The following is a 211,135-nucleotide window of genomic DNA, read 5'->3' as shown; positions in this document are numbered from 1 at the left end:
AAATTCACTATCTTAACCATTTTAAGCGTACATTCAGTGGCGTTAAGTACATTCACATCGTTGTGCAACTGGCACCACCACCCATCTCCAAAACATTTTTCATCTTGCAAAACTGAAACTCTGTACCCCTTGAACAACAAATCCCCATTCCCCCTCCCCACAGCCCCTGGCTGTGACCACCCTTCTACTTTCCGTCTCTATGAATTTGACTACTCTAGGTACCTCATATAAGTGGAATCAAACGGTTTTTGTCTTTTTGTGACTGGCTTGTATAACGTCCCCAGGGTTCATCCATGTTGTAGCATGTGTCAGAATTTCCTTCCTTTTAAAGTCTGAATAATATCCCATTGTATGTAGATACCACACTCTGTTTATCCATTCATTCATAGATGGACACTTGTAACCCTTCTTTAGTTCCTTTTGAACCAAATGGTCCATCAAGAATTTTCTGGAGGAGATTAAGCAACGAACTGAACCAGTGGGTGACCCCTGGAATGAGAAGAAACGTCCAATATGACAACAGCCAAGAACAAGAAATGATTTGTAGACAAGGGAGGGAAGAAATGCAGCCAGTATACAGACTCACATGTGTATACAGTCCCTAAATGTCACTCATACGGTTGAGGGGTAGCTTGCCCTTAACAGTCATTGCTTCTCTGTTCCAAACCCATACTTCTCTGCTTGGTTTTGTGATGCTAGGCTGCAACCCTGCAAACCACACGCTGGGCTCTACCAATTAGGGGTGCTACAGGAAGGCTGCGTGCCTGGAGGAAGAAAGAGGGACTTGCGACCTCCTTTCTGCTTGTGGTTCCTCTGAGCAACACCACAGCAACGCCTCTTCACACAGGAGGGGCCGTGCCTTCCTGTAGCAGCAGCTGAATCTGCTCTCCAGTTGTTCCAACACTTGCAGAGACAGTTTTATTGCTTCCCGACCATCACCAGCCGGCTGGGCCCATGGGACTACTCCTTTAAGTTGTAAGGTTTTCATAATTCCAACACTTCTTTTGGTTGGCCAAGCCTGAGAGTGGTGGCTGCCTCCTCTGTGATATCTCTTTTAACTTTAATGTAGTTAACAATTCTTCATATTTAATTTTCTCTTTTCAAATTATTGCTGTGGTTTCTGTCTCTTGCCTGGATTATAACTGATGCACCCCCCAACTGCTATCTCAAAACTTTAGTGCTCCTTTCAGGCCCTGAGTTTAACCCCAGACCCCTTACTCTAGTAAGGATGACCTGGCCTCCTGTTTCATCCAGAAAATTAAAGCCATTAGAGGGGACCTCGAACATGCCCCTCCTCCACCCAACCTACAAAAATTTCTATAGCCAATTTCCTTTTCTTCAGTCTCAGAGGATAAAGAATTTTCTTCCTATTTAATTCCTAATCTTCCACAGAGGCTTTTGAGCCCAATCCCTTCCCATGTCCCCTGGGATCCTGCTCTGTCCCTTATATCCTCTCCCAATTCTTAACATGATCTTTTCTACAGTCTCCAGGGAGCTGACTAAGGACAGGAGAAAGGATTGGTAAGTGCTTCTTTTCCTCTCTCTTTTTAACCACATCCATATTCCCTCATAACATGTCCACCCCCAAGTCTGAATTTCCGGACAAACTCTGCATTCTCAGCATCTAGCACCATGCCTGGCAGGGAGATGACACTCAGTAACTGTTTGCCGAGTGGATAAGACGGAGGAGTCACTCTTTACTAGTTTGCTGAAGGAGTCAATGAGTGAGTGGGATTCTGTAGTTAGCAGAGCTCATGGCACGTTCCAGAGCCGCATTTCTCACGGTGTGGTCCTTGGACCACCTGTACCAGAATCGCTTGAGGAGTTTGTTAAAAAGGCTGACTCAAGGGGGCCGGCCCTGTGGCTTAGTGGTTAGGTGTGCGCGCTCCGCTACTGGTGGCCCAGGTTCGGATCCTGGGCGCGCACCCACACACCGCTTCACTGGCCATGCTGAGGCCGCGTCCCACATGCAGTGGCTGGAAGGATGTGCAACTATGACATGCGGCTGTCTGCTGGGGCTTTGGGGAGAAAAAGGGAAAAAATGAGGTGGATTGGCAATAGATGTTAGCTCAGGGCTGATCTTCCTCACAAAAAAAAAAAAAAAGGCTGACTCAAAGCCCACATTGATGGGGGCATGTCAAAGGGACACAGGAGCCAACCGAAAGGGCTCCCAGGGGTCAGAGTTGGGACAAGTTAAGCAACAAAGCAAATAAAGTAGTATTGAGTTACACCCAAAATATACTTATTTATTTATTTTTTTGTGAGGAAGATCAGCCCTGAGCTAACATCCATGCTAATCCTCCTCTTTTTGCTGAGGAAGACCGGCTCTGAGCTAACATCTATTGCCAATCCTCCTCCTTTTTTTCCCCCCCAAAGCCCCAGTAGATAGTTGTATGTCATAGCTGCACATCCTTCTAGTTGCTGTATGTGGGACGCGGCCTCAGCATGGCCAGAGAAGCGGTGTGTTGGTGCGCGCCCGGATCTGAACCCGGGCCGCCAGCAGCAGAGTGCGAGCACTTAACCGCTAAGCCACAGGGCCGGCCCACGTTACACCCAAAGTATAAAATAAATACCCACGAGTCCATACCGATATAAATAAAAGGTTGAATAAATAATTGGAGGAGAAGAGACAAACTTCCTGTGCAGAAGAATTCCAAATAATTTATACATACTCTGTCCTCAAGGAGGTGGGGTGTGACTGCCCCCTCAATTGTGGGCTGCACACAGTGACTTCCTTCCAAAGAGGACAGTGTGACAGGGGAGGGGGTGATTTGCGGAAGAGAACCCTGACTGGCGCCGCCTCAACCAGGTGGTCAAGGTAGCACAAACAGTGGTGGGTCAGGTTGACAGTACGCACACTTGATGTGATGTCACAAAAATGGCATTTTGCTTCCGTGGTCTTCCTCCCAACAATCCGTAACCTCAATCTTATCGTGAGGAAAACATCAGACAAATTCCAACAGAAGGATACCTGCAAACCACCAGACCAGTCCTCCTCAAAACTGTCAAGGTTGTGGAAAACAAGGAAAATCTGAAAAACTGTCACAACCAAGAAGAGCCTGAAGAGACATGACACCTAAATGTACCATGGCGTCCTGGATGAGATCCTGGAACAGGAAAAGGACGATAGGTAAAAACTAAGGAAATCTGAATAAGGTATGGGCTTTAGTTCATAACAAGGTAGCAATATTGGTTTACTAATTGTGAAAATATACCATAGTAATGTGAGCTGTTAAAAATAGAAGAAACTGAGCCTAGGGTTTATGGGAACTCTTTGTACTATCTTCTCAATTTGCCTGTAAATCGAAAGCTTTTCTAAAATATAAAGTCTATTTAAAATGTTTGGGTTTTTTAAAAACGCAAATTCCTGGACCTCCCCTCAGCATCTCAGATAATGAGCCTCAGGACTCTGCATTCTAAACAAGCATCGCAGTGGTTTTGTGCACACTAAAGCCTGAAAAACAGTGTCTTAGAGACTCTCTGCTCAGAGATATAGAGACTCCTTGCTTATGGTGGTCTGGACCCACGCCACCGTGTTGCACAACCCCGGGGTCACCACTGACATTGTGGTCAATTTTCAACGGTAAGCCCCCCCACAAAGCTGTGCAGTGGATGTTGTGCACACTCGTCTGCTGGAGGTCTTCCTGCGGCGCTCTTTTGCTTGGTCTCCAGGTATCAATATGAGCCAACATTGAACAATTGGGAAATACTTCATTAAGTCCAGAGCTCTGGGCTGCATTTCCACATCCCCCTGTTCCCTCCTGGCATTCCTGCGTCGAGCTTAGGAGTGGCTCGACTCCTCAGATGGAATGTGTGCTGAGCAGTTCAACACAGTCTCTACCCCTCTCTATTGTTCCTAACTCCTTAGGGCTGCTATTGTCATGCCTGTAAAAAAAAAAAAACAGTTCTCTATATCTGGGTCACTATCAAAAGTGGGAAAACAAAAGATAAATCAAGTAAGCCTGTGTTTTTAAAACCTGGGAGAGAATATCTTTATTTGTGTTAGTGGGGAATATTACCATGTGATTAATGTGCAAGCTAAGCGTGTGTGTTGATGGCTTATGCCCAGCCTGCTTCCCTCAGTGATGGCCCCTGTGGACATGTGAGGCCCCGCTTGGACCTCAGGCCAGCAAGAGATGCTGCAGTGATAAACAGACCAAAGGTGGGTCCTGGAGGAAGAAGGAGGAGGGAGAATGAATCTTCCCTCCACTCTGTTTTAGCATGTCCTGGGAACACCACGGGCGAGTAGCTCAACTCCCCAGAGAACTCAGATCTGGCAGAGCTGAGCTAGAACCTGCACCTCCGGGTCCTTCGTCAAATGGCGTGATCACACTGTTCCAGTTCTTTGTTTCTAATGACTGCTTTGGGAACAAACTGTCTCATGAGTGTTCTGGCACAAATAGACAGACTGGATTTTGAGAACTGTTTTAGCCTCCTTGCTCAAGTTCAGAGTATAGTTACGAAAATGATGGTAATAATAATAGCAAGAGCTTGCTACAGGCAGGACCTGTTCTACGTGTGTTTTTAAAAAATATGTTAACTTATTTAATACTCAGAAGACCCCTAGATGCACGTATTATTATCATTACCATCATTCTTTTACAGGGGAGGAAATGAGGTACGGAGAATGAAGTAGACCTGCCTGGGGTCTGCCTACACTAGTTGAGAACAGAACTGGGATGTGAAGCCGGGCTTCGGGCTCTGGACGCTTCACCACTACAGTATACTACCCTGGCTCTCCCAAGAAGGGAAACAGACACCAAGCGTTGTTCAACTCTTACAGTATATCAAGGTGCCATAAAAAACACTGAAGACGTAATTACCTATTTATATTTTATGTATATAACACATTTATGTTCACATTTTAAGATGATAAAGAACATACAATGTATGGTAACAGCATACAAATCATTTCTTTTAGATAGAATTGCTTATAAAAGGCCCTGATCTTTTCATATTTGGCATGATAGACTGTTTGCTGGAATTTATATAAACTACTGGGGAAAAAAAAATTGTTCTGTGGTGAATTTGCTTGGAACAATTTTTTAAATGATACCTTTTATCTTAAAAGTTCAGGTGGATTGTTTTCCTTATCAATCTAACTCTATGGTTTATTAGCAGATTGTGTTCCTTTCCATTAGGAAGTCTGGAGTAAGAGATTAGACCTTGTCAGTTATCATCACAAATGTATCACGATCAATGATATTTAATGCCTCTATTTTATGTGTAGAGTCTCATACACCATTTAAACTCCATAGTGTAGGAATAATATGGAAAATTGGAAAGGATTCCAAAAAAAGAATAAAATGATCAAAGGGTTGAAAAGTTACAGAAATATTTAGTCTGGAGAAGAGAAGCCTGAAGGTATTTGAAAAACTCACATCAAAGATAAATAACAAATCTGGAGGATATTGAACAGATGTTCCAGTCTCCTGGTGGCTGGTGGAGCAGGTTTGGTTAAGGATGTTACACGGAGCAACTGCAAGGGAATAAAATCGGGGCAACAGCACCAGAGATCAGGGACATGACCAACTATGGGCATGTTTTGGTTGGAAGAATGATAGGAGCCCAAAGGCAGTGGTTTATTAAAGGATACTCAGCCAGATCGACATATGGTCGTAGGGACTACCAAGGTCAGTGTTAGGACACCACCACTCCTGTGGGTGGGCCTTCCTGCTTGGAGCCTGGCTCCCTCATGCAGGGTCCACCTGAGTCCCAGTCTGTCTGCCTGGCATGTTTGCACACGGTAAACCTCCTTGGCCTGCACATGAGGACAGACTGCTGCTATCAGCTAGTTCAGAAAACCCACGTCGTTATTCTTTCATATCTTTTTGGCCATTGGTGGGTACTCATTGCTGAATAATTCCTTTACTCCAGTCCCAACAGGCATAAGGATATCAATAATTGCCAAATCAGAATAATCATCTCACTTTAACATTTTAACCAACCCCAGTTTGTATACATATATAATATCATTGAAACAATATGAAGGGGAATGTTAAATCCCCTTGTTTATGCAGTTCTACCAGTAGACTTTCTGTGATTCTCCTAAAACATAATTTATCTTGTAATGGTTTTGGAAATCCTTTGTCCACAGCTCGGAGGGGGTGTGGAGGGGAGGGAGGGAGGTGGTGGTGTCTTGAAATGTACCTGGGATTTGTTTAATCAGGTACAGTATGGTGACAGACACGGAGACAACTGCCTTTGAATAAAAGTTTATTACCTACAGGGCCGGCCCCATGGCATAGTGGTTAAATGCGTGCACTCCGCTGCTGGTGGCCTGGGTTTGGATCCTGGGCACGCACTGACGCACCGCTTGTCAGGCCGTGCTGTGGCGGTGTCCCACATAACGTGGAGGAAGATCGGCACAGATGTTAGCTCAGGGCCAGTCTTCCTCAGCAAAAAGAGGAGGATTGGCATGGATGTTAGCTCAGGGCTGATCTTCCTCACCAAAAAAAAAAAAAAAAAAAAGCTTATTACTTACAGTTCCCAAGAGGAGCGAGCACAGCATACCATGCAGGGCCACATGGGGAAGTACCAGGGTCAGTCAGGAGGCAGAAGAAACCAGGGGAGGGCGTGGCCCAGAGCCTTTATTGTGGTTTCTGCAGGGAGGAATGGGTGAGGAGAGTAGGCAAATTTGAACAAGTTTAGGACTGGATAGTTTGAATAATTTCAGTGTGCTCTGAGCTATAAGGATGGTCTCTAGTTGTCTGGGACCTGGCCCTGGGATGATTAAGGGCAGGGGAGTATTGGCTTGGTGTGTGAGAGTTAGATAAAGGAGGCAGTTGGGAGGATGGGCTTTGGATTGGTTGGTTTGCATATGAAAGACATGCTCCCAGGCGAGTTGTTTACTATCTCTAGGAATTAGCTAGCCCTGAGAGGGGCAGTCTCTCCCAGCCCCAGGATGTTAAAGAATCATGAAGTACAGAAAATAAAAAACATGACTAATATAGGGGTCCAGTGTCCCAGAACCAGATCTGAGTGACCTCTGTGAAAGGCTGAGGGCAAGTCTAGTCAGGGAGGCTGCACACGCAATCGGGGGGTAGGGGGATACAACTGGCAACAGGGGGTCCCTGTCAGAGCACATGGTGACAGGACTGTCCACTGATCATAGAGCATGAGGGTAGCCACATGCATACTCTATTTGGAGAGCCAAGCAGACAGGGACCATCTGTCAGCAAGGGAGCTGAAGAGGCCAGCAGTCCTAGACAGGTTATTGGTCCCCAGAAGGGAGTGAGATGGTACATTAGTCAGGGTTCTTCAGAGAAAAAAAAATCAGTAGGATGCATAACTATATATCTGTTTATATCTGTATATTTCTCTATCTCTCCATCTATATCATCTATATCTACGTATCTATCTAGAGAGAAAGAGAAAGATCTATTTTAAAGAATTGGCTTATGTGACTTTGGGGGCTGGCAAATCCCAAATCTGCAGGGTAGACCAGCAGGCGGAGGACTCAGGGAAGAGTTGACATTGCAGTTCAGGTCTGAAGGGGGTCTGCTGGCAGAATTCCCTCTTCCTCAGAGGAGGTCAGTTTTTTCCTAGGGCCTTCAACCAATTGGAGGAGCCACCACCCTCCTCCATTATGGAGGGTTGTCTTAGTCTGCTTGGGCTGCTATAACAAAAATACCATAGACTGGGTGGCTTAAACAACAGAAATGTATTTCTCACAGATCTGGAGGCTGGGAAGTCCAAGATCAAGGCACCAGCCAATTTGATTCCTGGTGAGAGCCCTCTTCTTGGTTTGCAGACTGACACCTTCTTGCTGTATCCTCACATGGCGGAGAGAAAGATCATTTCTCTCATGTCTCTTCTTATAGGGACACCAGTTGCATTTGTGAAGGCTCTACTCTCATGACCTAATTACCTCCCAGAGTCTCCACCTCCAATCCCCATCACATTGGGGATTAGTGCTTCAACATATGAATTTGGCAGGGGGACACAAACATTTAGTCCATAGCAAGGGTAATCTGCTTTACTCAAAGCCTGCTGATTTAGATGTTGATCTCATCTAAAAAATACCTCACAGCAACATGCAAATGTGTTTAACCAAATATCTGGGTATTGTGGCCTAGCCAAGTTGACACATAACATTCGCCATCACAGGTGGGGTCAGTGAAGTGTAACTGTAAGAGTAAGAAGCCTGGGAGCACAGAGCATGCACAACTCATTCATCAGGGCATGAGGTAGACACTGGGTCTCTGGAAAAGCCGAAGCCCACTCAACTGTAGAACTAGGGGAAGCAGCAAGTGTGACTTGACGCTGCATTTCCCTCATTCATATCATTATATATATATAAATATATATATAGAAGCCCTACTGTGTGCCTATCACTGTGCTAAGCCTTGGGAAGACAAAGATGAAAGACAGCAGAGGTAGGCAGTTGCACGATGCCCATCATGTAGTGTGTACTCGCTTTGATAGAGGAATGCAACCCCCAAGGTGCAAAAGGAGACCAAGGGCGTGGAATTCAGCCACCATAACAGAGCAGGGGACTGGAACCTCTCAAATTCCTCTTACCTAACATCCGAATTGTCCTAGTGACTGGACCACAGGTTCATCTGCAGAGGGAGTTCAAGCTGAGCCATGACTATGGGGAGAGGTTAGTACTGGGGGCTGGAGCCAGGTGAGTGAGTGACTCACAGTTTCTCCTTGATGCTGGACACATCAGAAAATAACAGCTTTAATTTAAAGCAACTTTAGATTTGGTGGACATCTTGGGCAGAAAGATTTTAACAGTGCAATTTTTGGGTTCATGATCTCATCACCATACACACGGCATATGAGATCAAACACTCTTAGGGACAGTGGGGCTGCTATGAAGAGCATGGTGGTCTGTGGCCCTGTGGTTGCTGTGCAGAAGTAAAATCTCAGCATAGCTTTTACCTAGGTAGAAATTACAAAAGAGGAAAGGGGAAACAGATGACTAGCAGATGGAATAAGAAATTTTAAAATATAAATTAAAGAGAAAAGCTGAGTGTTGCCTAGTGCCAGCATAAAAAACAGACACCCTAGGTGGCTAAAAACAACAGAAATTTATTGTTGGACAGTTCTGGAGGCTAGCAGTCCAAAATCAAAGTGTCACCAGGGCTGTGCTCCCTCTGAAGCCTGTAGGAGAGGATCCTCCCTTGCCTCTTCCTGCTTCTGGTGTTTTGCGGGCAATCCTTGGGGTTCCTTGGCTGGCAGATGCAGCCCTTCAGTCTCTGCCTCTGTTGTCACATGGCCTTGTCCCTGTGTCTGTATGGGTCTCTTCTTCTTATAAGGACATCAGGCATGTTGGGCTTTGGTCCCATCCTACTCCATTATGACCTCACCTTAACTAATTACATCTGAGATTACTCTCTTGGCAAATAAGGTCACATTGTGAGGTACTGGGGGGTTAGGACTTCAACATACCTTTTTGGTGTACACAACTCAACTCATAACATACTGAGAGAATTGGAGATGTAGATAAAAGAGAGTCCAGGGCTTAGCTTCCCATAAGAAAATAGAAAAGCTAAAATCAATAAGCAAAATTAAGTGGCATATGATGGGCAGTCAGTTTTCAGTACTTTACTTTGTATTTCCAGCTTATTTTCTGAAATTTAGGACATTTTTTTTGCGTGTGTTCTTTTTGTTCACTAGCTGCTGTGGTAATGATACTCTTCCTGTGTATGCATATTTCAATTGCATTTCTGTGGATTTACGACAAGAAGTATTGCCAATAATGGAAATAAGAGTGATAAGGAGTTTCCTACACAATATTTTAATGATTATCTCATAAGATGTGAAAAAATCAAAGATCAAATGAATGTGTTTTGTTTTAGAACATTATGTTGAATACATGAATTCAAATCAATGTGCTACTGGTCAGCGTGACCTGGCCATGAAGATGTACAAGTAAGGTTGAGCATTTGAGCCAATAATGATCCTCCCATCTCTGAGTAGGTCTTAAAAGTAAGCCCATGAGAGATAAGCTCCCACTTCCGTTGAAACACCCTTGGGAGAAGTAGATCTGTGGGCGTTGGCCTTGCTCTGAGGGACAGGAGGTGCCTAGGCAGTTCTGTAAGAGGACATATCCTGGTCAGGGGATGAGATTATGACATTTGCCGTATCTTTCCTGTTTTGCTGATGCCCTGAAATCCAGCTTGCGCCTTCGCAAGGATCCAGAGCAGCTACATCATGGTCCAAGAGGAGTCACTTATGTAGCATCAATTGCTAGCCGTATCCATCAAGAGGAGGAAAGTGCTGGCCCCACAAATATGTCCTGCCCTGGGACCAGGAGCAAGAGGATAGAAGGAATAAGCAATTTGGTCTCACTTCCTTCTTTCCACTTTTAGCAGATGCTGCTGGTGTCCCAAGCATATCCTCTTTGTCCACCCTGGAGGTCACCTAGAGCTTCGGGGGACAATTCTCATACAACACCTGTGTCTCTCTGCCTGAGGGCTTTCTCTGGATTCAGGAGTGTGCTCAGCCCACACATGGAGCAGGCTGAAAATGCAGGGGGGGTTACAACCCCCAGGAGCAACCCTCAACCAGTGAAGCACTGGAAAAATAGCCCAGCTTGTTTGCCCGTTGGTGAGACAGTTTGAGACAGACCTGCTAGGTCTCTTAGAGGGTCTTGAGTAGGATTTAACTCCAGGTTAACTCCACAGCAGTAATCCACTTATTGTTGACTGCCCTCTTCCCTAGTTCCTCACCATGCTTCCCGGGATCACCTCCCAAAGAGAGAGGTGGGATTTGCACCCAAATCCTTTTCTCAAGGTTGGCTTTTGGGGGCACACAAACTAACAGCATTATATCCAATATCTTCTTTTATGAGGAGTATTCAATTTGTTTAAACAATATGGATGGGCTAGGAAATGAGGGGTGTGGTATTGATGAAACTGCAATGGAAGGCTAGGAATCCATTCCACTTTTATAACTGCAGAGTACTATGAACTAGATCCCATCCACTTGATCAAAATTACCCTTGGGAAAGAAAAATAGATAAAGAACAGAATAATCCTATTTGTGAACAATTATAAATATTCTAACCAATGGTTAGTGTTATGGAATATGTATGGCCATATTAAAATAATTAAAAGGTTCTGTGTCTCCTATTTATAAGTCATATACCCAAAAACAAGGTATAGGAAAATGTCTTATACATCTGATATGTAATTTTGAAGATTACCTAAGATTATATTGTCTTTATTCACGTTAGGCTATTCAGAACACAATCACAGTTTGTTGGATGTACGGTTGGCATAAATGGCATATATCTACTCTAATGGTTCTCGAACCTAGGAGACCCAACTCTCCCTTTTATAACAAATATTCTGTAATTCTGCCTTTAATATCCTAAATGAAACCCAAGGAAAATATGCTATACATAATTTTAATAGTCAATATAATGCCCTTACTTTGATACATAAAGAAACAAAGGAGATGTGCTGGCCCCGTGGCCTAGTGCTTAAGTTCGGCGTGCTCTGCTGTGGCGGCCTGGATTTGGTTCCTGGGCACGGACCTACACCACTTGTCGGTGGCCATGCTGTGGTGGTGACCCACATACAAAACAGAGGAACACTGGTACAGATGTTAGCTCAGGGACAACCTTCCTTAAGCAAAAAAAAGAGGAAGATTGGCAACAGATGTTAGCTCAGGGCCAATCTTCCTCAGCAAAAAAAAGAAATAAAAGAGAGAAATTTATAAAAAAATAATACATATTTTGATCTGCAGGTATTTGAATATGACTACACTAGGAGACATAATATTTGCAACCATCTACAAATATATTAGTTTGTATATAAGAGAACTGAGAAGATCAGAATGATGCCACACAGGATTTGTAGAAAAACGAAAGAGCAGAGGGACGATGCACAGCGGAATAAAAACTAGTGTAGGATGAGTGAGTACACGTGTGGTACCAACAGACCAGACATGTTTGTATGTGACACAAGAAAGAGAAGTAATCTTTTTTTTTGAAGATTGCCCCTGTGCTAACATCTGTTGCCAATCTTCCTCTTTTTTTCTTTTTTCTCCCCAAAGCCCCAGTACACAGTTGTGTATCATAGTTGTAGAGTTGTAGCTCTTCTATATGGGACGGCCTCAGCATGGCTTGATGAGCAGTGAGTAGGTCTGTGCCCAAGATCCAAACTGGCGAACGCTGGGCCACTGAAGTGGAACGCGTGAACCTAACTGCTACGCCACCTGGCTGGCCTCCCAGAAGTAATCTTCACTTAGCCTCTGACAAAGAGCGGATGGTCAGGGTGAAGAAGATGAGGAAGTGTGATTGTCTCACAAATGTGACAGGCTCTATTGAGTGGCTTAAAAATACTTCCCTATGTTTTGAAGGGGTAGTGATGAAGTTTTACAGAAAATTGATCTCCTGTTTTCAAATCCCACCCCATGTTAGGGCATACATTCCAGCTCTAGAACTTAGATTCTCGAGACCACATCCTTTGATATATGACGGGAAACGTGAATTGGAAAAAGAAAAAGCTCTAGAGAAATGACGTGGCGGACTTCTAAGCTGGGTACTGGAGGAAGACTGAAAAAAAAAAAAGGCAAACCAACCTCTTCACTTCCCTAAAAAAACCCCACATCATAATGTCATTTTCTTAGCATAGCTTTTTTACCAGCATGCTATGAACACCATAGCAGGAGGGCGCAGGCGAATCTGTCAGCACCCTCTCCTATCCCCTGAGCCTTAACCGTGTCAGAGCGTGCTTCCCGACAGCAGCTCTTAGCCTGAGGGCTTGCCCTGCCCCCTACAGCCTCTGCCCACTCGTGTGAGGGCCCGAAGTGCTGGGGAACTGCACCTTTAGGGGTAGCCCTCAGTGACTGATGGGAGGCAGTGGATAGACACCCTGGCTGCCTCCCTCTCCGGGGGGATGACCCCGCGGCGCTGGCTCCAGCTGTCCAGTGCTGATTTGTCTGATAATTCACCTCCATCAGCTTCCATCCTTCCCTGCCCTGTCTCGCTTCCCGTTCTCCCAGTGGTCTTTCCTAGGACCGTTCCCAGACAAACTTCAAACTTTGAACTTGAAACTTCGTCTCAGAGTCCGCTTTGGGAGAGACCCAAACTAAAACAGTTGGTGATAGTCTGAAATATTTTTAAAAATTTGATTGATGAAATTTAATGAAGTTCTAATTCTGCTAAAAGAAATCTCAAATGTTCTGTTACATTTTGTTGCTTTTACAGGAACTGCTCCAGTGCACTGAAACCTTCTTCACCTAAATATGCGGTTGAAAATCCTATAATAAATATCGTGGCTCCCATTTTAAAGAAGGGCAAATGAAAGTCTTAGCGGAATCAAAAACTTCTTATAATTAGATTCTTTTGTCCCCCAAATCATTTTTTAGCTCAATTAACACTTCCTGCAAACACTGGCTAATATGTTGCATCATTTTCAAGTGGATTAATCACCTAATCTGATATCATAAATCCATACTGATCTTTAGATCTAATCCTTATGTTTTTAAATAGAACCAAAGTTAGCAATATAATCCCAAACCAGTATCCTTAGACTGAGTTATATCTGCTACAGATAATGGAATTGCGAAAATTCTGGGCAAGAAATCTTCTCTTATGGACATTGAGGGTATAATGCAAAGTGAAATAAGTCAGAGGGAGAAGGTCAAATACCGTATGATTTCCTTCATTAAGTAGTAGATAATAACAACAATAAACAAACACATAGGGACAGAGATTGGATTGGTGGTTACCAGAGGGGAAGAGGGGAGGGAGGAGGGTGAAAGGGCTAATTCGGTACATGTGTGTGGTGATCGGTTGTAATTAGTATTTTGGTGGTGAACATGATGTAATCTATGCAGAAATAGAAGTACAATGATGTACACCTGAAATTTTTAGAATGTCATAAACCAACGTTACTGCAATAAACAAAAAATTAAAAAAACAAAAACAAAAAAAAAATCTTCTCTTAAAATGATGTAAATTTGTTGAAAAATCTCATGACAATTCCTTCCTCTTTAGTAATATCAATCTCATTTCCTTGCAGTTTGACTTCATTTAACATTTCTGATACATATGAAATATATGTCAAATCATTTCATAATATTTTGATACCATTATTTAATTTTTCATTGTTGAAAGAAAGAAAAACTGCACATTAGTGTTAAAGAATAAATAAAATATTTTAAAACAATTTTGTTTGGAATACCATCTTCTTTCCATATGTAGGATAAGACAAACTCTTTTCACAGTCGTTGCAAAGACTACAAAATAATCTCTTATTCAAGGCACTAATTTTATTACTAGCACTGATAACATGCATTGATTTGCGGGTCTTTCACTAAGATTTTTGGTGACTGAGGTCATGGATGAAAAACTCAATAACCTGCTAACATGGCTGTTGCTACTTTTAAGTTGTTTACAAATCCCTGTTACAAGCTGACCACAGTGGCTGCTCCATCTGGTGCACAATGACATTGGAAAAGGAAAAAGGTTTTCTTTTGAAATAGTTTTTAAGAACTTCAAATATTGACAACTCTTAGTATCCATTGTTTGTATATATGGAAATGAATTTTCTGCTCAATGTTTTTATTTCCCTGAAGCTTACATCTGTGGTCAGCAAAGCCTGAAACATACATATGATAATGTATGTTTATCATACAGGTTACTTGCATTCACTTGCAGCAAACATTTTCCCAACTTTAGATCATTTCATAGCCTATTTTCTACCTCTTTGTATTCCTCATAGATCCTTCTACATAAAACATTATTGCTCAACAGAATAGAAGAAATCATTTAAGTTTCTTACTCTCATAATAATAACCTCTTATACAGATGATAAAATTAACTTTTTTCCTATATTGTTTGGATTAACAAACATTGCTATCATTTGTGCTATTCTATAAGAAATGGTACCTTATGTCCTTTAGATTAGATTAAAAAAAAATTTCAGAGACAATACTATGTTTTCAAACTTTCCTTAAATCGCTGAAGTTTCTATCTTTGCCAACTCTGTCTATCTTTATAAGGTATTCACTTAATCTTGGTGGGTTCATCTAGATGAATTAGAAAAAAACTATGTCAGTATGGACTCTTTCATATATTCAACTGAATATTCTCAATACCTTTTCTTAATATTTAAAATTATATGTATTTTTTAAAATAAGGGCTAAATTTGTACATCTTTGTGAAAGATAAAAAATCACTAAGAATGCACCAGCCATAAATGTAAACTGATACTGGTGACTCAAATGCAATGAACAGGGTCGTTGTAGGTGGTGTGGTTTTTTGAATTAGTGAACAGCTCTTCATTAAGTTCCAAATAACAGCCAAAACAGTATAAGTTGCTTTCCTGGAAAATTCAGCATGAATTAAAACTCTGCAAAGAACACGTTTACATGTAAAATGAAATTGGTCCTAGACTCAAATAAATACAAACACGCTTTTACTTACCTAAGAAGCATGAAGTGGGAGAGTCAAAAGTTAGTTAGGAAAGAGAACAATTTGTTTTTTTGTGAAAGGATCGTGTCTGGCATCGCCACACCCCATGTGGCATCTCCCAATTCATTGTGACCATCGAAAATACCCTTATGAATTTTCAAAATGCTCCCTGCGCAGTAAACATCTATTATGAATCACGAGAAAGATGTAACTACTCTTTAAAAAGCTTCCAGACCTATTTTCTCATAAATATTAATTTCATAGATATTATATACTGAAAGTTCATTTGAAGCAGTATGAAGGCTACTTTATCCAAGGATTGACCATCAGTCCTAGTCAATATCTACTGATTCCTCCCAAAGGTTGCTGACTAGAATCCCTGGGAATTTAGAAAGGGACTCCCCTGCCAGAATATGGAATAGGATATGGCCCAGCAGTTCCAGGCACAGTAGCTGTCATCTGTTCAGAACTTGATACTTTAGAAGTTTGTGATTCTTATTTTTGTTGCTGTTGTTGGCCCCCTCTACTACTTAGTAATCTTTAGGAAAACTTTCAGTCTATCTCTGCTATATGAAAGGAACGCTATGCTAAAGGCAGGGTGAAATATACGGAAAGGGGCACTTATCAGGGATGTTTGGTCAGCAACTTTCCCCCAGGACTCACCTGCAGATTTTCTTTCTGATGTTAATACCTTAGAGATGCTGTGTTTTAATTTATTAAAGGAAGACAATGACTTCACACCAAGAGACTCAAACTGGGTAGGATACAACACTTTGTAAAACACATTCCTGCCCGGTAGGGCTCACCCTTTCAAGCTTATCACTATTACCCCAGTGTAGAAAGCAGATTCAACAAGACTTAGTAAGTTCAACAAGACTTAGTAAGGCAAACAGTGATTCCTAGTAATTGACACAATGAGTTTCCCATAATACAATCTAGAGAAGAGACAGGTGGAAGCATAGGCAAGGACAATAGAAATGATATACACTAAGAGTCTGGGACTGCATGATAAAGATTGGATGAATTACACTAGTGTAGGGTTTCTCAATCTCTGTACTACTGACATTTTGGGCAAGAGAATTCTTTATTGTGGGAGGCTGCCCTGTGTATGGTAGAATGTTTAGCAGCATCCCTGGCCTCTGCCTGTCAGATGCCAGTAGCGACTCCTCTCCCAATTGTAACACCAAAAATGTCTCCAGGTATTAACAAGTGTCCCCTGGAGGCCCAAATGGCCCCCTGTTGAGAACCAATAGAGCTTCTCAGACTTTAATGTGCATACAAGTCACCTGGGGTCTTATTAAATGTTGCTTTAACAGGTTTGGGGTAGGGCCTGGAACTCTAGTCCAAACAAGATCCTAGGTGAGGCTGACGCTGCCCATCCAACAGCAACACTTGCTTCTTGGAAGACAAACCCACAGACTTCTACAGTCAACATGTACAGGTCCTCAGTGCAGAGCAGATGTACATTCAAGGTATGGGTCACTGAAAATACTTTCAAGCAAGGTCGACATCCCATATTAAGTTATCAGGCATTTAGTTGTAAAGAATGTTTGTAGAATTGAACATAAATAAGTGAAGGGTTTGTTTTTGTCTTTGTTTTTTTAAGCTTCAGAGTGCTTTATCTCCTATTTCAGCAGTTCTCAAACTTTTTGGTCTTGGGATCCCTTAACACTCTTAAAAATAATTGAGAACTGCAAAAGCTTTTGTTAATGTGGGTTTATATCTATCTGTATTTACCATATTAGAAATTAAAATTGAGAAATTAAAAAAAATTATGAAATTCATTTAAAAATAACAGTAACATACCCACTACATGTTAACATAATGAACGTATTTTTATGAAAAATCACCGTGCTTTCCCAGGCAAAAAATTATGGGGAAAAATAGCATTATTTCACATTTTTGCAAACGTCTTGAACGTCTGACTGGATCCTCGGATCTGCTTCTGCTTTCGGTTTGTTGTGATACACTGTTCTGGTTGAAGTATATGAAGAAAATCCATCCTCGCACAGATATGTAGTTGGTAAAGGAAGCATTTAATAGTCTTTTCAGGTCATATGGCTGTTCTTTTTTGACACTACACCATAACTTAAGAAGTGGTAGTTCCTTAAAGATTAGTTGCAATGAGGAATCTGAAACCATATCAATGAACTTTTTGTACTGTTACACTAAAACTTGTTGGTTTATCTTACAGTTTGAATTGATCTTTTCTACTCACGCATGATTTTGTAACATCACGCTTTGGTCAACTGGAAAATATTGGTTCACTAAGTTATGCAACCCTTCCAACTGTACAGTGGAAAACTCCACTGTATACTCTGGAGTGAATAAGAGTAAAAAAGACAAATAATATCTCATTATCATTATGAAAATAAATTGGCCTTTTGGATTCCCTAAATGGGTGGGAGGTCCCACACCTACTTTGAGAACCACTGTTCACAGGTTTTGTAGCCAACCAACAGCTTCTGCAAACATAAACGACATTTAAAGTATCAAAGGACCTTTAAAGTATCGTTTCATTGCAAAATGACTCAGTTGAATGAATCTAACGTTAAATGTAAAATGTATTTCAAGATCATAAACTTTACGAGTAAAGAAAAGCCTAAAGAAAATAAAAGGCACATATACTCTTGTCTTGTAGAAATGATCAGTGTTAATAATTCTGCCCACTGGCACCCCTTCTTAAGGGCAGAGACTGTGTTCTACTGATCGACAAACTCCAGATTTAGCACAGTGCCTGGCCCTTAAAAGCACTCAAAACGTCTTTTTTTAAAAAAAGTATGCTGTGCATAATTTTGTAGCCTGTCCTTTTCATTTAGCCTTGTAGTTGTTCAACTTCCCCATAATACGTATTCTTTAACGACTGCGTAACATAAAATGTAAAGTTTTCAGGCTCAAACTCATTTAAAAAATCATGACTTTGCTTTTAGCAAACAGTAATTTCATTTCTCAAAGGGGAAAACATAAATGGCCCGGGCCCGGAAGGACGCGGGCGCAGAAGTTTGGGGAGCAGGGTCGCTCCCCACAGACTCGCCACGCCTGGGACCCCCGACACCGCAGTGGGGAGGGGTTGGGGTCCCGGAACCATGACTCTCGGCGCTTTTTGTGGGGATTCCGCGTGGACCAACATGGGAAAACGGGGCAGCTGGACCACCCCACTCTCCGCGACGGGGAGGGTCGCCCAGCTCTGGCTCCCCTTTCATCCCTAGAGCGGCTTCTCGCCCTTGACTGGACGCCGGAACTCGAGACAGTTTATCAACAATCTGCTGGGGAGCTAGCTCCCGGGAACGGCCCCGAAAGACTGAGCATGCGTGGAAGGCGCCGGGCATCCCGTCCGGGGAGAGGTTAGAAGTCGTGAGGAATGTCCCCGCGGCGGCATTCCAGAGGAATCCGCTGCCATCGCGGCTGCACAGGGCGTGTGCGGGCGTTCAGCACCAGTGTGCGCCTCACGGGAGTTACACCCCCGCTCCTCCCACGCCGTGCCATTCTTTTTCCCGAGGGCACCCGCGGCCGTCGGGAAAACCTGGAGAGGCGGACTCTTCCCGCTGTGGACGCACCTCCCTCTCCCGGCAGGAAGGGAGCCGCGGCCAGAGCCCTGTGCCCCACGGGCCGCGCGTGCGCCGTTCACAGGCGGCCTCTGGAATGGAATCGAGTCTCCGGATTCGCCGCCCCGCCGGCTGTGCGCCTGCGCAGTCACCAGGTCCCTCCACCTCCGCTTCCCCTCCCCTGTCCCCCCACGGGGCTCCGGGTCCGGCGGGACCATGTTTACCAGCACCGGCTCCAGTGGGTTTTGTGAGTACCGGCCACCGCCATCCTGGCTGTCCCCTACACGCCACCCTGCGCACCTCCTTGTGGAGGCTGGGGGCGGCGGGGACTCTCGGGGTTACAGGAGGATTTGGGGGCGATGCTCCATCCTCGCTCCCGAGCCTTGGTGGTTCCTGCCCGTGAGGGGCAGCAGGCACCGCCCCCACCTCAGCCTGGAGGGGCCAGGGGGGACTGAGTCCCGCCGCCAGCCCCGGCCCCCACCTATGAGCCCCAGGTGCGATGCTCAGGTGCTCCAGTGGACTGGGCAGTTAGGGCCGGGCTGGGTGCCCTGGTGTTCTGACCCGGCCCCTTGCCCTCGGCGGCGCGTGTGCCAGGCGGAAAAGAGAGGCTGTCCCGGTGGAGGCGATGCTGGACGCCTGCCCCCTGCTCTTGCTCCCTTACTCCATTCATTTAGGCTACAGAGGACCGAGCTGGCTCTCCCCCAGGTGCAAGTCCCGACCCCTGCTTCAGGAGCTGACCCCTCAGTTTTACTTAGATTTCTTTCTTTCTCAGGCCCGCTTAAGAGTTTTTAGACAAAGAAAGACTGATTAAGGTACTTTAAAGTGGAAGGAAGTTGTTTGGCAAGAAAGTGGGGACATTGCTGCTATGATGTTTTACTTGAGTGTCAGCGGTGGTCAGCAGATAGAGGGCAGAGAAGTATTATAGCCTTTTAAACAGCTTTATTTTTCTCATTGAAATTGTTTGGCTTTTGGTGAGGTGACTGTGTGTTAACTAACCAGCAGTGAGATGAGGCACTGACACAGCAACAGTGGACTGTTTGAACAGCTCTGATTTTGCAATTGCTTGTCACTGTTAGTACTTCATATCTCTATACATGTGAAGTTAACCTTGCCCAAGTACAGAAGCAGTTGACATTTCCAAATATTAAAGATCTGTTGTGAATGTTAGTAATCTTTTTCTGAGAATACATGTCTTCATCTCAGAGTGAGTTAGTATAGATCCATAGGCATAATTTTAAATCTTCCTCATTTCTCAACTTCCCAGGTTTTGAAGTGGGTTTACTATTCATGATTTCCCTTGTTTCATAATTAATTTGATTTATGGCATCTTTCAAGCGTTGGCCTCAGAGTAGGTTACAACTACTAGCTAATTAGTCTTCCCCAAACTACCCTTTGGATAAAGAACATTATAACTGCTGAAACTGATGTCAAGAAGGTGGTGTGGTTTTCCTGGGATCACACAGTGAAGCATTTGCTGGTGGATATGGAATTAATGGTGGAATCCTTCAGTTTAAGTTGGTCTTTCAGCATTTTGAGCTATCCTTCCTTGCTGACCAACATACATAAGTTACAAAGGCAAGAGAAATCTGTTATTGGTTACTATGCCGTTATTCGCCCTTATATTGGCAAAGGTTATTCAAATTTGAGACAGGGTGACTCTGGGGAAGGTAATACTTTATTCCCTATGGCACAGGGTGGATGAATATTGAAATCTAGGAACCAAACTGCTGCCCAGGGAGAGGGCCTGGGCCAAGAGCTCCTCCTCAGCTGTTTTGCCTGGTTTCTAAAGTGTATCTGCAGCATAAGGGTTGATGGGATGACCAGCCCTCAGAAGGCCGTGTCTTATGTGCCCATTTAACAGACATTTTGAGCATCAGTTGAGCATCTATGCTAGGTGCTGAGAGCACAATGTTGAACAAGTCTTGGTCCAGTGTTTACAGTGCTTATGGTGGAGTTTAAGCACAGTTTTCCCTGGACTGGTCTTTTGGTAAGTCTAGGTGTGAGCAGTTATCTTGTTTTAAAATTTTCTTTGCAAGGCTACGCACTGAGAGGGAAGTGATTTCCTTTAGATAAGAAGTGTGGCTCTTTAGTAAGTCAAAGTTCTGGTCCTGAGTAAGTCTTCTGAGGAAGAATAATTCTGCCTACCTCTGCCCACGTGAATGGTGAATGACATTGTCTTTTCGAGGGAAAAATCTCTGCCATTTCCTACCACCTGCGTATTTCCCACAGTTCGTGACTGGTAGATAATGGTGTTTTAGTGTTGCACTTTGCTTTCCTCTCTCTCTCATTCATTTATTCATTCAACAAGTGTCTGTTGAGTACCCATATAAGCCACACACTGTTCGTGTACAGAGGATAAAGTGGTAAACAGGAAAAAGGAGACCAACATCAAATAAGTTAACAGATAATGTGATTTCACATAGTGATAAGTGTTATGAAGAGAATAAGAGGATGGTGACATAGACTGAGGTTGTGGTGGACCACTGCCATTGCAGTCAGGGAAGATATCTGAGAAGGTGACATTTGAGCTGAGATCCAAATGGTGTGAAGGAGGCAGGGATGTCAGTGTTTGTTGAAAAATGTGCATTTTGCAGAAATGGAACAGCAAGCACAAAGACTCTGAAACAGGCACAGCAGGGCGTCTTCAAAGTTCTAAAGAAAGCTAGTGTCATAAATCAAGGGAAGAGCATTTGTGACCATGTGTTTGAAACTGTCTTGTGGTCTGCCCAGTCATGCGATTGTGACTGGATAAAAGTGCAAAGGAATCATGTTCAAGACTTATTTTAGATTACTTGCTTATAGACCAGTGCTACCAGTGCTAGCTATGTGTTGAATAATAGATGTATATTTATTACATTTGTTAGTAGGTGTTCCCAATACTTGTTCACTTCACAATATATTCACTGTGTAACGATGGACGCAACCAAGCAACCAACAATAATTGCATGTCTAATGTATTACAGGTATAGTTCCCACCCTAAGGAGTTCAGTGTCTAGAGGGGAAAATTTTTTTTTTTTGTGAGGAAGACCAGCCCTGAGCTAACATCTGCCAATCCCCCTCTTTTTGCTGAGGAAGACTGGCCCTGGGCTAACGTCCATGCCCATCTTCCTCTATTTTATATGGGACGCCACCACAGCATGGCTCGACAAGCAGTGTGTTGGTGCGCGCCTGGGATCCGAACCAGCAAACCCCGGGCCACCGCAGTGGAGTGCGTGCACTTAACTGCTTGTGCCCCTGGGCCGGCCCCTAGAGGGGAAAATTTTTAAAAAGAAATTAAACAACTTCTGTACTTGGTGCCATGGGTTTATTGAAGGGGGTGGGCTAGTGGGGGTAGAGTCACAGTTGTTAAAGACCTTTCAATGTAGGTGATGTTTGAGTGGATGTTTGAGTGATAAGAGTTTGTCAGACATGCAAGTGGAGAGAGAGCCTCTGTCAAGGACAGAGCCTAGGCGGGGCCTGGCAGAGAGGCAGGAGGTAATGACTTAGAGGATTGTTGATGATGGCTGGAGTGAGCAGTTCCTAAGAGATGTGCAATGAAGTCATTCAGAGGGCAGGTGAGAGGAGAACTGGGGACAGAACCTGAAGAGGGAGAAGAGGAGGAGCCTGAAAGGAAGACTGAGGAGTGGCCAAGGCTCCTCCTCCTCAGGAGTACAGACTGGAATGAATGATAGAGCAAATTCCTGAGATGCAGCAGGTGATGATCTAGAGCACAAATCGGGAATGCTTCACCTTTCCCTGAGAGGGAAGATGGGAGATTATTGTTGGTGATGAGAGCAGTGTTTTCCAAATGCTGCCTGCGTCCTGGCAGAAAATCAACCATGCAGCTTTCTGAATGTCCAGATTCCTGGCTGCCATCCCCAGAGAGTCAGATTCAGAAGGGCTAATGTAGGCATCAGAAGTCTGAATTTTAAGAGCATCCCTGGGAGATTCTAATGGACAGACAGATTTAGATCAAGGCAAGACGGTGGCCAGCAGAGTGGCAGAGAGAACAGAGTCTAGCGAGGAGATGCTGAAGGCCCTGATTAGGGTAGTAGCAGTGAGAATGGAAAGGATAGAGAAGAAAGATTCTAAAGATGTGTAAGCAGGTAGGTGGTGTCAATAAAGCTTATTGGATTGTGAGGGAGAAAGAGGAGTTGAAGGTGACTCTGGGTAGACAGATGGTGTTACCATTCACTAAGATAGGGAATGCAGAGAAGGAGCTCATTTTGGGGGAAGACGAGTTCAATTTTGGACATGTTTGAAGTTGAGGGGTCTGTAAAGTACAGTTGGAGAGACCAGGGGACATTTGGAGAGAGGGAGCTGGACTGGACGTGGGTAGTTAGGTGGGATAGTTATGCCGTGGATGTGAATGAGGACACAAGGAGCAGTGAGTAGATTGGAAGGCTGAGAACAGAACTTCAGGCAATTCCAATATTAATAAGGGATGGGCAGGGAAAGGGGAGACGGCAGAGTAGGCAGAGATGGGCGTTTCTTTGAGGAAACCTGTCTTCCTCCCCCAGTCCAGTGTGATTTGCCCTCTTTCATTGTAAACAAAGTCCCGCAGCTTCTTCACTCTCTCTCACCACAGCGACTCTGATCGCCAGACTCTTGATCCCCCCATTGTCTCCAGTTTATAGCTCATTTCTGGCATCTTCCATATGCAGTATGGAACCCACGTTGCGCTCACTTCAAGACTCTCAGAGACCTGGTACTGCTGTCCTACTACCCTCATCTAGTCAAACCCCAACCTCATGTTAATGTATGGTGTCTAATCCAAGCCGAGTTGTTGGCACAATTGCTCAGTTACGGTTCTTCGTTTCAGTCATCTGCCTATGCTCTTCCCTTTCATTGCTATCCTCAAGACTGTTCCCGGTCTCCACCCATTCCACTCTTAACCCATCCAAAAGATAAGGCTGTCACCTGAGCAGGCCTTGCCCTAACTTGTTTATGCCCATGCTTGAACAATTGGTAAAGACTTCTCAATGTAGGCCATATCTGAGCTGATTTTTGAGGGATGGATGAGTTTGTCAAGCATGCAAACTTTGTTCCTTTCCCCCAGTCTAAGAGAAGGAAGCACCTTCTTTTTTTTTTTTTTAAAGATTTATTTATTTATTTATTTTTTCCCCCAAGCCCCAGTAGATAGTTGTATGTCATAGCTGCACATCCTTCTAGTTGCTGTATGTGGGACGCGGCCTCAGCATGGCTGGAGAAGCGGTGCGTCGGTGCGCGCCCGGGATCCGAACCCAGGCCGCCAGCAGCGGAGGTGCGCACTTAACCGCTAAGCCACCGGGCCGGCCCCGAAGCACCTTCTCCTAACAGGCACACCCTCCACCTATTCTTAACTCATTCTTTGCTGCCTTTTTTTTTTTTTTTTTTGTGAGGAAGATCAGCGCTGAGCTAACATTTGATGCCAATCCTCCTCTTTTTGCTAAGGAAGACTGGCCCTGGGCTAACATCCGTGCCCATCTTCCCCTTTATATGGGACGCCGCCACAGCATGGCTTGACAAGCAGTGCTTGCTGCACCCTGGGCCGCCGCAGCGGAGCACGCACACTTAACCGCTTGCGCCACTGGGCCAGCCCTTTGCTGCCTTTTCTAACGACACTCCTTCGTTCTGAGAGAATGAGCCTGGCACGTGGTTAAAGCTGATACTTTCTCCTGTGGGTGCTTAGTGGGCTCTTCAGAGACTCCCAGAGTACTTCAGATCCCTTGTCTGTGGAAAGGAGATAATATTATTATCTATTTTATTGGGTTGTTATGAAGATTAAAAGAGTTAACATGTATAAAGCTTCTAGAATTTTACCGTCGTAAATAGTCATGGTTAAGTACTTTCAACTGGATCCTTCTTCTGAGTCTGTTCTTAAAAATATAAAAGCATAACCACCCACCATTGACCCTATCCTGTACCTTCCCAACTGCTGACCACTTTGTTTCTTCTTCCTGGGCAAGCTTCTTTTTTTTTTTTTTTTTTTTGCCCCTTTCAATTTTATTTTATTTTATTTTATTTTTTTTAATTGATGTTTTAATGGCTTCTAACATTGTGAAATTTTGGGTTGTACATTTTTGTTTGTCCATCACCACATATATGATTCCCTTCACCCCTTGTGCCCACCCCCACCCCCACCCCCACCCCCACTGCCCTGGTAACCACAGTCCAGTTTTCTCTGTCCATGTGTTGGTTTATATTCCACATATGAGTGAGATCATACAGTGTTTGTCTTTCTCTTTCTGGCTTATTTCACTTAACATAATACGCTCCAGGCCCATCCATGTTGTTGCAAATGGGACGATTTTGTCTTTTTTTATGCCTGAGTAGTATTCCATTGTATATATATATACCACATTTTCTTAATCCAGTCATCAGTCGAGGGACACTTAGGTTGCTTCCACTTCTTGGCTATGGTGAATAATGCTGCAGTGAACATAGGGGTGCATAAGCCTCTTTGGATTGTTGATTTCAGGTGCATTGGCTAGATTCCCAGTAGTGGGATGGCTGGATCATAGGGCATCTCTATTTTTAATTCTTTGAGGAATCTCCATACCGTTTTCCATAGAGGCTGCACCAATTTGCATTCCCACCAGCTGTGTATGAGGGTTCCTGTTTCTCCACATCCTCTCCAACATTTGTTGTTTTTTGTCTTGGTGATTATAGCCATTCTAACAGGCGTGAGGTGGTATCTTAGTGTTGTTTTGATTTGCATTTCCCTGATGATTAGTGATGTTGAGCATCTTTTCATGTGCCTATTGGCCATCTGTATATCTTCCTTGGAGAAGTGTCTGTTCATTTCCTCTGCTGAGCAAGCTTCTTGAGAGACGTCTTCACTTTTTTCCCTTCGTCACTTCCCCTCACTCCTCAGCCCTCTGCAGTTAATCAGCTCTTCTTTGCTGGTCACCCCTGAGGCGTGTCTTCTGTTCTCTGCAGCTGCTTCTGTCCCACTGCCCCACCAAAACTGCTCTGGACCAGTTAACCAGGGGCTTCCACGCCAACAGATCTAATGGGTACTTCTCAGTCCTTATCTTAGGGGAATGTCCTCTTGCCTGTTGGCCTTGAACATTTCTTTCTAAAATTCTTTACTCCTTGACTTTTATTTTTAAATTCCATACTTTCCTGGCTCTATTCATACCTCCTGACCACATCTACTTAGTTTCTTTCATATTCTCAGGGTCTACTGGATTTGGCATTAATGGGTTATTAGTTACTTTAAGGAGAGCAGTTTCAGTGGCTCATTAAGGCCCCAACCTGCTTTTGTTGAGGGAAGGAGTGAAGCAGAGGCAGAAGGTAGACCGTAGGGACAGGCAGCCGGGTGACTCTAAGGGAGACAAAGCTTAATGCAGCCCTTTGAAGACTCAAGTGCTGATCAATACCCAGAGTGTCATGCTAACTGAAATTCACAGAGCCCTGAGGTGGGAACCAGTGAGAAATACAGTTTTAAGTTAAGCTGGAACCTTTCCTTGAGTGAAACTGTTTTTGATTCAAAATGTTAGTTAGGGAGTCTGGAGTCAGATGCCGATAGGGAAGTTGGATGAATCCGAGGTCCAGTGGTGTCATGCTGTGGTAAGGACTTTCATCTCGCTCTAGAGATGGGCGAGCCGTAAAAACTGGTGGGTCATTCAAGGTCCCCACCTTCATTTCAGCTTTAGGATCTTGCCTCAGGAACCTGAATGCTGTGTCCCCAGCATAGATGCTGAAATGGACACCTCCAGAAATTAGCACTGCAGCTGTTTTTGTGCTCTCAGGAAGGGCCAAACCATGTTCTTACCGACATGTTCTTTCTTGAGATATGTGTTCAGTGTGTTGAATACATAACTTATGGGAAATGATCAAAATAAAGCTTTATTTTTCTCTCACCATCTCTTTAAAATGTACTCAGATTGGAAAGCTTTTTGCCTTTATGAAAACGTATCAGGCCTTATGACTTTTTATTCACTCTCCAAGTTATTGATTCCACAGCTATTTAATGAGCACTCCTGTGAACCAGCCACTCTTCTAGGTGCTTGGAATTCAGCAGTAAATAAAAAACAAAGGTACGCTCAAATGCCAGTAATCTTAGGTAACAGAAGTCACAAAACATAGGCTCAATTTAAAAATTAAAAGTTTCCAGTTCAGTATATTAATCAACACTCCAGTCTTCAAACAAAGATAAGACTTTTTCTCCCTCTTTCTCCTGGTTGAGACTTGTGGTTGGCAACCGCTTTCTGTGAGAGAAAGGGGCGTGGTCAGCTTATGCGCCTTTTGTGTTCCCCTTGACCCTCAAATTTCCACTTTTTAACCTCACTGGGTTCTAAATTGGGTGGAGTGGAGGAGGAAGGAATGGTAAGGAACGAGGATAGGTCTTATGTGGCTCTTGGAGCCTGGCACGTGGTTAAAGCTGAGTCTCTCCTGTGGGCTCTTGAGAGACTTCCATGCCGGCTGCTCCCCTGACCTGGGGGATGCGTCTTGATGTTGGTGGGCCTTATTTGGTGACTCTTCCTTAGCTCCCAGGAGCTTAGGTCCACCTACAATTTCCTCCTTCCTTTTGGCCTTATTGAGAGTCCTGTTGGATTGAACCAAAGTTGACCCCACGGCTGACTCTTGCGTGTGGCCCACCTCTGCTCTGCTGGAATTGCTGATTCTTTGCCTTGGTTGTGCATTTTCATCTCAGTGATCAACATGGCTTCTCCTCCTGCTCTCTAGAAATGCACTATACACCCACCTCAGGGGTCGCATGTTAGGTCAGTGAATAGGCCCACTGAGCGCCCCACTCAGCTTGAATGTGAGGGTGTGGTTGTACTCACAGCACTTCAATGGTTCACTCCACAAATCTTCCTCTTGATGCCCTCTCTTCACAACAGAGAACTCTCACCCTTCCACTCACTCTTTTTACATTCATAATCAGACTGAGAGGAGTCTAAGAGTCATGAGACTGCTTTTGATTTAATTTTTTTGTAAAGTCTGTGTTTTGATGTGGAGCCTGTCTTTGGTATGCAGCAACCCTTGTTGGAAACACCAATTTTACCATCTTGTTTTAGTTGGGTTTCTGTTTTCTGGGCCAAAAGTCATTTGGCTGGCCTCTCTAAAGTTGACTTGAGAATTTATATATTTCTGCTCTAATTTCATTCTTTGTTGCCCAAGCCCTGCATAGTTGCCTTTAATGCTTGACTCTGGGGGTAAGCTGTTCCCCACATGTCTTAAGTATTAGGGAGTATATCTTTGAAACTCTCAAGGAATATACTAATTATTTAAGAATTTTAGCTGAGAAGGAAAGACGGGTATTAACTAGAGAAGGATAAACTTGAGGAAGGATGCTTTTAAAAACCATGTTTCTTTTTAGTCTAAAAGTAATATTAACCAAGTTATAGTAAGTTTGGAAGATAGAGAAAAACCACTGTTAGCATTTTGGTTAATTTTCTTCATCTTTCTTTCCCTACACATTTATGTTCTTATTTTATTTTATTTTATTTTTATTATTATTATTTTTAAATAATTTTTATTTATTTATTTTTTTCCCCCAAAGCCCCAGTAGATAGTTGTATGTCATAGTTGCACAGCCTTCTAGTTGCTGTATGTGGGACGCGGCCTCAGCATGGCTGGAGAAGCGGTGCATCGGTGCGTGCCTGGGATCCAAACCCGGGCCACCAGTAGCAGAGCGTGTGCACTTAACTGCTAAGCCACGGGGCTGGCCCACATGTTCTTATTTTAAATGAACTGATTTTGTTATTATAAAATGAATACATGTTCATCAAAGAAAATTCTGAAATGTGGAAAAGCAGTAGGAAGAAATAAAAATAGCAATTATTGGCATCTTGGGATTTATTTTCATACTTTTTCTGGTGCAAAAATGAGTGTCCAAATAATTAAAAATAAATTTATCACACTTGAATACTATTTTGTAACTTGCTTTTATTTCACACAACAGACTCTTAAAATGTAATCGTAATGGCTGTATGTGTATTCTGCTTTTTTGCAGTCTGCCTTTTTCTCCTTTGTCGTGGGCATTTCCTTAGTATGCTGTTCTTGCAGAATTAGGTTGGTGCCTCCCTGCTTTTTTTCTATTGTAGTAATGCTGAGAGCATCTTAATTTTGATGCTCCTGAAAGTGAAAGAAGATTAAATGAAGAGTATTATCTTATAACTTTTGATACATACTGCCAAATCCCAACCCTAGAGGATGGTACTTATAACTTTACCAATAATTTAAGGGAGAAAAAATTGCTTTACTTAAGTTATTACATTTAATTTTCACATTAACTCTAGGTATTGTTAGTCTTCTTTCCCCACAAATGAGTGTGTTGGGGCTCAGAAAATAATTTGTTCCAGATTACACAGCTAGTATATAGAAGAGCAAGGATTTGAACCCAGGTTTGCCTGCCTCCAAAGCCTGTGCTCTTTCCACTATGACATGCCATATTAAAGGGACTAAATGGATGCAAGTTTAGTCCCTTTAAGGAAAATGGCTAGGAGCAGTGGCAATATAACTTCTAAGCCTTAGGAAAAACATCTGGGAAAAAGAATCAAAATCTAAATGAGAGTTCTACATATCTCTATATAATTTTTTAGAATTTTTCAATCAACAGCTAATCAGTATGGGTTATTGTTTGTTTTACTTATGTAACACTTACTATTAGGCACTGTTGTAAGCAGTTTAGGGATAGTAACTCATTTAAATTTCTCAGAACAAGCCAGTGAGGTGGGTAGGATTATTCTTCCCCATTTGCACATGAGGAAACTGAGGCACAGACCTTTAAGTGACTTTCCCGAGATCACACAGCTCCTGAGGGACAGGACTGGAATTTGACCCCAGACAGTCTGGCTCCATATTCTGTGTTCTGGACGAATGCACACTGCTGCTTTTCAGATTTAAAGAAGTTTGTTTATATTTACATCTCTCTTGACCATTGGGATATTCATAGGCTAATGATGAACGGTTAGCAGCTGAACAGCAACTGCGTTTCTGTGTCCTGGCAAGTTGCTTCTGATTCCTCCCCTTGTGACCGCTGCAGCTGTTGACTCCTGTGCTCCACTGCATTCCTTCCAGTGGCTTTCCATCAACGGGTCTCCCTCTTGCTTCCTAAATCAGAACAAGATCCAGTTTTGCTTTCAGTAGAGATGTTTTATGTCCTAATTGGATCTTTTTGTGGTAGCTAATGCACTATAGTTAATTTTATTTGCATATTTTTCTTTTTCCCTTCCCTTCCCTTGTTAGTCAAGTTATTGTCTTCTTTCTCCAACTTTCTCCATTCTCAACTTGTCTCAACATCAGTTTCGGTAATGAAGGTGGAACCTACCTTAAATCAAGCTACTTTAAAAATGCATTTCTACAGAATATTAATAAGTACAGCTTGATAAAGAATATCTTGTAAATAATTTACTTCAGCATTTTTCAGCATTTTTTTCTTTGAGGAAGATTGGCCCTGAGCTAACATCTGTTGCCGATCTTCCTCCTTTTTTCTTTTTCTTTTTCTTCCCAAAGCCCCAGTTAGTAGTTGTTTGTCATAGTTGTGCATCCTTCTAGTTGCTCTACGTGGGACGCCACCTCAGCATGGCTTGATGAGCGGGGCGTAGGTGTGTGCCCAGGATCTGAACCTGCGAACCCCTGGCCGCTGAAGCGGAGTGTGCGAACTTAACTGCTATGCCACTGGGCCGGCCCCTTGAGCATTTTTGAAGTGTGCTTTGTGGAACACTGGTACACTGAGGGGCTCCTTAAGTGTTTTTTTAATTAAAAATTGTTTTAAGTTTATTTTTAAACCCAAACTTGTTCAGTTTATTTTATTTTTTACAGCTTTATTGAGATGTAATTGACAAATAATTTTATATATTTACGTTGTATGTGATGATGTATGTGTACATTGTGAAATGATTACTACAATCAAGCTAATTAATATATCCATCACCTCACATAGTTATCCTTTTTTTTTTGTGGTGAAAACATTTAAGATACACTTGCACTCTCAGCAAATTTCAAGTATACATTACGGTATTATTGCCTGTAGTCACCATGCTGTTCATTGCTTAAGTTTTAACCCTCATTTAAGTTGTTATTATAAATGAGAATTATAATTTAACCTTCATTTAAATCATGATTGTCTTTCCCAGACATTTTTCTTAAGATTCTATAAGTTATATTGCCATTGTTTTCAGCCATTTTCCAGTGCTTATGTCACTTAAGTCCCTTGAATGTAGCATGATACAGTGGAAAGAGTGCAGTATTAATATTTGGAAAGTATTCTGTAGCCAAGTAGGTCCTTAATGTTGTTGGCATATTGTTTTTTAAAGATTGACCGTGCAAATTAGCACTTCCAAGACCCTTAGCGGCCCTGCAACAAAGAAATTTAACTTTATTAACTCTCTATTTCTGAGACTTATTGGGGATGGTTTTCATTATAGAAAATTCGGGAAATAAAATATAGGGAAGAAACATAAAATTCTGTTTCACTGTACTGCCCAGACTTGATCCTTGTTTACATATTGGTGGCAATGTGTAAATTTTTTCACCTGTATGTATGTATGGCTGTAAACATTATTAAAAGCAAAATTGGGCCTGTATGCAGTTTTGTATTCTACTTTTTTCTTTCAACCTTCTGAAATGAATTTGCCCTTTGTCATTAAGAATGTTCAAAGCTGACTTTTAACATTGTTTTTGTTTTGCCTTACTACAACATTGAAACATGCTTGCTGCCAAAATATTCGAAAATCACACAAATACATAATGTAGGAAGGATTAGTCCCGTATAATTACTCTCCCACCTAAATAACCGTTGCTGATAGTTGAGTGCTCAGTCTTATAGATGTTTTCATGCAAGCGCCTAGCTATGCATTCTTCCTCTCAGACACACACGTACGTATACGTGCATACACATATGTGTACATGGTTTTATACAGAGGTGGCATTCAAATATATGTTTTGTTGTGCTCCCCCAATATTATCTTAGACTACAGAATCAGGACTTTGAAGGATTATAACTTTTCTTTTTTTTTTTTTTTTAATTTTTTGTTTATTGCAGTAACATTGGTTTATAACATTGTAAAAATTTCAGGTGTACATCATTATACTTCTATTTCTGCATAGATTACATCATGTTCACCACCAAAATACTAATTACATATAACTTGTTTTCATATTAAAATATTTTTCTTCAGTATTTTCCCATATAAACAATGTTGTGCTGAACATCTTTATAACTAGGTTATTGATCACATCTTTGACTTCATCCTAAAGAAATGATCACAAATGTGGAATTACAGGAAAGAATAGAAACATTTTAAAGCCCTTGATCGTTGTTGCCACATCCTTCCAGAAAGGTTGTAGCACTTTACACTTCTCAGCAGTTTAGGATCCTGTCTTTATCCCCAAACTCCTGTAGCAGTTGAGCACAATAACTTAAAATAATTTTTGCCAACTGAGAGATTAAAAAATGGCATTTCTTTGTTGTCTTAATGTGCATTTCTTTGAATGCCTGGAAAGTGAACTTTTTTCCCTTTCATATTTATTGGCCATTTTAGTATATTTTTTATACTGCTTTGACTGTTTATGTCACTTGCCCATTTTTTTCTCTTAACCTATTAGGTTTTTTTTTTTTAATTTGTAAAGTCTCTTTAAGGGTATTAGCTTTTATCTTCGTGTGTGTTACAAATATTTTAACCACTTGTCAGTTGCTTTTTAATTTTATTCATGAAGTTTTCTCATATGAAATTTTTCATTCATAAATAAGTCATTAAAATAAAGGGATTTATTAGCTCATAAATTTTATTTGGCCAAATTCATTCTTTTCTTATCAAGTCCTAGACCTTCTGAGATCTGTTAAATATTCATCTAACATTTTTTGTATCTTATTTCTTCTATTCTGGAGATAATATATACTACTGGTACAAATTTAAACAACCCAGAAGAAGAGAAAGTGAAATGTGAAATTTTTCCTTCGTCTCAATCTCAGCAACAGTTTGGAGGATATTCTTGTAGATTATTTTTCCCTATGAATCCAGTGTGTGTGTGTGTGTGTGTAATTAATATAAGAGTTATGTATGCATATGGTAAAAAAAATTTAAATAAGGATATAATATGAATTCTCACTAGGAGTAACAACTTTTAAGTTCCTTTTTTTTTTGCTGCTTCTACTATTATAGCTACTGTTATAGCTTTAAATGATGTATTTATGCCTGTGTTGATTTATCAACTACTGGTTCTGTTTATAGTTCCCCGCAATGAAAGAGGAGGAATTCGCATACCTCCAACCTCTCCTTCATCTTTTAGTTTTGGTTTGGTTACCCCTTGTAATGGTTTTCTTTATAATTTTAAATAATGGAAAAATCTCTCATTTTTTTGATTTATCAATTTTGGCACAATCAGTAGACTCCATTATGAAAATGAGAAATTAGCCCAACAACATCTGTACCTCTTCTGTACTCTGATTCCTAATTTATGTATTTATGCTGTGTGTGTTTACAGTCTGTTCTGTAATGATAATTAAGCCTTCTGTGCTTTGTCTACTGGGTTTTTTTAATATAGAAAATCAAAACAATAGCTATATTTGCATTTTAATGGTTATATATTTATTGGGGAACCAAGGTGTGTGATTGGAGTCATAGAAGGAGGTAAAGCCCTAAGTCAGAAAGCCTCTGCTGCTTCAAGGAGTTTCTTAATTTCTTTTGATGTTTCTTCACTACTTTAAGTTCACACTCAGCTACTTTTTCTTGAATCCTACATCATTTTCTTCTTGGATTCTTCTTTGTTTTTCTCCTTGGAGTAAACTTTTTCATGTAGAGGACACAGGTGGTGAGCTTTCTGGATGCTCGCTTGGCCATTCTTGTATATAGTGAAAGACTGAATTCGTCAGTAACTGATGTGGGTTTCCTCTTTATTTGTGGGTAGGTCTTTGTCCCCAAGAGCCCCGTACCTTAAATGGCAGGGCTGACTGTAGGCTCTGTTCAAGTATGTGGGGTGTGTGTGAATAGGCTGGTTTCCACATAGAGTGCAGAGGTGGGGAGCAGGTGGTGGGGCAAAGGAAGGGGAGAGTCTCCTGCAGTCAGCAAAGTTAGACGGGCTTGACTCTTTTTATGAATTTTACTCCTGAGTAAAACGGCCCTTCTTCTTACCATCCACCTCCTACCATTCCCTGTTGCCCAGGCTGTCATCTCCTTTGGAAGTTTGAAGTTGCCTCCAGCTCTTTTCTACTTTTTCTCAGACCTCCAACCTTCTAGGTGTCCTCCCTAAGCAGATTGTCACCTTTCTTTGGAGAGCGTTTCTTGAATTTTATTTTGGGTGCAAAGCCTTTTTTCCAGCTGGGGTGGTCAAATGAATGGCTGTGTGTGAGAAAGAAAGAGAGAGAGTGTGTCTGGGGGCAGGGTTTTGTGGAAGGGCTGACCGGCCCACCTGTCACACAGGCACATGTGGCACTTAGACTACTGGGCATGGTTTAAACAGGATGTAGGCCCAACATTAAGTGCCATTGAAACAAAAGTGAGATAATGACTCCCTTTTCAGTTCTTTTTTGTCCTAATTGTATCAAAGAGAAAGTCTCAATTCGGTGCTAGTCTGAAATACCTTTCTAATCGCAGCTGTCTGATAGACAGTCACCTCAGTGATGATTCTCCAGGCCAGACTGAAAACTGGCAGACCAGTTTTGTTTGATCTATGTGTTGGTGGTGGTGGGGGGGGGGCAAGGAGGAGAGTTACTTTCCAACATTTTAAAATTGGAATATTTCAGACAGAAATCCAGATTTCTCTTATCTCTTGAGGCAATGATCTGGCAACACCAGGGCTGTATGACAGCAATCCACTGATCACGCACTTTTTACCATCTGCTTCGATGTTTCACTGATACCTGCTTGGCCTCCTTATGCACTTGAATTTACAACAGATTTTCTTGCCAGTAACCATATATTTTCTCTTTTTAAAATTACTTTTTCCTTTCCCTTACAGTTTATTACATGTGTCTAGAGCTATCCACAAGCTTCCTGATGCACTTTTTCAGAGTTGTTCTTACTGTTGAATAATTTATCCTATATTTGTGTGTAGCATTCATAATTTTCTTACTTTTGACTTTTAAAATTAGTATTTCATTATATTTGTATTCCTTGTCTAAGTAGCACTTTTAACAATTACTGCTTTTTACACTAAATGAAAGGCTGAATGTTTGTATAAAAATCTCCCTAAGAAGGATAAATCTGAGCAGTGTCCAGCTTAGCGGAAGGACCGAAATAAAAGCATAGGTGCCTGATGCCATTGTCGACGACTGGCAGATCTGACACAATTCCCTGCGGCATGCAGACCTTTCTTCTTAGCTCTGTTTTAGAACTTCCTTTTTAAATTTTAGTGCTCATGCTTTTTTTCCCTCCCTAATTCATACTGTCTAAATATTCTCGATATAGAATACATTTTTGTGTCTGGAGGGCAAGTCCTCCTCCTTCTTGCTAAGAAGTTCCAGAAATGAACAAAAAAAGGCCTTTGCTCCTTTTCATTTTCCTAATAAATTTTAGAAGGATTGGTCCAGTAACAAGTGTTTATTGGCTGCCCTCACAAGCCAGGTGCTCTGCCCAGTTGTTTGGTAACCTGTGTGAGGAGCAGTCAGTGTCACTGAATTCACCCCGGCGCATTAGGAATAGGAGCACATTCATGGATGGCTTACAGCGTTCTAGTTCTAAACATCGTAGAGAAGTGAGTGTAACACAAAAATAACTCGGGACCTTTTGATTCCTGGGCAGTTTTATGGGAATCTTTGTTGAGATGGTCACCAGAAGGCGCTCACTCCTCCCTAACTTGAGGAGTTTCATCAGGTTTCTTCTAGGAAGCTCACAGGCCCAAAGAATAAATCGTGGTGGAAGCAGAAAGTGTCCCTTGCAGTGCGCGGGTTACTGCACTTTTGTGGACTTCCATGCTTATTTTTGGTTTAGTCCCTTTCTGATGAAAAACTTTAAGGAAGTTACTCTTGAGACACCAAATCACCTCATTTTTGTGGGAACCCTGAGAAGTTTACCAAACAGTTAAGTAGTCAGAAATAGGAAAACCGATCTGGTAGGCTATGGTTGCCCCTCCTCTCAGGGGTGTGAACCACACTGGGGTTTTTGATGAGTGTATTTTTACATGGCTGACTTACGGGGACGGGTAGAGTTGCTGGGTTGCTGCCTTTTTCTTCCCCCTGTGCGTCTATCTTCAGCTGCAGTGCTTCTGTAACAGCCCACATGGCTCAGCTTTGCAAGACCTGTGGTTAGTGTCTTCAGTATGTAAAAGATGTATATTTTTATTCACATAAAATTCACATAACATAAAATTCACCATTTTAAGCATTTTAAATTGTACATGTACAATTACTGACTTCCAGTACATTCACATGGTTGTGCAGTCATCACCAACTACTGTCTAATTCCAGAACAGTTTTATCACCCCCAAAAGAAACCTAGTACCCATTAAGTAGTCATTCACCATTCTCTCCTCCTCTCTGCCCATGACCATCACTAATCTGTTTTCTGTCTCTATGGATTTTTTAATTCTGGACATTTCCTGCAAATGGAATCATGCCATCTGTGTTTTTTTGTGTGTCTGGCTTCTTTCACTTAGTAAATGTTTTCAAGGTTCATCCATATTGTTGCATGTATCAATACTTCATTCCTTTTATGGCTGAATAATATTCTCTTGTAAGGATATACCACATTTTGTTTATCCATTCGGACATTTGGGTTGTTTCCACTTTTTGGCTGTTATCATAATGCTGCTATGAATATTCAGGTTTTTGTTTGAACATCTGTTTTCAGTTCTCTTGAGGGTATATATCTAGAAGTGAATTTACTGGGTCATGTGGTAATTCTATGTTTAACTTTTTGAGGAACCAAAAAGATACATGTGAAGTACTAAAAATAGTAATAGTGAAAATCCCTTTGGACCATGAACTGTCATTATAAAGATATCATATTTCCTTGTTATATATTAGAAAAACTTTTTTTGTTTAGAGTCAGGCAGAACTGGGTTCAAATCTCAGCCGCTCTACTAACTAGCTGTGACCTTAGGCAAGTTATTAAACCTTTCTTAGCCTATTTTTCACCTAGAGCATGCAGATAACTAATTGCTGCCTCAGGATTACCATAAGCATTCACTGAGATGGTATTACACAGAAAGTGCTTTTTTTAGCACAGTTCCTGGCATAAAGTAATCCACATATACTGTAATAATTATTTTAGGATAATACATAGTCACCAAAGCCTGATTGCTGTTTGCCACAAAGAGATGTCTGTGTACTTCAATCACGTCGTAGAGGTGAATGACTAAAAGGAAACATCTTAAATTCTGGTGTTTTATATCATCTTTGCAATAGATGTTTTGCATTTAATACTTTTAGATTAATGCATTGTCAGTTATTCTCAAAATTTGTAACATCCCTATTTTCAAGGTGGAAGGACATGCTGCAGAGGAGTAACTTTTCTTTTACTCTTCCATTTGATCATTGCTTGGGTTCTTCACGTATGAACCACTTCCTGGCTCCACTCACAGAGAGGCCAGAAGATTGCTAATGGCTAGCCTTATCTCTGTGTACGGATTTAATGAAACTTTTTACTGAATTAGTAACTAGTTCAACAAAAATTATTTTTTCTAGTTCTTAAAATAGATTTTTATTAAAAAAATTAAAATCTCCCATGAACAGATCATTCAGAGATTACCGCTGTTAATATTTTGTTAGATGCTTTAAGAAAACCCCATATATTTATGTACTATTTTAAAAAAGTATTATATAATAATACTACTAGATATTTTGCACTTACTGTTTAGGAACATCTTTCCAAGGCAGGAAATATTTTTCTACAACCTACTTCTTAAAATCAAATACTATTCCATTTTATGGATAGAACATAATTTACTCATTTTCCTACTGGACATTCATGTTGTTTCTAGTCTTTTCACTATTATAAACAATGCTGTGTTGAGCATCTTTGTAGCAAAATCTTTGTGAACATCCATGATAGTTACTTTGGGCTAAATTCCTACATATAGACTTTTGGAGGATCAGAGAGGGTTTACATATATTTTAAAAACTTCTGATAAGTTCAGCATTTAGTAAGTAGCCACCACTCTGTGTTGCAACCTCCCTAGACTGCCATCTTTTTATATTTCCATTCACAATGGCATCTACTTTCATTACACAGGGCACCACTTTGATCTCTGTTATTGCTGTTTGTGACTATGTATGTCTTTCACTTAAAACCCACCACGCAGGAAAATCCCTTTGGACCATGGAGTTCTATGGCAGTGTGGCATAGGAAGCAGTTTTTTATTTGTACAGATCTTCCTCAACTTATGATGGGGTTATGTCCTGATAAATCCATCGTTAAGTAGAAAATATGGTAAGTTGAAAATGCATTTAATACACCTAACATCTCGAACACCATAGCTTAGCTTAGCCTATCTTAAACGTGCTCAGAACACTTAATGTTAGCCTACAGTTGGGCAGAATCATCTAACACAAAGCCTATTTTATAATAAAGTACTGAATATCTCATGTAATTTATTGAATACTGTACTGAAATGAAAAACAGTGGTTGTGTGGGTACAGCATGGTTGTCAGTGTAGCAGTTGTTTACCCTTGTGATCGACTGGGAGCTACAGCTCGCTGCTGCTGCCCAGCATCCTGAGAGAGGATCATACCCCATATTGCTAGCCTGAGAAAAGATCCAAATCCAAAATTTGAAGTACGATTTCTACTGAATACGTGTTGCTTTTGCACTGTCGTGAAGTTGATAAATCAGGTGTTGAACCATTGTAAGTCAGGGACCGTCTGTATTCAGATTGTTGGGGTTTGAACTTGGTTCTGCCACTCCCTAGCCGTTTTATCAGACACCTCTTCTTGCACAGCATTTCATTGTGCTTAGCCTCACCACATGCCATCTATTTCTACAGTCTCGTTTGGTGTAAGCTGGTCTGGTTTGGTAAAGCTTATTTCTATGTTCCTCCCAATGGGCTTCTTTTCTATGGCTATTCTGGACTATTGAGGGATGATGGATAAAAATGCTTTCCTGTTTCTTTCCTGGGTGATAGCTCTGAGATACATTCACAGGTCTTCTTAGAAAATCCTTCAAGATCAAGTACTTGTCAGAACCATCTGTCACTCATAGTGGTGGCCAACTTGCTAATGAGTCTTTGCATTGACTCTCTCTCCCTGTTTCCCTCCCTGTGTCCTTCATTCCTGCTCCCTGGGATCACATTCCAAAATAAACTACCTGACTGCAAGCCTTTGTCTCACCCTTTACTTTCAGTGGAACTCAGGCTAAGACATTTTGTGATCATGGGCAAGTAACTTACTCTTTGAGTCACAGTTTTCTCATATGTATAAATTTGGAGTGGGTAGTATCTCAATAACTCATTCATTTACCAGATACTTAACTGAACACTACTGTGTGCCAGGTGCTGTTCTGGGTGTGGGAATAAAACAGTGAGCAAGACAAACAAGGACGCTGCTTTCACAGAGTTTACATTCTGATGAGGGAAACAGACAAAGAAGTAAATGAAGAATTTCAAATAGTGAAAAATGCAATGAAATAAGTAAAACATAATGATGTACCCTAGAGCAATAAAGTCTTGAGGGAAAGCCACTCTGAGGAGATGCTATTTGAAATGAGGACTGAATGATGAGAATAAGCTGGATGTGGGAAGAGCATTTTGGGTGGAGGAAGTAGCATATGTAAAGGCCCTGAGGTGTGAGTGAGTGTCAGGAGCAAGGTAGTAGACATAAAGTGCTGTGTATAGGACTTCACACTTGGTAAGCACTCAATAAATGTTGGATAGTATTAGTGGAAAGATTAGATTGAAGGGATAGCCTATCATTAACTACACAGCAGTTAAGTGGCCATTTTGCCTCATGAATTGACCAAAATTGGCTTCATAGAATAAGCAGATAATTGGGCAGGATGTGAATAGAACTATGCAGTACATTTTTCTTTACTCTACTGATATGGTGAATTACATTGATTTGCTTTGCATTCCCAGTATAATCTTCACTTGGTTATGATCTACTACCCTTTTTATGTATTGCTGGATTCAATTTGCTAATATTTTATTGAGAATTTTGCATCTATGTTTATAAGGGATATTCGTCTCTTGTTTTCTTTTAATGTTGTTGTCTGATTTTGGTATCAGTGTAGTGTTGGCTTCATAAAATGTGTTGGGAAGTGTTCTCTTCCCTTGTATATGATGGAAGAGTTTGTGTAGAATTGGTATGTTTTTTCCCTTAAGTGCTTGGTACAATTCTCCAATGAAACTATCAGGCCTGGAGTTTTCTTTGTTGGAAAACTTTTAACTATGAATTCAGTTTCTTAATTTCTATAGGACTATTCAAGTTATCAATTTCTTTTTGAGTGAGTTTTAGTAGGTTGTGTCTTTCAAGGAATTTGTCTATTTCATCTAAGTTGTCAAATTTATGGGCAAAAAGTTGTTTCTAATATTCCCTTATTATCCTTTTAAAATTATTTATTTAATTGTGATAAAGTACATACATAAAATTTACCATTCTAACTGTTTTTAAATGTACAGACCAGTGGTGCTTTTAAGTACATTTCACAATGTTGTACGATCCCTTATTATCCTTTTAATGCCTATGGGATCTGTAGTGATGTCCCCTCCTTCATTCCTAATACTAATAATTGTGTCTTCTCTTTTTACCTGGTCAGTCCTATTAGAGGTATATTAGTTTTACTGATCTTCTCAAAGAACCAGCTTTTAGTTTTATTGATTTTTCTCTGTTACGTTTTGGTTTTCTATTTCATTGATTTCTGCTCTTAATTATTTCTTTCCATCTGCTTGCTTAGGATTTAGTTTGCTCTTCTTTTTCTGTTTTTTAAAGCTCGTAGCTTACATCATCATTTGAGACCTTTTCCTATATAAACTAATGCCTTGAAGGGAAGGAGGACTATCCTCTACCCACTCTGGGTCCTTTCTGGCTGGGCTACGAATTAAATTGACATGAGACTGAATAGCAGGAGAAAATCAAACAAAGCTTTATAACATGTATACATGGGAGACACCAGGGAAACTGAGTAACTCTACAAAATGGCAGAGGTTCTCATCTTTAATACTATCTTCAGCCTAAAGACAAAAGAGGATGTTGGGGGTGGGGGGAGTCAGTTATGGGAGATTACCACAAAAGCACAGTAAACAAGACTAAGGTGCAGATTTAAGGCCTTGCCTTCCTCACTGATAAGTTTCTAGAGATGAGGTCATCCCCCCTTCTTCCTGGTACAGAGAGGGAGATACCTTTACAAATGGAGATTTTCCTTACAAATGTAAATGTTTGGTAAACAGAACTTTGATAAGAATGGGCTTACCAAGGACCCTCCCAGTCTGTCTATACCCAGAGTTATCTATGGTGATGGCCTGTCCTGGGGACAGGCCTCTTATCTTAAATTCTGCAGTTAATTGGGGGGAGGTCAAAGTTTCTTTCAGAGTATTTTGTTCTTGAAAATAATCACGGTAAAGAGACATATTTTGAGGTGGCCAATTCTGATCCCCCACAGCTACAAATTGCCCTCTAAGCACTGCTTTATTTGCAGCTCACAAGTTTTGCTTGGTTGTACTTTCACTTTTCATTCTGTTTAACATATATTCTAATTTTCCTTGTGACTTCCTCTTTGACCCAGATATTATTTAGAAGTATGTTGTTTAATTTTCAAGTATTTGTAGGATTTTCCATCTATCTTTCTGTTGATTTCTAATTTAATTCTGTTGTAGTCAGAGAACATACTCTTTATGATTTTAATTCCTTTAAATTTATTGAGTTGTGTTTTATGGCCCAGAATATGGTCTGTCTTTGGGAATGTTCTATATGTACTTGAAAAAAATGTGTAATTTGCTGTTGTTGGGTGGAGTATTCTATAAATGTCAGTCAGGTCAAATTGATTGATATTGTTTTTCAGGTCTTCTAAATTCTTACTGATTGCCCTAACAACATATTACAGACTGGGTGGCTTTAACAGCAGAAATTTATTTTCTTGTAGGTCTAGAGGCTGGAAGTCCAAGATCAAGATGTTGGCAAGTTTAGTTTCTCCTGAGGCCTCTCTCCTTGGCTTGTAAATGGCTATCTTCTTGTGTGTTCACATGGTCTTTCCTCTGTATGTGTGCATCCCTAGTGTCTCTTCCTTTTCTTATAGGGACATATTGGATTAGGGCCCACACATATAACCTCATTTGACTGAGGGAACTGAGGATGGGGAGATGGACAATACACAAAGAAACATATTTATTTCCAAAGTTCATTTTTTTCACATTTTAATGTTTCTAAAATTGGGATGTACATTACATATTCTAAGATGACATCTTAGAATTATACTTGTAAGTATTTCTTTTTTAGTGACACCGAAAATAATGGTGTGTCTTACAATCAGTTTGAATCATATTTAAATGAATCACTATTTAATGTCAGTTGTTGATAAGTGCTGTGAAAAAAATAGAACAAATGGGATAGAGAGTGACAGGGGATATTCATAAATAAGGTGACATTTGAGCACAGCACATGTTCAGTTCAGATAATTTTTTTCATAGCGGGACTTCCTGACTGATGCAGTGTGTTGGTTCACATCTGGCACAAACTCCTTACTTCAATGTGGACTGGTAACAGCTTGTGGACTGGTTACTTTGAGTAGTACTGGTGTAGAGGGTAGAGCTCTGGCAGGTGGGGGTAGAGATGGGGGTTGGAAAGCATTCTGCAGGATGGGCCCAGATCTTGTAGGCATGGTAAGGGCAAGGGTGATGGTATTTTCCATCTTACCAGCTGGCAACAGTTCTTCGAGTTGCTCAGAATAAAAGCTTTGGAGTCATTCTTGACTTCTCCATTTGCCCATACTTGACACCCAGTCAGCCAGCAAATTCTGCCTGCTGTACCTTCAAAACATATCCCAATTCTGACCACTCTTACCACCTTCCCTTAAAACACTCTGGTCCAGGCCATCATCATCTCTTGCCTGGATTATCATGATAGCCTCCTAACTGGTTTCCCTTTTTCTACACTTGCCTTCCCATACTCTCTTCTCAATTTAGCAGCCGAAGAGATCCTTTGAAAACATATCTGATCATGTTATTCCTCTATTTAAACCCCCAAAAGCATCCCGTCACTCTCAGAGGAAAGGTTAAAGTCCTTATGATGGTCTACAGGGTCTAGACTATTTGCTCTCCCACTTCTTTGACATTATATCCTACGTGTCTGCCTTGTGCTTATTCTGCTTTTAGCTGCCTTCATGGCCTTACTATTTCTTAATCGTACGGAGCATGTTCCTGTTTCGAAGCATTTGTACTTGCTTTTTCCTCTACCAGGAATACTCTTCCCCCAGATATCTACAGGGCCCACTTCCTAAGGTCTCTGCTCAAATCTCAACTTATCCGGAGGTCCTTCTACCCACCCTATGTAAAATGGCACTCCTCTTTCTCCACTAGCACTATGTTTTCCCCTATAACCAGGATAGGCTAAGTTATGCTGCAGTAGCAGACAACTCCAAAATATTAGAGGCCTAAAACCACAAGACTTGTTTCTCTCTAATGGTATCCCTCAGTTGGGAGTCCCCTAGGAGTCTACTCCACATTGTCTTCGATTCTGGGATATGGCTGACAGCATAAGCACCACCTTGAGCATTGACAGAGGGAAAGACCATTCACTGGCTCTTTAGGTTTCTGCCTGGAAGTGATGTCTATGATGTTGACTTGGCCAAAGCAAGTCACATTCCCATACCTAACTTCAGTTAGGGGTGGGGATGGGTGGGTAGCAGTCCTACCATCTGCCTGGAAAGAGACCAGGAAATCCATGGTGGTAACACATCTTTACCCCGCTGAATTTTTCTGTAGCATTTTTTTCCATCTGACATAATACATATTTACATTGCTTTATGTATTGTCTTTTCTCTCCTGTCTAGACTGTAAGTACCACAAGAGGAGGGACTTTGTCCATCATTTACTGCTGTACCCCAGGGCCTAGGGTAACGTGTGGTCTGTAGTAGGTGCTTATTAATTTTAGAGAATGATTGAGAATACCAAAGCAAATTGTTCATTTATTCATTTGGTGATATGTAAGCCAACTTGGGAGTATGGAGCAGGGAGGTTTGAAGAGAGGAGGAAATGGTATGAAATAAGAAGTTGGAGAGCAGACTTACTAGAGAAAAGGAGTAGAATTGCTTGTCAGTGGGGAGTGTCAGTTTGAGACTTGAGACCATGAACCTACAGTGAAATCTTATGGCTCAGCTGTGTGATTTTCTCCAGGGATGTTGAGTTGTTCAGGAGCTGGCAAGGAAGAAGCAGGAATGAATGATGGGGTCCATTTCACAAGGTTAGGTGGAAGCCCAAGTTGAAGAAGGAAATGTGATCCTAGCTGCCCCTTCAAGGTGCACCTGCATCGCCCCTGCTCCATCTTTGGTCTTGTCAGAATAATGAAGGAGCTTGCCTTTAACCAAGGAAGCCCGCTTTCCTGAGGTGGTGTGCTTGTGGTGGTAGGAGCAGTTTTCCCTGTATTCATTCTTTATTTCATTTACTTCTCATAACACTTTTGAGGTAGGTTCTCTTGTCTCCATTTTACAGGTGAGGAAAACTGAGGCTTAAATTGCTCAAGATAGAATTTAGATTGGTCAAGCTCACAGCCACAGTGCTCTCCTGTACTTTTGAGGTACTAGGCAATGGGACCTCCCTTGTCTGGGTGATGGGGAGCTCTGTTAGCTTTTAGATTTCCTGGAGCCTTGATTGTGTCTTGGTCATGAAGACTGTATGCAGCCACTTTCCTGATGGTTCCAATTTGGACATTTGTAAGACCTTAGCAGAGAGGAAACAGTTGGGCTATTTTTATATACTTAAGTAAGTGCAATAACCACATTACCAACTGTAACTAGTAAATTCACTCCCAGGAAATTTCTTATGAATAAGATTAAAGTGTGCTTCACACAATCTGAGAATGTCCCCACCTGTGATACTTTCCTGTGGTCTTGCCTGTTGGTGATCTGAACATTTCATATGTGCAAAGGGCTGTGCAGGCTTTATGGCCAATATAGAGAAGAAAAGGCAGGTGGCGTCCCTTCAGGAATCTTTAATGTAGTTGGGAAGGCAAAACAGGTTCAAAGCTCTGACTACTCAAAATCCTGCCTGGTAACAAGGGTGCAGAGTGGAGGAAAAGCCCCTCTAAAGTGGTTCATTGAGATTGATGGAGGGAAGGGGAAATTGAGCTGTAATTTCAAGGCTGCGTAAGATTTAGACAAGGCTCTCAAATGGAAAACTGACTCTGGCTCCAGTAGGACTCATGGTGGAAAATCTCAGTGGCTGCTGCAGTCAGCAATGTTAGCACTTTTAACTGCTTTTTAATTTTTTTTTTAAATAAATGTGTTTATGTATGTGAATCCTGGGCATGCTCAGGTGCTAACTGGTCGATTTACTAGAAAACATACTCTTCTGTGTATTTCTTTATACTTTGGTGACCATTTTCTAAAAGGTATTCTGTGGAAGTTACTGGATGTAAACTTGGTTTGGTCTCATGTAAGGGCCAACTTACAGTGAAGATCCTGCCAGCAAATTCCACTTGTTTTCCAGTGCCCTTTGATCACTTACCTCTGCAGGTAGATGTTTTGAACTATATGTTAATAAGAATTAAATTCCAGAGTTTGTGAACTTTGTTGTCATTCTAATTCAAAAAGGTGAATTCTCTTGCTTTTCACCCATGTGGTTTTTTAAATCTTAGGAACAATCCTTCTGAAAGTGGTTTTCTTTTTCCCTCCAGACAAGGCACCTCTGTCCAAGAGTCTCTTACTGGTCCCCAGCACCCTGTCCCTTTTGCTGGCCCTCCTCCTGCCGCACTGTCAGAGGTTCTTCGTGTATGACCTCCAGGCAGTCAAGGATGACTTCCAGGTGAGCTCTGCTTCTCTGGTCTCTGGGAGGAGAGAAGGCAGATTTTTTTTCTTGATTTACCTTTTCTTTCTGCTATTCCTAGTCCCTCAAAGCCTCTAAATTTCTAAGAAATATTATTTATTATTAATATTCCATTAACAAGTAAATTTTCTAATTGCATTTATTGATATTTTCAGCAAAGTAGATTATAATGAAGCAATTCCAGTGTTTCCTTTTGCTAGGCACATCTCTTCAGTTCCACTTTTTACTCATGGAAATGTAATTTATAATTTCAAGAGAATTAAAAAACGATGTTAAATCTTTTTTTATGATTAGTATGCATACTTAACATTTTCAAAAACTTGCCTCAGTTTGAATATTGATTAGATGATCTAAGCTCTCTTAGCTCTAACAGATTGTGAATTACTTTTATAGTGGTGGTTAAACCAAGTAGGAAATTTCTCTTGGGTTTTTGCTACTGGGAAGAGCAGAACTCTATGGCTTTGAGATTTATGGGCTGATCTCACTGAAAATGGTGGTGGTGGGTCTTGTCTATGAGTTGGAGTGTTATTGCTAATTATGGTGTATATCCTGCCACCTTTTCTTTGCTAAATACTTGCTTAGCCATTTAAGCATAATAATCCACGTCTTGAATACTGACACCTTTTCTTCATAATGATGTAATTAATACCATTGCTCAGGTTGGTGTCACCAAGTTTCTATGAAGGTCTTTCAGTTGTTTGTCCATGTTACTGCTTTCTGTCAGAATATTGTATAGCTTCTGTATTATTTCACTTGCTGTGATGCAGTGATTCTCAATCCTGGCTGTACATTAGAATCACCTGGATAAACTTAAAAATATATATATATGTGTATATATGCCAAAACTTCACCCTAGGCCAATTGAGTCGAAGAGTCTAGTGTTAGGGCCTGGGCATTGGTGTACTTTTTAAAAAGATCACCAGGGGATTCCAGTGTGTGACCAGCCCTGAGAACCACTGCTGTAAAGGAGTGTAAGGGCCCTCTGGCCTTGAGTTGGTACCTTCCTGGTTTTGGGGGTTAATTTAGTTCATCTGGATAAGTAGGCAAGCATCCCCTTCTACTGCACCACTCTGTGGGCATCTATGCTCTAAAGGCAGTGACCTGCCTAGATGGAGGACGACCAGTCTTCTGTCCAGGAATGTGAATAGCCACACTCTCCTGCTAGACCCTCCTAAGAGGTTCTTGGTGTGCATTTATAAGAGCTGCTACAGAGATAGGAAGTTTCAGTTCTGCCTTGGGAAATCTAAAGACACACACTTATAAGAACATGATACTCTAGGACACAAGTGTACATTAAATCCTTGGGGGGGTGATAAATGAAGTAGGGACCAATATAGGGTGGGATGGCCCTAGAGAGCCTTAGCAATATGAGTTTTCCATTTGATCTGAAGGAAGGGATGACTATTAATTAATTAGCAGTAGAGAGAGAAGGGCGTTTTACTTCCTGAAGCAATATGGCCTTCAGACCCTTACGAGTACTGTGTACGAAGCATGGTTGAAGACTAAGGCAAGGCTGGACCGGATGAGGGCAGGAGGGGCAGTTGATGAAGGGCTTTATTGTGTGAGTTCGGAATCTCCCAGATTTGGCAGTTAAGGCAGAGACCCTGCCTTTAGTGTTCTTCAGGGTGAAATGCAGAAGCAGTGCTTCACTGAGTGCAAGTCAGTGATTAGTCTTTATAGTAATACTAAATGGTTTGTTCTTATACCAGGTCTCAAGTTTCTGTGTCCTTGAGCATATTACAAAACACAAACTATTTAAAGCTATAACTTCTAGTTCTATTTGTCATTAACTTGGGGGAAAAAAAAAACAAAATAAATGGGGCTCTATAGACCCAATTTGTTATGTTTTAGTAATCATACCATCTGAATTTCCTTAATCCCTCAGGTTTTCCTAGTGGCTCTCAGGACTTGGCCCTGAGTAGAATACTTTTGTTAGAATATTAAATGTGGGCATAGAAGACTTGTGTCTTTCGTGGTTTCTGCATCTGCTGTTCTGCAAAGATGACAGTCATCATCATGTCGCATTTGTAAAGTCCTGAACAGTTTACAAAGCGCTCTCATGTATGCTGTCTCATTTGATCATATTGATGGTAGTATATGCTGGCCTAAAGTTTTAATGTGATTCTGGTGCAGAGTCATTGAATTTCTGAGGGAGAAAAGAGATTTAGTTTGGAGATGTCACCTGTGTTCCACACGTGTGCTCATGATGGTCATTGCTAACTGACCATGGTACTGTTTCTCCTTGAACCCAGCTATGACCTTAACACAGATATGTAGGCAGCCACCCCCATTTCACTAGATTGGCAGGTGAAGTAAACTCTAGTGACCATCCCTGGACCAGTCCAGTGCTCTCATATTTTGGAGTACACTGATGACAGATACTGCCGGGTGTTTTGCCTGGAGTAGAGACAGATGTGTGATGTTTTGATAGTTGGTAGAGTCTGTTTTCTCATTTGTGTTCTTGTTATTATTTCTGTTGGCCAGAGCACAAGTTGTATGACCTTATCCAAGTAAAATACTTCCTCTGTCCTCTTTTTCCTTAAGATAGAGTTAATATTACCAATGTTCATAGCAGCATTATTCACATTAGCCAAAAGGTGGAAACAGTCCAAATGTTCATTAACAGACAAATGGATTTTAAAAATGTGCTATACACATACAGTAGAATATTATTTAGCCATTAAAAGGAATGACGTTCTAATACATGCTTCAACATGAACCTTGAAGACATTATGCTAAGTGAAATAAATAAGCCAGACACAAAAGAACAAATATGGTATGATTCTACTTATATCAGGTACCTAGAATAGTCAAATTTATAGAGACATAAAATAGGATAATGGTTACCAGGGGCTGAGGGGAGGGGAGAATGAGTTGTTATTGTTTAATGGGTGCAGAGTTTCTGTTTGGAATGACAAAAAGGTTCTGGCAATAGTGGTGATAGGTGTACAACATTGTGAATCTTCTTAATGCCATTGAATTGTACACTTAAAAATAGTTAAAATGATAAATTTTATTGTATGTATATTTTACCAAAATAAAAACTACAAAAAAAGGGTTAATATTTATTTTACCTATCTTGTTAGGTAATTGTGAAGGGGAAATAACATCAGAATGTTTTGCAAATGTCATTGGGGTTATCTCTGGGAAATATTTAAGAAGACTCAAAATAGGCCTTTGAGTAGCTCTTTCTTCTTTCTGTATTTCCTTATGTTTTTCACCCAACCAGAAGTTGATTTAAATAAACTAAAAGTTAAATTTTAAAATTTCAAACCTGGGGGGCTGGCCCGGTGGCTCAAGCGGTTAAGCGTGTGTGCTCTGCTTCTGCGGCCCGGGGTTCGCAGGTTCGGATCCTGGGCACACACTGAGGCAGTGCTTGTCAAGCCATGCTGTGGTGGCATCCCATATAAAGTAGAGGAAGATGGGCACGGATGTTAGCTAGGGCCAATCTTCCTCAGCAAAAAAGAGGAGGATTGGCATCAGATGTTAGCTCAGGGCTGATCTTCCTCACAAAAAAAAAAAAAATATTCAAACCTGGTAATAGTTAGTAACAGTTGCCATAAATTGCCTTGTAAATAGTTGCTGTGAAGTAGATTAATCGTTAAAATTAAGCTCAGAAATATGTATTTTGGGGTTTATTGCTTTTTAGTTACAACGTTGTTTTTAGTAGCATAAAAATGAACGTTAGCCTTTCATTCCAACTCATATATATAATTGATTTTTGTCTTACTAAACACAGTCTTAAAATTTTTTACAGGAAGTTTTCTGTTGTCTTAATGAGAATACATTTTATTATAATAAACACAAAAATTTTAAGTACCATTATATAGAAGGAATTTTTAGTATGAGACAGTTTAGCTCATTTCTTAGCAAAAATACATTTAGTTTTCCTTTGGTATGTGCATCATTATTTTGCTTAGAGTATAAAAAATAAGCAGTGTAAAGTAAATGTAATAAATTTTCTAAGAAAGAGACCTGAGCAAATCTTACTCTTATTTATTGTTCTTTTTTAAATCCCCATCTAGATTTGGAGATTGATATGTGGAAGAATAATTTGCCTTGATTTGAAAGATACTTTCTGCAGTAGTCTGCTTATTTATAATTTTAGAATATTTGAAAGAAGATATGGAAGCAGAAAATTTGCAGTAAGTTTTTTATGTATTTTCCCTTAGCTACTTAGCTTATAGAAAAATGTTTTTGCTTTCTTATTTTTAAATAGTTTTATTTTGTTAGACTTGGTGTTATTATTAACAATTATCTTTTAATTACATGATCCTCCATCTAATTTGGAGCATGGACATTAACCAAAGAAAAATTTAAAATTTAAGCCACTAGCATAATAAAATAATAATAATGGTAATGATAATAAATAATATCAGGTGTAAGTGGGTAATAAAAATTTTAATTCGGATTTTGACTTTAATAAAATTCTAATCACTTATTTTGCTTAGTGGTTTGTGTGTTACTTGTTAAAAATAAATCATGCTATAAATATCTTTTCTTCAACATACTTAGAAATTATCGAAGTTAATGCATTTGACCAATATGGTTTTACTCCCTCATTTTGAAAAGTCTGTTCTAATAGAAACAAACTTTAAAAAAAAAACATGTATATATATACCTAAGCTGGTTCTAATTAAATAAATGTTAGTTTATTTTTAAAAGACTCCTTTATAGTGTCCTTCCTGTTTTATTTTTAGTCCTTTTTGCTGGGTTCCTGGGTTTTGTCAGCCTTGGTTGATTTCATCCTCGTTGAGGCTGTGCGATATTCCTTCAGTATCACTGCAGCCAAGAATTTGCCTTCTGGATTGTAAGTAGCTCTCAAAGATTAGCTTAATTTATAACCACTTAAATCCGATTTAAAGCATTGTTGTACAAGAAAGTCAGTAAAAGAATATTTTAAACTTTTAGATATAGTAAAATTGATTTTATGTTTAAAAAAATATAATGTAGGGGCCGGCCCGGTGGCGTAGCAGATACGTGCACGTGCTCTGCTTTGGTGGCCTGGGGTTCGCAGGTTCGGATCCCGGGGGCGCACTGACGCACCACTTGTCAAGCCATACTGTGGCGGCATCCCATGTAAAGTAGAGGAAGATGGGCACGGATATTAGCCCAGGGCCAGTCTTCCTTGGCAAAAAGAGGAGGATTGGCATCAGGTGTTAGCTCAGGGCTGATCTTCCTCACGAAAAAAAAAAATGTATGTAATATACGCTTAGATTTTCATTATGTTCTTGAAACAGAATCTATTTTACACTCAGTCTTTTTTTCAGCTTTGAAATCCCACATTTTGGAGAATTTTTAATGAATTACCTGTTCGGGTTCTGAAGATAGAATTAATTTTGTACGTTTCTATAGTGACATTTTGTCTGTGTAATTTTTTGAACTAGTTAAACACAAAAATACGAAGTTTATTCAGATTAGTTTAGGAGACAAACCTAATTTGTCTGAAGTTAGGCTTCTGAAGAGTCATGTTTTTTAAAACTGATGTTGTTTATATACTTTCACCAAAGATAAAACGGTCAGTATATAGGTTACAGCCTTGTACAACCTGGAATGGCCAACCTAGCTCAGGAGTGTGTATGCTTTCATATTGTGTTGGTCTTTAAAAACAAAACGAAAAAACCCGTATATTGGTTTATGAGTAACTAGTATCTAGGAGCAGAGTTGTTAGTGCGTATAAATGACCTTAAAGCATTTCTGAATTAAGTATCTGAGACTCTATTTCAGAAATGAGATACCATGAAATAAAGATACCAGATATTTAAAATTCTGTGTACCAACTTCAGCCTTATTTTAATTTTAAATATGTGTTTTTGAGAACTATTAGGCTATTGTATATATCTTGATTCAAATTCACTTTGGATCTCTATTTTAAAAATATAATTAGTGATCTAATAGCTGTCACATTTACATTGTTAATATTTACAGTGTAGCTGCCCTATATGGGATTGACTGAATTATAGTTGGCATGAGTGTCAACCTTTAGCTGTTTTAATGACGTATGAGTCTGAATAATATTTATTTACTTATTTTTGTGAGGAAGATTGGCCCTGGGCTAACATCCATGCCCATCTTCCTCTACTTTATATGGGACGCCGCCGCAGCATGGCTTAAGCCCTGCGTGGGTCAGCACCCCAGCTCCGAACCTGCAAACCCTGGGCCGCCAAAGTGGGGTGTGAATTTAACCACTGTGCCACTGGGTCGGCCCCCTGAATAATATTTGAATGGAGACAGATAACGTTCTGTGTCATAATTATCATGCACTTTTTGTTGAGTTCCATGGGTTGTAATTGTAATTAGACTGAGAAGTTTAAGTTTGACTGTTCTGCTATTGTGGAAAATAGTGTAGTCATCAGGAATGATTCCATGTTGATTCAGAAAAGAAGCAGTGTTACTAAATCATTAATTTTTCCCAAACGTTTCTCCTCCAGACCAATTCTTTTGGTTCTCTTTAAGGCCTACTGAGTTATGGAAGGGTATTTGTGTGTCGTGTATGTTTGTGTTAGAATAAATTTGGGGGATGGCTAGTAACACAGCTTTTAATTCTTATTTACATTGTCTCCTTGTCTGATGACTTTTTTTTCCTATTGCACATAGAGTTGAATGACAGTTATTTCTTTATATGAATGACATTTATTTCTTTATGGAATCCTATTAACTGGTACATATGAGGAGGATTGATTCAGTTTTGAAGTTGGTGAGAATATTTTTACTTATTCTTCAAGCAGGAAGACATTTACTTATTTAAATCTTAATTTGTAGCAAGAGTTGCAAACTTGAGTAAATCTAAAAGTTATATGCTCCTCTTTGAAAGACAATATGAATGTTACTTTAGCCATTACCTGAAAGAGAATAGAATTCTCTTTCCTTTTCAAATCATGAAGCATTACAGTATGTTTTTTAGAATCTTTATCAAACATAGACTTCTTGGAACATAAATATTTACCTCAGTAAATAAACTTTGCATTTTGTAAATATTTCTTTTATTTGATGTTGCAAAGCTTCAAAAACTCAGAAGAGGAAACTACTCTCTTTTTTTAGTCAATGTGCTTTAAAATTTGCAGTTTTTCACATAACATCTCGTTGCCTTTTTCTTTCCCATCAATGCCAAATTTATCTGCACTCTTTACAATTCTTCACTTCCTATTTAATTCTCTCTTTTTTTACCTCACCACTATTAAAACTTCTCTTATAAGAGTCACCAATAACCAACTAATTTCTAAAGTCAGTGGCTGGGCCGGCCCCGTGGCTTAGTGGTTGAGTGCGTGTGCTCCGCTGCTGGCGGCCCTGGTTCGGATCCCGGGCGCGCACCGACGCACCGCTTCTCTGGCCATGCTGAGGCCGCGTCCCACATACAGCAACTAGAAGGATGTGCATCTATGACATACAACTATCTACTAGGGCTTTGGGGGGAAGAAAAAAAAAAAAAAGATTATCATACAAATTTATAAAAAAATAAAAAATAAAGTCAGTGGCTTATTTTCAGTCATCTTATTTGGCTTACGGTAGCACATTACATGCTTTTGACCTCCCATTATTTCATGAAATAACCTGCTCCTTTGAGTCCCAGCATGCTGCTCTCTCGTGGTCCTTTTTGACCTTTTTACTGTCTGCAGCTCCTTTCTCAAGCTTACCAAGTGCTTTCTCTGAGCTATCTTGTCCACTCCCATGACTTCAACTACAGTTGACATCTATTGTTTCCAAACTCTTTATTTCCAGTCCATATTACTTTCCTGATCTTTCTAGAGTCATATTTCCTAATGACTTCTGAGACTCAAAGGAAATTTATCATGTTCGGAAGCTCTCATCTCTTCTGTACTCTCATCTTCTCCTCCTTCTGAACTCCTTATTTTAGTTAATGGCACTTCCATCTACTCAGTCATCCAAGCTGGAAATTTTTCCCTTTTCTCATCATTGGAGTAGGGTACCAAGTCTTATTTATTTGAAGTCCTGTATAAATCATTTGTTCATCCCGTCTTTTCTACTCCTACTGTCATTATCTCAGTCTAAACTCTAATCTTTTGTTGCTAGATTTTTGCAGTAATTCTCTAACTAGTCTATCAGTTTTAAAGCATTCCATGCAATGTTATCAGAAGTTATCTTTCTAAAATACAAGTTTGACCATGCCAGTCTTCCTTTCAAAAACCTTTAAATCCTCATTTCCTTCAGAATAAAAATTAAACTCCTCCAAGATGATATCAAGGCAATCTGGAATAGTGGGAATGGCATAGGCTTTGCCATCAGATAGACTGGATTTGAGATTCCAACTCTGCCAGATATACTTGTGTGTAATCTTGAGCAAATTACTTCTCTCAAGTTTGATTTCCTGAGCTCAGTTTATTGATGACCTCATATGTAAATTGAGGGTCATACTCTATCCTTCACAGGGCAGTGGAGAGAATTAAGTAAGCTCACTTATGTAAACATCCTAGCAGTAGTATCTCTGCCTCCCTTCCCCAGCTCCCGCATATATTGGTTTTCTTCTTTCCCTTCAAAGTCCTCATAATCTGACCCCAAATCCAGTGTTTGAAGCCACTCCCCATCAGTCATTCAACTTTCTTAACATGCCATATATTTGTATTCTCATGCCTACTTGGTTTACTTTCTGCATCCTGTCACCCTTTGGCAAGATTAATTGTCCTTTTATGTGTATTCTAACAAATCTATTAGGATCCCTGTTAGCATTTATTACATTGCATCATCATTATCATTATCATTATCTGGGTCTTCTCTGCCACCCTACTAGCTCTTTGAGGGAGAACTAGTTTTACTTTATGTACTCACTGCTTTACATTCAGTAATATTGAAGGGATAGCCTTGATTACAGTGTAGCCCCGTAAGACGCTAAGGTAAGATCTTTGACCTTAGACCTGTTCATCTCTTTTTCTAGTGCTTTGCATAGAAATTATACCTGGCATCTGATAGATTCTTATGTTATTTGAAATTCAGAAAATGTAACCATTAGGTTTTGAAAGTAGAGATAGCTCCATTATTAAAAGCTGTATATATACTAGGTGCTTCTAGTGAACCATGGCTATCATACATCTGTCCTTATATAGCTATTATTAATTGTTAGTATTTAAATGTGGATGTTATATTGTTTCCCAGAATCAGACCCCTCCAGAATCAGTGGAATTTTGTTTTTACATATGACATTAAAATAAGTCTGATTACAGTGCTGAATAAAATATTTTTTAATTGTGTTTTATATTATCTGTAGTTTTATTGTGAGAACCATGACATACATTTTCACTTTGTTGACTTTGTGTCAGCAAAGTCTTTTGTTGTGTTTTGTGTTCTCAGATTAGATTCTTCTCATCAAGAAAAGCCATTGCAGAAAACCTGCCATTTAATCCATTTTGTAAGAGCAGATTGATCTGTATAGTCGAGAGTGGGCCTTGACTGTATATATATACCGTAAACCTCCATATCAAGTATAGGAGTTAATTCCCCTGTAGAAGTAATTATTCGTTTAAAGGTATTAATTAAAGTATCTTTCTCACTTGACTATTCAAACTGAAATCTTGAAGTAGTTTTCTATTTTTGAGAAACTATATCTCAGTGTACCTCGACTCCTTTATCTTATGTAGCTATGAGAATGCTTGCATTCTCTAAGTTCGTCTGCTTTTTGTTATTGGAAAATTGGTGATTGATGTGAAAGAAGAACTGAACTTGGTTTCTATTCCTGGTTCTTTAACTGAGCAAGTCACATAACCTCTTTGGACCTCAGTTTTTTTATATTTAAAACAGAAGGATTAGACTAGAAAGTCGTCTAAGGAATCTTCTCATACTAAAATGCTATTTGATGATTAGTCTCCTTTGTGTTTATCTTTTTTGTTTGTAAGAATATGAATTTACCCATGTTAATTATAGAAACCCATTTATAACCAATGCGTTTATTTGATTCTTAGTCCCATTAGGAGGTGATTGTGTTAATAGTAATAAAGGTGATTTAGCAGAGACAAAGTTATGGTTGACTCATTTGTTTATTTCCATAATCTTTAGAATAATGCAGGCTTTATAGATTATAGTTCACTTCCTTTTCTTTTTAAGTGGAGAAGTTACTTGGTTTGTTACTTTATTAGGGGAAATTAAATGGCAAAGCTAGGATAAGAATCCAAGGTCCTTAACTTGTGCTATTTATACTGTGACATACGGCCTGGAAAAAAATCTGTCTCTTTTGTGATGTGATATTTAATCACATAAGAAGAGCAAACTATTTATACTGGAGAAGGATATTTCACTATATAGTAGAAACCTCATGTTATAGGAATGAACTTACATTATTGGGTAGAAATAGGATCTTGGGTCAGGTATCCCCCATGGGTTTTAAGTAGAGTCTGGTACATAGTCGGCTCTTAGTAAGTGTTTGTTGAATGATTATTGTCTGTTTCCAAAAGAAAATGAATTCGGAGTAGGGGAGGGCTGATGGTGATAGCCTTTACAGGCCCCCTCAGGTGTTGCTCCTGCTAATTTTGCTCTGCAGCAAGTAACAGTGATGAGTTGAGCATAGTTGTTTGTGTAGGGATCCTGGAAATTTGGTATTTAGAACGCAAAATATTGGATTAAGACCACCAATCCTGGGTGTAAATTAAACCAAAGGGAGCTGCATCTAGATGGAAAATAATTTAATCAAGTTATTTCAAACAGTAGCTGGATTTTTTGCCTACTGATTTGATTGACATGACTTGCACATAGAATTAAATCCAAAAAGTTAGGACAACTGTGTATTTAAATAAGGCTTGAATATGAAACACAAATTGGATGTTTTTCTCCCAATAACTTATGAAAATGTTTTATACAAGTTTGAAAAATAAAAATAATGAATTTATTAGAATACTTCACAATGTTTAGTTATGTTGCCACAATAGTAAGATCCCACAAAAGAGTTTTTAAAGTTTATTTTTTTTCAGGAGAGAAGGATCTTGATAATATCATACAGAGTACCCACTGACCCCAGGGTAGTTAGTAAAGTGAATTTAAAGAGATTGAAGACAAAACACTTCTTATCATTCATAACATTTCACTGTTTATGTTGCTTAGTGACCGTAAACTACCTGATCGGAAGCTTTTTCTGCGCACGCTCCGAAGGTAATTGCGGTACAGCATGACGCTAATCACTCGAGCCTGAAATTGTTTTGAAACAATGTAGTAGAGAATCACATCCAGACAGGTGCTGAGGTTCATGAGGAAGGTGGTAAAGGCTCCCCAGGGATTGTAACTGTGGTCATCCCCTGCCAGCATCAGGAAAGCAAAACAGATGTGGAAAGGCATAAAGCAGACGAGCACCTGTACCATGAGTGTGATGATGATCCTTATAGACTTCTCCTTGACCTTTGGTTTCAGCTTAGATGTCTTGCCGTGCAGGAGACTGTGAATAATGACCAAGTAGCACCCAATCATGATGAACAGAGGAATCAAGAAAAAAAAAATCAGTCGAGTAAAGTTCAACACGTTAATAGCTTTTAAGTGGACGATGTCAGAAATCTTCAAGCAGGTGGCAGGGGTGGAGGCTTTATCTGGGTCTTCATAGAGCAGTAGGAGGGGGATGGTGGTTGTTAGGGTCATTATCCAGACTCCCACACATGCTAGCACAGCTTTGCACGTATTTTTAAGTTCTTTGGCGTATTTTGGCTGTACAATGGCCATGTATCTGTCGGCGCTAATAAAAGCAAGAAGCCATAGCGCAATACTTGGATAAAACACCGTGAGAGCCCCAAGAATCTGGCAGAAGTATTCTCCAAATGGCCATTCACCTTTTGCGTAATAAAACATCCGAAAGGGTAAGCTCATTATAAATATTAAGTCCAGTAATGCCACATTCATCATATAGATGGTTACAGTGGTTCTCTTCTTGGTGGTACAACTGAAAACCCATAAGGCAGTGACATTAACAAATAATCCAATTATGAAGATGCAGCTGTAGAAGACAAGGGCTGCGATTTTGTATTCATCTGGATGGGAGTCGTTAGAAGGGCCAGGTTGAACTTGATTGTGAGGGGTGGTCATCTTATAGCTTGTTGGTGAGCATGACACTTAGAAACTGTAAGATAGTTAAGTCAAATAGGAGGAATAAAACACTTTGAAAATAAACGCTTAACATTCTTACATTTGACTTGGCATGTCAGTGGATTTTAATTTTGAGAGTATTTTATGTTGTAGAGTCAATATATGTGTCTTAGTATATGTTAAAAAAAACATTCCCTAGATATTATTACTAATATGTACTAATCTATTAAAATGATCTGGTGTGTCATAATGCACTGGCAGATTTATTCATTTTCTCTCTTCCTGCCACCTCCCTTCACCCCCAAAGAATAACTATTTCTTTATGATTTTTTCCTATAGTGTGAAATTGGGTAGCAATTGTTCCTAAAATAAGCATTCTTTGACTGGGATTAATTAGGGAAAAGCCATTCTGAATTTTGAATCTTGCAAAATATAGTTTGCCACTTTTTATCATCTTCATTCTGTTTAAATATTTTGTAACCCAGATTAGTAATGTCCAAATAATGAATTTTTACTCATTAAATACAATCTTAATATATAAAATATGTACTAGAAAACTAATAAAGGAACCATGTAACTGGGTATTTACTGGATATTCACAGTAATTCTCATTTGAGAGCAGGACATTTTCCTTTTCATGACTGTATCCCCCGTGCCTATTGAGTACATAGTAAGTAGTAGTAAGGAAGTAGTCAGTAAGTAAATATTTGCTGAATTGATGGATGAGTGAAGGAAGAAACCTTTGGTGGGGTGACTGACAGCAGCTGCTTTCTAGTTGGTCAATGAAGACTTGCTCAGTTGGCTATTAAACCTTTTTTTTTTAAGTGGCAAACACTTCTTCTTAGTATTGTATTCTCCCTAAATTATCATAGGTCTAAGTAACAGCAGTGTCTTGTGCCATGGTCTACAGATCAAAAACTTGACTCTTCAAATAAGAGATGAGCTAGTTTTTAATGCACAGTTGGCAGTGCCTAATGCTGAGTCTTCCAGAAGGTGTTTACCAGTGTCCTAGAAGTGGATTTCACTGCTGCATAGAAAGCAGCACCTTGAGAGTAAGATATTGCTGGTGTAGTAACTTTCATGCCCTCATTCTGTCTAGCTACAGAAGCTTAAGTGTTGTTTGTCGAATTGAATTTAAAAAAAGAATATCAAAGACAAGTAGTTATTATTAAGTCACTCAATAACTTTATGTGTATGCAGAAACTTATTCTCATCACGAAAAGAAAATGTCTGTTACTAATGGAAAGGAGTTTAGTTGTGATTGTTAATATCATTGACTCCTTAGTGTGAAACTTCCATCACCTATGATGCAACGCCAACAGTGATTTTAAAAATAGACTTGCCACAAGAGATGGAACCTTGTGGCATCCTCTTGAAGTACGGAGGTGTAAGAAAAGTTTCCTTCAAAAACGTCACTTTGCAGAGTGGGCTGTCTAATTCAGCCCTGCATCTCTCTTTAGTGAAAACTGTGGGGGAGGTTAGCAGTCTGGTCAGTGGCATCCTGGGCTGTTGATCATTTAAAATTAATTTGAGCAATTGCTGTGGACAAACGCAAGATAGGAATTTGTTTTTTCCCTCCTTCCCTTTCTTTCTTCTTTCTTTCCTTCCTAACTACAGCTAGTTTGCCAAATATTTAGGTTAAATATGATTTTTGGAATAGAATTCTATATATTTAAAAGCTTATATTAGTTAAAATTTCCAAATATTGGTATGACTAGAATATGCGTTTCTATCAAATGAGAAAAATATTACACAGGAAAATTGAATCTCCTGTATTACAACAAACGAGAATAATTTTGGAGGTTTGATTCTTATTTTTAATTTCAATGAATTTTTAAATAGTGGCAATTATAAATGAAATTTTGTATCCTTTTTTCCCTTTTAATATTGCATCAGGACTCCCTTCACCCAGCCTCATCCCTGAATTTTGTCACATAAATTCCATACTTACAAACTATTTTTGAGTAAATCTTTTTCCCCTCATTGGGCTCAAGCTGCTTTTATGTCACCAACAGTTGTATTCATTTGCTTGAGGTTGGAAAAAATATGCACGATGCCTGTGTTTTAAGGGCGTCAGCAGTAGAGGTTGTGCTCTACATACACAGATAAATTTTTGAATAAATATTGAAAAGTGATTGGCTTTCAAGTCAGTGTTTTAAAAGCTTTAGATTACATGATTATCTATAATCTTTCTTTTCTTAAAAGCCTTTTTAGTACATTTTGTGAAACAGTGTAATTGAAACCAAGTGGCAAAGACTCCTAAATATGCTTATGATTTATCATATCAACATTTTCCTTCAGTTGAAAAAAATTACATTTACTATTAATGTAAAACAGTATTGAAAATAAATGAAAAACCATATTAATAATGCAAGAAGATGACAGCATAACTCATTTCAAGATCCTTCACCAACAGTTTCAGTAATGTGTTATAATAAAACAATGATTTTAAAATTTAGTAATTACAGCATTATTTCTGATAACCTGTGACGAAATTAATTAATTGCTACTTACCTCCAGTCCATCAGAAGGCTGTATTAGAGAGGAACAGTTTTTGGTATAACTGTTCTGTAAGAGATATCTTTGAGTTGCTTGTGTTAAAATAGCTCTTTCTAGAAATGATATATTTAAGAAATGCTATATTTCTTTTGTTTTAGGCTCTTCTTTTGCTTTAAAAAGTTGTTTCAAATATAATACTTGGTACAGGAGTTGGTACTCGCTCGGCTGTAATTGCTGCTTTGTCGCTTTCAGGAAGTACTCTCTGAAATAAGGCTTTTTCAACTATGACTTTACCCTGGATGTGGTTTTTCTCTTTCACAAGTGATTTGTTTATGAAGTCATGCTTAGCATAAGCTCCCCTTGAAATGATGGCATATATTTAAGAGAATCATACAACAAGGGAAAATATCTTCATTTTGTTTACTTTGATGCTTAAAGTCTGCATCATCTATTGAAAGCGAATAAGATTTGATGTTGACCAGAATGGGATTCGTAGTGTAGCTTCTTTGTTTTCTAAGCTTTCTATGCTGTGTAACTTTATCTAGTTACTTAACTACTCTGAGCCTTTGTTCCTAGTTAGTTTCGATACAGTTAAAATAGAGATAATACCCGTCTGATAGGATTGTGAGACTCTAAACCAGAAAAATTCTGACTGCTTAACAGAGTACCTAGCACTCAGTAGGTACTCCTACACAAGTTAACCTTTTACTACAAAGTTCCTAAAATCATCGAATATCCACTTTTTACTGTTAAAGTATTTCTAAATGGTTAAAATTGGGATCCTCATTTATTTGTTTCTGCTTTGCGTATACATTTACCCACTTTGGTTTGCTTTGTTTTTTAAGTCCCCAATGCTTCATAGCTCTTGTCTGTCATGTGAAAGTCTAGAAATAATTCCTTTTGCATAAATATCCCTGCCAATTGCTAAGAAAGACTCTGGAAGTCTTGAGTGGAATAATTTATATATTAGGAGTATTTTAACCTAAGAAGGGAAATGAAACCAATGGAAAGGGAAGTGAGCAACCCCAATCATTGCCTGCCTAGTTATATTATATTTTTTACTTTCTCTTTTCTAAAAAAAAAAACAAAAAACTGATTATCTCATTTACTTGTCCTAAAATTTTAATTATCTTTATATTTGGCTATGCATGATTTGACAACTTTTAAACGGTACATGAACTTAACTGTTTTTTTAATTTAAGACAGTTTGAGGGCCCATGCTTTTTTTCTCAGACAAAATCATAGTAAGTTATTTAAATCCTTACCTTTAGCAATTAAGTACTTTTGATGGTGATAACCTGCCAGAATAATGGGTTTTAGAAGCATTGGCAACAACCAAGGCAAGTATTTCTTGTGTAGATGAGGCTTCGAGGCCCAGAGAGGGCCTTGCTGAAGAACTCAGAGACAACCAGGCCCAGCTTCTCTGGGTGCTGAGTTCCGTGCTGAGTTCCCATTTCTGCCCTAGCTGCTGTAATAACTTCTTGTTATGAAGCTTATTACATCGATTCATTCACTAGACATGGTTTGTTCGTTGCTGAATTACATTAGTCAGTTTTTTATATATGGAGCTATGTTTCATATACACTACAGAAGTTAGATATTTCAGCTGGAGCTAGCAACCTCTTAGCTGCAGATCCAGTCTTTTCATTGCCTTAATTTCAGATAGCCTGTGACAAGGGTTCTAAAATTAAGTCTTGATTAGTGTTCCTGTGCTGCTAAAATCAACAGATACAGCGATGGCATATATCTCATTATGACTTGAGTCCTTTCTTGTGCACAGGGAGATTCTTTTTTCTGACTTGCTAATCTCTCAGAGAGGCAACAGGGCCACGTTAGGGATCCCCATAGGTGCAGCATGAGGGTGGATCAGCTCTCACTTGTTTCCCACCTTCCTCTCTGTTTTAACAATATGGGACCTTCTGCGTTTGCTCTTCCTTGCCTTTTGTATGCTATGCCACCAACCTGTAACATTCCTCACCACTGCACTCCCATCTCTTGGCATGGCCAGCTGCTGTTTATCCTTAAATTTTAGTTTAAATGCTGCCTTTTCCAGGAAGTTTTCTCTGACTTCTGAAGCTGGGTTGGCTATTCACCCATGTAAGCTTCCTTAGCACTGGGTACTTGCCCCTGGAGTGGCACGTGTCTGTGTTGTTATTGCATAACCACTTGCCTTTTATCCTCCACTAAATCAAGGTCCTGGAGGGTTGGCATGTGTTGTTTGTGCATGTGTATAACAAGCATTTAATAAACAGTGGTGGAATGTGCATCTGAAAAAGTAAGTGAAGAAATGGAGGATTGAGGGGTCATGGACGGATCACTGAGCGTGGTGTCAGCAACAGGGACACTTTGACCAGGTTATGTGAGGGGAACCTGCCAATGACAAGGCAGCTGTGGAGACTCAGGCAAGGGGCAGGGGGCAGTGACCCTCCTGTCCTCCTCCTCTATGACCCCTGCGGCACTTAACATCATTTTCCTGGCTCTTCACAATAATTTTATGTTGGAAAAGAATTACAGTGAAAAAAAAATTCCCCCAAACCATTTGACAGCAAGTAAAGAATGGATCAAGAATTAAACTTTTATAGTGTCTAGCTTGCTTCGTTAATACTTAAACCTAATGAATTTTTTATTCAAATAGAAGAACTTATCTCATTCGGGGACCATTCATGCAGCTTTAATTTCCTCACTTGTTTTGGAATGTGAGTGAAAGAAATTTTTCACCTTGCAAAAGACGGATTTCACATATTCCCAGGGGCTACAGAGTTCCTTTCACTTTATGAAATAATTTGTTTTAGCTCCAATTTGGAATTCCGGTTTAGACGTGAAAGTCCTAAGTAAATTTTTATTTTAGCACTTGAGCCCACGTTTTGAGTGAATGTAGCTTAGTTAAGCCCATTTCATAATTATTAGAAAGGATGTAGTTAATAGATTTACACAATAAATCACCATTATAAAACATGCTCCTATATTAGAGATTTGTCTGTGCCACAGATAAAATTATATTTCCTGTTCTTAACGTATTTCTCTTTACCACAGCAAGTGTAAAGGGGGCTTATCCTAATTCCGCACACCAGTGTTGTGACGAGGGAACCACTGTAGTTATTGCTTATGTTTCCCAGCATGGGTGGCCATCAACACACAAGCCTGGAGTGTTTGGTACACAGCCAGCCCGCAGAAAGAAGAGAGGGTGTGGGAAATGAGGAGTGCCCCCAACTGGGGTGAGAATCTTATCATTTGGCTCCAACAATCTCCCACTTTGATCTTATGGACTCTGTCCCTTACCCCTCTTTTTCAAACTTGTATCTAAACTGACTACTCTTTTTTTGTGTGTGTATGAAGAAGATTAGCCCTGAGCTAACATCTGTTGCCAATCCTCCTCTTTTTGCTGAGGAAGATTGGCCCTGGGCTAACATCCATGCCCATCTTCCTCTACTTTATGTGGGACGCTGGCACAGCATGGCTTGACAAGCGGTGTGCCGGTGCGCGCCCAGGATCCGAACTTGTGAACCCTGGGCCGCCACAACGGAGCGCATGCACTTAACCACTACGCCACTGGGCCTGTCCCATAAACTGACTGCTCTCTTTTTTTAGCGGGGGAGATATGTTGAATAGTGGTTTCTGGATAAAGAAGATAGAGATACTATTTGTTTAAATCTGTTTTTTAAAAAAATCCCAGCAACTTATAGCTATAATCTTACAGCCAAGTTAGTATGAGCCTCCCTTCCACTTGATTTCCTAAATTGTATTATAAATTTAGCAATTCCCAAATTCCTTTTTCATGTCAATTTTTTTGCAGTTTTAAAATTTTACAGATACACAGACAATCAGACAATTACTTACCTCACAGCAAACAAGTTGAACACAGATAACCAAAGTGATAGATAATTCTAGTTAAAATAGATCTAAATCAGCAGTGAAAGTAGAGTTCCCTAAAGATAATAAAGGTTCTCTCACTTAGGGGATCTTAGGAGAAGGCTTCTACATGGCAATGAAGTCAGTCCTGGACCCACTGAAATCCTACAGGACCCCAGGCCCAGAGTTTGCAGTGTGACACATCACTAACTGACTAGAGATCCAGACAGAGTCCCCAGGAAGCTGATAGAGTAGAACTCTCTGGTTATTGTGATGTACACTGCCACCTTCCAAAGATTCCGGTCTCACAGTTAAAGGAGATAGCATATATATATGGAGATGAGTGTATAGGGAAAAATACCCAGTAATATGAGGAAGTAGCAGTTTAGAAGAAAAACGTGTTGTGGAGAGTCAGGACTGGTAAAGAAACAAGAGGTGTTATTGAGTTACTTAAATCCAAACCTATATACTAGTGTGTTTGATTGAAGTATACTAAAGAAATACCTACGTTCTGTAAAGTTGAATGAAGCTTGTTGGATTAAAGAGAGTTTCTTAGGACTTTTTATCATCTCTGCCATTACTCTTATCTGTATTATCAGAGATGAGTAATCCTCAGGCAGGGGTCTGAGTGCTGTACCTGCATCACTGAATTTAGTTTTTACACCAGCAGCAAAGTGTGTGGGGGCACACAGTAGTATGGATGGTGTCACCCAGGGATATTTCCTCATAATTCTCAGTTGGTGAGACTGTGTTGTGCTCTTTCTGTATTATGGGATTATACTTTCTTTTAGTCATTTTGTCGAAGTTGGTCCTACTTAATAAAGAATCATCAGAATAGTAATTTGATCTGTAGCAAAAAATCTCCTGAGAGAACAGACCACCCTTTCCTTTCCCTGTTTTCTTCTAATGAGTTGATATTCCCAAGGAAAGGTTTTGTAGCTGGATTCTGTCAGCCTGTAAATTTAATTTTTTTGTGTGTGTGTGAGGAAGATTAGCCCTAAGCTAACATCCGTGGCCAGTCCTCCTCTTTTTGCTGAGGAAGATTGGCTCTGAGCTAACATCTTCCTCTACTTTATATGGGATGCTGCCACAGTATGGCTTGACAAGTGGTGAGTAGGTCCACGCCTGGGATCCGAACCTGTGAACCCCGAGCCGCTGAAGCGGAGGATGCGAACTCAACCACTATGCCACCTGTAATTTACGCCCCTCTGAATTTAATTTTGATGCCTAGGAAGATCTCTGCCATTCGATGGGCCAAAGACTTGTAAGCACTCAAAAATGAGTGTATCCACATGGTCGGTAAACATGGACATGTGCTCAACCGCATAAGTATTCAGGGAAACAAAAATTAAAACCACAGGATACTATTACCCACACACCAAAATGCCTGCAAAGAAAAAGACTGACCACATGAAGTCTTGGCAAGGATATAGAGCAATCAGAAACTCTTGTGCATTGCTGGTGGGAGTTTAAATTTGGAAAACAGTTGGATATTAAGCACTAAAATGAAGATACATACACCCTATGACTCAGATGCCACTGCTAGGTAGAAATGCATGTTCCTGTGCACCAGAGGACATAGATAAAAAGGTTCATAGTAGCATTATTTCCAATAGCTCCACATAAGGAACAACTCAACTGTTCATCAGCTGTGGAATGGATAAATCAGTTGTGGTGTAGACAAACAGTTGGATGCTTTTCACAATCAAAATGAATCCTATAGAAGGCACATGCAACAACATGGGTGAGTCTGATATATATAGTGTTAAGTGAAAAAACTAACACCTCAGACATGAAGGAATTCATATGGTATATGATTTCATTTGTATGAATTTTAAAAAGCAAATCAAACTGAAATAAAATATTTAGGATTCAGGCTTAGGTGATAAAACCTTTTGGTGGGTTGTGGGAGCATGTAATGGCAAGGAGGGCACACCAGGAGAGCTTCTAGGATGCTGGCAAGTTCTTTTTATTGACCTAAGTGCTAATTACTCTCGTGTTTGTTCTATGATAATTCATTAAGCTGTATATTTTTGTTTTGTCCTCATCTCTGCAAGGGTCTCAATAGAAAACAGATGGCACACTTAAGTTAGAATAATTCAAGGAGGACTTAAGGATCTAATGACAAAAAGGGAACCTTTGGCAGGATGCTGGACTGTTGCCTTGCTGTGCCCACCACCCTTAGGCCTGAAGAGATCAAGGGAGGGAGAGGTTCCTGGAACCTGGAGGGAGGGACCCCATAGAGTCAGCTGCCTTGAGAACAGTAGTGACTTTCTGTTGAGGGACATTAAGCCTGAGGTGACCTTGCAGGAGGGAACCTGGGGAATAAGTACCCTGGCCTCAGGCTGCTCCTTGCCTAAACTTCCTCTGAGGCTCCCATTAGCAGAACTCAGTGGAAGTCAGGGGGCCCTTGAGCTTCTGGATAAAATCCGTCCCCTCAGCCTCTGGGACAAACCAGGATGGAGAAGGGAAAAGAAGCAAATGGATTTTCCAGCACGCTGAACTTTTCTGTATGTATGTTACATTTCATTTTCAGAAAGATTTTTTTTAGAAAAGCTTGGGCTTTGAGTTGGCAAAACCTGGGTTTGAGTGTATCTCTGCTGCTTGTTAGCTGTTTCCATGAGTAATTTTTTTTTACAACACCTTGAGCCTCATTTCTCATCTATGAATCATCTCATTCCTTATAGCTTGTGTAAAGTACACGTTTTAGACTCCAAATACTTGTTGTCTTTGTCTCTCTCCTGCCTGACATGTCCCCTTTTTTCTTCCTGGCAAAGCTAAATTTTTCCTAGGAATTTTCAGACTGGGGATGGATAGCAGTGTGGGAGCTCAGCTTATGCCACTGATTAATTAGCTGAGTTATCTTTAAAAAGAGTTAGTTCATTTTCTGATCATCACTCTCCCAACTGGAAGAAAGGGGAAGTTGGGCGAGGCTTTCTCGGAGGGCCCCCCTCCTCCGGCATTGTACAGTTCTAAGGAACTCTTCCCATCGCAGTGAGTATTTTATCTTTGTCTCCCTCTGGATTTTTGTAGGACTGGAGATAAGAGACATAGGGGAGGACTTGCAGCTCTGTGCCCTCACAGGGAAACCTTAATGTGTTTAGGATTCATTTAGTGAAACCTCATCTCAGGAGCCTGGAATGTGTGTGTTGGTGTTTGGGGCCTGCTCTAAACTCAGAGTGCCCGGAGCCCCGGGGGTCCTGTTCGTTCTGGCCTGTGCACTCCTTTCCCGTCTTTTACTGTCCTGTCCTTTAGTGCGTGTGTTTTTATCTTATTTTTAATTTATCTTTGTCAACTTATTTTTCTTAACATATTTGATTTTATTTATTCTTTAGACGTTTGTCCATTTCTAGTAGATTGTTAGATTGTTCCAGTTAATTTGCCTATCTACTTTTAACTCTCTCTTCTTTACCCATTACTTTTATATATGGCAAGCAGGAAGTGCAGCTGTGAGAAAGGACTAGGTCCAAGGCTGCCCAGTTCCTAAGCGTGGGAGGCTACCCCCTCTTAGTGACTTGATCTCCCACACCTCTCCCAGGAGAGCTGTCATTCTTGGTGGTAGAGAACCTCTTGGAGACATTATATCAGCCTGCGGAGGAAGACATAAAAATTGTACAGGCTTTTTGTTTTCTTGGTAATAAAACTGCACTGATCTGGGTTACTCAGAAGAGCTGTTTACCAGAACTCTCCCTCTTATGCTAAAAATTAATCTAGCACCGTTGACAAATCAGTTGAATTTTTGTAATGATGTTATCTTCTTACTGCTAATACTTTTTGTGTGGATGTTCGTTATGAGAAGTTTATGACTTTTGGCTCATACAGCTTCTTGTCAGCAGCAAGCCACGCAGTCTAAATAGAATCTTACAGAAAAGGGAAGGAAGTAGGTAGTGCCACCCTCAGAGACCTGCAGGGCAGCCTGCTGGCGTGCGTGTTTGGATGGAGGGACACAGACCCTTGGGCTGCGTCATCCTGCCTCTAGTATATGATTTTTCTTCTAACATTAATGTGATTATTTAGGAGCAGTATTCATAGGTTTTTAGAACTGGGAGTTAGAGGTATCTATGACATTTCTCTTTTACGGTTGTATTGTTATTCATCCCTTGATTGTACTCTTGTCTTGTTAACAAGGACCTGGCACATACATCTGCACATATCTCAGTGCACCTAGCATAGTGCTTCACACACAGTAGGCCCTCAATAAATAGGCTTATTGATTTGACTAGTGTTAGTGTGTTTCTTTTTCGATAAGAAAGAAAACTAAGGCATGTTCCAAAAAATGAATGCCTAATGTTTCTAGGTTGATATGATCGGAAAGATATATCAAGCAAAAGAATGAGACAAAAAAGAGATAGTTAGCGTTGGACAAGTAGAGGCCCTAGGGTGAAAGTGTTTGGGCAAGATAAATATTTGTTGTGTCAGAGAAGTTAATGCAATTTATTTAATGTAGGTGAACTTACACAATTAATTGAGCGTGAAATAGTTTTAGATTGCTCATGTATATTGTCTAGTTTTCTCATACCATTTGACATTTCAAGCCTGCTTTGACATAAATGCTGTCCTTTTACTGCCACCTACAGATGATTAGCCCGTCTTGGAGCTCTTCACCTTTACCTGATATGAAGTCTTATTGAGATTGAAATAAATTTTTTAAAAAACTATTAGTGGAAAATAATAAAAATATTTTAGTGTTAATTTCTAAATATTTCTATGTTATGTAGTATTATGTTATAGAAATGTCCTCATTGCTCTAAAACATTTTGGCTTATAGATCATTTCTGCCTTCATTGGAAGCATCCTGTCTTTTTTAGAAAACTGTTTTCCTCTGTAGGACTATGTATTCCTGGGCTAGGGTCTTGAGAAGATTCCATTTTAAATGTTATTTGTGCCTGGGATATTATGCTGAGAGTAAAACATAAAAGTGGCCTTGGAACAAATTTGATATGGTTTCAAATTTTTTTCAATTGTGGTAAAATATATAGAACATAAAATTTACCGTGGTAACCATTTTTAAGTGTACAGTTCAGTGCTGTTAAATACATTCACATTGTTGTGCAACCAGTCTCCAGAACTTCTTTCCTCTTCCCAAATTGAAATTCCATACTCATTACCCAACAACTCCCCATCCCTCCCTCCCTCCCTCCTGCCCCTGGCAACCACCATTCTACTTTCTGTCTCTATGAATTTGACTACTCTAGGTACCTCATAAAATGGAATCATCCAGTATTTGTCCTTCTGTGTCTGGCTTATTTCACTTAGCGTGAAGTCCTCGAGATTCGTCCATGTTGTAGCATGTGTTAGAATTTCCTTCCTTTTAAGGGCGAATAATATTTGGTTGTATGGATATACCACATTTTGTTTATCCATTCGTCTGCCGATGAATGGGTTGCTTCCACCTTTGGCTATTGTGACTAATGCTCTATGAACATGGATGTACAACTATCTCTTTGAGACCCTGTTTTCAATTCTTTTGGGTATATACCCAGAAGTGGAATTGCTGGGTCATGTGATAATTCTATTTTGAATATTTTGAAGAACCACCATACCGTTTTACATAGTGGTTGCACCATTTTATGTTCCTACCAGCAATGCACAGGGTTCCAATTTCTCCACATCCTTGCCAACACTTGTTCTTTTCTGTTTTGTTTTATTTTGATAATTGCCATCCTAATGGGTGTGAGGTGGTGTCTCCTTGTGGTTTTAATTTCCATTTCCCTGATGATTATTGATATTGAGCATCTTTTCGTGTGCTTGTTAGTATATCTTCTTTGGAGAAATGTCTGTTCAAGTCCTTTGCCCATTTTTGAATCAATTTTTTTGTTGTTGTTGAGTTGTAGGTGTTATTATATTTTCTGGGTAATAACCCCTTATCAGATGTATGATTTGCAATTATTTTCTCTTATTCCATAAATTGCCTTTTTACTCTGTGTCCTTTGATGTACAGTTTTTTGGGGCATGGTTTTATGTCCACCCACTTATCATATTCTCATAATAAGGATGAATTGAAAAGCTTAAAATTTTTTTTTTCAGTTCAACCTTTTTTGTGTGTGTGTGTGAAATTTTTGTTGTACATTATTGTTTGTCAGTCACCATATAAGTGCATCCCTCTACCCCTTGTGCCCACCTTCCACCCCCCTAGCCACTGGTAACAACCAAACAGTTGTATCTGTCCGTGTGTTGGTTTATCTTCTACATATGAGTGAAATCATGCACTGTCTGTCTTTCTCTTTCTGGCTTATTTCATTTAACATAATACCCTCCAGGTCCATCCATGTTGTTGCAAATGGGATGATTTTGTCTTTTTTTTATGGCTGAGTAGTATTCCATGGTATATGTATGCCACATCTTCTTTATCCAGTCATCAGTTGAGGGACACTTGGGTTGCTTCCATGTCTTGGCTATAGTGAATAATGCTGTGATGAAGATAGGGGTGCATAAGCCTCTTTGAATTGTTGATTTCAGGTTTGTTGGGTAGTGGGATAGCTGGATCATAAGGTATTTCTATTTTTAATTTTTTTGAGGAATCTCCATACTGTTTTCCATAGAGGCTGCACCAGTTTGCATTCCCACCAGCAGTGGATTGGGGTTCCCATTTCTCCACAGCCTCTCTAGTGTTTGTTGTTTTTTGTCTTGGGTATTATAGCCATTCTAATGAGTGTAAGATGATATCTTAGTGTGGTTTTGATTTGCATTTCCCTGATGATTAGTAATGTTGAGCATCTTTTCATGTGCCTACTGGCCATCTGTATATCTTTTTTGGAGAAGTGTCTGTTCATTTCCTCTGCCCATTTTTTGATTGGGTTTTTTGTTTTTTTGTTATTCAGTTGTGTGAGTTCTTTATATATTATGGAGATTAATCCCTTGTCAGATATACGGTTTGCAAATATTTTTTCCCAGCTGGTGGCTTCCCTATTCATTTTGATCCTGGTTTCATTTGCCTTGTAGAAGCTGTTTAATCTGATGAAGTCCCCCACTTGTTTTTTTTCTTTTGTTTCCCTTGTCTGAGTAGACATGGAATTCAAAAAGATCCCTTTATGGCTGATGATGAGTAGTGTACTACCTATATTTTCCTCCAGGAGTTTTATAGTTTCAGGTCTCACCTTCAGGTCTTTGATCCATTTTGAGTTAATTTTTGTGTATGGCAAGAAAAGCTTTAAATTTTTATTTATTTTGTTCATGTCTTTTGTTTGTTTGTTTTTTTTTTTTTGTGGGTTCCGGTAACATTGGTTTATAACATTGTATAAATTTCAGGTGTACGTCATTATACTTCTATTTCTGCATGGATTACATCATGTTTTCATGTTCACCACCCAAATACTAATTACAATCCATCACCACACACATGTGCCTAATTATCCCTTTTGCCCTCCTTCCCCCGCACCCCCTCTGGTAACCACCAATCCAGTCTCTGTCTCTATGTGTTTGTTTGTTGTTGTTATTATCTACTACTTAATAAGTGAGATCACAGGGTATTTGACCTTCTCACTCTGACTTATTTCACTTTGCATAATACCCTCAATGTCCATCCATGTTGTCACAAATGGCTGGATTTCATCGTTTCTTATGGCTGAGTAGTATTCCATTGTGTATATATACCACATCTTCTTTATCCATTCGTCCCTTGATGGGCGCTTAGGTTGCTTCCAAATCTTGGCTATTGTGAATAATGCTGCAGTGAACACAGGGGTGCGTGTATCTTTACGGTGTTTTCATGTTCTTTGGGTAAATACCCAGCAGTGGAATAGCTGGATCATATGGTAGTTCTATCCTTAATTTTTTGAGGAATCTCTATACTGTTTTCCATAGTGGCTGGACCGGTTTGCACTCCCACCAGCAGTGTATGACAGTTCCCTTCTCTCCACATCCGCTTTAAATTTTTAAATGTTAGGATAGGGTAGGATAGATTTTCCTCAGTAAAATTCATGTGTCCTTTAAGGACCGTTCCCAGTGACTTAGATAATCTGAAGAGTATTTACCTCCAGTCTTCAACACCTACCTTCATGCAGGAGGGTGTAAAATAGGGAGGGCAGAAACAGACTCTGTTCCAGAATCGGCTCACTTCAGAGCCCTCCACCTGCTAGTGCTTCTTCCTTATGCTCTGAAAATCATTTGTCTCTATTATTACAATAATATGAAAATAAAGGAATAACATTTACCTCTTTATAGTGTTCTTGTTCCCTGCTCATTCTGATTAATATTTATCAGTGATTAGTTTGAAAATATGGCATGTTTGCTTATCAAATTTGCAAATTACAAAAGTTGGGAAGAGGGGCCAGCCTGGTAGTGTAGTGGTTAAGTTGAGTGTGCTCCGCTTTGGCAGCCCGGGGTTCACGGGTTCGGATCCTGGGTGCAGACCTACACACCGCTCATCAAGCCACGCTGTGGCGGTGACCCACATACAAAATAGAGGAAGACTGGCACAGATGTTAGCTCAGGGACAATCTTTCTCAAGTGAAAAGAGGAAGATTGGCAATAGGTGTTAGCTCAGGGCCAATCTTTCTCACCAAAAAAAGAAAAAAAAAAAGGTAGAAGGACATTTTAGTCATGGTAGAGGCTAAGCTCTTGTGACAAAGAAACCCCAAACACAGTGGCTCAAAGAACACAGATGTCTGTTTCTCTTTTGTAAACCCCTGGTGAGTAGGCAGGCTTCGGTTTAGGAAGTCATCAAGGGACTGAGCTGGTGTGGCAGCTTTGTCACCCTCAGCATGTGCCCTCCAAAGTGGTTCCTGTTGTTTTCATTTCCAGCCGACATGGAGGAATTAGAAGGGAAGTCCAGGATGAGGGATTGGTTTTTCATCAACTGCTTTAGAAGTTGTAAATGTCACTCAGGCTCACACACCATTGGCAAGAACTTGGCCATGTGGCCACAACTAATCGTAGGGGAGGCTGGGAAAAATCCTTAGTAAGGCAGCCAAATCCCTGGTGATAAGGAAGAAATGGGTTTTGAGGGGAACTGCTAGCAGTCACCTTCAAAGAGCAATAGCTGTAACACATTAACTGGTTTAGCAGGCTGGAGGTATGAGCTCCACAATCAACATGTAAAACACTGGAGAGAGAACATCAGGTCTTTCTCTTCGGCCTAAAAAATCAACTGTGGGAAGCACTGAATGGCAGAATTGTTACTTTGGCAGTCATGGGTTTGGAAAAGCCAAGGGAAGCCTGTGAAATGGCATCATGGTGTGGCTGCCAGTTGACACTGAGTGCCCATAGATGCCGTAGGTAGTATTACAGGGCAACAGGCATGGCTCTCGTGGTCCTGGTCCATGTCAGGAAGGGGCGAGGATGCAGACCTGCCCTGTGAGAAACAGGTGAGAGAGCAGGCAGTGTTTATCCTGGAGAGGAGAAGATGCGAGCAGGAGCTGCGCTATGAAAGAGGAGTTAAAAATTTGGGAGGGCACAGTCAAGGGTGAATTAAGACTACAGAGAGATGCTACAGGAAGTTGTTAGGCTTGGTAAGGAGTTACTCTGGCACTCACTGTCTCAAGGCAGAGTGATTCTGTTGGGAGGTGTTGAATTGCGGACACTGAAGATACTCAAGCAGTGGCTGGGAAAGCACTGGGTGGGAATGTTATCCAGGTAATCCATACATGGCCTAGCAGGAATGAAATCCCTGTGAAAGACCTTCAAACCCTGAGCATCCCTGATTCCATGCTCTTCTTTACTATGGGGTTCACTGCTGGGCCTAGAGAACTAGAAAAATTAATAGGAGTTCAGCAGAGGGACGTTGTGTCCCAGGAAGTTCTGTGCACCCCAGTACCAGGACAGCAGAACTTACTCTCCTGTCCTCTAAAATACAAGGACATAAGTGTCCATTGATGGATGAATGGGTAAAGAAAATTGTGTGTGTCACACACACACATACACAATGGAATATTTATTCAGCCATAAAAAAGAAGTAAACCCTGTCATTTGTGACAACGTGGATGGACCTTGAGGGCATTATGCTAAGTGAAATAAGTCAGACAGAGAAAGACAAATACAATATGGTTTCACTTATATGTGAAATCTTAAAAAAATTAGCTCGTAGATACAGAGAACAGATTGGTGGTCACCAGAGGCAGGGGGTGAGGGGTGGATGAAGTGGGTGGAGGGGATCAAAAAGTACAAATTTCCAGTTATAAAATAAAAATAAATAACTCCTGAGGATGTAATGTACAGCATGGTGACTATAGTTAATAATACTGTATTGCATACTTGAAAGTTGCTAAGAGAGTAGATCTTAAAAGTTCTCATCACAAGAAAAAATTTTTGTAACTATGCATGGTGATGGATGTTAACTAGATTTATTGTGATCATTTTGCAATATATACAAAATTGAATCACTGTTGTACACCTGAAACTAATATAATGTCTTATGTCAATTATACCTCAATAAAAATAAAGTAACAAGGGCATAATTCAGTGCAATGTAGAGTTATTACACTAGTGAGGTCAACTATTTGCAAAATGAAAAGATTTTATTTTTTTCTATATAATCTAAATGATTGATTTTTCTTTCTTATGAGCAAAGAATATTTTAAAATTTTTGAAGTATGTACTTCCAGGAAATACTTTATAAATACTTAAAATTAAAGGAGAACAGGGCCGGCCCCGTGGCTTGGTGGTTAAGTGCGCGCGCTCCGATGCTGGTGACCCGGGTTCAGATCCCGGGTGCACACCAAGGCACCACTTCTCCAGCCATCCTGAGGCCGAGTCCCACATACAGCAACTAGAAGGATATGCAGCTATGACATACAACTATCTACTGGGGCTTTGCGGGGAAAAATAAATAAATAAAATCTTAAAAAAAAAAAAAATTAAAGGAGAACAGAATGAAACAAATCTTGACACCATTAAAATAAGGGTAAAATGACAAGACCTAAATAATGAGTTGGTAGGGTGACATCTTTGAAAAATTTGTAAAATAAAATATCCAAAATAATTTATGTTTTTCATATATTACTAAAAGTTCTTACAGAACTTTAATATGGACTATTTAAGCTTCCATGTTAAAGCTATTTTTCCCTTTTGAATGAGCACATCTGCAGTTTAATAGGCTTTGCCTGCAGTCACACTGTGAACCAGCAGATGGCAGCGTTAGGCAGAACTTGATAAAAGCCGTAAACCTGAAAGTTATTAAATGGGGCTCAAAGGGTGAAATAGTTTTGTAATCAAATAAATGAGAGAAGTATTATAGTTTTTACAGACAACTTGAGCAGTTTGGATACCTTGTGACTATTTTTAGAGCATGTATACTATAGTTAGATTTTAAAACTGGTATTGTGTATGTGTGTGTCTTTTTTTCTAAACTACATGACAAAGTATTTCAAATACAATTGATATAGCAATTGTGACACTACTATGATATAAACCTAAGAGTAATTTTAAGTTCTGATTATGAGTGGGCTCAATACAGCACAATTTCAAATTTATAACTATGCAACATGAGGCAACACCCTACTTGGCCCCAATAGTAACCTTAAGGAAAAAGGTACTCAGCGTTATCTGAAAATTATTCAGCTAAACAAAGAGAATTATAAGCAGAGATTTTTGTCAAAGGGATATAGTAATATTGTTTTACGTTTTGTGTCTCTGAAGTCTTGTATGCAGCACAAGCTGTGGTTTTACCAGAATGCATGTATATGTAAATGTTAATAAGACAACAATTAGAATTTAGTGGAGGTGGATATTATAAAACCATGTTACAGTTATCAGCTTTTGTATTCCCAAATGATGTACCTTAGCTAATTCTTGGGCACATGGAGTGGTAGCTTTTAATACCTACTTCTAGCATTTCTATATCAATATCTAAGGGTTTAGCTATCAACAAGTAGAATAATCTCAAAACCCATAAACTGATTAAAGTAGGACACAAGAGTTTATACTCAGATGCACAGTTATATAGAAATTGGTGGTTGATGGTATGAACATACATATGAGTTCTAAGGAAGGATAAATATAAGGAACAGGAAGCTCAACTGTGAAAGATGATTTTTACTATACTGTCTGTGTACTTTTAATAACTTAGAAAATGTACTAATGTTTTATGGTAAATTATTTTTTGAAAAGTCAGTTTTAGTTATATTTTAGGAAAAGAAGGAAGAATTTCCACAGTGAGGAAAGGAATACCTTTACACTCCTTTTTATAAAGTAACCACTTAGGAAAGGTTTGAGCATGCATATATACATGCATGAATGAATGAGAAAATTCTACCTCATATTTCACAAGAATGATCAACTCCCTCTGATTTCCTCATTTCTTCTTTCAACAAATATTTATTGAGCACTCGCTTTATGGTAGGCACTGTTCTGGCCTGTAAGAATCCTGCACTGATCAAAATAGACACAATCTTTCTCATTTATATTATAATTGGGGGTGGAAGGCAGTAAACAAAGTAATATAATATATAGTATGTCAGATGATGATATATGCTGTGTAAAAATAAATAAACCAACTAACCAACCAACCAGTCAGCCAGGATGGGAATACTAGGGTGTGAGTGGGGTTGCAGTTTTAAACAGTACGGTCAGGAAAGGCCTCAGTGAGCAGGTGATGTTTGAACAAAGACCTGGAGGAGACAACAAGTGAGCCATGTGGCAATCTGGGGGAAGTGTATTCCGGGCATAAGAAACTGCCAGTGCAAAGGCCCTCAGATGGAGGCCCGACTCAGGCAACCATGTAGCTGGAGCAGAGTGAGCCAGCGGGGAATAGTAGGAGATGAAGTCAGGGAGGTAAGAGAGGTCATGGGGTCTTACACAGGCCAATGTACAAATTTTTGCTTTTATGCAGAGGGCAATGGGGAGGCATTCATGATTCTTTGGGAGACGGAAGCACATTGGTCTGTACTATTTTTTCATTATGGTTCCTATTCCTTTTAAAAAGTATGTAATCATTTTACACATTTACACATTGTTCAATTACTTCTAGTTCTCAGATTATCAAATTCTCCCTAAGGGCACTCTCTTACTGCTTGTGGTTTATGGTTTTTGATTGTGAACTCATTTTCAGTGGATTTTGTTTGCTGTTGGCGCCCCCGTGTGCCTTAGTTCATGAAAGTATCCTTACAAAGGGACTTTGTGTTTACTACTGCTGCGTCCCCTGGATTTTTGTTGTCCTGGACTAGCTTTTATGTTATTTTCTTACCTTAGAGTTCCCATACCATTCCAGTGGGGTAAATCTAGACCACAAATTTAGGAATGATATAGGCTTTGCATTTTAATTGTTTGTTAGGACTGTTTATTCTTTTCTTTCACAAAGCCCTTGATGTAAAGCTAAATGTCCTCACTGCTTCAACAGACTGAATGGGATATTTTTAGCCTTCTCTGTAAAAGGCACAGGTCTTTGAGCATCTGGGCTCAGTCCCAGCCCTTCCTCCTTGAGTGTTTGAGGCCATGTCTTCTATCTCTGAGTAGGCCTCAAAATTCCAGCCCTTGACCCCAAGGCTTGTATCTAGGTCCAGTCTCTTGGGGGTCACTGAAGCAGCACTCTTTTGATTTCTCTTTGTTCTGATATTTGGGTTTATTACAGAAATTTTTAAGCATACACAAAAGTGGAGAGAGCACTATATTGAATCCAAGTTTCAACATCACCCAGCTTCGAGAATGATCAGCTTGTGGCCATCTTGTTTTATCTATATCCTCCCTCACACTTGTGTGATTCTAATGGACCTCTGATAGACTATCTTTGTCATTTAAACCAGGAGCAGAAATGTATGGTCATTGGGTGTGTGTGTGTGTGTGTGTGTATTTATCTGCTTCTTTGCTTTCTATTCTATGCCATTGGTCCATTTATCTGTTCATGAGCCTCATACTCTAATATCTTTAAATTATTTTGCTTTTTAGTATATATTAATATCTAGTAGAACAAGTCACTCTTTTGTTCATCTATTTCAAAATTAACCTAACTATTCATGTACTGATACCTTTATTAAGTTTTTCCATCCAAGAGCATGGAATATCTCTCCATTTATTTATAACATCTATGTTGTTTGTTAGATTTAAAAATTTTGTTGTACAGATCTTTTGTATTTCAAGATACCATATAGTTTTTGTTATGGTGACTGATAATTGTATTTATTTATTATGTTTCCTGAGTGTAGTTATTTTATTGCTGGAGTAGAGAAATGTTATTGATTTTTGTAAGTTGATCTTGCATTTGGCAACCATGTTGAACTCTCTTGTTTATTTAATCTGTTCATTTTTCTAGGTGACTTGGTAAGTATATATTTTACTTCCTAAGAAACTGCCAAACTGTTTTCCAGAGTGTCTGTAACATTTTGTCCTCTGATCACCAATGTCTGAGAGTTCCAATTACTCCACATCCTTAGGTCATTTGGTAGTGTCAATTAAAAAAAATTTTTTTTAGCCATTCTAATGAATATGCAGAGGTATCTACTGTCATTTTAGTTTGCATTTCCCTGATGACTATTGATGTCTTGAGCATTTCTTCAGGTGCTTTTTGCTGTTGGTACATCTTCTTTCAAATCTGTTACCCCCTTCCTTTTTAAATTGGGTTGTTTTCTTATTACTGAATTGTGAGAGTTCTTTAAATTTTGAATACAAGTTTTTTTAATCAGATGTATATTTTGCAAATATTTTCTCTCAGTTTGGCTTGTCTTTTCATTTCAATAGTGACCCTTGAAGAGCATAATTATAAATTTTTATGAAATCTAATCAGTTTGGGTTTTTTTTTTTTATAACTCATGTTTATTGTATTCTGTCTAGGAAATCTTTGCCTAACTCATGGTTACAAAGATTTTGTCCTTTCTTTGCTTCTAGAAATTTATAGTTTTAGATTTTCCATTTAGGTGTATGATCCATTTGGAGTTAATTTTTATATGTGGTATAAATTATGAGTTGAAGTTCATTTGTTTATATATATGGATGTCCAATTGTTCTAGCCCCTGTTATTGAAAAGAGTATTCTTTTCACGTAGAATTAGTTATTCTATTTAAGATTTTTTTTAAAGAGAAATGTATAGCATTAAATCTTATATTAGAAAAAGAAAGTCTCATATCACTTTATGTACATATGGGTCTATTTCTGGATTCTGTATTCAGTCTCACTGACATAAGTGTTTATCCTTTTCTCAATAGCACAGTGTCTTGATTTTTGTAACTTTCTAAATCTTGAGATCAGATATTGTGTCTTGAGCCTTTTTTTTTTCCTTTCAAAATCGCTTTGGCTATTTCAGTTCTTTTGCTTTTAATTATGAATTTTAGAATCAGTTTGTTAATTTCTACCCAGAAAGCCTGCTGGGAATTTCACTGGAATTGCATTGACTTTATACATCAATTTAAGGAAAATTGACATTTAAACAAAATTGAGTCTTCTATTCCATGCACATGGTATATCCCCATTTATTTAGGTCTGTTTTTAAAAAAATTTCTCTCTTCAGTGTTTATAGTTTTCAGCATACAAATTTTGCACATATTTTTTGGATTCACATCTAAGTATTTTATGGTTTTTGGTGTTATGGCAAATGGTATTTAAAATTTTTTAAACTTTCAATGGTTGCTTGCTGGTATATAGAAATACAGTTGATTTTTTTTCAGGTAGGGTTTATTCCAGGAATGCTGATATAGTTCAATATAAAGAGATCTATTAGCATATATCATATATTTCATTACATCGGTAGGTCAAAGGCAGCAAAACTGATCATTTTAAAATTCAAATATAATCAAGTCATATCCATTCTTAAAATAGAACCATGGCTTTCTATTGCTTTTTTTTATAATAGTGTTTTATTTATTTTGATTTATTTTTAGATTTATTATTTATTTTTATTTTTTTTGCTGAGGAGGATTAGCCCTAAGCTAACATCTGTTGCCAATCTTCCTCGTTTTTTTGCTTGAGGAAGATTAGCCCTTAGGTAACATCTGTGGCAGTCTTCTTCTACTTTATATGTGGGTCACTGCCACAGCATGGCTGATGAGCGGTGTAGATCCACACCCAGGGTCTGAACCCACAAACCTGGGCCGCCGAAGAAGTTCAGTTGTGTGCTGAACTTAACCACTACATCATGGGGCTGGCCCCATCTATTGCTTTTTTAAAAATTTAATTTTTAAATGTGGTAAAAGAACCCCCACATAGTATAAAGTTTGTCATCTTAACCATTTTTAAGTGAGTTAAGTAGTGTTAAATATATTCACGTTGTTGTACAACAGATCTCCAGAACTTTTTCATCTTGCAAAACTGAGACTATACCCATTAAACAACTCCCCATTTCCTACTCTCCCCAGCCCTTTGTATCTACCATTCTACTTTCTCACAGAGCTGTTCTAGTAGCTTTTTTTTTTTTTTTTATAGATCCTTTTGGATTTTCTACATAGATATTCATGTTATCTGAGAATAGAGATATTTTTGTTTCTTCCTTTTCAATCTGTATGCCTTTTATTCATTTTCTTGCTTTATTGCACTGGCAAGGATATCCAGTAAGATATTGAATAGGTGAAAAGAGTTGACATCCTTGTCTTGTTCCAGATCTTAGGAGGAAGACATTCAGTCTTTCATCTTTAATCATGTTAAACAGAGATGTTTCTAAGTTACTCTTTATCAGGTTGAGGAAGTCTCTTTTAATTTATAGTTTGCCTAGAGTTTTTATCATGAATAGACCATGAATTTTGTCAAATAATTTTTTGCATCTATTGATATGGTCTATGGTTTTCCGTATTCAGACTGTTCAAGGCCAGCCCTGTGGCTTGGCGGTTGGGTGCGCGCGCTCCACTGCTGGCGGCCCGGGTTCGGATCCCGAGTGTGCACTGATGCACCGCTTCTCCAGCCATGCTGAGGGCGCGTCCCACATACAGCAACTGGAAGGATGTGCAGCTATGACATAAAACTATGTACTGGGGCTTTGGGGGAAAAAATAATAAATAAATAAAATTATTAGACTGTTTATATGGTGAATTACATTTCTTTGAATGTTGAACCAACCTTACATTGCTGTGATAAACTCCACTTGATGTATTATCCCTTTTATATATTTCTAGATTTTATTTGCTAATATTTGTTGAGAATTTTTGTGTCTATATTCATGTGTGATATTGGTCCATAATTTTCTTTTCTTATAATATCTTTGGTTTTGGTATGAAGGTCATGCTGGTCTGATAAAATTAGCTGGGACGTGTTGCCTTCTCTTCTGTTTTCTTGAAGTGTATGTGTAGAATTAGTATCATTTCTTTCTTAAATATTTGGTAGATTTTGTCACTCAAATCATCTGAGCATGGAGTTTTCTTTTTGGGTAGGTCTTTTTTTCCTCTATGAGTTCAGTTTCTTTTACATATTAACAACTGTAAACAACTATGTGGATGTTTATACACACTCGGATGTTTATAGTGGCTTTACTTACAATTGCCAAAACTTGGAAGCAACCAAGATGTCCTTCAGTAGGTGAGTGGATGAACAAACCATGGTACATCCAGACAATGGAATATTATTCACTGCTAAAAATAAATTAGCTATCAAGCCGTGAAAAGGCATGGAGGAAACTTAAATACTCAATACTTAATACTAAATGCTAAACTTAAATACTAAGTGAAAGAAGCCAGTCTGAAAAGGCTACATACTGTATGATTCCAACTCTGTAACATTCGGAAAACGGCAAAACTATGGAAACAGTAAAAATCAGTGGTTATTAGAGGTTAAGGGGGAGGGGGAGGGATGAATAGGCAGAGCACAGAGGATTTTTAGGTCAGTGAAAATACTCTGTGTGATACCGTAATGGTGGATACATGTCTTTATACATTTGTCCAAGCCCGTAGAATGTACAACACCAAGCATGACCTGTAATGTAAACTGTGAACTGAATGATAATGATGTGTCACTGTAGGTCCATCAGTTGTAACAAATGTACCACTCTGGTGGAGGTTGTTGATAATGGGGTAGGCTGTGCATGTGTGGGGGATATCTCTGTACCTTCCTGTCAATTTACCTGTGAACTTAAAACTACTCTACAAAGAATCTTTAAAAGAAAGAAAAAATTTTCAATGGGTTTTCTCTATTTTCTGTTTGCAGTGTCATTGATTTTTGCTCCTATCATTGTTATTTCCTTCCTTCTGCTTGCTATGAAGTTAATTTGATCATCTTTATCTACTTTTTTAAAGTAGTTGACCATTGATTTGAGACCTTCTTTTTCTAAGTATTTTTATGCTATACATTTCTCTTTAAGTATTGCTTTAGCTGTATCCCACAAGTTTTATGTTTTTTATTTTTATTCAGTTAAAAATATTTTCCAACATTCCTTGTAACTTCCTCTTTGATTCTTGGATTATTCAAAAGTGTTGTTTAATTTCGAGGATTTCTCAAATATATTCCTGTTATTGATTGCTAATTTAATTCCGTGTAGTCAGAGAACCTACTGTGTATGATTCGAATTCTTTTTGTTGAAGTTTGTTTTTTGTTCTATCTTGCTGAGTATTCCATATGCACTTAAAAAAGAGTATGTATTCTGATGTTGCTGGGTGGTGTGTTCTATGAATGTCAATTAGGTCAAGTTGGTTGATGTGGTTTTTATGTCTTCTATATCCCTACTGGTTTTCTGTCCACTTGTTCTTTAGTTACGGAGTGAGGAGTGTTGAATACTTGAACTCTAGTTGTGAATTTGTCTGTTTCTCCTTTTTGATCATCATTAATTTCAACTTTCTATAGTTTCCTCCTTAATTCTTAATGGAGTACTTTTGAAAATTTGAAAATACTTGTGGATCTTTGTGTATGGCAAAGCTCTGAGTCCCTGTATACATGAAGGTATTTTTTCATTTGCTATCATTTTTAAATACTAATTTGGATGGATAAAAATTCTAGGTTGAAGTTCTTTTTCTTCAATATTGTAATAGTATTATCTAACTGTATTATTGAATTCCCTGTGTCTCTTCAGAAATCTGAGGTTGATCTTGTTACTTTGTCATTTGTTTGTTCTTTGCTTTTGGAAGTTTTTAGAATTTCCCCTGGTCTTTCTTAAATATCACTATAAGAAGTGTCTACGTGTAGGTTATCTTTATCCAAATTATATGGCTAAGAGACCTTTAACTGAAATATTTTTGTGTTCTTTAAATGACTTATTATTTCTTTAAATAGATTTCTCTATCTCCTCCCCCATTCAGCCTTTCATGCTGACTTCTAGGAGAGTTTCTTTGTTTATTTTTCTAGCTTGGTAATTTGTTCTTCAACTGTATGTATCCTGTCTGTTATGTTTTTCATACTTAATGTTTCCACAGTCTGATTTCATATTTTTAATATTTTATCTCTTATATTAGTTTAGATATTAATACGTATTATAACTTGGGGTTCATCTGTTCTAAAAATTCCACTTTCATTAGTAATATTGTTCAGTTTGTTGTTTCTCTTTCATTGTGATTGTATTCTAAGGATGTCTAGTTATTTTGGCCTCTGAACTCATGTTCCCCTGAGGCGTATTAAACTATTTTGGCAATATCAGATCAGAAAAGAGAGGGACTGAGCCCTCCAGGTTGGAGAAGCCACAGTCACCACAGAACCATCTGTTACGTACTCCTCTTTGCTGACGTTCTGTCAGGCATGTAGGCTAGTTGGGGATTCACCTTCAAACTCTTAGAAATAAGCAATATTGAGAAGCAGCAATTTCTTTATATGGCAGTTTGTCTGGGGGAGGGGGAGGAAGGATGTAGAAGAAGAAATAGGGGAGGGAATGCTATCTCTTGTCGCCATTACCAACCTTGCAGTGTTGCTGTTGACAAATTTAGTAGAGATGTGATTATTAATACTTGGTGACACTTTGTGATGAGGTGCTTGAAGTGATTATGTTTTCATTTCTTTTTGGTTGTACACTTGTCAGGAAACTCATATATTTCTCTTCTGGAATTTTTCCTGAATTATTTTGATCATATCCCTTTCACCTTTCTTGGTTCTCTCTTTCTGAAAAATCCTATTTGGATTTTCAGCCTCCTGGACAGGTCTAGTTTTAATCTTTTTTTCCTCCTCTTTTCTTTCTTTTTGTATTTTTGTTCTCCTTGCTGGGAGATTTCTTGAATTCTGTCTCCCAACTCTTCTAATTAATATTTTAAAATAAACTTTTATTGAAGTACAACATGTACATGGAAAAGTGTACGTATCCTAAGTTTAGAGCTTATTGAATTTTTACAAAGTGACACCCTTTTAAACACCATCCAGATGAAGAAATAGAACATCGCCTGCACTCTAAAAGACCCACTTTCGGTGCCTCCCAGTCACTACTTCCTCCCAAAAGTCTATCCTGACTTTTAACACTCTGGTTTAATTTTGTCTGGTTTTGAACTTTATATAAATGGAAATGTAGACTTCTGTGTCTAGCATCTTTCTCTCAGTGTCACATTCAGTTTCATTTGTGTTGCTGCACGTTGCAGTAGTTCATGCTTTATCGTTATTGTGTAGTACTTTGTTGTATGAATTACTACCATTTATGTATTCTACTGTTGATGCACATTGGGATTGTTTCTGAATTGGGACTATTACAAATACTGTTGCTGTGAACATCCTTGAACATGTCTTTTGTTCTATATATGTACACATTTCTGTTGGGTATATACCTAAGATTTGAAGGCTGAATCATAGGGTATGCATATGTTTAGCTTTAGAAGCTATTGCTGGTTTTGCTGTAGGTCGGGAATTTGGGAGCAGCTTAGCTGGGTGATTCTGGCCTAGAGTCTCTCATGTGGTTGTGGTCAGAATGCCAGCAGGGAAGCATGGTCATCTGAAGGCCTGACTTAACTGAAAGACCCTCTTCCAAAATGGCTCCCTCACGTGGCTCTTGGCAGGAAGCCTCAATTCCTCACCACGAAGCTGCTTGAGTATCTATGTGACATGGCAGCTAACTTCCCCTAGAGCGAGTGATCCAAGAGTTAGCAGTCCTTTTAATTTTAGTCATTTTAGTGAATGTGTAGTGATACATTATTATGATTTTAGTTTGCATTTCCTTGATGACTAATGAGATTAAGTACTTTTTCATCTATTGAGTGTACTTTAAATATTTTTGCTATCCTAGTTTTAATTTTTAGTAGTTCCTTTTTGTTTTCTGAATGTTCATTTTTGCTGGCATCTTGTTTTTGTTTCATGGATGAACTATTTTTTCTTGTATCTTTCATGATATTAAGGATAATCTCCTCCCCCCCCCCCCCCCCCCCGCCAGGTTTTCATTTCCCTCCACAATTTCTGTTTCTTCTGAGTTCCTTTTTTCCTTCTGGGTTTCTGATTTTGATGTTAGGGGCTTTCTTTAAATATCTCTGAGCCTTTGGCTATCTGTTTATATTTAAGAGCCAGCTTCTAAAAAAGCTGATTTAGGAAATGGATTGTGTGCCAGGGGCTGAATAACATGGACTTCATTGTAGGTTGCCCTGGTTGGGATATTTCACTGTGAATTCCCAATATCAGGATCTATAAATTTATGTCTTTTTTTCCCTTGTGAAATTGTCACATTCCCCAGAGCATACTCTCCAGTCTACTACCTATAGGGTATGTCTGGGAGTCTCAACATTTAGTATATAAACTTTGATTTAGTATATAAACTTTGATTTTTGGGATTGTATTTGCACTCTCAGCTATGAGAGTCCCCCAGTCCCAAGGCATTCCCTGTTACCATTTCTAGAGTCGTCTGCCAGGATGGGGAGGGGCAGTTAGCAGGTGGGCAGAGTGTTGGAAGGGGTCAGTGCTCTGACTGCTTCTCACCGGTTCCAGAGTGGTACTACTAGTCCTGCTGCCCGTGGGGAGTTTGTGTTAATCAGTTTGCTTCTCAGATTTCACCACTGCTGGTTTAGTATTTCATTTTCTCAGATTTGCCAAGTTAGTTACCACTCTACTCCTGTTTTCCAACTTAGAAAAATTGTTACAGTCATCAACTCTTCTTTATCTTTGTGGATTTATACCTTTAAAAAATCTTTTAATGCCATTCTTACAAGGTTTTAGAAAATAACAAAGGAGGTAAGTACATGTGCTCAATCCACCATCTCTAACTGGCAGTTTTGTTTTTTAAAAGTATGTATGTTTTAAGAACACTTAAAATTGTGAAATCAAATTATTTTCTCTCCATTAATTATATCAGGTTACCTCTACAAGCATTCATAAGTTTTATTAAGGTCATTGTACGTTATGTCATCTTCAAGCGGTATTCTTTTACTCAAAATAAAATAGACTTTGTAATCACTGTGCTATATTGTCTTACTTCCATGAGCCTATTTCCTGGATCTCTTAGTATTTCAGTCAATTTTGTCTCATCCCAATTCTCATCCAATCCCAGCAACCTTCAAGGCTCATTCTTTGTTTCTTTGCAAATTGTGTTTTAGGCATCTACATACTGTTCTCTGTAATCTGCTGGAGTGGTGGTGGTGAAGGGAGCAAGGAGGAGCATGCTTAGTCTTAGGATCTGTCTCCAGGAATTTAATGTTGTTCTAATTTATATAAATACCCAATTTCCAGCAGGATAAATTTCCTACTGATCTCATCATAGAGGGACTTTTCCTGTTTTTTTTGATGATCAGATTAATGTTTGACATAGATCTTGCTTTATCCAAATTTTCTAATTCTGCATCTTGGCATTGCAAAGGATAAAACTTTCTAGGACTGGGCACAGATGATTCAGGAGGCCAAGAAACAAATATTATGGTGCCACCATAATTATTTGGTGGACTTATTTGGTTATTTAGATCTGTTTAAAAGAATCAGTCATAGATATTTAATGTAATCCTTTCTTAATTTTGTAGCCCTGTTTTAGACTATATAGCGCTATGTTGAGTTATAGTGTTACTGTGGTAATCGAGTTGGTACCAAGATGTAGTATTAACTTTTAATCTCAAAAGTGCTAAGGGATTGCATTCTCTAGAGCTGAGGGCCAGTTGGAGAGTAGCAGCCCACCTGTAATCATCTGTGGTCATCCTGAATATCAACCGTTGGAATGTTTTAAGGGAAGTGGGTATTGTGGGCAAAGTTAACAATAAGTGACAGTTAGCTTTCTAAATTATTTGTCCCTTTGGTTTGAACTTGAGCTGAATATTCAACATATAAATAATCATCACAGCTTGAATGATGATCAGTACTTTTACTTTAGAAGTAAAGCTTTATTTCTCAAAATAAAGATAGAGCCACCAGGGCCTCCAAATTTGAAATGATCACGTTAATGTGTAGAATAATAGATTAGATGAATTGCACTAATAGATGTTTTAAATATCTTTTCTCCTTTGATTCCTATTTAAAAAAAAAACTTTATGAAATTGGTATGGTTATATCTATTTTACTGGTAAGAAAACTGATTATCAGAGACATTAAGAAATCCGCCCAGGAGTATATAACTGAGTTAACAGGGTTGGAATTTTGACCAAGATTACTCCACTCTAAAAACAGCTAATAAGAAGAAATAGTCAAGATAAAGAAATAGAAGTTGACCGGATCGTGGTTCATCATGTGTATCAGTTTGCTGAGGATTATGTTTCTCAGTATTGATCACAACAAATGTTTAGATTTTCTTTCCTTCATGAGTTACTCTTTATAAAGTCTGCTGTTGTGTAGCTCAAGTCTTCGTATTTGGAGCTCTGTTTCGCCCCCTCCACCACCACACTTCTCCTCTGGCCCCCTCCTCTTACCCTTTAACTTCTTCCCACCCCTCTCTGCTTATCCCGTTTCCTCTCCCCTAGCAGCAATACCTACTGGTTTGGTTAGACCTACCAGAGGTTTTTAGTAAGTAGGTTCTTAAATGTGATTGCACGAAGCAGAGTTGACTAATGAAAGAGAAGTTCCTCAGAATTTTTATTTAGAATGAGAGGTGTGAGATAATAAATAGCCCTGGCTCAAAGGCTTCAGGAAAACTTAAAGGTCACTTCTCACAGAAGCTTTCTTTGACCATCCCCACGCTCAGACTAGGTCACAGTCTCTTGTGATATGCTTTCTTAGAACATTTCTCATAGCACTTATCACCATTGAAATTAAATAATTGTGTAATGAATGGTTTAATATCTGTCCCCTCCGCTAGAATATAAGCTTTATGCAAGCAGGAGACCATGTCAGTCTTAGCTACTGATCATACCTTGGTTAGCCTAGTGCCTCCCACATAGCGGGCACCTACGATGGATGGATGGGTGAATGGATGGTGGATGGATGGCTAGAGTAAATAAATGAATGAAAAGTCATTGTTCTTTTGATTCCATTTCATCTCCTTTTGTTTAGACTATTGCAGTAACTTCCTAATTGTCCTCCTTGTCACCATCTCAAAGCTATCATCTGCGCTGTCCCACCCCCCAATCTTGTCTCCAAAGGAGATGTTGTCTTATTCCTTTACACCTTCAGAAACCTGTGACTTCCTACTTTATAAAATTTAACTTGTTAGTGTGACACCTCAGAGTTGAGTTCCAACCAACCTTTCTAGCCTCATTTTCTCTCATTCCCCTCTTGTATTCTATACCCCAGCTAAGTTGCATTATTCCCCACTACTTATCACTCCTGTGTCATTTCACATCTCTGAATTTATTTATGCAGACAATTTGATTACAGCATCCTTCCTCCCCGTGCTTGGCAAACTTCTGCTTATCCTTCAAGACTCACCTTGGGTATCCCTACTCTATGAAACCCTACCCCAGCCAGAATTAACCACTCCTTCCTTTGTGCTCTCGGTTGACTTTATGCTTACAAGTTACATGTAACATTTATTACCTGTTTTTATAATTATTTACCTAATTGACCTGTCAATTTGATGCTTTTTAAAGAGCAGGATCTTATTCTCTTTTATAGCTCCCTCAGCTTGGAGCATCTGGGAGACAGGATGGAGTAGTGGGAAGAGTGTTCTTTAATACCAAAGAGACCTGGCTGTGATTGAAGTTTTGAAGGGCCTTCGATTATTCTTTTGTACTAATGCCCTTTGCTTTCTTTTCCTTTCTTTTCTTTTTCTTTGTTTTTTGGTAAGTCACCTCAAATCTGTTATTCATAAGAAAAATATAAAAATTGAATTTCAAATTTGAATTCAATGACCTTTTTAAAGGATTGAAATATTGTGGATTTATAAAATCATTTCCAGGATCTTACCTAGAGAGAACCATATAATCCATTCATTCTTATATTCTCAGAATATCTCTTTTCCCAACAAGAAAGTTCTCAAACTTCCCATCAGTTCAGTATTTGGGTGTCTAATGCCATGGGTCTGACATCATCCATTAGGAATCAGTGAACACATACCATACACGTCCCAGGCACTCTGCATACACATTGATGTCCCTTTAATGCTCAGAATAACTGTACAGTGGGAACTATCATCTTCTTTGAGGAAGCAGGCTCAGAAACCGTGAACACCATTTTCTGTCAAGTGATAAAAGAAAAATCATGATGTTTGAAGATATGTAAGGAGAGGAAGTGGCTTCTGTTGCCTCACTTACCTATTTGACATTGTCTGAAGAATGATGAGGAAACGAGATAGCTACTCAAGGTAATCAAGATGTTAGTAGTGTTTGAAGCCCAGTGTCTTCGGAATCAAATATAGTGCACAGAGAGTTTCTTCCCCTTGGCGATTGTTGGTTAATTGTGAAAGGAGACTCAGGCTTTTCACAGTGCAGGGATTTCATCGATAGTTTCAGGGGCCAGTGCCTTTCCAGGGGACAGATTTAATGCATCCTGTTTGAAAGGATCTGTAAGCTTTCAGCAGAGGGTTTTGTAAAGCCACAGGATCAGTGATTTTATATTTGAATGTGAAAGGCAGTGACATAGTTGACTTAAACCAGAGTTTTCTCACCCTTGGTTGCCACTTGTGGCTGCATAGTTCTTTGCTCTGGGGGTGCTGTCCTGTGCACTGTAGGATGTTTAGCAACATCCCTCGCCTCTACCCGCTAGATGCCAATAGCAACTCCCCCACCCCCGCCCAATCATGACAACTGAAAATGTCTCCAGATGTTGCCAGATGACATTTGGGGGGCAAAATTGCCCCTGCTGGAGGGCCACTGACCTAAACTAAGCTTTTACAGGGCTATCCTGTGTTTTGAAATCCCATAACATGCATAGTGTTGGGTGATAAATAGAACCTTGAAAAGAGTTAGCCCATACCCTTGAGGAGCTGATGACCTGTGAAGCTTGTTGAGATCTTTTGACTAGGTAGAATATTTCTAGTAGTTGACTGAAATAGCTTTGGTTGAGGCTATTAGTAAAGATTTGTTTCAAAGAAGTTTAACATCTGTTTTCATTTCTGCTTTTGTAAGTTGCTTTGCTACTCAATTCCTTTATTTTAGCTATCTTCCTCTTAGGACTCAAAATATTTGAGTATATGTCAAAAGTTCTAGTTTAATAGCAGATATGTTTTATTCAAACAAATAAAAATACTAATAATTTTAAATTAGGGTAGGATGGTAGAAAGTTTAATGTTGTTAAGTCAGGCTCAGATGATGGCAGAGTAGATAGTAGTGAAGGGAACTAGAAGTCTGGTTGTATTCGAGTCACTTCCTGTTCTTGTTTATCATTGGAAAGTTGTACCTTATGAAAGATTTTAAATTCAGATCACTGTATTATTCTAAGAAAAAAACGTCTAAATGCTAACCACGTCTTGGTAACCATAGCAAAATATACAGCACACAAAAATAATCTCATACCTATTTTAGAGTTGATTTTTTTTTTATAGATATATGTTGAGTTCTGAAGTATCTAATGTGCTTTTATTATCTGAGGTCAAAGGGAAAAAGGCTGTCTCAGTTATAAGAGCACAGGCATGTAGTAGAACCAACTCTGGCTTATTTAGCAGAGAGGGAGTTTATTATTAAAGTAATTGAGAGAATATGGGTGGGAGGGCAAAGAATCAGTCTTGGATTCAACAAAGCCAGAATAACAGTCAAAGGGCAGCTTGGTCTGTATTGTTTTCAGCTCTCATCCCTTAATAAATATTTGTTACGTAAATAAATTACTGGACCAAGGATATGTTCGTTCATATCAGCAACAACATGACGAAAACATAGAGCGTTGCATTATGGAATGTTAATATTATACATTTTATTTGGAAATTTTTTTTGATAGCACAATTTACCCTTTCTATTAAGGAATCTTGATATGTACATGTTGAATAACTATTTTGTTCCATAGAGCCTTATTTTACATGTGTTCCTGATTTAAATGAACATCCACGATAGTCTTGTAAGAGTAGATACTGACATTGCTTTGTCCTTTGTGAGAAAGCAGAGGTTCTGAGAATTGATTGAGTCACTAGGATCATGTCTATTTATGTAGCAGAGTCTAGATTGAAATTCATGCCTGTCTGACTCTTAACTCAGACATATCCCTCTTTGCAACACTACGTTCTTTTTTTTTTTTTAGGTAAAAAATCTAGTTAATGGTCATCTGTTCACTATACTAGAAAGTAATTTGAGTGTACTATAAACTTATCAAACTGAGGCTTCCTATATACATTTTAAGCTGCAGTGTTGTGTTGCAAATGTTTATAAAAATAAATTTGGGGGCCGGCCCCGTGGCTTAGCGGTTAAGTGTGCGCCCTCTGCTGCTGGCGGCCCGGGTTCGGATCCTGGGCGCGCACCGATGCACTGCTTGTCAGGCCACGCTGAGGCCACGTCCCACATGCAGCAACTGGAAGGATGTGCAACCATGACATACAACTATCTACTGGGGCTTTGGGGAGAAAAAGGGAAATAAATAAATAAATAAATTTTAGTGTCTAAAGATAACTTTTATGATTATATTCGAATTTTGCTGCTAAAATAAGGAGTACAAAATAAGCACATGCTGCAAGAAAATTTTAAGATTAGGGGAATATGCCCCATGGAATGGTATCTGAAAAAGCACTGGCTACCTGACGCCCCAGTTATTTAGCTGTTAATTTTCATTTTATTTAATAGACAAAAGAAACTGTGCTGTTTCTCTTTAGAGCTCTCAAATACTGCCACTATGTTTTATACTTTTAAAAAATTTTTGAAAGACTTCAGACTTATAGAAAAGTTACAAGAATAGTACAAAAAACTCCCTTATACCTTAAACCCAGATGACCTAATTATTAATAATTTTTACATTTGCTTTATCATTTTCTCTCTCTCTATACAGTCATGCATTGCTTAACAATGGGGATTGTTAAGTTCTGACATTCTGAGAAGTGTGTTGTTAGGCAATTTCCTCGTTGTGTGAACATCATAGAGTGTACTCATGTAAACCTAGATGGTATAGCCTACTACACACCTAAGCTGTATGTTACTAAATTTACAGGACCACTGTCATATATGCGGTCCGTCATTGACCGAGAAACATCGTTATGCAGCACGTGACTATACATATGGTATTTTTCCTGAATCATTTGAGAACAAGTTGTAAACGTAATGCCCCTTTACCCCTAAAACATCGGTATGTATTACTTTATTTATATTTGGCACTTGTCCAAATAATGTCCTATTTTATAGCAAAACGGAAAAAACAATCTGGTCCATGGTGCAATCCAGAAATACATCTTGCATTTACTTGTTATGTCCCTTTACTCTTTAATCTGGAACAGTCCTTATTCTGTCTTGGTCTTTTACGATCTTGACATTTTAAAGAGTATAAGCCAGTTACTTTATAGAAGATAGACCTTATTTTGATAATGTGGTAAAATTAAAGTTTTTGAAGATGAAGCATTAGGTGAAAATAATTTGTATTTCCCATGTTTCTCTTGGTATAACCTGTTAAAGTTGTTTATTATGAAAAATTTCAGTCACAAAAGTGGAGAGAATAATAAAATAAGCCCTATTACCCAGATTCAATAATTAACATTTTTGCCCCCTTCCTTCTTCTATTCCCCTAAAAACTAAATACTTTAAAGTATTTTGAAGCAATTTCTAGACATAATATTTTATTCCATAATTAAGTAAGCTCTAAAAAATAGACATTTTATTATGTAACCATAATATTACTTCACCTAACAGGATTATTTGTAATTCCTTAATATTATATACTACTGAAACTATATTCAAATTTCTCTTATTACTTTGGAAAAGCCCTTTTACATTTGGTTTTGCATTTGATTGTGTTGTCTCTTTAGTTTCTTCTTCTTTTAATTAGAAGGTCCTTCCTCCCTTTTGATAGAGTATTTTAGTGTTTTATGTGGTATGATGGATATGCTTAGATTGGCTTGCTCATTATCTTTTTCAGGGTCCTCCTAGTATACCCCCACAAAAAGCAGAGGTCGGAAAGCTGAATGCTCTGTTTTTTAAACTCTCTTGTATCCAGAGTTCTGGATGTGATTTAGGCTCCACTGATCAGAAGAACTTGTGTGGAGCTTGAGTTCAGCATGAGCCAAGGGAGTAGCATAGGAAATACCCATTTTGCTGGTCCAGTTCTACAGACTCAACAGGGCTCTGGAGGTTGCAGTTCAGACAACTTCCTGATCCCTAGACTCTGCTGAAATGATATAATGACTTCCTGGTTTCCCAGGGCCATTCCTTATGTGTTGTTCCATTAGTCTGTTCCCAGAGGCAGCCTGGATCTGCCCTTTCAGTGATTTCATAAGCACCTAGTTCTGTGTACTAAATCTTTTTCTGCCCAAAATAGCTTGAGAGGTTTCTATTATTTGTAAGTGAATCTTAGCTGACAGAACTGGTAATCAAAAGAGTATAACTTTTATATGTGACGACAAAGCAGTATATCTGAATCTGAGATACTTAGATTTGGACTGGGACGTGGTTTAAGGAAAAGGAAGTAACTCTGTGTTAGGAGATCAGGTTACTCATGGAGCATTATATATGTGCATGTGTGTATGTTTATGAACCCCCAACAGTCTTTTCATGTGAATTTCTGGTATATCCTGTTGTTTTTTTTTTTTGCTGAGGAGGATTTGCCCTGAGCTAACATCTGTGCCAGTCTTCCTCTATTTTGTATGTGGGTTGCTGGCACAGCATGGCTGCCAACGAGTGGTATAGGTCCACGCTGGGGAACTGAACCTGGGCCGCTGAAGCGGAGTGTGCTGAACTTCACCACTAGGCCACCAGGCCAGCCCCTGGTATATCTTGTTCTTTGCTGGTGACTTTGTCACCAAAAGCCATCTCTTACTAGGACTTCTTACAGGTCTGTTGAGACTACCCTTCCATGTGATCTTAGATATGAATGTGGCCCTGTGTGTCCCATGCCTGTCTTCTTGTATAACGTGGGGTGCTGCAGCTAACTGATTAGAGACAGAGATTTGCAGCCACGTGATATTGCTGCCATATCTCTCAATCTTTTGTGAATTTGTCCCTGAATTTCTGCTTCCACCCTAGATGTAATGAGAGTATGGAAATGTGTTGGAGACTACATTTACCAGTTTGTTAAATTTATTACAGACAATTTCAAATATTCACAAATGCAGAGAGAATAGTATAATGACTACCATGTCCCCATTACTTTATCAGCATTTTGTCAAACACACAAACTTCAAATAATTTGATAACTGGATTCCTAATGGGACACTTTTTTTTCCTTTCCATTTTCCACTTTACCATTTACTTTCCAAATTCTGCATGGCCAAGACCTATAGTATCCCTCAGCCCTGCTCCTGCCTCCAATGGACCAGCCTCTCCCTGGGTCTCTCCAGAGACCTGAGTGCGTGGGTACAGGCACCGTCATGCACAGTGTCTCAGGTAGAGCCCTTTCCTGATTGTTGGGACTAAGAACAGGGACTACTTTAATTTCTTGTCATGGGAGTGTTGTGTTGATGGGTCTCTTTGATGATGCTTTCCCCTTAACAGCTGGTCTTTAAGTAAAACCAATAACACTCAAATTCATGACCTTTTCCTTGCTCTTGTTCCCTTAATGGGAAAAATAGGTGGTAATACATTAGATAGCGCTTGTAATAGTTTCATTACTCTCTTCAATTACAATATATGGTAGACCAATACATGATAATATTGTTTGCATTTATTTGTTAAACCCTAATACAGGCAGTAACTCCATATATTTTCACTATGTATATTTTTTAAAAAGCAGGTGTTTCGCTATAGGACTGAAGGGAAAAATTGTGGAACCTGCTGCCTTCACGCAAGAAGAACACATCAAAATGTTACTTTTTTTAGAGTAGGATTAAAACCTTTTGTAGCCTACGTGTAGTTTCATTCTGAGATACTTTTTTCTTCTCAAACCCTACATGGGAAAAATCATTCTTACAAGATATAGAAACCGGAGATAAATGTTCTCACACTCTGAGAAAACTGATAAAAGCCAGTCAAAAATCATTTGAGTTCTTGGTTTGGATCAGTTGTTGCAGGGACCATGTTAGACAGAAAGTCGTATGGTTCCTGTCCATTAGTGGCCTGCAGTTTATGAGTAGACAAGACATCTAAAGAGCATTATTTTTTTTTTTTTTTTAAGATTTTTATTTATTTATTTTTTCCCCCCAAAGCCCCAGTAGATAGTTGTATGTCATAGCTGCACATCCTTCTAGTTGCTGTATGTGGGATGCGGCCGAGGCCGGAGAAGCGGTGCATCTGTGCGTGCCCGGGATCCGAACCCGGGCCGCTAGCAGTGGAGTGCGCGCACTTAACCGCTAAGCCACGGCCGGCCCTAAAGAGCATTATTAACAACAAGAAGCAACATAGTAAGTGTGCAAATAGAGAGAAAGAGAAGGTCTTTAAAATTTTTGAGGAAGATAAACTATTGAAAAATAAAATAAAATCATGTATTTTCCCATGTATGTTACCCTCTTATATAGTTTTTTCTGTCTAACAACTGCAGTGTTGCAGAGATTTCTCTAAGTTTGAACAGTCTGGGTATGCATTATCAGGGATAAATTAAATAAATGTACGTAGTCATATCTTGCCGTTTTTGTTTTGTTTTTTTCCTGTGAGGAAGATCAGCCCTGAGCTAACATCCATGCCAATCCTCCTCTTTTTGCTGAGGAAGACTGGCCCTGGGCTAACATCTGTGCCTATCTTCCTCCACTTTATATGGGACGCCGCCACAGCGAGGCCTGACAAGCAGTGCCTCGGTGCGTGCCCAGGATTCAAACCTGGGCTGCCAGCAGCAGAGCGCACGCACTTAACCGCCACGCCACGGGGCTGGCCCTATGTCTTGCCTTTTTGTATGTGGAAGGAAGAGGAAAAGCTCCTCTTCTACTCTCAACTGAAAACTTTCTTTTTGGAAAAGAATCTTCACTGATTTAAATGTCATTCTAGTTTCTAATTTAATATATTTTCCATGATTAATATTTTAGTACCAAGCATGTATTGGTTATCTGTTGCTGCCTAACAAATTATGACATGCAATAATAAAACTTCTCGTCCGTCATACTTTAAGAATACAAGTCATATACTATCCTTAGCTAATACTTGATGACACAGTAGTCAGTATATATTTTTTGGGTATTATCTATGTGCAAGGTGCTGTGTTCGGAGTTACCCAGAATAGAAAGAAGTAAAAGACAAGGTTTCTGCCGCAGTGGACCTCATGTTTCAGTTGAGGGATATAAGGGTAACGCACATGAAATAATAGACCATAGGCTGTATGATGTTGGCAGAGAGTTTACATATTATATAATGCTATTATTTCATTGATAAGAAAACTGAAATCTAGACAGGCTAAAAGACTGGACAGAAGTGATGTTGCCGATTAATAATCAAACCAGAACCAGGCCACAGGTTTCTAGGCCAGTGTGTTTTTTCTCTTCCTTTGTTGTAAGATAATATACATCTAAAGTTAAAACTGTATGGTGTAGACTGTATAAAAGGCAGATAAGTTGAGGAAAGGAAGATGGGTGGCTTGAGTAGTCAAAGAAGGATTAAAAGAGGAGGTATGATTGGGATGTGAGTAAAGAATAAATGGAGGAAGCATAATCATCCAACCAGTGAGAACCAAATATTATTATATTCATGGGACAGAGGCAAAACCAACTAGACTAACTTGAAAGGTACATGTTGGGCAGTGGAGGGAAATTAGGTTGCAGGGGCTCGAAAGTGTGGGAGAGGAACTTGAACTTCATGTGGAGATCGTGGGGAATTATTCTCAATCCTTGAGCATGAAATGACACAATGAAAGTGGGATTAAGGAAGATTTTTCTTTGCCGGCAGAATTGGATAGTGTCTTCATTTTTCTTTTCTTACACTCTGTGTATTGTCTGTTTCATTCTAAGAGGTTAAACACTATTTTAATCAGAAGGCTAGCTTATATTGTAGCCATAAATTAACCCTGAAATTTCAGTGGCTGAATACATAAATGTGTTTGTTGTTTGTGCTACTTGGTCAACACAGGTGAACAGGGTATGGGGGTGGGGAGCTCTCCAATTACTCATCCAAGGACCCAGGCTGATAAAGGTCCCACCATCTAGAACATTGCTGGTCGCTGTGGTGGGAGAGAAGAGCGTGATGGTATATCCCTCGCTGTTCTCCAGCGTTTCAGCCCGGAAGTGACATATGTCACTTTTGCCCCCAACCCATCGGCCAGAAGTAGTGACATGTGCCCCCCAAGGGAACTTGAGGATATTCGCTGAGTAGTAAGTGTCTCTTCCAAGACTCTTTGAGGACCTGGAGCATATAATTCTACTTGTTTAAGAGAGATAATATAGTGATTAAGAGTGTAGACCCTGGAATCAAACTACCAGAGTCTAGAGCCTGGCTCCCCCACTTACTAGTTGTGTAACCTTGGGCAAGTTACTCAACTTCTCTGGAGCATAATTTCCTCATCTGTAGAACACAGATAGTAATGGAACAAGCCTCGCAGAATTATTGTGAGGCTTGAATGAGCTTATATATATATGCTTAGAGCATTATGCCATGTAATTGATAGCAAGTATTAATTATTGTTGGTATTATTAATCTTCCGGTTTCCAGTATAGTATATGAAAGGAAGGCTAAAGTTTCTGGCTCTAGTTGAGAGGGTCAGTGGGAAAGAGTTGTAGTAATTTAGGTGTGTGATGCCAGTGTCTGGACTTGGATGATGCTATTGGGCAAAAAAAAGATGGGCAAGAGAGAGTGCAAGTGGAGAAAACTCAAGCAGGATTCACTGGCTAAATACTGTGGATGAGAGAAGAATGATCAAGTTTGGGTGACAGAGAGTGAAGCCTGAGTGTGCAGAGAAATTAGGTGCCCCCTGCAGGGAAAGAAGATGAGCTGAAGTTCCGATGTGGTGATGGGAGATGTCCAAGGCATAGGAAGCCGCAGAAAGTGGAGGAATGCAGCTGTCTCTTAATGACGTGTTCTAGTAAGTGGTGACATCCTCATGCTCCGAGTCAGGCTACAGGTGCTGGGATCAGATGGTTTGGATTTAATTCCCGGCTCCACCTCCCCATGTGGCCTGGCAATCTAGTTTCCTCATCAGCAAAATAGAGATAATAATTGTACCTCTCTCTTAAGGTAATGAGGATTAAATGAGATATAATGCCTGTCAAGTGCTTGGAAAAGTGGCATATAGTAAATGGTCAATAATTGTTCCTTCTTAACTAATTGAGGTTTTAGTTGAATAGAAATTTGGGGGTTATCTTTTAAGTGATCAGTTTTTTGGAGTTTAATGTAAAACAGACTTCCCTTGGTAGCGGTTCTCATGAGTGCATTTAGTTCTCCCTGGACTCAAAAGAATGGACCGTGTTGTCGCGAGATCACTTCTAATCCACATACTTTTCATTTTCTCATTCTTACCTGAATAGTCAATGAGCAAATGTTTTTAGCTTTACAAAGAATAACAAATTACAGTGGGCTAAAAAGTGACCAAAATAGACCATTTGAAGGGCTAATTTAAGATCAGTGCTTCCCCTTTTTAAATTGCCTGGTGCTTTTTACTGATTATTAGGAGTCACTGCCCTTGCCTCTTGAAATGTAAAGTTATTTCCAAGCAGAACATATGACTGTATCTAGATTTAAATTGGCTTGTTGGGTAATTAGCTCTATCCTTTAGTGTGTCTAGTTTAAATTGCGGTGTCTTAAAGGGTACGCATATGCTCTAGCATATGTAATTAAGCATTTAGGGCGTTTCTTTTCATTTCATTGAGAAATTAGAACTTCACAGATATTTCATCAGGGCTTTAGAACTTTTGTTAGGAGCTGTTCAATTAGATGGATATTGGAGAACTTGCTGTGTACTAGGTGCTGTGTATATAACAAGACATCCTCAATCTCATGGAACTCACAGCCTAGCTGAGTTTATAATCTACCTACTGATGGTTATTTGTCCTATTTAAGGATTAGATAGTCTGCTGGCATGTAATGAAACAAGCCTCCTAATACTTTTTCAGGATCTATGTGATTCAGTTTTGTCTTTGTTATGGCTAGGATATGGAGTTAGGGTTGCATTCCTGATGCTGCCTCTTATTTACCAGGTGCCTTTTATGAATTTAGATTTCTTTATAAAGTATGGGCAATAGTCTCTGCTCATCTTGTTTCACAGGATTGTGAAAAGGAAGACATCACATAATGTATGGATTATTTTGTAAATTATTGAGCTTTTCACATATACCTGACATCATTTCTGACATCTGACATTTAGTATTCTATACTATCACTGAAGAGTCGATGCATTTATACTGATTCAAACTAAATAGCTTTGAGGGTTGTTTTTTAATTAACCAAATGTTCCTTTTAGAAATAAAAATAAAATTATGAAAGAAGTAAATATGATTAGCTGCCATATAACTATCAGCTTTCCCAGATGAGTTTTCCTAGCTCCCTCTTATTATTTAAAATTGTTAATAATATATCACCTGAGTCATGTAGAAAACACGGGGTTGTGATTTTTCAAACTGTGTATTATATAGGCCACCTCCTTTGTTCTGTAACAGAATACAAAAATTATACAGCACTGTCCCTGTTCTCCGAGTTTACCTACTCATGAGAGAAATGCACAGGAAATAAATGTAAAGCCAACTAATAGTATAAGACAATGGGAGGGTGCCTCAAGGCCAGGTGTGAACAATGGCTTCATGAATGAAATAGACAGTAAGGGCCTCTTGAAGGAGAGCAAATATCTGAGTTTTACTGGAGCATAGACTTTTTTTTTAAGGTTAGTTGGAGATGGGTTTTAAAGTTTACCTTTTTGGCAATATGGCTACTGATAATTGGATAAAATTATTTATGTAGATTTGTGGTATAGTGGAAGGAGGAGACAGAAAAATAAACAGATAAAAGGATATATTTCTCCTTTGTCAAGTGACATAGATATTTGCTTTTTTGTTTGAAAGACCCCATTAGAATCACAGAGAGGGCTCTCTCATCTGCTCTGAAACAGCACGTTGGTTCATACATAAGATAGTTTATGCTCAAATGTAGTCATAGAACTAGGGTACCAGAAAGATGCTCTGAAATTAAGGAAGCTTTGTTTCTAGTTTTCCATTAGTAGCTTTCAAACTGTTTTCTTTTTTGGGATACAACTCAAATGACTACGTTAGTGCCACCCGGCCTAAAATGTAGTGTCTTGCCCTTTTTTCTCCTTTACTTGGGAAGGTTGATAGATGGAGTGAAGGAAAGGCCCTAAGATTCTGACTTCCATCCACGTGGTCTCACCTGTCTCCATCAAGTGTTACAAAGACCAGTGCCTATTTTTGTCAACGGCTTTAAGCTCAGGTGTCTCTTTGTGAAATTAATGCAATACAAATCTGAAAGTACTCAGTAAATGGTGTTGAATCAACCATTTAAGATTAATTTTCTTATAGGATAAAAGTTGAAAATGAGTAAGATAAGAATTTAAAAGAAAATGTTTCCAGGATATGAAGCCTAATAAAAATTTAAAGTATGACTCGTGATATAGCATTCCATTTCTTTATGTTCCATTATCAAAATTGGTATCATTGCTAATATAGATACTGTATTGGGGTAATTTTGAGATTGAGTAAAACAAATTTGAGCTGGCAGACAGGGTGACTATACTTGCAAAGATCATGCTATTCATCCTAAGGTATTCATTTGAGAAAATGTATAATTTTGTAAAGAATCCTGGGAACTCTAAGTTTATAATTTTGCATTTTACTCCCTATCTTATTTAGGTAAGCAGCAACTACACCCCCCATTGCTCATCTTCCCTATTTTTTCTGGTAACCCAAACCATTGAAATACAGATACAAAGTACTACCAACCTTTGAATAAAAAAAGAAATGATCCCCCAGAGACCCAAGAAAAACCAAGCATATTTGCATATTTTTTGTTCTCAAGAATAATTTACCTAGTGGACCCTCCTCCCAATGAGTACCTACACATAAAGTCCTTGTCATGTTCCTGAGCAGTGGCCCTTAAATACTATGCTGGCTGTTGCGGGAAGAGCTCAATGCTTTCATCGCTTCCATCACCATCATCATTTATAATGTTGGTATCCAAATCTGTCTACTGTTAATTATATTCTCCCTGTAACTTCTGCTGATAGTTGACAGTGAGCATTGAAGGACATACTCATAATTCTGTTAGCATCTTGCTTTTTATTACAAAAGAGTTCTTTGAAACAAAATTTTATGACTCAGAACCAAACAAAATGAAAAGCTGGTGTTACTGAGGAGATAAAGTCTAAGATTGAAAGAAACATGGACTGAAGAAATATGTTACTGAAAAAAAGAAAAGAAATATGTTACAATATTAACATTTTTACACTGGCAAAATACAATCTTAACAGTCTTTTTTCTTTTGCCAAATTATCAGCAGGAAATATTACTGGGTAATTTTTTCTTTAACACAAAACTTTTCTTTTTATACTGAGAGTTATTAAAATAGCCTCCCTTTTGGTATAGTCTTTCATTTAAAAATTAGAACTTTGCTTTATGTTGTTCTCTTGAGTATAAAAAACACATATATCAGTTTACCTCCAAGTTGGAGGTGGGAAATAGTGCCCAATGAAAAGAATTTAAAAGAATCCTAATTGGAAGTTGAACAATCATTTTGCTTTATAAGAAAAGTCCTGCAAAGTTCATCATACAGTTTACTTTGCAATAAATCCAAGATTTTATTCCTTTTCACTTTCCATTTAAAGACTTAGATTGTATCATCATTTGAGTTTCTGTTATTTCACGTGAATTTTCTTCAGGGGCTGACTTCACGGCACTGGAAATTGATACACTGACCTGACGTTTCAACATCTTCATAACCTTTCTCTTGTACCCTTTACATGCAAAGAAATATATAAAAGGGTCCATGCAGCAATTGAAGTTCATCAGACATACCGTAAAGTGCAGAGAAATCTGGAATGAATGTTTTTGGCTACATTCCAGGAGATCAGAAAAACGAAGCTTCTTAATCATGTGTTGAATAATTGCGACATGATAAGGTGTGAAACAGAGAATAAACACAACAATTATAAAAATAATTGTGTTGAGAGCTTTTTTGTTTACACCAGATTTCTCAGTTAGGGGGTTTTGTTTGGCAGTTTTAAAGAGTTTGCAACAGATTTGAGAATAACAGATGAGAATGATTATGAGTGGAAGCACATATCCCAAGAAACAGGCACCAAGCAGAATCCAGGGGAGAGATTTTGTTTCTTCAAAGTTTGGATATTCCATGCATGTAGTCCTTTCATCCTCCTGCTTTGACATAGGTTTTATGAGTAGTGGGAGTGTTTGAGCAAATACTAGAATCCAAACAAATATGCAAACGCCTTTTGCATATTCGATTCTTTTCATCTTGTTGTATCGCAAAGGGTGTACCACGGCGAAGAACCGGTCAATGCTCAGGCAGGTCATGAAGTTCACACCTGCGTATGTGTTGATGTAAAACACAAGAGCAGTTATCCTACACAAGGCCTCGCCAATTCTCCAGTCGAAGCCCAGTGCGTAGTAGGCTATCCGTGTAGGCAAAGCAGTGGTAAAAAGTATATCAGAAATCACCAAATTTGTTGAATATAGGGTGGTAGAGTTGATTTTTTTCCTGTTTTGAACAATGACAATCAAGGCTAACAAGTTTCCCAGGAGCCCGATGATGAAGACAATGCTGTAATGCAGAGGCATTAGTATCCTGGCTGTGCTGTGGTGTGCGTAGAGGTCACAGCTGCTTTCTGGAGGAGCTGTAGAGGGTGTAGTAAAATTGTCGTCCATTTTTATATCCATCAGCGGTGTTCAGGGTCTCTAGAAAAAACCAAGAAGTGTATGTTGAATTAAATGCATATTTAACTAAAAGCAATATAAACTGCCTTTTATAGATCTAACTTTTAAAATTTCAAGGTTTATATAAATTTTAAAAATCTGTGATATGTAATATGGTTATATATATAGTAACAGTTAGGAAGAACAGAGAATAAAATTTTTGTTTTTACTCTCTCAGTTTGGTGATTTGGGCAAAGCCCTGGCAAAGGAAATAGAACCATCTAAATAGGGCAAATGTACTTTTGTGACAAGAGGGAACACACTAACTTTTTAGATAGAAATTTCCCCTTCCTTTTTCTGAATCATTGTCTGGTTAAGAATAAAATCACGTAAAGCACCCCACCTTTCAGATGAGCATAAAACTTTGCTTTTTAAATTGAATTTCAGTTGGACTTTTTTTTTTTGCCAAATGCATATCACTGCCAGGAAATGAAATCAGTCACACATTTATGTAGTGAAATATGAACTTACCACAGTGATCTGATTTGTGTTAACCTAAAAAGTATGAGAAACAAGCTAAGGCCTTGTTAGGAACTGAAAGTTAGGTTTTCTTTAAAAAGAAGAAGAAGACGATGACCACGACAACCACTACAAAAATGACAAAAAAGAAGAAAAAGAAAGAAAAACCTGAAGCTGCTTCAAGGGGAAATTTTAAAATTAATTTTAAACAGTATCATTCCATGCATGCAGTATGCATTCCTACATTTGCACTTAGTAGTAAGCATCACACATGTGGCATTTTGTCTTCTGCTTTATTCACTTAAAACGTTCATGGATCAGTGTAATCTATATATTTATCATATGTGTAGATCTTATGTAGACATTTGATAGATGTTTCTACAGTATTCCAGTGTGTTAATGCAAAATTTGCTAAGCTACTCCCTTGATGAATATTTGGATTATTTCCAATTCTTTTCTTGTTATAAATAATTTTAAGACGAAATTTCAAGTCTTAAGTTGAAAAGTGGAAAACTCCCAAAATGGAGGGAAAATTTCAATGTATCTAGTGATGATGGTACTATAAATTAAAGGAAAAGGACTGTGTCTCTAGCCATGTCAAAGCACTGACTCAAATCTGCTTCTTTGACTGCTGTATTAAATGAATTGGGTCTCTGCTAACCTGGTTCTAACAATCTTAAAATAGTGATGCTAACAGACAATGAGGGTTATCAGAGGCTTGCACTAATGTTACAGGGTTGCGTTACATTCAGTGTTGGTGGGTTGATCATTGCAATGTGGAAATACAACCTAAAGCAAAAGGGAACAAAAATGGAAGTAGAACTTTTTGTTAAATCAAAAGAAGACAGGAAAGAAGACTATGGGAAAAAAGCAAAGAATGAGGATGGTAAATAGAAAACACAAAATAAGAGAATAAATGTGTCACAACAAATTTAAATGGATTGAACTCACCTATTAGACAGAGACTATCAGTTTGGATTTTTAAAAAATCCAGCTGTATGCAGTTTAGAAGAGATTTAACTCAAAGTGGTTCAGAAAGGTCGAAAATAAAGGCATGGGAAAACAGATAGCAGGCAAATCCCAACCAATGGAAAGCTAGCGTAGCAATATTAACGTCAGAAAAAAATAGAATTCAAGGCAAATTCAGTATTGATAGGGATGAAGAGGGTGACTACAAAAGTTAAAAAGAGCAGTTCACCAAGAACATAAAAATAATTATGAATTGTACATATAACAGCAAAATTTGACAATTTTAAGAAGTTGGCAAATCCACAACCATAATGGTAGATTTTTAACACATTTTTATTAGAATATGCCAGATACAAAAGAGATTAAAGACTTAGAAAGTTTACTCAACATGACTTAAACGCTAACAGAATTTGTGCTGAAGGCACGTGAGCATTGTTTGCCAGTGTTCTAGGTCGTTAGTTGTCTCAGAACTTTCAGAAAGTCGTTGTCTAGCAGCTCACGTTCCCTGTGACTGCAGTGCAACTATATTAGAAATCAACAATTAAAAGATAGAGGATAAATTTGGAATCTAAAAAAATATATTTCTAAGGAACTCATTGGTTAAGAAGTCACAATGGAAATTCTGAAGTGCTTAGAATGAAATGACGAAGATACTACACGCCAAACTGTGGGATGCAGCTAATGAGTTAATCTGAGGTAGATGCAACGCCTTGAGTGCAGTTATTAAAAGAAAAGAAAAACAAAAGATTGAAAATATACAGCTCAAGAAGGTAGAAAAGAACTGAGTTTGCCCAGTGAAACTAGAAGAAAATAATAAAGATAATGACAGAAATTAATGAAATAGAAAACAAAAACAACAATAAATAGGGACTTTATAGGTTGTGCAGAAAAAAATGGAGTGATTCTGGAAAAGGAAATCATGGGAATTGTAGTTGTGGAATGAAAGTAAACTTTACCCAGTTAGTTGGGAAAGGCTTCATGTGAGAAGTAACTTTTCAAGAACTGAAACGACACAAGGGAGAGGTGAAAATTCCAGGCAAGGGTTGCAGCTTAGGAACAGGCATCAAGAACTTCTTTTATTTTTCTAATTTCTATGAAAAAATTTTTTTCTGAAAAAAAATTTGAGGAGTATTTCAAAGCAGATCCATAGGAAATAACTTTAAAATACATAGCAGGGGGAAGAAATCCTCCATGTGAATAATAATTATTGTAGAGATTAGGAAAGTTACATTAATGTAAGAATCATAGAAGAATGTGCCATTGCTTGCCAGGTTGTAAATGCGTGTCCGACTTCTTAACTGAATGAAATATGGCATCCAGTAGAGCCAGAAATGTCAGGGGTTTCAGAACGTTTTAAATTCAAGAATATTATAAAGGTGTTAATTATAAAGGTAAAAATCTGCAAACAAATCAGATGTCCCTCATTAGGGGATTGGTTAAATATTTTATAGTATAGCCGTATAGTGGCAATGTAGATGCCTGTATCTTGACAGGGAATAATGTTAAGGAAGGAAAACAGATTATACAACATACCACTTTTGAGGGAGGAAAAGCAACTATATATACACACGTATACACGCGTGTCTGCGTGGATACGTATGCCAAAACCTAGTTTTGTACAAGTGATTTTTGAGTTTTATCCACATATTTTACATTTTTAGCATTGAACATGAATTGACTGTGAAATGACTAAATAGGTAAATAATTGTTTTAAATCTGAGGAAATTTTTTTAAATTCAGCTCTTCTTGCAAAAACCTTGTCAGCTGACTTACTTTTCAAAGCTAGCCCTTCAGTGTTCTTTATTCAGATTTATGCATTAATTTTTATGAGGTGCCTACCCTTAAGTCATGTCTTGAAAGAACCCTCATGGCAACCCTGCAAGCTAAGTATTGCTATCACCTACCTACTTTCCACATGAGGAACCTGAGTGTCCGAGAGATTAAAGGTCGTGTGGATCCTTCTCGCTGATGACCTGGCTTTAAGTTTCCTACTCTATCCCATCCTTGGCAGGGGCAGCTGGCTCATACTTCCCTTGAAGAATTGAGAGTTTGTGGTTTCAAAGTGGTCTAGGCTTTATGAGCCATCCTTACCTCTAATTAGACAGCCTGGGCACAGCATGGCCCAGCTGCTCCAGAGTAGGGGAGTCATTCTTACCAAGGACAGCTGGGTTCCCTCTTCCGGGAGAGATGCTTCCCCAAATGGGAATCCAGACCTGTGGACCCTGTGTCCTAGCACCCTGAGGGGAAGACTGTTGAGGGGCCTCTTACTGCCCACCTTTGTCCTGAGCCAGTCAAAGAAAGACACTTGCACAGTGTGGACATGTACTGGATGGCTCAGAAATGGTCTCAGGTAAAGGAGAATCTAGGCTGTTCTGAATGAAATATGTTCATTTGGATATTTAGTAACCTCTTGAAGGTTGATTTCCATCAGTCAATAGCTTTAGTACACTACCTTAGTTCTTGCTTATATCTGTCCTGTGTTATTAATGCTTTGGTTTTAGTCAATTTTATTTTTTCCAAATTCAAAGAAAAATCCTTCCATGTACTTACTGTTGTTATCCCGTTGTTTTATCAATGAATCCCAATTTATTATCATCTTCCCTCAGAGACATTATTTTATACCTTCCTTTAATCATTTTAAGATTCAGGATTACTTTCCCGAACCTTGACTCACTCCATTCTTTTATTCAGCAAAAATTGTTTTTAGTACCTCCATATGCCAGGTCCTGGAAATGCAGAAATGACACCTTTCAATATCAGAGGGCCTAAAACTCAAGGCTCAATGTATGCTGTTGGGAATGTGCTATTATCGGAATGAGGTCTTTTCTCAGTATTCTTTGCTGTGTTCCTTCTCACACACACCAGGGTTCTGCTTGCTCTTTGCGTTATAGTGCTCCTTTATCTACCTTTGGATTGCAAATTTCTCTTTTACTCATTTCTTTTCGGGTGTAACTAACTAACTTCCTCCTTCCCTTCTTTTCTCTATTTATTTATTTTTGAATATAGTTTTAGTATTTTACATTTTCATAATTATTAGACAACAGCTTCTGACATGTCCCTAAGCTATCCTTAACGCCCCACATCCTGAGGGACATGAATGAGGACTGCAGCCTTTGCCCTGAGGGCTGTAGTGTGGGTCCTTATTCAGGTTTCATCTGAGGAACACCTTTTCCTCCTGCAAGTGAACTGCCTGGCGGCCCTCTATGCCAGTTCTCTTACCCTTTGTGTTAATAAGCAAAGTATCCCAGTTTTGTCGCTGTAGTGCAATATTGATCCTTTTTAACTTTACTGTTAACCTGACATGTAAAACAGCAAGTTCTTCTACAGCAAACTACCCTGCAAAGTATTTTTACTTGTGCTTTTGGGGGTGGGCCTTTGTGTGTTTTTCTCTAGAATTGATTGCATTACTAATAGAGTAGCTAACGTTTCTTAAGACACCATCATCTCATTTTTGCATAACCGGACATGTTGACATGAACTGACAAGCTCTTTCTAGCCATAGAAAGGAAAAACATAAAAGGCCCCCTAAAACTTCATTTATTAGTGTTTAGGAAAATTGTCTAAGCTCTAATGTAATTTGTACTCTGGAAATATCTCCCCTGGATACCAACTTGGAGGCATTTGTGATTTTCGTAGGGTGCATATTATATACCTTTCTGCAATCCCAGTTTACTTACTTGGATAATTATTAGTTTTTATTTGTGGCAGAAACAGAATAAAAGCTTCCCTGTATTCCTAGATTTAGTAAGTGCTAGAATGCTGGCTTTTCGTTTTTGCTTTAAGATTCCTGAAATGTCACGTTTACCCCTAATATTTATTCTCGAAATAATCATAAGCACCTTAAGGGTTCAACTTCTAGTAATTTTGTTTAAATTAAGGCCTTAGCAGTGAATTGAATGGGTCAAGTCATGCCGAAATAACTCGTAGGAGGTGATTTCTCTGTAAGGTCAAGTCTGCTCAAGACCATGTTCACACATCGAGATGATCTGACTCAGAGTGCCCACAGTGGCATGTACCAAAGAGGAAGTGCCGGGAACACACTTTCAAAAACAACCAGAAGAACCACAAAAATGTGGACGTACAGATGCGAATTGTATTTGTATATTGTTAAATGATAAGTATTGTTTGATCCGATTCTTTCTCTGATTTCTGTTGATATACTGTCCTTTGGCTATTTTCTTGAGGAGAGTTAAGACTGAGGGAAAATTTCTGGAGTGGGGAAAAATAAAATCATTGGTAAAGGAGGAGCAGACAAAGGCTTGGGGTTAATTGGAATAACAAAGATTTGGTCTACTGCGGAAATAGACACACACAGGTGTATCAGGACAGCAGGCTGAGGCTGGTTAGTGCCCTGAGGACAAACATACTCCATGGAAGAAGGAAATCATTGCTTCTTCCTCCGGTTACCTAGTTTTATAAGTATTTGTCAATTACTTGCAAAAGTCTCCTTGTTCTGAGCAAACAGGGACGCCTGAGTTTTGTGTGGTGTCACACCAGGGCCAAGCAGCTACCCAATGATTTTTTCCATTTTCTTTTTAGTTGACTAAACAACCATCGCCTGGGAGGTTGTTTGTGCCATTTGCAGGTAAAATAGGCAGGTGGGAAACATTAATTCCTGATTGTGGGAAAGAAACCCGAGCCTCTTGTCACTTCATTGGCAAAGTCAGATTGTCCATTCCGGTTCGCTGCTACTCAACTGCTTTAATAGTCAGAACACACCCTGGTTAACCTAGTGAAATAAATCTTTCTACACTGTTAGGTGATTTTTTTTTTCCAACTAGCTTTGAGTCCTAAATTGATAGCTATGCCTGTGTCCAACATTCATTTTTTGGAAGGATATATGAAACATTGTCCAGAAAAGTGGCACACTGGCAGCTGCCTACACTTTCTCAGAATGGAACCTTACACATCAGAGTGTTTATATTCAGAGCAGAGCTGCCTGTGGTCAGTCAGTCTGAGGGGACCTGACTTCCCTGCCTCCTGAGGAGCTCGCCTACTCTGCTTGTGGAAGTGTGACCCTGCTTCTGACCCCATGACTGTAGGCTGGTTCTGACCACCTCTCTGTAGGTCTGCAGAGGGTCGTTTACAGGACAGTGCACAGAGAACTTTTTCAAGGCAGGAAGAAACCAGTGTTCGCCAGTCTGCAGTTTCCTTTTTGTGCCTCTATGATATCCTGAAGCCAGTGGGCACTCAGTGAAGACCACTTCGGCTTCTGTAAACACGTGCATTGGAATTGATGGGAAAGTGAAAAGTGCCTGACGTTTGAATTCTTTGGTTAAATACCCACTTGCACATTTGAGGTTTTATATACTCCACCTATTTTTCTTTCACCTTTCACTAATTATTTATTCCTTGTGTGGCTTTTGGCAGCTTTAGTATTGATGAGGATGACATGAAAGTTATCAAAGATGAAAACAAGGGCTGGCCTAGTGGCGTAGTGGTTAAGTTTGCACAGTCCGCTTTGGTGGCCTAGGGTTTGTGGGTTTGGATCCTAGGCACGGACCTACACGCCGTTCATCAAGCCATGCTGTGGCGGTGTCCCACATACAAAATAGAGGAAGATTGGCACAGATGTTAGCTCAGTGACAATCTCCTCAAGCAAAGAGGAAGATTGGCACCAGCTGTTAGCTCAGGGCCAATCTTAACAACAACAAAAAAAGATGAAAACAAAGGAGGTGGTAACACTAAGGACTTGGTTTATATGGCATAACGTTTAAGAACTGTAAGAAAAAGGAATCCCACTATAATACTCATTTCAGTGTAACGAAGACAAATATTGTGTTTCCATGTGGCATGATTTGGCCTACATATGAGATAACTAACTGCGTAATATAAAATGACTCTTTATAATGAAGATTTGAGTGTGTATAATCTTTATCCTCTGAATCCAAATGTTTCTTGAAATAATAGGTACTTTTTCTCAAAGTTCAAGGGAGTTTCAAGTTTTGATTTTTGTCTCTGTTATCTCATGGAAATTAGTGAGAAACGTTAAATATCCTTATTTTATGGTTAAACAGAATTCCAGAGAGGTTAGATCATTTGCTCAGGATGCTTCCTCAGTACAGGTACCAAGTCAGGGATCATGATGGCATCCAGGACTCTGCGTCCTCCCTCACCCGCTGCCTCCACTCAGTCAGCGTTCCTGTGACCTCTGCCTCCTGACCCTCCTCTCACTTGGCCTTTCTTCTGCACCACGCATTTATGTCCATCTGCCTGTTTGTGTGCTACTCTCACTGCCTCTGCCTGCCTTCAGGCCACCCTCACTTCTCTTGGGAGCTATTGCAGCAGGTCTCGCGATCCCCTTCAAATGGTGCCCATTGAACCCCAGGCAGACTGAAAGCTCTCTATTGTGACACACAGTTTCTTCATGATTGGGCTCTGCTTTCCTCTTCAGCTGGCTCTCCAGCCATCTTCCCTCTTATAACACCCTGGCTCCAGCGATAGTAAATTATTTGCGGTCTTTTCATGTCCTATATCTTTCACAGCTCTGTGCCTTTCTGACACTCTTCCTTCTGTCTGACACCTCCTCTCTTCTGTCCTGTTTCCTCAGCTCCTACTTTCTTTCAAGACTTAGTTCAAAATCGCTGTTCCTGGAAGCTTCCCTGATTTTATCAACTCCTGCTCCCTCACCAGCACCCCCAGAAAGGCAACGTGGGGTGTCCTTGCAAGGGCACTGTGCTCTGTAATAGCATCTGTATTGTTGATTGCTTTTTCCATTTCCCGCTAGCCTATGAAGTCCTGTGAGTAGGGACTGTGTTGTTAATTTTGTATATCTCCAGCTGACCCGTGATTGATGCTCAATAAATACCCATTAAAGAATAATAAAATCCCAGCTTTTTTGATCCTCAAGGTTCTTTATTAGATTACAGTAAGCTCTTGATTAATAATGGGAATCAGTACTATTACCACAGACTGTGTTCCAGGCCCTGCCCTGGGCACTCTACATATATGCGCTCACTGAGTCCTCACAAAACTTTCACAAATCCATTTCCAGTGGTGAACCTGAGGCACAGAGCACACATGTGACTTGCTTAAAGACACAGCTGTTGAGTGTCAGGATTCAATCCAGGCAGTCTGGCTCCAGAAATCATAGTCAGTGCAATATGTTTTATCCCTAGCTCCATTTCTAACATGATCTGATGTTATTGGTAAAAAACAAGTAAAATAGGACAATGTCTCAAAACTTTAACACATACCTACTCATACCTGCCTGAAACAGAGAGAAGAAGGAGGAGAGAAGGAGGGAGATATGTTGATTTAAATAAGTAATTCGTTAATTTATTTGTAGCAAATTTTAAAGTAAAGATTTTATAAATGAATTTGGATTTTACTATTTTTAACAATATTTCTATAAAACAATTTTAACAGAAATTTTCTTTGAAAGAAGATGGTGAATACCTAGGATAGCTTTTATGCTATTACTTTATTTTTATGCTACTTTTTAGGTATTTGCAGATATTTAGCAAAATATTTTTATTCTTCTCTTTGGGCTTTCAAGACACCACAAGGATCTTTGTTACATCTCCAGGTTTCAGGGTTTTTCACGTTCAGTATCTCATCTTACATTGAAGCCCTGTGTTTTACAGCCTTCATGGGAAGCTGAGAAACTATATGGAATTGAGGATTCTACACATCCTCAGCACATACTGTTGTACTCCAGGGCCTTTTAACAGCTCCAGCAGGCCCTTAACCATAGCAGAGAGAAAAGTATCGTTTGTAAACTCTTTTACTGGATGGTTAGCTCTTTTTTTAAATGTAGACTTTTTAAGGATGATGGATTTATCTCATACGCCATTTTATTTCATTGAGTGTTTCAGAACTGTCCTACAATAGATGTCTAGTAAATGCCTATGGAATATATAAATCCATGAAAGTCATATAGTGACCTGAGTTAATATTTATTCCATTAAATGACGGGTCTTGTCATGACTCACAAGCTCTCAGAAGCCAGTTGAAAGTAATTTATAAAATGCATTACTACCACCACCACCACCATGTGATAGGTGAGCATGTAAGTGAGGACGCTTTGTGGAGCCGTGTTCTTTTTGCAGTATTATGTCCAAAAATAAGATTAACCCCCAGAGAGAAAACATGCACTGAAATACTAGCAAATACAGAGTCCAGACAGTAAGCACAGTTAGATATATAATCATCCATAGACTCAATCTTTATGTAAAATATTCCGTGAAGTAAAGATCTGCAAATACAGTCATACTTTGCCCAACAACAGAGATACGTTTTGAGAAATGCATCGTTAGGCAGTTTCGTCATTGTGCGAATGTCGTACGGTGTACTTACACAAACCTACGTGGTATAGCCTACTACACACGTAGGCTACCTAGGCTCTGTGGTACTAATCTTATGGGACCAGTGTCATATATGTGGTCCGTTGTTGACCAAAACGTTGTTATGTGACATATGACTAAGTTCAAAAAACTAATTCTCACAAAAATGATAGAGCAAGGAAACTATTGGATTCATCTTTTGGTAGTTTAGTGGGCAGAGGATGGGGAGAATAATGATGGCAGACGGTTTTCTAGCACTTACAATGAGAGCCAATGTTATAAGTACTTGGCAGTATTATTACTCCCCATTTTACAAATGAAGCAACTGAAGCCAGAGAAGTTAGGTAACTTGCCCAAGGCCACACACTTCATAAGTAATGGAGCCCAGGTTTAAGCCTGACTCTAGAGCCCATGCTCTTAACCACTACATTATATTGTACTTACAGTGACACACCCCAAAAAACTGAAAAAACACACCCTCCTTTAGAGGAAGTCTCCTCACAGCTTATATTTTGCCAAGTGTTTGTTACCTCCATTCCCAACCTGGACATAAATATTGCAGATCACTGCATGTAATTCATTGTTTTGTGATTTTTTTTTTTTAGGCACATAGAAGTTCTAGAAAAAATATGCTGATCATCAAAAAAAATACAAAGCAAACAACAGAGATACTCTTTTTTCACCTATAAAATTAATGGTCTCTGTTTAGAATTAAAATACTCACGTTGGCTAAGAAGCAGTGAAGCCCGCGCTGGCATTGCTGGGGGTAAATCGATCAAATGTTTTTGTAAACCAAAAAATATCAGTTTAAAGCTTAAAAAAAAAAAATTGTACCCTTTGCCCCGGGAATTGTACTACTGGGATTCTATCCTGAGAAATAGTACAGAGTATAAGAGTATAGAAGTAATAGAACTATAGAAAAGATTTTTATGTACATAGATACATGGTCAAATAGTAAAATGTAACAACTCTATTTTAAATTATGCTGAATAACCTGTTATAGATACAATACCTCTAAGTGAAGGAATACTCCATTGTAACGTAACTTTGTTCTTTCCCTTCAAATTAAAGTATCCTGAAATATTGGCATTATTTGCTGATTTACCCTTGATGCTGTTTTTTATGGTTGTGAGTTCATACAGAAGTACAAAGTAAGCCCTGTTTTTTGGCAAAGATATTTCTGGCATGATCCATTGCATTCACCTAGCTTAATATTAGCTAATTAGAACTGCCAGTCACCAGAGTCTAAACATAATTTTTGTTAGAAATGTTTATACCTTGTTATTGAGTAGATTCTTTTCCTTTACCCTATACCTTAATTAGGCTTTTAAAGTTTTTAACTCAAAAGACTTTGTTGAAAAAGCAAAATATCAAGTACTTACCTCTCAGGGACTTATTCGGGCCTCTGGAGTAGCAGTCAGTATTTGCCCGAACTGAAGTCACTTAACCTTGGCATGTTGTTTTAAGAGAGATTATGCAGACATCCTTTTATGGTGTGACTTTTTTTCTGTCACCCTGTGACTGAGCATAGTAATGATCAGTTAACCTCATGTATGCGTGTGCACTTTTTTTTAAATGGGAAGTGAAATTTTTCTTAGTGTTTTTTTTTTTTGAATAAGTTATCCAAAAACCCCTTGGAATTTATGAATGCTGATATCTATGAAACTTTATAAATTTTTTATTAAGATTTAAGTATTAAAAAAATTCTGTGAAAGAGACTAAAGCAATAAATACTAGCCAGAAAAAAAAAAAAAAAAAGAATCATAGTTACTGATGATTTTGTATCCATATTCTGTGTAAAGTATGAGTTTTAAAATGTTTTAAGGAAAAAAATGTCAACTTTGACAATTCTGTCTATTTGGAAACTTTGTACAGGGAGTAGTTTACTCATTCTGTATCTTATCAACAGCTTATGAGAAAGAAACAAAGATTTCTGTGGTGAGTCAGGGAAAGATACTCTTTTGCATGTATACAAGGATTAGTCGATGTTTTCAAGCAGGAGGCCAGCTGACTGCATGGACTCATGAATGACAAGGGAAGAGTTGAAGGGGGGCATTTTGCAGCTAAAATTCAGCCTCTCGTGCACAGGATAAAAGAGACCTATGCTGTTCACCTTATAGTTTTAGTTGACTCAGTTTAAACAAATAATGTAACATGACTATCAAATATGCAATTTATTTGTAGACCAAATTAATAGAAATATAGTGCTCAGAACAAGAGAGGTGATATTTACACTTATCCAGGAGTGGTCTCTGGGTCCTTCCTTTTATGACGGGCGTAGATGACTGAGAGCCTGCCTGGGGTGGGGATGGGTCTAGATCCCAGGTCTTAGGAGAAATGATTGAATAAACTGAGAATGTTTAGGCTTGACAGGGATGTGATCATTATCCTCATGCATTTGGAAGTTACCTCATAGAAAATAGTATAGGTTGCAAATGTCAGTCTTCCTAACTCCAGAGAATGGAAGGAAGGCCAGTAAGAGGAAATTACTGAAGACAGCTCTCAGATCAAAATATGAAAGGAGTTCCCAAAAGTTGGGATCATAAAAAAATGGAGTAGGCTGTCTTTTATCTAGTTGCTTGCAAAAACTGGATGACTTCTTTGAGGGATGATGTAGAGAGAATGGTATCATTTGGTAAGAATTTGTAACTCTCTGACCTCAGAGACCCTTGTATTCCAGGATTCTATCAAAATGGCCGAGCAGCTTTAGCCCCTCAGTGGTATTATTCCATTTAGAAGCTTATGAGGTTCTTTTAGTCTCTAAGATACTGAAGATTGTAGAGAAACCTTGTCAAACAGAAGAGCACCAATTCACTTGGATTCTTTGGGTCTCCACCTCACTGTCTGTAAGATAAAGGTATTGAACTAAATAATTGCCAAGATGATTCCTAGTGCAAAAATTCGATCAGGGAAATACAGAGATTTTATGATTTGGTGGATAAATATGATAAAATATTCCAGAACTAGTTCCTATAAAACGTGAATTGAAGAATACTTAAAGAAGATACTGTTGAGTTTTTCAGTTTGTTGAAAGGCCATGCTGGTGGGGTGTTTTGGTTTCTAATTCTTGAAATAGTTGTTATTGAGTAAAACATTGTTATATAATGAACTCAATTAGGTAAAGTAAAAGTTCTAACAAATGAGATCTACCTTTTTTTTGGTATTAATCAGGTGTGTAAAGAAGAGGTGATGGTATAATTGCCCTGTGAGATGCTGTTGAGGTTTAGTATGAAATAATTTCATGAGCTCCCTAAACTTATTTTTATTGTTGTTGAAAGTTACCTGGATTTCTTGAGTCGTACTATAAAAGTGGAGTCAACATCCTTTTCTGTAGAAGAGACAAGATGGGCATTTGTGACCTGAACTGAGTGTTTCTATTATTTTATTTGTTCTATTGAGTACAGTGTGATTATATAGTAGATACTCAATAAGTATTAGTGATATAGGTGAAGGCATGAATTAATTCTTTATAACTCGTTTTCCTCTTTTCTATACTTCAGCCTCGTATGCTTTGACAGATAGGGCTTCCAGAAGTTAGCTATTCACAATATGATAAAGGTCAGACTGAATTATTGTTGACAGTATAAAGAACAGATGTTGTCATAAAATAAGGAGAAGAGGAAAACTGGTCAGTGACTAATAACATTTTGGTATTTCATGAAGTCTGTGTGTATAGAAATAGCAACGGAAAATTTCTACAAAACAACCTATATAACCATGGTCTGAAATGTGTGCTTTTGTATTATGGGTATATGTGGTCTAGTATTTAGTCATCATTTAAAACTGTACAGTGATTAATAACTTCTAAGGAATTTAACATTTTTTCAATTGGTACAGAAGACATGAAGTGTGGTCATGAAAATTCCTATCAGTATTTTCTTGGTTTACGTTGAAAGGTAACCTCAAATAAGAACTCTGCTTCAGATTTTTTATTATAACATCACTATTTACACTTTATTACTAAATGTAAACAGAAGAATTTCTGTAAATTAAGTACCTCAAAGAACAGGTTCTGTGGTGAGAGATCTCAAGTGCAACCAAAATAGAGTTTTCTTATTATCAAGAGACCAACAGTTCATATTTTGAGTATATATATGAAACCATATGTTTTAATATCATTAAAAATAATAAAGCAGGGAAAGGGGCTTTTTTAAACAAAAGGCAAATTCTGCTGTATGGTTTTGCCATTTTAAAGAGAAATTCATTTATTCAGCAAATATTTATTGAGCAGCTACTCTGTGCCGGACACGATTCTAGATAGTGGAGATAAAGCAGGGAACAAAACTGACAGAAATTCCCATCCTCGTGGAGCTTCCATTCTAGTCAGGGAGACAGATGATAAACAAACAAATCATGTAGTGGATTAGAAGGTTGTAGGTGCTCTGGGGAAAGGAACTAGAGCGTGCAGAGTGGGCATGGGGCTGGGGGTTACTTTTTAATGAAAAGAATGAACAGCTGCTTAATCAACTGTGTTTGGGTTTAGATCATTTGAATTGGAAAAGTTCTCTTGTATTTAGAATGGCAAAGTAAATAAGTCTCTGTTCATTAAAATTGCTATGTTAATTTTTTTAATCCAACAAATATTGAGGGTTGATTGTGTGTAAGGATCTGCATTAGACACGAGGGGGATGCAATGGTAAATAAAACATGGTTCTTTCTCACAGAATTAATAATCTAATGGGAGCTTTTTAAAAACCTCGCTTAGTTAAAATGTGGATCATACTGTTCAAGAAAAAGGATTATTTCATTGCTCCTAAGTATTGAGCTCCTGTGCTGTGCTGGGCACTGTGCCAGATGCCAGGAGAACAAAGAGCATACATTTCCTTCCCTGCTGTGGAGTGTGCTCAGTCTAGGAGGAGGGCCAGATGAGTGAAGCATTCGTGACTGACCCGCTATGCTGTCTGCTACCTCCGCTGCCCTTTCCCTGTCATCCTCCTTACATCTTTGTGTCTCCAGTCCTGACCCAGTGCCTGGCACTTAGGTGTTCACTGGTTGGAGTTTTCCCTATTCTAGCATATGCTGCATTCTTGTGGATGCCTATTGATGCTGCTGCCATTTATCATAATTGCAGTGTATGTTTGCTTTTGTTTTTAATAGAATTGAGAGGACAGTAAATGATTTTTTATAACAGTCTCCATCAAAGATGGGAAAATGTACAACAGGCCAAGAGGGTCCTGTGTTTCCACAAAAATGATAGTGTGAACATTTCTTTGTGAAAGTGAACAATAGTTCTTGCATTTTTCTTATGGTAAAGAAATAGTTCTTTGTACTGATGCCACTCACTCAAAAAATGGGAAAATAAAAGATAGACTGAGTAATTAAGCCAAGTGTTTAATGAAGAATGGGTGCAAGTGTGCATCCAAAACATACTACTTGGGGGCCGGCCCTGGTGGTGTAGTGGTTAAGTTCACACACTCCGCTTTGGCGGCCCGGGGTTCGAAGGTTCAGATCCTGGGCGTGGACCTACGCACCGCTTATCAAGCCATGCTGTGGCAGGCATCCCACATATAAAGTAGAGGAGGATGGGCACGGATATTAGCCCAGGGCCAGTCTTCCTCAGCAAAAAGGAGGATTGGCGACAGATGTTAGCTCAGGTCTAATCTTCCTCACCAGAAACAAACAAGCAAACAAAACACTCTAGTCATTCATGTTGTCTGCCCAACCCTTGTGGGAATGTGAGGTTGCAATCCTGGAGCTAGTTGCTTGAGGTTAGCGACTGCTTCTTTTTAAAAAAAAAAAAACAGCACGGTTTTTCAGTTACTTAGATTCATTCCTTCTTTTCCTCCATCTAGGGTTTTGTTTTTTGTTTTTTGTTGTTTTTGCAGGGAAGGATTCACCCTGAGCTAACATCTATTGCCATTCTTCCTCTTTTTTTTTTTCCCTCCCCAAAGCCCCAGTGCATGGTTGTATATCCTAGTTGTAAGTCCTTTTAGTTTTTGTATGTGAGCTGCCACCACAGCATGGCAGCTGACAGATGGGTGGTGTGGTTCTGTGCCTGGGAACTGAACCCCGGGCTGCCAGAGCAGTGAGTGCCGAACTTTGAACACCAGACCATCAGGGCTGGCTCGACTGCTTCTTACTCATTGATGTAGATGGAGCTCCTGTACCTGGCCTACCACCTCTCACATAGTGCCCAGGTTATTCATTGAAACAGTGTAACTGAGGTAGCTTTGTGGGCAAAGAAGAGAGCTACTAACCACCAGGAGGAGTTGGAGAAATCACTGAGGAGAAGGGTTGAGCTGTGTCATACACTGTAAGTATAAGTTTCCTAAGCAGAAAAGTGGAAAGGACATTTAGGAAATTGACACATTACCTGTGTCAGTGTATAATGAAAAGAGCCTAATGTGCCCAGGCAGCATCTTTAGGGGGTGAGTGTGGGAGGCCGGAGGCCAGATGAGGGCAAGGGAGGGGACAACAGTTGTGGAAACTACAGTGATAAGAAAGAATTGGAGGACTTTGCTATTTCATGCTAGTATTTAAGTTTCCTCTTTGGATACTGGAAGCCTGTGGAAGGAAGGGTTTTAAACAGGGGTGTGGCATGATCAATGTTGTGTTTTGGGAAGAGAATACTGTTAACAGTGTTAAGAGATGGATTAGAGAGAAGCCTTTAGGTAAAAAGACACTTGTGACTTTTGAATGTGTCAAGTTGAAGATACCAAATTGAGTTTTCATAACCAAGGTGAGGGGACAGACAGATAGTTGTGAGACTCACTTCATTTTCTTACCTGAACCCATAGAAGGGCTTGCAATTGTACAAGGAGAGACTGGAGCAGGAAGAAAAGACCATAATGAAACCCTGGAGAGGATAGAAGAGTGGTAGGAGAAATCGTGGGGAAACCAGCAAGAAACAGGGTTTAAGACAAAAAGAGGAAGGAATTTGAGGAAGGGAAGGCAGGAGTGGTAAGTGGTGCTATGTTAATATATAGTTGGACAAAGTCTGAGATGAGGCTTTTGGATTTGTCCATGATGAATTATAATGTCTGTTGCTTTTGGTTTGTCTAGTCTCTTTCATTAGATTTTAAGTCATTCATGGGAAGAAAACATGGCATCAACTTTAAATTTTCTCATAGTGCCTGACAATTAGTTGATGCTGAACCACTTCTTTGCAATAGTTTTGGGGGGGTCAACAAAGATTAGATAATTAGAGTTTTCTTAAAATGTGATATGTAAGTACAAATTATTTTGGATGTGATGCACATATAGAAACCAACTTGTGTATCTAAGACCTTGCTTTCAGACTGAAATAAAATTATAAGCAGTGTTACTTCAAATGTACATTTGCCACTGGTATTTTAAATTGAGTGTTATACTAGAGTGATTTTTTTTTATTTGTTTGCATAGCCTGGCACCTGTGTTTGCTCTGTTTGTACCATTTTACTGCTCCATACCGAGAGTCCAAGTGGCACAAATTCTGGGCCCGTTGTCCATCACAAACAAGACATTGATTTATATATTGGGACTACAGGTACAGTATGCAATTTTATGTTCACATTTCTTTAACCAGATCTGGGTTTTTTTTGGTCTTTTTCTTATTTGATCTCCTTGAAAACAATGTTTTTTTCCCATAAGTTTGGCTTCATGATCTATATCAAATGTTCAAAGGAAGTGTTTCAGAACAAGAACATCAAGGTATATAAGATACTAGAATACTTTCATAGCCTTTAGAAATCTGATAAGAGCTTTCACTGTAATTTGTATCAGTGGAAAATATTTTAATTTCATTGTACAATTGCATGTAAGTACTTTGTAAAAATCATAGTATGAAGTGGAAACAAATGAGAACAGTCAAAAGGTGGAAAGTGGAAAATCACTGTCAAAATTAATTTATTGAATACAGTGTCACAAATAAAGCTCTGAAGAAGAAACCAGATATCCTTTACCAACTTTGTAACTTCTGTGTTGCATGGGCATGATAGCCGCTCACCATTTGCTAAATGGTTTGATATGAAGATCGTTAAGACTACTTATTGTTTGACTTAAATTGAGAAAGGTTATCTTCCCCAGTATTCAGTAAATATTGATCGCTTTCTGGGGTTCCAGGCCCAGTGATAGAAGATGCATATGATTTTCAGTTTTCTACCTGTAATACTTGTCACTTTTCTTTCACTCTCACAGCTTTTGATGTAAACTTTTATTCTACTGTTTCCTGTGGTACCATGTGTAGCTTGGCCTTTTGATCCACTGTTAATACTCATAACATTCCTTATCCCACACATATCAAACCGGATACTTCTGTCACTGTAAAATGCCCTCCTCCCTCCCCTTTTAACCTTTAGCATTTCCTCTAACTTCTCTAGTCTGCTGTCATGTGTTATCAATGGCTCATCTCAGGTGGGTGTTTCCTTACCGCTTTTACAACCGTTTCTCATGAGATATGTTTATTCTTCACCTCTCAACCTATGTATTGACACTCTCCCTTATCCTTCCTAATATTCATATAACGCAATAGAGCATTTCTGCATTTTATTCTTATTACTGGATTTGCTGTGGTTGTTCAATTTTTTTTAAAGATGTTACAACAGGAGGCAGAATGCAATGGTAGAAGAGTACCCTGGACCTGGGGCAGGAGATCGAAGTTCTGGTTCTAATGTGGCACTCACTAGCTTGAGACCTAGGTCAATTATGGAAGCCCTCTGAGTCTCATGTTGACTTGGTAGTTCCTCCCAACTCTAAAGTTATATAGCATCTTTGAGGGCAAGAAACCCTGTTTTATTATTTATGAAGCAGGAATTCAATGGAGCATTGTGGAAAGTCTTTGGAGCCAAGTGGACTTTGGTTTTAATTACTTGCTCTGATAATTATATGCTTTCTCTGTCACCTTTTCGGAGCCCCCATTTGCCCATCAGTAAAGTAGGGATAAAAATATCTATTTCACAGTGTCATTTTAAGGATTAAAGATAACAGTATTGGGTGTTTAGGGTAATCTATACAGATAATAAGAGCCAAGTCAATTGGTTCCTATTATTAATTAGTAATTTATTATGTCTCTATCACCATTGGTTTTTCTGAGATTGTGAATGTATTTTTTATTTTTGGTGAGATAGAAGTTGATATCAGAAAGTAGAGGTGGCGATGCCTCATTGGCTTCTTGATAAACTCTGAAGTCCTTAGCGTAAATAGCATAAGGGTTCTTCTTACCTAACCAGTATCAACTCTCACCCCTCTGCACCTTGAAGTGAGTGTGAGTCCCTTATTCTCAAAGTTTCTGTTTTCTCCCTCCCTCCCCTCTGGACCTTTGCACATCTTTCTGTGCCTCTCTGTCTCCCACATAACACCTTCTTGAAGCCAGGGACATTTGATGGATGCCTGCATGAGTGAATGAATGACTTTAATCATTATCAGAAGAGCAAAACTGTTTGAAGGGTCATTTAAGTATCAAATGGCTTGAAAGCCAGTCATGCAGTGCCCTGTGCTAGGGGCTGTGGAGGATAAAATGAAGTGTGAGATGTGGCACCTGTCCTCGAGGAGCCCAGCAGCAAGAAGAAACATACACACTGTCAAAACATGAGCAGACACGATTGGGACCAAATATGCAGTAAGATGAGGGGCTTAAGAGTCCAAAGGAAATAATTATTCACTGACAAAATTGATGATATGCTCTTCTTACTTGTGTATGAGACATAGTAGCATGGAGAGGTCATGAGCATGAGGCTGTGGAGCCAGACCGCTTGGGTATACTCCCAGCTCCACCACCCACCAGCTCTTTGACTTAGAGTGAATTATTTAACCTCTCCATCTTCTCGTGGGTAAACCAGAGTACTAATAGAACTTACCTCCTAGGGTGATTAGGAGGATTCAGCAAGTTTAATAAAAGAAAAGCATGATGATCACTGCCTGGCACATAGTGCTATGAAAGTGTTAGCTATTCTGTTACTCTTTATGTTTTTAGAAGAAAGATGTTTTTCCGCATAATTCTCATCCTTGTTATTATGCGAGTCATTTACACTGAATAAGCATCCATACTAGATTAAAGGATTCAATTTCAAGTTGCAGCCAGTGCTCATTTCTCCGTGGGTAAGCCAGCACCGGAGCAAAGCTCGGCAGCCTCCTTTTCACCAGTGCTTTGTCATCTCTTGCCTTTGCATCTGTCCTCTTTCTGTGTATCTTTTTTTCTATGTATCCTTGATAAATGTGCAGAAGTTTGAGGTTTTCATCTAGCACAATGTCAGCAATGAACCTGGGTAGCCTGCTTCTTTCTCTGCAAGCAGGAGTACTTAAACTCCCAATCTAAAGATCTAAATATGAACAGACACTAGGCTACAAATCTTTCATTTCTTGGAGGAACACTTTGAAATGTCTTAGGACTTTTTTTTTTTTTTTCACCCTGAGCACAACTCTTGGATGTAAACGATTTGGAAAATAAAGGGAGAGATTTCATGAGACCTAATTCTAATTACTTTTGCCATTAATTGACTTTGCCATGGTTAGTTTGCTCTTCCTTGGGTGAGCTGGGGTGGGAATATAAACAATTAAGTAGAGTAGTCTTGGACATGGACACCTATGCTTGCAGAAGTCTTCCCATTAAATTTAGAGTAACAATGATGAGAAATTGAAATGAGAGAATTACATAACTAATATTACATGTCGTTGCTTAACACCGAACACTGGATGGTGACTACATATATTGTATGTTGTTAATTCTAATTATTTCTTTATATGTAGTATTTTATTTTGTTTAAATCAATTAATATCCATTTATAAATAAGAATATGCTTGGATTTCACTTATTTTTCTTTGCATGGGTGTGGGCCAGGTTCAACCAATCTGTTTTAGGCTACAGAAAGGCAGAGGTCTTGGTTTAAATAAAAAAAAGAAAAATTAATATATTATTTTCTTTTACATATCAGAATTGATATTTGTTCATTTTCTATTTGTTTATATTAAGATATATATAATTAATACTTAACAAATGGTTACGACTATAGTTTTTTAAAATAAATATACTGTGACTAGCAGTCGAATTTCAATTTTAGTTGCCTTTTTTTTCTTTTATAGCTTTTCACCTCTGGTTCCTACATCTGGATTGTAGCCATAAGTGGACTTGTAAGTATGATTTCCTCTCTTCCCCCATTCCCTCTCTTTTCTGAAGAAACTTTAGGAAAAATGCCATATTTAGATTATGGGTCATATTCAGTTGTCTCCAACGTTCTTTTAACCATGTCAGGTTCTGTCTTAATGTTACTTCCTTAATGATGAAAAAGGGCCAGTTACACGGATAATTGAGATGAAGGATTGTCTCAATTTTCAAGGTAATTTTGATGAAAGTTTTAGCTGAGTTTCTTGTCAGTGGTGTTGTTTTTAAATTACATTAGTAGTCCAACTCATAGAAGGAAAAAAAAATGATAGAAAAGAAAATGGAGAAGTTGAATTTACTAAAAATAGTGAGAGATATTCTGCTTGTTTTGTAAAGAGACATTGTCATGCAAGGGAAAAAAATAAGGCTAAGTGGGAAGTCAGGTGGATTGGAACTGACGGAAGACTCATCGGGCATGCGGCCAGAGAAGAAGGGAACGAGCCGAAGGGTTTGGCTGGCGTCCTCATTCTGTGTGCTAGAATGTCTTCATCCCACCCATTCCCATGCTGCTGTATGTGATTTTATTTTAATAAGCATTTGTCTTAAACTCTATTTATGAGGTTTTTAACAAGAAATCTAGAGCACGAAATTGAGCTTTATTATCTATGCCTTAAATTTGAACTCCGAAATTTATATAAAAATAAGTTTATAACTAGTGTGTATGGAATATAGTTTTAATTTATTTCTTGAAAAAGACTAATAAAATGACAGAATGGATTCATAGTAATATATATAACATGAAAGGGAAAGGATTTGGAAATAGCTATGCATTCCACTGCAGACATTTTAAGTACGTTATCACTATTTGTTCTTGTTTCCTGGGTGAATGGTATTTTGGGCCACTGTGTCATGACTTTAAATCTGCCTACTTCCCTCCTTTCTTTATGCTGTCTATATTATTCCTTTTCTGTGTTTGTTCTTTTCATATACAACTTAATCCTTTATTCCTCACAGCTTCCACTCAAAATTCTGGGGATTAAAGTCACTTTGTTCTCCTCTCTAAATATTTTTCTCAGATACTCAGTTATCTGGTTTGCTTTGGGACCACAAAGCTGAACTCCACTGTGAGGTCTTCAAACCCTCTGAGCCACCTGGTATTCTTAAGACTTGTAGTGATTTAGGGATGGCCTGGGGTCAGACCAGTTCTATGGGGCACAGTTGCCAGGCTCTCCCGAGTCTAATCTCATCCCCACTTGAACTGCCAGCTTGATCGACAACTACTTAACCAGCCTGCGTACAATAAATAGATAGTTCATTGCCTTCATAATAAGAGCAGCATGAGAATTTACTATTTCTTTCATGACACATTTTGTTTCTCTTAGCAGTGATGGTCTTGAGTCCTTTTTTGTATGTTTTCCTAAAGCATTCAAAAATTTGAGCAGTACCTTCATTTCATTATGTTGGTTCACTGTTGATTGATTTGCTCTCATTATCTGAACCCTTCTTTAATAACTCATTGTGTGACTCATTTGTTTTAAGACGTCCCATTTTGTTTCTTTATTCTGTTTTCAGACTCTTGGTTATAAATTAAGTGCTTGCTATCACCTCAGAAAGTTTCATTTTGTGACATTCGGTGCTCTAGAATTGGAGTTTGCATTGTTCATCTCTTTGTAGTCTTTTTAAAATCTAAAATATGCATGTTGTGGTCACAGTCTTTTCGAGTACTTTTCCAGTGTTTAACAGGTAGTAAGGTGCTTCTTTTAGTTTTTTTTAAAGGAATCAGAAGTTTAACAAATTTTTACCATAAAAATCCCTTGTTTCAGAAGAGTGAATAGAGTTGCACAGTATTTGGAGTATAATTCCCGGATGAATTTAGCATTTAAATAATCCTACCGTTAATAAATACCTCTGAGCTAATTGAATGTTCACTTCTTAGAGTAATTAATTCAGCCAGCGTTACTGACCTCCTACCTTGAACACAAATCTGATAAATCTTCATATCATCCTTGTTCTTTCTCATTATTCCACCATAATTAGATGATACTATGTTTACTTAAAAGGATTAGTATCAGTGATAATCATAGCCAGTTTTCCTTCATGCTGTATCATAAATGTTGGTGCTTGTTTTGAACTTAATGAATATTTTATTTCCAACTTTTTTCAGAAAAACCACATTTTTATTATGAAATATTTAATACAATATGGTATACTTTAGATAAGGATAATTATAAAAGAGGATATTAAAATTATTTGTGAATGTTTGGTTTACATGCCACTGATTAAGGGATCAAAGTCTGAGATTTACAAAGCCACAGCTTGTGCCAGATGTCTCTTGCTCAACGTGACTTCTCCTCTCTCCCCATATATCAAGTGACTTCCTTTTTTTTTTTATTTTTATGCCAAATAAAATACTAAAAAGAAAATAAATTCTTACTACCAAAAAGAAATGCACAGATGGTATTCAGTGTTTTGGGAGAATGTTAGAAGACCTGTTGATGAAATGTCACCTTTTAGCATTGAAACCACTAGTTCTCCTAACATACTGTATGTGTTAAGGAAGTAATTTTATTTCAATCTGGCAATTATGTGTTTTTTAAGAGAAAGAGCTTTTTTAAAAAAAAGACATTTGTGTAAAACATAAGTCATGTGTTATCTGCTGTCATAGAAACCAAAAACTTTACTCATGCTTTTCTGGAAAGCTGCCAACTTTGGATTTAGTTTCTTTTATTTAATTATTGGTGGATTTATTTTGGTTAGGCTAATTTTTCTCTCTCCTTGTGTCACTCATTCTTGTATGATTATAAATGTTTCTAGATATGTAACTTTAAACTGTGCAACTGATTAAAAGAGGAGGAGGTTGATAAATTATATCAGTACAGCATTTTAGTAGGGGGGAGCCTACTTTCTGTCTTCAGTGGTGTCACAGAAAAGAATGAGGACTAAATTTTTTCTTGAGTTGACGGGAGAAAAAATGTTTAGCTTACTAGGAGCAATAATAAGTTAGTTGCCTAGGACTGCTGTCAGCCTTCAGTTCTGTTCTGTGATCCATCAGAGATTCCAGCTGCTGCCCAGAAAAGGGTAAACAACATTTGGTTGTGCTGAAAGATTACTTTGAGATCATTCACGTGTATCATTGATACATGTTTTTATGTTGTGTTTTTCCTTTGGCAATTCTGGTTTTTAATACCAACATTTAATATTTAAAATATGACTATTTTCATGTAAGGTTGCAAAATTGTAATTGGAAAGCTTGGTTGTAGTAGCCAAGTGAAATATTTCAGTTTAAGCAAGAACTTCAAAAATGTTACTATACACTGCTTCCGTCATATTCTCACCATCGTGTTTAACTGTTCTTTTTAATGTTTTCAGTAAGAGACCTTCAGAAACTGAGACCACTCATATATAGTCACAATTCCACTAGTCTTGTTACACATTAATACTTTTTTTCCTTAAAGAAAATGTTGCTTACTTATTGAACTTTATTTAAGTTCTTTTTGCAATTCTGCAGAGAGCCTTTGGACCATCCATATCCCCACACTTCTTCATTTTCTACTGTTTTATGAATCACAGTAGTGAGTCATTACCACTAGGATGTACCCTAATTCTCAAAAGCTGAAGTCTCAGGCCTGAGCTGATTCTGGCATGATTAAAATAGAAAGACCCTGCTTTTGCCAATTTTCTCTTTTCACAATTCACATATTTATCATCATTTGGTCCTCTTTCAAACTACTTGAGAGCAAATTAGCAGGCTGTATTTCTCAGGCTCCAGCCTTCTCCCTTCAACATATCCCTTTACAGTCTACCCATTTCCTGCATTTGTTACCTGTTCCGTACAGTATATCAGACTTTGATTATCTTCTGATCAAGCAACCTTAGTGTTGAAAAAAAATCAGTCCGACCCAGTAGCAAGATTAGAGAAACAGATTGACACCAGGTTATTTAGCACTTTGAATGTGGTCTGAGTTTGTATTTTTCTCTGTAGGCAGTGGGGATTTTTAAAGCTTTTCCAACAAAAAACTTCACGATGGTGCACAATTATAGAAGTCTTATTAGGGTTTGTAAATCAGAGAAAAGGGGAAGGGAAAAGTGAGCAATCTTGAAGGAGTCAGGATGGCTCATTTGTGGGCTGTGATTGGCCTTTCTCTCTTCCCTCCACAATAGTTTTAAGGACAAAAAATAAAACGTTGGCTTATGGTAACTGTAAAAGAAAAAGCATCAGACAGAACCTGATGTTGATCAGCTTTCCAAGTCATGATATGACATTAAGGGGAAAGGTCATGGAACTAGCATAATTTACTGTGGAAATTTAAACTTGTTTGGAGTAGGTTTTGGAGCTCTGATCCACTTCCTGGGTGAATGAGAATGGAGTGCTCTGTGCCTTCCTCTGCTCTGCATGTCTTTCTCTTCTCTTCATGCTTCCTTTTCTTCTATTCTTGATTCTTTCTTCCCTTAGATCTCTCTCCAGATTGACCAAAGAAGAGTACAGTGTGGCCGATCAAAGAACTCATTTGATGCCCATGGTTTTCAGCTGAGTTTTAGGGATTAAGATTATTTTCTAGCAATGCATTGAACATGAGGACAGAGCTGCAGAAGGAAGTCAAGGCTAGTTAAAGCTGTGAAAGGACCAACTGTAAAGTAGAAGACAACAGTAGATCCTTAGGAAACATGCATATTTAGAGGGCACTTTCACCTTCTTGTAGTTAACATAGTGTTTATAATCCCAACGCTGAATTGAGCGCTTATCAGTCCACTGGGCATCACACACCCACTCTCTCTCTCTTACTGGTTCCTTCATACCTTCTCTCTTCCCCGCTTTTCCCTCCATTCCTCTCCATGCCCCCTTCCCCTGTCCTGACCTTAGTTAGCCTGAGCTGATTCTGACAGGATTAAAAGAGAAAGAGCCTGCTTTTGCCAATTTCCTCTTTTCACAATTTCTGAAAGAAACCATCTGCCTCTGCCTTGTTGTGCCAATTGCAGCTCAGTCCAGGGCTGACAGGGAGGGTCTTATTAGGCAGGTATTACACAGGGAGGGAGTGACTAATAGACTTTGATTTTTAAGTGTTCAATGTAGAATAAATGAAATTGTGCCAATGTCTTGATAAAAGTGGCACAGAAGTGCCTTATAAAATATGGCTATAAAATTTTTATTACTGCAACTTCTCTTTTTTTGCCTATAGGCAAAAACCTAGCCTCCTTTCAAAGACTTTCAAAATTCGGCCTCCTCATGTACCTCTCACCCCTGTGTGCTGTGTACTGTGGTAACACTGAACAGTTTACTGTTCCCGAAGTCTCATTTATCTCAGGATTCTGTGCCATTGTGTAATCACTTATTTTCTTTAACAAACACACAGCACTTACTATGTACCAGGTGCTTGTGGTAGATTGTTATTTGTTCAAATATTTTTGTTTGTTCAAAATATTTCCTGCCCCTCTCTACTGGGGCCCTCCCTACAGCGCCTGTGTGTGCCCTGTTAACATCAGGCTTTATTCTGTGGCTTACATTAGCCACTAAAATACAAACAGAAGTGATGAATGCTTCACAAGCAGAAGTTTTAAGAGCCATTGCATGGTTCCACATTGCTCTGTTCCCTTTGCCATGAGAAAAGCATGTGCCACATAAAAGCTGCTCTTTCAGCCCAGACCTCAGAATGAAGAAGACACATGGAGCAGGGCTGTAAGATGAGTAAGAAATAAATGTTTGTTATAAGCTACTGAAATTTGAGATAATTTGTTACCACAGTATAACCTAGAGAAAAACACTAATTCAGCTCTTTTCTAAGCATTTTACAAATATTATCTTAATTAGTCCTCATAAAAACCTGATGAAGTAGGGACTATTATTCCCATTTTATAGATGAAGAAACTGAGGCACAGAGAATCGAAGTAATTTGCCAAGAGTATAAGCTGATAAGTAGTGGAGATAGAATTCAAAGGCAGGTGCTCTAGCTTTAGTGTCTGTTCCCTTAAGAGGTAGCTTTGCATAACCACATGTACTTCTTTCAAACTATATCCCTTCTTTCACCATTAGATCCCTTCTTTTTCTAGCAAAATCTTACTCATTTAAGTCCTGACTCTGAAGCTTTTTCTGAGTCAGCCCTGTCTTTCAGTTTAGGATTATACTTTATTCTCTATAATCCCTAGTGCCTAGCACAATATCTGGCATTTTATCTACCTTCTATAAATAATTGTTGAGTTTCAAAATTCGCTATTATCAAAATAATAATTTCTGTGCTATAAAACACTGTAACGCTTTGTGATAATCAGGATGTTTTCAGTGTGTACTGCCTTACTAGGTTCTTGTTACAATCTCTACAGTGGTTGAGAACCTGGACTTGCCATTTTAAAGATGGGGAGGCTTAAGTTCAGTTGGAACTATCTATCAACTGATGGATGATAGAGCCAGGACCAAAGGCCAGGTGTTCTGGTCCTGGTCCAGTGGGTCCAGTGCCTTCCACTGCATGTTTCAAGGCTCTCATCCATGTTTGTTTCAACCACAAGACACTTACATACAAAGCTATTCTTAGATCTTCTCTTGACTACACCACTAAGGTCACGCCTTGTTCATCATCAATGTAGACACAATTCTGGAGGGAGACCCTGGATATGAAGAAGTTTTAAAAGTACCCAGAGGTGCTAAAAGACACATAGCAACATCTTTCTGCAGCCCTCGTTATGAATTTTGTGGGCTGACCTATGTCCAAGAACACTTTATCCCATTGGCAGCCTTTACTTTCTTTGTGATATGAAGAATCTAGCCTATAGCTATACTTTCTCTTCTAAGATCGTCAAGGTACTTAACTACTCCTCCATGTGATGGATTAAAAATGCAGCTCAAACCTCATTTTTCAACGGCTCGTTGTCTTGTGTTTCTGGCATTGTCATGTACCAGAAAGTGAAGTAAAGATGGCTTTAAGAAAGTTTAAAGGATGATTTAAAATATACTAAGCTGGTTCAGTACTGCTGCTGGTCAAAGGAAAAAGAAATGGAGATAAGGAAGAGGTTACTAAGAAAGCACCCATATTTTAAATTTTAGATGATAACTGGTAGATTATCATGTCAGTTGCAGCACAGAGCATTTTCCCACAAGGTCTTCACATTGTTTTCCTATGAGGAAATGAAAAGACTCGAATCAATTTTGATTATCACTTTAAACTGATTTTCTTTTTTAATAGAGTGTCCAATGTTCCTTCCTCTTTGGGGCTGATTGTGTTGATATTTCTCTTCTATCTTGATGATAACCTCTGGGAAAGAACTACAGTAAAATCAATGCATGTGATTTTGAACTTATTCATTATAGACAGTATAGCTTTTTATCAGAAGTCTTCTCATATTGGTTTATGTTAGCTGGGAACATTTTCTAGATATCAGAAGTTTTTGTTGCTAAAGATTGTTTTTAGTCTGCTAAAGTCCCACCTCTTATAAAATTTAAAAGAAGATTTATGTATCTAAAAATGTCTAGACTTTTCTAGATCTTCACCTACACTTTTTTATGAAAAATTCTTTTTTTCTCTTTTTTTGGTTTATTAAAGTGTTATTTGCATACAATAAAATTCACCAATTTTAAGTCTACAGTTTGGTGAATTTTGGTAATTGTATACAGTTGTAACCACCACCACAGTCAAGATAGAAAACTGTCCCCTCACCCTGAACATTTTTTCATTCCTTTTGCTCTCTGTCCTCTCACCCAATTGTCATCCCCAAGTAACCACTGATCTTCTTTATGTCATTATAGTTTTGCCTTTTCTAGAATTTCATATAATTGAAATTGTGTAGTATGAAGTCTTTTGGGTTTTACTTCTTTCACTTAACGTGATATTTTTCAGATCAGTCTATGTTTTATTACTGTTTCATCCCTTGTTATTGTATTAACCTGTGGTCTGGTTGCACCACAATTTGTTTGTCCATTCACCAGTTGAGGAACATTTGGGTTGCTTCCAGGTTTGAGTTATTATGAATACTGCTGCTTTGAACATCTGTGTACACATTTCTGTGTGGACATATGTTTACTTCTCTTGGGTAAATACCTAGGAGTAGAATTGCTGGGTCATATGATAAATGTATGTTTAACACTGCAAAGTAATACCATATCATTTTACAAATTTTTTTCCATACGGATATGTAGCATTGTTCCATCACCATTTGTTGAAAAGACTCTTCTCCTTTGCATTACCCTGGCACCGTTGTTGAAAATCAGTTGACCAGTGTGGGTCTATTTCTTGCCTTTCTTTTCTATCCCAATGATTTATATGTCTGTCCTGATGCCAATACCATACTGTCGTGAGTGCTTTTGCTTTTTGGTAAATCTTGAAATCAGGTAATATAAGTCTTCCAACTTTGTTCTTTTTCAAAACTGGTTTAGCTATTTTAGGAACATTGACTTTCCATATGCATTTTTAAATCAGCTTGTAATTTCTTCAAAAAAGAAAAAACACAGGGTCCAGCCTCGTGGCCAGGTGGTTAAAGTTCCACGCGCTCTGCTTCAGCGGCCCAGGTTTGTGGGTTCAGATCCCAGGCACGGACCTACTTCACTCACCAGCCATGCTGTGGCAGTGTCTCACATACAAAAAAATGGAGGAAGATTGGCACGGATGTTACCTCGGGGCAAATCTTCCTCACCCTCCCTCCCAAAAAAAGAAGACAAAAAACAGTGAAGATTTTGCTTGGGATTGAATTGAAACTATAGATCAATTGAGGAGGATTGCCATTGTGATGATTTTAAAACATGCCCACGAATTATTTTATACTTCAAGAGGTGGAGCTTAGTTCCCCTCTCCTAGAGTGTGGGCTATACTTAGCGATTCACTTATAATGAATAGAATATGACAGAAATGACAGAGTGTGACTCCAAAGGGCAGGTCATAAAAGACACAGCTGCTTCCCTCTTGCTCCCTCTCAGATCATTTGCTCTGGGGGAAGCCAACTGCCATGTCATGAGGACATTGAAGCAGCCCTGTGGAGAGGTCCACATGGAAAAGAACTGTGGCCTCCTGCCAACAGTCAGCACTAACTTACCAGTTGTGTTTTTAAGCCACCTTGGAAGCTGATCCTCCAGCCCCAGTCAAGCCTTCAGATGAGTACAGGTAGGCTGACATCTTAACTGCAGCCTCATTAGAGACCTTGAGCCACAAACGCCCAATTAAGCCACCACCAGATTTCTGACTCACGTAAACTTTGTGTATAATAAATGCTTATTGTTTTAAGCCACTGAGTTTTGGGTAATTTGTTATTCAGTAATAAGTAACTAATACAACCATTCTAACAATATTGGGTCTTCCAATCCATGAACATGGTGTATCTTTACATTTATTTAGCAATTCTTTAATACCCTTTGCAGTTTTTAAATTTTCAATGTACAGGCCTTGCACATGTTTTATTAAATGTATTCCTAAGTACTTGTGGGTTTTTGATGCTATTTTAAATGGAGTTGTTTTTATAATTTTTGTTCCAATTGTTTGTTGCTAATATAGAAATGCAGTTGATTTCTGTATATTGCTATTGTATATTCTGGTGTACTGCGATTTTGGTAAATTTGTTTATTATTTCTGATAGATCTTCTGTGATTCCTTAGGTTTTTCTACATACATGATCATGTCATCAGGAAATATGTTTTGTTTATATGTTTTACTTCTTCCTTTATAATCTGTGCCTTTTCTTTTTCTTGCCTAACTGTACTAGCTAAGACTTCTAGAACAATGTTAAATAAAATTGGTTAATGGACATCCTTGCCTTGTTCCTGGTCTTAGAAAGCGTTGAGTTTTTCACCATTGAGTCTGTATCTATAAATGCAAAAATCGTTCCAGATCTTCATATTCATTTTTAGTTTATTTTTTTTAGTCCAATGTAAGGAATAAGTTTCAACATAAGCCTATTTTCCCCTTAATTTGAGTTTGTTCAGTCAGTTTATGAAAGTGAATATACTTTTAAAGGGGAATGGTCTCCTTGTTAAAAGGAATATTAAAAGATATTTACATTTAAGCACCTGATTTGTCTCCTGATATATTTTATCCTTAGTAACAGAACCTTCATCTTATTTGGGCAGCAGTGCCTCCAACTAAAAGACCACATTTCCCAGTTTTCTTTGCATCTAGGTATATCTGTCAGACTAAATCCTGGCATCCTGGCTGTTGAGCTATAAATACATATTGGTGGGACCTCTGGGAAGGCTCTTTAAAGTAGCCTTTTGCCCTTCCTTATTTTCATCTCCCTGCTGCCTGGAATGCAGTTAAGATAGTTGGAGCTTTTTTAACATGAGGGAGAAATAAACTTCTGTTGTATTTAAGCCACTGTTATTTGCAGTTTTCTGCTTTGTACAGTTAACCTAACCCTCCTGATGCATGATCTTCCAAAAGGAAAAGCTTAGAGCAGCTTTCTAAGACAGGGTGTTAGAAACAAATAATCTGTGATCAGTCTAATTAATTCTATCCCTATTGTAATTAAATTTCCCAAGAATCAGAAGGATATCCAGTGTTTTAACTATGTACTTCAAAATGATATTAAAAGAGATACGAGAGCTATAGGAAGTTCATCTGAATCACTTCTGCACTTGACAAAGAACAAGACAGCAAGACTCTTTCAATAAGTGCTAAAGCCCCACGATTCTGTCTGTCATGAAAAGAACAATCATTTCATAATTAATCACAAATGGCTTTTGGCATCCCTAATTTGCGTACATATTCTTTGGGTAATAAAATAAATAATTTCTGAAGTTCCTTCCTTCTTTCCTTAGCATTTTCAGTGGAGAAGAAGGAATAGGAAAAGGTCCATTAGAGCAGGGGTTTTCTTTGTTTTGCTCTCTGCTACATCCTAGTGTTTAGAACACAGCCTAGCGCATACTAGATCTCCAGTAAGTACGTGTCAAATGAATAATTGAGGCCTCAGTGGGTCTAGTTTCTTCAGGACTTGACTGCATATGAAGTCTGTATGATGGGGTCCAGGTGCAAGGGGACGTTTGTTCCCTTGGCTCCGCCCTGTCTTGTGAAGGCCCCCTTGTCCCTGTGGGAAAGCAGCTCCTTGTGTTTATCCTGTTGTCCCATTAGATGATAGGTTTCTGAACGTTGGGACGATGGTTCACAGAACCCTGGCAGTGCCGTTTGCTGAGTGGGTTTTTGTTCAGCCACAGTTGGCTGGAAAAAGAGATCAACAAACACCTGGGTGTCATTGCCAAGTCATGGTTTCTCACCTTTGCCTGTTGTGGTTTCATGCTAATACTCAACAGGACCAGAGGACAGTTGAGGTTTACTCTCTATGATCAAGAGTGTTTCACATGTTTTCTACCCAACAAGTTAAATTCTTTATTTGCCTCATGAACTTTATTTCACAATTCCCTTTTTAAAAGGACTAATAATCTGAAGAATCGGAATAAGTATTTAATTGATGTCCATGTTTATCAATGGCCTAAAAGAAAAACAATTTCCTGCTGTTTTACATTCTCAGTTCTATTTGTGAGGTAATAGCTTCTGATGTTGGCTTGTAGGGGGCTCCTGGCTCTTACCCAGAGCTGTGGCCTGGCTCTTTGGCCTGGGCTTTCAGCTGCATGTGGCCCAGAATGCTCTCTGGTTGCCTGACCTCTGGGTTCCTTTTCCTGGCCGGGTTCCTGAACCCTGCTGCTCAAGTGCTTTGATTCCAGCTCTAGACACTAGGCACTTGCTCCATTTCATTGTGTCTGGTCATCCTGGACCTGACTGCTGGTCTGCTCGAGACCATTGCTGCCACTTGGTCCCCTGTCACTGGGCCTCTCAGCCTCTTCTTGTGCTTCCCGGCTCTGAGGCCCTGCCAGACCCCTTCCGCTAGAGTTTCCTCTGGCCTCTTGACATGCAAATCTGAGCATGCAGTCTATTTTTAAAGCCTCTTGCCTGTTTTTTCACAAACTCTGTGAGTTTCGAGAAAACTCTCATTCAGAAGTCCCAATACAAGTTTATGAGATAATGAAAATTAAAGTTGAAAGTAATGTATAAATGGAAGGTAGTATTATAATAAGTGATACTGTCTCAAAGGTTTGGTAGTAATGAAGTATAACTTAGATAAAATTTAATGAGGTTATTCTTATCCCATCTTGTCTTAATATAGAGTGGTGTTGATTGTCAAATATTTATAGGAAACTAAACTCTTTAAGCACTTTATATTTTAATCTTTTGTGAATACCTAAAACATTTTACAATAGCGTGTTATTTATTTGACAACTTGAGATCATGCTGGTGTACCAGAGGCAGGACAGGTGAACTCTACCTGTTTGTCATAGGGGAAAGTATAAACTTAGCACCAAAAACGTATGTCTGCTGTCAACTTTCCAGTCTCCTTTAAAAGAACCTAGGATAATTTATTTATCTATTTTTGTGGAGCATTCGTTCATTTGCCATTCTCCCAGCAAATACGTAAAGAATACTTACTATGTGCCAGGCACTATTCTAGGCACAGAGGCCAGACAGGGATCAAAACCAACCAAAATTCTTCTTCCAGAACATATATTCAAATAGGAAGCAAACTATTAGGATAGAAATTTAAGAAAATGAGCACAAAAACCTTATTTTATCCCTGCCAGAAGTTGCAGTAGTGTACTTGTTTATTACTGGGTTGGGATATCCTAATTCTTCATAGGGTAGTCCTACTTACTAAAATTGAATACACAATTTTGTGAGAGTATACATGATAGCGGGGGATGGGGTAGGGGTAGACATGGGCAGGAGAGTGAAAATCTTTAACCTTCGTCAATTCCTGGAAGGAATCTATGACCTACTTCCCCCCTCAAATTAAGAACCAGTACTAAATTGTGAACTCCTTAACTACAGGCAACAACTATGCATTTTCATTATTTTTTTCCTGATTTCTTTAAAAGACGTATGATTGCATAAAGCAAAAATAACACTGCATTGATGGGTTTCTAAGATATATAGGTGTAATACATAAGAAAAAAAGTATCACAGTGTATGGGGTGATGTTAAATGGAACTATACTCTGCAAAGTTTTTGTATTTTATTTGAAGTAATTTAGTATTCTAAGCACATTGTGATGTTCAAGACTCATGTTGTAATCCTTAGAACAAACAGAAGAAAAAATGCAATGAAATATTGCAAAAAAAAAAAAAAAAAGTACGGCCAGCCCAATGGCATAGTGGGTTAAGTTCACGTGCTCTGCTTCAGTGGCCCGGGGTTCGCAGGTTTGGATCCTGGGCGCGGACCTACACACCGCTCATCAAGCCGTGCTGTGGTGGTGTCCCATATAGAATAGAGGAAGATGAGCACAGATCTTAGCCCAGGGCCAATCTTCCTCAGCAAAAAGAGGAAGATTTGCAGTGAATGTTAGCTCAGGGCCAATCTTCCGCACCGCAAAAAAAAAAAAAAATCCAAAACAAAACAAAAAAGCAATAAATTAAAATGAAATACTAAAAAATGTTTGCTTAATACACACACAAAACTGGAAAGGAGAAACAAAGAACAAAAAACAGATGCGACTAATAGAAACCAAATAGCAAAATCCAACTGTATCAAGGTAAGTACAATAAGTTTGAATAGCCAAACACTCCAATCAAAAGGCAAAGGTTGTCAGACTGAATGTAAAAGCAAGAAACTGCTATATGCAATCTACAAGACACACATTAAATACAGATACAAGGAATGTTGAAAGTAAAAGGATGAAGAAAGATATATCATGGAAACAGAAAGCTGAAATGGCCACATTAGTACCAGACAAAATTGACCTCTGTATCAGTATTACTAAAAACAGAGATGAGGGCCGCCCCGTGGTGCAGCAGTGAAGTGTGCGCTCTCTGCTTCAGCAGCCCAGGGTTCGCAGGTTTGGATCCCAGGCGCGCAGTGACAAACCACTTGGCAAGCCATGCTGTGGTGGCGTCCCATATAAAGTAGAGGAAGATGGGCACAGATGTTGGCCCAGGGCCAGTCTTCCTCAGCAAATAGAGGAGGATTAGCATCGGATGTTAGCTCAGGGCTAATCTTCCTCACGCACACACACACACACACACACACACAAAACAACAACAAAGAGGGGTACTTTGTTATGATAAAACAGAGTCAGTTATCAATGTGTGTGTGCCTAACAAGTTTCCAAATACAAGAAGTTAAAACAGGCAGAACTAAAGGGAGAAATGGACAAATTCACAATCATAGTTGGCTACTGGAGACTAAAAAATAAAATTTTTTTAAAAATTTTTGTTGATTGCAGTAACATTGGTTTATAACATTGTATAAATTTCAGGTGTACATTGTTATACTTCTATTTCTGCACAGATTACATCATGTTCACCACCAAAATACTAATTACAACCCATCATCACACACATGTGCCGAATTATCCCTTTCACCCTCCTCCCTCCCCCGTCCCCTCTGGTAACCACCAATCCAATCTCTGTCTCTATGTGTTTGTTTATTGTTGTTATTATCTACTACTTAATGAAGGAAATCATATGGTGTTTGACCTTCTCCCTCTGACTTATTTCACTTTGCATTATACCCTCAATGTCCATCCATGTTGTCACTTAATTCAAATCTCACAGTTCTGATTTGATCAATTTTTTCATATTTTTCTATGTTTATAACAACATTTTACTATCTTCAGCTAAATCAGTGTAACTTTGCCGTTATACAGCCCCATTTTCTGTTTTCCTTCCTACCCAGATCTTCAGAAAAGGATCTACTTCCTCGCCTCCAATTCAACTGTATATTTTTTTGCCATATTTACTTCCTATCTCTTTCTTTGTTAAAAAAAATATATGCTTGTTACCAATAGTGCCACCCCCCACACCTCCCCTTCCCTCTCCGTCTATCATCTGCTGTAGAAGAAACCAGTCCATGGTTCTGTGCTCACTACATAAGTGTGTGTCCACTAATAGTCTATGCTATTATTTTATGTTTTGAAATTTTGCAAAAATATGAATACAATATATGATACCTTTTAAAAAACATATTGATACATGTACACTGAGTTTATTTTAACTGCTGTTTGGTATTCCATTGGATGAATAAACCACTGTTCCTCTACTGGGGACACTTGGTTTCCATTTCCTAGCTGTCACATATAGCATTGCAATTGAGTGTTCTCTTCATCTCTGCTAGGCATTGTCAAATTGCTCTCCAGAGTGGTTGTACCCTTTACCTTCGTTCAGGATTGTGTGAGAGTTCTCAGTTCCCCTCATCCTTACCAAAACTTGATACCAGATTTTTCAATTTTTGCCAGTTATTGTTATAGTTAACATTATTCATTTTAGATTGCATTTCTCTAAAAACAAGTGAGGATAAAATCTTACGTGTTTGTTGGCCGTTGAATTTCTTCCTCTTATGAAATTGCCTTTTCATCCGCTTTTTAAATTGGGTCGATTGTCTTTTTCTTATAAATTTATAGAGTTTCTTTATATGTTCTGAACTCTACCTTGTTGACTTATAAGAATTCTAAATACCTTCTCCCAGGCTCTTACTTGTCTTTTCACTTCATTTATGGTAACTTTTGGCGTAATGTAGTTTTTAAATTGTGAAGTGTATGTTTTCTCTTATGGCTTGTGCTTTATGTTTCTTATTTACAAATCCTTCCCCATCCCAATGCCAAAAAGATGTTCCTTCTGTATTTTGTACAGAAAGATTTACAGTTTTATAAATTATATTTGTGTCCTTAATCCATCGGGAGTTTGTGTATAGTATCAGGAAGGGGGACCTGTTTTGTCTTTATCCTTATGTATAGCTTGTGTATCCTTTTCCCTCTAATTTACCCGTTTGTGCTGTATACCAGGTGCCCTTGTACTCACAAGTCTGTTTCTACGCTCTTGTTCTTTAGGTCTATTTGAGTAGCTCTACATAAAGACCACACTATTTTGATTACTCAAACTTTATAGCATATCTTGAAATCTGATAGGTTTTATTATGTTTCTTTAAAATTACCTTGGCTATTCTGGATCCTTTATTCTTGATTTTAAATCTTTTAATTGTGATATATATAACACATACCAAAATGTGCATGAACTGTAAATGTCATGAAGCCGAACCAATCACTAAAAAGTGCACACACCCAAAAACCCCCACACAGGTCAGAGCACTGCCAGCCCTGGAACCCCTCGGCGCCCCTCCCTCCCTTGCCTGCTCTCCTGGGACATATGGTTGTCACCTTCATGCTTTGCTTTATGATTTTCCCACTTGATGTATAGTTCAGATTGATCCATTTACAAAAGTGGAATCATAATGTATGCAATCTTTTGTGTCTGACCTCTTTGTCCCAACATTGTGTTTTTAAAGTTTAAACCTTAAATATTCCATATGAATTTTAGGATTGACATTTAAGTTCCAACAAAAAACCATGTTAAGATTTTATTTTGAATTTATATTAATTTGGCGAAAATTGGTATCTTTTTTGTATCTTCCCATTCATGGATGTGATATCTTTATTTATTACTAGGATTTTTTAAAATTTCCTTTATTATAGTTTTTTAGTTTTCTCTAGAAAGGCCTTACATATTTTTTTATTCGATTTATTCCTGAGTATCTCATAGTTTTTGTTGCAGTTATCTGCTGATAGTTCATTGTTTTTTCTTTCTAGGCAGTCTATGTTTTTCTCTGGTTACTCTTAAGGATTTCTTTCTTTGTTTCACTGCAATAGATCTAGATATAAATTTCATTTTATAATCCTTCTTGAGACTCTTGCGTTTTCAATCTGAGGATTTATATTCTTTATTAATTCTGGAAAACTCTCAGCTATTATCTCTTGAACTGTTGTCTCCCTCTCCCCATATTCTCTCTGTTGTCTTCTTCTGGAAGCTCTATGAGACATTCACTGAGGGCCTCTGTCTGAATGGAATCCGCTTGTGTAGAGCCGCAGGCCTCCTGTCTGGGCCTGTTCTAGCCCCCTCAGAGCCTCTTTGATCCATGCCCTGCAGAGCTTTTACCTTCTCACTGTAGAGAAGAGGAGAGTAGATATGGGCCATGCTCTGTGTGGGGAGGAATTCGGATTGCTTCTTACACAGAGTTAAGTAATCCTCCACTTCACTCCTGCCATCCACAGTAGCTGGTGCCTCTAGTCCCTGAACCTGTCTGAGCTCCAGGGGACCCTCTGCCAGCATTTGGACTTACCCTTCTTCTCATACGCTAAGTGATTTCTAATTACTCAATGTGTTTCCCATTTTGTTAGTGTGGTTCATGATTACAGATGCTTTTATAAGGGAGGAAAACTTTTTTCTTCTTCCCTTCTAGGTTCTTTGGCTGGTCTACTAATTAAATTAATGCAAGACAAATTAGCAGGAAAAAACAAATTTAATTTCATATGTACAGGACCCCCAAAGATATGAGGCTCAAAGAAGTGACCAAAGCAGGCAGCTTTTATACCTTTTAGGCAAAGAAACATTGAATTTGTGAAGAATTGAAGAGACAAGAAGTTTGGGCTTGGGGTAGTAAATTAGTGAGGAAGTAACAAGATTTGTTTATACAGCCTTCTCTGCCTTGCATTCCCTATCTCTGGCAATAAGAATGCCTTTTACCTTCCTGGTACAGGGAGGATATCTTCACATGGGTGACGTATTTCCTACTTTCAGGGGAACAAAGGAGGGTCAGAGTGTCCTTCTTGCATCGGCTGTTTCTCAAGTAACTTTAATTTAAAATAATCAATATGCCAAAGTGGCATATTTTGGGGTGGCATATTCTACTCCTCTTCACTTTCTAGTTTCACTGAATGTGGAGTCTGTTTCTGTTTTCGTTTTCTTTGTTGTTTTGTACCATTTTTGAGAGAAGTGGCATGGAAATTATTTGAAACCAAAAGTCTTCCACTGTTCACTCTTCAGCCTGCTCCAAGTCTGTCTTTTGCTCCTACCACTGCACCAAAACTGTTCTTCTAAGGTCATCAGACGCCTCCATTATACCAAACCCAATGGTCGTTTTCCTCTTTCTGTATTAGACTCTGAGCTGCATTAGACATAGTTGACCATTCCCCTCTTCAAACACTATTCTGTTAGCTTCAGTGGTACTAAACTCTCCTAGTTTTCCTTGTGTTCACTGGCAGCCCCTTCTCACATTTCGTTGCTGGCTCTTCCTCCTCTGTCCATTCACAAAATATTGGTGTACCCCTGGGTTCAATCCTAAGTCCTCTTCTCTCTTCTGTTATATGTCCCCGACCTCCATATTATCTCATCTAGTCCCATTGTTTTAAACACCATCTAATCCAGTGACTCCCAAATCTTTATCTCTGCTAGCTTTTCCCTTGAGTTCCAGATTTATATATCCAGCTACACACTTGATAGCTCCACAAAGATTTCTATTAGATACTCCCAAACTCATTCCTGCGTTGCATTTGCTGTTTTCTCTGCCTGAAATGTTCTTCCTCCAATTTTTCAAATCACTGGCACCCCATCATCCCTAATATCTTCAATCATGTCACTTCCTCCAGAGCTTCCTTGACTGCCCGACCTAAAGAAAGGCCCTGTTCCACGTCACTTTATTTTCTTCATAGAACTTGTCTAGAATTGTTTCTTCTCTGTTCTTCATATTCGCCGCTGTTACCTCTGTGAGAGTAGGACCTTGTTTATATTGTCTTTGGCTATATTCCAAGTGCCTAGAACAGGGGCCTGGTCTCTAACATGTGCTCAATAAAATCTTGCCTAATTAATTAATTTCATTGTTATTAATAGAACATTAAAATGTACTTTTCTCCTTTTAAACAGAAAATTTTCAAATCTACCCTAATTTGCTATGAATAACTTCTTATACTAAGAATCAAATTCACAAATTAAAGATTTTTTTTACAAAAGAATAACCATACTTATTTTTACCTAGAAACCCATAGAGAATCTTTAGACTTCTCTTACCATATAAATTACCTTAAAGATGAAAAAAGGCTTGTTTATAAACAGAATTGTTAATTGTTAACTATTGGCCAGGATTTAAAAACCTAGAAAAATCAATACTTGAAAACTTTATTAAAAATCTATGTAAACTCTAGATTGTCCTTATTGTCTGATAAATTTATTATATGGCTAGATTATGTCATTGAACATCAAAGTTGTTTTCTGCCAGTATCTCTCTCTGCTGGCCATCTGCCAATAAGAGTAACCACAGAGTTAGTGTGAAAGTGTTTTGATAATCAGATATTTTATGACTTTTTTTTAAGTGAAAGCATTGTTTTCTAAATATTTTACTAGTACTTTGAGTGTTAAATGATTGGGATTTTGCTATCTCTTCTAACTTAATAAAAACAAATTTGTTTACTGAGTAAATTAAATTTTTTGTTGATTTGTACTGCTTAGTATTCTGCAACTTGGTAGGAGTTTTGGTTATCACCCAACCCTGCTAGAGTGAAGAAAAATACCATCAAAAGTATTTTGTGGTTATTGATTTCTATGTTAAATATGTTCTTTAAACTTTTATTACATTTAAACAATCCAGTTGGACTTTTTTCTTTTAGATTTCCGGTATCTGCTACAACAGCAAAATGTTACAAGTTCATCAGGTGCTCTGCATCCCCAGCTGGATGGCAAAGTTCTTCTCTTGGACACTTGAGCCCATCTTCTCATCTTCAGAACCCGCCACCGAAGCCAGAATCGGGATGGGGGCCACAGTAGACATCCAGAGACAGCAAAGAATGGAGCTGCTTGATCGGCAGCTGATGCTCTCTCAGTTTGCGCAAGCGAGGCGACAGAGACAGCAGCAGGTAAATAATAATAATAATTAAAAACTCAAAAATACTCAGTGGCCTAAGTAAACTTTTCCTCTGTAGCTGTATATGTGGTAGAGACTACATTTTATTCCTGTGCACTGCAATGTGGATATTTTGACATGTTTCCAAATAGAATGTAGGTCTCGGATAGTGGCCTTTCTTCATTTTTTTAAAAAGTAAAAAAATAAATTGCAACTGAAAGACTGGTCAAACTGGACATTCTTGTTCCACTTCTATTAGATAAACATTATTTCTTAGAGAAACACCAACCTAGTTAACAAGACGTGATATTTATCTGTTTTTATAATCTTGTAAAAGCCGCAGTGTCTTCCTGTTAAAATGCTTATTATCATGTGCTCTGGAGTGAAGAGCAAATGTAAAACTTCTTGATTTTCCTTGGTTGAAATGGAAAGAATTTGAAGGTAAGAACATTTTCAGGGGAAAAACCAAAGAGTAAATCAAATAAATGTTGTGTTTTCTTAGCCTTGTCATTAATCATCAGGAAATGTTGAGCATTTATCTACAAAACTGCTGTATCCAAACAATCTGACACCACACTTGTCTTTCAGAGGTCACTGTATGTCAGGCTAAAACCTCATACGTGATCTGTCTTTGACACTTTTGTGATCCAGCACACTGGGCTCTTCATTTCTCATTTCCATCTTCTTTACCCTCTAGGGTATGAGAGAGACTACTGTTCTCTCTTGCCATCTGCCTATCTCCTGCCTTCATTGGGTGGGAGAAGTAGGTCTGCAGGCCTCACAATGATCTGGAGAAGTGAAATCAGGTATGACATCTCTGGTGTCCCATTGGAGATGTGGGTCCCAGAGTTTATATCTGGGGTGAGAAGAAAGAGGCTGAGTCTACAAGTGAAAGAGAAATGCAAAGGTCCTTCCCTACAGATGTATTTGAATTTGAGGTGACTCTGGAACATACAATAAAGATACCATACCCATGATGTAGTTAAATATGGAGGACAGACATCTCTCTTAGAGAAGTCAAAGCTGGAAGTGTAGATCATGGAGTCAACTTTGTAGGGTTGAAGATGAAAGCAAAGCGCTAGATGAGTTCTGTAAGAGAATTACATCCAAGATGAACACAGGCTATAGACTAAGCCTTGTATTTAGCAGGGGAAGGAGGTAAACCCTTCAAGGAAACAGAGGGAAGAATGAAAAGTATGAGAACTCAGAATGATCAGTGTCCGAAAAAGTGAGTAATGGTGAATGTAAATATTTTCCAAGTGGGATGGACAGAGCTATGAAGGAGAGAAAGAAGTAGTGTACGATTCTGAGGTTCCTGGCTTAGATAATGGGATAGATGGATGACAGCGCCATTTCACCAACATCAGAAGAGCAGATTTGGAGAAAATAGATTGATTAAAGTCCGTTTGGAAGACCTGTAAGGAGATTCCCCATTAGATAACTATGGATCTTGTGCTCATGAACAAGCCAGAAGAGTTGTATTTCTCAGGTTGGTGTGCCCAGGCAGATTTCTGTGCATGAAGTTTATGGGAGAATGCTGTCAGGATCAGCATCTTGGGGGAGTGGTGATGAAGGACAGAGGGAGACTTTGAACAACAGTTACACAGATGACTTGAGCTAATCTCATGGAGAGCTGTGGAGTTGGGAGAGTCCTTCCATGTTGTCCCAAATTCAGACAAGGAGCTGAACTTGAAACCTCCAGCAACCAGTCATTGGTGCAGATTACAGGTCTTGGGCCGACTGGCTCTCCACGGATGCAGGCCATCACAGAGAGGGTGTCTCTTTAGAACTGTCAGGTGCCAAAACCCCAGCGCCGGGAAGATGGAGAGCTTTGGTCCTGAGGGAGGTGGGGGATCTGAGCAGCAGACCACAGCATCCACCCCTCGTGCCACTTGGATCTTCTTGTTTTACTTAAGTTCTTGGAGCAGCTCCTCCAAGATTCCAGTGGCACTCTTTTCCTGGGAGGAACCTTCACAAGGAAGGTTAGCAGGACAAACTACACCCCCTTCTGCTGAAGCTGGTCTCAAAGCCACACTCATCATCATCTCCCTCCTCTAGTGTCCGTTCGAGAGTCCCCTCACCTTGGCCGGAAGGCTTACTTGATGAAGTGATGCGTACTCTCATCCCTGTGAAGTCTGAGTCCCTGGTCACCAGGCCCTTCTCAGGCTGTATCTGTTGCACTTATCCATTTACTGTAAAAACTGGGCAAGGGAGTACCAGGCGATGCCCAGGTGGTCACCTGGGCGCCACACATATCCTCCCCCCTTGTGCCTGTAGCCATACCTTTTCCTGATGATCAGGGTTAATTACTCTTGCTAGGATAATGACTCCTTTCCTTGCCTGCTGGTCTTTCGGCACAAGAGCCCAAAATGACTGAGCAACTGCTGTAACTTAAAAAGTAATGACATTCTTGCTTTGTCCCCTGATGGAAGAGTTCCCCTCCTGTGAGCCAAGGTCTGTAAACCCATGAAATCTAGAGTTGCAGGGACAGGAAGCCTAGATTCCCCAAATGGGGGAAATTATTTTTCTCAGTGTTCTGGAGGCTAGAAGTCCAAGATTAAGGTACTGGCAGGGTTGGCATCTGGTGAGGGCTCTCCTTGGCTTTCAGACAACCACCTTCTTGCTATGTCCTCACACAGCCTTTTCAATTGCATGCTCTTAGTATCTCTTATAAGGACACCAGTCCTAATGGATTAGGGCCCTGCCCTTATGACCTCATTTAACCTTCATTACCTCTTTAAAGGCCTTATCACCAAATACAGTCACATTAGGGGTTAGGGACTTCAGCCTATGAATTTTGGGGGGACACATTTCAGTCCATAACCTGCTCCTTCCAGAGTGAAAAGGACCCAGTATAGTCTACCTGGCACTAAGTGGCTGTCGGTTCTCCTTGAGGGATGGTAATAGGGCAGGTTCATCAGTGGTCTCTGTTGCTGTCAGTAGCAAGGTTCACCTTAGAGAGTGGGGCCTATGCATAGTCCCATCCCTGCCAGCATGGCTACACTGTTTATGTGCCAACACGGGGGTGGCTGGTGATGGAGGCTGGCAGATGTGAATCAGCTGAGTCATCTTGTCTCCCTCTTCTGTGATGGATGTCCATGGTAGACATTAACCAGCAAGACATAAACGTCACACTTCATGCCTATTCCTTTAGCTATATCCACATGCCTCTTCCTCAGGTCTCTTGGTCCCCTACCTTCCAGTCCCCTGACCAGACAACCAAGTCATTTACCATGTCCAGTGAATCCTATCCATATATGTTATTACCTCAGGTTGTTTCTCTTTCCACATAAAGTGGATAACCAAATGTACTGCCCAAGCTCTGCCCATTGGGAGGATTTCTCCTCGTCACTGTCTTTCAAGGTCACCCTTAAGTGGAGCTATAGTGCAGCCATGGTCCATTTTCAGCTCTTACTATGTACTGAGCCAACCAACATGTGAACCAAATTTGGCCATTTTCCTCCTCTGTCTCTTCGTTATAAGGACCCACCCTCTTGTGACAGGAGGTGTGAATGAGGGAAGAGGTTTTGGTACAACAGAGGTGATTGACATGGTGATCTGGCATACATGCTTCTGCAGCTCACCTGTGCCCCCTGGCCCTGCTCATGCTGACCCTAGCTTCACCACTTCCGTCTGACAGTGGGTTTCTTTGGGCCCACCTGACCTTGGAACTTGGTAGGTCTCACACTTGTGACCACATGCCCACTTTATACCCATGATGAGGCACTTCTTGTCCCCCAGGGTCTAGCAGCAGTTTTTCTAAAGTATATAGTTTTCTGTTATGTTTGCACGCTCTTGCTCCAGTACCCTAGGGGTCTATCTCGTACTTATTCCTTGTGGCTTGCTGTAAACTCCACATGGTGTCTTTCTCCACCGCGGGTACTTTGAATACAGTAGGATCTGCCAGGTTGCACAGCCCAAGGACTAGTCATTGATGACTAAAACAGACCAAAATCCCTGCCCTCCTGGAGAGTGCATTCCAGCCAGGCCACTGTGCAGTGATGTCCTTTGGTCTGGGGCTCTGCCCACTTCTTGGCATGCTCCTTTATTTTCCGAGCTTGGTCTTGCCCCCAGTAGGTCTGAGGTTCAGAATCCCAGCCTCTGGACTCTTTCCAGAGGCCTTACATTAAATGGTTTGCTAGAGTAAAGAGCACACTATTTCTTTCGTCCTAGGCTTACTCAGTTCCCTCCTCATTTATTCCCAATGTCAGCCTTGAGAGATAAAGCTATTTCCTCCATTTCCCCTGGGGTTTGGGGGTGCTGGCTTGCCCAAGGACACACAGCTGTCAATGGGAGTACAGGATTGGGACCCAGATGTGTCCAACTCCAAGGCCTCTGCCTAATCCTTCATCGTGCTGCCTCCCATTAAGGAGAGCTCCTTGTGATTTTTTTTCTTTCGTTTTTTGCTTTGGCTAGCAGGAAACTCAGTGCCAAGTTTAATGTTCAATCAAATTAACTGTTTGTCCCGAAGTTACAACTTTTGCTTTCACCTTCTGTATGTTTTTAAGATATCTTTTTGTTTGTTTCAGTGTCCTTGTATCTTTTCTTGTAGGCAAGCTCAAATTGTTATTGCACTTAAAATAAATCTATTTTTTTAAAAGTGTTTGGTTTTCAGATGTTTTTCATGGAACCTAGCGTTTATTTGGTCAGAAAGTCATTCAGTTACTAATTACTATACATTAGATTGATCTGTCCGCAGTTTTTAATTTCAAGCATTCCAAAATAGTGCTAAAGTCTTGTTTCAATGTATATCTTTATATTTCTTTTGCCTGCTTCTGTCCTATTTCATCTTGCCACCTGGCAGCCGCTTAGTGCTTGTTGTGGTCCTCACTTGGCTTTGGGGTCACAGTCAGTCAGTCGGTCATTACTTGAGACTCCCTCTGATCAAGACTGGGTACTCTCTGAGCACAAAGAAGTGAAGAACATGCCCTTTCCCTTAATGAGTTTGTGATCAACTTCAGGGAGCTTGGGCAGATATCCTTGAATTAGATAAGTATCCGTGAACAATGAAATATTGACCAGAATGAAATATTGACCAGAGTATCCCGGGAAGTAATAGATGGAGAAGAGCACCATCAGTGTGGACTGATACTGTGAAAGTAGGGTTCGAGCACTAGAAGGATGGGCAGGATTTGGGTGGGCAGAGAGGATGAGGCAGGTTATCCCAGAGGAGAGGATCAGTAAGAGTCAGGGAAGCCTGGAGATGATAAAGAGGCCCTGGAAAGGAAAGACCTCAAAGAGATCTGTTTGACTGGAGTGTGGTAGGCTCCGTCGTGAGAAATGGGAAATAATTCAGCAACTGTAATAAAGAGTGGTACTTTTAATCCTGACAGCAGATTTGGGTTTTGACATTGGAGGCTGTGAAGAGTGGTTTAGTCAGTAATAAAGGTAGGACAGTTATTTCAGAAAAATTCATCTTTTTGCAGTGTGTAAGATGAATGGGAGAAAGGAGAGACCACAGAGGAAGAGACAGATAGAATGAGATTTCTAAAATCCAGCTCTCAGCTGTGTGAATGCCTCGGCTAGGATAATGGCAGTCTCTTTATTAGCTCTTCTGCTGACTCCTTAACTCTGCTGCTTCCCCAGGTCCAGTCCACTGAGCTTCTCACCCTAGATGCTCTCAGCTGGGGGCCCACCCAGCCCATCGCTGTCATCACTCTGTTAAACCCATGGCTCCCAGATTTGGATCTGCAGGCTAGACTTTCCTCTATTCTGGGCTCCAGACCTAAATATCCTACTGCCTTCTGGACATCTCTACTTGAGTGTTCCACAGGCCCTTGAAATTTACCATTTCTTTGCTAAATTTGCTTCTCCTTCTCACCCCCTACCCTGATGAAAAGCACTGTCATCTACCCAAAGGCCCAAACCAGAATATCTTGGCTTCACTGCAGACTTTTCCCTCTTATGCATCCATATCTGTCTTGTCCCCCTCCCCTAATTCAGTCCCATAGAGTCTACCTTCCTGGTGTAAATCTGTCATTCCCTCTCGCTTCATCCCACTGCCTTAGTTCAGGCCACCATCATCGCTTACCTGGATTTCTACAGTAGCCTCTTACCTACTCACTTGTCATGACTGCCTCGCTCTCTACACCCTGCCCCACCATTCAGCCCCCAGAGTGATCTCTGTGAAAACACAAATCTGATTGTTTCACGCCTACTAAAATCCTTCAGAAGCTCTCTGGAGCTTTCAAGGTAGTTAAAACTCATTACACAAGGCCCTTTCCTGCTTTTTAGCCCCATCTCTTCCTCTGGCCCCATGTGCAGCCCTTAGGCTAACTATGCTGAACTATTTGCAATTTATCATGGCCCTGTTGTTTCTCACCTCTTGCCTTCACATCTGCCCTTTTCTCTGCCTAAAACAAACTTCCCCCATACCAACTTCCCCACCCTGCCCCACCCCATCCCCACACACAATTTTTGCTTGCCTAACTCTTGTTCACTCTTCAATATTCGTTTCGAGTATCACCTCCTCTGGGAAGCCTTCTCCAGCCTGCCAGTCCAATCTGATCCTCTCTCTGGTCCTAGAGCCCCTGGGGGTCTCTTTCCTGGCACTCACCACTCCTGCCCCTCACTATTGATTTACTTCCCTAACTCTACCAGCAGTGTGTCTTGGGGTGGGTCGAGACTTTTTTCTTTATATCTCCAGTATGTGAATAATGCCTGGCACATAGTAGGAACTCACATATTTGGGGAATTAATGACTAAATATGTATACAGTAAATGTTTCCAGAATTACCTAATGTCCTGAACACCAACTGAATAGTTAGGGCTGGAAAGTACACAGATATCCTGAGAGGACAAGTATGAAGCAAACCATTACAGACAGCCTGAGACATGTTTAGAGAGTACGGAGAGGAGGAAGAAAAGGAATTCCACGGGGGTGAAGAGAAAACCAGGAAGGTTCTGTGGCAAGGGAGCCTGGAGAGTAGAATGTTTCAGGAAGAGTGGGACAATGGGTGTTCAACAGATTCAGATGTCACCCCTCCCAAAAAAAAAGCCAAGCAGAGATAATGACTAAGAAAAGACCACTAGACTCAGCAAGAATTAGTCCATTCTTCAAAGAGTTTCAGTGGGAATGCAGCTCCTTAAGAAGTAACGCATGAATTGGAAGTGGAGGAAGGACAAGCGTCACTTCCCTTCTGATCAGCTGGCTTCAATCTTGGACATCCTTGTGGTAGTCACATCTACCTTCTTTAAAGTTAACTATGGCGTTATACTACTGAAACATTTTTAATATGCTCTGAAGTGTATATAAATTCCATGGCTCTAAAGGACAATGAACAGTGTGACGACTCTAGATGTTATTTCATCTGGGGCTTGAGACCAGAGCGCTGGCAGGGTCAGTGTACAGTGTCCTTAATTTCATCATCAAGCACAGTGATGTGTTCTTTCTGGACACTTCCACAGTAGTTGCTACCCAGAAACTCTCAGATGATTATCTTATCGACTCATAGTGATGAAAACTGAGTTTACTACGTAATAATGCTGCAGTCTCTTACTTCTATTTCTCATCTCCTTCCATGCCCATAGTTTTCCTATTCTTCCATAAATTTATGTAAGGGTAGTGTGTTCGATACACATTAACTCTTCTCTCAACAGCTCCTTGCTCTTAGATTCACTCCTCTCCAACAGAGTTGCTGGCTCCATGGTTGGTGACATCTCAGAGTCATTTTGGTACTTGCAGCTGCGGATCATTTTTCCACTACTGGGGCCATTACGTAACTTTTCATGGGTTTGTGTTTTATTCATTCATCAAGTAGTATATGAGCTCTTGAAGGACAGGAGCTAGTGTTTTAGTGATTTATGTCTCTTTGGTTCTACCGCAGTGTGCAGCCTTGAGAAAGTAAATGACACTGTCCTGGCCTTCAAGAAGTTTTCAGTCCACTAGGGGAAGATAGATGAGTCAGTACAAAGTGCTAGGTTTCTGTTGGAGTTTGTATGCAGCAAGAAGAGAGTCTAAGTTCTCTCTGAGGGATTCAGCGAAGTCCTGTGTGGTTGAAGGGAATCTTGAAGAGGCCAACATTCAGGGAGGTATTTAAGGCTTAGGTAACCTTGTGAGAAAAAGCACAGGGGCTCGAAACAGCTGTGGGAACAATAAGGAATTACATTTGCCTGAGCTCGGGGCTTCCCTAAGGAAGAGGCGGTGAAAGATGAGGCTGGGGAGAAAGCAGAGGCCAGGACATAGCCGGTCTTATGCCACCCTAAGATTTGCTTTTTCTTTTGTCCTGCAAGAAGGTAGTGAGTCAATGAAGCCTTTTAAGCAGGAGTGTAAGTTAGATTTGTTTCTAAGGAAGATTACTTTGGCCATAATATGAATGATCAGTTGAAAAGGTGATGCTGGGGGAAGAAGACCGGTTGGGATGATGAGTATTCTCTGTGTTTTCAGGGTGTTCATGGTGGTGAGGCAGAGCTTGCTCCCTGAGTGATAGTGAATGGCTGCAGTCAAGCTTTGCAGAGCCTCTGCACATTCAAACCTCCAGAGCAGTCACGGAAATTTCCAATAATAATGAACATTTGAATAGTGGGGTTGCTGCATGAGTCTCCTCGGCTTCTCAGCGCGTTATTTCCCTCTTTTTGTTAGTCGTAATGGGAGAAACCCATATGCTCATGATAGAAGAGCAGCAGAGTATAAATGAAAAGCAAGGAATTTGCAGTTAAGGGATCAACCCTGGGTTGACAGGGAGATCTATACACACTCTATTTAATAGGGTTGTCATGAGGATTAAAATAATTTATAAAAATCACTTTATGTACCAGAAAGATCTGTCAAGTATTAGTTATTATGATCGCATTGGACATCTGTTTTCTGAATCTGAGGAAGTTTGAGAGTCCTGATTTAGGAGCTAACCTGATAGTTATTACTCTTAAAAACTGGTAACCTTTAGAACAAGGGTCCATGGGCTACTGCCTGTGGGCCCAACCTGAAGCTAAGAATGGTTTTTACGTTTTCATTGCTTGTATAAGTAACTACATGATATCTTCAATTTTGCTTCTTGGTCTTTGAAACCTAAAACATTTACTATCTGACGTTTTACAGGAAAAATTTGCCAAACCCCTGCTCTAGATTATGTAGCCAGCAGCTGTCAAAGCACCTTTTTACTGGGAAGTCAGAACTCGCTCTGAGTTTGGGCATCTGTTATTTCTGTAACCACTGGTTTCTCTCTTGGCTGATGATGATAGTAGTTGTACACCACCACATGAACTTGGTGACAAAACTTTCCATAAGGTATTTCTGTAAAATCTCCATTTACTTTAGAAGTAGAATTAAGGTGAAGCCCGCTGTGAATGCATCGTGCTTGGTATAAGCCAAGTGGGAATTTGGTCAGCAAAGCACTGAAGTCAGTTGGGGCTCATTTTGTCATAGCCTCTTCACTTCCTTGGGCTGCCCAGTGTTTCCTGGATGATTGTCACCTGTTTTCAGTAACAAACAGTCTGTTTGATGTTCAAGGAAAGAAGATGTTGTTGATGCCTACAGCAGCTCACCATTATTCACACATGCATTTCAGTTATTTTCTCAGTATTTGGTTGAATTGAGTTAGCTATATTCTCTCACCCTCTCTTAGTAACATTTTGTGGCTGTGAAAATTGTTTTTCTCTTTATCCACCCCAGCAACAGTTGTTAGGTAACATCTAACATATGCATTATTATGAGTCATATCTGCCTTACAAATCATGAGAGTTCCTATCATTAATCAAGTATTTTTAGTACAATATTTTTAGTGTATTAAAAGTGCTCTCAGGTTCTCAATGTATTTTTTAAGTTTTTTAATAGCTTTATTGAGATGGAATTTACATACTATATAATTCACCTACTTAAAGTGTACAATTCAGTAATTTTTAGTATATGCAGAGTTGTACAAGCATCACCACCTTCAATTTTAGAACATTTTTATTACCCCAAAAATAAACTGTACCCATTAGCAATCACTCCCCAATCCTCCCACCCCCTAGCCCTAGGCAACTACTAATCTATTTTCCATCTCTATAAATATGCCTATTCTGAACATTTCATATAAATGGAATCATACACTATCTGGTCCTTTGTGACTGGCTTCTTTCACTTAGCACCATGTTTTTGAGGTTCATCCATGTTGCAGCGTGCATGATGATCCCTCAGCGTGTTTAAGTAGCAAGACCCACCTAGTAGACCTTTCTGCTGGCAGGTGCCATCCCATCAAACCAGTTTCACTCATTGCCCCTTCATCTGGTTAGGTTTCTGAGTAAGCTTCTTACTCACCTCTTGGCCCCACTAACACTGCAATTTCCATTATCATCCTTTCCTCAAAATATGTGTAGTGTCTGGCCAGGCTCTGGAGAGCACCACAGTGAACAAGACAACATGATCCTTCCTCTCCCTGAGCTTAGAACAGAAAGAGGCAATTATAGTAAAGTGTTATGAGCATTCCTAGGAGTAGCACCTAGCCCAGCCATTGAGGGTCAAGAAGTAGTGTCTGGAGGAAGTACATTCTGAGTTGAGCCCTGAAAACTGTATACCTATACCTACACGTGTGTGTGTGTGTGTAGCAAAGGAGTCCAAGGGAGCAAGTTCTCAGCCTAGACTAACCCAAGCGGCCTTAAAGACAGCATGCGGGCACGTGGCACACTTCTCAGCACTTTTCCTTTTTAGCTTTGGTCTTTCACTTTTGGGTGCAATTTGATTTGAAAACCATTCTTGTCAAGTTGCTGTGCTGCCTTGTCAACAAAGCAATCTAATCGGTTAGAGCTAGTTCTTTTATGACTTTTTTCTTTTATGAGTATGAAGTGTATAGTATCAGGTATGGAATAAGTTACTAGTGCTGAGTTGATAAAAATCTGCAAACTAAATGAAAATTAGGTGCAAGAACTCTATTTTCAAGTGAAATTAAAGCTAAGCTGTTGATCTCAATCTGTACCTCCTTGCAGAAACTACTGTTATGTTTTTGGTGCTCTTGTAGTTGATCATACTGACCTTTTTGACAAAATTCAGAACAGATAGGATCAATCTAAATTCTAATCCCTTTCCAAGACTGACTCATTAAGTGACCTCGAGAAAATCATTTCTATTTTCCATTCTGCCTTGGTGTCTTCATGAGAAAAAAGTGTGTGGTACAATCTCATGGTATTTAAGAAAACAAGTAAATGATGATGACGTACTTGGTTGGTATTTTGGAGAGATAGAAGTTATAAACAATCCTAACTCTTTTCATAATTTTTCTTTTATTACTTGTTAATCATTTTTTAAAACCATAAATGAATTTAGAGATGTACCCTGTAACAGACATAATGTTAAACAGGGGTATATTAGAAAAATTGTCCTCATAATCATTTTGCAAATTTTTCCTCCCCAAAAAAAGCGATCCCTATGGGTTTTCAAAACCAGAAAACAATTCTAGTGCAGGACAGACCACTGGGGTACTCATGAGTTTCTCAGGAAAAATCCTTCTGATCATCTCGAGAAGACTTGAATTTCATGGAACCCACCCCAGGTTCAGACCCTGCAGCCTGGTGCTGTGGGTGACAGATGTGGTTTTGTGAATAAAGCGGCAGGAGCCCAGGAATTTCCAGAGAAGTGAGTCATGACCTTCTATCCGAAATTAGAGCACAGAGTAGCGATACCAAGATTTTTTAAAATCATACCTTTTAAATGATAAAGATGTATGCATACATGTTGAGCCTGGATTTGCAAGGAAGTGGGGGGTCATAGCTCGTTAGAGATCCTTAATCAATGCAAGTAACACACTTTAGTAGCACAGCAGAGTATAAGATGAAGGTTATCTAGACCAGTGTCTGCCCAGGAATCCCTCCTACAACAGCTCTGGCCGGTGGCCATTGGGCTCCTGCTGGAACAGTGAAGATCTCTTTTTGAGAGACAACTTCTTGGCTTTCAAGATATTCTTCAATATATTGCTGAGGAAGAGGCAACTCATTATTAATTTAAAGATCATCTAGTCTAGCTTTCCATTTTACAGATGAGGAAAGGAAACCTAGACTCAGTGTTAACATTCTCTTAGATTGGCAGCTTGACTGAGTTCCGTAGAAGTTCAGCAGAGGGGGAGAGCAGTAAGAATTTGAATTGTCGAGAAAGAAGCCAATTACAGATGTAAAGTAAGAGCTGGGCTCTGTACAAACTGGAAGGAGGAAGGATGGTCAGAGGGAACAGGGGAGCGCATTTTCGTTGACAGGCGCAATTTGAGCAGACATAGTCTGCAATAAGTGAGAGGCACAGTGAGTGGAATGAACCTGCAGAGGAAAGGTAAGAAATAGTTAGAATGGGGCTGGTTTTGGAGGACCTTCAAAACAAGACAGAATAATTTAGATATGATGCAGTAAGATTTTCAGTTGAGGCAGTGGCATTGTGAAAGGGCTTATAATGAAGATTTACCTGCAGTAGTGTACAGATTGGATTGGGGCAATATTGTAGCAGTGATGTTATCCAAGAGGCTGTTGGCTTAATCTCATAGTGGGACAACAGAGACTTAAACAATGGCATACCCTCTTCAAAAGAAAAGTCACTGGTACTTGAGAATTGCCTAGATTTGATGTACGAAGTAGAGAGTTGAGTCTAAAAGAGTCGCCAGGCTCTCAGGCAATGCTAGCCTAACATTAGATAGAAAAGTTGCAGTCTTCCCTGCACAGTGCTTGTTGGAGGACAAGTAAGGGAATGAGAGGTGGTCGCTGAAGATGTGAAAATGGATGACCTCTCTGGGGAAGGAGATGTAAAAAGAGAGCTTGAGTAATCACCAATCTCATTTTTAATAATGAGTTTCACCTCCTCTTCTTTCAGAACACTTACTGGTAACAAGTACCAGAACTAATTTTAATTTTGACTTTTATTTAATAATTTTTGTGTAGAGGTAAGTTTAAGGAGGAAAAAAAATGACCAAAAATTTGGCAAGGAAGAGAGGAAACAAAAGATATAATGCAGAAATTGGTACTCTGCATGCTGAAAGATGCTCTTTCATTCATATTTTCAAGGAAGCTGTATTAAAGTTCTTATCCTGTGCAATCCTTACCATAACTTGTGTTCAGTGTTCACAAACATGTAAATCAAATTAAGATAGTAAAAAAGCCTTAAAACAAGAGATAGGTGTCATCTTCCTATGCCAGATATGCCCAACCTGAGGCTGGGTCTGTGGGGAGCTCATTGTCTCCCTCACATCACCCTTCACCACCACCTCCTCACAAAAAAGATTGAGCATTCTTATTCTCTACCAAAATCAAAACCAACCCCTCCCCAAAATGGTGGGGATATCTTTGATCCTGACTCTCCCTGGAAGAAAAGGTCACCATTAGAAGAGAGTGGTGGGTCAGCCAGCCTTTGGAAAACAGTGACACACATGAGTGTTCTCTATATGGCTCAGCACAGCATTCCCAATACCACATTTCATCCTCACCCCAGTCAGTTTGCCCAGAGCCTGTCACCAGGGTGAATAGTGAACCCAAATTTGAATCCTACTGCTCTTTTCCAGAGTCCTTGCCCCTGCCCTACTGTGACTCCCTCAACAGGAGTTTACCAGGAGCCCTGCTTTGTTGAAGCAAGGGGAAAATATGTGTCTCTTGAGTTTGCAGCTAAAGTTGAAACTGATGTAGCCTGTTGTTAAAATTGTACCCGTGTCTCAGAAGTAAGATCAGCTGTGGTAGGAGTCTCAGGCCTCTCAAGAGGAAAGTCATCAACCCAGACACACAAGACTCGGGACACATGTCCATTCACTCGCACACCAGTTGAAGTTTTCCTTGCGGGGAGCAGCAGTAGCCGAGCTGTGAGTTGTATCCTAGGCTGTCGCACAACTTCCTGATGATAGACTCTCTAGATGTCCCCTCACCCTCTTCTTGCTGCCACCCCAGTCAGTCCCTAGACCAGTTCCTATGGCTCTGGCCCTCCCAAGCGGGAATGGAATGGACAGGCAAGGCCATGGCCTCTGAAACTCGAGCCAACCAGAGCGAGAAAGAGGAAGAAGAGATGCGACAGAGAGCAGCAGAACCATCGGAAACTTTTGTCTCCCAAGCCGAAGGCTCTAAAAACTGAGCCAAAGGATGTATTTTGTCTCCTGACCTTACTGCCATGGAAACTGCTCTCTATTTTGAAGTATCTAAGCCCCCAAAACTGGTCAAGTTGGATAAACCAATAAACCACAAAGAAAAAGTGAAACTGAGTGCTGTAAAACTAGCTGGGATTTTGTTCAAGTGATATCTAGTTTCCTGTTAGTTTATTACTTGCTCCCAACACTTGCTAAGACTGCTTGCTGCTAAGTAACTCAGAAGGATGTCGTTAATACACTGTGTTCATAGCCCTCTGTACACATGTAAGGGTGTAGCTCTTCACCTGACGTGGTTAGATTCAGTCTCCTGCATGCTTCTACGTGTCATGTTTTTAAGGCATTACCGATGAGTTGTTTTCCAAATATGTAATTTATTCTGAGCCTCATAATTGTCCCTCCCATCTCCAAGTGATGAAAGTATTGCTGGTTTGTGTGTGTGGTGGTGTTAGTGGGGTTTGTTTTGTCGTGTTTTCCTTTTTCTTTTTTTTCCAGTTTTGCCATGAAACTATTGCTGATGACAGCAGCCTGTGATGATATTTCTTTCCTCTATATTGGTGGTGCTTATTGTTAGTTCTAAGTCTGATAAGATGCCTCTCACTAGTCCTTAATCACATGCTGCATCCTCAGTGTCTCTTGTTTAGTTTCTAATGTAGCTTTGTTTTGTCAACTCAGCTAAGCTCTTTCAGGGCTGTAGGAAATTAGTCACTTCTCTTTGTGTCACAGCCCTCTTTGCCTGGCCCCTGTACAGTGCACTGCACATAGAAGATAAATGGATGAAACTAAGCATGTTCATATTTACATCACAAGCTGCAGCTTCCAAAGAGCATTTGGAAGCAGTGCAGTGAATTACAAATAGCCTCTTATCCGAAGAGTTATCCTTTGTAGTTTCACAGGCACTACCACAGTCTCTCAGCAGTGGTTCCTTGTAAGTACTGGTTCCTGTGTTAGAGGGAGAGGGTGCCTCATGTCCTTAAAGAATGTGTCTGTCAGCAGCTGCTTTCTCCTCTGAGCCTCCTTGCTTTAGCCCCTCCTACTCCTTCCACTCCGACCTTCATTATTAACCTACCACTTAGGTCCTCATGTACAACTAACTGCTAGTTGTACGTGTACATGTACATTTGCTGAAGAAAATCCTGTAGAACTTAACAATATGCTTTACTGTGTATTTGTCCTTTCGTTTATTCATTCAGCAAATATTTCTTAAGTACTTATATATTCCAGGTGGTAGATGAGGCTGAGCCTACAAACAAGGGCAAGATGGATAGTTTCTGCCTTCACGGAGCTTATAGCCTGCTGTGACATTCCACACAGTCAACATGTAATTGAAATGTCACGTACCAACTGCTGTCTTTGGAAAGGTACAGTAAGATACAAGAGCACATAAGAAGAGCATCTAACCCCAGACATGGGGAATTAGAGGAGGCTCTGGGCAGGAGTCTAGAATGTGAGGGTGGAGTGGTGAGAAAGACCATTAGAAGGTAAACAGGAGGCTGGTGAGCCATGCTAAGACCTTTGAATTGTATCCTGAAAGCAATGGGGACTTGTTGAGTGGTATCAAAGAAGAGTATCTACAATTATCTGAAAAGGCTCTTAATGTACTCCACTTTTTTTTTCTTTAACTATATATCTCTGTGTGGCTAGATTTTCTTTATATACTTCACAAGCCAAAGTAACATATTGAATTGAATGCAGAAGCAAATATGAGAATCCAACTATCTTCTATTAAGTTAGATGTTAAAGAGATTTGCAAAAATAGAAAACAGTGACATTCTTCTCATTAATTAATTCTTTTTCTGCTTTGGAAAACATTGTTATTTTTTATAAAAATATGTTAGCAAGTAATGAGTTTGTGATTATTATTAATAAATATTCTAAGATTAATAAAAAGGCAGTGGGGAACCACTGAAGGATTTTAAAATAGAGGAGTGACAGGATGATATTTACGTCTTAGGAAAATCTCTCTGAAGCCACCCCATCCTTGATAGTGGTCTGAAATAGGGCAGTGCGAGTGAGGGTAGAGAGAAACAGAAGGATTCCAAAGATATTTAGGAGTTATGATTAACAGAGCCTGGTAATCTGGCTTATTTAGTGGATGGATGTTGATGTTATTCCCCAAGATTGGGGACACAGGAAAACATGGGATTGAAGACAAGTTTTGTTTGAGACATGTTCCATTTTAGATGTCCCTGGAACATCTAAGTGGAAGTGTCAAGAGACAGTTGGTTATGTGGCTCTGAGGTGCAGTACTTGGATTGGAGAGAGGGGTTTAGGAGTCTCCGCCACACCCTAGGAATGCACAAGCACCTCGGGACAGAACTGGAAAGAGGAGAGGAATAATCCTGAGCAGAACCTTAAGGACACCAATATTTAAAGGACATGAGTAGGAGAAGGTGGCTCTGAGAAGCACAGAGAAGCCATGACCAGAGTGCTCGAAAGACCAAGAAAATGTGCGATGCCACAGAAGCCCAGAGGAGGGAGTGGTCACTAGGGCCCAGTGCTGCCAGGAGTCAAGCAGAGAACTGAGCAGGCTCCATTGGATCAAGCAAAGGGCGTGGTTGGTAACCCAGAAGAAGAAAACTATTTAATGTCTAGAATACCAGACTATAAGCTTCTAGAAGGCAAGGACATTGTCTTAATTCTCTTTCTAGCTTCACTGCTTAAGGTACTACCAAGTACATTAGTAGACACCCGATAATTCTGTTGATTTTACCTTAACCAATGCAACTGAAACAATCTGGTGTTTTCTGTCCCTGAACTCCATGGCGTATCATCGCCATTGTAAATTGGTCACATTAAGTATAGGTATTTCCTTAGGGTCTGTGGTAGAACTTCCCAGCCGCTGTGTCATGATCATAGATGGGCTGAGACCTTGTAGGACATTTGGTCCTGTCCAAAACGTCCATGAGCGTATTTGGTCCTTGCCAAATGTTTTTGGACAGGACCAAATACCAAGGACCTTTTGGCCTGGACCGAATGTCTTATGGACATTTTAGACAAGACCAAACGTCTGCTAATCGCTGAGAGATTGATCCCCTTAGCCCTCGGGGCAGCTGAGAAGGGTCTGAAGCTGCCAGGCTAGTTGCAGATAGCTTTGGCTGTCCTGTGTGTCACACAGATGTATCTTTTTCTGTATGTGCCATAATGTGAAAAATATTGGAAAGCCATGGTCTATAGCAGGGTTAGTAGTTCCTTGTATAGGGGCTGCCTCGCCTTCTCTGTGCCTAAGGCAAGTATCGCCAAACATCAGTCATTCCTGATGAACCCACACCTTCTCCCAAAATCTTCCCGACATGGTCTGCAGGCAGCCACAGACAGTACAGTGGAGGTGGCCCTACCTGCCTGCTTTACACTTCAAAACCTAGCACACTGATAAAGGCTTTCAGATCCCCAAAGACTGAGAATAAAGGGTGCATTTTTTTTTTCCAATGACCAACCTTTTTTAAGTAAGAGGATGTTTTTGGAAAGAATTTTAATTGTTCTAAACGTTCACCTTCGTAATGCCCACTCTGTGATCATTCTCTATTTCACTCTGACGGAACACCTCCTTGGCTGAGAAATCCGCTCAGGCTGCACTGAGTTTAGAGCTGTGCCAGCCACCTGGGGAGTATGTACAAATCTTACCCCATCGCAGCCCTCCAGGATCCTAGGGTCCGGTTGAGAAGACAAGACATTATAAAGTATAATGCAAATATTGGGTAGTAATAATAGCAAATATATAATAAGCTTTTAGAGGTTTTCAAGCTGTTTTAAATGTTTTCCATGTGTTAACTAATTTATTTCTCGTAATATCCTTATGAGGTGAGTGTAGTTATTACCCCCATATTACAGATGAGAAAACCGAGGCTCAGAGAAGTTTAAAAAAACCCTAAGGCCTAAGGTCGCACGGTAAGTGGCAGAGCTGGAATTTGAACCCAGTATTCTGGCTCTAGAGACTGCTCACAATCCTTCAGCCTCCTCTGCCTTTCTGTTCCTCTGTCATTACTCCTCAGCATTGCTTTGGCCCTTAAAGTAGGCATAAACCCATTCTCAGACCCCTGTCTTTGAGCAGGTTGACAAAAATGCCTGGTTCTCCTCTCCATTGTGGAAATCATCCTCATCCTTTAAAATTCAGCTAAGCCCCCATCCTCTTTGAGGTTTTACTCCTGCACTTTGGCTGTGGTTGGTCGATGCCCATCCGAATGTTTCTAGCCCTTTAACTGTTGCCACACAGCTTGCTTCTTAATGATATACCACCTTGCCTTGTGATCTTTCATTTTTTGGATGTCCTGCCTTCCCCTGAGGAGATCATGAGCTCCGAAACCACAGTGAGCTCTTCTGACCTGGCTTCTCAGCGTGGACACTTGTCAGTATAGACACTGTCTGACTATCCCATTCCAAAACCTTCCAACGCCTTTAGAGGTGGCGTTCTATTCCATGTAACTTCCACTGGATAAAATGTTACAAACATTTACTCCCCTCAGTTGGAAAATTAGTCATTTGCTTATTTATTTTCATAAGAAATTTCATTTCATTTGGAAATCTCCTTGCCAACTAATAACAGATATTTATTTCATAAAATGGCTGTTCAAAATGCAAGCTGTTTCCTTTTCCCTCTTTTAAATATGTGGTTATTGCTTTTGAAGAAGACAAAGTGAAGGAAACGTTTCCTGTTTGTAGAGACTCATATTTAACTCTTCGTAAAGAGCAGATTAGTGTCAAAACATCCTAGAACCTAGAGCTCCTGTAGCTTTCTGCTTTTTAAGCACTTTTTTACTATCACTGGAGTAGAGGGTTTGGGTTTTTGTTTTGTTTTGTCTACTCTTTCTCTCTCGCTCCCTTTGAAGAAATAAAATATTACAGACTCAACTGAAGATTCACTCCGCTTCCCACTGTCCTGTAGCTGGTGTCATGCCTGGGCATTTGTGTCTTTACCACATGTGTACAGATCAGGGTTTCTCAGCCTACACACTGTGGACGTTTTGGTCCAGGCCATTCTTTGTTGTGAGAGCTGTCCTGTGCATTCTAGGATGCTTAGCAGCATCCCTAGGCTCTACTCACTAATGCCAGCAGCACCACCATCCTGTTCCCCACCTCCCACCCCCTACAAGACAACCAAAGATGCCCTGGGGGGCAAAATCACCACTAGCATATATCCATAAAATAGTTTAAATATGGTACACTATTGTTCTGAGTATTTTAAAAATTTATGTAAATGTGTTGTATATGCATATTCTTAAGGTTTGTTCATTTAACACTGTATTTTTGAGATTTATACATGTAGATCTAATGCATTTATTCTGGCTACTCATATAGTAGTAGTCTTTTATATAATAGAACCACTTATTAATTTTATTTCCCTATTTAGGGACAGTTGACATTTTTACATTTTCTTACTTAACATTATAGTCAACACTTCACAGAGCACCCTCATAAATGCCCCATTAGGTACTCGTAGCTACCTGGAGCTAAAATAACTGGGTCATAGAACATCCTCAGTTTTACTAGATCTTGACACATTGCTCTGCAAGATGTTTGTGCCAATTTCTCGTTAACAATATATAGAATTCCCATTTCCTTCACATCATCCATACTTGGTATTGTTAGACTTTTTATTTTTGCCAATCTTGTAGGAATGAAATAATTTAATGTTATTTTAATTTACATTTCCTAATACTAGTAAGGTCAAACGTCTTTTCTTATGTTTATTGACTTAGGGTTTCCTCTTCTGTAAATTGTCTGTTTGTATACATTATCTGCTTTTTTCTTGAGTCATTTATTTTTCTTGTTGATTGATAAGGGTTTTTTTTATGTATTCTGGTTACTATTCTTTGTCGGTTATATGTTACATTTTCTCTTAACCTGTACTATGTCTTCTGTTTTTTTTAAAATCATTTAAAAGTTCCTGTAGTAATTACTTGTAGTAATTTTTAGCAATGCTTTATGATTTATTCTTTATATTTTTGTTTTAGAAATCCTTTCCTTACCCCAGTGACATAAAGAATATTTTCTTATTTCTTCTAAAATTTTTAGCAGTTTAGCTTTCCACATTTAAATCTTTAACCTATGGAGTTCATTTTTAAATACACTTATTTTTGTGTATGGTATGAAGTAAGGGTCTCATTTTATCTTTTCCATACCTATACCCGCTTGTCCCAGTACTATTCATTAAATGGTGCGTCCCTCTCCTGCTGACGTGCAGTGCCTCCTCTATCAGATACTCAGGCTGTGTTTGCTTTTGATTCCTTGACTCGCTCTCCTGTTCCTTGCACTGTTTGGCTATCATGTGCAAATACCATTCTACTTTGATTACTACAGTGTAACAGTAATCCTAATAACTGGTAGAGGAGAATCTTCTCTTATACTTCTTCAAAATATTCATGTCTAGTGTTGACCCTTAACTCAACCTCAGGTGGTCTAGTTCCACCAAAGTACACACACAGTTTTTAATTTTGAATATATAGCAGTTAGGAATAGGTTTAGCCCCATATGACAGAAACACAAAATAACAGAAACTTAAACAAGGTAGAGGTTTGTCTCTCATGTAAAAGAAGTGCAGACGTTGACAGCCCAGGCTGGTGGGGCAGCGGGATGAAGTTGCTGGGCTCTAGGCTCCTTTCCTCTGGCTGCTGCTTTGTCCTCAGCACAGGGCTTCCACCTCACTGTCCAGGATGGCCGCCTGAGCTCCAGGAAGGGGGAGGAAGTGACAAGGGAGGGTACACTTCTGCCTGTAAGGTCTCTTCTGGACATCCCATGTGCCCTTTCTGCTGGCATACTGTTGACAGAACTTAGTCCATGGGGCGGGAAGCTGGGAAACGTAGTAGCCATATGTCACCAAAAAAAAAAAATCCTATTTTTAAAGAAAAGGGAGTATAGATATTGAGAGTCAACCAGTGGTCTCTGCTATAGACTGGAATTGGCAGTGTATGGAAAGATTACAGTATGGAGTCTTCCCAGGCAGGAATGTGCTCTTTCCACTCGTTTAGATCTTCTGATATCCTTCAGTCAGGTTTACCATTTTCTCCCTAGAGATCTTGCAGATCTTTCTTAGATTTAATTCCTAAGTACCTAATAGTTGTTATTTCTATTTGTAAATAATTATTTATTTATTTATTTATTTATTTTTGCTGAGGAAGATTCATCACCAATCTTCCTTTTTTTGCTTGAGGAACATTTGCCCTGAGCTAATATTTTGTATGTGGGTCACCGCCCCAGCATGGCCGCTGATGAGTAGTGTAGGTCCACGCCCAGGAGCCAAACCCAGGCTGCTGAAGCAGAGCACACCAGACTTAACCACTAGGCCATGGGGGCTCACCCCAAATAGTAATTTTTGCAGTTACATTTTCTCAATGATCACAGTCAAGGAATATTATTAATTTTTTTTTGTCTTGTACTTTCTTATTAGTTCTCATTTTCTAGATAGACGGTCATCATATGTGAATGACAGTTTTGTTTCTCTCTTTCCATCTTTCTGCATTTTCTTTCACGATTGGTTGGTTTGGGCCTCATGATGCTATGACTTGTCTTTTCATGAATGGGGACAAAGTTTTATCAAATTATTTTCATACCTGTTGAGTGAGCATTTGGTCTTCTCCTTTAATCTGTTAATGTATGAATTATATTACTGTATTTTCTGAGACTCCTGAGGTAAATTCTAACATAATACATCATACCAGATAAAATGATTATTTTTTAACATTATTGGGTTAATTTGCTAACATTTTTTTTAGGACTGTTGCATCTGTCCACAAATGAAAAACAAATTGTTCTATAATTTTTCTTTCTTTTATAATGGCCTTGTTTGGTTTTAGAAACAATGTTATATAGCCTCAAAAAATTAGGTGGGGAGCTTTCCTTCTTTTTCTGTTCTCTAGAACAATTTGTATAAGTTAGCAAGTCTTTAAAGATTTGGTAGACTTCACCTGTAGATTTTTGGTGGGTAGATTTTTAAGTATTATTTCAATTACATAAATGGCTAGAAGTAGTCAGCTTTTCTATTTCTTTTTGTAACTTTTTATTGAAGTATAACATATATACAGAGATGTAAACATTATATAAAAGTAATCATACAAATGTACTTTTTGTGTTTTATTTATTTTATTCAACATTATATTTGAGAGATTCATCATTATTGTTACATATAATTGTAGTTTGTTCTTTTTAAGTGCTGTATAATTTTACATTATGTGGATATGTCATAATTTATCCATTCTACTTAATGGACATTTGAGTGGTTTCCAGTCTTTGACTACTACAAATACTGCTGCTGAGAACATTCTAGTCCGGCCTTTTGTTGACGTGTGTTTTCGTTTCTGTTGTCCAGGAGTGGAAGCTTATGCCCACTTCTGCATGCGATGATGAAACTTCCCCTTTGAATATTCATTCCCTACCCCAAATAAAGGTACCCACCTCCCCGTGCTCGGGGGGCCATAGCTTTGTGAAATTATTCTCTATGGTCTCCTGCGTATGCTGCATGCTGCAAATAAAAATTCTGCTTTGTAAAACAACTACTTCTGATGCAGTTTGATTTAACTCCCGAGAAGGGACCCACGTTTGGTCTGGTAACAGAATTGCTGAGGCATACACATGTGTTCAGCTTTAGTAGATGGCTCCTGAACAGTTTTCAAAAATGATTACCAATTTCTGTTTCTTTTTTATTAGGTTTTAGTAAGTTATATTTTTCTAGACAATTGTCTGTTTCATCAAAGTTATTGATATGAATAAAGCTTTCTTATGATTTTTTAATATCTGCCATTATATCTCTTACATTATTCCTAATATTATTTGTGCTTCTTCCGTTGTCTTTCCATCAAGTTTACCAGGTTTATCCATTTTACTTGACTTTTTAAACAACCAACATTGGATTTTATTGATTCCTTCTATTGTGTCTTTATTTTCCATTTTATTAACATTTGCTCTCAACTTGCTACTTCATTGTTTCTAATTTCTTTAGATTATTGTTACTTTCTCTAACTTCTTAAATTGAATATACTTAACTCTTTAATTTTCAGTCTTCATTTTCTTTATTTAAGCTCAAATATTTTAAAATTACATCAGCTACTTAATTATGTCTGACAAGCTTTGATAGGTAATCATCTCAATTTTATTCACCTTTAGATGTCTTCTAATTTCCATTATGATTTTTTCCATTTTTGATTTCCAGTGTGTGAATTTTTGTGTTTTTTTTTTATTAATTGTAATTTTGATATTGATTTCTAATATAATTTCATTGTAGTCAGAGACTATAGTCTGTAAAATATTTATGTTTTGGTATTTGTGAACACTTTATATAGGACTTAGGGCACAGTCACTTTTTATAAATATTTTTTGTATAATGGAAAAGAATTTGTATTATCTAAATATTGAGTACAGACTATATACATCCTTTCAGACAAACTTGTTATTTGTGTTCTATATTATTAGTTTTTGCCTGCTTGATATATTAATCTATGCCAAAAAGTTAAATATATGTCTGGATGTTTCCCTTTCTCTTATAGCTCTGTTAATTTTTGCTTTCTATATTTTGATGATATTGTGCTATATATAAATAATATCAATGTATCCTAGTGATTTTACCCCTAATGTCTGTTTTGCTCTTGAGTTCTATTTATTTGACATGAATATAGCAACATCAGCTTTCTTTGGTTAGTACTTCTGTAATATTTCTTTTTCAGTCTCTTTACATCAACTTCTCTATGTCTTTACATTTTAGCTTTGTCTGTTGTTGCAGGGAGTAGGAGAGGTTTCAAAAGTGAGAATCTCAGCCTTTCAGCTAGTGAGTTTGTCCATGTATATTTATTGTGATCACTAATATTTGAATTTATTTCTACCAGTATCTCTCCAGAACAGTTTTGTATAATGTCTCTATTTTTAATTTCCCTAATTTTTTCAAATTTTTTTCATAATATCTATTTTTCTAAGTCCTCCTATATCTTAGTCATTTTAAAACTTCTTATTTTATAGTTGTTTTCAGATTGTTGTAAATTTAAGTTCTTGGGGAGCTAATCTTTCTTTTTATTGTACACAGACTGCTGCTTATGATGGGTTTTTTCCTCATGGGTTTTGAAATTTTGGATTCCAGTTCTTTCTCCACTGGAGTTTTATCTGTAAATCCCCTAATCGCAGGGTAAGAGAGTCTCTCTCCAGAGTCCTTTTGCATTTACTTCTGCTTGGCTCCTTAGATATATCCATCTTAATCCCAGAACCAATTTTTATGTTATTTTTGATGGATTCTTAGAGCACAAATGTAGTATAATTTGAACCCCAAGTTTCTTCTTTGTTAATTCTCAGGCAGGCCAAGATTCCTGCTCCCTCCCTGAGGAAGATCGGCTTTTTGGTTCGTTTTTTTCTCGTCCTCTCTTTCCCTGAGGTGCTGCTGTTTGAGGGTTGTACCTTTAAGTAGGTAATGAGCTCAGAGTCACTAGCTCTTTCAGACCCAACTCCCCGTCTCCTGACCCCAAATAGGAGATAAAAACCAGTTGGTTCTGGGTTAGCAAGATATGCCCACCCTACAGCCCCATCCTTGGCAGCATGCTTGCCTACTGCTCCCGTTTTTCAGAACTTGTTTCTGGCACCTTGTGGCCTCTATTTATCTGCTTTATGTTCAGCTATGCAAATGAAATATTTTTTTATTTTTTCTAGCATTTTTTTATAGTAGGAAAATTTTAAAGTTTTCTTAATCTGTAATTTTTCCTAAATCTAGAAATCGAGATTTAAATTGATAAGTTAAAATAATGGCATATAGCTAAAAACAACGGATTTTTTGAAAAGCATCATGCAGTGCCTATTTTTCTTCACATGGTGGCTTTCTTTTCATTGATGACGTAGAATAAGCAAAGAGTGACATTACCATCAATCTTCTTATCCATAGAGCCACTCAAGAGGATGGTTCTGATCCTTACTTCTGAACCTCTTGTTCCTGTGTATAAGGTGTACCTTCACATTCTCTAGCCTGCTTTCAACCTGGGTTTTTTCTCCACCTGCAATCTGCCTCCATTGAGCGTGCTCAGAATTTACTTAAGAAGAATAAGGACGAGGAGGAGGTGGAGAAGGAGGAGCCAGAATAGAATGAGGGAGAGGAGGAGCATTTTAAAGAGCTGCCGAAGGGAGCTCCAGGTTTCTGGTTGCCAGCAGTGAATTAGCCTCCTCTCCATGTCTTCTTTCTTGTCACACCCAGCAAAGCCCTGAGCTCCTGAGGGTCCAGCGGAGTTGGGAGCGTCACTGGGGACACAGTGGGGCTGAGGTTAGGAATGTCTGTGTATGTCTTCCTCTGCCTTCCAGAGCCAGATTGCACACATAACTTTGTCAGTACCTGTTACCTTCTTTTCTTTCTGTGCGCCTGCTGCAGGCTACAGGTTTCATCCTACTAATTGAAAGATGGAATGATGCTTTAGGATTTGGATTGCTTGTGTACAGCAGATCAATATGACATTTTATTTCCCAGTCTATAGATGTGACTACATTGTAAGAGAAAGCACTTCCAAGCAGTATGATGGTTCTGCTCCTTCTCTGTCTGATCGTTATGTATTGATCTCTTTTTAGGGAGGAATGATCAATTGGAATCGTCTTTTCCCTCCTTTACGTCAGCGACGAAATATAAACTATCAGGATGGTCGGCGGTCTGAACAGCAGGCATCCCCTCCTCTAGAGGTTTCTGAGGAACAGGTAACTGGTAACACTGGTAGTTATCGTAAACCCATTTTACAAACTTGAAGCAGTTTTGCTGAACAAGACTTGAAAGAAATCAAGCATATAAATACAAAGATATTGATAGCTGTTAAACTGCCATCTGTAAATATGAAAGACACTTTGGGCCTTTATTAGCCACTGTGGGTCTTGTGAGTTTGAGGAAGGCATGATTTGAAAAAAAGTGCATTGTGATTGCTTATTTTAAAATCTATAGTACTTTATATATACAGAAATTACTGCAGTTGGTTCCCTGCAAGGGATGGGAGAGAAGGCAGAAGGACGGGGAGGGAGTGGTGCTTCTCTTGTTAATGTTTTACATATTCAAAAAGTAAATCAACATTAGAGACAACCGTAAAACTAAAAAGAAACAGAAATAAATGGTCCAACTGTATTTTAAATGAATAACATAATCATAGGGAAGGGCAAAAATTAATTTCAGTAACTTTTGAACATAATATGCGTTCTGTCTAAAGAGAAAATGAACTGCAAACAAATCTCAAACTCTTCTTAGGTTTGTTTGTCATAGTAGTCTGAGTACAGCAATTCTAAAATTTTGTATGTATTGTATATTTGAGCAAATGAGGAAATAGGTTGATCTTACTCTGCTAGAAGGAAAATACAAATATAGAACAGGTTAAGGCAATGAAGAACCCGTGGGGTTAGATTGGAATTAGAGATATCCACATTAACTCATGATTTTGTGTGTGTGTGTGTGTGTGTGTGTGTGTACATACGTGTCTTAGCTCTGTCAACCGAGAGGAATCAGAAGCAATGACATCCCAGTAGCACCGAGCATACCTAGCGCGCAGACCTAGCTTCTGAGTACTTTTGCCCACTAACAGGAACCACCCTCTGTAGAGAAATATTGGGTCCCAGACCCAGGGTAGAGAAGGCCAAGATGACCCTGGACCACCTTATACGAAGAATTAAGGAAGTCCTCCATAACTGAAGGGGCATGCCACAAGCATACTGGAGCCGCTTGAGGGAGTCCCACTGGCCCAGTCTGAGACAGCAGATTTGAGCATGAAAGTAAATAAGGACAGTACTGTAATATAATCCATTTGGGGGTGAAGAATCCATGAGTTTATACTGACGTTAATAGATAAATATTTACGTAGATATATACATCCATAAGGGAAAGGGAAATGCTTTTCCTTTCAGTAGAATGTAAAGTAATAAATATAGAAAGAATGAGGGTATTGCAAAATCACAGTTTTGCAACTGTCAGAGTAAAAATCAGTTCAGGGAAGCATCATCAATATATGAAGAACAGGCTATTTATATAATCGCAAAGTATCTCCCCGCAAGTTACTTATTAATTACAAAAGGAAAATAGTAACTCTACAGTGGAAAAATTGGGTACCACTTAACAAAGTTATCAGAATTAGTATTACCAATAATGGAACAGAGAGCAGTGTGGGAAAGCCCTGAAAAGGACATATCAGTTCTGTGTTACAATCAAAAATGCATAACTTTGCTCATAAAGGAAAAGCAGACAAACTCACTTTGAGAGTCATTCTATAAAATACCTGGCCTATATTCTTCAACATTACTGATGTTACAAACTGTTGCAGGTTAAAGGAGACTAGGGAGGCGTGCTAACTAAATGTCATACATGATCCCAGACTGGTTGCTGTACTGGAGAAGTATTTTTGGTGAAAGGACATTTTAAAGTCTGATGAAACTGGACTGTAGGTTAGATAGTAGTTTTATGTTAATAAGTTTCTAGGATTTGTTATCTATACTGACTGTGGTTAGGGAGAGAATATCCTTTTTCTTAGAAAATACACATTCAAGTACTAAGGGGTAAAGGGACATGATGTACGCAACTTAATCTCAAAGGGCTCAGGAAAAATAAGTGTGAGAGAGGGAGAGAGTGTTTGTAGACAGAGAGAAAGAGAGCAACTGTGGCAAAATAATCGTTGGTGAATCTGGATGAAGAGTAATCACGGGTTCTTGGTGCTATTCTTGAAACTTTTCTGTAAGTTTGAAATTATTTCAAACTAGAAAGTTTGTAAAAATCTATAAAAGTTAGGAGCATTCCAATAACAACACTTTTACATTTAGTTATGCATACGTTGCTTTCTTCTCATGAAAGCCAATCAAGGTCTGCATCTCCTAGCTGATCACACCATCCAGGCCGTCACCTCCCCATCTCCTGTCCCAGAGTAAACAAACTCCAGTCAGACCAGGGCACCCAGTCTCTGCAGCAAAGCCGTGTCCTGACTTTTTCTGGAACTCAAGAGGGGCCCCTGGGCAGGGCTCCCACTGCCATTCCTGGACTTGGCCACAATAAATGCTTCTGAACAAAACTAGCTGAATGTGCCTGATGAATTGATCCAGCCCCTCACACTTGCAACTTCTCAGCTCAGACTGATCATTTCAGCAGCTCTTTAGGATAGAGAGATGGATTAAGGAGCCATAGTTCTCTTCTACCTCTATTAGAGAATTTCTAGAAAAATGTTATTCCCACGATAAGAAAATAAAACCCGATAACTCAGCATTTGTCAGATTTTTATGGTACAGATTAAAAAATAAGTTAATACTCTCAAATTCAGGTGAAAAGAAACAGAGTTCTGTTCTCTTACTGTTTACTTGATAGAACCGTGAGTCACATTCCTCATGGAGCAGCCGTTAGCGGGAGGAGGTATTTAAAGGTGAGATAGTTCTTAGTTTTGGCACTTTGAAAAAAAAAAGTGTCAGAAAGTGATAACAAGCAGAATGTGTGTAATTGAAGTCTTGAGGGCTTTTTTAATGAATCATTTTCCTTGTTACTCTCGGAAAACAACAGTGAGGTTAACATGTTGTCGGTATCAGTTTAAAACAGCCTTTGCTTCTTCCTTACTCTGTTATGAAAAGATGTAACTACATGAGAGTTTGTTTTTAACATGTGCTTCCTTATTCATTGATTTTCTAAATCTTGTTTTTTGTGTTTCTTGTTTATCTTGAAAATAGCCATTATAGACCGTCACTGCATGAAGACACAGAGTCCTCCCTGGCATTATTTGCTCATGATTATACAGACTCTTGGTATACAGTTACACAGACTCTTGGTAGTTCTTGTGATAGGTTCCAGAGAGCCTGTAAAAGAGAAAAAAGATGTTGTTCTTGCCCTCAAGACATTTACAATAACGTTTAGAAATTTATAGTTAATGTATTATCTCTTGGTTAGTTTGTTGAGGCTAGACACAATCTTATTATTATTATTATTAACAAAATATTATTTGTTAGTAACATACTAAGACAGCTTGACTTAACCTTTTTATGCTTAATTTTTCAATTAAATGTGCTGTGTTTTCTTTATTTAAATATCAGTCATTTTGCATTAAGAAACTTAGTAATTTTCTAAACTTCTATTTTTCTAGAAAAATAGAATTATTTGTGTTTTTTTCTGATGTAAACAAATACTTAAGGAATTTTAGTGAGAGTCCTTTAATACAGGAAATGTAGTCCATCTATTTTGAAAACAAAGAATATTCTAAGAAAGAATGTGCCTCCCCTATTAAATCGAGTAATAGTCTAACATACAGCCATAGAAATTTTTTGCCACCTGTTGTACATTTGCTATTGTTAAATTTATGGATTTTTAGTTCCTCACAGTCCACTCATACTGTTTTTCAATGAGTAGACCCACAGCACCTTTACCAGTTCATCACCCATGGCAGATGCCATCCCAGCCCCTTTTAGGAATATGGCAAAACCAAGCACCACCCAATAAACTCTTTTTAAAAATCGAATGTGCTTAAATGTCTGCTATCTTAAAAATAAGCGTATACATCATTCCATTTTTCTCTTTTTTTTTTGGTGAGGAAGATTGGCCCTGAGCTAACATCGGTGCCCATCTTCCTCTCTCTATATTTTTATATGTGGGACGCCACCACAGCATGGCTTGATGAGCAATGTGTATGTCTGCGCCTGGGATCCGAACCTGCAAACCCTGAGCTGCTGAAGCAGAGTGCACGAACTTAACCGCTGTGACACCATGCAAGCTCCCCTTTTTTCCTTTTTAACTGGGGATTTTTATACTATACCTATACTCAAAGTTAACAGATAATGAAATTTTGTCGTATTGGCTTCACATTTTTTTTTAAATCAAAGGGAAAAAGACTTACCAAGTTTCTCTCTCTTGAACCCTCCCCAAGCTTAGGAGATGATCCTTTGGTTTATACTTAATGGGACACACAGGTAAAATTGGACAAGGAAGTTAAACAAGACTAAACCACAGCTAGGACTTAACAAAACGAGGATAAACATGGACTATTACCAATTTCGACATCTTCTCTTCCATTCATCTTTCCTTCCTTTTAGTCAGTCAACGATTTTCAGCTGTCTGCTCTGCACCAGGCTAACCACTGGGCTAGGTTCTAGAAATACAGAGATAAATAAGGTAGAATTTCCTGCCCTCAGTGGTGCAGAGCCCAGTATAGGGAGCCAGGCCCGCTGACGGCTGTAGTCAACTATATAGAAGTGTCCCAGTGCTACTGAAACTCAGAAGGGACTGCCAGTGCTGGGTGGTTTGGGGGCAGTAGCCTTCGTAAAGATGTGGCGTGGTGAAAAGTGCATCCAGTTTGGGGAAGCACAGGTGGGCGAGGTTGGAGTGGAAGGTGACCAGTGGGGCAGGGGCACCGCCTGGGGAAGAAGCTGGATGGGGAGCAGGCAAACAGGCTCCCCAGCGGCCTTCCATCAGTGCATGGCCATCGACGTTTATGCTGTAGGCATTAAAGAACCGTGGCAGGATTTTAAATAGGGAGTTACATCACTGGCTTTCCCTGGAGGATGGACTAGACCTGGAGGAAGGGGTGTGTTATAATCATAACCATGAATGTAATTTCTTCAATCCCTGCCCAGGAAAACATGTTACAATCTGGGTGCTCACGAGATGCTTGCCCAGATGAGATATGTTACCACTCAGTATGTTTATACCACATGAGACCCATCATGTGGATTCCACTCATGTCCTCTGAAATATCCGTTGGTCCAAGTAGAGAATGGCTTTAAGCTTTTAAAGACACTTTCAATCTTAGCTGATAAATAGCAAAATGTGTTTAGTATGAGAGAATCTACATCTCAGTGAGGTTCTCCTCTCTCTTCTCATCTCAGGAATCCTCTCCACTGTCTCTGAAAAACCCACCTAAACTCCGGAATGCTCCTCTTATAAAAACAATCCCCTGGCTAATACGTATTTGTTTTGAGGTACACTTTGTGCTTCTGCTCTGAATATTTCTAACTGCAGTGAGTTGGGGCCTGGTCTAGCGATTTGCGTGTTGTCCGTTTTCCCTGATAGATGGTGAGGTCGGCGAGGGCTGCTACCACGCCTGCCTTGTTTCCTACTGACACAGAGCCCAACACAGAAGGTGCCCCACAGCGGTTAGAGCAGGGCTGAACGTGAAGGTGTGGTCAGTGGACTTCCCTTTCAAAAGAACACTTGTTTTCACTTAAAGAAGTGTTAGAGAGTGGTACTATGTCAGATCTTTCCACCTCTAATGCTAGTAGATTGGAAATGGGACAAAATACCAAAGTTAAATGTGTTAGAATGAAATATTGGGTGGCAATCAAATAATTAACCAGCTTTTTTGGGGTGCCTAATTCTGCTGGGTACTCTGAAAGATATAAGCAAAGGAGCTCATCCAGCCTGGAGTGAGGGCCTTCTCAGTACCAAAACCTAAACCAAGCAGGATTGCCAAGATAGGGGGCTGCTGCACAGGCTGTAGCTGGGCAGGAACGTAAAACCAGAAACATTCGCTCAGCCAACAGGTACGATCAGCAGGGTTCGGCAGTTCTGGGGAGGAGAGATCAGGTGACAGGGAGAGCTGTGCTGACCCACAGGGACCTGACAGTGAGCTTGCGGCAGGCTGGCGGTGGAGTAGGAGGCAGCCGGCCTTCATAGGTAACAATAGTTACAGTGAAGAGGAGGGCAGAGTGAGCCACATCCCCTCCCCGTAGGGTGTGCGTGTGGCCTGGGAAGTTGCCGGCCACAAATGGGCAACCCAGCGTGGGGCTGAGTCAGGGCCACCTTTCAGGTGGGCATCACTTTCTGCAAGCATCAGAATTTGGGAAGTAAGAACCCAAGAAACCATTTGTTTTTGACACCCTTAGCTAAAGGGAAGTCAAAGAAACCACAGTCTTATTTGAACAAAACAAGCAAAAGAGAATTTCAGCGAGAGGAATTGCCATAAATCTCATTGGAATGAGTGTTGTTTTACTTGTGTCACAGAGTAATTGAATTGCAAGTAGAATGCCAAAGTGGGATTTCATTCATTTTCTTGAGTAAGAGTTATCTTGAGGGAATGGGGATACATGTCCCGATCATAGAGGATGTTTTAGAAAAAAAAGGGAAAGAAAACTGATACAGATTTATCTCCATCACTGTAGGTTTCTTTTCTCGTTCAGCTTGGTCTCTCTTTGGAAAGCATATTATAGGAGAAACAGAGTCCACCTTGTTCTCCTTTGGAGTACTGTCAGAGGACAGTGGCAGTGCTCTCCTGCGGTGCCTACTCCTGTCAGGGTTCCCACGCCTCAGGCTAGCCAGCCAGGGGCTGCAGCACACAGGGCCTTGGGGCGGCTGACGCCCTCTGGTAAGGGGTCCTTGACCAAGAGCTGCTGATAGAGTTGAGGGTCACTGGGGGGACCTTACACAAGTGTGTTTGCATCCCCGTGACGAGGCTGAGCTAGAATTTCAGTACCAGCCTCTCCTTGCTATCCCTTAAGTTGAATTATCTCTGACCCTTGCCTCTAGGAAATCAAGTTTTCAGTTACAGAAAACAGGCATTGGAGACATTACATTTGGGTAACTGTAGTTTTTATGAATAAGTGATGTGGAAGACAGAAAAAGCATAAGGCCCTCTTTGGATATTAACCCAACTACACCTGGTTTCTAAAAGAAGTTAGAGAAAAGGATCATTCAGGTTTTTAGGCTAGAAACCAAGATGAACTCTATTCTGATGTTTTGTGGTGAGGATTTTTAGACAGAAACTTTCCTATGATGCACAAGCAGAAGGAGGAAGGTGCTTACTGTGCTCTGAAATGGAGAAGGAAGTTGAAGGAAATGCGTTTTAGAAAATACCTATGGGGTTTTCAAGTTCTTTGGATAAATATCCAGCAGTGGAATAGCTGGATCATATGGTAGTTCTATCTTTGATTTTTTGAGGAATCTCCACACTGTTTTCCATACTGGCTGCACCAGTTTGCACTCCCACCAGCAGTGTATGAGAGTTCCCTTCTCTCCACATCCTCTCCAACACATGTTGTTTCCTGTCTTGTTAATTATAGCCATTCTCATGGGCGTGAGGTGATATCTCATTGTAGTTTTGATTTGCATTTCCCTGATAGTTAATGATTTTGAACATCTTTTCATGTGTCTGTTGGCTATCTGTAGAAATCCAGCCATTCATGACAACATGGATGGACATTGAGGGTATTATGCAAAGTGAAATAAGTCAGAGGGAGAAGGTCAAATACCAAATACCGTATGATTTCCTTCATTAAGTAGTAGATAATAACAACAATAAACAAACACATAGAGACAGAGATTGGATTGGTGGTTACCAGAGGGGAAGGGGGGAGGGAGGAGGGCGAAAGGGATAATTCGGCACATGTGTGTGATGATGGGTTGTAATTAGTATTTGGGTGGTGAACATGATGTAATCTATGCAGAAATAGAAGTATAATGATGTACACCTGAAATTTATACAATGTTATAAACCAATGTTACTGCAATAAACAAAAAATTTAAAAAAGAAAATACCTATGGGGCATTTTTAAGTTTTCCAAACAGACTCCTGCAAACCCCGCCGGTCCGATATCGATTAGATGCAGAATGTGCATCTGCCTTGCTCTTGGCTCTGCTTAAATCAAAATATCTCCATCTCAGCATGTTATTTTGCTGAGTTCTAAGTGTTTTAGCAGCTTTCTCATTTTGTCCCCAAGATGTGTAGTGGGCGTCTTCCCCCAACAGACTGTCAGTTCCTTGAAGAACTTAACATCGCTCAACTTACACTCTTTCTGTAACCACTGTGGGGCGCCTTCTGTGTTAGACTCGGGGTTAGGTGGGAAACAAGGCAGGTGTGGTAGTGGCCCTCACGGAGCTCACCGCCTGCTGGGGACAACAGACAGCACGTAAGTCACTAGACTGAGTTAGTCCCCAACTCACTGCGGTTACTCAGGGCAGGCCCTTGGAACAGGGGAGGTGGTCTGTAAGCATTCATTGAATTAGTGACATTCCTGTGCATTCATAACTTGATTTAAACTGATCAGGATGTATTTTTATCTTCTAGTCAAATAAGATCACAAGATTTTACATTGAAATTTTCTCTTCCCTTGGATGTTAGATCTGATCAGGTAACAGATGGTTCTCATTCCAACAGCTGAAGACAGGAAACAGCCTGTAGAGAAAACAAATTAGTTTAGGCTTTCAGTGTGATTACATGTTTTATAACTAATATATACTGTATGCTTTGGATGGAGAGGGAGGTGGATCAGAATTGAATATTTGCTAGAATTTATACAGATATAAAGTAAGGTGTTATAAGAGTCACTAAAATAATGTGGGCTTTTTGTTAGAATTTTTATGCTCACCCTTTAAAAAGATTTTTCCTATTTTTCTCACTTCATTTGGTCTCACCACATTAGTTTTCTTAGGCCAGTTCTTGTTTTTGCCATTTAAATGCTAGAAATATGTAGCAGAAGTCACTTGCGTTTGTTTTTAAGCATGGCTGTATTTAGCCGTGGTGGTGGGTATACATGTGGGTGTACCTAGCTGCGGAGCCAGTGTTGAGTCGGGTCTCTGTCATCTGGGGAAGCATGAGCCTTTCCCTTGATGGCAGTGACCAAAGTCCCAGAGGGAGTGGTTTTTCTGCTTCGAGACTTCCTTCCAGCTGCTCCGTGGCCCTGTCTGAAAAAGAGCCTGCGTTTGATCATTGCAAAAGACACATCAGTTCTTTGACCAACAAAGGATATAAAACTAGTGAAGTGGAAGCAGTTAAAGTGAATGCCGAAAACAAAACCTGAGGATGGTTTTGTCGCGTCGTCAGAGTCTCTGAACTGAGAGGGAGGGACCCTCATACGCCCGGCCCAGTCGCTTTTCAGTCGGATAATCATCACAGGAGGTAATGCTTACTGAGTACGTGGTATATGCCAGTCACCGTTCTAGGCCTTTCACACCCGGATCTCTTATCCTCAAAACTGTGAGAAACGGAGAGCCTGAGGCTTGAGCCCCCTGCCTGGGGTCACACAGTGAATATCTGGCCAACTGGGGCCTGACTCCAGAACTCAGGCTCTCTGCCCCCTGACGGGGCTCCCACCTCCCAGCTACAGTGGCCAGGATGATTCTCTTGCGCTTGGGTCAGATTTAAAATGGCTGCCAGCCCCCTGTGTGTTTTTATTTTAAGGAATTGTGAACTTCTGGAATCGTGTGTGTATTCTGCTTGCCTGACCACAGGTCTGCATGGGCCTCAGTTTTCTCATTCTGCCATTTGAGCACACGGAAATAGTAACGAAATGCACCAGGATTGGGCAAGTTGGGCCTCTCGGCACAGATAAACATTAAGGTCCACAACGGTAATTGTTGGTATCCACTCAAGAAAGCTATAGACGTCTGTTCTCTGTGTTGCTGGGTTCTGCTCCAGTTCTTAGCATCTGGACTGTGAACTGCTGAACCACCCGAAGAAAGAACAGCAGTGGAATGCACGGCCAACTTGCAGGGCTGTGGGGCACTCTCCACTGAGGGATGGGAGCAGCTAGAAAACACTGTCGGAACCACTCTCTCTTTATTTCTCATCTTTTCTGGCTGATTATTATCCACGTATGCAAGCCTAAGCATGCAATTTCATTTTCCCGTGGGTGTTTACAATTTTGGACACTAGGGGGAATTTACAGATACCCTTTCTTAGTGTAATTGTTCAATTTTTAAAAAGGACAGTAATAACACTATTTCTACTTCATAATTTTTTTCATCTGGTCAAAGTACCAGGTCATTTAGCAATGAAAATTCTCTAATCACACTTGGCTTCTCACCCCTAAAAAATGCAAAAAGCTCTGAAGCCAGCTTTAGATAAAGGGGCCTGATTGCCGCCTTCGGAGGATGAACAGCCAGCCTGCAAGCTTGTAACAGCAAACCCTCCCTTCAGCAAAGACTTGTGAAAAACCCAAGCTTAGTTGTCAAAACCAGCAGTGGTGCACGTGTGATGTCTAAGAGAGAGAATGAACTGAGGAGGAAGCCTCACATGCAGAGAAAAATTTCTTCTCACACTATACATCACTTCTGAGGCCTAGGACACAGCCAGCCATCCCAGACCTGAGAGATTTTTCCCTCAGGTGCTGCAAGTGCTGGGGCCTGCAGTGCCCTCGGTGCTGCTGCTCTGCCTTGGTGGCCTCTGTCAGCATCTTCTGGACTCCAGAGCAAACCTTCTGTGTTCAGAGCCGGTGGAGGGAAGACTAATGCCAGGTGGAAGTTGTGGCCTAGCACCCCCACCTGGTCCCAGTGCTGGTGCCACCTTGCTGGCTCACACGTCATCAGCTCCAGATTTTGAGTCATGATTTGCCAAACAGATAGATTTGTTCCTGCTGGCTAGGTGCAAAGCCAGTCCTGGGCTATGCTTGAAAGTACTGAAGGTGACAAAGAGGTGATAGTGAATGTAGCGTTTGCCACGCTGTTCACAGTCGTTAAGAATGGCCAAGTTGTTGTGCCGTGGTGTCATGTTCATGGGTAACAGAGAGAAGGCGGGTAGCGCTGCCCACCTCCTCACTGGGCTACGTTAGCTTCGCTAACGATAGTAGTCCTTTACTGGAAGTAATTGGAATAAACATCGTAAAAGGTTATTTCCGTCCTGGAGTGGAAATAACCTAGTGAGAGCGCCTGGATCGGTAAGGTGGTTTCTTCCATTGGCACGCGTCCGACACGAGTCCTCCGGCCGCCTCCCCAAGGGTGCTGTTGGGGTTGAGAAAGCAAGGTAAGTAATACTTAGTTTCAAATGCTCCCAAGGAAAGGGAAAAGTGTGGATTCTGAGAATTGAATGGCAAAGTTGATGTCTGGCAGAAGCTTAAAATAGATAATCAGACAGATGACTGGTGAACGTTAGAGAGAGTTGTGGTCTGAAGGCACCAAACTAGTCCTGTTTTTACAGGATGTCACCAAGACATTTCACAGCATCTCTTCACTTAAGAGATGTTGGTGACATGCGCAACGGTTAATAATATGAAGTGAGTTTGAAGCTGATTAAAAAAATCTCTTAAAAAATGTTGATTGGCCACCTGAATACAAAGTGAGGTCTCCGGTGAGTTCTGGGCTCTGTCTGTGATCGCGCCTGCTTGACATTTTCATCCGTAATAACTTGAATGATGTTTTAGAGTTTTGGTAATCAAATTTGGGGATGATACAGATTTAAGGGAGCTGATTAACCTAGTAGACGACAGAATTTAAACTGAAATTAATTTTGATTGGCTAGAAAACTATCAGAGGAAATTTAACAAATGCATAGTCCTGAACCTGGAAGATCAGATATAAGCTTACAGGGTAGGATTTGAGAAGCCTGGCTTGAGCATTTCGTGTGAAAATCCCTGAGGGTTTTAGCAGGCCCCACACTAACTGGCCACAGCAGTGTGGCGTAGCTGCATACACAAGGGCACGTGCACACACGCACACATACCTGTGTGCGTGCTACTAAAGCAGTCCTCTCCTCTTGTAAGGGCTGAGATTGCAGGAAGGCAGTGATCCAGCTGCCCTTTGCCCTCCTCAGACCACGCCAGTGGTACTGTACCCAGCTTTGTGGACTGTATTCTGAGATGGCAGAAATGGGGGAACATTGAAAGGGGAGGGGCTGTGCTGGCAAGTGCTGGATACTGAAACATGGGAATGACAAAGCAGCCAGGGCCCTTATTCTCAGATGGCTTACAGTACAGTGGTAGAGAGAAGCAGTCCATCCTACAAATACATGTACAAGTCACAGCCGTGATGAGCACAGCACAGAGGTCAGTGGGGCCAGGAGACTTCTACTCTGGGGTTCCTGCTAGTCTGGGAGACATGGGAAAGGGCCAGGTGCACCGAGATCCAATGGATGAAAAGGAGTTAACCAGGCCAAGGGCAAAGGGCAGAGCCTTCCAGCAGAGGAAACACCTCCAGCGAAGGTGGGAGATGGGGTGCCGCATCGCCTGGGACAGACCAGGACCTGGCTTAGAGAAGCAGAGGGGTTGAGGAGGAGTGCGGCCTTCAGACACTCAAAGTGCTTCACACAGAGAAGGGAATGGGGTTGTTTTCTGTTACTTCAAAGGACAAAGTTAGGGCCTTTGAAGTCTCACGATGGCAACTAGTGAGAGGCCAATTCTGCTTCGTCTGAGGAAGAACTTTCCATCTCGGCCAATGAGTAAAGGGTATTTGTGATATTCTGGAAAAGATGGTTCTTTCCTTGAGTGGGAAATGAAACCGTATTTCTGCCCTTCCGTCCACGCTATCCATCACCCTAGGGAGTTGAGCTAGAAATTGCCTGTGCTCACCTCAGAGTCTCGCACGTGCGAGTGCTGCCACCTCACACTTGCTCACCTGTGGATGGCCCTTTTCACAGGCACTGACCATCCCCTTAGAAAACAGCTGTCAAGGTTTCTGACTACAGCCCACAGTAAGAAATGCAGCCCACTGCATACACACCCGCTGCATACATGTGTGTGAATATGGAGAACTGAAATGAAGTTTTATGGAAGAAAGACCCTCACTACATGCATTTTTTTAATCCTAGTCTTAACCCGCTAACTGGTTATGACCCAGTAATGAGGGATCACAGCCTCAGTTTGATAAACGCTGGCTAGAACTCCAACTTCTGAGAAGTGTCCCCTGCGTGTCCCTGTTTCCTCTCAGCTGGCTTAGCCTCTCTGCAAAAGGTTCCTGGACCCAATTCCAACCTGTTTGTGGAGGCTTCCCCTGCCGGCAAGCAGTTCTCCAACGCCAGACCTTCAACTCAATTGTGACACTGTCTGCCCAGAGACAGAATCAGATTCCACAGGTAAAGGGCTCAGTCCCACAAGACCACCCTCTACTTCAGAGGCCAGTCGCATATGGTCACCTGTGCTTCTGACCAACCAGCTACAAACTGGAGGTTCCATCCACCCCCTCCAACTGAGGATGTCAGTCACAAGTCCAGGTTGCCACCTGTGCTTCTGACCGACTGGCTATAAATCAGAGGTTCCCACAGCCCCCTCCTCGGGTTCGATTAATTTGCTAGAACAACTCACAGAGCTTAAGAAAACCCGTTTACTCACTAGATGACCAGTTATTTACAAAGGGTATTAAAGGATACGCATCAACAGCCAGATGAAGAGATAAATGGGGTGAGGTCCCAAACAAAGGAGCTTCTGTCCTCATGGACGGGCAGCACAGTGGCACGTGGAAGTGTTCTGGTTCCCCAACCTGGAAGCTCTCTGAAAAAGAGCTGACAAGCTGTCCTTTTTGGTTTTTTATGGAGACCTTATTACGTAGTCCTGATTGACTAAGTCATTGGCCATTGGTAATTGATTCAACCTCAAGCCCTCCTTCCCTCCCTCCCCGGAAATCAGGGGGTGGGAATGAAAGTTCCAATCTTCTGATCACACGGCTGGTCCTCCTGGCAGCCAGTCCCCACCCTTGGGTGAGTCCAAAAGTCACCTTCATTAACAAAAACAAGACACCATTCCACCTTTATGGCCTTGAAGCACTTTTAGGAACTGAGGACAAGAGACCAAATATTATAACTAAAGGATGTTCTCATTGCTCTTATCACTCAGGAAATTCCAAGGGTTTTGGGAGTTGTGAGCCAGGAACTGAATGAAGACCAAATATATCTGAGAACTATATTTCAGTCATCTGAATGACCAAATATCCATATATTTCTTATAAATCACAATATCGCACCAGGCCTCCTGTCACTTAGGACCCTCTCACACCCTGCTCTGTCCTCCAGGTACCCCACACTCTACCCCACACTCACATACACCTTGACTCCCCTAAGCAGGAGTAGGAGAGAGAAGGAGGGCAATGTCAGGCCTTCTCTTTCCACTGGGTAGCACCAAGCACATGGTTTGCTACAGGAAAGAAGATTAGAAATGGTGACTAAGTCCTCAGTCAGCCAACAGAAGCCTCTTTAACCACACGTTGCTGAAAATTTCAGCGTATCTAAGAGTATCATTTTTCACTTTATATTATTACAAGTATAGTATATTTCAATATAAGTACAAAATATAGATTCCTGTGGCTAGTCCAGAGTCATAATTATTTTTATAATACATTTTTAAATGGGAAAATAGGTTAGGAATAAACTTCAGTCACACCACCTAATTTGACATTGGAGGCTGCCTGTATGTAAAAGTACAGGAAACCTCTATATTCACAGATTCAGGATTTGTGGTCAAAAAAATGCAAGCCTCGTCCTCCCTACCCTTGGTGGCTTCGGCTACCTCCTTCCTGCGGTTCTGCCCTCGGCTTCGCCCCTCTTTGTGCGTGGCTCCTGCTTCCTACAGAGCCCTGGCCGGTGGCTTAGCAGACATTGTTAACTAATGTGAAATGCTGAAGAGGTGTAGGCACCCAGAGGATGTTCTCTGGCTGTGTGGTGCCAAGAACGTACAGGCGTTTTTATCATCGATGTCTGCCAGCATCAGGAATCAATATTCAGTTAAGCATTTGTTTGCATGCGTAAGGACATGTGACTTTGGTAAGTTATTCCTCAGGAATCAGATTTGACGCTGAAGGAGTGTGGCAGGGCTGTGAACACGGCGCTGCTTATACAGACCCACTTTCCAGGCCACATCCCACGAGCTCGCCCACCCTCTGCTCATCCTGGCAGGTTGCTTGACCCTCAGAAGCCCCATTCCCCATCTCTAAAATGAGGATTAAATGAAATCATGCATATCTATTGCCGTGTACAGTATCACTTTAAAACACTGTGCTTGTTATAATTTTTTAAACATCAGATTTCACGTTGAAATTAAAATTTGTTTTTTAACCTGTCCTACAAAACTCACATGAAGAACCTTTGGGGGCTGGCTGATTAGTGGCAGTATTGTCAGGCTCATCGGGTTTCTGGTTCTGTTCTGTTTTCAGGTTGCCCGGCTCATGGAGATGGGATTTTCCAGAGGTGATGCTCTGGAAGCCCTGAGAGCTTCAAATAATGACCTTAATGTGGCCACCAACTTCCTGCTGCAGCACTGATGGGCCCAGCTGACGACACAGGAACTGGCCAAGCTGCTGACCACAGTGGGCACTGTCCCCGCTACTGAATCAGCCCGAGGACCCCGCACTCTCTCGCATCGATGTTCTCGATGTCCTTGTGGGCAAAGGGTTGTCCCCACTGCTCTCCACCCTTAATTCTAAGATCAAAACTGTTAGAGTATCAAAATAAGTTTGCCATTAAATTAGCATGTATTTTCTATATTTTCTTATTGGGTTTTTTTCCTTAGTTTGAAGAATCATCACTCATTCCTAATGTGTTTAAAATGCATTAAAATTGCAGATTTCTGCAAGCAGTTGAATAGCACTCCAGATGGGAAATTACTGCTATGGTAATATTCTTTTTACTATAATGCATCACTCATTATATCTGATCATAAATGCCATAAAAGGGGAAAGAGGAATCTTATTCAGAAAGAACATGTCAAATTATTCCTTATGGACCTTTTTCATGGCTATTTTTTTCTCAAATTTGCTTTCAAACCCCAGTGGCTGTTCAGTGTCCACACTTCCCGGGGGTGAGCAGTCCGTATGCGCTGCATGCAGCACCAGCCAGGCCTCAGTGATGGGCAGGGAACAGAGACCGAAATCCAACTCTGCGCTGTTCCAGCCCGTCCAGTCCAGGGGGGTTTTACCAACTCCTTCTCCCCACTTCCATTAAAAAAACAGTGATAATAATCGAGTACCAATTTGAGGTTCTAGAATACTCCATGAAACTTAACGGGGGTTAATTTTGCTTAGAATATTCACAGTAAGCCACTCAGGCTAGGGGTGAAATGGGACAAAGAGGAGAGTGAGCTCCCTGGAGCAATGTGGCCTCACCTAGTGCTCAGTGGCTGCCCAGTGTGGCCTTGGCCCTGGAACGGAAGAGAAAATATCTTGCCCTTCCCAGCTGCCAGGCCAGCCTCCCTGGAAGCACATTTCTCCCTGGCCCCGGGGCTGATGGGGCTCTCAGCATGAGGCGGAGTAGACTGCAGAGGACACCGTCCCAGAGAGAAGGGGGCAAGGCCAGAAGTGGACGAGTAAGAAAAGATCTAAAGCAGGGGGACTGTTAAGATTTAAGGAAATTGTACAACTATTGTGTTCAGCAAAATGAGCAGAACTGTATCAAACTGATGCAAATTTGGACATGTGTGATACTTACAATAAAGTTTTTAATGTGTTTTACTTTTTGGTATTTTTTATTAGACTTACCTAAGTAAACTTTATTCTAGGTTCTACTAGAAAAATCTTGCCAGACTGCTCATCTTTCTTCAGAAGATTTGGGTGCTTTTTTTTGAAGTGCGAGAAACCCTTTTGTTCCTGTAAGTAGGACTGGCCGGTGAGGCCCCATTCATAGGCTTGTCAGGGCCATTGGGCTGCTCAGAATGGGGGTCGAGGTGACTGTCTGGAAGCCCAGCTGGTCCCAAGCACAGGCCCCGACTTGATCTGAGTCTCCTCATCTCAGGTTGAAGGACAGTCTACCGTAGAGGAGGCAATCTCGACTGCATTCGCTGACCAAGACGCGTACAAGACAGCCTGAGAGTGTGCTGAAGATGTGATCATTATTACCCCTGAGGCAAAACTAAACCACCCTCTGTCGTTCCGTGCAAAAGGCCACAGGAGAGAACAACCCGTATCCAAAAATACTCCATCTCCTGTGTTCCTTCTCACCTTCAAACAGCACCTAGCAAAGTAAAACCAAACCAGAGGAGGGGGAACAAAGAGCCTCCCCCCACTGTTAGGGATCACAAGGTGAGGCTTAAATTGAAAGGGATTAACCACCCCACCACCCCTTCAGGTTCTTGTTTGACTTCTTGTCAGGATTCCCTCCTAAATGTGGTTACATTTCAGAGATCTTTGTCCTGCCGCAAGGAGCCTTAGTGACCCCCTACTTCAGTCCTTCAATTTAGAGAATAGAAATTGAGGTCAGTACAGGGGCCCTGACCGCAGGACATGCACCTCATAGGGGCAGAGCTGGAAGACCCCCTTAGGTTTCTCCTGACTCCTTCAGCCTCTTTTCCAGCTCGCTACAGCTGCCAAGGTCTCACCTTCCCAGAGGTGACCCATTGTTTTTCATCCTTTTCATGCACCTGCCAGGCCATCTCCCCCTTCATCAGTCGCCACCCTCCAGAACATCCCTGTCCTCCCCCGTACCCTCCCACATGTCTGACTTCACTCTTGGGCACGTTTCTGTGCCTTACAGGAGTTCCCATCCCTGCTCTTGTTCCTGTGGATTTTGACACAAACTGCAGCCACCCACTGCAGGAGTTTGAACACCTGAGAACACGCACACCTCTTATCAAGACGCCCGGAAATCTGTCAGGCTGATGGGACCCCTCAAAGGAAAACCTTTTGTGTCCCATGCACAGTGACGCATGCCAGAGGAGGGTATCAGCGAGTCATTTGGTTTGATTTCCTAAGATCTAGAAAAGATTATTTAGGCTTTTGATTCTGTGCAAATGGTAACAGATTGGGCCTAATTTTCAAGTGAACAGGTTCCAGATTGTGAAATGATAAGAGGAAGAAGGAAAAAATCTTCTGTAGTGAACCCCACTTCCCAAATAAAGGAAAACCTGCCTCTGAAGTCCAGATTCATAAACCTACACTGAGTTTGGGGTAAGAAAGGTAAAAAATTTAGGAAAATAGAGCACAAAATTGTGAATGCATTCCAGTGTCATTTAGAATGTTTTCTGAGTCCCTGAGTTCATGTTCCTGCAACAGTTGTTCTTAAATGGAAATGAAAGTGTCTAAACCATGAACTTAAGAGTTTTTCTTTAATCAGATAGCTTAAGTGATATGTAATTTGTGAGAATCAAGAGTTCACAGTCCCCATAACCCATACAGTGTGTTTATAAAGGGATGGACCCAGAATGTCAAAATGGCTTTCTGGCTCAGACTAAAATTTTAGTTCTGAAACTGCAATCTTATGTGTAAGAAAAATTGCCAGAATCATGTGAATTTAATAACCTGCTTGATGTAGTATCTAATGGAGAAACCTCAATAGCTGAATGTTGATGATGCCTCTACTAGAGTTGGGATTTCAGGCAGAGATTTGGGTCGAGGGGAGTGATAGGCATGGTTTGGGCTGAAGAGGCGGGGGCAGTGTCACTAGATGTTGGGAATCAATCTGCGGAGAGGCAGGGATTAGAGAACTAGATTGGTGGTCCTGCTATAGTACCGGGGTAAACTGGATGACAGAGAATATGGAGAGAGGAGAGAAGACGGTTAACAATGGAATCTTAAGGAATTCTTGCATTTCTAGTGGAGGAAGAAGAAGAGAAGTAGGAGGGGAATCAGGAGAGGCAGCCCCATCTGGGAGGTGAGACCATCTAGGAGGGGTGATCAGGATGGCAGGTGCTGCAGGACAAGGTGGTGTCAGCCCCGTGATGGCAGGTTCCAGAGGACGAGAGCTGGGGCGTGAGGACGAGTGAGAAAGCAGGGGTGGTTTGCATGTGCCTGTTCAGGAAATCTGGGGGGAAGGAAGGGGAGAGGCTGTTCCGGGATCAGCTTGTAGGTCAAGGTAAACAAGCCCGTGACGAGAGCCTGAGATCTAGGCCCAGGAAGGGGTGTGATCAGGCACCACGAGAAGGGGTTGACCTTGGAAACCAGGAGAGACACTTCAGTAGCCCAGAACCAGAGGAAGAAGACTACAGGTGAGTCGGAAACTAAGGAGCAAAGTTGAAGCAGCTCAAATGGTAGTTTCTAGCTTCTTAATAAAGAAAGAAGTGAGGATGAGGGGCCGGGGTGGGGCTGGGAGCTTGAGGAGAGTGGTCGCTGGAGATGCACCTGAAAGGGTGCATCAAACGAGAAAACACAGAGGATCTCTACTGGCCAGAAACGAGGGCTTTGACCACTTTCGTTTACAGACTGCAGTATTTTGGTCTGCTAGGCCCCCTACGCCGTGGGAATTTCAGAACTCCGAGGGATTTAGACAGGAATTCAGGCAGTCCCAGAAACCCACTCCAGTGTGCAGCCCCCGCAGTGTCTTGAGGCCGGCCCACAACTTCCCAGGGAAGCGGGCCGGTTCTGTGACCTTCCTCTCTGTTCTGAGCTGCCCTGGGCGGCTGAGTAGACTTGGAGTTGGGGGGGGCGGGGCGGAGAGGACCCTGATCCTGAGGGAGGAGGAGGGGAGCGGGTTCTTAGCGATCTACTCGGGCTAACCCTGAGCTTCCAGCTACCCAGAGACACACCCTGGTCCTCACCCAAATGCAGAAGTGCCATAGGGACTCAGATTGCTCCAAGGCTGGGGCTAGGGTCTGTCCCCAAGTGGCCAGACCCAGATATCCCAGGGGCTCTTCTGGTCCCCCCTGCCCCTTCAGAGATGAGCTGTGTCCCCAGGTGAGGGACGCCCAGCCCAGGAGCCCACATAACTGACTTCTTTGTTTTATAAGATTTTTGTTTCATTTTTTTACAGGGGCCCATGGTCCATTTTGCTCTTTTGCTATCTTGAGAGTTCTGTGTATGGAGTTTCTATTGTAAGATTATGTACTGATGTTCAACAAAAGCACTGCATTTATCTGAAAGTTGTTCAGCCTAGTACTATCTGTGCAGATGTTGTAAAACCCTTATTTCTATAACCTCTGACTCACTCCAATCTTTCATATACATAAAGCTCCCAGGATCACAGAGGGCTTTTCAAAATAGGCAAAGTCTGCACCTAGAGTGGGTGTGGTGGGTAAGTGTTGCTGCTTCAGCAGGGGGGCATGTTGTATTTGAATCTGCACAAAGATGAATGTGATGTCAATCCCTGCTGTTGCCTTAGGACCTGTTTAAAGAAGGAAAAGTGCATGTATTTTGTTTAAGCATAAAAAGTCAAGCAAATAATTGGAAAAGCCAGCCCCGTTAGCAGAGCGGGAACGCCACGGTCGGCCATTCTCCGTCCTGGGAAGAGACAGCCTGAATGTGAAGAGAATGACAGATAAAGCAAATACCCACTCCTGGCAACTCAGTGAAGCAATCAGAGTGCACTTCGTCCTGGATTTGTACATTTTCCCCTAATGTCTTATAATTGTTAAACTCACACCTGTTTTGACAGTAGGTTTGATTTTGTTAGCAATTCATCTTTATCAAGCTTTTCCAAAGCTTTCAACTTAGTTCTTATAAAAACAACTCTTTCTTTTTGCCTTTACACTTTATTGATTTACATAATAATTAAATTATTTAATTTCGATAACAATTGACTGACCCAAGAAGTTTTGGGAACAAGCACAGGTGTCTCTTGGTGAGCTCAGCGCCTTACTTAGGGGGACAGAAGAACAGGGGCTGGGGAGAGGCCACCGGCCATGAGCAGGCTGTTTGCTGTGGGCAACCCTCAGACCCGCGCATCTCCTGAGCTGCCTGGAGAAAATCTCCACTAGGGGACTTTCTATCACAGCTACAATCAGCGAGAATAGTGGAGAAGGTCATTTAGACTGGGAGGATCGCCAAAGAGGTCTCCAAAAGGGCAGCATTAAGAAAGTTTAGGGGCCTCTGCCCCTGATTTCTTATTCTGCTTCCTAGATGGCCCCCAAACCTCACTGAGCCTGAACAAATGAGTAACAGCATGGCAGTAGCTCCAGTGCCAAGATCTTGGGGAGAGGGTTTCTTGCTCAGCTCCCCAAGGGCAGCAAGCCTCGTCTCCCAGCTGCCAGCTCTCCTGTCTCACACAGTGAGTGGGGTTCAAGGAAGGGCATCGACCCAGATGTACAGTACAGTTGACTTTTTAGCATCCAAGCTGGTATCCCTCATCTTGCTCTCCCTGGCTCTGCCCTCCTTTCTTCCTCGCCCCTCTCTTTCAGATTTCTGTCTCCAACGTTGTGTGGCTGCCAGGCCCAAGACCAGCCACTGTTTTCCCAGATGAGAGAGTGGATGCCAGCCAGAGGCTAAACAGGAGATTAAAGTCAGGCCACCCACTCTGAACACAAAAAGAAAGCCACTAAAGATATGCTAAGACAGATACATGGCAAAACCCATGAAGTCCTGGGAAACCAGGCTACACTTACTGGGCTTACTGGTCTTGCAGGCAGAAATCCCATAGTTCTCAGAGCCGGAAAGGACATCAGCGATCATCTTGACTAATGTCCTCCTTTGGCACACGAAGCCAGGTTCCAGAACTGCCGGTGACGCACCCAGGCTGCTGGGGCTCAGTAGGCCTGGAACCTGTGTCTTGTGAGGTCCCCATCAGGAAGGAATCCCCTTCCACCACACCTGCACTCAGTGGGCTTACTTTGTAAAGGTTGGAGGAAAGAGGCAGAGCTGTCGAGCCCGTGCTTCCCAAGGAACGTGCTTCCAGGTACCTGACCTGTCACCTCCTTCACTGCTCCCCGACTTGGCTGGTTTCACGAGCTCTGCCCAAGTGGGTGACATCAAAGAGGCTGTGGAAAGGACGGTGGTTACCATTGGTCTTCTCAGTCACATCCCCACACATTTACCAGAACTCTCTGTGAATATAAAAGATGAGCACGCGGATAAAACCAGAGATAAGATTAACAGACTTCTGCAGAAGTGCTTAACAGAGTAGCACAGTCGAGCAAGCTGGAAAAATAATCTTTAGGCCATAGGACGGGTGGGGCTCTACGTGAAGGCTGCTCAGTAAATCTGGGTCATCAACTTGACCTAGGGAGAAAAAGCATAGCAACACTGTACCATGTACGTGGGACCATGAGCACAGAACACTCAAGGGCACTACAGTTCCTCCTCTGGCCCCAGCCAGCAATTAGCCTTACGGTCAGATGCCACCTGACCTTCTAGAAGACACAACTGCAGGCTCATTCTCCAGCATAAATGCCACACTCACTTCTGAAGTAACACATTTTTAGCTCTTGGAAGTGCCTTTGAAAATAAGTGGAAATGATAACATTTGGTGAATTCTGGCTTCTATTCTTCTTTCAACAGGTAGTAAGAGGTGTGACGTTTGAATTTGATTTATTTTACTTAAATCGGGTAGAGAGATTAAGAATACTGTGTTAGTGGCCAGCCCCGATGGGCTAGTGGTTAAGTTCGGCGTGCTCCACTTTGGCAGCCTAGGTTCAGTTCCCAGGTGCGGACCTACAGCGTTCATCTGTCAGTGGCCATGCTGTGGTAGCAGCTCACATACAAAAAGAGGAAGAATGGCAACAGATGTTAGCTCAGGGCACATCTTCCTCAGTGGAAAAAAAAAAAAAAAGAATATTAGTTTGCTAGGGCTGCCATAACAAAGTACTACAGATGGGGTGGCTTACACAGCAAAAGTTTATGTCCTCACAGTTCTGGAGGCTAGAAGTCTGAGATCAAGGTGTTGGCAGGGTTGGTTTCTTCTGAGGCCTCCCTCCTGGCTTGTAGATGGCGTCTTATCTCCCCGTGTCTTCACGTGGTCTTCCCTCTGTGTGTTCCTGTGTCCTGATCTCCTCTTCTTATAGGGACACCAGTCCTATTGGATTAGGGCCCACCTTAATGACCTCATTTTAGCTTAATTACCTCTTTAAAGACCCTTTCTCCAAATACAGTTACAGTCTGAGACACTGGGGGTGAGGACTTCAAAATATGAATTTGGGGGACACAATTTAGCCCGTAACAAACACCTTGGGGTAGAAGTAAGGACACTACCACTGACAAAATGACCCTCCGCACTCCATAATGATGATGATCGCTGGGGCAAAAAGGAGGCAGGTAACTAAGGCAGCTGTCACTTTCCAGCCCAGATATAAATGGAGGCAGCAGGATGTGAGAGACAACACTGGTTCTCCAGGCACAACCCCTCAGGCCCCATCAGCTGGGTGACTCAGGGATGTCAGTGGCCTTCCGGTACAGTGAGAAGACTTCCTGCCCAGCTCTGTCCACCTCAGAGGGCTACCATTGGAGTTGGGTGCCCTGGGGAGCATGGACCTGCTTCCTAAACTGTTAAACACCATATTCATGGCATATTCTTAATGTATTAATAGTACTGACTAATAAGCTATGATCTGATTTTGAAATATTTAAAATTTGTGACTGCACTGGCTGACCTTAGTCAGGAAATGTTCCCACCACACTGGAAAAGAGTCAGGGTGGAGGATGGAGGAAACCCCCCAGGCCTCTGTCCATTTGCACATGTGTCTCTGCACCCACCGACCGGTGGGTGCCTTCTCTCCTCTGAAAAAAGTTTTGTTTTAAAACTGTATGCTGGGCCTGCCCAGTGGTGTAGCAGTTAAGTGTGCACACTCTGCTTTGGCGGCCCGGGGTTCGCAGGTTCGGATCCCGGTCGCACACTGACGCACCACTTGTCAAGCCATGTTGTGGCAGCATCCCATATAAAGTAGAGAAAGATGGGCATGGATATTAGCCCAGGGCCAATCTTCCTCAGCAAAAAAAAAAAAAAAAAAAAAAGAGGAGGATTGGCATCGGATGTTAGCTCAGGGCCAATCTTCCTCACAAAAAAAAGAAAAAAAACCCATGTGCTTCACTAGAGACTTCTCACCAACCTCTTCTCCCTTCTTCTATATCTTCAACTTCTCCCCCTTCTCTGTCTCCCTCCCTCCTGGATTTAAACCATAATAATTTCTCTCTAGTTTAAAAAAAAAGATCCCATCTGCCATTCCATACCTCCCCACCTCCCCACCCCCACCCCCGATTCCTCCTTAAAGACAGATTTCTTGAAACAAGTTTGGACACTTGCTGACCCCATCCCCTCAGCCCCCTCTCTATCCTCAGCCCACTAACATCTGGCTTCTGTCCCCACTGGCCAGTTTTTGGCCAAATGCAAGGCCTCTCTTTAGACTGCTGGTCACTCCCTCCTTATTCCCTCAACCCCCTTGGCTGTTGTAACATCACCCTCCTGGTTTCCCTGCCTCTTTTCAGTCTCTCCTGTGGGTTTCTCAGCTGCTTCCCTCCCCTGAATGTGGATGTCCTCATGGTCCTTTCCTAGGCCTTTGTATTAATCATGCCTTTTTATTTTCTGTATTCTGATGATTTGACATCTGGAGACTTGCTGACCCTGGAGGGACCGCCTCTCCTTAGCCAGTTCCTGAAGACAGTAAAAGACTCACCCATGAGTATACTTTTCAAATACAAACCAATCATCCCAGAAACTTGACCTTCAACCACCTCCAGGCATTCCAGGCCACCGTCCACGAGCCCCAGGCACCCCAGGACCAGGTACCAGATGACTAGAGACAGCCCCTACGCCCCAGAGCCCACTGAGATGATTCAAACTGGCCAATCCTCAGCCTGCTTACCTGCCTTGTTCCCACAGGAAGCCCTGGTGTTTCCCTATGTGGCCCTGCAGGGTGTGGCATGGCCCCTCCTCCTGGGCACTGTAAGTAACAAACTAACTTTTCAATGGCAGGCATCTCCTGATCTGTTAACCTCACCATACCTGAATGATAATAAAACCTACATTTTAAAACAGGTTCCCTCAACTCTCCCTGGGAATATTGTCCACCTCATGCCACCCAAATCTATACCCTAACCCTAAACCTCTCTTCTAGGCTTCAGGCCTCGTATGTCCTGCTTTATATTGGGCACCTCCACATGCCTGTCCCAGGGGCACCTAAGCCCACCTTCTCCCACCCCCAAACTATATCTTATCCCGTATCCCCTATCTTGGGAATGACACCACCATCCATCCAGTCATACAATGCAAAACATGGGAGCCCTTCCAGGCAGTCCCCTAAGCTCTTCCCCATAGTCCATAATGTCTACTCCATACTTAACACGTTGTATTGTCATTGCCTGATTCCAGTTGTATGTGTCACCTGCTGCTCTTCATGATCCGTGAGGTTTAGGGGCCATATCTCCGTTATTCCCGCCGTATCCTCAGAGCCTAGGATAATACTTGATAAATGTATGAATTAATAAAGAAGTGAATGTTGAAGAGGAGGACTGGCCCAGAGACAAAATTGTAAATTATGGGAGAGGCAAGGTGTCCCCAGCCTGCCCTCTTCCGTCCGTCTGAGCTGCCTCCTGTTGTAAAGGGAGCAGCCTTTTACACCGGGGGACTGAGCTGATGAGTGTTTACTGGGACTGAGTTCCGGGCAATGTCCCATCTCGGGCAGTTCCTAGCACTTTATCCCTTATGTGCCTCCTACCAAAGGGAATAGTATCAGGCATTAGGAAACACACAGAGGCTCACCGCTTCCCTGGGATGGGCCACCTCCCACTGCCTGTCCCATTGCTGAGCTACTAGGGCAACAGAGCCTGTGTCAGGGCTTCTTGGAATCAAAGAATGTGAGCACTGGAAGGTGGTGTAGGCCTTTGGCATTAGAAAATGAGACTTTCCAGATTTCGACAATTACGGAGGAACCAGGGCATCCATGTCATGAGGGACTCGTGTGGCCTGAGGTGTATTCTGACCCGCGCACCACATGGTTGGAGTGTCCGAGGGTGGCACAGCCCGTCCTTGAGCCTGGCTGCCCACAACCCTTGCATGCCAGAGGAACTTTTTGGTCTCTATGCCTGTCCCGTATGCAGTCATTTGGCGAAGTGAGAAAGAAAACTGTAGTGAAATCTGGATGGTGGTTAGCTTGTGGTGTGTAGCAGTGCCAAGGGAGACGTGATTCTCAGTGGAAATGTGCTTTCTGGAGAAAGCCAAGAGCCCATGGGAACATTTGGGTATCTACGAACTTGATTTATGAAACTCTCCGTTCTTCCTCCTTAAAATGTCAAGTGATTAAAATTCTTAGAAGTTATCATGAGACCCTCCACCTGGTGATAGAAGCCTCGACACCTCTGCTGGTTGGGCACCGTTTGTCCACCCCCAGGGAATGGGACTCGGGGTCCTCATTACAGAGCCCTGACCTACAAGGCTGCCCCAGCCTTACACCTTCCTCTGGACTGAGTTCCCACATGGAGAGTGAGGAGACCCTTCAAGGGGGTCACTCTGATGCTTCCATTTAGACATAGAGTTATTTTGATAGGGCCTTAAAAACAAACCATGACAGTTAAACTTTTTTTTTAACCAATTAGTGTTTAAAACAGATCCCTCTTACTCTTTCCTCCAAGCCTGACCTTCGTGGTGGGGCTCTGAGGCAGTGTGAGGGCTTAGAGCTGGGATGGGATGAGACTTAGAGAAGAGTGTCTGGAAAGAGGGGTGTTCAGAAATGGGTGGGTGTATGGATTGAGTTTTGTCCCCAAAAAAGATGGGATAAAGTTCTAACCCTCAGCACCTGTGAATATGACCTTAATTGGAAATCAGGTCTTTGCAGGTGTAATCAAGTTAAGATGAGGTCATTAGGGTGGGTCTAATCTAAGAGGACTGGTGTCCTTATAAAGAAAAGAAAATGCCATGCGAAGACAGAGACGCACAGGAAGAACGCCATGGGATGATGGAGGCAGAGATCAGGGTGATGCGTTACAAGCCAAGGAATGCCCAAGATTGCCAGCAAACCACGAGAACCTGGGGAGAGACCTGGAACAGATTCTTCCTCACAGCCTCAGAAGGAACCAGCCCTGCTGACACCTTGATTTTGGACTTTTAGCCTCCAGAACTATGAGAGAATAAGTTTCTGTTGTTTTAACCCACCCAGTTTATGGTACTTTGTTACAGCAGCCCTAGGAAACTAATACCACGGGCAAGAGGGCCGGTGGTTCTCAGACTTGAGCATGCAGCAGGATTACCCAGAGGGCTTGTTAAAACAGAGCGCTGAGCCTCTACCCCGGAGCGCCTGGTTCAGCAGGTCTGGGATGGGGCTCAAGAGCTTGCATTTCTAACATGTCTGCAGGTGGTGCTGATGCTGCTGACCCAGGGACCACATTTTGAGCACCACTGCTCTAGGGGCTAGGGTGTGGCTAGGCATCAGGACCTTCTCGTCCGAGTAATAATGAGATGTACATCCTACTGATATGAGTTGTGCCAGCCCACTTAGAAAACTTCATGTGGCCACAGTCAGTTTTCATTTTAAATGATTTCTTTAGTTTTAAATGACTTACAGGTGTGTTGATTCATGGACGGACACACACACACACACACACACACACACACCCCATGTCCCTATTTTACAGATAAGGAAAGTGAGGCTCGGGTGCAGGTGTGAATCCTCTGCAGGACACTTGTCCCTCCTGACTCCCTGAGCTCAGGATTCTGCGCTCAGAGCTTGGCCTTGGAGCATCCCTGGCTAGTGCAGCCCCTGGAACTCAGCTTTCCCTCTTTGTAAATCACACCCATCATCGCCTTGTTGAAAAGAAAGACGTCCCCGTCCACCTGCGGCCAGCGCTGCAAACCAAGGGTGCATCTCAGCTCCGGTCTCCCGCACCCGCTGTTGCCGCTTCCTGCCTTCCTGTGGGATCTCCTGATCTCCGTCCTCTTTCCTGATCCTGTTTTGTTCCCAAATGCCCTCCGGATGTGACTTCCTCCTTCCTGCCTCTACGTGCTCAGAACAAACCTGCCCTAAGCAGCTTTGGAGCTGAGAAGCCTGGCGTGCAGGGCGGACGGGTTATGAGAAAGGCCTGAGAGGATGGCCAAGAAGGATTTTTAGCGCCCAGAGTCGGGTCTCGGCAGCCCTGCTTGCCTGGCCCTCTCCAAGGAGGCCTCCTGGTTATGAAGGCAGCTCTGGTCGTCGCTCCTTGTCACTCTGCTGGCTGGCCAGGCCCCCTCTTGCCACCTCCATGCCCTTTGATAAATGCTGGTTAGTGCACACAAGGTGGGAGTACGAGCTTTGACATTTAACCCCGGCCAGGTGGGGACAAACTGTGGGCACCTGTGAGGTGTACTCAGAGAGGCTGACACAGGGTGCAGGGGTGGACCTTTCAGCTGAGGTTCAGCGTCTTGAATCCATAGGGCCCCAAGAATGCAGTTCCCAATTCTCTAAGCCTTTGACCCCTCCCCCAGCAGGCCAGAAGCACCTCCACTGTGCACACTGGCCGTCACATCCCCAGGACCGACATTCAGGGCTGGACCTGTCTGGCCACAGGGGCCCACGGCCATGTGTCTGTAGGTAACCCCGAGGCTGAGTGTCCTCCCTGCCTGAGCCCAGTGGAGCCAGAGACAGGGGCAGAATGGAGGAAAAGCACACCCAGAACCCTGACATGAGCCCCTGAGGGCTTTTCATGCCATGTAATGGACCAGACTGCATGAGAGGAATTATCCTCATCACCTCGAACCAGTGGGAACAGCCTGAGCGCGAACTCTCATTACAGGCGTACTGCGAGCTGTAAGGCCACGTACAGAGAGAAGGGGGCCCAGCCACAGGCATGTCTCAGGAACTTACAGCCTGGGTGCTGCATGAGACCATCCCCTCTCAAGAGAGCAGAGTGTGAAGCCCTACACAGAAGGGAATCGAGTGCCCAAACGTAGTCAGAAATTGTGAGATGCAAGAAGAGGGTCATCAGGAGCAGAAGGAGGTCACTGTGGGGCAGTGACTGGGGACGACCTCACTGGGGAGACTGGGGACGTCTGAAGCTTGAAGTTGGAGGGACAGAGGGAAGAGTGAGGGGCTGACCAGGGCGGGAATGGCCGCTGAGGCAACTGGCAGGGAGGGCTGGGGCCCGCAGGGCCAGGATGTCGCGCTGCCCTGCTGCTCCCGCATTTTGGCAGAGAGGCACGTGTTTTATTTTACAAAATGGAAAATCACCCATGTCCAAATGCTCTGTGCATTGCTTTCAACTCAAGAAGGTGCAGTGAAAGGTTTGTTTTGATCTAACATCAACAACACTTACGTGGATAAGCACTTTCTGACACTCACAAAACAAATGAAAAAATTGCGCCTGCTTTTCTGACTTTTTTCCTTTCCTCAGCGTTGTTCCCAGTTACACCAGCGATACAGGAATGCCTTCTCAACGCACCAGATTCAAACTTTCATACAAAAGTTAAGACCAAGTCCCTCACCCATCACTCCCTCTCCCCAACCCCAGAGCCATCCAGGTCAATAACTTGGTGTGCATCCTCCCCGGGTTTTCTGCCTTTTTCAGGAAAACCTTGGCATTTTTGTAAATGTTAACTCCAAGCTTTTAGAAATTTTGTTTTGGGGGAAGGAGTATTTTTGGTCTTTATAACATTTCGCCTCCCCAGATTTGAAACATAGACTAAACTGTTGGTCTAGTACTCAGCCAAGGATTCCTTTGGTCTTGTCTGCATTCACCATGAAAATACTCCTTTCCCAGAAGAAATGGCACACGCCCCTTCAGGGGCCAAGGAGCTCCAGCGTTATTTATTAGGATACGTTAGAAGTGGATTCATCGTGAAGCTAATGGAATTTAAGCTTTAGGGCTACTTGCTTACCATCCAAGACTCTACACCTAATTTTGCTTTTATTTTGTCTTCTTTTTCTTAAAGAGCCCACCTCCAAATTGTATAAGCTTCAGGCCCCCAATCCTGGAGAGCTCCCTAGACACAGTCTTAAAGCCAATGGCCCATTAGACTTTATTCTCCTCGAAGGGCACGGAGTCGCCAGTCTGGTTGACACTTGGTATTTCTGAGGAAGATTTTCCCAGGGTGGAGGAGGAGGATGCTGACGCTCTGAGTTTTAAAATGCCCAGGAGCCATTTCCTGTAACGTGTAGATGCAAAGAAGTAAATGACGGGGTCAATGCTACAGTTCATGTTCATGAGGGACACGGTGAGCTGCAGGGACAGTTTGAAAGCCCTCTGCTCGGGGCAGGAGGGCAGGCGGAGCATCTCTCTCACCATGAACTGGATGATGTTGAGATGGTAGGGGCTGAAGCACACAACCGCGGTGACCAGCACCACCAGCGTGAGCAGGCAGGCCCTCCGGTGGTGCCCTTTCTCACGCGTCAGAGGGTTGTCCCGGGCTGTCTTGCACAGCTTCAAGGTGACCTTCACATAACAAAATAGTATGATCCCCACTGGCCCACAGAAGCTTATAGCACAGGCCACTAGGACCATGAGGGGCAGCCAGAGGACCCCCTTGATGCTGACGTACTCCATGCAGGTCAACTTGCCCGCCACAGGCTTGGTCATGGAGATCAGGAGCAGGGGCGCCGTCTGCAGAAACGCCAGGGCCCAGACAGCCACGCAGACCAGCCTTGCTCTGCCGGCGTTGCGGAGCCGGGGGCGCTGGTGGGTGTGGACCACAGCCAGGTAACGGTCCACGCTCACGCACGTCATGAGATAGATGCCCCCATAGGTGTTCACGTAGAATATGAACGCCGTCAGCCTGCAGAGCCCTTCACCAAAGGGCCAGCTGAAATCCAGCACGTAATAGGTGATCTTTCCAGGCAGGGCCAGGGTGAACAGGAGGTCGGACACTGCCAGGTGGACCAAGTAGACACCTGTTGAGTTGATCTTCTTGCCCTTTTGACAGGCGAGGCAAAGGGCAAGGATGTTCCCCAGGGCGCTGAAGACCAAGAGGGCTGTGTAGAACAGAGAAAGCATCACGCTGGCCGCCCGGGGTGGGTGGTGAGGAAGGCAGAAGTTGGTATTGTGGGGGATGCTGCTTGGGTCAGCCGTGCTGGAAGCCATGTCATAGATGTCCTTGGGGAAATAAAAAATTTAAAATGTGATATTGAATCGGTGGGGTTATGCCTCTGTATAGCAATAATTAATACTTTACTGAGGCAACAGGCACATGAAAAACATATCTCTTTTTAAGTAAACTTTTTGTTGAAGTGTAACATACCATTCCAGTTACTACTGCTGTGTCACAAATTGCCCCCAAACCTTAGCAGCTTAAAACATACTTTATTATGCTCACAGTCAGGTTTTGAACAGGACACAGTGGGAATGGCTTTTTTCTGCTTTCCAATGTTGAGAGCTCCAGCTAGGAAGAGTCAGCAGCTGGGGGTTAATCAATGGCAGAGGCTGGAACCTCTGCCTCTGGAGGTGACTTCACTCAAATGTATGGTGGTTGATGCTGGCTTTTGGCTGGAGCCTCAGCTGGGGCTCCTCATGAGACTTGGGCTTCCTCACAGCATGGCAGCCCAAGGGCTATTAGGTTTCTTACACAGCAGCTTGAGTTTCCAGAAGAGAGTGTTCCAGAACCTGGGTAGAAGCTCCGTGTATTATCCATGTTTTTTATTTTCTGTATTCTCATGCTTTGACATCTTGGGGCCTTGCTGACCCTGGAAGGACTGACCCTCCCTGGGTTAGCCAATTCCTCGAGTGTACTTTCAAATGCAGACTAACCAATCCAGAGCCCATTTCCCCAACCACCTCCTCTATTGGGCCCTCACACTCTGGGCCACTATCCGCCTGCCCTAATAACCCAGGGCCAAGTACCAGACAGCTAGGGGCAGCCCCAATGCCCCAGAGCCCACTGAGATGATCCAGACTAGCTGATCCTCAGCCTGATTCCCCTGCCTCGCCTGTTCCTCCCCACAGAAGCCACAATAAAGGCTCTTGCCTACATTTCTGCCCCTCTCCCTCTGTCTCCTGACCAACCCCAGTGCTTCCCCCTTCTTGCCACCTGTGGTGTGGCATTCCCCCTCTTCTTGGGATCTGTGAGTAACAAACGTTTCCAATGGCGATCATCTCCTGATCTGTTGGCCTTATTGAACCTCAAGTTTTCTATTAATACACTATCCTTTAAAACACTGCGTCACCTTTTCTAACCTAGCCCTGGAAGTGTTGCATTATCACTTCCACCACCTTCTATCCATTACAAGCGAGTCACAAGCCCACCCAGCATCAAGAGACGGGGACATAGACCCCACCTCTCGACAGGAGGAACATCAAAGAATTTACAGCCATTTTAAAATCACAACACATACAGGCAAAAACGTGCACAAATCATCAAAATACAGCTTGACGATTTTCACAAAGTGAACATCCATGTGATCAGCACCCGGATTAGGAAACACACCTCACCAGCCCCCCAGAAACTCTGCTTTGCCCACCCCAACCTCTACCTCCACTAAGGGTAAACACTACCCTCACTTCCAAAATCACAACTCTGTTTTGCCTGCTTCTGAACTTTAAATCAATGAAATCATGCACTATGTATGTGTATTTTTACACATATAGCTTCTTTGGCTCGACGTTAGTTGTGAGACTCACCTACACTGTCAGGTGTAGTGTAGTTTGCTCATTCTCATTGCTGTGTGGTATTCTGTTGTGCGAATGCACCACCATCTATCCATCCTGCTGTTGATTAACATTTGAGTTGTTTCCGGTTTGGGGAGATGGTATAAAGTTCTGCTATGCATGCTCTTTCACATGTCTTTGGTGAAACAATAATATACATTTTGCTGAGTGTACAGCTAGGAGTGGAACTGGTGAGTCACAGGTTCTGCACATGTTTAGTTTTAGTAGGTCCTGGCAAACAGTTTGCCAAAGTAGCTGCTCTTAATACTCCCAACAGCAGATGAGAGTTCCCGTGGCTCCTCATCCCACCAACATTTGGCATCATCAGTCTTTTTCAGGTGAGCCATGTTGGTGGGTGTGCAGGGGTATCTTGTAGTTTTAGTTGGCATTTCCCTGATGACCACTGACGTTGAGCACCTTCTCACATGATTATTGGCTGTTTAGGTATCTTTTTTCTGAAGTGCCTGTATGAATACTTTGTCCCCTTTTCTATTGGGTTGTCTGTCAAAAACGTGTATGTGTTCCTATTTCCAACCCATTTTTCTCAGTCTGCTGAATTAGCCTTGTCTTCATTTTACACCCCTCCATTTCTATCATCTGCATTCTGATCATCCTTTAACTTTTAATTTCCACACTGTGAGAAGAAGAGCTGGGGTGGGTCTACCCAGTGCTCTCCACACAGCAAGTGGGGTCTGTGTGATTGACCACGTGGTGCACAGGTAAGCACTAAGGTGCACAGGATGTGTGGTTTGCCCAAGGGCCACAGTAGCTCATAGAACCAGGACCAGAGACCCAGGTCAAGAATGCTGAACTTCTACAGTCAGATGCTGACTTGAGGGCACCAGCTCTATGAGCCCCCAAACCTCACTTGAGTCAGGACACAGCTGTCCCCTCCTTTACCAATTTGGGGCTGGCTGGTGGGAGCCTGCTATAGATTTTGCCTCGTTTCAACCTAGGCAAAGAAAGCTCTGTCCAGTCTCTGCAGATAGAGAAGGGGCCTCCATTCAAATGGAAACTAGGAGAAGTCAGGCTGAATGGTAGAGAGAGGAGCACTGAAAAGCCCTTTGAACCTCAGGATGATGGATAGATGGATGGATGGATGGTTGGATGGATGGATGGATGTTTGGGTGGCTGGCTGGCTGGCTGGCTGGGTGGATGGATGGATGGATGGATGGACAGATGGAGGATAAAGATGATAGAGATGATGGAGGGATAGAGATAGACAGTTAGATAGTCAGACTCCCTAAAAAAATAATTAAAAACATATTTTAAATTATATCAAGAATTTCCCAAGTGCTATGCTGGCTACTGGTTATATTCAGAAGTTGCAAAAGAATTGAGTCTTTATCGTCTGAAGGTTATGCTTGGGTTGAAAAGATAAAGTAGGCAGGTGAAAAACTGCTAAATAGAGAAGCCGTTCTGAGTGCTCTTTATACTTTTCTTTCTACTTAGTTGGACAGGGTAAAACACCAGTACAATAATAAATTTGTTAAAACCCACACAATTCCCCTTCTGCTATGTTGTTTTATATTGTTCTTTCTATTTACAAATTAGACTCATGCAAGAGGATTGTTTTTCTAGCACTCCAAGCCCTTTAATACATAAAGAGGCGTGTGCCTCTTTGAATTGCGCTGAAGAAGCCGCCTTTGCCAGGGTTTGAGGACAGAAATGGAAAGGTGCATCTCGCCTGTTCACACCTTTAGTCCCCGAGCTGCTTCCAGGGAAGGGAGCATGGGGTGAGGGGGGTGGGGAACAAATGGGAGGAAAGGGAAGGAAGTGTCGCTGGAGCACTTTGCCCGGCTCAGGAATTAAGGATGGACCCGCCGGAGAAAGGAATCCCTCCCTTCACACCTCCCCACCTGGGGCTCTGACCACAGTCCTTCACGAAGCCCTTGACTCTGATTCTCTGAGAATAGAGATTCAGATTTGCTCAGAGACTGGAGAAACTGCCCCAGGATGGCCTCCTGCCTGCCCTGGGACAGATGCCTGAGGAAGAGGCTGCTCCCTCCTCTCTCACACACAGTCTCTCATGCTAACACACAGGCACTCACACACAGGCACTCACACTCTCTCACACATTCACCTCTCACTCTTTCTCACTCCCACACAGTCACTCACACCCCTGTGGAGGTGTGACCCGGGCACCCCAGGAGCGGGCAAGCCAATGCCGTGGCCCTGGGAATCGTACCCCAGGAGTTGAAATCGCTGCCCTTTGGAGTAAGCTCTTCCAAGGAAGAAAAGCTCCAATGCTCTCCCAGGAGTCTTGCCTGCTCTGAATCAATAGGGAAGGCTCTTCTCCCTCATCCCTTCCTTCCCTGAACAATTTGGTCCTCAGGCCACGATGAGCTTCAGTGGCCACAAGGTGGAGGCTGTGGGGAGGGGGGTTCTGTGTGCCCCGATGGGTGTAGGAGCCTGAGCAGGGCAAGGAGAGCTGACTCAAGGGGCCAGTTTAGCTCCGGAGGGTCCCAGCCACAGGTCAACTCACCTTCTGGAATCAACATTTCCAGTCACAGAGTGGCTACTTGACACCTGTTTCAAAGTTATGTGTCTCTTTCCCTGTTTGTTCAGGATTCACAGGGCAAAGAGATGGGACTGGCTCCTAAGGAGACCCCAACCCTTGGCAATTGCCGCCTTCCTGATTTTCCTGGGCCTCCTCCCCAGGACACATCAACACTCAGGGGCTCACCCCGCAGCCCACTACCTTCCTCAGCCGAGGGTGCCTGCGTCTGTCCCTTCGCTGCCCAGCACACATACAACCCCTTGGGGCCATGATGAGTGCCACCTCCTCTCCGAAACCCCAGCCTCTGCAGAACCCGTGAGCCCTCCACCCTCAGTGCTGGCACAGCATTTGAGGGCAGCTCTCAGGTGCATTTCCCACGGTGACTCTCACTCCTCGGTCGTGCCTCCGCAGCTTCCGTGACCACGGGCCCGCAGGCCTCTCCTGGTCTTCTTCCTTTGCTGTTATTTGGCACGAAACGAGTGCTCTGGACGTTGGGTCCTGCTGGAAGCACGGTGGTCTCCCTTTGCAGGGACACCCACAGAGAAGTCACTTCCACGCCCTGAGGAGGGGCAAGCAGGCGCTGTCACAGCTGTGAGTCTAGGGAGGTCAGACCCAAAATAGGAGCCATCCAGAGAGGGACACGCCCCTACACTGGGACGCCTGTCCCCTCTGCTGGTCGGGCTCATCCTCTGGATTGTAGACGTTGGTGCGAACCTCAGCGTGAACTCCACAAGTGGGCTCTACTGCCCAGCGCTGGGACCGGTTGGTCAGGTTTGTGCTCCGTGGGCTCTGAACCTCACCTGCCTGAAGGTATGCTCCTCAGCCGCCCTCTGCACCTGTCACCCCAGCCCCACAGGTTCTCCCCCACAAGCACAAAGCATCCCAGTCCCCCCACCCCGTGCCATCTGCTCCTAGGAAATGAACCAATATTGGTCTTTTGTGCTTTAATAGGAAGTTACCAATGCATCGCCTCCTCACAAGTATATTTGCTGTTTGAGACTCATGGAGCTGTGATGGTAGAGTACAAGGTGTGCTCCTGTTAAGGGATTATCCATTAATGCAACCATGTGGGGAAGAACTATGAAAAGGGCTTCCAGAGGGTTGTAAAGGTTACCGCCCAGGGTCTGACCCAGTGAAGGCAGCCCAGTCCTATCAGCAGGTTTTGCTCAGCGTCATGAGGCTAACACCAGCCTTCTGTGCCTCTGGCCTGCTCTGTCCTTCTGCCCAGACAGGGATGGCAGGGGGCCTGGCTGGTAAGCTGGAGTGGGGCAGGGACACTGTACCCACTGACAGTAGACACAGAAAGAGAGGTGTGTGATAAGCAGCTAGAATCTGAGCCTTCCTCTCGGAGCCCAGCACCTTTCCCCTGCCCTGAGAAGACTCACCTCTGGTCAACTCACCTTGCTCCCCAAGGGCAATGCGCAGGGAGCCCAGCAGAGTCTTGGCCCGCGGTCAGCCGCCTTACTAGGGGGCCCCAGAGCACTGAAGGTGCCCCGTGCACTCTCCCCTCTGCAGGAGTTGAATGAGTTCACCACATAGACTCCACACTCTTCCTCCCCTCACCCACCCCTGTGAAAAAAGAGAAAGAAAGAGACACAAAAACCCCAGGCTATCAGGTAAGGTGATCTCCCTGCTCCAGGACGTGCCTGCACAGCCATAGGGCCTCCCACCCGGCCTGTCCCCGCGGCGCCCGCCCACCCCAGGAGGAGGGAGGTGAGGAAAGTTGCTCTGGGAGCCAGTGTCCTTTCTGTTCCATTTCTGTGCCCCCCGCAGGCTGGGATTTAGACCATAGATGTGACTATCAAGCCACCAGAGTCGGGAATTCAAAAGCTGCCACCATTCTCCCCTCCAACTGGGAGGGATGAGCAGGTAAAGCAAGAAGAACTGTCTGGGGACCCTGACAAGCTCAGGAAAATGGAGGGGAGACGTGGCCTGGCCGGGATTTCCTGGTCTTGTGATCCAGGCGGGGTGCTTTCACGGAGCCTGAAAGCAGCCTTTGCAGCCCCGGTAGGCAGCACTCCCGAGGGCTGCGCCTGGCAGAGGCTGGATGGGCTGGGTGGCAAATTAAGCCGGCATGTTCCCTGGCAGGGCAAGGCAGGGGTGAAGACACGCCTTGTCACCGCTGTTTTCTTCCTCTCATTTCCCAGAGAATGATTTTCCCTAGCACACAGCTGGCTAATAGATGTGGCATCACACCCATCCTTTGATGACCACTGTGCCTCCCTTCTCGGTTATTGTCATCGGAATGGAAGTGTGTATTTCTCTCTGAGGCTTTCTCTGACCAGCCCGCTTCAGTCAGCAGCCAGCTCTCCAGCTGGCCTGACACGTTTACTCCCAGATCCCTGTGTCTTGGGCATGGCATCCACGTGCCTCGGTTTCCCCCAGTCTAGAATGTGAATCAACACACTCCTCTGACGAAGGCCAGGGGACCCAATTTTTCCCTTGTGTAGACTGGGCCCTAAAAGATGTCCCCCAAATCTCCTGATCTGTTGGAGAGAAGTTTTGTAAAGAAGCCCTCTCTTACCAGAAACTTCTACCATAAACTTCCTTCCCACCACCCGTAGAAGGAAGCGCTAATGCAGTTTCCAGAGGTGCCTGGCTTTAACAGATGGCAAATCCTGGGAGAACCTTCCTCCACGTCCTCAAGACGTTTAGGATTCTCCTATTAAAAGGAGAGACCCAGAAGGCCAAGAATGGCAAGAAATTACAGAATACCCCACGCTGTTTATTCATGATTCCTTCAGTAAGAATTTACTGAGTGCCAACTTGGAGCCAGGCACAGCGCTGTGAGTATGCGTACGCACAGTGGAGGAAAACACTTTCCTCCACACTCCTGTGTTCGGTGGCTGGGGCCCTGCCAGTTAAACAGACAAAGGACAGATGAACAGGAGAAAAGGCATGCACATTTTATTTGGTGGTAATAATTTTATGTGACAGGAGCCTTCATAGAAAAGAAGTGAGGGCCAGAAGAGGTGGGTAGGTTGAAGAGTTTCTATAGCATTTTAACCACGAGCCATAAATAGTGGTGACAAGACAGAGGAAAACGGAGGAGGTAAATATATGGGGAACTAACGGAAGATAAGGGCTGAGAGTAGGGCATGTCACACAGATTCCTCTGTCGGCTCTGGGCTAAGAGTCTCGAGTCCCCTCAGGTGATTAAGAGTTGTTCTCTCCTCATAGGGACAGCGAAATGCCTTCACGAATGGAGGTTTATGTCCTGCTTTTAGCCAGATAGGGGAGGGCAGAGAGATTTTTTTTTGTGTTTCTGTTATTTCTTAATTGCTTTCAGCCCAAAATAATCTTTATATCAAAGTGGCATGTCTGGGTGGCATATTCTGGTCCCTTCACGTGCATATGTGACTGGAAAGTGCGTGGTGGACCCTCCCGAGTTCATACAGACACATCGGAGAATCCCTTCGCACGTGCATGGCTTGAAATCTGGCTGATCCCTTATAAAGTGATCACTCGCCTGCCCGTTTATAACCTGGTCCATGCGTAAGCAGCAGCCCCCTGGCCACTCTTTGTGTTCCCCAGCCTGTGCTTGTCACCTGTACATGCACTTGGTCTCACATTGTCTTGAGCTGTTCTCCAACTGTTCTTGTGCAACGTGTCTCATTTCAACCAGCTGATGAGCTCCTCAGGGTAGAAACTGCAGCAGGCTCTTATCTAAAACGGCTGCTGGGTGGAAGATACCCGAACTTCATCCAGTCCATGGGGGGCCAGAATTCAGGAGCTCAGTGAAGCTGGGTGGGAAAACACTCATATCTTTCTTTTCACTAGGCAGTCACTGCGATGCAGCATTTCAGTGATGGGTGCCGCAGCCAGCCCCGGTGGCAACAGTGTACCTGTGACTTTGTCTCTGACAGAAATCTTGGATCTTTTCATAGCCCATTACAGGTGATTCAGGTACCATGAAATATAATTTATGCTCTTCCCTACTTTGACATCTTCCCTTCTTTGACAGTTGTTATTAGTTAACAACAAAAAAATCATATATAATGTTATATCAAAAATCTGTTTTTTGACATTTCAATAACTGTATTTTAATACGAGAGATTTCTTTTGTAATCTTATGTATTTTACTTTATGCATTTAAAACCATTACTGTGACAAGGGGTCCTTAGGCTTCACCTGAGGGGTCGATGGCACAGGAAAATGTGGCCATGAATAGAGCTCAGTGGCTTCCCTGCTCACTCGGGCCCAGCAAACCAATGGCAATAACAGTAACAATAATGGCGGCCATAACTGAGGACTAGTCTGTGTCCGACACTCTTACCTACATTTATTTATACTTTGCTTCATCCACAAAGAGGCATTATTATTCCCATTTTATAGATGAGGAAAATGAGGCTCAGAAAAGTTGGGTGATTTGTCCAGGGCCGCATAGCCAATTGCATCAAAGATCCAGATGCTTCTGATGGGTTCAATTACAAGGAGGTTGCAGCTGGGGCTGGAGGTAGGGAGGTGGCCAAGGAATAGTGTCTTCCAGATCTGAAGGACACGAAGACTCGGTGCTGCTGTTCTGGGGCCGGTGCAGCCCCTGCAGCTGCAGCTGGTAATGTCTGAGCTTGGCAACCACCCTGGGCGTTACCCTTGAAGCAGCCTCACTGGGCACTATTTCTGACGCAGTCTGGGCCTGGCCAAGGAAAGTGAGGATGACGCCCCTATCTCATCTCTGTGGTTTGCTTGTCTGTGTTCCGTGAACGTCTTCAACCCCAAGTGTATGCAGAGCAGCAGAGTGTGGTTTAGTTCAGGGTACAGCCACCATCTGGGGCTCTGTAAAGCCAATGCCTTTTTCTCCTTTTTTTTTTAAAATGATGAGGAGGAAAAGAAGTGGGAGTGGGTACAGATCTTTTTTTTTATCTGTTTAATCATTGATAGGACTTCTACACACTTGAATAACACGTTTATTCACTCATGCGTAGTGAATGTGTACATTATGCTGAACTTCCAGAACTAGCGAGGGACAAAAAATCCTCCCTCCTGGTAAAGCGGACAGACAAGCAGACAGGCGAGACCTCTTTGGAGAGACAGACGCCACGGAGAGAGTGATTTGAGGGTGCTAAGGGAACACCCTAGAGAGGCTCTTCCCGGTCCTGACTGGTCAGGGAGGTTTCCCAGAGGTGAATGATGAGGATGAGAAAAATTTGCCGAACATCTCCTGCCACTGAAGCAGAGAGAGAGAGATCGGGGAGCTGGGCCCTGGTCACTATCACAGACACTTCTTTGGCCCATGCAAGCCACATGCCTCATCTGACTCCAGGAGGGCAGGGAGGTGGAATCCTGCCCGCACTGGGGAGAAACACCGGGAAACCAGAGACCACGACACCACTGAACGTATCTGTCTCTCCAGCCCAGGACTCACGTGTCGGCTGTCTAGTGGCCACCGCCTGCGTACCCTGGGATCAGACCCACGTGTTCAACCCCTCAGACCCACTCCACCTCCTGGATTGGCCCGTCTCCACAGAGCACACCCCTGAGGCCGTCCTGCATGCCTCCCTCACCCTCCCTCAACGTGCCATCCACCCCAAGTCTCCTGCGTGGCCTGCTCCAGGCAGTTGCTATCGTCCAGACCTCGCCGTCTCTCTCCAGGGAGACAGCCGCAGCTGCCTGTTTCCCACTCTTGGCTCTCGACCTTGACTATCCACCCACTCCACCTTCTCCATCCCACTGTAGGACTGAGTTTGCTAAAGTGCACAGTGGCTCTGCTCTTCTCTAGGACACAGTCCTAATTCCATGACTTGGCCTTTGCTACTCTCTCCGCCTGGAATGCATTTTCCCCGCCCATGTGTCCTGGTCAACTCTGCTTAACTCCTCCTCACTCAAGACAGCTCTGGCACCGTGTCCTGCAGGCAATCTACCTTGACTGCCCCCAGCCCCCACCTAATGTAGATGCTCCTCTTCGGAACTCCCAGGGCCCCCTACACATCTGTACATTAGTATACACTAGAAATGACTACCTCTCTTGGATGGTGAGCCGTTGAGGGAAGGGACAAGCTCTCATGCATCTTAGTCTGTCTAGGCCCTGACCCAGAAGAGGTGCTTGGTAAACGACTCCTGACCACAGGAACGGTGGTGAGGTACTGCTGTCCCAGACCAACCTACCACAGCTCTCATTGACTCGTCTTCCTGCCTCGTGCAAAGCCTTCTTCCTGCAAGGATTCATTGAGCATCTGCTTCATCCCCTCTGCTAGCCATGGGGGAGGGGATGCGGCATAGTCCAAGACACATCCACCTCCACAGGACCTTTTCCTCTGTGTGGGAAGTGGAGATACCCACAGGTCACTGAGAGCCACGTGGTGCTGGACACGGGCGTGAGAAGCCACCCTTCTGTCTTCCCTTGACCTCATAGAGTCACCAGACAGAGGAACCTGATAAAGGCTCCTGTCCAATCCTCCCCACTGCAGATGAGGAAGCGGGGTCTAGAGAGGTGAAGTGAGTCAACCACAGTCACACAGGTAGCTACGGATGGCGCCAAAGCCTAGGCCAGCCTACGGCCTCCCGAGCAAATGCTCTTCAAGAAAAAGAAGGCATGGGGGCCTCCCCCTCCACACAGCGCACACGGAAATTGCAAGCAACACTCAGTTAACTAGAGCCGACCGTGTTTTCTCTTCCCTGGACTCTTCCTTCAAGAGGAAGTTGCAATTTAATTGAATTATTTCTTCTTTCTCTCTTTCAGTCAATAATGTTGTTTAAGCACCTTTCATGCACAGAGCACTATGCGGGGCACAGCGGATGATCCAAGAGAAAAACCCACTCTTGCTTCAGGCTGTGGAGACAAGGCCCGTGTGCCCGCACGTTAGCCAAGGACGCAAGGGAAATGCCAAATGGGTGGTTCAGGCAATGAAGACAGCTTGCAAAAATTTCACAAGAAAATGCCCCCAGGAGAGATTTAGTCAGAAAAACAATTCCTGGGGAGATCCCTGGGCTCCCCCTAATCCCCAACCCTGATCATCCCCTCCCCCCCCGGACCCTCCTGTGCTGTCTGACTTCACCGATGAGCCTGCAGCCAAAAAAAGCTCAGAACCAACAAAACGAGATGACGTTGCAATGGCTGTGTTAGGCTTTCTCCTGGACCCATGCTCTTCCAGCAGGGTGCGGATGCCGTCCTCCCCGGGGCCCCGCAAGGCCTGACTCAGTCACCAAGAGTCAGTGTGTGCGGGATGAACGCGTGCGTTCTTCTTTCTGAAGTTTTCCTGTTACAGAGGTCGAACCCAAAAGGAGTCTCTCCTTAACTCTTCGTTGCTCTTTTTAGCAAGCTTTTTAATATAACCTTCTTATGAAATATAACATACCCACAGAAAAGGGCACAAATCATAAACTCCATACATTTTCATAAAGTAAACACGCCCAGGGACTAGCACCCAGAAACTCCTTCCAGTCACTACATCCCAAGGTTAGCACTATGCCCTAGATTAGCTTTGCCTGGTTTTGAACTTTATATAAATGGAATCACACAGTATATGCTTTCAGCTCTGGCTTCTTTTGCTCAACATTATTTTGGTGTG

General features: G+C 40.8%; 4 protein-coding genes across 4 annotated transcripts; 1 reads left to right on the top strand and 3 right to left on the bottom strand.

Annotated features, from left to right (window-relative positions):
• Positions 1-19,064: 19,064 nt before the first annotated feature.
• Positions 19,065-185,404, top strand: UBAC2 (UBA domain containing 2). The gene is made up of 9 exons (XM_014781853.2): positions 19,065-19,171; positions 45,597-45,724; positions 49,771-49,890; positions 50,446-50,555; positions 120,083-120,206; positions 123,737-123,784; positions 143,139-143,384; positions 168,907-169,029; positions 184,112-185,404. The coding sequence occupies exons 1-9, from the start codon at positions 19,141-19,143 to the stop codon at positions 184,217-184,219; spliced, it is 1,038 nt and encodes a 345-aa protein (XP_014637339.2). The 5' UTR covers positions 19,065-19,140; the 3' UTR covers positions 184,220-185,404.
• GPR18 (G protein-coupled receptor 18) lies at positions 56,759-60,357 on the bottom strand. Its single transcript, XM_004423136.3, has 2 exons — positions 60,269-60,357; positions 56,759-57,788 (listed from the first exon to the last, which is right to left on the bottom strand). Exon 2 carries the CDS (start codon positions 57,752-57,754, stop codon positions 56,759-56,761), a length of 996 nt encoding a protein of 331 aa, XP_004423193.1. The 5' UTR covers positions 57,755-57,788; positions 60,269-60,357.
• Positions 101,359-114,401, bottom strand: LOC101400765 (G protein-coupled receptor 183). Its single transcript, XM_004423137.3, has 2 exons — positions 114,124-114,401; positions 101,359-103,010 (listed from the first exon to the last, which is right to left on the bottom strand). Exon 2 carries the CDS (start codon positions 102,990-102,992, stop codon positions 101,907-101,909), a length of 1,086 nt encoding a protein of 361 aa, XP_004423194.1. The 5' UTR covers positions 102,993-103,010; positions 114,124-114,401; the 3' UTR covers positions 101,359-101,906.
• A 12,813-nt stretch (positions 185,405-198,217) lies between the features above and the next one.
• On the bottom strand, positions 198,218-205,167 carry LOC101401029 (G protein-coupled receptor 183-like). The gene is made up of 2 exons (XM_014781852.2): positions 205,028-205,167; positions 198,218-199,579 (listed from the first exon to the last, which is right to left on the bottom strand). Exon 2 carries the CDS (start codon positions 199,565-199,567, stop codon positions 198,503-198,505), a length of 1,065 nt encoding a protein of 354 aa, XP_014637338.1. The 5' UTR covers positions 199,568-199,579; positions 205,028-205,167; the 3' UTR covers positions 198,218-198,502.
• Between the last annotated feature and the right edge of the window lie 5,968 nt (positions 205,168-211,135).

This window comes from Ceratotherium simum, chromosome 10 (assembly GCF_057802395.1).
Source record: "Ceratotherium simum simum isolate JZ-2026a chromosome 10, ASM5780239v1, whole genome shotgun sequence".
Classification (NCBI taxonomy): Eukaryota; Metazoa; Chordata; class Mammalia; order Perissodactyla; family Rhinocerotidae; genus Ceratotherium; species Ceratotherium simum.
Note: the sequence above shows the minus strand (reverse complement) of the source record. Positions and strands in the feature narration are given on the sequence as shown.

Coding starts and splice junctions, on each gene's coding strand:
- LOC101400765 (XM_004423137.3), bottom strand. CDS start 102,992: ATGGATATAAAAATGGACGACAATTTTACTACACCCTCTACAGCTCCT.
- GPR18 (XM_004423136.3), bottom strand. CDS start 57,754: ATGACCACCCCTCACAATCAAGTTCAACCTGGCCCTTCTAACGACTCC.
- LOC101401029 (XM_014781852.2), bottom strand. CDS start 199,567: ATGGCTTCCAGCACGGCTGACCCAAGCAGCATCCCCCACAATACCAAC.
- UBAC2 (XM_014781853.2), top strand. CDS start 19,141: ATGTTTACCAGCACCGGCTCCAGTGGGTTTT. Junction 45,725..49,770: donor CAGTCAAGGATGACTTCCAG/GTGAGCTCTGCT, acceptor ATCCCCATCTAG/ATTTGGAGATTGATATGTGG. Junction 123,785..143,138: donor TTGTAGCCATAAGTGGACTT/GTAAGTATGATT, acceptor TTTTTCTTTTAG/ATTTCCGGTATCTGCTACAA.